Source organism: Cydia splendana, chromosome 13 (assembly GCF_910591565.1).
Source record: "Cydia splendana chromosome 13, ilCydSple1.2, whole genome shotgun sequence".
NCBI lineage: Eukaryota > Metazoa > Arthropoda > Insecta > Lepidoptera > Tortricidae > Cydia > Cydia splendana.
The window spans coordinates 18,671,738-18,937,480 of record NC_085972.1 but is presented as its reverse complement, the minus strand read 5'-3'; the positions used below and the strand labels follow the sequence as shown (position 1 = coordinate 18,937,480).

Genomic DNA, 265,743 nt, shown 5'->3' with positions numbered 1-265,743 from the left:
TACCGCTTACCATCGGGCGGGCCGTATTCCTGTTTGCCACCATGATTGTTTTATTTAAAAAAACTTTATTATATCGAAAAAAAACTGATATTTCTTTTGCTAAGTTTATGACAATTGTCACAAGAAACACTACAATTGTCACGAAATTCCGACATATAACTCATTACCTGTCAAGAATTACCTACAATTCTTCTAAATCTTGACAATTGTCAGAAACTTCGCAAAAGAAATATCTGTTTTTTTCCGATATAATAAAGTTTTTTTAAATAATACAATGATGGTGGCAAACAGGAATACGGCCCGCCCGATGGTAAGTAGTTACCGTAGCCCATGGATGCCTGTGACGTCAGCAACAGTGATTTTACAATTGTCGCACCTGTCACCGTGGTGAAATTGGGGCCTGGTGGACCCCTTATATGTTGCAGTCAAAAGTGTGAACTGGTCAAAAGAAATTTTAACCGACAAAAACAGGCAAAACTGCTTTTGACTGAGCATGTTGGTCAAAAGTAGTTTTACCTGAAAATCATACCTATTTCTGGCAGCAGTTTCGTTTTTAGGGCGTAGCAAAAAAAAAAAAACCCTAACCAGTTCACACTTTTGACTGCGACATATAACAGGGTGGAAAGGCACGACGATCCTTTCCGGAAATGGGAGATAGTTTAGCCTAAGCTCTATATTTTCTCCATAGAAACTATGTTAATATGGGCAACCGTTTCTAAATTATGACCTTTTAAACATCCACGCAAAAAACTACTTTGTTCTAACCAATGACCTTTTATTTATGTAGACGTGTGACGTTCATAGTTGACAAAATTAAAATTTGATCCAACGATTTTGACAACTTGACAGGTTCGCGTCACCCATATTTAATGGCTCACGATCGTGCGCCTGGTACCATATCTACCTCATTTTACTTACATCTATGGTTCTAACCCTAACAGGTGACAGGGTCAATGAACTTACTTGTAAACAATCAGTATTCGACAGGAAATTATGCTAATTTGTTGCCATCTAACCATTTTTAGGTCTGCTTACAGCACGGTAAGAATCATTGCAGGATTTTCGCTTTCTTAGTGGTTCCACTTGTTCAATACTTGAATGAAATAGTTATGTTATTCCTTAATATTAATAATACTAACCACAACATTGTTTACAACGACAGTTCAAATGGTGACATTGACAACCACTCAAAAGTACGCAATCGTCTTATAAATATCTCCTGTTTCCTTGACTGATAAAAAGGTTTTAGTTTCTTAACACGTTTCACAAAATTATTTTCGAATAATTGGAAACTATCTAAAATAATTAAAAATAACAAGTAGGTTGTGTTAGTTGCACCAAATGAACTTGCAAAAATTAAATACTAAGAATAAATCAAGAATAAATACTTCTTAAATACCTAACTAACAAACCTTCTTGCGTGGTAGGAAATAGACAGACCGTCTGATGTTTGAAATTAAATGTGCCACAAATTGCAAATTACGCGATAAAACCTATATACCTAAATTTGCTTATGTTATACGGGGAGTGTAATTATAATGCCGCCGAGACGTTACGACGCTACAGACAAAGATATCCTCCACCACACCCAACTAGGCGTATGTCAATTTTACGGGCCATTGATCGCGTGGCAAATAATGAGCCCATAGTACCACGAACGGGCCAAAACGACCAACGGGGAGGAGGTGTAGTTCACATTGCACCAAGACTTGAAGAGCGAGTGCTGCGGTATTTCGAGCAAAATCCAAGGGCTAGTTCGAGGCAGGCAGCCCGACATTTCCGCCTAACTCATACCGCAGTACTCAAAATCTTGAAACGTGCACGTCTTCACCCTTACAGCATTCAGCGAGTTCAAGCTCTGCTGCCCAGGGACTGCCCTGTACGAGCAGCATACTGCCGTTGGCTTTTAAATAAACTGGAGGAAGATCGCCTGTTCATCCGCCGCATTATTTGGAGCGATGAAAGTTTGTTTTCCCGTAACGGCATGTGGAATAGGCGAAATGAACATATGTATGCAGTAGAAAATCCGTTCGAATACCGACATTCGGGTCACCAATATCGGTGGTCCGTTAACGTCTGGGCTGCAATACACGGGGATACACTGATTGGACCTGTTTTTTTGCCTCCAACTTTGAACAGAGCTGGATACTTGGAACTGTTGAATACGGAGTTGCAGAATTACCTTGACGATTTACCAGTGGCCGAGCGTAGAGAAGTATGGTTCCAGCAAGATGGTGCACCGGCCCATTCTGTTAACGAAGTGCGGCTAGCCCTGAACGACGAATTCGGAGATAGATGGATCGGCCGGTTCGGACCGCATCGTTGGCCACCACGATCTCCGGATCTGACGCCTCTAAACTTTTTTCTTTGGGGGACTATCAAGGATATAGTGTACAAAACGGAGTGTGACAACGCCGAAGAAATGAGGCAAAGGTTAACCATTGCTTTCGCCAGCCTGCGCCGTAGAAACGTTCGAGAGCGAATATTAGCAAAGGTACACCGACATACTCGCGCACGGGCTGCAGCCTGCATTATTATGCACGGAGGCCACTTTGAACATAGAATGTGAATTTATTCAGTTGTAAATAAAGTAGTTATGATAATAACAACAACAACAACCTCTTTCATAATAAATATCTCTGGTTTCCTTGACTGATAAAAAGGTTTTAGTTTCTTAACACGTTTCACAAAATTATTTTCGAATAATTGGAAACTATTTAAAATAATAAAAAATTACATGTAGGTTGTGTTAGTTGCACCAAATGAACTTGCAAAAATGAAATACTAAGAATAAATCAAGAATAAATACTTCTTCAATACCTACCAAACTAACAAACCTTCTTGCGTGGTAGGAAATAGACAAGACGTCTGATGTTTGAAATTAAATTTTCATTGAACTATACTTATTGAATGTCATATTCTTCAAATAAAAATGTTAGATGCTCGTGGCTATTTAAATTTGTGGGGCTGTGTAAAAGATATGGTGTACCAAACCAAACGGAATGTGAAACTGCGGACGAAATGAGACAAAGGCTAATTGGTGCTTTCTGCGGAGGATAAATGACGAAGAGCATACACTATATCGCATGTGCATCGGCATACTCGGGTACGGGCTGCGGCGGCGTTGTAATACACGGAGGTACTTTTGAACACCGTATGTGAAAAGAAGATAGTATTAAATATTGGAAAAAAGTAATTATCTAAGAAAGTAATAAAATTGTTTGTAATATTTTTGCATGCATTTGATTTATTTGACATTTATGCGTCATTCATACATCATTGCGATACTGTCAACGATCGGAAAAAAGTGTAAAGTCCCGAGCTTTCCCGACGGAGATCCTTAATCTAGCCGTCATGTGCACATGCTATAGGGTTATCACCACAGTTAAAAAGTAGTATTTTTGCAATTTTTATTTTTTACTCAATTAACGATTCTTACCATTACCAATAGTCTCTATATCACTTAAACAACCTAATACTTCCGGGAAGGATCGTCGTGCCTTTCCACCCTGTATATATTTCGGGGATCCCAGAAACGGCTCTAATGATTTATATGAAATGTGCTGTATGGGGGTTTTTGGGGGCGATAAATCGATCTAGCTAGGTCTTATCTCTGGGAAAACGCGCATTTTTGAGTTCTTATATGTCTTCTGAGCAAAGCTCGGTCTCCCAGATATTTTAAAATAAAACCAGAAACAGTTTTATACATAATTTATTATGAAATGTGTCCAGCTAAAATATTTGCAATATTACTGCATAGGCTTTTGATTTCCTGGTTGTCCAAGTATTCACAACCTAGAATAGCATTTCCAACTGCAATTGTTTCTCTCATAGTCTTAGCTTTGATCCAAATCCTGCCGTTCATGCCTGCAGCTAACTCAAATGGCCACTCATTCTTCAGAGACTCCAACAGAGGACAACTAGGATTCAATATCTTCCTAACAAGGTTTAGTGAACATTTAAAAACAAATCCGTCTGTCAATACTCCAAGGCGACCTTTCTTTCCATGAGAATCCACGCACACTAGCTCAGGTTCCATATCTTTGCTGGCAACTAAGGTTTTCGCATACACAACGTCACCAACTTGAACTTCGGGTCTGTTTTTCTTCGTTGCACTTTCAAATGATAGATAGGAAAGCGCGGCTGGGCAACTTCCACCGATGTCCACTCTAAATATGTCTCCCGCTTTTTGAATAACAAAGCCAACTACGTTTTCTCCTCTTGACGGAACGTACCGCTTTTGTTGGTTGTCCACCCAATATGTATTAGGACTGCGTTTTCTCAGAATTCCAGCTTTTGTCATGTAAACTTTGTCCAGTTCGCGTCCCAATCCGGGACCGAGTATAACCTTACTTTTTTCACCCACATTTGTGATTTCTTCGCAATAATCGCCAGGCAGAACAACATCCCCCACTGAAACTTTCATTGTACATAAATTAACCCGAAAAAGTAACGAAATCAATAAAAAACACGCGAGAAACTTTGTTTTGTACCGTTTCACATTGACACTAGCTAGGCAAATATGTGACAGGACCGGACTGACATTTCTGAAGTATTCGAGTTCATAAAATAATCGCTGCAAAATCTGTATACAATGTGTTAAGCGGAGTAATGCCTTGCACTCAAGGCACAGAATAAATAATAGTACTGCCGTACAGAAAGGAAACTTCCTACAAAACCGAAGTTTGACAGCGGTTCAGGGTCGAATCATGCTATTCCTTTCTAATATATGGCACTATCCCTTTCGGCTACTTAGGGTTGTCAAAATTCAAGAGATTATCTTATCTGTGGTCGTGCACGCAAAAGGAAGTCAAGTGGTGCCAACCCTAATAATTGCTCGGAGCAATGCTGAGCCGAGCGGAGCCGAGTTTGGCCGAAGTCAGGAGTTTCGCACCCCTGCTCAAGGCCTATTGACTTCCTTGAAACGATGTGACCCTTCAAAATTTGTACATGTGTTGTCCGTTCCCAGACGAGATTGCCAGTAATTAACATCAAAATATTTTACTACAGCAACATTGCTAGAACTGGCTTTGTCTATAGATACGATTTCTAGGAACAAATCAAATTATTTTGATTTGTATTTTATGAAGTAGTCATAAATAAGTAGTAGTAAATTATTATTTATTTTTTGATATATGTATATTATTATCTATTATATTTCAGTTTGTCTTTGTCTATGTTCATAAAATCTACGAAGGGTAGACGTGCCTCTACCCTCCTTGATAAAATAAAAAAAAATCTTTGTCAATTGGCCTCTTTGATAGGCCTTGATTTGGGTCTGGCCGGTAAGAACATAGACACGATAAAAGTCTGTAATGTCAATGCTGTCATTTAAGTCATTTAATGCAAAAATAGAAATTTTCATATAAAACGATTTATTCACTTGAAATATATTTATTTACCTATTAATTTTAAAAATAAAAACTATTCATATGTACGAGCAACATATCTAAATGCGTCTTCGCACAGACTTAGTTAAATTTAAACCGTTGTCTCTCTTCCTTCCTTGCTGTATGTATCCGGCAATGGCGACTTTATCAACAATTCTTATCCGGATTATGGAAAGCCCTAATGTGTGTGTGGAAACCGTTGTAGTAAATCAGAAACAGCGATAATTTCAAGGTAAGATATATATTAATCTTTAAATAAAAATGAGCGTGCTAATTACCAAATTCAAATATAATAATTTAATCTTTCTATCCCCGTAAGTCCCGCGGACGCTGTATCGCGTCCGAAATTATAATCAAAATTCAACATAGATGTAAAACCCCACATTGTTTAAGCTGGTAACCCTAGGAATTAGACACGTTAGTAATTAGGAAGATAGATTATATTGTTTAATTTTTTGACTATTTTGTTTTAGAAAGTGAATCAGCAGATGGCTTGAGCGTGAGATAATAATATAATCCTGGGCCGTCATATGATTTCTTGGAAAAAGCTCAGAAGGGCACGTATCTGCCGCATATCCAAACTAGTTTCCCGGTGACCAAGAACGCTGCGCGGAGCTGTGAAGCAGAAAATGTCCGATAACCGGATAGATGTAATAACAACTTGTAACCATTTGCCATATCAGTGTATGTATTCATATGTATTATGAAAATATTTATATCTTAATAATACGTAACTTTTTGTTACCTTTTATATTTCACTAATTTCTGAATATAGTACCTAATCATTATCTTTTAACGTATTTTTTTACTTATTTGTGAAATGCTAATTTAAGAGCCCAACAACGTGCACACTAGCGCCACTGCTAAATAATCGTGATTATTTAAATTTAACGACATGTATTTAAAAAAGGGGCCGCTACGGACTGTATTGTGTATTTAGGTACCTTTTGAATACATCAAACTAGATTTTATGTTGCTGGATTCGTCGATCTATGAGCTCAAAACAAAAACGGCCGTTTTAACTTTGGACGGGTAGATTGACGAATCCAATAACATAAAAACTAGTTTAATGTATTCAGCAGTGGCGCTAGTGTGCACGTTGATGGGCTCTTAAAAACCTGACCCCAACAAAAAAGAAAAAAATACAAAAAGAAATTCCCTCTCTGGGATTCGAACCCAGGACCATTAGCTTCCTGAACTGGATTACTGCCAATACCCGCTAGGCTAAACGGGTTGTCAATTCTAATTACAATGGTATCCTACCAGAGCGCTAGTAGTATAAACGAACTTTTGAAAGGGACATTTTTTTGTATGGAGTTATCGTTCTTCTCCTAGTGAGTATTATATTCTTTGCTTGCACTCCTGTAAGAGCAGGATACATTTCTCTATTAGAAGGAGACAGTAATATAGATTTTAAATTTGTATTACCATCTTATTTTAGCAGATGAATGTCTCCCGCTCTTGTAAACTGTTCGTTTTTAAATAATTGCAAGGTGTTTTTAGATAACTCTAGCTCTATGTGTAAACGTTCCGACTGTCACAATGACGTGAACTTTGACGTCTTTGACAGTTTGACACACGTGCATTTGGGCATGGTGTTTATTTACCAGATATCTTGATTTTTAAATGGAATATCGCAATAAAAACTCTTAAAATGCCGGCTACAGTACAAAATGACACTCTTATATACAAAGGAAGTAATTTCTTCCGGCAGCGGTTGCTGTTATCCACTCTAAGTGGTCGTTCCGTGAGGATAGAAGAGATCCGGAGTACACACGACGATCCTGGTTTGCGGGAGTACGAAGTGAGCTTGATAAGACTGCTGGACAAAGTGACGAACGGTACCAGAGTGGAGTTGAGCGAAACGGGCACCTCTGTGTTTTACCAGCCGGGAATTTTGATCGGAGGACAGGTCACACATAATTGTAGCACACAAAGAGGCATAGGTACGTTTTTTCGCATGTTGAGGTATAATCGACAATATTTTGCAAAATCTTTCACATTCTTACGTTTAAATCTCGTATTTCAAGATGGGAACGGAATAAAGAATAAATGGAATTAATTAATCACATGTACAGATGTAGTGCATAATTGTTTTCCATCGTATTTTCTCGGAAACGTTCGTATTTGTCATGCTACTTCAGTCAACCTCAGTACTTTTTTTACCGATACTGACTGAAATAGCAAGACACATTTGTATGTTTTCGTGAAAATACGAAGGAAAATAATTATGCAATACATCTGTAAAAGTATTGGAACTATTGGAATAAAAATTAAAAATTGTTTCATAATTTAATGTCTATACATGATTTTTTTCTGTGTAAGATGTGTGGCTTCACTATTATCATCACACGGATCACACCCTTTTTATTGATATTGAAAATGTGAAATTCAAATCTGAAAACATCATAAGTACATAATAAATACATTTTCATTTGTTTTTAGTTATAGGTATCCTGGTATATTTTTTTAATTTATTAATATACTTGCAGGTTACTATTTAGAAGTACTGCTAGCACTAGGCCCATTCTGCAAGGAACCACTGAATGCTGTACTGCAAGGAGTGACCCACCATGAGCTGGATGTATCGGTAGACAAGGTGAAGGCAGCAGCGTTGCCAATATTGCTCAAGTTTATATTGGTGGACGATGGACTGGAACTGAAGGTGGTTAGGAGAGGTTAGTTGATACTTTTATAAGGCCTCATGTGCACTTTAACTCTTTATACAGGGAAGTTTATACATAAGGCATAAATTGGAACATTAGGACTATGAAGACAATTTTTTTAATATTGTGCATTAAAGTACACTCCTTTTATAAAAATAAAATAAATAGGTATCAATAATTTTGAATCACATTTTTGAACAAAATAAAATCATTCCAATTTCTTATACAGATTATGTACGTAGATTAAAATAATGCCATGTATGGGTGACAGATATCTTCTTAAAGAGCTAAATAAAGTTTCTGTTTATGGAACTAGAGGTTTTGAATTTGCACCCTAGAGTCTGGCTACTGAAATATTACACAAATGTTTGGTGGGAAATTCAAAAAATCTTGGGCTGGTCACACTTTGTGTAGTAGGAATTATAGTTTTGATACTAGAAAATATTTTTGATTTTCTGTGCACACGTAAGGTACCTAAGGATATAAGTTAAATATATGTTGACGTGCATTCAAAGTCAGCTCACATAATTTCTACCACTATGTAACGTACAGTCAACGATAAATACATATGCTAACACTTTCTCACCATATACCATTGTAACAAGGCGAAAAATGAAATGTAGTGTGAATAAGACCTAGCTCGATAATACCGTAATATTAATCCATCACCAAAAAAAATACATAAGTACTATGCCAAATGCTAAATGCTAAGTATCAATATATTTATAGAGCACCAACCTCCTAATTTGTTTACATTTGTTTAGGAGTTGTAAACATTGCAGTTTTTCGTTATACAACGCTACACGTCGACAATTTTTGGCTAGCCAGAGTGTAACTTATGGTAATAGTAGGAGATCCCGCATATATGGTCGACCTTCACCAATAAGTCTAACGGATGAAACTTATATTTTATGAAAGAAAATATATTTAATTACACAAACGGGTCTACCGCGATATAATTTCATTGTTTTTACCTTTAATTCCGACGTTTCAGCTGAGTTGCACCAGCTGTGGTCACGGAAAGACCACACGACGGACGGTCTTTCCGTGACCACAGCTGGTGCAACTCAGCTGAAACGTCGGAATTAAAGGTAAAAACAATGAAATTATATCGCGGTAGACCCGTTTGTGTAATTAAATATGTGTACAAAACGCGAGAGTTTAAAGTGTTAGAAAGAAAATATGTTCCAGAACATAAATAAATAGGGTTGCCTAAAGAAATATGGTTGAGCCAATTTATAAAAAATATTTGAAAAAAACTTTTTTCCGTCAAATTTCAGTGATTTGTCTGACGAACGAAATAAGTTTATCAGTTTATTTATTGCATCCATGGTTACATTTGGTGTTACATAGTAAAAGTAAGTTTCACATGGGCCCTGGTAGGGCACAGCAATAGTCTTAAATCTAAAATAATTATGCTAGGTACTAGACAGTGTTAATGAAATAGGTATATAATTTAGGTCTTATAACAATGGTTAGGAGATTGTAATTTAAATTTTAATAGCACAAATTTATTAATGTCTAGTAGATATTATTGATAATTGAAGTTAACATTGAAATTTTAGGGTAGGTAGGTATATAATATTAATATATTTAATAGTTATGTCAAGATTTAGAAATTGTATGTCACACAATGTTTAATAATCATAATATGTAAAAGATAAATGAAATAAAAATAATAAAATGAGTAATAATTAAAGCTAATAACATTCATGATCATTTTTGTCTTCCAAGAAATCATCCAATTTATAGTAGCACTTGTTAACTAATAAGTTCTTCAACAGTTTATTGAATTGTTTATCTGATGTCTGAAGTTTAATGTCGTCGCTGAGTTTATTGTATATTTTAATGGCCATCATTTTTGGGCTTGTTTTGTGTAGCTGTAGTTCTGAACGTTCGGGTGGCGCCAGGTTATGCTTGTACCTACTTTCATATCGTCGAGGACGGTCGGCAAATTTTGGAAAAAAATGAGGATATTTTCTGACGAACTTACAAATTTCAAATATGTAGATTGATGTTAATGTCAGGATTTTATATTTAATAAAATAGGGTCTACAACTGTCAGGTACTGTGATATTAGCTAGTGTGCGTATGCATTTTTTTTGCAATATGAATATTTCCTCTATATCTGTACTATTTCCCCAAAGGATTATCCCGTAATTAAGCCACGAAAAGGCGTATGCGTAATAAGCCGCTAGAGCGCATTCGAAGTTCGTTGATCGTTTTAACTCTCTTAGAGCATATAAAAATGTCGAAAGTTTACTGGCTAATTTCTGGATATGTGATTTCCAATTGATGTGCATATCAATATTCAAACCAAGGAGGGTGAATGTATCTACACATTCTATTGTTTGTCCGTTAAAGGAGTAATTAATATCTAACGCGTTTTTTTGATATGGTCTAAATTGAATTATTTTGGTTTTTGTGAAGTTGATCTGTAAATTATGGTCTGTCAACCAGTCAGTTAGTTTTGTGAGTATATTATTTATGTCGTTTTGCAGGTTTTGGTCGTTTTGACATAACATTAGAATCGAAATATCGTCTGCGAACAGTATACATAGGTCATCCAAATTCCCAGGGAGATTATTTATATATATTAAAAATAGTAAGCATCCGATACACGATTCTTGGGGAATGGAATGCTGGACTGATTGAGAATCCGATTTAACATAATCAATCATTCCAGTTTGGTAGTCTAGGTATTGTATCTCGACGTATTGTTTACGGTTCTCTAAGTACGAGGTGAACCATTTATGAGCTGTACCTCTTATACCTTATTCGTATAGCTTGTCTAGGAGAATTTTGTATTGTACTCTGTCGTAGGCTTTCGACATATCTAGTAAAATACCGACCGCATATTGTTTGTTATTTAAAATATTTAGCGCTTGGATATATTTATATGTGGCCAGTACCGTTGAACTGTTCCTTCGGAAACCATTCTGACTGTCATTAAAAATTGAATATTTTTCGCAAAATGAGTTCAGACGTTTGCACATTGCAAGTTCGAAGATCTTTGATGAAGTCAGTAGTAGGGCAGTAGGTCTGTAATTGTTGGGATCTGACTTAGTACCTTTTTTTATGGATCGGCTTTATAATAGAAGTCTTTAGTTTGTCGGGGAATACTCCATCAAAAAAGGATTGGTTAACGAGCAGATAATAAGGTAAGGTCAGTTCATCAGCACAGCTCTTAATTAATTTTGGAAAGTTTCAATGCAGAGTATACAACTTGTACAACATAAATCAACTAGGTTGCCTATCTTTTTCTTTTATGGTCAAGGCGACCATATTTCTTTAGGCAACCCTATTTATTTATGTTCTGGAACATATAGTACTTAGATGAGGAACAGTGTTTATGGTTATTGTTGTTATGCCTTGCCTTTGGAATCAAAATGAACTGTGTTTTCTTAATTTTTAAAATGTCTCATTGATCATGTTTGTAAAGTGATTTGAATATTCAGGAGCGCCACCTCTCGGCGGCGGCGAGGTGGTATTCCGCTGTCCCGTGCGGCGCGGCGTGCGTCCGCTACAGTGGACCAGCTGGGGGCTCGTCAAGAGGATCCGCGGTGTCGTTTACGCGCTGCGCGTGTCGCCCACCATGGCCAACAGGGTGGTTGAGGCAGCTAAAGGGGTCAGTATACTTTTAATGGCTATGTAACTAACTATAAAAGTGGAAGCACAGAATAAATAATAGTACTAGGTACAGAAGGTTCACTCTGTAACAAAACCCGTCTATTACGACAGATATGACCGCTAGGTGGCGCAAGCGCGAACAGGCGTCCGTTCCGTAGCGGTGCGCGGCAACTACTATGGCTAGACACCAAAATTGGTGTGGGCCGCATGTACTTGTATAGTTGAATTATCGAGAAGATGGAATTGCATTTGTAGTGGTTGTATGCTGATAGTACAAGAAAATAGAAAATTCAAATATAGAATGCCTGTAAACAAACAATACTACTACATATGCAATTCCACGCTCTCGATGATTCAACTATAGCGAAGCGATGAAATCACGGAGTGAGCCACGCCTGGTGGAAGCCAAAATATTAAGTTGTCTTTGGCATGGGCCCCAATTAGATAAATGCCTGAATTTTATTTAATGCTCAAAAAATATGATCCATTCTTATTGTCTGATTGTACATACATTCAGAGGGACATTTTGATGGTGGATTATTCTGCACTCTAACTTTAGATTAACATGTTTAGTGCCAGCTCTTGTGAATTAATTTATGCTCTGTTTCGTACATAAGAGTAACATTTCTGTTGTTAAAAGTAAATTAACTGATTGCTTGCGAAATAGCTATTTTGATGAACAATAAACTATATTAAGTAATTGTGTGATAATTTTTCAGGTAATGCTCAAATTCCTGCCCGACGTGTACATCAACACAGACCAGTGTCGCGGCCCCAACGCGGGCAAGAGCCCCGGCTTCGGCATCAGCTTGGTGGCCGAGACTAATGAAAAAACTTTCTACTGTGCTGAATCGGTGAGTGTTTTGAAGTCAATAAATTTAAGACGAACTGCATGGTGCTACATTACGACACCAGGGGCTATATATAATAAGCACATTACGTCACTACGTCTAAAATTTAAAGGGCCATATGTACCGTAAAACGTTGTACGATACACGTGCGAATAGGTAATTTGCAACTCGTGTCGATTTAAATAACTATTATGTATATAATACTTAGTATTAAAAGTATCCGTTTTTAACCGACTAGTCACTCTAGTCAGCCTAATCCAGCATTTCCCAGACTATGGGTCGCGACCCATTAGTGGAGTGGGCCCTGATAGGTGGGTCGGAGCCCAGTCAACTTTCGGAACCACTGGCCTGGCGCGGTACACGGGCGATGGGCGGGACACAACACACAATTTATGTGGGTAGGTATATTGTTCATTCTGTGCCTAGATAGAAGCGTCGTAAAAGCTAGTATAAACTCACATGTATAAATTTATTATTTTCTGGATATCTTTTATGGCAATCTATAATAATATAATGGGCATATTTTATTTCAGAAATCATTGGAAGTTGGCAGCGGCGAGACGTCGCTACCCGAGGACTTAGGTCGCGAGTGTGCCCAGAAACTATTGGACGAGATCTATCGCGGCGGCTGTGTGGACTCGGCCTTACAGTGGCTCGTGGCGCTGTGGATGGCGCTGGGACAGAAGGATGTCAGTGTGTGTGTGGTACGTATTACAGATGAGCCATATGAGGACTCTTAGCGTCTGCCACAACGCCACCTTGTGACCTAAATAGAAAACTTATATTTGATATCGACATTTCACCTCCGTGGTACAGTGCACGTACACACTCTTGTGCGTTGTTAGATCTGCTATCTTGTGGCCTAATAAAAACGTCAATAAAAACCGGCCAAGTGCGAGTCGGACTGGGGCATTACATACGCAAAAAAACGGCAAAAAAATCACGTTTGTTGTATGGGAGCCCCACTTAAGTACTTATTTTATTTTGGTTTTAGTATTTGTTGTTATAGCGGCAACAGAAATACATCTGCGAAAATTTCAACTGTCTAGCTAACACGGTTCTCGAGTTACAGCCTGGTGACAGACAGACGGACAGACAGACGGACAGACGGACGGACAGCAGAATCTTAGTAATAGGGTCCCTATTACTAAGACTTATTAACCTATACTCATCTAGATATCATTAAAAATGTTGATGCAAGGGTAAACAGATCTACCGATAAGCAGTTTTGTGAAAATGCGAGAATCATGTACGCAATAAAATTATTTATTCTGTGGACTGATGATGAATTTCATACAATTTTTGATGGATTCAAAAATTAAAATTACTACCTCATCAAGAACCACAATTGGGCGACGAAATGTGACTCAAGAGGGTGCTCAACTGTATAACCAGCTACCTGTAGAAATAAGAAACTTAAAACATCTAAACGTATTTAAGAAAAAGTGTAAACAATTTGTCCAAAATAATATTTCCTTAATATAGTCCATTTAGCCCCATATATTTTTAGTCTAGCGTTACTTTTGAGTTCAAAGTTTTTGTCCTACGCGCGATATGCCGCATCCATCCGATCACACATCAATGCCCTCGTAGACGTGTTATCTACGACCGGCCAGAACAACTCAATGCACACTGTCCTGCTTAGCAACTAAAAATTACCCACAAATTTAGACGATATTATATTATTGTTAATGTTTAGATTAAGTTACTAATAACCTTATCGTTAAATACTGCACGCTAAAACTAACTAAATATGTATATTTCTCATGTAAGCGAATTTAATGTAATTCTTTTGAGAATAAAGATTTCTTCAAACTGAAAATTCTTTCCCAGGTGGGTCCCCTCTCCGACTACACCATCACCTTCCTCCAACACCTGAAAGAGTTCTTCGGCGTAATGTTCAAGCTGGAAGTGTTACGAGCCGATGATGATGATGACAGTGACGATGAGACGTCGACGGCGCAGCGCGTTAAGATGACGTGTGTCGGTATCGGATATGTTAATATTAGTAAGAGGACGTTGTAGTGTTAATAAATAGTTATTATTACATTATTTAATGTTTTTTTTTTATATTAAAAAATACCCTTACTACAATGGAAATCCTCGGGTTGCATGTGATTAACGACCATAAGGGGGTTTTCAGAAAAAAAATGTATCATTTATAGTTCGTTTTATTTAGCATTAAAAATAAGGTAAACAATCTTGATGTGTCTTTTAATTGAAAAACATATTTTAAAAATAAGTTACGGCAAATATGTAACAATTATGAATCTAATACGATCATTTATATTCTTCTGCTTTCATAAGTAATATCATATCATATCATATCATATCATTTATTCAGTAATAGTCATACATTGTCATTTATATATACAATTCACTTAATGAACTAAGGATAATATAGAATTAACTAAAAAAATTACATGTCAATTTGCATAATAAAAGATGGAATGTTCATATTTTTATATAAGTAAAAAATTAATAAATGTCAGGTCTTATTGCTCTCGTTAATAAACTCATTTAGGGAGTAATAGGCCTTCCGAACCAATAAACATTTCAAGCGCGAGTTAAAACCCGAAATGGTGTTCATGTTTTTAATGTCACATGGGATGTTATTGTAAATCTTAATGCCAACTACGTGTATACTATTGCCAGTCTTCCTAAGGCGATGAGTGGACTGGTCCAAGTCATGCTGGCGAATGTCCCGGAATCTTTTGCTGTTCCACTGTTTCTTAGGGAACGAAGACAAGTTCGCTCGGACGTACTTTGCCACCTCGAGAATAAACAGGGAGGGGAGTGTTAAAATGCGGAAATTAATGAAAAGTTGGCGGGCAGGTGTATCTGGGGCAACTCTCGCCATTGTCCTAATAATCTTTTTCTGAATGACAAATGGCCGGTCTCTGTCTGCAGCGAGGCCCCACAGCTCTAGTCCGTATGACAGGACTGAATGGACATACGCGTAGTAGGCCTTGACAATGTTTGGGCGTGACAGGTTGGGCACAAGGCGAGAAATGACGAAATGTGCAGAACTTAATTTGGCGCACACCTTATCGATTTGACATTGCCATTGAAGGCCTCGGTCAAAGATGAAACCAACAAAACATGCGCTATTAGTTGTCGGCAGGGGCACATTTTGTACATTTACCTGCATAGGCTGTTTACCTATATTATCGGTAGAAGTAGCTACAGGTTGTTTAAGATCGAACTCTAACAGCTTTGTCTTATCCAGATTTAGGATCATTCCGTTTGCCCGAAACCACCCTAAAAGTCTACAGGTGACAGATTGGACGTTCTCGCACAGTTGTGCCCTATTTTCCGCGTTTACTATAGCGCAAATATCGTCGGCATACATGACAAAATCAACCGTAGGTGAGTCATAGGGGAGATCGTTCATAAGTAGAACAAACAGGTTATTGCCTACGTTAGACCCCTGGGGAACTGATCTATCACCGATCGGCTCAGCTACTGACCTCTCACTATTCACCTCCACAGCCTGATATCGATTCGCTAAGAAGGAAGTAATAATCGCGAGTGGTATACCACGGACACCATAATGCTCGAGTTTGTTTGCGATAAGTCCGTGGTCTACCAGGTCAAAAGCGCGCGATAAGTCAAAAAATACGGCAGCCACCCGCCTCCTGCCTTCTAAGTGACATAAAACGGTACGTAACAAATGGCGTGCCGCACCCGTCGTCGACCCACCGGCCTGGTAGGCGTATTGCTGTCTGCAGAGGCTGTCCCTTTTTCTCAAAAAACCCATAAGGCGATCACAAACCCCCAACTCGAACACCTTTGAGACTACAGGGACCAGCGAAATAGGCCTATAATTTTTTAGTTCCGTTTTACTACCTTTCCCTTTGTATACCGGTGTGACCTTTATTTTTTTAAGGGATTCAGGGTAGGTGCCGTTGTGTGCGGAGTTATTAAATTGGTGGCAGAGTGCTTGCAAGGCAAAAGCCGGTAGAACGCGTAAGGTATGAGCTGGCAGGCCATAGATGTCTTTCGTATCCTTAGGTTTAATCCGCATTATCAATTTCACCAGTTCCTCTACGGTGAAGGGTACGAAAAACATACTTTCCGTCACCAGGGGCACAGTACAACGTAAAAAATGCATCGCCTTAGCAATATCAGGCCGCAACGGAGTATCACGGACCACGGACAAGTAGTATGCATTAAGCGAGTCCGCCAGCTGCACGTCGCTGCCGGCCGCGCCGCACACAGAGTTTCGTAATACAGCGAACGAGTCACCACTTTGAATGCTTTTATTCGTTTGAGTTTGAATCATATACCATAACGATCTAGAGGTGTTTGTGCCCTGAGATATGGATTCATTCAAAAATACCCGCTTTGTTTTTCTAAGAAGGCTGTTATGCCTACATTTGTAGGCTAAAATGAAATTTGTAAGTTGTATATTTTTGGGGTAAAATTTTTGTAGCATAATTAATAATTGTAAATATTCATTGCTTTTTTCAGTTAAGCTGTTAGACCAATATTTATTCTTATTTAATAACATGACTTTTTTAATGGGGCAGTGAGCATTTAGTTTATCTACTAAAACACTTAAAAGGCTATTGAAATTTAAATTATCGCTATTTAAAAAGGTTGACCAATTATATTGTCGAATTGAGTCAAGGAAGTTGTTCATTCTTGATTGTGAAGTTAACCTTTTTTTAGCATGTCGGGTAACTTGTTTAAAATCTCGGATAGACACCTCCACAGCCACGGCACGGTGGTCACTTATGGCGAGATCTAAAGGGAATGTTTTGACCGACTCTTTCGCCAAATCAGTATAAGCATGATCTAGGCATGTCCTGGACGCTCCCTGGATTCGAGTAGGAAAACTGACAATTGAGTGAATATTAAAGAGATTCAGAAGGCCCATTAACTGACATTTATGATTAGATCTTTGCAAAAGATCGATATTTATGTCGCCCATTATTAGAATGTACGCATCCTCATTAATTATTTTTAATAATAACAATTCTAATTGAGTTAAAAATATAGTAAGGTCTCCCTCAGTATTCGAGCGATAAATACATAATACAACTAAATTGGTCTCAATTAGTTGAACCGCGGCTATTTCAATATGCATTTCGATCGAGAAACTACAAAGGTCACTCCTTTCAAGTAATGTCACACTATTATGCGCATAAATACACACTAACATAATAGTTACTGATTATTAAAAAGCGTTTTTACCCGACTACGGCAACGCAAAAGGAGGGATATGATTTTGACCGGTATGTATGTGGGTATGTATGTATGTTCATTTGTTCCCTCATAACTTCTAAAGTACACATTATAATTTGACAAACGACATGTCATTCGAATCGTCTTAACCGTCCGCTGGTTATAGGCTATATGACGTCACAAAAAATGAACACAGCGCCCTCTAGAGGTCATAAAGTCACGAACCAAAAAAATAAAAATAAGTAATGATTACGTGTTGTATATCATTTGAAAGAGCTCAATTAGCACATTTCAAATATATACATATATTTGAAATGTGCTAATTAGCTTTTGCAACCCGGCTTTACTTGCATGCACCCGATAAAACATTAATTTATCGGGTAGGTAATTCGAACTACGAAACTACAAGCGCTCTGGATTCTATCCGCGTATTACCCGACTACGGCGATACAAGAACGTATTTGCAAAAGAAATTTGTTTGGCCGCTATATACATGGTGTTTTTTAGGGTTCCGTACCCAAAGGGTAAAACGGGACCCTATTACTAAGACTTCGCTGTCCGTCCGTCCGTCCGTCCGTCCGTCCGTCCGTCCGTCCGTCCGTCCGTCTGTCAGTGAAACTTTCACAGATGATGTATTTCTGTTGCCGCTATAACAACAAATACTAAAAACAGAATAAAATAAAGATTTAAATGGGGCTCCCATACAACAAACGTGATTTTTGACCAAAGTTAAGCAACGTCGGGAGTGGTCAGTACTTGGATGGGTGACCGTTTTTTTTTTTGCTTTTTTTTCGTTTTTTTTTTTTTGCATTATGGTACGGAACCCTTCGTGCGCGATTCCGACTCGCACTTGCCCGGTTTTTAATGACCTGCAATATTTTATAACGTGAATAGTTATAGAAGTCCAGATCAGCCAAAATCTATGAAACAGCCGCACAAGAGACGTACGAGGCACGCCGTACGCGTTCCAAAGCCGGGCGCCGAAGGCGCCCTCATACTGAAAGAGTCGGGCCTAGCCCGACGAACGAAGCTCGCTGTAGGCGTTCCAAAGCCGGGCGCCTTCGGCGCCCTCATACTAAAAGAGTCGGACGTAGCCCGACGTACGAGGTACGCTGTACGTGTTCCAAAGCCGGGCGCCTTCGGCGCCCTCATACTAAAAGAGTCGGGCGTAGCCCGACGTACGATGCTCGCTGTACGCGTTCCAAAGCCGGGCGCCTTCGGCGTCCTCATACTAAAAGAGTCGGGCGTAGCCCGAAGGACGAGGTACGCTGTACGCGTTCCAAAACAGGGCGCCGAAGGCACCCTCATACTAAAAGAGTCGGGCGTAGCCCGACGTATGAGGTAGGCTGTACGCGTTCCAAAGCCGGGCGCCGAAGGCGCCCCCATACCAAAAGAGTCGGGCGTAGCCCGACGTACGAGGCACGCTGTACGTGTTCCAAAGCCGGGCGCCTTCGGCGCCCTCATACTAAAAGAGTCAGGCGTAGCCCGACGTACGAGGTACGCTGTACGTGTTTCAAAGCCGGGCGCCTTCGGCGCCCTCATACTAAAAGAGTAGGGCGTAGCCCGACGTACGATGCTCGCTGTACGCGTTCCAAGACCGGGCGCCTTCGGCGTCCTCATACTAAAAGAGACGGGCGTAGCCCGAAGGACGAGGTACGCTGTACGCGTTCCAAAACAGGGCGCCGAAGGCGCCCTCATACTAAAAGAGTCGGGCGTAGCCCGACGTACGAGGTACGCTGTACGTGTTCCAAAGTCGGGCGCCGAAGGCGCTCTCATACCAAAAGAGTCGGGCGTAGCCCGACGTACGAGGCACGCTGTACGTGTTCCAAAGCCGGGCGCCCTCATACTAAAAGAGTCAGGCGTAGCCCGACGTACGAAGCTCGCTGTACGAGTTCCAAAGCCGGGCGCCTTCGGCGCCCTCATACTAAAAGAGTCGGGCGTAGCCCGACGTACAAGACACGCTGTACGCGTTCCAAAGCCGGGCGCCTTCGGCGCCCTCATACCAAAAGACGATGACGAGATTCAGAGGATAGCCGTGGTCGTATGCCACTTTACCTTACAGTTTATAATCGTGGCATACGACCACGGCGATCCTTTGAATATCTCTGTAAATATATAAAAATTGTAGTAAATTTTATTACGTTGTATTTTTTTATTAAAAAAATTATAACATTTATAATATTTCCTGTTTGATAATTTCAGATAAGAATTCTATCTTGTTTCATACTTTTTAGAGCGCGATTTGCAGTAGTCGGGTTTTAGTTTTTGAACTTATTTTTTATTCAATTTAAAGTCATGTCAAGATCGCTTACCTTCTTTCAAGTTCTTTCTAATGCTAAAAAAACGAACTATAGATTTAGGTATTTTTTTTCGAAAAACCATCAACTTTTGGGTTATCCATATATACTCAGAATCAGGAGTGCTATTTAATGAGATAAAGAAAAAAAGTGTCCCCAGTTTTTATTACAAATTTTGGGTGTCAGTTTAGTAACGGTCCATACAAAATGTATGTGAAAATGCGATACAAAACAGTCTTTTTTTGGGACACATTTATTTTCTTTTTAAATCGATAGTCTTCGTGATTATGGTGTCACTCATACAATGAAAGGTTTCGTTCATTCCATTCGTGCCAGCTTTCCTGAATCAACCTGTACATAGCGCCAATAACAATAAGTTTATATTTGTCAGTTTGTACCAATAGGGAATATTAGGCAAAGCTCTGCGTAGGTGGCACCTTTGTGGCACATACAGTAAACAAACCACATTGACACATCACACGTCACGTCAATCACATGGCTTACCGCGAAACAAGAAAATCGAAATTTCGTTATTTAATCTCTCTATCACTCTTGCATATTCGAGCGATAAAGAGGCAGATAACTAAATTTCGATTTTCGCGTTTACCGGTAGGCCCTTGTTAACAAACTGCCTTGATGCATCAATGTCATATTTTATTGTCTGTGAAAACTTGGCAAAAAACAGTTTAAGGCACAGTATGTATAAGTTAGTCTATGAATTTACTGAGTCGGTACTGCTGCACTCTGGCGGCAGAACATTGCAGTAGTATCCCCTATCGATAGTCTTCGTGATTCTGGTGTAACTCATACAATGAAAGGTTTCGTTCATTCCATTCGTGCCAGCTTTCCTGAATCAACCTGTACATAGCGCCAATAACAGTAAGTTTATATTTGTCAGTTTGTACCAATTACGTAAGTTTGTAGAGTTAAATCAAGAAAAGTCTGCAACGATTTTGATAGCACACGCAGTGTAAGTGTTATTTTAAACGTCACACTTCTATGAAATTATGTCGTATAAATAACACTTAGGGCCAGTTGCACCAACCGTAATTAACAGACTGATCAACGTCAAGCAGCAGAGAACTATGAAACTTTCCATACAATAAAATTTAGCGAACGCTAAAACGGTGACAGACGGTTTGGTGCCACCGACCCACGCGTCTTTTTCTTCTACCAAAAACGCGAAACGAAACGCGTATGCTATCAAAAACGCTGCAGACTTTTCTTGGTCTAACTCTACGTCTAGAGTAATGGCGTTCAAAAAATTAAGGTATAGGTACGTGATTGTAATTGGGAAGAAATGAAACATTACATGAAATTTAATTTTTTATTATCTTAAACAGTAACTTTACAAAAATATCTTACGGCTACGATTGTAAAAATAATTAAGGCACATTTTGAAAACTTCATTTATATACCGTCTGTAGTATTGCGGGTACAATTTTAGTGATATGTAAATAATTTTAACAGCTAAGTATATTCTAATAAAAATATGTACCACTTTTTAACAACAACTGTCTATATGTTTAAAAAAAACGTTACTAAGCCTCCAACAATATGCGAGTAAAATTTTGGCAGTGATAATTTTCGCATGTGAATTAAAAATTACATTTTTGACTTAGAATACTTCTAGATAAGTTAAATATCATTTCAGTCGACGCATATACAAACTTATCACATACAATTTCCTTAGGTCCTTTTATAAGTGCTAACTTCGTATAACCCAACCCAAATGTTGCACGCGTGAAAATTTAATTGTAATAAAAAACGCTTTTGATTTAATTTAGACCCTATATGTGACAGTTTTACAATATCATTGCTGTGCCCTGTTTATTAAAAGCTTGTAACTTGTAATACAAGTGGAAGTCCCTGGCCATGTTGCATAACAAACTACAACTAATATTACAAGCGGAACTCCTTTTTTAATTAGTGAAATTAGAAAAGGAGTTCCGTTTGTAATATTAGTTGTAGTTTGTTATGCAACATGGCCCCTATCTAACAAAAGCTGTCAAAAAGGGACTTCGACTTGTATTACAAGTTACAAGCTTGTGATTAACAGGCCACTGGTATTAATTTTTCAAACATATGCTAACCATATATTAGCGCTACAATCATGCTACAATCATCATTTAGTTAAACATATTTCGATGATAAGATAATCTATTGACGCTTATTTGGATGTCTATTTCTCCTACATTTCTGTTAAATTCAGCTGTAAGCATAATCTAGCAGTGACGTTTCAAAGAGGTATTTTTCTTTTTGTAAAACTATTTACATTCCTATGCTCACGACTGTAGTCCCAGGGGGAGTAGTCAGAGGCATGTTAGTCGATAGTTGCTGTTTTTAGTTTTTTTTTACTTTTTATTGAACATCGACTTGCCTACGATTCATCGAGCATGTTGACCTAAATTCAGCTTTAATACCTTCGTATTAATTCTCAATTAGAAATCGGGTAAGCCTCGTTAAAATGTCACCGCAGTAACTTTGACAAACAAAATATGTTGAACTCCCAGCTTAGAATAGAACGAAAAGTCAAATTTTGTCTAAATAGCATAGTTTGCTGTAGCGTTCTTTTAGTAGATCTTTGTTTTGTGTGACGTTCAGAAAACTAGCGATTGACTAGGAGGGAATAAAGTTTAGGTATCACTCATTATTGTATAAATCATCCACGGGCCATTTAGAGTCCTAAGTTATATTTATGACAATTTTACGACATTAACTGGCAAAATAGTTTTAAAGAGTAAGTCAGTCGCTAATCCTCCGAACGTATCAACCCCTTGTCTTAAATATCCTTCTCATCGCACCCCAGCCCCGCGGACCAGTTACAGATGCCCCCCACGGGGTCGAAGCTCAGGCCTTTAGGACAGATGTACTCCCAGCCTAGTAGCGAGCCGTTATCGATGCGCGCGCACGAGATGAACTTCTTGCACGACGATGGGTGGGGGAAGTTGCCGATGTCCAGGCATTCTATAGTTCCTGGGGAAAAAGTGAGATTTTTGTGAGCCTTTAGGCTTAGACAGAGGGTCTGAGATCTAGTGACTGCTTAGGTTTAGTTAAATTCAACCGATCGATAAAATACCATTATGTAAAGAAAGTCGCATGCAAGTTCACGAACTTGAGACTGAAGCAGTTGAGAAATTATCTAGATCAAATTGAGACTAGAATGGTTAAGAAATTATCAAAAAGTACATACCTAAAGTCTCTTAATTGGGAGCGTAAAACTTTTAGATTAAAAATGAATTGGCGCAGTCGGTGGGATGGAGCGTAAATTGGTACACAATGAGTGGATCTCTTTGTTTTAAATATTATGGTTTAAAAATGCGTTCTTTATTGCGGTATTATATTATAATCATATTTTACACGAAATTAAAAAGAAAAAATAGACTAGGTACTGTTTTTAAGGGTATTTGAAGTACTTGCAGCGTAGAGAACTGTATATAGAGTCTAAAACACATCTAGATGTTTTATGATAGCTTTTATTACCCAATGATTTTATAGTAGGTACTGTTCTTACCTTTCCCATGCAGCACGACCTTCGTCTCTTCATACTTCTCCGCTATCCTTTCTGATCCATCATCATAATAATCATAATTATCAATGGGCCTGTATGTCCTATTCGGCAGGTCCTTCTGAATCTTCTCGAAGGGTTTCTCGAACTTCTTGGAGGGGACGCGGCGGGGTTTGGGCGTGGTGGCGGGGGCCAGGGTAGGTGGTAGAGTGGTGGAGATCTTGCGGAGGATCGTCTTGCGGGTTGCTGGTTGCCTGGTCGTTTGCGGCGTGGTGACGGGTGAAAGGTATTGGTATTCGTCTGCGAAATAAAGAATGTATTGTCAGTTTCACCCTTTTCTGTCGCGATCAGGTATATTATATTCTATTTATTTAATATTTATAAATTATAATACAGTGCAAACAAAAAATATTATATTGTATGTTAGTATACGAGTAGACGTGTAATCTAGAGCTAAAGTTTCGACAAAACTTAGGACAGACTACTTCAACCAATTTTCCGATTGCATATGTAAAATAGAACGTACCTAATTTATACATTAAAGGAGGATAATTAGTTATGAATATTTAATGATGCGGTTCTTTAAATTCATAAAATACCAAATTACTCGTACTTACCATCATAAGTCTTGGTAACCGGCGACTCCAGCAAGTACTCTCTGGTGAAGTACGATGGCTCCTGCCCAGTATACCCTGAGGTCGAGTACCCAAACTCCTCCAACGGCACTCCCACATACTTGTCATTCCCACCCAAGTACCTCGCCGTAGATGGACCGAGGTTCTTACCTCCAGTCACACCTTGGTTTAGTACTGAAGGCGTGGACACAGCTCTTGACACAGTAGACAAGAAAACTGGGCTGGTATTAGGAGGGTTGTAAGTAGTTTTAGCGTAGCCGGTTGTGGCTTCGTACGCTCCAGTTGTTGAAATGTAATCCTTGTTACGTAGAGAAGTGGATTCATAATTGGGTGTGCTGAATTCCTCGGAGTATATGGTCTTGGGCTCGGTGAAGTCGGTGTATTGCGGGGTGTAGGAGTAGTCAGTGGTCTGGGTTCGCGTGGATTTCTTGGTGGGTTGTTGTGAATCGTCGTCGTAGCTGGGGAGTTTGGGGATGGGAGCGGCTAGGAGTTGGTGGGCTGCTATGGCTAATGCTGTTTCTGCGCTGTTATCTGCAATACAATTACTTTGTTATTTTTTTAGTGGGCAAAGAAGCTATCACGGAGATAATTTATTATGCGGTAGAGTGATATAATATAGTGGGTATATTAACCGAAAAATCTGAAATAACCGACTTAGAAAATATAAAATAAAGCTTCACCCCTTTTATATGCACTAGCAACTACTATGATTGAAGTCGGTGCCAAACCAAATAGTTACGAGTATTGTGACCTTCCTTTATTGAAGTCGTTTTAAAGTGGAAAATATGTAGTAGTGGATAGTTTTATAGTGGACTACTTACTTATTTCTTAGCTAATAAAAGTAAAAATTTGCTAGTAAGGACCCTATCTTTCCCGGTAACTATAAAAGCTACATGGATGCCAATTTCCCTGCTTATAGCCGGATGACCCTACTCGAAGATAAGAATTTGTAATAGTAGTTTACCTTCAACCGTAGTGGAGCCCAAAGTCGTCGTATCACTCGTGTCCTCTTGGCTCTTGGATTTCTTCAGCTCATCTAGCTGATTCTGCTTGATGCTGGCACTGTACTTCTTGCTGTGTCTCTTTGGTTCTTGTTCGTTGGTCGCGGATGGGTTCTGGTCTCTCGTTTCGTCTTTGAGATTGACGAGTGGTCGTCTTTGGATTTTCACAGTTGTTTTAGGAACGTGTCTTGGAGCGAGCGCTGGATCTTCGATCGAATCTGCGAAATGAAAAGCTATTGAGAACAGGTCTGATGGGATGTAGCTGTGGAGCACTTATAAGAAGTCACCCATTTTAGAAACTATATATGGTGAAAAATCAGACAATGTATCAAGGAATTGTACGATAAACCCCAACCGATTTTTTTTCATGTCAGAAAGACAAAGAAAGACTTGTGAAATGATACAGAATTTGTGGTTAAAATAATTTGGGATGCATCTTTACTAGACTTTTTAAGGGAAGGAATGGAAAGATTCGCAAGATTCTGGTAGGCTTCCGTAGCTCAATTGGCAGAGCTAACGCACGGATTGCGGAGGTTGCGGGTTCAAGTCCTGCCGGAAGCGTAATTTTTCCATTTTTTCCTTTAATATAAAATTTAGACTCTTTAGCTTAAGGCTCCTCAGCAGACCCTCTCTTAATTTATGTCCTACTGGTTTTGTATCGAGCAGTCCAATAAAAAAACTGTCAGTGTCACATCTGATTCATCTGAATGTCCCTAAAAGACGTACCAGTATCTCCGATGTCCTGTAGCGACTCCTCACTAGCCAGGCCCGCTGTTGAGGCTTGCGTGGTCGACGTAGTTGAGAGCGACGACTTGGTGGTCACGATGGACGGGCGTCGGCGGCTGGCTATACGGAATGGTCGGCGTGACGTTGGGGCCGTGGTAGTTGGCGACGATGACGCAGATGATGATGGCGATGCTTGAGATGACGGGGATGGCGTCGTTGAAGTAGCTAATGGTAGAGAAAGAGTAATTTTAGATTTAAGCAAATCTGGCTTAGCAATAATGTTCTGACATTGGGACATGTAAAAAACCGCGAATTATTCATAAAGTCACCCCGACAACCATAGGCAAATACACATTGTGCAGCAGTTTAGCCATTCGGGAAAAGAATTAGTAAATCTACCAACGTCAAGTAGATCTTAGGGTAATGAGTACCTAATAATTATATACATAGATCTGGATTTATCCGGCCGACTATATACCGTTAAAATCTATGCTAACATTTAATTATTTATCATACAATAATACCTATGAAAACCTACCTAAGGGGCAAAACTACCTGACGTTTAACGATTGTTTACATTACAAGTAAGTTGCTGCCACTAATGCTGGGGTGCGAGCCCCGCTGCGTAGGATATGTAATAATTACAACAAACGCCTAGTCTCGGTTGACATATTCAATAATACTAGAGTTAAATTTAACCGCAAAGTCAGCTCGTTACTATAACTTTAATTCTAAGCTTCTATTATATTGTGTAGCCTTGTTTCCTTTGTTTCTTTGATTGTTTTTTTTGTATCTCATATAGTACCTAATAGCTGTAATTTATATTTATGATAAAACTATGCGTGTGTATGCGTTCACATATTTATACTTGGAACGTGTTAAGTGTCGTTATGTAAATTTTTAGTGTAAGTATAGTATAAGTCTGTTTAGTCCCGATCACACTGCTATCCTAAAACTATTGTCGTACATCCTAGTGGGAATTGTCTTAGGATGTAGGCTAGATCTAAATTTAGTAATTTTGCCTGTAAATATTATTGGCCTGTATCTGTTTTTTTCCCCAATAAAGAAAATAAAAATAAAAAATAAAAATAAAGTTCATTGACCCTGTCACCTGTTAGGGTTAGAACAAAGTAGTTTTTTGCATGAAACGGTTGCGTTACGTCAGTTACGACAGCCAGACGCTTCGCGATTTCTGCGAACAACTTATGCGCGCTGGGACCCCATGGACCTAGAGTTTCGACTCCAAATATTATTTATCTATCTTCTTTAGGCACAAAAATATGCGCTTTTTAACTCGCCCCATTAAACTTTAAGCTTGTTTTTGTAACACAATCATAAATGTAATGAATCATTTAAGCTTGTAAGCACGTCCACATGACTAATAACATAAGTAGGAGTATTATGCGTCACAATCCACATTTTTATTGCGTTATACACCTTGACATTGAAAGCTTTGAATACTTGTTTGTTATTCGGCATTAACCTACATGTTAATTGTCAGATGAACAAATATCACGCCGAATCATAAGACTGAATCGAATTAATCTTTTGTATGTATGAGGTAGATCTTCATGGCTATTTGCTTTCGAGTCTTTATACCTTGGAAGATCTTACTACGAAAAGCGCGTGGGTCAATAGGTATCCCAAACGGTACCTATTGTATAGGTATTACTTGTAGGTCCAAACTAAATTTCTCTTTTAACAAACAGACAAAAACGTGAGACCTTCTACGTGACAAGTTATTGTGCAAGGATTAATGCTAGTTATTTTTTATATTGTTTTATCAAGATGTAGTATAAAAAAATATATTTAGGTACGTAATAATTTTAGATCCTTTCGTTAGGACTTGCAAACCTGACTTTACGATTGATGCTGATCTTACTATGGTTTTCGGGGGCCCTTGCGGATACACTTCGACCCATAGGGATCTTTTGTGCAATTACCCCCTAGAAAGATCCGTCAACTACTCAAGAGCTGTTTCTACCATCTAAATGTCCCGGATGATGGAGGCGATGGAGCTCATTGGTAGCGTTTTGTCTTCCTTTGGTTACGATTGATGCTAAGTGGGTAAAACTTCACATTATTGTGGATTTGGACACATTCGGATTGTGCAGAAAACCTTAATGGAGTCAGTACCAGTAAAAAGGCTCGGACTGAAACGAGGAAGATATTGCATACACACTACGGGTCATTAGAGTGCAGCTTACTTAGCATTGCCAACGTTTATACAGCAAACATTGAGCAACTCGGCGACGTGGCAAATCTTTCGTTTGATTAATGATATAACGGAGACAATGTAAAAATGAACGGGTTGACATGCTGTCTTAGAACAGGCTAGAGGGTATTGAAACCGCTTTTAAGTTTCATAATTTAATTGCATGTTGCAAACGGACAATAGTTTGCTACCTCTTTTTAACCAATAGGGTAAGATAAACGGCCCCAAGTTCGTGTTAGTACGTTATTTCGTTAGTTTTGTTTCTGGCGCAAATAATAAGGAATTCAATTATTTTTTATTCTAATTATACATATGAAAAAAATCTGTATTATTTAATCTCTTCAATAAAGTAATAACCAATATTTTAGTAATTAAACTGAGAGTAATACGACGGTCGAAACTGTCAGAGGGCCGCGAACAGCTGTGTTGTATGCGTGCACTTTTTTTAGGCGTAAGGTGCGCGCTCTCACTTGTTAAGCTTATAGGAAGGAAAAGCTAAACCCATTCGAATAAAAGTTTTTGGGAGTGTTTCTGTGGGTTCCTTAGTAATTGATTTGATAAGAAAAAAGATTGAATATATGCATAGAAATAACTTAAAATTACAATAAATCGACTCACGAAATAGCGGTCATTTTATTTTTCGTGTGTCTCCTATTTCGTGCCACTAACGAATCAAGGATTTTCTAGATACATTTTCAGTGCTTGTTTTTAAATATAACAACGAAGATAATTAAAAAAATAAATTAGTAAACAATTAATGTATTTCATGAAGTTTCGTATGAGCGAAATTCGGTATATGTTTTTTTCACTAGAATTCTCATAAAACGAGTTTGAATGTGACCCGAGTTAAAAATTTTAAGGTATATTCCACGTATATTCTCATATTAACTACTAGCACAATTTTATTTATTATTCAATTTATTTGATTTATTTTTGTGTATATAAACATATTTAACGTATAAGATAGTAAATTATTTATTGTAAATAATTTTAATTTTTTAATTTATTTTAATTTTAATTTATATTTTATTTATTTAAATAGTTTGGCTTTTAATCACGTATTAAAGTACCCATATGGTTTACAAAGTCTTAATTCAACCATTAAAGACGACGAGTACAAAAAACTTTAAGCTAGCTCTCAAATTATTATTTTTAATTTGACCATACAATTATTCGTAAGTAGGTAAGACCGTTAAATATAAATGATTATCAGCAAATTATCACCAACTAAGAAAACTTTATGCCGAAACAGGGGACACGAATTCACGAACTTAGGAGCTGACCTAAATTTGTATCACGAAATGGGAGCCAAATAAGAGGTTCACGACAAAATTCATATAAAATAAAGTTTCAACTAAAACCCTACAGTTTATACATTAAATTATCAACAAAGAACTAATATAACTTATTCAAAAGCTTTCAAGGTAATGATATGCTTAGTAATATTTAAAAAAATATACAAACTCTCAATTCACTCTCAAGAGCCTTAACCTGCCGAAACAGGGGCCCTTTACCTTATTTAAAATAAATTATTTTACACCATGCATGAAATAAAGCACCAGATTATTAAGTATTAGAAAAACACAGGTAGGAGTTATTTTTAAACATAAATTCTATTTAATAAATCGGATAGAAATATAAAAAGTAGGTGAGTTGACCGTGACGTCATGATGTAATGTTTCATATAAATTCCATATTAGCAAATCGTTTTGACAGTTCTAAAAAAGTAACTGATTTGACTAGTAGATGACTAGTATGAAAATACCCTATTGACGAAGAAAGACTTCTATTTCTTGTTATAGGCATGTATTTCTATAGATGGCATGTATATTTCTATAGATGACATGTTCGAAATCCAGAAGGTTTGAATCTTATAAGACGTCGTTTGATTTGTCTTATTTCTTTTAAAAGTTAGTCTTACTTTTCTTAACCATTTTCTTGTACGCTCTGGAACAAACTCTGGAAGCTTTAGAGTTAATTAACAAATTGTATATTATTTCTTGTTCTTTATTCTGTATGTAATTGTAACTAGTACAGATATTTACGTGGCATTTCCATCCACAGTATCTATAGACAATCAGAGCCATATTAGCGCATAACCATACATTCCATACGGCCTAGCTTTCCAGCTTGAAAGGGTGCTTTTTAAGACACCAAAAATAATCGTAATGAAAGTGCTGTTTGTCTTGGTATTAGCAAAGGAATCATAATCGAGTTTGCTAATTAACACCGATACTATCGATACAATGCAATGCACACATCCATACACCATTGTCCATTCTCGAGCACCCGTGAAACGAGCGGACGTTCCACAAGGCATCGTTAACTGGCCGGTAATTATGGACAAACAAAGGGTCATGAGGTTATCACACTGTTGCGGATCCGCACGACGCTCCGGTGTGTGAGCGAGACAGTCCTATGCATGTATATATTGATGTCTCGCTCGCACACCAGAGGGCCTAGCCAACATGCCAGTCGTTTGCACCGTTGCGAACGAAACGGTAGTCTCTCTATCACTCTTCCATGTAAGATTATATAAGTGTAGTGTGACAGAGAGACTTTCGTTCGCTACGGTGCAAACGTTTGGCTAGGCACCCAGAGCGGCTTGGATCCGGACCAAATGTGAAGAATTCCTTATAGGATCATATTTGGAGCGATACCATTGTTAGTTTTAACAAACATAATGTACTTGTGGCAGGTTTTAATGGTTGAAACGTCTAGAACAATAAGTAAGACGGATTGAGACTTTGTAAGGATCTTTCGCGATAAGGTAGGTAATGTAATTGTAGGTTTGTTTTATTTGAGATGGTCCATTGCTTTATTCGGCAATCGTTGTGCACTATGCTGGACATACAAAAAAGTTAAGTTACCAAACAGAAAAGAAGACTTTGCTCTCCGTTTTCACGATAAATTGCAGAAATTGGGTTGATTTTTCAAATGCTCCATGCATTTGGTAGATGGTAGTTTTGTTGCTTATTAGGTTGTGATTTGTGATTGAGTTCATAAAAGAGCGTTGTCTGTGACCGAATAACCTAGCCCATTGTAAGTTTATTCACGTATTTCTGGTTTATGTAACATCGGATATGATTGTTTACTGAATGTTCACTGATCCACTTTGTAACCAATTATTAATTAAAACTAGTTTATCCTCAAAAGAACCTGTTAAATAAAGATATGTGGTTTCTCAATCAGTATTTATTTCCAAATCGATGAACATAAATAAATATTATGGGAAAATTGTACAGAAATCGACCTAGTAGTAGTAAGTAACACGGTAAGGAGCTTCCAAAAGTTTGTTTCCATTTTTTTGATGTGTAAAATTCTGATAATAATTAAAAAATCTAAAATAATCCAACGAAGGGGCATAGCTCTGGTTACTAAACATAAATTTTTAAAATAAATAATGTCAATATCCATAGAGGAAAATGGGGCTAGCATTTGTATGGAGATGCGATCGTCCAATTCGTCCACTATCTGCTTAAACATTAATCAGTGTTTATTTCCAAACGATAAAAACCTTACATAAGTGTTGCCCCACAAGTATACCGAGCACAACGTGTGTAGAACGAGATCAATAGTGTTCTCAGCGATTTATCGGATCATTTCTCCATCGTTTCACAATAATCGATTTGTTTTGACGTGGGAGCGTGCTGATCGTAATTAACATTTGTAATTCAATGGGAGGTTTAATAACTAACATTGGCATATCTAATGATCGACATACGTCTTGAAAGCGAGATCAAGCTTAGACAGACTGAAACGTTTGATTTTGACGGTTACTTAGTGAAACATTATTTAATTTAACAATAGGTTTAGATAGGTCTATCTAAAATTAGGAGCCGTTTTCAATTAGGTACTTTAAATGTGTATCATAGGTATAATTCCCTGCTATCATAATAGTTATTACCTATTCGCACGTGTATCGTACAACGTTTTACAGTACATATGTAATGGCCGTAAAAATTTTGACATACGCACGAAAAGTGCTATTTTACGCACTAGTGCGGGAAAATAGGACCATATGTACTGTAAATGATTTTGTAACACTTCTTTTTGACTAACCTTAGCTGATGGTCTACCTCTTCTCTTGCCATATGGTCTAGCTCACGATCGTCGCTCTCACTAACTAGTACAAATCCCAGTCGCCGTGGCCGAAACCGACCAGGACGGGATGATGATGATGGTATGTGTTGTTTGTCTTATATTTAATCAAATGTTTTTTTTTTCTGTACTATTCAGAATTCTATTTGTCAATCTAAATCCATCTAATTATAGAAATGTGTATGCTATTATATATTATTACCTGTGCTAAGTTGAGTAGTTACGATTAGTTGAAGCGGATGGCTTTACCGCCAATCCAACCGGCAGCTGCTAAACTGTCATTCAAATTTCCTTTACATATAAAATTATGCAATGATCTACATGGTCCTTCGAGCCGGATTTCCGCTCTAACTGACAGGTTCTTGTTTGCCGTAGATTCATGTTTAGATAAAGTGTCTTTTTAACGGCGCTGAGACGAAGTGACAATGGAAGTGTCGCTGTCGAGCGAAAGCGATAACAATCTTGTGTTCCATTGCTAACACGATCTTATTCACACTGTTTATTGTTGTAGTGTTCAGTGTTGTATAATTTAGTTATAGAGAGGTGTGTAAATTAGCTTGACAGATTGACAAGAATAGGACTTGAGAAAAATAACTTTCCGTTAATTAGCATATCTCAATGATATGGAAGAAAAGCATGCGGCTTTTGGGCTGCGGGTTGTCGATCTTTAGATTAGAATACCTAGAAATGGCTTGCACCCGATTTATTAAAAGATGAAAATTCTTGATAGTGACTGGCCTATTAATGAGACTTATCTGCATTTGCATCAAAGCTGTGTGTATTAGTGGTAAATATCATGTTGCATTATTTCTACATTTTATTTATTACTGATGTAATTAATTGATCGAAATAAACACCTCATCAAGCACAATAACGCAAGACTTGCACTTGTTCTAAATACCAGCTACATTTTACACGCGATTAGGGATGCTTTAGATAAAACAACAAAGCGTCGATTAGAACAGTTTCCCAGATCCAGATCAAAAACGGCGTTACGACAACGCGTGAGACGCAGTAATAGGGCTTATTTCAATAAGAAAATGGGCGAATTTCCCACGCGTAGGGCGGGTGGCGAAATTTCGCGTATTGCCCAATGGTGGGTTATGATGACCATGGCGCGTTGGCGACACCGTCGTGGGAATATATTATGTTTAATGAGTGCCTGGTTTTATTGTGTTGGAAACCTTTCGAAACTGTCTTTAGGAACAGAGGAAGTGGAGAGATGATTTGATAAAAATTACTTGCAATGAATAAACCTTAGGTGGCGATGTCATGCTCTCACAAAGGGAAACCTCTTCATCTCTTTTCATAATGGTTATATTACGTCTGGTTCTCAAATAATGACTTAAACTGCTTTAAAAGTTTAACTTCACTTCAACATTTATCATGCATTCTATATGAAAAATTGCAATTTTTGTGAAAAAAGTCTTTTATTTGCACAGTGCTCCATTTTGAAAACCAGCCTTACGTACAACAAAAGTTGATTCGATACATATCTGATTCAGTGATTTAGTGAACCAATAGCTCCGATCTCTAATTATAGTGGTTACATAATTATGGCTCCTATTAGCCGAGCGCTCAGTTAAGAAAAAACTAGGTTTTACAAATCGACAGACCATTGCATCTCGTTTCGCGACTATGAAAGTGCAGATCTCCGATACACTTGACCGCGCGCTTTCACCGCGCATCAGAGGAAGATGACTGGTTATATTAGGTTAGGACTAAAGTTGCTAACAAACCGGTTAAACCAGAGTTAGCAGCGAATTATACCTATGATATAAGTAGTTTATTGTTACAGGTAGAAATTGAGTGCCTAGCCAAGATGACAATAGGCTACATTCCTACTAGTCAAATCAGCTTCTTTTTTAGAACTGTCAAAACGATTTGCTAATATGGAATTTATATGAAAACGAATGTAGTGACGTCACGGTAAACTCACCTACTTTTTATATTTCAATCCGATTTATTAAATACAAATTGTGTTTAAAAATAGCTGCTATCTATGTTTTTCTAATAATTATTTGGTGCTTTATTTCATGCACGGTTTGAAATAATTTATTTTAAGTACAGGAAACATCCCTATTGTTGACAGAAAACGTTTATCGAAACTTAAATAATAGAGCATGAAAAAAAAGCGGTGGAGGTCGTGAGTTCAAATCCTGGCTCGTACCAATGAGTTTTTCGGAACTTATGTACGGAATATCATTTGATATTTACCACTAGCTTTTCGGTGAAGGAAAACATCGTGAGGAAACCTGCATACATCCGCGAAGAAATTCAAAGGTGTATGTGAAGTCCTCAACCCGCATTGGGCCAGCGCGGGGACTATAGCCTTAAACCCTCTCGTGCTTGAGAGGAGGCCTGTGCCCAGCAGTCGGACGTATATAGGCAAAATTATTATAATTATAAATAAATACCTACAGAAGAAAAACACATACCTATGTCTCACATTTTACTTTCATCCGACATCCGATATCGGAATGGGCAATGTGAAAACGCTCTAATAGTCACGAGACTTATCGTAGCATCTCTGTCATCCCGATACATTTTTACTTTTCGTTTGGCGTTTGTCTTTTGACAATTATAATTTATCTCACATTATTTTTCCTTTACTTTAATTTAAAAAAATCCTGCTTCTATTTCGGTGAAACGAGTGAAGTAACGTTTGCATTGGTTTTTAATCAGTTAGGGTATTTTAAGAAATAAACGCATACCTATTTCCAATAAGTGCTTCGTGAGCAAAGTTTTGTAGGTATTAGGTACGCAGAACTACAAGTATTTCAAACCTTTACAGACTCAGAGAATGTATAGCTGCTCATACTCTCGCATATTTTAACTATCATCATAGTAAGTACCTACACTTTCCCGCAATTTACTCATCAATTCACACAAAACAGCAACAATCTATGGCCTTTTAATTGAATTACCGTTAACGCAGACTCGCCACAATAGACCGTTGTTTGTTGTTATGTTCTCACGTGACGCAACGCGGTGGCAGTGAGTGTTGACCCAGAACTTTCTCCAGAGACGCCGAACGTAATTCACCGGCTCCTCTATTATAAGACTATATTCGGAAATGGATATTTAATATCAGTACCGGAGTGCCATTTTTTTACTTCTTGCTGTGGAAAATAAACTATCATCTCTTGTTTACAACATAACTATGTACTTGGTTTCTGATTGGAATCGTAGATTCCGGTGCATAGTAGGTACTAATTGGCACCGCAATATTTTGCTCATAGCTACATTCACTATATTTATTTTTAACTTTGTATCTTAGTGTTTGGATGTGGAGACCTAAGGCTCTCGTGAAAAATACGTGAGTAGCTAATACTATGAGTTAGGAAAACCGTAAAATTAATTTTTAATATAATTTTCGCATTATAATGAAACATTGAGAATAAGGCCCGTAGTAGTTACGTCGAATATGAGCGAATCGAACACGCAAAACGAGAATAAAGCAGGGTGATTAGTTTGTGTAGAGCCGAAGCGTGTTGTTATAAACTTTTAAATTAGACTATTATATTTCATGATGCATGAAATTTCTTTTTGCTGTAGCACGTCGAGTAATTTGAATGAAATGTATGTACACTGGCGTTCAAAAGTGCATCGAGATGTTTCAACCGTAATATTAAGGTATTACGGTGGACATGTATCCATGTACTTTTGAACGCCACTGTACCTACCTATTTATAATAGTTGTACTCTTGTACTCGTATTTACTGTAGGTACCTTAACAAACAGTGGTAAAGAATAGTGTAGGTACATACCTAGGTACTAAGATTTTTTAAGGGTTTAGAAATCATTATTTCCCAGGAAATGATAGGTATACCTAAGCCAGTACTCGCTGTGTCCCTGAGTGGTATAATCATTTATGAGCAAGTGTGATAGGAAGTGATAGCAGGATTAGAATATTGTATAACATTAAATACATATTTAAGAAGTGATCATTAGTGATCGAAAACGGAGAGTGGTTTATAAATATTCATAGGTACACAACTTATACGTGTATACGCGTATATGCATGATCCGATCTGATTAGTTTGATTTGTAGGAAGTAATATACAACATATAAACGTCAATATTTTGATTATATGATAATAAGTAGTTTGAATGATGTTGCATTTGATTTGTACCTACTTTTTATTGGACCATTCAGTAAATGATAGATGAATGGAATGTAACATTATCGACCCTAGGGCATGAATGAAAATTTGCAACTAAATATTCGAAACGTGTTCTTAATGAGTACTAGTTTCCTATTAATTAATATAATAGCCTAATAAATCTGTGCATTCTAGAATTAATTCGATCTGGTGCAATCAAATTAGTCATTGTGTTACTACTGGTAATTTGTATTTATCAATGAGTCTAATATCACCTACAGTTACACGCAACAGGATAAGTTTATAACGTTTAGGTTAGGCGTGTCAGTTTCACTTATAGTTCAAATTTAAGACGAATTTATCATAGCCCTGCCTGTACCATACCAAATATTTCAAAAGGAAAATTGAACGTTTTTCCTAAGTTGAATTGAAGCTCTTTTTCGAATAGAGAAAACAAAATATTATATATTATGCAATTTATTTGAAATATGAAAAAATCAAATTCGATTTGTAACTATTGTTTTGAAACTAGTAGGTACATTGTAATGCATATAAAGTCTTACGAGGATAGTTTATTTTAAGATGATTTACATTAGCTTCGGAGTATCTACATATATGTAACTGATGTAACGCACTTTTGCATAACATAATAGTATATATATAAATAAATCGTAATTTCAAAATAAATCGCGAATCTTGCGTGTAACTATTGTGTTTGCATTGGCAACCCGTGCAAATTGACCCGACCGTGAAAAGTGCGTTAATGTTTTATTGCCACACGGTTCGCGTGATACGATTTAACAGCTTTTTGTAAAGATAATAAAATAATAACAATTAAACTTAGTACTGGTAATAACAAGAGCGGTTTATATCTCTTTGTATGCAAATTTATTTTTTGTTCGTGATGTTTGTACCTTCATAATTGGGTTAAAGAAATTTTAATATTGATAGTAACTGAACAGTATTTTGCAGCTAAAACAGGACTAAACTTAAAACAAATAATATGGGTTCATATGCAATCTATTTTAAATTAACTTACTTCGAATTTGCCGAGTTAGGTTTGGTTTAGCTTAAGTTAGGTCAGGACTGACTAAAATATGCCTACCTAATAGTTAATAGAGCCTGAAGACCTACACCTACCACATATCTACCTTTTACAAACACAAATACCACCGGTCTGCCCATATCAAGGCTCCAAGTATCCTAGTAGTCTAAAAGAAAAGGCAAGAGTAAATACTATTGACAACATTATACCAATTTATACCCTTTCATAAATCACAAATAAACTGAACATTCGTAGCCGCAAAAAGGAATAACTGGTTAATATCACATACCGAGCCTCGCGTGAGAACATTGCAAATATTAGAAACCCGAAGCCGTTCCATTAGTTTCTACCAACAGTTTGATGTCTGGCTAAACGAAATGGCTCTCACTGAAATGGCGAATTTGATATACGATAAAGTTGATGATTTAATAGTTACAAAAGTATTTCTTAGGTAAATAAATACTCTTGGAGTACACAGACAACACAAAAAAAACAGCAGTCATACTTGTACGATTATAGGTAATTTTATGTCTGTGATCAAAAATACTACATTGCATATTATTTCATTATTTAACTTCAACTTTATATTTAATAGAATTCATAATTACACACTGAAGCAGAAGCGCCCAGGCAAAACTATAAAAATACCTACCTAATACCTACACAAGTATGTATGAAAGTTTTTAGTACTTATCTACTTTTTCTTGTTTTGAATGAACCAATTAAGATTGAACGAACAAAATATTTGCATTACCGGAAAAGCACCTCAAACACACAATGCTCTAGGAAGGTACCTTGAATGGAACGAGGTTTATTACATATTGTAAAAATAACAATACTACGTGGTAATACCCTGAAGAATCCACGAAAGTGGATGACTTAAAGCCACGCTAATTAAACATTGAATTAATCAAAATACCGACATGCGAATTGACATTGTGTGCAAAATTGAATGAAATATTTTCCGACAAAAATGAGCAAGTATATATAAGTATGTATTTTATTTTAGGAGTTAGATAATGGAGGTAACATTAATGAAAACAAAAGCTTTACCTAATTAATCACATAATTGTATATTACGAGTATGATTATGAAAGATGCTATCTTAATGCTGCTAAAAATCTATAACTAACGACACTTCAAGGCTGGCTAATCTAGAAACATTAAAATATTTATGGAAGAATATTTATTGAAGGCAAGTACCTACCTCAAAGATTGCCGGCACTTATACTCGTACGGTCCGGACGACATGTCGTCGACCTCCCGCCGTATAAGGAGAGATGCCAAATGTCTAGGTTGTTGAAACCATGGCGGTCAACCACTTGTTGTGACAATTTCATATTTCATTTATTTTTATTGGTTGCGAATCAATATTAACTTTACCTATAAATAGGTAAAATATGTTTGGTCAATCAATGACATTTAACTAAGGGCGGATTATGTCGATTGTAAAAAGTTTTAGCAAATTACATATTTATTAAAAAAAATATTGATCAAATAAGTACTCGTAACATAGCATTACAGTAAAACCGAGGCACTGTGAAACTACAAAATAACAGAAAATACCAGGAGACAACAATACTTACACTGAAATCAACTAAACATTGGATTTGGGCGTCGACGTAACAGCGTATATCGACAGATAGTGGAACCGGCCTAAAACTGAAGCGTTCTAGTAATCTGTCACATAACCATTACGCAGAGAAACCGTGCTGGCTTTCATCTCGGTCGTGCTGTGCTTTACGTCACCATACCGCCCGAGGACTAAACACCGGACAAAACATGAATGGCGGAGGAAAGTTGAAAACGAAGATGAGCTCATAGTGTAGGTACCTGTTATGGGTATAACAGGTAAGGCAGGTGCCTTACCGCCTTACCAGTGCCTTTCTAAGCATGTTGTTATCCTATTATAAATATGTGTAGGTAGAAATTGTATAACTTGTACCTATTCCAATACTTATTTGGTTTAGTTGAGTTTATTCAAGGATGTGTTCTTAAGTTTCTAGACGATCAATGGAAAGCTTTTTTTGCATTGAATAATTTGCATACTGTCCCCATCCAAATATACCTACATAATTGTATTGTATTTGCATATTAATGGCGATAACTAAAGAAAATGGCGATATTTTGCGCTAGACCAGTTTTCTAAATTTGTATTCGTATTTAAATAAGTAGTTATTGATTTACCACTCCAATACATTTTCATATGGAAAGATTAGCAAGAAAATGAGCTCTTGATTACTTGTCATGATTACACCGTAACCCACTCAATCTAAGCAGTAACCACAGTCAATCAGTTGACCGCAGCCCTCATAACGTCACGATTTCCACGGGAAATCTTATCGGCGATCGGTTAACTATGGTGCTAGGTTCAACGCTCCTGCTCTTGACTTTCAATTACTGACTAATAGTGTCCTACGGCGTGACTAAGCCGTGATTGGAAAACTGCTGGCTATTTAATTACACACGAATAAGTATGATATCTAATACAGTCTTATTGCACATGTCAAAATAAGATAAGTAATGATTTGATTGATTTATCTATCTGAGAATAGATACCGAGTTGCCCGTATGCTTTATTTATTCTAATACTATTGCAGTTACCTACTATCACATCACATTAACTTAATTGAGCCTGCTTTTTGAATAAGTTTTCCGTTTCAGTAAACCTCTGTAAGCAAAATAAAGATTCTTGACAAAGGTTATGGGTATTCAGGCAACAAAATTCGTACATTCCAGATGTCACGATTTAGAGGCCTTTCCTGCTCGAGCTCTATTTGATGGTTAAGACAAGTAAAATAGACAGAACGAGTAAAACAACGGTAGGTACCTAGGCACTTAGGCAGTACCTATTCGTAGTTCTAGTTATTAAAAGTGAAAATGCTAACTAGTCGACTGGAGACGATCCAAAACGGAACCCTTCAAATGCGAAAAGCGCAGAGAAAACACAACCGCGAACACACAGCCTCTCGCAAAGCTATCAAACCGGACTCACCGTTCGCCCCTCCAAGCCGCCGGCGCACGAAGCCGCGCGGGCGCTCACTGCGCACCGCGCCAGCGCTCAAAGATGGCCGTCGCGTTCCATTTTCAATTTCGTTTTTCTTCGCGATTTCTTTGCGGGCGAGTTCCTTTCGGTTCTTGAATTTGGAGTTGCCCCGTCGAGTGTACTTGTTTGTGGTGGTCTCGTTGTCGATGGATTCGGTGACGGAGTCGGTGTCCGTGGTGTCTGGAGGAGCTGTGGCTTTTGTGCGCCGGAGGAACGGCTGCCGGGATTTCGCGGTCTGTGGAGGAAAAATAATGGTGAGTTTCGTTAATTTTTGCATCAGAAATTGGTAGACTTCAAAAAGTTTGTCGACGAATTGAAAAAAATAAGATAGATAGAGACTCTACATTAACACGCTTTAATAAAAGATACAACTTAAGAAGAAAACAATTGATTAAAGATAGAGACAGGCAACAGGCGGTTAAGGCAGGGAGTAAAATCAATTGTGGGACCGGAAAATTTTCATAGAAAATTTTAAGGCATGAGTTAACAAGTCAAACTTTTTGGATTCAAAACAAAAAATCTTCAGGGTTACAATCAACTAAAATATAATGACAGTGTGGGCTGTTATTATTTAACAAGGAAGTTAAAAATGTAAATAAGTGGAATCGATCGCGTGCTGAGAGTAACCCTGGTGCTTTTTGTGTTGTTTTTTGTTAAATATTTAATTTTAGATTAGTTTGCATGTACAGTTTCGTTGTAATTTACACCTTTTTTAGGAATTTTTTATTAACTTAATTTTATTATACTTAGACAATATCTGAAAGGATCAAGGTTTGTAGGATTTACAATTAAGTCGTCCCAATTTTCAATAGAATTACTTCTTAGTATTATACTAACGAACTTAAACTCCCGGACTTTTAATAGTTTTCACTGTAGTATTAATTATACATTTTTGATTTCTTATCTCTCTACTTAACTTATCTAAATTTACTGTAGTTACATTAAGAGCAAATACATTAATACATACATATAATAAATAAATGCGGTCACCCAATGGCCGTTAGGAATGTTATGTATAAAGTTAATTGCTATATAATTCATCTATTACCGTTACAAATGGGTGTGTTATCTTAACAACGTTCCTTAACTCAATATCCTATTATTATATGTATAAGTTTGATAACATAGAATCAAACACATACTTAGCGTAAATGTCCCAGTGCAGGACATAGTTCTTATAGTTGATTACAATCCTAATTCCAAGCAGTAAAGATGGCAAACGGACTATCAAGTGTAATGGAATGGAACTAGGCTGACGAACACAGCATTTAAATGCCTTAGGTGTGTACACATTCGTTAATATCTGCGGGTAAACGTTCAGCATATCGGCAAATGTATTTTAAATAATATTTTTTCTAATTATATTTCGTTTTTTATAGCATTTGAAAAAGATTACGCGATCTTGGCGTGTCTTATAATTGAAAAACGCTTTTTAAAAATCAGTAACTATTAGTTATGAAAGTAAAATAATGTAAATAATCGTATATGATTCATAATTGTTACATATTTGCCGTGACTTATTTTTCAAAAGTGTTTAAATAAAAAGACACGTCAAGATTGTTTACCTTTTTTCCAATGTTAAATAAAATATAACTCTACTGTAGTGTGTGTGTACTACCGAAATTTAAATTTATAGGTAGTTCAAATATTATAGGTAGAACATTGCTTCAAGTCATAGTTGACGAGGTAGATTTAATGATAGTGACAGTAGCCGTCGGGTAGAAACTGCGATTTGCGGTGAAGCCTGTGGTTAAAATTACGGTATAATGTTACTGTTTACAGTATATAAGTATAGTTATTTGATGAATTATCAATTTAAATGAACTCTCGACCTATTTAACTACTAAACACATTTAAATACTTCGTGCAATAATACAAATAGGTATTGCTTGTTCTTGTGCTTTTAGTTAGAGAAGTAAAAAGTTGATTAATTTTAGACCAATATAATATGTCTGTGCTTATGTTTATGCATTCTTATGAATATGCAAGAATTCATAACTATCAGTTGTGAGGGAATATGTATAGTCGTGAAAGTATAAACACGATTGTCATTAGGTAGGTACCTATTTTACCTCCCTATGCAACTTTGAAACAAGTCTAGTCTAATCTATTCTATATGTAATTTTATATAGTTCAAAGTTTATTAAACCAATACATGTATAATAATATATGTAACGTATATATTAACTACCCGCAAAGTTACTGTACTTATCTGTATGGCTGAATTAATTATTCTATATATCTAGGTAGGTAGAGGTGCCTAATTCAAGTTACGATAATCTTTTGAGCTACGTTAATCACCATTACCTACGCTGTTTTTTCGACTATCCTATAGTTATTTAAGTAGATTTTACTAAACGAAGGACAAGCAATATTATTTGCTCGGCCTTGCCTTTACAAATCAGTAGTTGTTATTAGATAAGGAAGTGATCTGTTGTGTTGCGTCATCAACTTATATTAACATAAAGCTATAATTTATAATGTATAAACATTAGCCATTCATGTCTAGGTTTTATATAAAATGTATTTCTGTTGCCGCTATAAAAAAATACTTAATACAAAATAAAATAAATATTTAAGTGGGGCTCCCTTACAACAAACGTGATTTTACGGATTTGCGTAATAGTACGAAACCCTTCATGCGTGAGTCCGACTCGCACTTGGCCGGTTTTTTTAATGTTAGTATGACTCACAACAGTTTTAATTCAACTGTTACGAGTATGCTTTAAATTCGATTACTGCCTAGTAAACCGATTAAAATACTTGTTCCGGTTGTCATACCTTAATTAACTTTGAAGTTTGCCCTTGAATCATCGACCAAGTATGTTGTATAAGTATAATTGATTATTATTTAAAAGTTACCGACATTGCGTAACGGCTGTGGTTTATGTAATCTGTTTCGGATGTGGGTAAATTGGAGAAAGTTCCATCCGTTAATTAATTATACATATCGATATCGTCATATCACACTTCCTATTTTTATGTAAACTACGTATGTTAAAGGTACCATAATGTAGACTTTATACGTTGTGTCTTAGCTTGTTACATGTACGAAGGCAATCTGTCTTTAATTTTTTATCTTTTATCTTTAACAAAGTGTCTTTTAGCGCTCCGTACAATGTTCACGGAAATCACGGAACACTTTAAACTTTATGAGATAAGTAGAAATTATAAAAACGGAACAAAATGAACAAAATAGTTGTTTTGGCTTTGTAGCATTATTACATCATCTCAAGATCACTATGGTATTAACCTGTTAGCAAATATGTTTATTACGTTCTCCAAACTTACAAATGAACGATGTAATTTAAGATAAGTGTGTTGTGAATGAGATTGCATCTCGTGGTTACGGCCGGTTGGCGCGTAAGTACGCGTGACGGATAGGTGTCTATGGGGAGGAGGAGGGGGCTCAGTTTTGTGTATAATATATATGATAGGCGGTTAAGCTTTTAAAGGTTTATTACCTTAAGCTTCTAAAGGTTTATTACCTTAAGCTTTTAAAGGTACCTTAGGTACTAGTTATGTACTAGTAGTAATGATTATCTTTACTTTTTAAATATTTTAAAGAGAGGAACTACTCGTATAATTGGGTCAAATAGTTATGACCATATACCTATGCCAAAGACTTCCAGATTTAATTAAAGAGATTGTGGTGTAAGTTTCTATGCAAGCGTAGGTACCAGTCAAATGGCGTACATTTCTCTACCTACTCAAAAACGTCAGTAAAACCTAATTTATTGTAACTAGCAAATCGTTTTACTCTACTCTACTCTACTCTACTTATTATGTATGTTTTTACATCAGTGGATAACGTAGTCTTAACTTTTTAAACGACAGGAAACTTTTTTATATAAACTTGTAGGATATGTGTTCACGCATACCTAAAAACGTGCGCAAGAAATGCCATGTCCTTACACAGCTTGTAACTTAAACACTTGTGAGAATAATGTCGACATGGCTGTAATTACTGACGCGAATTGTAAGAAAAAATAATCTTAAGATTTGTTTTCCTTTATCAAATAAATTATACTAAGAGTTTTCTACTGATACTTATGACCTGCTTCGGCTACGCACGGGTAAACCATTACAAATTATATTTAGACCTAAACCTTCTACAAGAATCACTCTATTGATACTTGAATACCGTATGAAAATCCGTCCAGTAGTTTTTTAGTTTAACGCGAACACAAAGACATACAAACAGACAGACGCGGTCGGGACTTTGTTTTATAACGTGTCGTGATATTAGATAAAGATCTTTCTCTAGAATTGATAAAGTAAGTATTTACCTACAGGCTTGAAAGAACCTAGATTTATGTAGCTGCGCTGTGGGATACGAATAAGACCTTAAAATACTCATACAAGGTTGCATCACCATCAGCTCTATCACTCGCATACTTAATGCGGGATGCGAGGCTAGAGCATACATTATATTCCTAAAAAGGAGTTCATTACTGAACAGAACACCTACATCCTATGCTACGCCAATCGTGGCTTCCATTCAGTAGTCTCTGTGAATGGTTGCGAGATTGAAGCAATTATTGTGGTTAATTACTTATTACTTATTAATAGATTTTACCCAGGTAATTTTGCTGGACTATAACGTAAAATTAATATACTTAATTCAAATATGATTTCGTTTTTTCATAAACGTTTTCGGTTTCGCAGGGTTGACAGACGGTATCTTTATTTCGTAAAACCAGATTGCAGACACCTCTGAAACAATTATTTGTTATTTATTTATTCTCCTTTGCTTGAAAAAAATCGTCGGAATTATATTTTTGAAATTTATCGAGATAACTAGTAGTTGTAAAGTTATAGACGTTATAGTTTTTAGGTCTTAAAAAGTTACGATTTAATAGAGCATTTGTAAAAAAAAATCTTCGAAATTAAATGTTGTATGAATAGTTGTTTAGTAGGTAAATGAAGAGGCACCATACAAAAATAAAATAGTTAAGAAGCTATGTTTACTTACAAGATGTTATTTGATAGGTATTCGATGTTGAGGGCCTCAAGCTCGTGATGAGAATATAAATATCCAATTAATATAGAATCGTGCAAAGGTCGTGGTACTATCGGAATAATAATAGTAAACGGCGATCGTAAGGTTGTATCGAATACCTAAATAACTATTCGAACCGGACTTGAGCATCAGTTTATGTCATTTCAATTGTTTTTGAGGATAAATTCCTTTCTTTCACGGAATACACAATAATATATTATATGTGTTATATGCGCAGTTATTTATCTGGGTTATACCTAAGCTTCCAAGAAAATGGAAATATGTAGAGTTTAACAGAAATAAAGGTTGTGTCCGATCGAAATGACTAAGCTATAGTTAATACCTGTTATAACAGGTATTACGTGTTGTTATTGATAGTGTACCTGTTATAGTTTACATGAAATTCGAGGAATAGACAGAGTGATATGTGCAAAATTTTACATCTTATATTAATCAAGATGATTATCTGCCAATGCCAGTACTCGTAGAGCACTAATAATGCTACGTACCTACTATTTTCTTTCCAAACTATTGTTTTATGCTATCTGCCTATAAAGATAAAAGATAGTTTATTTTCCAAGGCATATTACAATGCGCTTATGAACGTCAAATAAAGCAACGCCTCTAACGCGGCTCTAACCCGTATAGGGTTAGAGCCGGCGCCTCTGACCCGATAATAACTTCGTGGAATTTTATGACTATACAAAATCATTATTTCTTTCTTTGTTTAATGCAGATGTGTACTCCCTTGTTCTTATTCAGCCATCTGAAATGGGCAGCCAAAATAATTAATTCCAAGTCGTGAGGCTCAACATATATCACATATGTCCATCTGCCTATAATTATTTACGTTAGCTGACAGGTTTTAACCGAACTACCTTGACCGTGGGCGAAGTATGCGAGCCTACGTCCTTGTGTTGAAATAACTCGAAGAACACCGGAGTTATTCGCTCGTTTGCGTTGTTGAGCGATTATTGAGGAGTGGCTCAGGTAATGTTTAACTTGCTTAAGCATTCTTGACTTGCTTAAGTTAAGAGGCTTGCGCTTAAAGATCCCTTAAGGCCTACTTGCGAAATACATTTTTTGAATTATGAAATTTGTAAAGATGCTTGATATTTTTGTTGGATATTTTGTTTTCCGTCGCTGATGCTGGGTAGTGGGTATTCTATTTTTATGATTCCGGGGTTTATTATTAATACTGTATTATTAAAACAAAATGCATTATAGCATTTATAGCATAATTCTAGGAATCTTTTATTTAGAATCAATTTACGTCAGCAAAAAGAATCATAAGCTTTTTAGTTTTTTTTTAATCGCCATTTTATGCGAGTTGTAAAATCAGATTAAACAAAATTAGCAAGCAGTTCGTCTCGTATCTTGACATACAATCCTCAATCGTGCTTAGAATCTTGTACCTAAATAAGAAGGTTGCCACGAGGTAAGCGAGCTACTTGTAATTTGTATGATTACAAGCATGCTGATGTGTCGATGTCACGGTCCGTATAATTGCCGCAGCTTTAGCCCTAATCCTAATTCACGAAGGCTTTTTCTTACATATTTATAAGGCAGATAGTTATTTTACCAAGTAGATACTTGGTTTGGTGATTTCTAAAATAAATATTGTATGGATAGTATTGTAAATTTACGCGGTACCTTAACTACTTAAGGTACCGCGTAAATTTTCATCTATTTAACCTGTCCTGTTAGCAAATGCAAGTTCCCTACTTTAATGGTCTATAGTTGGTTTTTTTTAGCATTAGAAAGAAGGTAAGCGATCTTGACATGTCTTTTAATTGAATAACGCTTTTTAAAAATCAGTAACTATTACTTATGAAAGCAGAAGAATATAAATGATCGTATTAGATTCATAATTGTTACATATTTGCTGTGACTTATTTTTAAAACGTGTCTTTCAGTTAAAAGACACATCAAGATTGTTTACCTTTTTTCTAATACTAAAAAGACGAACTATAAGGATGATGTTTTTGTGTTCGTCTCGAATAGAGGGAAATTTGGATCATAGACTTTCTTATTACTATTTCTCAGTAGGTAAATGCGGTTCTTCTCTCAATGCAAGAGTAGGTAGATATATGGATATGTGCGGTTAATGCCTACTTTTTAATACTAAACCATAATAGGTTTCAATGTCACGTGTCAATTCTTCTTTTGGTCATTATTGCATTATGTATTCAAATAAAAGTATAGTGTAGGTACTAGGTACTTGTCGCGTGTTCTCAACGTGTTGTCACGCTCGGTGTCGACATGGTGGGATCCAGCCTTGGCTCCGATTGTAGGAAATTAGCATGTATCTGTATATTAATAGGATTGATTATTCTATAATCGACTGCCAAGGTGTATAGAGAATCTTGGATGTTGACAGTCTATGAGGTAAAGTCGGTAAACAGAGCAGGGTCTAGGAATAATCAGATTGAAATGAGAATGGCTGAGATAAACTATGTGAATTGGAATAATGTTGGATATTCAATGTAAACTTGATGATGTTGTTAGGTAAATGGTAGTGTAAAACTAACTTTTTATAACATTTTGAAAGCTTTCGCTGTAGTTAAGATATTTCCAATTGAATACGTGTTAGTGTGGTAATTTCTGTTGTGAATCTAATGGTTAATATAAAAAATAACATACCTACATATTAAACGTTACAGACAGTCCTAAAATGATCAGATTGCAGTAGGTAACTAATACATAATATACTAATAAGTAATAAGTATCACTCTCCATATTCGCTAAACATGTAAATTTAATAAATAAAGTTATAGATAGGTTTTAGGTTTAACAGTTTTATAACATGTCTTATTACTGAAATAACGCAGGTTACATGATTACTCCGTGTTTTATGATCGTTGACAGCAGTAAAGAGCTAACAATGATAGACCGGAGACATACCGACAGACCGTCAATATCTATCAATTATATGAGTGCTGCCAAGTCTATTGTCTATCAATCAGTTTACTAACCACGTCTAGCTTGCTTATTGTTTGTGTGGATTGGAATTTATTCATGATATTTGAATTCATTTATTCTCTAAAACGTTATTACTCAACAAAAAATTTAACATAAAAACGTTAGACATCGAAAGCACCATCTACTCTTTATCATGGTATGGTATCTGAAGTTTCGTACAATGCAATTATGAATTGTATATCTATGGATGATCAGCGATACAATACAGTATCAGAATATCTATATTCTGATACTGTATTGTGTTCAGAGCAAGCTTTTAGTAATTTTACACTGCGTAATACAAGGTAAATTAACAAAAACACGCTAATATTGTTCAGTCGCAATTTAGTAAACGAAATCACTAGGTTAATCGCTGCCGCCAAAGTGTAGTTACAAGCATAACAGCGTGCAAGTCGGTACGCAGGCGCGGTCTGTCATTACGTGAACTACTTGTTTGGTTTGATCTTGAATGGAATTTGCATGTTACGCAAGAGTTGACTCATTTCCTAATAAGCTTTCTACATAATGACATTAATTTTTATCTTCCTCATTTGGCTTCACACCGCTGTTACGAAATAAACAAAAAAACAATCGTGTTTTGTTTGCATGCTGGCCGGTTTTAAATCGATGTTTGGTCTAATAGTCTAATGGAAATCGCGTGGATAATTAGCTTCCATATTTTAAATAGCCTTTGAAATTATAATTATGAAGCTATTTATATGTATAGGTAATTCGTTTTTTACCAAACCTTAATAAATAATACAGTTTCCGCCGTCACCTCACGAATACATGTTACAATTTTAATAATTTTGACTTTGAAGAAGACGAAATAAAATGAATGAAAATGTATCCTTGGTAGTTCCTGTAACTACATAACTTACATTTTTAACACATTTTCTTTAAATGGTTTTCTAAAATTTCGAATTTACTTAGCATTGTCGAATGCGTAGCAAAAATGACTAATATTCTCGAATCACCTATAAATGAAACCCCAAAAAATGGCCCTCTGTACCAATGGGGCTACCATATAGGACGAAAGCAAGAACAACAACAACCTAAATGTAAAAACTAAATATGCTTGGCGTAGTATTTATCCGTCACGTATCACTTGCCTAATCGTATTGTCGCGGTTGCGCAAGGAAAAGTCAAATGTAGGTGCCGCAGTACCTACCAATGATCGCAGCATCCGTGCGGAGAAAACCGCTTTCACCCGCTATCCTTGTCTAACTTTAGCCAATACAACAGCTCTTTTTATTTTAAAACTGTAGTTTAAGCAAATATTGTACAATGTAATTTTATTCTGACAGGAATTTATGTTTTTGAGAATTCTTTGCCAATATTTGTGATTTCTTTTCTTTGTAATTCGTCGCTTATCGGTAAAATTTCATCGCGTCGGATGTAATCGGTAAAATATTTTCTACACATAACTATATCGAGAAACGAGTCTTATTTTCCCGCTACGAGCAGAGTAACTAATTACAATTCTCAATGAATATCAAGTTATACCTAGTTATTCTCTATGTAGCTACCTACTTATTTATTCTCATCGTAATGGGATTACAGGTTAACTATAGGTAGGTACATTAAAACGATACGACAGATATACGATTATGAACTTGTTAAGGAGAATTATATTTTCATTTTATATTAAGAAACAGATACAAAATATATAAATCATAGATCTAGCCCTAAATTAGCCTGTGGCATTGTTCCCAGGACGCCGGCCGCGTTCCCCCTCTGCACAGTGAGGCTGAGTTTTTGAGCAAGAAAAGGGGCAGCTCGTAGGTCGCCAGACACCCAGACTAGTTTGGTAGAAATTTCTTTTACTAGTTTTTTGGTGTCTGACGACCAGGGACCGAGAGTTTCAATTGCAAGTGCCGCAAATACATAATTCGGTTTCAAGAATGCGTATTTGCGACACTTGGTAATTTGGGCGTCGTCTGCTGCCGTCCCCGGCCTCCTGGCAGAGCCCAGGACGTGGGATGGGGCCAGCGTATCAACACATGTTACATCCCACGCCAGGGGCCGTCCCAGGAACCAGGGTACGAGCGAGCAGCCGTCGGGCCTTTTGCCATCCGCCGCAGATAAACCGACTGGCTCCAGGGTTGCTGGTATGGAGGCGGTACCGAGTGCTCTGCGGATTATGTCGTTTAGAGCCGTGTGTCTATAAAATCGGCCGGCGCTTGATTGGCAGTGGAGTCCGTGGTGCCCATAAGCGTCAACATGGTTTCCACAGCGGGAGCAAGCGTGTGGCTCGCAGGCTTTCAAACCTAGCCTGAGGCATACGGCTACGCGCAGTGACGCCGGGTCTAAAAGGGAACCAATGTTCCGCGAAGGCAGGGCGCGTAGCCAATGCCCTGACTCGGGTTCCGATACTGCCAGCAGTCTAGCACGGTCGCGGGGATTCGAGTTATTGTCCAAAAGGGATTTGTGGGTTGTTTTTATTTTTATCAGGTCCCAGGCTGCTTGGCTGGCTTTTTCGGTAGGTGGGCTCTCGCCGGGATTTTCAGCACTCCAAGTTGACTCTGCATCTGCCAAGCTCGCCACTACCACACCCGTGGGATTGGTGACATTAAGAATGCCACGGATGAGATGAGCGACGCTGTGGACAGACGAGAGAAAAGCGGGGAGAGCCAGATCGCCGGTAGAGCGGATACCCAGGCCACCATAATTAATAGGCAAAGTAGCCTGGGACCAGCTTTGAGGGCTGAAAGAGACATTTAGAATTTTACAAACCGAATTTTTTAATATATTGTCAATGGATGACGTGAGATTCGAGAATTTCCAAACGGGGCTGCAACGTAAAACGTATAAGAATTTTGGAGAAAATAAACACAGTCGTAAGATGTAAATAGCCATATGGGCGTTAATTTTGTATAATAAATCTGAACAGTTGTGAAAGTTATCTAATTTTGAATTTATTGCTAAAGGGATGGCGTCTTCGAAAATAGGGGCACCGAGTAATACGAGGGAATCTCGTGTAACAAAGGTGAAATTGGGGGCGACAGAGTTGAGACTAAGAATTTGAATTGGAATTTATTTATTGTCTCATAAACCACACCACAGCCACAGGTAAAAATATAAAACATGCTTTTACGAAAACAAAAATCGTGGTAGACTGCATAAAATAACATGTCTAAAATGTATTTTATGGTAATAAAATTTAAATAATAACATGTTTATGCAACTTTTGGAGTGTATGTTGGTCCACATCAGACTCTGTAATCACCAAGAATTAATCAATGCCCATATGATATCGATCAAACGCTACGTGCGTGATAAATATTTTGAACTAGATTTTATTACTTAATCTTACGGAATCCACTGGATCTAGATTGACTAGTCGCTTTCAACAAGTAGGTTAAAACTGATAAATGGATAATTGATCACTATCAGGTAAACTCAAGTTTTTGGCGTTTTTCTCTTCGGATTTATGTAATTATACTTTTTTTCATAGTATTTAAAGCCATTTTGTGCACTAATGATTGTTTTTACGCTATATTTGGCAGTTGAAAAGCATGTTAATGCTCTCGCATATTATTGCGACGTACTTGTTAACTGTCCAGCCCTTATATGCGAAATTTTACACTTGTTTATGTAAGTATCTAAGTAAAAAGCCGATTATATTTCGCATGAATATTTAACACCAATATCGAATACATAAATGGTTATCGCTGAACAACAAATGTAAACAGTATAAGGATCTATCAGATCTTTTTATCCAAAATCTCCAATAAGGATTCAGTACGTTGCGTAACGCGATTGAATGTTTTTTTCTGGCGAAAAGTGGCACATAATTTTCCTAACTGACTAAAACGACCTAACAAACAAAGCATAATCGACAGTATTATCTCACTATAGGCATACCGTGGGTGCGCCCACCGCTGACTCATTCGTGCGTGCAAAAGCTCGTCATGGCGTTACACAGGACCTTTTACGGCGGCCATACGTATGGATATATTGGATATAGAATAATAAATATTTTCAGGATGTTTAGCTAGACTAACGTGTCATAATAACACTATAACGCTGCTGAAAAGGTTTCCACTCAGCTTATGTCAATGCACCCTTTCGATACCTTGACGCTGGTTTTGGCTGGCTGTCGAAGCCAATTTTATCAAACTGAGCTTATAATAGATATAATATTTAAAATCTGAGATCAAATATTCACATTAGACACCATAGTTTAAAATACTGCCTCTGTTTCACTGCTATAATTAGGTAATAAGTAGGTAGACAAATTTATATGAGTCGTGTAACCGGTTTTGATCAAATGATTGTTACCATTCCAAACTTTGTCTTGTTTATTTGACATCGTTATTAGGTGTTCCTTGGCAATAAAATGAATCTTAAAATTGGTTTTATAATTGTTTCAGATGCATATACTAGTAGCAGTACAGACGGAGATCCAGTTTTGTGAAGACAAGGGGGGTTGAAGATGCGATGACAATTTTGGATGAAACTATGACTGTCACTGGATTCAACTCATTCAACATTGCTGATGGAGATACTCAAGGTTAAGTCATTATAAAGGATTGAAGAATTAAAATGAAAATATGAGAATCAATCAGAATAAGGCATGAACCGCCAGAAACAGTTTTTAAAGTTGTAAAATAAAATTAGCGTGCTTGTGTCTTTACTTGAATTACCCCCGAACTACCCTTAATTTTAATAACTAGTCACTAGATTATCTTAGGCAAGTAATCGTGTAGCTTGATTGAAATGCATTCTTAAATAATTTTCTTACTTAACTCTTTTCATTTTAAGTTAAGTAATATCCTGAGGTATCCTATAGTTCATAATATTACTACACAGTATAAACTCGAGAAATAAATGGCCATACGCCGTATTTGTAATAATAATGGCTCCTTGTAGAAATCTTTAAGGTTGTTGACTCATCTCACGGAGCTTATACTTTACTTATAGCACCTGAGAATTTACTGTATACATATATTTAGTTTTCAATGATATACAGTAATGTGAACGAACTTATGAGGCTCGAAAGCCAGCGTACTTATTAGCTACTAAATGCAAGCAAAGTTATTTTCACATGTTTTATAGGTGCCATGTTCTTTATTACTTTTATTAGTTTAAACTTTATTGATCAAAAAACAAAAAAATATAGATGTGATGGCGACGCGACGACAGTTGAGAAGACCAAGTATGTTAGTAGGTAAGTTGACAGAATAGCACTAATACTTATATAGGTAAGTTCATGTTCATCTTCAATATTGCATAGTATACTTATGCTATATAACCTATCAATAATGCCAATATCATCATACAAAAATATAAAAATCAAACACCAATAGTACCAATACCAATGTACCAGAAGGGCTACAAGGTTTTAAAATCTCAGAGGACCTAGCCAAGTTGCCAATCGTTTTCACTGTAGCGAACAAAACGGTAATGTCTCTGTATCACTCTTCTATATTAGTGTGACGAGAGATTGGCGTTTCGTTTGCCACGGCGCAAATGATTGGCATCTTGGCTAAGCAGCATGTCAACACTGGGCTGGCCCTTAAACCTTTAAATAGGAATGTCGCAATGTGGTATTGTTTGCGAGACAAACGTCCCGGCAGGTTATGTCAGAGGTGAATAATAGAGGCTCAGCCCTGCGAGTTGCACGTAACAGCGATGATACCGCCCACGTAGGGTCAGAAAAATTTATAGTTGGAAGTATTGTAAGATAATCAGAAGATCAGTGGCAAGGCACGCTAGGGGATAGACAGTTATTGTAACCTATGGTCTAATCTAATAGCCTGACATGTTGCTTTACAAAACTTGAAGAACCCTAATATTTAGTCATTAAAAAAGCTGGTGTTCATTATACAGCGGAATTGTTCGTGGGAGAATTGCCCATTTGCATTTAAGTTACAGTTTATGGAGTTTTAGGGATGAAGACTCTGCTGACTAGAGAGCAGCCATAGTATTGACATGTATTAATTCATTAGCACTTATTCCTCTAAAGTCAAAAGCTCATAAATGGCAACTGAAAATAACTCTATTAGCATTGAGATAAGGTTTACTCGGGTAATTCCGAAATTCAGATGAAAATCACCTAAAATTCCATCATAATAAAAGTCTCTTTTCGGAATTATCCGACAGTTTTCGACATTCGGAATTACCCGAATACACCTTATATAATTAATAACTCGGATAGTTTACCTACGACAATTGTCTGCTGTCTGTACCATCTCCGCGAAACAGGTTTAACGACTAACCTTTAAGGTTCGTACAGGGTAAGTAATGGAGCCTACCCACAAATATGGTGGTGGATTACAGAGGCTTTTAACTGATTGTTTGAAGACACCTGTTACTCTTTTCGTAGGTAGGTACCAAAGATAGACTCGAAAATGTTAATACTTTAACTCTTTCGAGTACCTACCTAATGGTTGCTCTACCTACATAAATATTGGACAGTAAAGTTAAGGATACTGCATGTAAATAGGAAAACATAATTATCAACACTCCACCTCGTAAAGACTCGTTATTCTTCAAAAACTGATGAGATGAATGTAATTGAGGTCTATAAGTATTTTATTTGAATATAAATTTGTCAAAAATAGGACCCTCTTTGATACAGTCAAAGTAAGGCAATTTTCTTGTCAAACTGCATTAACATCCTAAAACGTTCGAGGTATCAATAATTGTGATTAACCATGTATTTCGTTTGTTTTCACTACAATCAAGCTAGACAGTAGACAAGTTTAATTGCATCTATTGATTATAATAATTAATAAACGGAATCATTCCGGAACATTAAGATGCATTAGTCAAATAATCAGTGCATCAAGTATTGTTACTCAAGCACGTTTTTAGATCGAGCACTATTTTCGGTACATGTCTATTATTTCTGTTAAGTAGGTTTTGTCAAGTACACCGGTTAAAAAAAACACTTAAATGAAATGGAAAATGATGTCCAATTAAATGAAAATGAAATGGAAAATAATGTATCCGTTTCCATTTCTCAACTTACGCGCATTTTCGACACATCATTTTCGTAGGTAGAGCCATCAATTCTTACAATAAATTTATATCGTGACTGCATAGAAATATATATTAAGAGCTTTATGATAAAGGTTATAAGACAGAATATAAAATAAAGGTCCATCCCTTCGTCAATATTAGCATTTTTATGTGTTGTTGCGCAAAAGTGACGAAATTATGTGCCATGAAATGATGTCAAAGGTCTGATTGTAATTTAGTGGTATTTGGTAGAAATAATTATTACAAAATATTGACGCAAGTCCGAAGGTACTCACAAAGAGCTACTGTACAATATAAGGTCAACTAACGTCCATAAGAAAACTGTTGAAATCTTAATCATGAATTCCGAATATTAAAAATGCACAAAATACTCAGGAAGGTAAAAATTAAACTATAAACAGAGATGGTGATCTATTCTCTTATTCTTGGTCCAGAAATACCACTATTGAAACCACCAGCTGAAATGTCGAATCTATAACAGTTTCAGAACAAAAAATTAAATTTAGAATCGGGGTATTGGAATTCTATTGATTAGTTCTTAGGTAAATGGAAAACCAAACGTGAGTGTAATGCATTGATATTGAATTTGCATTAAATTCTGACACAGAATCTCAACTAGCGGAATAAGTAATATGTAGTAAAGGTTGTAAGTAACGAACCTATAAATTGTCATATCCACTAGCACATGATCACATGAGACTCACACAACAGCTTCATCGCCGTATTTGCGCAAGCACCCTAGGATCAAAGCTCAGATAACACTAATGAGCATGCTAGCTACATTTGTCAGGGCATGATACATCCCTCGCCTAAGTTACTTGAGAAAACCAGTATATTTCTGATCTCTAAATTCGTGTACATTTTCCGTATCTTGAGGCCATAAGTAACTAGCTGGTCTGAGCTTGTGCGGTTGGCAATACACTACCATCACACACGACTAAATTAGCTAACGATTCGTAAGCTTTAATGCAACGAAATAAGGTCTATAATCGGTCAAATAGATATGGTGCTGTGGTATTCTTATATTAGATGCAATGAGACGGGATCTGTCGTGCGGGTCGTGATCCGCGGATGCGCGGGATTCGTGATATGTCACCGTCTACATTAAAGAAAATTATAGTCAATGAAGTGAGTATCGACGTACCTAAGGCATTGTCTGTTATAACTTTCTACGCCTGGAGAGATACACCTTTAGCTTTCTATCTGCTCTAAGAAACAATTCTATTCATGGATATGATGTACTAGGTAGGGTTCGGTTCGCAAATCGCAATAAAGTAATAACCCTTATACTAACTATTTGCTATTCCTTTCTAGTACATAGTTCGATTTCGAACCGTAATTCTTACGGTAGAGATGCGTTTTTGCTTTAAGCATATCGCCGCTATGGACGTAAGTTCAGAGTATCAATGGGTTAGGCATATAATATACGGCCCTAAGGAAAGCCAGTACATTTTCATGCAAAGTAAGTAAAAAATCAAGTAAAAAAAAATAATTTGAAATTTTATTCAGCGAAATGAATTCAATCCTTTCTAAGTACGGTCAGTTCCATACCGACATTAATTTAAGTTTGTGAGTACCTTTGGACTTGCGTCAATATTTTGTAATAATTATTTTACTTATTCTAAACAAATCTTGAAATCGAATTCCTTACGGCACGGCATTAAATCCGCCATTCCTACTTTCTTGTATTGTACAATAAAGGTTAAATAAATATATACCGTCATTGTTAGGGTATTTGATGTACTTACTCGTAGACTATTATTTCCGCTCTACCTATCCTCTATAAAGTCTATAAGACCAGCCCTAGTAGCACGGTCGCATTTTTATCATTTGTCACCATGCCTGTCACGTTCTAACAAGTATGTAAGTGCGAAAGTGACGGACATAGTGATAGTCGATAAAAATGGAACCATGCTGAGCCCGCTGGAAAACTGATTTTACCACACTATTCAAGGAAAATTACTACAAACGGTGTGCAGCAAATGCCTATAAAATTGGTATTTAATAGCTCTAATGTTAGAAATTGAATTCACCGCTCCAGTTTATACTCTGGTATTTATAATCGCGAGCATGGCTACATAATGTCTTCATAAATGGCTCGGAATTTTCTCACAATTTGGCCCGGTCTTAAGTCAGTTTGATCTGAATTGTCATCTGAAGTGAAGGGCGAGCGCCAGGGCTCATATATGGCTTAGCTAGTATGTGGGTCATTGCTAACTTATATGAATTTAACTAATGCGAATTTTAATTAAATTACTTATAGACATTTATATATTCTTTCACGTTTATTACACAATACACGAATGTACATGGCGAGTTTAATGCACTATTTACAAGTTAATCATCGAATATTTTTCTATTTAGTCTCATAATTTTAAATTAAAATTAAGAATGCCAGCGCAAATAATAACAATTTATCATAATAAGAAGTTTGACCTTTGCCTATAATTATTATCAATTTTAAGCTGCCGTAGAGAATCATTAAATATTATTACAAAATTGCCGCTTTTAATGATTTAATAACCTATTGGCGTGAATTCTTCATATACCAAATATCTTATGTAATGGGAGGAACTATAATTTTTGCTCATTTGACCTCGCCTCTTCAGATGTTTTTACGTAATTAAATAAATATAGTTATTTGCCATGTTCGCATTACATTATATTATTTATTATTTATTTATTTTAATCTTTATTGCACAATACATGAAGGTAAAAATGGCGGACTTAATGCCTTAAGGCATTCTCTACCAGTCAACCAATGGGTCAAACCAGAAAGATTAAGTAGGTGCAGTGTCTTTAAAGTAAATGAATTTGTAACCAAAACTATACATATATGAATTTTAAGTATGTTGATAAACTTACACATATACTTAATACAAATAAACCTACATAGATACTATACATATTTATATACCTAGTGTGAATCTGAATCACGAAGAAGAAAGTTTGTCTAGGAAATGCTTGCGCAGCATGCGCTTGAATGTGAATTTGGTCTGCGCTTGTCTGATAGAGAGTGGGAGACCGTTCCAAAGTCTGATAGCCTGGACAGTGAAAGAATTGGACATAAAACCCGTTCGATGTCGGGGGACAATGAGCTTAAGGCTACGGGAAGAGCGAAGATCTGTGCCTGGGCGTGGGGTAACAAATTTAAATTTCGAGCGGAGATAATCTGGGGCGGACGGATCAAACAAGATTGAGTAGAGAGTACACAGAATACGAAGGGACCTACGTTCTCGTATAGGGAGCCAATTAGGTTTTCTACAGAAAGCAGAGATATGGTCATACTTACGAAGTCCAAACACGAACCGAATGCAGCTATTAAGTAGCCGGTCAAATTTATTTAAATAATCTTGAGTGAGATTAGTGTAACAAACATCAGCATAATCAAGGACAGGCAGAACAAGAGCTTGGACGAGGAGAGTTTTTGTGCTGACCGGAAGAAAATGTTTATGCCGATAGAGTGCTCTTAGCGTGTTAATTACTCTACGACTAACGTCGGACACCTGTGGTTCCCATGTGAGCCCACTATCAATTGTTAGCCCTAGGTTCTTCACTTGCGATGAAAGCGGAATAACTTCTGTTTCAAAGAGAATCGGTGCCAATTCCACAGTGTTTACCAAAGAGAGTAAGCGGGTGCTGCCAAGTAATATGGCCTGGCATTTAGCTGGGTTGACTGTGATACCAAAGCAATGTGACCAAGTGGAAATATGGTTAAGGTCTAAGTTTATTTCAGCAGTTGCCTGGTCCAGATCCTTAGCACTCGCTTGGGTATAAAGCTGCAAGTCATCAGCATACAGATGGTAAGAGCATTTAATTTTAGAAGTAATAAGGTTAATAAAAATCGAGAAAAGAAGAGGTGAGAGAATTCCGCCCTGTGGAACTCCAGAAGTGAGAGTGCACCAGTCAGAAAACGTACGATCCGAACGAACCGCCTGACGACGGTCCTGAAGATACGAAGAGACCAACCAGCCGCAAATGAAGATATATTCAGATGCCTAAGAGTGGCCAGTAACAGATCATGGTTAACAGCGTTAAAAGCACTGGAGAAATCGATAAGGACCAACACTGTCAACAATGAAGAGTCCATACCGAGCCTCACGTCATCGACCACTTTGAGCAAAGCGGTGGAAGTACTGTGGCCACGACGAAAACCAGACAGAAATGAAGAAAGTAATTGATTGGAATAAATGTAAGTGGACAGTTGTTTATGGACAATAGCTTCTAAAATTTTTGATAGAAAGGGGAGAATAGAAATGGGTCTAAAATCTTTAAGTGCACTAGGGTTGGAAACTTTAGGCAGAGGAATGACATAGGCGTGGCGCCATAGCGAAGGAAAAACCCCAGAAGACATAGAGAAGTTAATAACATGCGTTATAACAGGGAGAATACATTCTAAAATGGAAGTAATCATAGTTCTACTTAACTCGTCATGGCCAACAGCATTCGATTTCACAGAAATTATTGTTTTTCTAATCTCTTCATCAGTGGCTGGGGTAAGAGAGAAAGCATTAGTAGTAAAACAAGGCAGGGCACTGATTTCCGCAATACTAAGAACTTTAGTAACAGAGTCTAAGGAAGAAGGTTTTGCAAAGTGGGAATTTAGATCATTTGCCGAAAAAAGAGAAGAAGTTAACTTATATTAGGAGATTTAACTACGCCAATCGATTTGAGAAATTTCCATGGCTCAGCTGGTGAAGACATGGCGATGTTGTGGTAAATGAATTTACGTTTCGCTGCTCTTACCATCTGGTTGCATTTATTTCTGGCAGCCTTAAAAAGGCACCAATTCTCCTCGCAACGGTCGCGCTTAAATTTGCGAAAAGCCCGATCTCGCCGTGTCATCGCAATACGTACCTCTCGCGTGAACCACGGCGCCGGAGGCCTCTTCAACCGTACTGTGCGTATAGGCGCATGAATGTCGAAAAGCTTAAGAACAGACGAGTTAAGGGCCGCCACCGCTTCATCAACCGACGAAGCTGACAGCGTCGACGACCAATCTACCGCGCGTGCGTCCCTCTGTAAGGCTTGAATGTCAAGTCTGGCAAAACTGCGGAGTTGTATCGTCACACGTATGCATTACAATATGTTTGTCTTAATTTACTTTGAAAAAGGTTTTTTTAATAAGGCTATGTAGGTTGTACTTAATACAGAATGATAATATTAACAAATGTTTGCATTTGTGTATATCCAAGGACCGGAAAACCCCTCTTTACGCTTAATCCTATCAATTCGGTAACCCAATCGATTCGGTTACCGTATCATTCGGTAACCCTATCATACTGTTACCTGATTGTAATGGTAACCTTATTGAAACGGTAACTGTACGAAACGCATATCGGAACTGGTTTACCCAATGTCCCGGTAGATGGCGCTGTTACCTCCGTCAAACTAGCGAACGTTAGTTCAACGTAGTTGTATAAGGTGTTAAACATTTTTTGTAATATTTCTGAGAATTTGTGTGGATAAATATACGTCTGTTTATTATTAAACACGGTATTTATTCTTGCTTCCCCTTCGAGACCCTGGTGCAAAATTGTACATGGTCCCTCGAATCGGATAGCCTTTTGAAGCCAAATTGGAGTGGCGTTTTTGGGAGACGGTGCGGACTACACTTCGCGTCCCGTGCTTAGCAGTGGTTCGCTGCTTCAAAGGCCGGGAAAAGTTGCAGCTAACTGAGGTTGCCAACGCCATCTAGCGTTGGATAGCTGGCGGTTTCCTGTAATCATCACTTGGATCATCGAATGGCGCGAGTGGCGCCATCTAGCGACGAGTAGCTGGAAGCATCCAAAGTAGCAGATACAGGAGACGAGCAAGTGGCGCAATCTGGGATTAGCAGACGGCACCAAGAGTTCAACGAAGTGTGACGTCACGTATCAGTGAGTGAGAAGTGCAAAATCGTGAGTACTTTTAAATTTATATTTCACGCGAGTTTCAACTTTATAAACAACGAACCAATTAGTGAATTTATTGCGGAATTTTGAACTTTATATGCAAGAGCATTTTTAATTAGAAGAATCAGTTGTTTACATCAACTTAGAAAATTTCATCAGCTATTTATATGGACTTTCAACTTAGAATAATTGCCTTAGTGATTTGTATTGAATATTAACATAGACTAATTTGTAGTTAGTATTAACTTAGAATTATAAGCGAAATCCTATTGGAACGGGGAACCTATGCCCGATTTTTCTCAAGTCTTACTAAGTTCCAAACACTTGTACAATTTTACGGATTTGGCTTGTAATTTATTCTAAGTGTTTTCTGTGTTACAATTATTGCTAAGTCTTTGAGATTTTTTGTGGTACATTGCTAGTTTGTTTACATTATGGACGTGTTACTTAACTGTCAAGATGACTTGTGTACTCGTATTTTTAAAGCAAGAGTTAACTTTAAAAAGTCGCCTAAGGAGCGCATAACACAGCATTACTTGGAGAGTAGGTTAGAAACCTTAGAACAGCTTTGGTCCGACTTTAGAAAAGGACACAAAGAATTAATGCGATCGCCCGATGTTGCAGCTTTAAAATCAAAGTCTTATGTTACGGGAGATACATATGACAAAACGGAAGAAGAGTATACTGATTACAAATGCGAATTAAAAGAAGGATTAGCTCAGTGTACTCGTTCTTTGGGTAGTCAGTCAAGGGGTAATGACAGTCAAGATAACACTTCCTATAGGCCAAATGTAGTGAAACTTCCTAAGTTGAGTATTCCTAGCTTTTCGGGGAAATATCATGAGTGGACGACGTTCAGAGATTTATTTGTGTCAATGATACACAATAATGAGTCGCTAGACAGTGTTCAAAAATTACAGTATTTAAAAAGTTATTTAACTGGGGAGGCGGAGCAGTTACTTCGCAATATACCTGTTTCCGACACAAATTATACTAGATGTTGGACACAATTAGAGCAACGATATAATAATAAAAAGTATTTGTCGCATTGTATACTTAAACGATTGTTAAGTCAAAAGAGTGCAACGACGGAGTCCCCAGGGTTCCTTAAGGATCTGATGGACACGTCGAACGATTGTTTAAGCGCACTGTCGAATTTAGGCATCGATGTGTCTACGTGGGACATTATTGTCATTCATTTGCTGTCGTTAAAACTAGACCCCGAATCGCGCAGGCAATGGGAACTTAACGTGGCGACGAACTCGGCTTCAGACGCTTTACCTACGTTTAGCCAATTTAAAGAGTTCTTAACAAGTCGATACAGAGCACTGGAATTTCTTGAACCGAGAAGCGCCAATAAGACCCCAAGTGCTTACGGGAAGTCGTCCAATAGTAATAATAGTAGTCACAACAAATCAAATGTACTCCATGTCGCAAGTGTCGCAACCGCACCTTCACTCGCGTGTGAATTTTGTACCGAACCTCACAAGCTTTGTTTCTGTAAAAAGTTTGCTGGTGAGGATTATGCCAAAAGACATGACTTTGTTACCAAGAATAAAATTTGTTACAATTGTCTAGGCGGTAACCACAATGTAAGATTTTGCCAAAAGGCCACTAGTTGTAGAATTTGTAAGAGAAAACATCACTCCTTGCTTCACCCAAAAGATGTATCCACGTCAACTGCCAATCCGAAGAGCGTAGTTCAGGCAGCTGAAACTGGGTCTGGGGAAGCCACACATATCGTGACAGAGAATACACAAAATGAGTCCACACCGACAGTCAACTGTTTTGCGACAGGGATAGTGAAAGATGAAGTATTGTTAGCCACAGCCCTCGTAAAGGCTGAGTCCAAAACAGGCGACTATCAGGTTATTCGTGCATTCATAGATCCAGGCTCACAGTCTTCCTTTGTCACGGAAGCTGTGGTACAAGCCTTAGGGTTAAAGAAAGTGCCTACCAAGAGTTCAATTACGGGATTAGGTGGCGAGCCGACGTCTGCGGTGCCTAAGTACACAGTAGACTTAACCATCCAATCGCTCGTTGATCCAGCATTTAAGATTGTAGTAAAGCCATATGTTTTAAACAAGGTCACCAATTACCTTCCTGGTAAACAAGCAACAGTCCCAGAATGGTTGAAACAGAAACAGCTTACCTTGGCCGATCCGACTTATAATAGACCCAATAAAATCGACGTACTATTCGGAGGCGAAGTGTACTGCCAGATACTTACAGATGGAGTACTCAAAGGTCCAAAAGGGTTTCCTCTATTACAGTGCACCACTCTCGGGTGGATTATATCTGGCCCAGACGGGTCAACGAGTACAAATGACAGTGTGACAGTCTTACATACGCAGGTGAATGAAGATGATATGCTGAAAAGATTTTGGGAGATGGAAGCAGAACCAAAAGTTCACTCCCGACTGTTTACAACCGAAGAACAAAGGTGCGAAGATTTCTTTGCATCTACGACAGTGAGAGACCAACAGGGCAGATATGTCGTGAAATTGCCGTTTCGCGACGATCCTACCTGCAAGGGCAATTCAAGGAAGATTGCAGTTAAAAGACTACACAGTTTAGAGAGGAAATTTGAAAAAGATAGTACACTTAAAGCTAGATATACTGAAGTCATAAAAGAGTATGAGCAACTAGGTCATATGAAACCTGTGACAGAACAGGAGCATAAAAAGGAAGAAGCAATCTACTTACCTCACCATGCCGTGATTCGCGAGGACAAAAGCACCACGAAGGTCAGAGTCGTGTTTGACGCATCCTGTAAATATGAGGACGGGATATCACTAAACGATCAGCTTATGACCGGACCCACCTTGCAACCAGAACTTCGTCACCTCATTTTGCGTTGGAGACAGTACCCCGTCTGTCTAGTGGCGGATATAGTAAAAATGTACAGGATGGTAAGAGTAGCCAACGAGGACACCGACTTTCAGCGCATAGTGTGGCGCGACAATGCTGAAAATGAAATCAAGGATTACAAGTTGCTGACCGTCACTTTCGGAACTGCTTCAGCGCCCTACTTGGCAGTAAAGGCACTCAATCAGGTAGCATGCGACCACAGAGAACAGTATCCTATAGCTGCACCACGGGTCCATCAAGAGTTCTACATGGACGATTTGATGACCGGATGCCAGACAGAAGACGAAGGTCTACAGCTGTACCACGAAATGAAAGGCTTATTGAACGAGGGAGGATTCGTGCTACAGAAATGGGCCAGCAACAAAAAAGAGTTGTCAAAGCAGATCAATAGAAGAGAAGGAGAGAACCTAGAAAACAAAGAAGAAAAGAGCAATCTGGAAATAAAGACAGATAATATAACTAAAATACTCGGACTTACCTGGAATCGGGATGACGACGAATTTCAGTACTCGGTAAAACTACCGCCGCTATCGCCACCTGCAACAAAAAGAAAAATAATTTCTGATGTTTCACGTTTGTTCGACCCATTAGGATGGTTAGCACCATGTGTCATTGCAGCAAAAATGTTTATCCAGCGCCTATGGTTAGCAGGGATCGGATGGGATGAGGAACCACCATCTGACATATTACAGGATTGGTTAACTTACCGTGAACAACTAGCTCACCTTATAGACTTCCGGATTCCAAGATGGCTTCACACGCACGCGGATGACACACTTCATGAACTGCACGGCTTTTGCGACGCATCCAACGCCGCTTACGCTGCTGTCGTTTATCTTCGAGTAGTTGACTCAACAGGGAACATACATGTAGCGTTAGTGACAGCCAAAACAAGAGTATCACCTGTCAAACAAGTTAGCATACCCAGATTAGAGCTTTGTGGGGCTGTACTTGTGGCTAAGTTGCTGGCAGAAGTGGCAGAAGTCATGAAAATACCCAAACCAAACATAAGAGCGTGGACGGATTCCACAGTGGTTCTGGCGTGGCTCAACAAGCACCCAAGCAGCTGGAAAACCTTTGTAGCTAACAGGGTAGCTGAGATATTAAACACCATGGATTCTGCGCAATGGTCTCACATCCGTACAAAAGAAAACCCGGCGGATTGTGCTTCACGGGGTATGCAACCAGCAGAGTTAAAGGAACACGACCTGTGGAAGTTTGGCCCTAAACTTCTACACGACAAGGTCATTCAGTATGCAAAGCCTAAAAACAATGATACTAATTTAGAACAGGCTGCAAGAGTTCACGTAGGAATAGTAGAAGAAGAATTCTGGAACAAATATTCATCTCTAAACAGACTTATACGTGTTGTTGCTTATTGCCGACGGTTTTTAAGAAAGCGTGACAGTACACAGAACAATCAAGTCAACACACGATATCTGCAAAAGTGGGAAATGGACGAGGCAGCCTTAATATGCGTTAAAAAGTGTCAAAACGCTGAGTTCAAGAACGAAATTGAGGAGATCAACAAAAGCGGGTACATTAGTTCAAAAACCTCGAAGATTCGTTCTTTAACGCCGTTTCTTGAAAACGGTATTTTGCGAGTGGGCGGCCGATTGCAGAACGCTTCAGAATTAGAAATAGCAAAACATCCTATTATTTTGCCCTACGACTCACATCTGACCAAACTGATTGTGGCAGATGCCCATGAACGTACTCTTCATGGCGACCAGCGAGCTATGCTGAACTACTTAAAGTCAGCTTACTGGATAGTACGAGCAAAGGACTTAGTGAAACAACACATTCACAAATGTGTGCGCTGCATTCGCCAAAAAGCCAAGATCCAAACTCAATTGATGGGAGCCTTACCTTCGGCTAGAGTTACTCCAGGTAGAGCGTTTATCCGCAGCGGAGTTGATTATGCAGGACCCATCAATTTAAGAACTTCAAAAGGCCGAGGACATCACTCATACAAGGGATATGTGTGCTTGTTCATTTGTATGGTTACCAAAGCCATACACCTAGAGGTAGTAAGTGAACTTACCTCACGTGGATTTCTTGAGGCTTTCAAGAGATTCACATCCAGACGCGGCCGCTGCTTAGAAATCTACAGCGACAACGGCACAAACTTCGTCGGAGCTGCTAAAGAATTAAAGGACCTCTTCAATGCAGAGAAGTCAGCTATGGTCCAAGAAATAGCGGAAAGTCTGGCTTTAAATGGAACCACGTGGCACTTCATCCCTCCTAAAAGCCCGAACTTCGGTGGATTATGGGAAGCAGGGATTAAGTCCACCAAATACCACATCAAACGGGTTATTGGAGAGTCGACACTTACGTATGAGGAAATGGCGACTCTACTCAGCCAGATCGAGGCGTGTTTGAATTCACGGCCTATCTCCGTTATACCCAATGACCCAACTGAGCCCAATCCTTTAACCCCGGGTCACTTTCTGATAGGAGAGCCTCTAGTTACGGTTCCAGAAGTGAACTATGAATGCTCGAATATAAGCACTCTTAAGCGATGGCAACTGACCCAGCGTATGCTACAAAATTTTTGGCGTCGTTGGTCTAACGAATACTTAACCCATTATTTACAGCGGTACAAGTGGGCGCATCAAGTCCCCGAACCTAACGTCGGGGACGTGGTTTTGGTGAAGGAGGATGATCTCCCTCCTTCTAAGTGGCTTTTCGGCAGAATCATGCAGAAACACCCTGGCTCAGATCAACTGACCAGAGTGGTAACTCTCAAATGCAAAAATACTTTAATAAAGCGACCAACGTCTAAACTTTGTATCCTGCCGGTAGCTAATTAGTTGTTAATATTTTTGTATCTTTAAGATCATTATATCATTAGTGTAAGAAATGATCCCCCACCAGTTTCTTTTTGAATTTTTGAAATTAGATTAGTTTTATAACATAGTCAAGCCTAATATTTCAGACACTTCACGGTGGGCGGTCATGATGAAGGACATGTTGTCCTTGGTGGGCGGCATGTACGAAACGCATATCGGAACTGGTTTACCCAATGTCCCGGTAGATGGCGCTGTTACCTCCGTCAAACTAGCGAACGTTAGTTCAACGTAGTTGTATAAGGTGTTAAACATTTTTTGTAATATTTCTGAGAATTTGTGTGGATAAATATACGTCTGTTTATTATTAAACACGGTATTTATTCTTGCTTCCCCTTCGAGACCCTGGTGCAAAATTGTACAGTAACCCTAACCTTTAACCGAGTTAATCTCAAAACCCCATCGCGATAGGGTTTTTGTTAAGGGTTTTTAACAGGTTTTTATTCAGTTATGGTAACCTTTATTATCGGTTGCTTACTGGTTTGCTACATTAAAGTAGTTTTAGTGATGTGCCGTCAGAACTAAAAAAAATACTAAAAAATTGTTTGTTTTATTTACTTTATTTATATTTTGTTGATTTTATTGACTTTATTTATTAAATTTATTAAATTTATTTAATTTATTTAATTTATTTAATTTATTTAATTTATTTAATTTATTTAATTTATTTAATTTATTTAATTTATTTAATTTATTTAATTTATTTAATTTATTTAATTTATTTAATTTATTTAATTTATTTAATTTATTTAATTTATTTAATTTATTTAATTTATTTAATTTATTTAATTTATTTAATTTATTTAATTTATTTAATTTATTTAATTTATTTAATTTATTTAATTTATTTAATTTATTTAATTTATTTAATTTATTTAATTTATTTAATTTATTTAATTTATTTAATTTATTTAATTTATTTAATTTATTTAATTTATTTAATTTATTTAATTTATTTAATTTATTTAATTTATTTAATTTATTTAATTTATTTAATTTATTTAATTTATTTAATTTATTTAATTTTTAATAATTTATTTAATTTATTTAATTTATTTAATTTATTTAATTTTTAATAATTTATTTAATTTATTTAATTTATTTAATTTATTTAATTTATTTAATTTATTTAATTTATTTAATTTATTTAATTTATTTAATTTATTTAATTTATTTAATTTATTTAATTTATTTAATTTATTTAATTTATTTAATTTATTTAATTTATTTAATTTATTTAATTTATTTAATTTATTTAATTTATTTAATTTATTTAATTTATTTAATTTATTTAATTTATTTAATTTATTTAATTTATTTAATTTATTTAATTTATTTAATTTATTTAATTTATTTAATTTATTTAATTTATTTAATTTATTTAATTTATTTAATTTATTTAATTTATTTAATTTATTTAATTTATTTAATTTATTTAATTTATTTAATTTATTTAATTTATTTAATTTATTTAATTTATTTAATTTATTTAATTTATTTAATTTATTTAATTTATTTAATTTATTTAATTTATTTAATTTATTTAATTTATTTAATTTATTTAATTTATTTAATTTATTTAATTTTCTTAATTTTTTTAATTTTTTTAATTTTTTTAATTTTTTTAATTTTTTTAATTTATTTAATTTATTTAATTTTTTTAATTTATTTAATTTGTTTAATTTATTTAATTTATTAAACTTATTTAATTTATTTATTTTAATTATTTTAGTTATAATATAATAATATTTATAATAAGAACACACCACACAGGTAGGTATAAAGATAAACAAAGGAAAGGCAAAAAAACTTGTTAGTGCTGGAGGCTTCATAGACCGCCCATGCCAACCTCGGTTATTCAATAATAAGTTGAATTTAAGTGTGCGTAAAGATTACAATCGTTTGAACTGGTCAAAAACCTCATAATGAGGTAACTGAATAGACTGGGTTTTTATTTCGGTTACCGGTAACAGAGGTTAACTCGATCTGATACGGTTACCGAATCAAAGTGTTACCTTATTAAGCGGTTACCGTTATGGTAGGGGTTTTTATAAACACCTCTAAAATAACCCTATGAAAAACCCCGGTTAAGGTAACCGGTTCCTGTCCCTGTGTATATCAAAGGTAAAGTAGAACTGCTGATACGTTTTGTTTTAGTTAAATGATTGTAGTTTTAATTTCGATGAGATTTTGTAAAGTAGGTATGTGTATTATAAAACCTAACCGGTGACCACGAAGCATAAACAAGAAATAAAATTAATTTAGTACATAATTATAGTATGAAATGTATTTATATTTGAACTTATTTATTATCATTTGTTTTTTGTGGCCAGCATAATTAAATAGGTACTTAGAAGTGTCTAACAACCACTGATTTAAATAAGAAATGTTAATATGTATATTCTTAATTACTGATTTAAATACCCATCGAACATGTTTTTCCAAATAAAAATATACATTTTACAAATTCTTGTTTTTTTAAAACGTGATTAAGACGAAACAGGAGCTGAGTTTTAAATATTTTAGGTAAATATACCCGTCTCGCTAACGGAAGCGGCACCTAAAAGTAGTGCGATAAGGACAAGGCGAAAAATCCTGCGTAAAAATCTCAAAAATCGAGGTTTCGTACTCCTATGTTTCCTCCTCCAAAACTTAACCAATCGTAACCAAATTTGGAAATCTAAATGACTATGAAATTATCTGTGTCGGACCGTTTTGCTTTTTTGGCTAATTGATATCAGTTTTGAATGCCACGCCTCTCATTGCGGCATAGTCAATTAGGCCATTTTGGCCATTTTTGAAGGGCTCTAGCGCCTTAAAAATCAAAAATATCAAAAAAAGCAAAAAGGTCCGACACAGATATTGACAATATTAATCTGTGTTGAAAAAATCATTGCTCTAGCTTCAAAAACCACGGAGGAAAACGAGGAGTACGTTTGTATGGAGAAATGACCACTCCTGTTGGGTCTTAAGTAAGTACCTACCTCAAAATTCTTGAATTCCAACCTATCCCATATACCTATTGCCACTTATGTACCGAAGTTTATTGTCTAATGTTACCCATGTGATGTAGGCACTGAACGCGTGCAGGCCGCGAAAGCTAGTGACATTAAGTAGATGTTAACTGATTGTGTCATGATTGTCATGAACTTTGTGTAGAGAAAACAAAAGAAAGGCGTAACCTGTTCGTACGTTACTCATATTTCTTAACATGTTGGAATTAATTTAGTGTGTTTTGAATAGCGCATACAAATAACTCCAAAGAGAATTATCATTGATTTTAACTTATAATTAATAAAATATCTGAAAAAGTCCACTACTAAAAAATACTATCTATAAAATTTGATTTTTACATAGGTAACGTTCGGCGACTCTTCAAGGAGTTGACCTATGCCCACTCATGGGAGGATTTTTTTTCAAGTAATTGAAAAAGAAAATTTATTTTATTCGCCGTGCTGTCTCATCCATGGGGATGAGCACGGAACATGAGACATTAGCTGATATGCCTAGAGGTACTCTTGAATGTCTTTACCTACGATGTTCAATATTTGAACGATTTTTCCCAAGCATACATTATTAATCGATTTCAAACCTAGTGACATAACTGGCACTGGCCCATGTCCGCACACCACATATGGCTAGCGTTATGTAACACTGTCGCGCCCTCTGGTGATCGTAATATCCGTATTCGGATGACTGATTGGAAAGCCGATATAGACATTATCTGATAATCATGAAGACAACTTTCATCTTGTGATGAAATTTGCGCGGGATTCTAGATGTTAGGATAAAAAAAAATACGATTTTCTGTGATCACGATGGTAAAGAATGTTCGTGTCTGATTAATACATTGTTGATAGTAGGTAGTTCTTTCGTATAGTAATTAACGTTTGATAAGCATGAAAACCCGGCTACATCTCTATGCTAATTAAATTATCAAAAGTTATGTTTTTATCATAGGTACTCTTCAAAACGTTCACACCGCATAAGTTACTGCATAAAATAACAAAATATTGCAAGAAACTGAAAATGAACAAGCAACAATGACTTCAATTTACCCATTAATGGGAAAAAACCTTTGACATGTTTGAATTGTCTTCACAAAATCTCCAGCCATTGTTCGGAGTCTATAAGAAATAGCACAATACGACATTATATTAAGAAGAACCGTTAGATGCCTCGAACAATTAAGATATTGAAGAATGCAACAAAGAATTAAATTGCTTGCTTATAATAAAATTGTGAATTAGTAGAGTAAATATAAAATTTCACTTACCTTGGAATGATCCGTCACTCTTCGGCACGTACAAACACAAATGTCGATAAATATAAACGAAACCTTAAGACCATAAGCTTTTAAAGCGTCAAGCTTAGCACATGAGGTGTAAATAATTTGGAAAGGTGCAACTGGGTAATACATAACATGATAACATACTATCAAACACGAAAATAATATAAATTTGTGTTTACTTATACTTTATTACAAACCTTTATCGCTTTTTTGAATGTTACAATACAAAAATACACATCGTGAATACAATGCTCGGTCCTAACTCGAGTACGTACCTATGTACATTTAAATTTTAAATAATTGGTAACGTTACGGCAACATTAATATCGTTACAAAACATTAAATAACTACATTACAATATAACCTACGACAATTTGTATTTGAAAGTCTTCGATATACCAAAACAAACTAACAAATTATAATATACATTTTTTGGTATAGAAAAACTTCCATAATCCTAATTTAAAGCTATGAATCTCTAAAAATATGACTACAACGAAACTGTCAAGTTTCTAAAGTTCTATATACAAAACATAAAGCCAATGAGTAGCAGATAGATACAAGGTTAACAAACCTTGAAGAGTCAATTTGAATCATTTACTTTTTATTAACCCTTTCAACTTCGGACTCGGGGAACCATGCTCTGAGAATCGGAGTTGAATGTTATTGATAATATCAGTCATCGGGTTACTATGGCCAGAGAACCGGACTCAACGGGAACATGCACTAGTTTAAAACTACGGTAAGGTTACCCTCATTTAGGTGTCTCCACTGACCTTTGGCGTTGTACTTTTTCGTGGCACGAATGCTGGCCGCACACTAATAGGCCTTATCGGCTTGAAATATAGTTTTCTCTCAGTTGTCGTTCTAGGTGCTTCTGTGGTGAATGATTTGGTTACAGCTTTAGGTGCTAATTTAGTGGTGTTCGTTTTCTTTCTAAAGTCAATGGGGACATTTTGAGCTCTGTTAGCAGTAAATCGGGATTTGGTCGGGTTGAATCCAGACGTTTTATTAGACTTTAGGTTATTAGAGACTACGGTAGCATTTATCTTTTTAGAAACACGCGGGGTTGGACTAGGTCTAGTGAAATTTGAAGGTTTAACGATGGGTCTACGAGGGAATGCAAATTTCCGTTTCGCGTCTAAGGGAGATATTTTGACAGTCGTGATTTCGTCAGCTATAGTCTCTGTTGTTGATGGTATTTCCATTGTGGTAATTGTCTGTGCTTCAGTTGTCAAAGTTGTTGGTGCAGGTGTCGTGAGTAAGTCAATAATAGGGCTAGTATTCACGGTCTCTGTTGTGGACGTAATCGACATTATTGTGGTGGATGATGGACTGTCAGACGTTTGTGATAAAATTGTAATATTAACCGGGTATTGTATTGTCGATTGATCAACTGACGCTCCTTGGAATTCTTGTCCTTTAGCAAAAGTTATTATACTGCGACCAACCTCTGGCTTTAGCACGTCCACTTTGACGATACTCGCATCATCTTTTTGTGAGGGCACCGATGCTGAGTATACAACAAAAGGTTGAGAGCCCTGGTCATTGTTCATCCGTCTAGCCATGACTGGAACTTCTGTCTTAAATAGAGCCTCTAAGGGTAAAGTAGATGGATCAGTTAGCATGCTTCGAGGTGTAACAACTTCAAAACTCTTGGCTGCTTTGTTTAGTTTGTTTTGCTCGTTTTCATAAGCAGCTGGCACAAATTGCCACTGAGAATAAGTGTTGTCGCTGTTTTTGTCGGTTTTATTATCATTATTAATGTAACTCAAAAAATCATCGCTTTCTATGTGCTCTACAGTGTGTTTCGGGACTTCACTGCTTGGCTTATTAGCTTCTTTGGTGACATGTCTGTAAGCTTCGTTGATGCTTTCGGAAGCAACGAGGTTCTCTTTAGGTCCATCAGCAAAATTGCTCAGAGCTCTGGCATTACGGCCTTCATCGATCCGAATCGGATTGTCCGGTGGATTTTCGACGGGATATATGTGTCCATATTTAGTTAGATAAATTGGGATTTCGTCTTCAACAATTTTGATAAGGCTGTACCTACTTACCTCACCAATTTTGTCTACCACTGGCTTCTTCTCGACCATAATTTTGCCTTCTTCAATAAGCCGTGTTTCGTTGTTTTTATTTAAACGATGTTTGTCTAATTTCGATGATACTTCTACAACGCGGCTTACTGAGAACAGTTTGTTAAATTGAGTTTTTATAACTGGTGGAACTGTAGGTACAGGCGTTGTTTCGGCAATAGGTTCTGTAGTCACCTCTGTAGTGCGATCATCAGCATCTGTTTCAGTTTGTGCGTTAAATGTGGTATCATGAGTGCTAGGGTAGTTAGTTGTTTGTTCCGTATTCTCTAAATAATCATCAGTACTACCATTGATTTCCATTTCTGCTGTAGCCGTTTCGGTCTGAAGAGTGTTGGTAGATAGAGTCTCATCACTGTCTGTTAACGTTGTACCAGGACCTTCAGTCATTGATAGATAATCATCGCCAGTGCTCATATCAAAGTCATCACTGAATATATTTGTAGTGGTTTCTTCAGTATTTTCGTTTGTGGTTTCTGATGCTTCATTAGCGACGCTTGTTTCAGTTACTGGAGCTTCGGCTGGTCTATTATATCCAACTGGTACATTCTGTACTCGCTTTGCTTTTGGGTCAACAGGTTTGTTTGGGCTTGTTCTATTGTATATTGAAGTCCTATTTAGAGAACCGCTTAAACGTTTAGGTAGTTCTGTAGTGGATGTGGAAGTCCTAAAGGTATTTGAGTTAACTACTCGTGGCACGAATGGTTTCCTAGAAGTCAAATTAGGTTTTTGTTCTTCAAAAGTTTCATCTTCAGAGACGTCGCCTGAATCTTCTAAGTCATCATCATTAAATTCAGGTTTTCTGGTAAATAATTTGCTCGGTGGAACGAACACCAGTTCGTTCTCAGGTTCTTCTTCCAAGATTTCTTCAGAGTAATCTTCTTCTGGTTCTGGAGTAGTACTGGACGTAGTGAAGGGACGCCTAGTGAAGGTTCTCGAAGAAAACGGCCTTCTAGTGCTAGGTTTGAAGGTATCTTTATCGACAGTGGCCGGGCTAGTATAAACTCCAGGGTTGAATTTACGGCTAAAAATTCTACTGCTTGGTGCAGACGTTGATTCAGTTGTGGAAGTGAACACTCGTTTAAGTGGTCGGTAAGGTGCCCTTGAACGCGATGAAGGCGAAGTTGTTTGTGTTGTGGTCGTACTCGGTGTTGTTTCAGGAGAGGATTCCTCTACCTCAGTTACTGGTGGTATTTCACTAGAGGGCTCAAGTGAGGCTTGATTCTCGTTTTCTGCTTCTGATATAATAATTTCTTTTTGGCTTGTTTCTAATGAAACTTCAGGCTTTGCTTCAATATTAGGTTCATCGGCAGGTTTTTCAGTCGTTTCTTCCTTGATATTGCTTTGGTTTGTTTGTGGGTGCTCAGTGTTATTTTCTTCGGCTATTGTACCATTTTCTATGTTCGTTTCATCATTACTATTGTTTTCATTTTCAACAATTTGTTCATCTAACTCCTTTTCTAGCTCTGGAGTGGTGGAAGAAGGCGCCTCGGTTGTTATAGAAATTATTGAAGTTTTTGTTTTTTCTCCGTAGTTAGTTACAATTTCTGTTGAACTTTCTTTATTAACTGCGTTCAGGGAACCTATAGATTTGGCCAAAATTTCGGGCTCATCCTCAATTGGTCTTATCTTTTTCCTAATTACCTTACGAATTTTATTTCTTGTTGGTTCAGTGGGAGCCACACTAGGTTCTTCGGGAGCAGCTGTAGAAGTTGGTCTTCGTCTAATTACTCTAAATTTCCTTTTGCCCAAATCATTTATTGGAATAGTTTCTGTAGCAATTGGACTCTCAGTCGTAGAACTGCTGGGTGTTCTGAGACGTTTAATGACAATACGCTTAGGAGTTTCATTAATTTCTTCGTCGAGATTATCCTCATGCTCTGTTTCACTCAGAGCACTTTCAGAGAGAGTGATATCTTCATGTTTATCTTGCTCCTCCTCGTCAATGTCACTAGTCAGTATTCGCGGAGTAGTAGATTGACGAGACGGAAACGATACTTTCCTAGCTTGGAATGTCGGTAGAGGAGTGGACGTCGACGGTCTCACTCTGCCAAATGGCAACCTGGGTGAGATTTTTCTAGTTACATCTTCACTAACCTCTTCTTCAACTTGCTCATCTAGGCCAGACCTAGACGCAGTAGTCGATCTAGTAAACGGGCGAGGCGTGAATTTTGTAAACGCTGGGCGTCGTGCCACTAATGAGGCTTCACTTGTGCTGGGTTCTATGCTTTCAGTGGTGGTGCTTCCAGAAAACCTGCCTCTACCCCTCGGTAATATGCTCGGCCTAACATCGAGTGTAGCGGCTGATACTTCACTGTCCTCAGCTTTATCGGCCACGGTGGTAGATGTTCTTCCTCGGAAGCGCCTGGGAGCAAAACTAGGCTTGGGTGCAGACACTGGAGCTTCTATGTCACTGTCAATATCTATCGGAGTTAATGAAATCAACTCCTCCCGATTTAAACGAGGCCTGAATTGCCCTCGCGGTACAGCAGACGCTTCAGCCGGGACTGAGTCGTCGGCTGAAGGTTGAAGCCTACTTCTATACCTACGCCCGGTCTCTCCATTGACCCTAGTACCTCCGATCTCCCGACTGTCGGGCGTTGTCGATCTGATTTTTCTAGACAGCTCAGCGGTTTCGTCCGAGTCCGAAGTGATCTCGTTGGGTCTCGCTAAAGGCCGGCGGCGGCGGACGAAATAATAATTCCTGGAACTCACCTGGGTGGTGGAGGGGGCAGCGGTGGAGGTGGTGGTGGTTGTGGTGGTGGAGCCGCGGCGGCGGAGGATGGTGCGGCGTGTGGGCGCGCTCGGCGCCGTTGTCGTAGTTGTTGTCGTCGGGGGATCCGTGACAACTGTCGTCGGGGTTTCAGGCTCAGGAGTCTCCTCGGGGGTGTTTAGTAAGGAAGATAATTGGACAGAAAGGACAGTAGTGGGTTCGGGACTCTCGGGCTCTTCCAGGGGAGGGGAGGTGGTGGAACGAGCTCTCACTATAGACGTGTACTGAGGTTGTGTTTGAGATGGGGGAGACGAGATTTCTTTTTCTAAAGTTGTCTCTTGTGAATCTTCCTCTCGCAATGTGCTCGGGTACCTGTAAATTAATAAAATCACATGTTACTGCGGATCCAGATTTATATTTTCATTGTTTAATACGTAGCATGTTGAGTATTAATCGTATACTTACAGGACAGTAGTGGCTTCCTCAGTAGTAGGGCGTTGTCTCCTGATAGTGACATACTCGGGAATATTCTCTCGCCTTGCGCTTTGAATATCCAGAGATTCAGGTGTTTCTGAGACCGTCACGAAAGAAGCCGGACGTTCAAAAAGAGCGTTCCTGAAATTAAAAGACATGTTAAAGTTACAAGTTCCATCTATGTTTTAAGGGAGTTCCCTCTGCCAACAAACTGTCCTGCAGTCTGGCAGAAGAAAAACTGTACAAATGTGGTTTATTTCGCCTGAATAAATTATTTGTTTGTTTTTTGTTAAATACTATACGGTTGACCTTTGTATATTAAGAAGGAAGAATTTTCATCGTGACGGAACTAGTGACACCTCTGAATCTAAATTGATGCTCTAACACGGTCAATACATCCGGAACTCTCCCTCTTAACGGGCCGTAATTACAAATGTTTACGTAATTAAGTACGCTTCGAAATCCGTTACTTTGACCTTCGTTTTGGAAAGAGGCATTTAACGGAGCTCGGAGGTAATTCATTTTGTGAATAATTGGGTAAAAGTATACCTAGAAGGGCGTGCCCTCCCGATGTTGACTTCTGCAGCGGGCGCACGGTGCCCCTAGCTACGTACCCTACGATTCGTGCGCGGCTCGGCCGCACCTGGATCCTCGGAATCCTGACACGTTCTGAATAATTAGGTGAGCATACCTTGAAGCGGTATCATCAGCGGTATCCGACGTGGCCACGCCGGGGCGCGCCCTCCTGATGTTGACGTACTGCAGCGGGCGCGCGGGGCCGGCGCCGGGCGCGGGCGCGGCGCGCGGGGGCTCCTGCTCGGACTCGGACTCCTCGACGGGTTCGGGGGTCGTGGCGGCGCGGGCGCGGTTGATTGTTGTGTATCTGGGGAGAAAATGGCGACATCAGTGCTAATCTTCAAAAACGCCAATCGCTGTCGCTTGAAATTTTCATCAATTATGTCAGTAAGGTTGTGTGTTGTTATGTATGTTATCTGTCAGTTCGGAATAGAAAACCTAATAAATTGAGAGCATAGCAAAAATACAAACACCTACACATTTTGTTTCAAATTAAATTACTTATCTAGGCCATGTTGCATAACAAACTACAACTAATATTACAAGCGGAGCTCCTTTTTTAATTAGTGAAATTAGAAAAGGAGTTCCGCTTGTAATATTAGTTGTAGTTTGTTATGCAACATGGCCCTGATGTAAGATAAAGCATAAAGCTAATATATTTTCTTAGGTAACTTTACCAAGTTTTAGTCTGAGGAAGCATTTTAACGGTCAAGAGACTGATAATATTAAAAATCAAGTATATAAACACTATAATTACTTACCTCATTTCTTTATTTAATTTTATTGCTCATAAGAAAACACACTGTACAAAAGCCGCACTTAATACCATAAGTTCTCTACCAGTCAACCTTTAAGCAAAGCACATTAGTTTTGGGCCTCAGGAAAATCATTCTTCTTCCTCGCGTTATCCCGGCATTTTGCCACGGCTCATGGGGAGCCTGAGGTACGCTTGACAACTATAATCCCAAGAATTGACGTAGGCACTAGTTTTTACGAAAGCGACTGCCATCTGACCTTCCAACCCTTCACCGAAAAGCAACTGGTAAATATCAAATGATATTTCGTACATAAGTTCCGAAAAACTCATTGGTACGAGCCGGGGTTTGAACCCGCGAGCTCCGGATTGAAAGTCGCACGCTCTTACCGCTAAGCCACCAGCGCCTCAGGAAAGTCATTAATAGTTAATAATCATTATACATACTGTGGCCTGTCCTTCCGTAGCAATTTGTCCTTGTCAGCAGTCTCCTCTAAACCTGCGTTTTGTGATCCTCTTTGTCTGTTTTGGGCTGATTTTTCGAAAATGCTGTTGCCTCCTTGTCTGATAAGCAAAAAACGTCAATTAATTGCTAGAAAAATATCTAGATAAAATAAAATGGTGTAGGTGCACCAAGTGGTGATCATTTTGTAAACGCTCCATGATGTGGTGATGGTTTATAGTTTAGTGTTATCTTATCAAGAAACACAGGTATCCTTCCACCACCTTAATGTACAGGTTCTTGTTCAAGGACGAAGGCGTGGTGGTCATGGAACAACCACTTGATTCTGACAGGTGCAGTTGTTTCTCTGTTACACTTACTTGGTCCTGGCGATGGTCCTCTCCAGCACCTTCTTGTACAGGTTCTTGTTGAAGGACGAGGGAGTGGTGGTGATGGAGCTGCCACTTGATTCTGACAGGTGCAGTTGTTTCTCTAGTTGTTCGACACCACCTAGAATAAAGCGATCAATAAATTTAATTGAATTTGTAATACGATAGAACCATTTCATACGTAATACTTATTTATAAAGGTAAAATATTGGTGTCAGTTGCAGTCACCGATATCGTGAAAAATAAAAAATAAAAAGTTTTTACATCCCTAGAGTTTGAGCGGCCTAAAATACTTTACATACCTGAATGTAAATTATTTTAGGCACCTTAAACGACAAAATGTACTCATGGTGTAAGACATGGTGTACGACAAAATGTAAGTGATGGTGACATTTCATAAGTACAGCTATTGGGCCATACCTACATACAACTACACACAAAGCTTGTTCCATCTATTACCGAAATTTAAAAATGGAGCCAAATTTTAAACCTAGTTTTTTTTTACTAGTATAAGTTCAAATCAAAGACCCGCACTACGTACGGTCACGCTCGGGATTGTTGAACCATTTAGCTAAATTAGTTGTTCAATGCTTACGCCATGGAATGTCCAATTTAGCTAGGACCCTAAATGGTTCAACAATCACGGAGCTTGATTGTACAAGTGATTGTGGAGTGGCAGTAACATGAATGTGATTGATAGTAGTTAAACTTACCGACTTTCTTGATTAGATCGATAAGTTCCTTGATGACCTTGGGGTCTTCGGCGTCCACGTCGACGGAATCTTCTTCTACCTCATCCTCGTACTCCTCCTGAAACACCAAGACACATATTGAACTATTAAACACCAAGAGTATTTTCTATCCATTCAAAGGGGTAAGATAAATCTAGGGAATTTATGTAGGTACTTATTTATTTAAGGTACCTGCACCAAATAAGGCCCGATTCTTAAGCATGCTAACTTCCAAAAGTTTATACTTTTATAAGTGTAAAAACTTTTTTTGCGTCGATGTCCTCTAGTACCAATATACAAAACTGCAAATTCTTATTATACAAAAAATTGTATTAATGTTGACAATATTAACAACTTAACTTAACGTTTTTGTTAGAATAAAATTTTTATGAAATAATTAACCTATGTACCTATGTACCTACTAACATATATTTTTTGTAAATATGAACGAAATGTGATCTCTAAAATTTGCTTTTACCAATAAAGATCTGTATTCTGTATTCAATAAAAAAATAAAAAGAACAAAGGGCCTTATTCGGTACAGTGCAGGTAACTTATGTATTCATCGTATGGCATTACACTAGAGATTGTGGTTTGCGCTCATTTATCTATTTCAGGAGTCTTGGTTTAGTGTTTAGATTATAGGAAAATAAATAATACCTATATCTACATAGGTTATTCATATTACTCTCTCTCCTCTCCGGTTTTAATTGCGATATAAAACAGCGCCTTCGATTTACCGTCATTCTTCTTGTCTAAGAAAACTTATATCTGAAAAATTATGAGAGTCGTTAAATACCTCGGGCTCAGGCGTGGTAGTTGTGGTTGTAGTCCTAAACAGCACGGAGCTCTTAGTGCTCAACTTGATAGGTTTCCTCGTGGTGGTGGCTTCAGTGGTGGCCGCTTTGGTGGTGGGGGCCTTGGTGGTGGTCGTGGGTTTCTTGCAGAGCACGTTGCGAGCGAAGTCGCACGAGTCCGCGGCCTTGTTGAAGAAGAGACCTGGAGGTGTTATGTTTGTTTTAAGAGTTGTTTTAACAGCCATTTTGTTCAAGTTTAAATAATAGCCAATTAGCCACTATACCGTAAAATGGGGTGAGTAGGTGCAAAACTGACATTCAAACTTCGATAACATTTTATTTTTACAAATGCAAACTGAATGATGTATATAATAAGTGTTCCGGACGTTTGTATTTTAGTTTTTTTTTATTTTATTTTGGGTAGTTCCATTTCATAACTTTGACGATAAACAGGAAATCCCACCTCACCCCGTAGTCTCTCGTATTTGGGGTGAGTTGGGTTTTCATACAAAGGTGATTTTGGAAGATTGTTGGATCGTTTTTTTTTATTATGAGTATTACTACTATACTCGTAGCTCCATTTTAAATTGGAATTCATTATTTTTGTAGCAGTAGCCTTAAAATCCCATCTCACCCCCCTTTCATCCCTTCTATCCCTATTCATAACCCAACTCTCCCCGCGAACCCTACTCACCCCATTTTACGGTACTCAAGTTAGACAAAAAATAGCTAGTGTAGTTTTTATTACGCATGTGCTTCGACGATTCAAAGGCTGAGGAAGGGGGACGGGTGCCCTCGGCCTCTGAATCCTCAGAGCTCGCGCACGGGTTGGGCATTTTTATGAAAATATACAAAGTAATCCTCTTACAAGAGGATATATATTTTTTTAATCAAGTCCTCACACACGCTTAATGCGGATTAAAGACACACTCGCCTTTAAATTTATTTGCAGATGTATGCACATTTCGAAATATTTTTATGCAGTCAAGAGCAACTGGTAAATAAAGAAACATATTTCCATTTTTAATTACATAAACGGGTCTACCGCGATATAATTTCATTGTATAAAGGTAAAAACAATGAAATTATATCGTGGTAGACCCGTTTGTCTAATTAAATATGTGTACAAAACGTGAGAGTTTAAAGTGTTATATTTCCATTTATAAGTACAAACAGCATCACTCCTAACTGTACATCGGTGGACCTTATTACAAAAGGCATAAGGTCCACCGATATACAGTTAACAGTGTGGGCGATGGTACGAGTCGAGGCTTGAACAGGTTTGGAAGTAAAATAGTGTCCGTAAATCTTACCAGAAGGACAGGTAAACTGATGGGCCACGATGCCGAGGTTAGACGGGCCGGAGTCGAGGCACCAGAAGTACTTCTTGCAGTCGCGTGGATGTTGGAAGAAGCCCTCGTCCGTGCACTTGAAGTCTGAAAAATAAATTAAGGAATTTAAGTCGAGAGTTGCTACACAGTTTATATCAAGCGCATGTGGTTTTGTTGAAGCCACTTTGCAAATCGTAACTAAAATTACATAATTAAAACGCAGGCTTCTAAATTGCGATCATTCGAACGATGTGACAATAATAACAAATAACAATTTTTAGATTCCATCAACTCCCAATAGTCCTTACGGGCAAGGGCAGCATTCGCGCGGTGTACCTACCTCTTACATTTCATTAAAGTGTCAAAAGGGTCTCTACATGACACGTTGGCTTCAGCTCCGCGCACACCTACCAAATGTCCGGAACACGATTATTCCGTGATGGGAAAGACATACAAGTAATAATAAATAAATAGGTACGTCAGAGAAAAACAAGATTTGGCGCCCTGAGTCTATACAGGTTTTGCCACTTGATAGCCACCCAAATCTGATAGCGTGGCTTTTCATGTTCGCGCTGGGGGCCGATTTTTGAATTTCGAGCGTTCGATTTGGTCACTCGAAAATCGGTGGAAAACCGCGAAATGCTAATTTTTGAAATACGAGCGATAGAAATTGGGAATCGAGTGGTATTGACCGCTCGTTTTCAATTCTATTAGTAGAATTTAAATGGCGGGTACTGGAGATATTATTGAACGAAATACACGAAATCGAGCGGTCGAAATTCAAAAATCGGCCCCCTGCTCGCTGTACGGGTCAGGGCCCCGTTTGACTTAAGGGTAAATTCGCCCCCGAATAGGTATAAATTCTACTTCAAACATCCTCTAAGGGGTCTCGTTTAGAGATTAGACTGTTGACACTGCCATACATAAACCTTGCGAGTTCCTCGTGTAATGACAATACCTAATATCTGGTAGACCGAGCTTTGTTGGGAAAACATGTAAAAACTCAAAAATGCGCGTTTTCCAGAGATAAGACCTCTACTCTAGACTCTAGATCGATTTTTCGCCCCCTTAAACTCCCACATAGCAAATTTCATCGAAATTGTTAGAGCCATACAAGAATTGCTCGTTTAAAGGTATAAATATCTGGGAGAAAACATAAAAACTCAAAAATGCGCGTTTTCCCCGAGATAAGACCTAGATCGATTTTTCGCCCCCTTAAACACCCATACTTATAGCAAACTTCATCGAAATCATTAGAGCCGTTTCCGAGATCCCCAAAATATATAAATAAATAAATATATGTATATAGATTTCTGAAATGTATGATAAGTTTACCTGATCCTGGGTCGGGGGTGGTTGGTGGCTCGGGGGTGACGATGTTCCATGTGGGCGTGGTGCTCTTGGCCGAGGGTGCGGCGCTCTTCCTGTTGTTGGTCTTAGCCCTCAAAGTTAAAAACAATGAAATTAGGAAAAGGTAAAAAAAACACTGAGAGCTGACATAAGAAAAATATCTGGGATAGGTACATGTAAAAACTAAAAAATGCGCGTTTTCCCAGAGATAAGACGTAGCTAGATCGATATTTCGCCGATATAAAAAAAAAACGGGGCCCTATTACTAAGACTTCGCTGTCCGTCCGTCCGTCCGTCCGTCCGTCTGTCCGTCTGTCCGTCCGTCCGTCCGTCTGTCACCAGGCTGTATCTCACGAACCGTGATAGCTAGACAGTTGAAATTTTCACAGATGATGTATTTCTATTGCTGCTATAACAACAAATACTAAAAACAGAATAAAATAAAGATTTAAGTGGAGCTCCCATACAACAAACGTGATTTTTGACCGAAGTTAAGCAAGGTCGGGCGGGGTCAGTACTTGGATGGGTGACCGTTTTTTTTTTGCTGTTTTTTGCATTATGGTACGGAGCCCTTCGTGCGCGAGTCCAACTCGCACTTGCCCGGCTTTTTTAACTAATTATATGTTTGTGTTGTAATACGCAAAAACAATTTTAAGCAATTTGAATTCTAGGCCACTACTATATAGGTCTATATACGAGTAGAACCATATCGCTTTAACTAAACACGAGATACACGACCAGCCAAATCATTGAACACAACGTTTAACCAGATGGCTGAACATCGTGTAGTCATCGGCGTTTAGTTGGCTGCGACATACATATTAGGTACTTTTCAGTAAGCACCATGCTTTCTCGAGATATTCATTTTACAGGAATCCGACAAGGGGCCTATTGCATAATAAAAAACAAGCTAATACTATTAGTGATTTTATATGTATTATGCAATCCGGCCCAGGTCTATAATATCAGTGCATTGCTGGACAGAACCAAATGGCGGGAAAGAGCTGGGACTTTAGCCAGCAGTGTGACACTCTAAAATAGGCTAACTAAAAAAACCAGTTTAAGTAATTTCAACTTACTTGACAGCCGAGGCGGGTTTGGCGGTGGTGGTGGTAGAGGCTTTAGGTCTTGGTCGCCTTCTGTTACTGGAGCTCGAAAGTTTCGGTTGCTCCGATACTACTGAGTTGTCTGTCGATCTGCCCAGAGATTAAGGGAAATTAATAGATTCCCTAAATTATTAATGTTATTGCTATAAGTGCTGTTTCGTTTTCTGTTTTTGTCACTAACTTAGTTTTTAATCTTTTTTACTAACCATTATGGGCCACTCTCTCTTAAATAAATGAATGAAATTAAATTAAAATAATTATGGCTTTATGGCTTAGAGCATTTTGTAACTGGAGAGGGAGCCATGACGGCTGTCATTTTCTGCACAAAACAGTCTGCCGATTTTTGCGGGGGAGGGGACGTCAAATGTATTGCTATTTCTACATGATTTGTACGTAGCGTACAAATATTACAAAAAGCCATGTCAGTCCATACAAAAGTTTGCACAATTAAGGTAAGGTAAGCTCTTAAAGGCGACTTCAGTTATAAAATGCTCTTAGCTTTATGGTTATCAGAGCTAGGTACGTAAACATGTTTAGTTAGTGAAACTGTGTGTTCTACTTACCCTAGTTTGGATATGTAAGCTTCCTTAGCAGCCTCGATGAGTGGGTAGGGCTTCGCGTGACATGAGCCGCGGAAGTCATCGTTGTCGATCGACCAGAACATAATGCCTGAGGAACAAAATTATTTTAATTATTGAGAAAAAAAAATCATTGAAATATACCTGTCTAAAGACGGGCCTCACGGGCGTTAAGAATGGGGCCAGTAGAACGGTGTCACGCACACGAATTCGATCGTGCAGTCTAACGCCACCACGCGATTGGTTGATGAGTGCGCATCACGCGCGTGATTGGTCGCAAGCGTTAGACTGCACGATTGGCTCTAATTCGTGACTGACACCGCTGAACTAGCACCATTCTTAGTGCACGTCTTTAGATATACCTGTAAAAAAAAAAGTTTCATTTTACGAATGCTGAGTTCAAATGAGCATTGGACTTTGGTTGTAATTTTAAATAAAAGAGAATGAAGAAAATCCACCACGGATGTGGTGACTGAGATTCTTACCTCCCAGTCCATTCTCAGCCACATATTCCGCCTTCTTCTGAACAATTTCTATGTCGTCGTATCCGACCCACTGGTTGCCCTTGTACGCCACGGGTCCCATAGCATCCTTGTTGGGGTACATCACGGTCCACGGCTCATCCTCTTCGGCGGATGATTCGTCATCAGAGTCTTCTTCGTCTGAGCTGATAGAGCGCTTCGTCCTTTTGTCCTTTAGGGCTTCGCAGATCTGGAATGTAGAAGTTGATTTAGTAACACAGATTTGTTGATGCTTGGTATGATCACTTGCAATATCTTGCTCAATGATGACAGCAAAATAAATATGACACACGACAAGTTTAAGGTGAAAGTTCAGGTCTAAATGAAGATAAACATATAGGACAGCATTCAATATTATCCCGGAAACCAGCGGGCTCAGCACGGTTCCATTTTTATCGACTATCACTATGCGCGTCCCTTTCGCACTTACATACTTGTTAGAACGTGACAGGCATGGTGACAAGGGATAAAAACGCGACCGTGCTAAGCCGCCTGGACTACCAGCCTCTCGGAATTCCAATAAAATTATGATAAGCCTCAATTCACATTAGGTAGGCCACTCATCTCTTTAGACCAGGCGGCTTAGCACGGTCGCGTTTTTATCCCTTGTCACCATGCCTGTCACGTGCTAACAAGTACGTAAGTGCGAAAGGGACGCGCATAGTGATAGACGATAAAAATGGAACCGTGCTGCGCCCACAGCAGGCACTTTGTATTATCGCGTATTGCCTTATACGGCAGATGCCCCGGTTCTGGCCACTTTAACGCCCTTTTTGGCCAGTTGAAATTTTAATAAATATATAAAATAGGTACTATGTTAACAGTATTTAAAAATATTTTTTTTTTGCTTTAAAACTTTTATGGTATCGAATTCGAGTTAGACCAATAAAAATCTGCAACGATTTTGATAGCACACGCAGTGCAAGTGTTATTTTAAACGACAAACTTCTATGAAATTATGACGTATAAATAACATTTGCACTGGGTATGCTATAAAAATCGTTTCAGACTTTTCTTGGTTTAACTCTAATATGTTTTGTGATGGTTTATATCAGGGGTCTCCAAACTTTTTTACCTGAGGGCTATATCGCGCCTCAGAATTTTCGCGCGGGCCACCTATATAATAAGTTTAGACAATAAATGGCCGAAACCCGCCCAGTGGCCAGAACCGAGGCATCTGTCCCATTTTCTGTTTTCTTTCTTACCTCATAATAAGCCAGATATCCCTTCTCCCTGGTCGCATCTCCCTGCTCGCCAGGGCCGTCGGCCGGCGCTCCGATCTCCGTCGCGTCAGGGTTGAACAGCGTGTATGAGCGGCCGTACGTCGGTATACCGAGCACCAGCTTTTCGCGGTCGGCGCCATTTTCCAGGTAGAATTTGATCGTGTAGTCCTAAAAAAGGAAAAAGGAAAATTAGTATGCTATAGGATAAATTAGTAGTATTTTGTATAAAATCTTTTGTATAAATAAATCTTTAACATATATTAGAGAAACAATTTAACCTCTAGCCGCCCAGACATCAAAACTTCAATACAAATGCAATTTAAATTTGTCAAAATAAAGATTCAAATTAGAATGGAACGTGAGACCTTTTTATAGGCCTAGGTGGCTAGAGGATAATCCAAAATAAATCCATATGCTAGGCACTATTGCATTACAGAGTGTGCAAGCAATTATGAATTAAAGCCAATCCTGAAGAAGGCAGTCATTATTGTTTACTATGTATTAGGAAAATAAAATAAATTGTATTTTTAGAACATATTTTAATTTGTAGTATTTCAAGTAGAAATAGCCCTGGGTACTGGAGGCCTTGGTCAACTTTTCTTGCATATATGTATGTAGCTAATTTATTTCATTTTATGATTAGTATTTATATACCTAGTTTGAAAGGAGTCTGTATTCTTTCAAAAGAAACACCGAGAATACCGAACTGGCAGTGCAGGTATTAATCTTATTATTGGTCACAACTTCGTTTTCACAAGTAGTAGTAGTCACTTACGATGTTGAGTTCGTTGTCAACGCTGTACTCGTTGGGCTCATCCAGCGGGAACAATGGAGCGTGGTGGTTGACGGCGGGCTCGAAGGCGGAGTGGTAGTCGTAGGTCAGCAGGTTACTAAACATGTCACAAGTAGTAGTCACTTACGATGTTGAGTTCGTTGTCCATGCTGTACTCGTTGGGCTCCCAAAGCGGGAACAAGGGAGCGTAGTGGTTGACGGCGGGCTCGAAGGCGGAGTGGTAGTCGTAGGTCAGCAGGTTGTACCTCCCGCCCCTTCTTACTTACTTACCTACTCGTAATATGAACACCCCCTTTAGATATACCCCTAAATATGGCCATGTGATCGTCTAGCTAGTAGTTAGGACCCCTCTGAAGTGAACCGCGGTAACCTCAAATTCTTTAATGAGTATCAGCTAAACTTTGGACTCTGATTTTATTTATTACTAGTATTATTACCTATATTTTATAAACAGATATTTATGGTAATGAATAATTATTTATGAAAGTAAGAAATAATCCAAAGAAAATTAATCAGAGAAATAGAAAATTATTCAGAATTTATTAGTGCAACGTAAATGATGGTGTAAAATTTACTATAATGTATTTAAGTATTACAGCATATATGATGATATAAATATATAAAAATGTTGTTGGTAAAATCCTGCCACACCTATTAAGCTTCCGGGATAACATAGAAGCAGCACTCCTGAGATAAGCTCTTTTACACCCTAGCATTTCAAGGTTAATTATAATTAACTATCATCTTCTAAACGATGTGTGATTTAATCACACGTGCTGCTCCGTACGCCCGATGCAGGTCTGGAAGCTCTTAGTCCGATTTGCAAGTATTAATCGGAACACCTACCCTACCAGTTTAGCCAGAAGGGCTATGACCAACACTTCGTAACCTAAACGCACCTAGATGATGATGAAAAGAAGTGTCAAAGTATCCATCAATCATCATAATTACTTATCTTTTTTATGTTCAAAAGCTAGGGATGCTAATCCCTTAGTCCCATTTCCCAGAGCTGATAATCTAAACAGAATTCCTAGTTTTCTAGATGTATAAACGAAGTACCGAGTTTATTCACTAATTATTATGTTTAATCGAGGCCGAAATTGAGCATTCACTCAATGTATCCTTTGTACTGCTCTTGCCTGACAAAGGTTCCCTAAAGCAAACCGTTCTTCAATCCCAGAATAGTCTGCGTTCCTAGATCCAGATTGATAATTAAGAGATTATGTTGTAAATACCTGATTGTATTACTCAGTACTTCGTCCCTACACCAGACAACCAGAAATGAAAAATAAAAATTTATAAAGCCGTTAATGATCCCCATATAAATTAGAAATTAGGAAGATTTAGGCAGATGAACCCTTCACCTTTTAAACACTCGTATTTTAAGATTAAGAAACCATATTTTTAAACCATTAAAGAGAAATATATATCAACCATATCAATTGTATAAACCAGAACTAAAAAGGACCCTAATAAACAAATGAGTGTGTGATTCTACCCTAACTCTACCCATTGTCCCTAATCTAGTACATTCAAAGCATAGTTCGTTCTTACCATCGACCTAATGCTTTGTAATATACGCAAGTGTGGTCCCTACGAGAAGCTGTAACGTTCGGCAGGCGAAACCGAGAAGGCAACCTACAGGCCAGTGTATTTGACTCCCTCCTTATCGCCCGCGGGCATGGTGGATAAGAATAAGTCGCCCTATTCCGTGTATATAAGAGTATCAGTACCCTAGCACACACACATACCGATCACATGGAAAACTCTGCCGAGACAAAGACTATAAGTGCAATATCAGTCACAACAGAAGCCTTTCCCCGCAACCAGCACTAGCATGAACCGGAGCACCGAAATATATAAATAAATTTAATAGGAGACCTAGTCTCAATTACTGTCGATTTCAGTGGGCCCAGATTACTCCGGATGACGCGCACGTGACGTCCCCACATCCATCTAAACAGCTGGGCCTTGAGACTAGTGAGATAATTCGTCTCTTATGTTGATATAAAAGAGACGCCAAGTCCTCTCAAACTTGGAGCAATAGACTCCTAACCATCCAATCCTTTGGCACCGTTAGGCGGAGTGAATGTTTAGCTGGACAAACTGTCAGTCCAAACAATGATCTGGCTTTTAAAATATCAAAAATACCCCATAGAAAGCACTAATATAACTAAGTTATTACATAATTAAATTAACTAAACAAAATAAGTGAAATTCCCTTAAACACCGTTATCTATATTTAACGTTACGAGAATTTCTTCCCGTAAAACCAAACACAGACACAATTCCAAACCCCGGCCATGCATTGACATTGCCCCTGCATAACATGACGGCACTTAGAACACACAGCGTAGAGAAAACTTCACAATAACTAAAAACCCACACATGGCAGTAAAGAATCTCCACAACAGTCTAAACTTAGCGTTACGACGATTAAAATCCCCGCAAAACCAAGCACAGACACAAATTCTAAGTTTAAATTCACTAGGATAATTCCAAGTAAAAAACAAACACAGAAAAAGTCGTGGAGAAACTTCACTTCCCCCCGCACTACGTTACACCCGAAAACCAGAGTCACTGCTAGCCCGGTCGAAGAATGAATGATCCGAGTCGACGGTCCGCTCCGCCTTTTATAACTTTTTCTAGAGACGAACCAGCGACCTATGCGACATATTGGCGATTAAACGGTGACATACTTGCGACATACTGGCGTCCCGCGACATACTAGCGTCCCAATAGTGACATACCGGCGACAAGTCGCGACATTCTGGGGCCCATTGGCGACATGCGACGTACTGGCGACATGCGACGTATTGGCGACGTATTAGGGACCTACGACATATTGACGACCCATTGGCGATATGCGACGTACTGGCGACATGCGACGTATTGGCGACGTATTAGGGACCTACGACATATTGGCGACCCATTGGCGACATGCGACGTACTGGCGACATGCGACGTATTGGCGACGTATTAGGGACATGCGACTAGGGTCATAACGGCGACATATTGGCGACATATTGGAGACATATCGGCGACATAACGGCGACATATCGGCGACATAACGGCGACATATCGGCGACATAAACGGCGACACAATAGTGACATAACCGTGACTTATAGAGACAAACGCTATTCCAAAAATACCAGGGCACCAGAACTGAGGAAGAAGTTATTAGCCTCGTGGCATGTAACGACGTTCGATTCAAGAAGAAAAATCATAAGCTCCATTTTGTTTACTAAGCCATATTCCTTAAATATTAACGTTCACAATTGCTTACTGCAAAGTATAAATCATGTCCCTTTCATTCATGCAGTTTAGAGAAAGATGGAGCTAATTTTAATGACGTCTACGCACACATAGGCAGCAGAGAACGTTCGAAAACATCACGTACGAATTTGTTAACATTATTTTACTTTGAGATATTTTAAGTTTATTTCTGAAAATCGTCCCTGTATTGAAGTATTTTATGTTTATTAGTATCAAATATATTATTTAAGACATCTGGGATCTAGAGGGTTAATTATTATAATATTTATTTTTGTCTTACGAATTTTAATTTCATGTTTCGAAATTGTACTAGGGCATCAGCGTAACGGAACGTCGAGCTGTCATTAATGTCACTGTCAACTCAATACTATTTGTTGTTGGTTGTTTTCTGAAGGCTTATTTTGTTTATATCTAAGCTAAAATAAGGATTAATTAAACAAAAATGCATCTGATAAATAATGAAACATGGAATCAAGTGCTTCAAGTTCCAATTGTTAGAATATTCAATGGAATCATGAACGAAATATGCGACCGCAAGGGACATTAGTATTACAAGGTATTTCCTACTATTTTATGTGTTTTGTAATGAAAAATGAGGCCAATACTAGGCAATAGGCATACGACTAGTCACAAGGTTACTAAACATGTCACAAGTAGTAGTCACTTACGATGTTGAGTTCGTTGTCCATGCTGTACTCGTTGGGCTCCCAAAGCGGGAACAAGGGAGCGTAGTGGTTGACGGCGGGCTCGAAGGCGGAGTGGTAGTCGTAGGTCAGCAGGTTACTAAACATGTCACAAGTAGTAGTCACTTACGCTGTTGAGTTCGTTGTCAACGCTGTACTCGTTGGGCTCCTCCAGCGGGAACAAGGGAGCGTGGTGGTTGACGGCGGGCTCGAAGGCGGAGTGGTAGTCGTAGGTCAGCAGGTTACTAAACATGTCACAAGTAGTAGTCACTTACGATGTTGAGTTCGTTGTCCACGCTGTACTCGTTGGGTTCCTCCAGCGGGAACAAGGGAGCGTGGTGGTTGACGGCGGGCTCGAAGGCGGAGTGGTAGTCGTAGGTCAGCAGGTTCATCCAGTCCAGGTATCTGAAAACGATGGATAACATTTCTTAATAATTGACAAGAAAATGATTAAAAAGTGTAAAGCTTTTACGGTAGATGTCGCTAGGCACCTCCCTATACTATACGGATATAAGTGATATTTTAGGCCCACTTGCACCATTATACCAACCCGGGAATAACCGGTTAAACCTGGAGTTACCATGGTTATCAGTACAATTTGACACTAGGTTAATGGTTTAACCGCTTAACCACGTGTTAGTGGGATGGTGCAAGTGGCCCTTGTGGAAACATTCGCTGTCGTCAAGTGGAATATCGATACTCGATAGCCAAATGTTTTACTGCTGAGTAAAAGTGTGTACATAAGCTGAGTTAGCTGTAACTCAGCTTCGCTAAGAAGTTACGATCTGACCAATGTAACATGTTTCTGACAGTGAATGCAGTTGAATAGACGTGGACTATTTCTGTAAACATTCGTCAATCCAGCGACTGCGTTTAATGCATACAATGATCAAATTTTCGTTCAGCGTAAACAGAAGCACTAGGATCGACTCTTTTCATTATTAGTTTAAAAGAATTCGGTAGCTAATAAAATTAATAAAAATGCAAGAAATTTTGATAACACTTATTTATTCGACTGGTATTGCTAACTAAAGATGACTAAAGATACATGAAGAGAATTACATTGACATTTGACAGTGGCGCTAGGTGAGTAAAACTGAAACTTTTTAAGGCAACACAGACTTGACGTCTAGGAATGTAAAATTTTATCTAAACCCCAATACTTTTAAGGCAGTCTAATATATTAAGATTTTGTTTAGTTGATTGTTCTTCTAAAACATAAGTGACTACCTCAATTAGGTACGTCACCTTGAGACAAACAAGATTTGTGCTTTAGTGTCTGAGTTTACAAAGAGTAGGCTGCTAAGTTCAAGACTTGTCGCCATGACTCATTAATTGCAATGTCAGGTCGGCACGTCTTTGTTCAAAGCTTTATAGACGCGATATAGAAAACTAAATTTAAATAACATGAATATGTCCAAGGTAGACGAGAAATCTATTAGACACGCACAAAAACGTAATTATCATACCAACCTGTCATTAGTTTTATAAATGAGCTTTTAAGAATTCATCTTCTAAACCAATTTGTCTAGCTGAGGTCAGTTCGGTGGGGTTAATAAGAACTTTATTACATTGAAGTATTTACAGTGTAGTGATTGGAACTAGATTTATTTAAAATGGTTATTTAAACTAAGTAACTTTTAGGTACTGTACTAAGTCATAGAGTCTGTGCGGAAAGAGAAGAGTCGTGGATTATATGGGACCCAATACTTTTTACGACTCTTCTCTTTCCCCACATACTCTAGTTGAGTTAGTGAGGCTGCGGCTGTATTGGCTGTAACTCCTAAAATATGTTTTGGAATAAATCTGCTTAAACCTACAATGTGATTATATCACGTCAATTAGACATTATCTGCCAGTCTACTACTACTACTACTACTAAATATCTAGGTATATAGCCCTCAGTAGAAATGAGATTTAGACCCCGGACACATTAAATTAATTAGCGGTGTTGTACCGCAAGCCTCTCGTTCGGTACCGTCGCGTCGGTAGATACGTAATACTTGGCTGCGGTAAGTAAATTGGGCTCATTTACTTGTAACTAAGTCACAGGAGTCATAAAGCCTTTATGCACCTAGTTTCCTTTAAAGTATTTATAAAAATACGATGCATACCTATTTTTGGTACCTGAAGCCGGATTTTTAATTTATTCGACCGCTCGATTTCGTCAATTTCGTTAACTAATATCTCCACTAATAGGCATTTAAATTCTACAAATAGAATTGGAAACGAGTGGTCAATGTCACTAGATTCTTAATTGTTATCGCTCGTATTTCAAAAAATATAATTTCGCCGTTTTCCACCGATTTTCGGGTGACGAAATCGAGCCAACGATATTAAAAAATCGCCTCCCTGGTGTTTCGCTGCTGGGGAAGCTTGGAACGATTTGAACTTTGAACTAAATACAGCACATGTAACAAAAAAATGTAGGTATGCAAAGGTATTCGAACGAATACAAAACCAAAACCAATTAAAGGTAAGGTTTTAGGGAATTTAAGGTAAAAACAATGAAATTATATCGCGGTAGACCCGTTTGTGTAATTAAATATGAATACAAAACCAGTTAGGTATCCTAGAGTAGATAGGTAAAAACATCTACTCAAAACAAAATGAAGCATTTTAGCAATTTACTTGAGGAATACCTAAATTTTGCCTTTTATGGAACAGGGAAAATATTAAATTATCTGCCATATGTAAAATCAGTTGCGACACGTGATAATGACGAGTGGGATGGATGTAATGTGGGCTAGAAAAGTGCTTGGCGAATGGAGGGTTAATAAGGTACAGTATATTACATTAGTTAAAAGCACTTCCATCGCATTATAGCTACTTCAGTTTCTGGTTGTATGCAATTAATAATATTTAATTAAATATAATGCATTTTATAGTCGATCAAACAACTTTGTTGGTAGAAAAAGGCGCGATATTAAAATTTTGCTATGGGACGATAACCCTTTGCACCTAACTTTTTTTTAATTTGCCGCCTTTTCTACTGACGGAAATGACTTGACAGACTATATAATATTGCCTTATTCAACCGGAGTTGTATGTACTCTAATTAGACAAACAGAAAAATTTAGTAACCTTATCAAAATATTCTTCCATTATTAACATGTCTTATACGAGTACATTGTCTCATTACATTTGGACGCTATTATGTTGTTACTTATGACATGTTGCAAGAGTCACGGTCAGGAGATGTGGGGCGGGGAAACAGAGCATGCGACGCTTGCTCGAGAAAACAAATAATTTGCATTGTTTAGCGAGATTAGAGATTGACCGAAAATGTAAGCATTATATGCTATTTTAACAGACTTTTAAATTGCGATACATTATACGCATTTACCTAACCCTTGTACTTTTTCTCCCATTTATTGCAATGCCTAAAAGAAGAGTTATAATTTTAGCAATCTAACTATGTTATTTATGACGGATAATTCACCGAATAGTCCATCGGAAGAAATTACTGAATCGATTATGATGCATGAGATGTTGTTTTATCTTGATGGACAAGATATGTAGTATACATATGATCCGGGTGACATAGGTTACAATATTTTAAGTCAACTCCCTGAGAAAATTAGCATGACAAAAATGTTATAAGTTAAGTAAAGTTATATGTAGGTTTCAAATGCTTTATCTATGTACTTTAATTTAGTAGTCGTTCGCAACAGCCGCTTTCAGTTTTACGTTATATAAAAGTAGAGCCCTACCTTGGCCCTACCCAGTTATAAAACAAATATGAATAATTATTGCTATTTACCTACCTCTACTTGTGTTGCCGTTTCTTTCTGTATTGTTTTCTTTTATTGAGGCGTAGGTACAATGAAGAGTATTTGTATTGTATTGTTATTATTCCGCCCGGCAGATTATTATGTTAACATAATTCAGAGCTTGTCACTGTTAAATTCTATGTATACATATTACTTACGTATGTTTTTCATATAAGTAGATATTGTTCTTTGACATCACAATTTCAATATACGAGTACCAATTATAATTGTTTGTAACCCACTGTTGCAAGGAATACAACACTGTTCCATTCAAGCCTTTAAAAAATAAGGACACAATACGATAAAGCAATCGTCACGTAAAATAAGGACACAATAAGGCAGTCCTAATTCCCCATTCTGTACCTAAGTAGATTTAGCAACGATTCAGGGCCACGGAGGAGCCTAGCGCCCGTCCCCATTGTGTTCCATTGTACATTCAAATCAGTTGCGACACGTGATAATGACGAGTGGGATGTAATGTGGGCTAGAAAAGTGCTTGGCAAATGGGGGGTTAATTATAACGATGAATAAATAGTTGCAGCGGTGCTTCAAAGAAATTAGTTAGATCGAAGTGAAATGCAGGTTATATGATTAAAATTTAGTTCTTTGTACGCGTCGATACTAGTTTATATAATATATATACTGCCCTCTTAAGCTAAAAAGCCGTATTTGCATTCAGTTTTCATACAAATTGACTACAAATACGGTTTTTTAGCTTAGGAGGGCAGTATAGTGCTATATGTTTTATAATCAAATGATTTTTCTTATATGTGAAATGAAATATTTTAAGGATAATATTCAACAAACTCGCCGCTTATATTTAACGTAACAAGCTACAGTTTCAAATCTGTTATTTTAATTAACACATTTTACGTCGAAAGCGAAATCCCTGGAAATATAAACTAGGCTGAACTAATGGATTTCAATTAAACAACAGGGATTGGTAAACCATTTACCGATAATGCTATAAAATACTACAAATAAGCTGGTAATTAAATCCCATTTACGGGGTAAGAAAACAATTACGACCGATTAAGCAAGAACTTTTATGATTGACTAACTTTCCCGAAAAGCAATCACACTCCCACACCATAGGAGAAAACGTTTCCTTTACAATTAGCATATATGCTCACATGCAACGCGACCTTTACGTAACCACAATGCTAGTTAATTGACACCAATAGCGCTACCAAAACACCCGTCAACGCTACTACGTGTCAGTGAGCGCTACGCATCATGTATCGTGTAGCCGCAATTATATGTGGTGACACGGTTCATTTATTTAACTTGTAAGTCTACGAAAGCATCTGTTTAAATTTGTACTCAGTGTCAGAGCAGTAGAGATCAAAATTGTAAATTTTGTGATTAGATGCTTTGGCTATACAGCGATATGCAAATATGGTTGGGAAAGAGTCACACGTTGTTCTAGTCCAATGTCAGATTGGGTAAGAGAGTTTGAGTGTGAATGATAAGATGGGAACTTTGTTGATTGCGCCTATACGAATGAAAAAAGATCCATGTAATGATAATTATGTTATTGCTTAATTCAACCATACATTTAATGCTTGAAAGGTATAAAGGTAGGTAAGCTTTAAATATTAACGCCAAAACTTTAAGATGAAAATTATAACCACAACTACTTCCATATTCTTAGAGGCTCACAGCCTCTTCTTAGTTAGTTAACTGTAAAAGTATTAAATTATATTACTTTCTTTTAAAACCGCGTAGTAAATGAAATAATTCCCTTTCTAAATTGAGCTGTAATTAAATGTATGCTGTAACTAGAAGTAGGTACTTACTGGTTCAAAGTCTTGACGTCGAATCCCTTCTGAATATACTCGATGCCAGCAGGCACAGCCATCGTGAGCAGGAGGCGAGATTTTCCTGTCTTCTCGCTCTCTCTTTCGAACTCGTCTCGCAGTTCTTTGACGAGTTTGGCGTAGTTTTCTCTGTCTTTCGGCTTGCCGCCGTCGCGGAACGCGGGGTACTCCCAATCCAGGTCCAGACCGTCGAAGTGGTTCTGCCTGAGGAACTGTGGAGGAGATTTTGAAATTAGTGAACTATTACTCCCGATACAAGTTGTATGATGGACAGCGACAAACGATTATTATTGGCTTGTCAACTTTAGTAAACGTTTATGAATAAGGGGGTAGGCGTTTATGGGCTAAGGGAGGTATTCCACCTGTCCAATTTATTGGTCCAATGTGTATTTTCGTCTCACAGTTTGAGAGTGAGACGCAATGTACATTGGACAGGTAGAATGCCACCCTAAGAGCCATTTATAAGATTATATGAGCTTGCAATCGAAACACAGAACTTGATAGATTTTATTTATTTATAGTGTTGGCAAGACGTTTATTTTCCCAACAGGCATTCCGTACAGTTACCTTTCGTACAAACAAATGAATAACCTAAATCTATCCTAATTTGTAGGCATCGGGATGGTACTTGATAGAGTGAAGGTTAAAATAATCCTCCAGTGCGAAATTGAACATGATAGACAGCCCAACTCGAACAATGTTTATAAGATGTCTAACGGATACGATACTCATGTGTTCTTGTCAAAATTGATATTTCTCAACCAAAAACGTAACTTTTGACGCTGACAGATCGGTATCGTATCGGTGTGAAATATAAAACATTGTTCGAATCGGACCGACAAGCAAATAGCTCGAATTGAACTTTCCCGCTAGACACTCATATAAACTAAGTAAAGTCATATTGCGTACCGATATAATATTAGGTATGCAATCCCATAGGCAGTTAACTCAATACATGAATCTAGTATATAACTGGATCTGTCATGAGGGGGATGGAATGACCGAACGGGATACTCTTATGTTACTTATGTATCTTTCAGTAGGAGTAGCAGCGAAAGCGCTATTATTGTTTGTCCTTGTCACAGTCTCACATTTTTTTTTATTCCCCACCGTAAATTTAGTAATTATGTATTATGGTGGGCAACAAAAATAAATTCGACCAATCATAGTGTCGCATTACGTATGTTTTGTCCCTCACGGAGGCACGCGTATACCACTTCTATAGGATCCTACCTTCTATGACTTAATACTATCCCAACTTATACAGATTGATATCTAACTAGTATTACTATTAATAATGTTAATGGGCATCGAGGTACACTTAGCCAGGCTAATGCTGGTCATTTTAGGTCCACGTCGGCTAGTTATAGTGGCTCGTAGAAAGGGGCAGTCCTAACGGTGAAAGCGGTACAGTCAGCTATGGTATTTGAGCTACTGTAATATGTGTGTATCAGGAATATCGGATAATCTAATATAAAGCAAAATACAAATAAAGTACCACTGTGACGATGAATGGGATCGGGACATTAAGTCGTGGACCGATTCATATATTAGGACTTGATATTAGTTACATAATGTACAATAATATATTTTAAATATAGGTACCAAATGAACACGCGTATTCCGCCTTAGGCTTCTATGTATGAAAGGTAATAAGAGAATAAACATACATTATGTTGTCGTATCATAATAAAGCAAGCAATTATATGTACGAGTGTGACGTGTAGTGACCTATTTTTCTTTTATTTTTAAGAGATATTTAGATATAATTTTAAGTGTCATCAGGCGTCGCCTATATCATAAATTAATAAAAAAATCAAAGTGATAATCTGTATAAAGATAAATAATATATAATTTACGATATACTCACTAAAATTAAAGGAGACTATGAGCGCACGTGTTACGTGCATATCGAGGAAAATATGTAGAATCTGGTTTTGAGGAAACCCGAATTATACAAAAACAGGTAAGAAACGAGTCTCAAGATGACGGACACATAAATACGAATTCACACTCAAAAGTGAAATTAAAAGTGGAACTTGTTCTGTTGACTGTACTTGTAGAGCAGAGATCTAGATTAAGCTCATATTTTATATCATAAGAAGCCTATCTATTTGTTATTAGAGATTTAAAATAACATTATTAAGTACGATGTTTATTTATTTCATAAATTAGAAGGTAAAAACTTAAATGCTATGAACTAAATCAGCATAGGTACAACCTAACATAACCCGTACGATTTTTTCGTTTACCGTGATAAAGATCAAGAAATAAAATTGATATAACCTCGTTTCGAACTCTTTACAGCTTTCGTGGTTAAAGGGAGACTAAACGTCGGGATGTAGGTACTTTAAAATCATTATACGCGATACAATCCATAATTGTTTTATTTCATAACACATAAGCTTAATAATGAAACGCAAACGTTGTTTTTCAATAAACTCTAATTCTCAGATAAACAATGTTATATATTTTATGTTAAATCAGGAAACATTCAACATTAAATATGAAGCTTTTCATTAAATGCCCCATTTTGTTTAGGTAATACTTGGTAATAGGTAAGGGGAATGCTATGTACCTAACCCAACGTGTCCACGCGCAGCTTTCGTAACACCGTCATCGGTAATAGAATGCTACTTTGTCTATGTCCAGCCGGACTGGCATCTCGTCGGTGACGAAATAGGACTTCACTGGTTCCCGTCCATTACATAACATCGACACATTCAAATGTTAAATACTGTAAAGACCTTACTAGATAGGTAACTGTGATTTTGTTACACTGTGTTATGGTGTCGGTAACAAATAAGTCATTAAAATTCAACAAAATATATGTTACAAGAGCATATCCGACTTGTCAAAACATCAGGTCGTGATATGGCCAAACGTAAGTACGTTTGTATAAATTTACGATTTATGATATATCTTATTGAAGATCTTGAATCATTTTCAATGTACTTACCTAGTTTATTACTCATTTTAATCGTTTATAGCAAAAACCATACTTGAGATTGGAGCTAAATTTATTTGCGGGAAATGTCTCCAAAGAAGTGTGATTATTTTCCTTCCTTACGGTTATGATTATAATAGAGTATTTGACTGTATTTAAAATAAATTATTTTGCACAATGCATGAAATATAGCACCAGAAGATTAATAGAGAATCGTAGACAGGAGTTATTTTTGGACACAATTTCTATTTTAAAACCCGTATAAAACTATAAAGAGTAGGTAATTTGATTGTGACGTCACATATTGCTAGTATTTCATATAAATTCCATACTAGCAAAATCGTTTTGACAGTTCGAAAAAAAAGAAACTGATTTGACTAGTAGTCTAATACCCTAAGATACTGAAATACCGTACCATAGTACTCAGTGGCGGATTTGCAGTCTTTGCCGCCCTAGGCCCCAGGCCCTATAGCCGCCCCTTTCGCAGCACCCATCATATTGACTACATTTTAAGTTATTTCTTGTTATCATCGCCAAATTTTTTGTCACAATTTGCCGCCCTAGGCCCGGGCCTACTGGGCCTTAGGGCAAATACGCTACTGATAGTACTACCATCCTACCGATTACACTTTAACTGATACATCCAGTGCATTGACCAACACGTCTCCATATAGGAAATACGCGAATCGAAATGCAATTTCCTCGACGGAAGATAGAAATCGGCGGACTTCCGAACAATATACCGACTCAATCCAGCTTTAATAAGGCTTATTAGTGATAGGAATGTCCGGAACGAATAGTATCTCCGTATATCTACGAAATTGGTGACAACTTTAATGTGATGCCGTAAGAGCTATTTCTGGATGGAGATCTTGTTAAAATTCTGTAGACAATACATCCTATTCAAAGTTTGTGACGAACGATAATGTACGGTAAATTGCAACGACAATGTTTTGATGGAGAGAAAAATTGTGTGTTCGCGCGAACTGTACAGTTCTCTCTCCTGTGCGCAATAGTTCACAGCTTGTGGACATGTAGGTAATGATTTTATCATTCTTATCCAAATAAATGCAGTACCTTTTCATGTAGATATGGGTTAAATAAGAAAATTAACCTTTATAGCCCTTAACTTTTGTGTATGTCTATATGAAAGACTCGATTACAGTTTTGTGCTTGAAATCTCTCTGCACTAAATCATTCGGTAGATTATTGGTTCGTAACTTCTCAATGTGGATAGACTTGAAAAGCGAAAGCGTCATTTTACCCTGTACGCCGACCCTCATTATTTTTAACACGTCGCCTAATCATAATTACGTAATCTTGATGTCTATCATATTTTTCATCTTAGTAATTACTTTAACCAGGGTTTCTAATGGGTGACAGATTTATAACTTGATTGAACCGGATGCTACAAATATGAAATTGAATACTTTTTTAGGCTCATACAATTTTATGTCTTGATTTAGGAATTGTATGTTCAGATACTAAATAAAGAAGCATCTTTGTTATTAAGTCTTAAGATCCTTATAGAAGTGTAGTAGTAGATAATGTAGGTATTATGCCTGCCTACATGAGCAATTAGGAGAGTTCTTACAAGTATATTGACAGACACGAAATGAAGAGCAAGATTTTTCACGTTCCTTTTCGTGAGTTTTGAACTCTGCTTTTCAAGAGGTGAAAAATTAGGAGAACGCTTAAAGGATGACTCACGCTAGACACGACCGGGGTCGGGCCGGACCTTCCGGTGCTTCGTTTTGCATGGAAAGCACCACGTGGTCCCCGATCAGCCGTCATAGAAAATGATTTGTCGGACGCCTCGGCCCGGGCACGACCCGGTCTAGCGCGAGTCAACCTTAATTCCATACATTATTTAAGTTTCGATGGGCGTTTTCTATCAACATTTGTCACCTTGGCTAGGCTCCTCAGTCTTATGTAGTAGAATAATTTTACCTTGATAGCGTTCCGTACGAACTCCTTCCTGGCGGCCTTGGAGGCGACCATGGGCGAGAAGCGCGTGGAGCCCTCGTTCCACCCACCGATGGCCAGCATGGTCTTCAGCTTCTTGTTGTAGGTCTTCAGACCCGTGAACTTGGCGTAGCCGCCTGGAGGACAGACGGAGGTTAATAAGGATGTTTGGAAGGTGAAACGATAGTGAGGCAGGTCAAAATAATATGCATAATGGAATAATTTGCTTAAATATTTATCTTAATAATGTTAATTAGCATATAATAACAATTATAGCTTTTATTGTTTTATTTATTCCAATTATAATAGTTCAAATTCAATTTTAATTTTAATTTTTAATTTTTGTTTATATTTATTTTATTAGTATTAATTAATAGGAATTTTTAAATGATTATTTTTGACATTTGTACAGTATTTTTAGGAATGACATATTTATTATACAACTGTTGACAACCAATTATGAGCCTTGTAGCTTGAAATAAATGAATTTTATTTATTTTATTGAGCAGATTTTGGTTAAAATAAGAATTTTTTTTATATAAATTGCAAATCACGTATAGGTACGTGTGAGTTTTTTATAATGACTTGATAAATAACTAATTATCTACTATTCGTTTATTCTAAACAGGTTTCTCAATAAGTTTTATAAGATAAATTAATTGATTAGATCAATAAAGCCCCAAAATTGTAAAATAACCTGACATCGACACTTCATATAATTTGTTAAATAACATGCAAAACAAACACAAACCTTTCTCAATATCTTGGTACTTGTCGAAGGGTTTGAGTGTGTTGTCCTTGGTGAACCCTCCGAAGGCGTAGATGAGATGCGTGCAGAGGTAGGGGTTGATGTTCTGGGGGTTGAAGCGCGCCGTGCCGGGCCGATAGACCGACCAATTTGTGTAGTAGCAGACCACGCGAGGCTCGTGTGTCGCCGCTGTGGATGCCAATCAGACTTTAGATATGATGGAATAACATTGTAAACTTTTTTACTTATTTTTATATTCTGATTAGGGTAAAATCTTTTTGAAAATATCAGCAAAAGTAAATTGTAAAGTAAAATTGTTGGTGAAACACCATCTCAGAACTATAATAATCAAATTTGAAGTAGGTATTTAAGTATGTCATTTTATAGCTATTTAAGTATTCAAGTATCAAGAATAACTGCACACATAAAAATGTCGCTTTCAGTAGGGGTCAAATAAAATGCGGCTAAATTTTAAAGTCGAATCACATATCACGGACTTGTTTTTAGTCTAGATTCGTCTAGTTAGAACATGAATAGTCTACATAGATAGCTATAAAAACATAGTTTCTCTGATGAATCACATATTATATGTGCCTACGTGTGTAACATATTTATATATAAAAATTCGCGTAAATTTTGTTACTACAAGGAATTCGCAAGAATTATAATTAAGCAATATTTATTTATAACATTAGCTAGTGAATATTTCACGATTAAAATTTACATAAACATACAAGTTATAAATCACAGTATTATGTTGGCTATCTGTTTTGTGATATCCATAGAAATATAAAAATGTCTTACGTTTACAGTGACATCGCTAAACTTTTTTATGAATCAATTTAAGTAACTAGTATATTTCTTAGTGTTGATCATAGGTTAGGGTACTACTTAATAGAAGGTAGAAATTCACAAGATCTGTGGGCGCAGCACGGTTCCATTTTTATCGTCTATCACTATGCGCGTCCCTTTCGCACTTACATACTTGTTAGAACGTGACAGGCATGGTGACAAGGGATAAAAACGCGACCGTGCTAAGCCGCCTGTTCATTGATTTGCGGTTTTTTTTAATATATTAGTTGCATTGCTATTTAGTCTTTTATTTGAGATGTACTTAAGTGTACTTAAGAATTAATAAAATAATAATTACCTGGTGTTGCGAATGTGAGAACGGCTATCGCTAAGGATAGCCATGTTGTCACTTCCTGTGGACAAAAAAAATTATATAAGTTACTATGTATGTAGATCAGTACAACTACATAAAGTGTCTTAAACAGAACTTAATAGTAGGTAATAATAATAATAATAATAAGCCCGCAGGGCAGCTTGTGGCGAGCTGTTGGGGAGTAACGACCCCACGGACCCGAGTGCTCCCGAGAGTCGGTCAGGGTCTCCGTCTCCGGCGTGTCTTCGTCGGTCGGAGTGGACCCCAAGGGGACCCGCAGGACTCTCAGCTCTGGCTTGCCTTCATTGGCCGTCCAGAGAGGAGTCGCTAGAGCTATATGCTCCAGGGGTGGAAGTGTTAAAGGGCATAACGCCGCGAGTAACTTCGGAGAAAGCGCAGCACCACCTCTCGACACCCCTGAGCCGCTCATGCCGGTGTTGCACCTGGCCGTCTTCACGATGGCGCATCAGTACGGTTACCATCAGTTTGTCACTGACATAAACGCCGTCGAGAACGTAATTTACTTTCTATACATCTCGCTCGCACTCGCATATTAGTGCAAACGGGATGTATAGAAAGTAAATTACGTTCTCGACGGCGTTTATGTCAGTGACAAACTGATGGTAACCGTACTGGTGCCCATCTAACGAGTGGCGAGTCACCACCTGCCTCGATAACACTGTATAACACAATGTTATGGCAGGTGTCCGGAACTCTTAGCAATAGCCCAGATTTATTTTCCACCCAAATTTAAACCATAGACCAGGACTCTTTCCATTTTTCTATAATAGCTCCCAATGCCTGCTGAAGCCGGTTTACGGGTATCTATTTATGTACCCGTGAATGGGTTCCAGCAGGCGTTCTACATGACATCAAAGCTCTCCAAACGGCCTCTACGTGTTGGATCTATATCCCCACGCTCGCCTCATAAATGACCGGGCTTAAAAACCCGAGAGTTTGTAACGGAGATACAAATAATAATAATAATAAGTATCCAATATCCCCACGCAAGCCTATCAAAAGACCGGGATTTATAGGCCCGTGTTATCTAAGGAGATAACTCCACGGCCGACTTCGGCCACGGCGACTGCTGTCAACTCCGTTGCTGTCGCTGGTGTGCTCGCAAGTGGCTGACGTAGCCGATCTTGTTAGTAAAAGTTCGCGAACATTAATCGTAGGTATAATAAGTTTTAAAGTGTACCTCCGACGTTCCCCTTGGTCTCGAATTTAATCACACTTTATATTATTATTTATTTACAGTTTCAAGGTTTTTACACAGTATAATTTATAAATAATAATGTGTAAAAATCGCGAAAGTGTAAATCAGTGTTTTACATAATATATCCCAAAATATCAAGTAAATTCATAGTTCTCTATAGTGATTGAGGTGGATTATATACCAACATATCTTCATTATTATTTTAAATTTCATGAAATCTTACAAGACTGTACCTACAGCATAAAATGTGTAATTTTCAGGTAAAAGCAACAGTAAACATTGCAATAGAAAGTTCTTAATTTCACGCATATTTATGCTAGTAATTGACAATCGATGAAATGGTGCTGTTGCCTGAAAACTACTGGCATTATTATTTACAAGTCGTGATGTAACAGATATCGACTAATTTCTAAAAAGTTTGCAAGGTTTAAACCAAAAATACATGCAACCGGTCCCATGCAAGACATTAGATAAAGGATGACTCACGTTAGACCGGGCCGTGTCCGGGCCGGAGCTTCAGGCGCATCGTTTTCTATGGAAAGCATCACGTGATCGCCTGTCATGTCATAGAAAAGTAAGCGCCGGAAGCTCCGGCCCGGACACGGCCCGGTCTACCGTGAATCATCCTTAATGCTTTGCTTAAGTTATGAAACTATTTATAATTAAATTATCCATAATATGATAAGGCTGTAAAAAAACAATAACGTTAATTTATCTAGATAAATTACCAGATCTACACTAACAAAAACCTCTTAATAAATAGCCACTCAGACCACTCAATAGTGTACATACTGAATGATCTTTTATTTTTAGCACATCAGGTGACTGGTCAACCGATTATGTAAGGCAACCTTATAGAAGCCGGATCATATGAAAATATTGCATATATTATGTTAAGTTGTGGTCAATATAAAACGTCAAATGATCAGGTTACGTAGAGGTTAATGCAGCCAGAGGTTATAAGGTTAGGCTGTCAATGTCAGGCTTCAAGATAGTAACAACGTAATATTCTAATAGGTAATTCGTCAGTAACTGGCCACCTGTTAGTAACTGGCCACCCTAAACTAAAAATGCATTCTATTCACTTATTTTAGTATAAGGTGGCTAGTTATTGAAGGCTGGCCAGTTATTGAAGCCTTATACTAAAATGAATTCTGTTTAATAGGTGAATAGAATTCATTTTTAGTTTAGGGTGGCCAGTTATTGGCCGGTGGCCAGTTATTGGCGAATTACCCTAACTAGAAATTATTCGTAATATTCTTAAATTTTGGGTACAGATAAGAAAAATAAGTAGGTACCTAATCCCTATGTAATATGTGTGACTGTGATCCTATTTTGAAATTCTTTTTTTAGTGAGTCTCCTGTCAAAGTGAATGACCCTTCTTTCCGCATGCGCTCGCGCATGTCAACTAGCACAAAAACAAATGACCTATCGTCACCCGCGTCACGCAAGTTTCCTCTGCCACAATGCACAATGACATTTCTTGCGTTTGCGCAGAAAAATACGCCGCTTTGCATATAATGCCCGTTCATGTTTACGTGTGCTAAGGAGGTTGACGACTTGTTAGATAAGAAAAAATGGAAATGTAAATTATGTATGACTTCAATAACCTATTGAGAAAGTAAGTAATACTACAAACATAAATATCTTAAGTAGGTATCGAATAATGTCCAGCGTTACATGGATGCATCATCAAGTTAGTAATTGTGTGACAACTGGCTAGGTATATAAATTTTATCTTAGTATTTGTAGCATCGCCCACACTGTTAACTGACAGTTCATAAACCTTATTACAAAAGCCATAAGGTCCACCGATGGACAGTTAAGAGTGTTGCTGTTTGTACTTAAATAAACGTTTGCTAAGTGGTGGTCCGCTGTAGTTAGTTTAGTTTAAAGATTAAATCTAGAATACGAGTAATATTTTTTTACTTACAAAACATAGTACAATTCAGCCATTGCAGATGCTACTCGGTCTACGCCGACTACAAGTATGGTCAACCATAATAACTTTAGAATTACACATACAACGAGTTACCAATTTAAAAATAAGAAGCATAAGAATTACCTAAATATATTGTTTTGGCACCACATTTCAAAATAATTTTATTTGAAACATAAAATACATAATACGCAGTTTTGTCTTATAACATACGAGTAGAGCGATATACAAGGCTACAAGGGAAGGAAGTGCAACATCGCCGAAACTGTATCCCACCACAAATCCTTATTGTTCATAAAACAATACCCCATTTACTATTCCGTACCGTGTCTGCGTCCATTACGGTAACGTACCGGACAGTTAGCGGCACAATAACGTACGGTTATGAAACCGCTTGAATATGCATGACAATTATATGAAATAAGAAATATCGAACGTGCCACTGTATCACAGTATAAGTTATCAATTACGGTGTCAACTTAACTTTACATAATTGTAAATAAATTAAAACATTTCGATTTTATTAAAGTGCTATCAACAATACTGAAATGGCAGTTACCACACGCGCGCATACACACAATTGAGTATAAAATGTTGTCCGTATAAGTAGGTCTACGTAATAAAATATGATTGTGATAAAAATCCGTCCGTCCATCCGGTCCATCTGAACCTCTGTTTCTTTATGTCACAAACATTTTACTCAAAAACTATAAGCTGAACTAGCTAAAATAAATTTCAGATGTCTAACATGAAACCAGACAACAACCATAAAAGAGGGTAGGTCATTATTAGTACTACTAGAGTGGCTCTATGAGCTATAGAGCTCGCGAGAATAATTTAAAACTGAATAAATGTACCATATTTAATTTTTTTTCATCTATTTATCTAATTAATCATCGAATCTGTTCACAAAATTTCACGAGAATCGGTTGAGAATTGCGACCTGTAGAGGAGAACATCCGGACGAAAGCTTTTTTGACCAAGCTGAAACGAAGACCTTCGCTAACGATCGGTTAATGAGTTGAGGTCATGCGATTTTCCTGTAAACACCAATAAATAAATGGACTTCAAACTAATATGAGTACTTTATCCTTATAGGCATGTTAATACCTTCTACTTCTTAAAATTTGTATGGTGTCTTCGAAAAACTTATCCGAATTGTTAACTTTTGTAATGTCGACAAAAAAGATGCCGGTTTTCCCGAACACTTTTTGACCACTTCGCTAATTATCTCTATGGATTAAAAATACTAACAAATTGGTTTACAAAACTAAAGTTAAAATACTGGTTATTAATACGATATACGTGGCTTCCTCCCTACGGAGCGAGGAATGCATTGCGAAAGATGGCAGGCTCTATATTTGAGTGTCCGCTACCTTCTGTGAATATAAGAATGGCAAGCAGAACTTATCATTTTCTAAGAATCTGAAAGCGTGAACGGAAATAATAATGTGCAAAGGTACGGATGCAATTATTCATAATTAAATTAAGACTCATAAATGGTCAACATTCTTGGAATATTTAAAAATTAGTCAACATTACACCAACAAAAAAAAAGACATATACATACATACATATATGATGTATTAGGTGTATTAGTAACATAATCTTAACAAAAGTGAGGGCAAAAACTAACCACACGTCACCATAAAGTGAATGTCAAGGTTACCCGCTTATCTTGGAATTGTCATAAGTTTTGTGGTTTGCCGGTATGAGATAAATAATATATGTATAATTCGTGATGTATAAAAATTCTAAACAGCTAATTCTGTGACAGTAAATCCGCTTTTGCATAGTTAATGTACTTAATCGTTACGTTTAAGAGTAACAGCTCTACGATAATATCCTAATTTATATATTTTTATAAGAACTTAAAATATGGAACACAATGCCGCATTTCAAACCGGCCCTGTTTTTGAAAACTGCTAGCCATAATGTAATACGGCGGATTACACGGTCCGACTGCGACATACATATTAGCTTCAGTTTTATTATGATCTTATGGAACGTATCATGGATGATGAAACGTTGCAGGCACTGAGCGCGCGTGGCGATGAGCGCGTTTATATCTTTTACTGCCGAGTGAGCTAGAAGGCCCTTACAAATATTTCACAGTGAGAGTAAGGAATAATCTATCTAAATCGATAAATGAATTTATCAAACTCTTAATAAATTAAGTAAAAGTGTAGGGATCGACTACTCTAACATTTACCTACCTACTTGAGGTCACCACGGGCTTATGCCTTTAGCTCTAGCTTCTATACTAAAAGCAATGTGTCTCAAACACAACTTAAGGTGTCGATAGTCTTGATAGCCATTGCTGTATTATACAGTCATAAGTATATTCTCAAGTCTACGCGCGTCTGACCCAATCGGCAGGAAGCACAGAAATATAACAATTAAACTAAATCATAACTGTAACATAACCGTTCGTTGTGCAACCTTACAGTAACAGTCCCCTGGCCATCATTGAACCTTATTGCTTTACAATAAGTTATATTAATTGTAAGTTAACATGGACAGTGGGCACTTAATGCTATAATACGTCATTTACGTGCCTGGTGGCGGTTGATCGATCGCATGCCGAAAATGGATGTTGGCTACTAGGTTAAATAGCTGCATAGTTGATTCGAATGGATATTGGAATTATAGCACCGTAGTTTATTTTTGTTTTTATGTTCCACTAGTAGGTTATGAAGAACCTTTATCTTGTAGCACAGCATTATTTTTTCCTTTTTTGGGGCACACCATTTGATTTACTTGTTGTCACATCGTGTGGCTCGTATTTAAGTATTTATAGAAACATGTCATTTGTTATTTTATATTTTATTTTATTTATTCAATTACAATTATAAGCTTACAATAGTACCAAAGCGCCTATAATGCTAACAACAGTATTCATCATCAGTCACCCAATTCACTTCATGGTTTGTTATCGAGATTGTCTCAAATCTTTGTATGCCATCTCTTGCCATTATTTGATAATAGAAAGTGATGCCACTTGATATTTTAGCCCTGTTTTCAGGCTCTTAGGTTGACAGTTCATTTGTCATACTCATAACAAAGTTTCAAACTACAGCCGTGTTGCAATATTTTTTTATATATGATTACAATTTAGTATGAACAATAGAATAAAGTCTGTTTAAGAATCTACGGCCGACAGTTTAACTAAAGCGTTCTCAGCTCTTTTGTGTATTACAAAAGACAGTTTACCAACATCGTTACTAAAACAAAACTCCACACAATGGAGGCAAGAGCTCGGAAAATATTAAAATAACTATTGCGGTTTCCTAACAGAAATAAATAGTTCCATTATAAATGTCTAGTCTATTTCTCTCTAGCTTTTTTTATCTTAAAATACTTGATTGAAAAGTGAACGCAAAGACTGTTATAATAAGATCGATTATAGATTCTACAAAAACTTTTACACAACATCTAGGCGTGATTGTAAAAAGTTTAGACTATGTTGCAAACATAGGTGGCAAATAAAATTTAATTTGGCATAATTATATTTATGGATCTATAGGCTACATATGCTCGATTATAAAAGTGTATTGTATTTCTGTATAGATTTTTAATCTTAAAATAAATACCTACATTATTATTAATTCTGAACGCAAACACTATCACAATAAGATCGATTATAGATTCTACAAAATCTTTTACACAACATCTAAAAGTAATTGTAAAAAGTTTAGTCTATGTTGCAAATAAAATATAATTTGGCATAATTATATGGATCTAATACATACTTACGTAGCAATTATAGAAACATTAACCGGTGTCTTAATGTAATTGGCGCAATGTAAAAGCAGGGCAGATCGGTTAATAAAAACGTACTTCTCCGTAAATAGTGTTACGCAAACTTGCTCAAGTATCGATGAGATCAGGTTAATTCGGTGTAAGATGAGGTATTAGTTCATTGATAAAATGATGGCTCTGTAACTAATAAGTTATCCTCTAATATTATGTAACATAAATGGGTAGCAAACTAAATTAATAAATAATTTAATTCATTAAAATATGTATGTGAGCATTTCTGTTTCAAATACACTGTTTTTGAAACACACAGCGTGGTCTCAGAAAACATGTAATCATGTGTGTTAACATTCAAACGATAAAATAATAATTCAGCATACATACGTCCCACAGTTTGGCATAGACCTAGTCTTATGCACTAGAGGATTTGGACTATAGTGCCCACTGGTCCAATGCGGGTTTAGGACTTCACACACACCTTTGAATTTCTTAGTGGTAAATATCAACTGACATTCCATACATAAGTTCCGAAAAACTCATTCGTTATGATTTAAGCCTGCGACCTCCGGATTGAAAGTCGGAGAGCAGATCCACTCGGCCACCAGTGCTATAAATTAATAAACTTAAGGAGTTTTCTTTTCAATCATCAATACACCTTCTCGCCTGGTCCTTCACTTTCACGCCGCACTTACACTAAACTGTCATTCTACGGAACTTGCTAACTATGTAAACAAACCGCCATATTGAAATTGTCTCTGAATGATGAATTTACTAGTGACTTTTGTTTACATAGTTAGCAAGTTCCATAGAATGACACTTTAGATACTTACAGTTCTTCCTGACGATAAGATTTACATTCTTATAATTTCTGGCCATGAGAAGCTCAACAACACTATCCAAAACAAGTGTAAGTATCGTCGCTACATCTTGAACGAATGTAGAAACATCTTTAACCAAATGTGTTTCCAACTGATTTTTAATGCGTCTCGCCCGCGACTAAGCTTGCGTGACGAATCGTAACCCAAGTACTGCCATGTTAAGACAAAAGGGCATAAGTCTGAGAAACTGGCTTGGAAATACAAGTTTTTGACTTAAGCCTGAAGTCGTATGTAATGTGGTCAAATGACTATGGTTGTGACGGCTTGGCTTACGACATAACGCTGGCCCATGCCTGGATTCTATGTTTCACTTTTATCGAACTGAAATTTGAACATTGTCATAGTGACATTAAGTCGAATTTCAACTGTCTTGAAAATGTAACATAGAACCCTGTAATATTGGGCCAGCGATAAGTTGCCTCACTGATATGATGCCGTTTGATTGACGATGTACGTGAGGTCTCAAATCGCAAGAGAGCTTATGAATTAGATATGAATGATATGATTCATAAAGTGCATTTGTTTCTCGACGCAAAATTTCAAACTAGGGAGCTATAGTTTTCATTTGGATGATTCGATTTTGGTTTATTTTTTTGTTAGTATGAGGATGATAGAAAATGTTTTAGGTAAAATTTTGTATTTTTAGGACTTACTTACCAAGGTAATTATTGTCAGTTATATGTATATGTAACGGGATAAATAAATTTAGCTCTCAAATTAAAATAAATCAATTAAATTTCTAGACATATTTAATATAAGCATAAACTCAAAAGTTCCCAGGCACTTACTTTAATTATAATACTTGTTTAGACAGTAGGCAATCATAATTTATAACATTGCACTCTAATTTCCATAATTAACTTGTCAACTGTTGCGTAATAATAGCGAATTGTGCGTCCAAAAGTGTCCATACAAACTGTACAAAGGGTGCTATTGCACATTATTTTTGACAACTCGTGATACCGGTAATCCAATGTCACGAACAAGACTGCCATCACCTATCACACAATGTAATTTTTAAATTTCAAATGTAAATTATAGATGTAAGTAAGTATATGATTGACTAAATTATTTTAAACAGATTGACATTGTGAAAGTTTGTGAACATCATAATGTAAGTACAGTTTGGGACTGTCTTTGCACAATTTCACAATGTCGAACGCTGACGAAATGTATGATCGTCATGTCAGAAGCTGCTTTTAAATTAAGTCAAGTTTGCCTCCCGAGCTACTTAGTTGGTCAAAAAGTATAATCTGCCACAATTTGCACCGTGATGGTTACGTCGGATGACATAATGCTGATGGTGTTCCCACGTCGACTGTATACTCTTACTTTCCCATAAACTCGCGTTTGGTGGGAAATCTAGTGCATTACGATTATGGATTATGTAAATAACAGTAATATTAGTAATGACAGGTACTTGACTACCCGTTTTATACTTAAGTAGGTAAATTCAGTTTGAGCTAGATGCTAGTAGATATATTGTTAATGGTCAAGAGTTAATGCAGCCAAGAATCGAAGAAATGACCTAATTATTATTTAAGAAATTACCTTATTTTGGTTTTAACGGGCCTAAAAATCCCGGTCTTTTGATAGACTTGCGTGGAGATATAGATCCAATACGTAGAGGCCCTTTGGAGAGCTTTAATGTCATGTAGAACGCCGGCTTATTATTATCAATATTATTCTAGAATTTAAGTTATTTTATTTATTTATAAAGCATTATTATTAGGGTAAGGTTAGGTAAGGCAACATAACTTTTGGTGCCTATTTTTTAAGATGCCTTCATGGATTTGCATGCTGTTTGTACACAGCTGAAAAGATGAAACATAATACTGTATAACAATAAGACCTGTAATTACCCTTTTTTGCAAATAAATAAATTGTTTGTTTGTTTTGTTTGTCGTATGCAACTTTATAACGTAATTAGGGTGAACAATGTATAATGGGTTTTCGAATAATGAGTAAACATCCGTCTGACAGTTGGTACTCTCATCCGGTACGGATATGATGGTCGTTCTTGTTAGGGTTCCGTACCCAAAGGGTAAAACGGGACCCTATTACTAAGACTCCGCTGTCCGTCAGTCCGTCCGTCCGTCCGTCCGTCCGTCTGTCACCAGGCTGTATCTCACGAACCGTGATAGCTAGACAGTTGAAATTTTCACAGATGATGTATTTCTGTTGCCGCTATAACAACAAATATATACTATAACAGCTATAACTAAAAACAGAATAAAATAAAGATTTAAGTGGGGCTCCCATACAACAAACGTGATTTTTCACCGAAGTTAAGCAACGTCGGGCGGGGTCAGTACTTGGATGGGTGACTGTTTTTTTTTTTGCCGTTTTTTGCATTATGGTACGGAACCCTTCGTGCGCGAGTCCGACTCGCACTTGCCCGGTTTTCTACGTGACAGCGTGATAAAACGTTGCCCGACATTTTCTATCCCGCGGTGTTAAAAAGTGACAGTTATTTTATCACGTGGATAAAGATGGATAAAGCCATCCATACTACGCCAGCAGATTTAAAAATATTTTTCATTATTTCCAGTCATTGAGACAGAGAAATATGTACATATTAAGCATGACAATGAATTGCGATGCTGAACAGCGTCGCTAAATGCTCATGGGATAAAAAAATAAGTAACTTTATCAAAAAGTTACATCAGAATTGAATTATCAAATTATTGGCAGAGTAACGTCCAAATTACGTCGGAAATGCTATATTTCCGACATTGTACAAAATGCACAAAACCTACTTGTCTAAACATCTATTTCCTATCATATTTTGTAACCGGATTGACCATTTTGCAACATTGTAGTGGTTATTAACGTGTTAGCAGCTAATAATTACCTACCTTACATGATAGACAGGTACCAATAAGAAAAAGCAAACTTTAAAATACTTTAACCCAAATACAGCTGTATTTGGGTTAAAGTATTTTTGTGAAACTACGTCTTCAAATTCGGTTAAAAATGAAGCCTTCGTCATAAGTAAAATAAAACAAATCTACCATTACCGTTACCAAAAACGGCTCTATAGTTTTGTCGTTACGGTGAAATATACAATAAACATAATATACGTAGTAAAATCATAACAATGTACCTAGCGTAGCCGGTGGGTTTAAATGAGTTGAACCGTACGTAGATTGTTATAAAATGTGTTACCTATACTATGTTTAGATTAGCTTAGTTAGGTGTTTTTGTATAAAACCAGCAAAAGTTTAGCATACATTGCTAATATAAATAATACAATACAATTACAATTACGGTAGTATCATCGCTGTTCATTCTTATTTATTTAAAATAACCCGAGACTACTAAGAAAATCAGAAAATCTCTCAGTACTACTTATGGCTTGACCTCTATTGGACACGCGATCCATGACTCGTTTTACTCCTTAACTTATGGTTTTCTCGCGCGCGTGATGATATGATATATTGTCCGGTTGTACTAGATAAATTGTCAGCTTTCTTTCTTTGTTCATCGTCTCATCAATATACCTAAAATAAATATCTACTCGTTAATAAAGTTCTTGTAGGTACATGAAACGCCAAAGGTTCTTCATAGCAGTTCCATCAAATTGGGTAGGTACAGAAAAATAACATTAGACAACAATTTACCACTAATAGTTGTAAGATTGATCATCCCAGTAAGTATAGTATTTCCCGTTGTCTGATGCTACCCCTCTATCCCCAGTTACCCCATTTGGCTTTTCCCGGTCACACGGCCAAACTTAACCAATCTATTTATGGACAGGATGAAGCATATAGCAAGCATGCGAAGCATCCCATCGTCAACCTGTCCGTTGCGCAAGCGCCGACGCAACTCCTGCGGCATTCTTACCAAGAAAGTACGTTTCACTTTCCTTACTTACGCACGGACGGACCCGGCTAAATGAAAATAAACTAATCATAATAAGTTAGGTTATGATTATTTGCTGATTATGTAAATGGTCCGTGACGAAGGTTTAGTTATTTTGTAAATATTAATTTTTTGATACAATCATACTTATATTGTTACATTTTTAAGCGGTATTTACACCAATTTTTCTATCAATTTTTTGTCGATTATAAATACAAAAGAATTTAACTACCTACTAGTTAGTTGAACGACTTGAACGTAAAGGATGACTCACGTTAGACCGGGCCGTGTCCGGGCGGGAGCTCCCGGCGCATCGTTTTCTATGGAAAGCGTCACGTAACTACAGCGCGCAGCTACAACCTAATATAAACCTTCATCCATTCAGACAAGGTACATGATAGCGCGCTACGCACGATAGGTGTGGCGTTAAAGGGTTAAGTGGAAAGTATTCGAGACGTCTTCATAAACATTATAAATACGGCAGATACCTGCGACCACGACCTTATGGTGAGTAAGTAGCAAACTTGGTAGAGGCATTTTCTAAAGTCTAAAGGTAAAGAAGAGTTGGAAGTATGCATACGTGACAGTCTGCACAGAAAATGCAAACATCTCAGATGAAGCAGAGAGATGGCTAGGGATTATACTACCTTTACGTCGGACAGTTTCGGCCATCCTTCAGCTGAGAGAGATAGAAAATTTCTCTGTATTTTGAATATGTATGTTATAACCCCTTTAGGCACGACTACGGTTTAAAAGTGAAGACAAGTAGTAAACTTGAATGGCATTTATTAATGTAAAGGCCAGTAAATGTAAACTAGTGGCTCTGTGAGCTGTAGACCTCGCGAGCAGAGTTTAAAACTGAATAAATGTATGGTTCCGTTGTTTTGAAGAATTTAGAGAATCTAATTTGACCATAAAAACTTAACTATCAATTGCTTACAAAATTCGGGAATTGGTTTAGATATGCGACCTGTAGAGTAGAACATATGGACATACGAAACAATTTTTGGCTAACAGGCCAATTCAAACTTACACTGATATCAGAAAGACATCTATCTAACTGATGTCATTTAGTTATCGTGCATTTCACTCGTTCTTGTCCGTACATGTATTGGCGCAAGCGAGACGCACGATGACTACTAAATAACATGATAAAAATATCATCCCGATGTCAGTGTACGGTCGATGCCCCTTAAGTATACACGTCGCCATACTAATTGTATAGAAAAGTGGATAGAGTTAGACCAAGAAAAGTCTGCAGAGATTTTGACAGCACACGCAGTTCCAATGTTATTTGTGCCAGTGTCAAAATCTCTGCAGACTTTTCTTGGTCTAACTCTACTTATGTTAGGAAACCAACATTACCTTTGAATTAACCTGTAAACTGCAACTAAGAAGCTTCGTGCGCGAGTGTGGCCCATAATTTCCGAAAATCATTTTTTCTTCGAGGCAATTACTCCGTTCTCATATTTTGCGTTGCCCATAATTTCCCGAAATCATTCATTCTCGGTAGCAATTACTCCGTTCCCATATTTTCCCAATGGTTTTCTTCCGCAATCGCCTATTTTTAACCGACTTCAATTTCATAGAAGGAGGAGGTTCTGTATTCGGTTGTGGCTATTTTTTTTTTTTTTTTCTATGTACGTTCACCGATTACTCCAACATCCGTAGTCCGATTTGAGTAATTCTTTTTTTGTTTGAAAGGAGCTACCTCCGAGTTGGTCCCATTTTAATTTGGTTCTGTTCTGATGATGGGATCGTTGAGGAATTGAGGGAACTCCTCAATTTTTAAAGGCACATGCATAGTGTTTTGGGCGTTTTCTTAAGCAACTCGAGCATTTTCTCCCGAAAACCACCAATTTGATGAAGTAGACTTGATGATGATGATTATTTTGATGATAATGATGATGATTTCTTTAAATGTAAGTATGTTCAGCGATTACTCCGGCACCTGTGATCCGATTTGAGTAATTCTTTTTTTGTTTGGAAGAAATTACCTCCAAGGTGTTTCCGTATTATTTTTGGTTCTGGTCTGATGATGGAATCCATGAGGAATTGAGGGAACTCCTCAATTTTTAAAGGCACGTGTTAAGTGATTTCGGGGTTTTCTAAAGTAACTCGAGCATTTGCTTCCGAAAACCACCAATTTGATGTACTGCAACTGTAGCCTTACCACGAGTTTGACATTGACACATTCGCTAACGTCTTATGCATCTAAATGTAACTTTTAAACACCTTAGTGTGAGCGAGATGCATAGGAAGTAAGTTACAAACATGCTAGCGAATATATCAATGTCAAACTCGTGGTAAGCTGGTAAGGCTACTGATCGGGGATTAGGGTTAGGAGTTAAGGGGTCAGGGATTAAGGGGTCGGGGAATGGCGGTTGAAGGGTTGCTGGTTCAGGATCGAGGGGTTCCTGGATCAGGGGTTGATGTGCTGTGAGGTTGAGTGATCGGGGGGCTGAGGGATTGGGTCAGTGGCGGGGCGGGCGGATGGATTTAGTTGACAGGAATTATAATTTCCTAGACGGACTCGAGAAAATTTCTGGTTCAGGGTCGAGGGGTTCCTGGATCAGGGGTTGATGCGCTGTGAGGTTGAGTGATCGGGGCGTTGAGGGATTGGGTCAGTGGCGGGGCGGAGGATGGATTTAGTGTAGTAGTGACAGGAATTATAATTTCCCAGACGGACTCGAGAAAATTCCTGATTACATATTTATTAAAGAAATAGGTACACGAATTTAGTGTTAAACATGATCTTGTTTTTCATTCATGCGTCGCGCTCTTAACAATGCGTTAAAACTAAAAATGGAAAAATAAAAACTTTTTACAAAAAAAAGCAAACCGACTTCAAAAAGGATGAAATAAAATATTATCCTTTTTGAAGTCTATGCGTTACCAACTGATATGTTTGAAGTCGGTGCCAAGCCAAGTAGTAACAATACCAGTCAAAAATAATCAGATTTATGGCTATAAATCCCATTAGAACTGTACTAATAACTATTACAAATGTGTAAGTAATTCTGTCTGCCTCTTTGTCGCCTTTTCATGGCTAAACAACTGAACCGCTTTAGGTGAAATTTGGCAAGAAGGTAAATTTCTTGAATTGTTTTATATTTTGAAATGTAGTCCTCTGGATAAGGAACGGGAAATTACTCAGGCCCAATCTCACACTTGCGTGCTATAGACTGTTCGAGCATTAGTAAGAAATGCTTTTTAAAAAATACGACGGAAAAAAATGCATTGGATTTCCACTAATGTGCCGACAAACATGGTACAGACTGCGCCAAGAAGGTTTGATCGTGTGTTCTTAGATACAATATGCGATAAGATATGTTTACACTTTTGCACCTTACTCCTTTGTAATAAGGCGAAAAGTGTAAACATATTTTTAACGTCGACTGTACCTACAGAATGTACGTTCATTGTCGTCGTGTAAGGCAATCCAACGTAGGTACATCCTTATCGAATCGCACCAAAATCATGGTATGCTTCAAAATTTGGCACCGACTTCAAACATATCAGTTGGTAACGCATAGACTTCAAAAAGGATAATATTTTATTTCATCCTTTTTGAAGTCGGTTTGCTTTTTTTTGTAAAAAGTTTTTTTAATATTTTTAAATTAATCTTTTCCTTATAGGTTTCGTTCTTTTTTTATATATCTAGGATAATATTTTCTTGTTACTGTATGTTAATAGTGTAGTAATTATATTTGTTACTTGTAGGTATTTCACATACAACAAATATCAAAAACACTAAAATTAAAACATAATCTACAAAACTACAAGTAAAAAACCAAACGCTGTCAGCCAATAACTCTAACCTACCTATCTCTGGGAGCAGATTCGTTTTTAGGGTCATCAAAAAAAAATAACCCTGACCTACCTATCTCTGGGAGCAGTTTCGTTTTTAGGGTCATCAAAAAAAATAACCCTAACCTACCTATTTGAAAAAAACCTGGTTATTTTTACCACTAGCATTAAAAAAAAGAGAAAATATGGAGATAGAGAATATTTAGTTAGTGAAAAAAAAACCTACTGGTTATTTTAACCACTGGGATTAAAAAGAAAAGGGAATAAATTGAGAAAAGGAAAATTTAGTTTATGAAAAAATGTACACGAAAAATTAAATAAAGCGAAGAAATTCCACTGGGAAAAAATGAAAACGGAGTAATTGCCTCGAAGAAAAAATGATTTGCGGAAATTATGGGCCATTTTAGCGAGGCGATCCTAATTAAAAGGCTCAAAGTCTAACTAACATTATAGTTAGTTAGACTTTGAGCCCGGGAAAGCGCAACGTACGAGCAACCTACAGCTAGTTCCCTGAGCCCAAGGTCGACCACTACCCTAGGCAATGTTAACCCCTGCGATTTATGGATGGTGACCGCCCATGCTATAAACGTAAGTGGAAATTGACTCCTGGAACAGCCATGCCCTTGAACTAAAATCGCTAAAAAAATTTTCAAACAAAAACTCAAACGAATACGCTTACCTCGCGCTTCGTGCTCGCTTGATCAATCAGCAATATGATGATAAAGTGCAAAACATAAATAAAAAAATTTGCATTTACTGGGGATCGAACCGGGTACCTATCCCATATCCTTGCTTGTAAGCGTCTTTCCAACTGCGCTATGATAGCATTTAGATGAGCTGACGAAATTTGGTTACTTATTCTCGAGTAAGAATTTAAATATCTAATCTAAAGAGAATAAAGTGTATAGGTGGCAGCACAGGAGCCGTCAGATCTTTGGCGCGAAGCGTAGATATGTAGTTTATGATTCCGATGTAGCCCACGAGATGGCAGAACCTACTATGCACAAGGAAACGTACTTACGAGAACGGTAGATGGTAGCACTTGCTTTGGCAATGTACATGTGCACATATGTTTCCGATTCAGGCCACAAGATGGCAGGCCCTCCAACGCGCACGGTCCCTATAGTGGGCGCGCGTGAACTATAGGGGGTAGCATAGGAGCCGTCAGATTTTTGGCGTGAGGCGTAAATGTGACGTTTATGCTTCCGATGTAGTCCACAAGATGACAGAACCTACTATGCATAAGGAAACGTACCTACAAGAACGGTAGATGGTAGAACTTGTTTTGGCAATGTACATGTTTCCGATTCAGGCCACAAGATGGCAGACCCTCCAACGCGCACGGTCCCTATATGTAGTAGAGGGTTATTGTCATACTAAATTTTGTAGTCACAGTAAATTTACTGCCATCTTTCGATACAGGATTAAAATGAAAATGAAAAAAAAAAATCAATAAATGTATATATGTATGGATAAATGATTTTTTTTATTTTTAGAACGCCATATGATTTTGACCCATGTTCTTTTACTGATATGAGTAAAAATTGTTAAATATAAAATGGTGTCGCCATCTAGACGAGCATAGGCCAAAGGTATGGCGCCGTATATTCAAGAATCAAATTTTCTTTAAAGCGCAAAAAGCCATCATCTCTTGCAAAAAATAAACGAATGCGCTTAGCCCGCGCTTGATAAATAAAAAATACGATTTTTTTAATTTTTTCAAAATAAAAAAATAAAATAAAAAACAACAATTGATACGAAATTTAAGTATAAAAAAATACAAAAAGTTATGTAGCAGCATACAATTACTGGGGATGGAACCAGGGACCTCCCTATGCAAACAAAAAAGCGAACGTTTGCAAAATGCGCCATGATAGTTCTTACTAAAGCTGACGAAATTTAGCTACTCATTCTCAAGTAAAAACTAAATATCTAAATACCGCCGAAACCAGAGATACAAATTTTCTGAATTTTTGGCCATTTAATCTATAAACATATATCAAAAAGAAAAAACTCTTATGATATCGATACGACTATTTGTTTAGGCGACAGATATCACGACTCCGCCATTTTTTAAAATTTCCAAAAACCGGATTGACAAAAAAATTTTATTTAGTCATAGAATCTGGTCACAAAATTTCATGAGAATCGGTTAAGAATTGCGACCTGTAGAGGAGAACATCCGGACATACGAAAGCAAAATGCCCGAGTCAAAACGTAGACCTTCGCTTCGCTTCGGTCAACTAAGCGGGAAGTGTGACATCTTCACAGACAATGCAAACATCGCAGATTAATCTGTTTGTAAGGTGGCTTAAAAGTGAACTATGTATGAAGGAGAAAGAGTAGGAGTAGCAAACTTGATGATGTTGGTGGCATTTTCCGAACTTTGAAGGCCAGGAAATGTAATGTAAACTAAGCGGGGAGTATGTATGACATCTTCAAACTCTTCATAGACAATACAATCATTGCAGATGCCGCGAATAGGCTAGGGGTCGACCTCGGTATTAAGATGCGGCAGAGACCTCGCATTTTTTATTTGATCCGTATTTGGAGTTCCTCTATTTGTACATGACTGCTGTCTGTTCATTTATCAATAATCAATATATTGAGTACATTTGTCATTTGTCTTAATTTGTATATATTGTGCTTTTTATATGGACTAGCGAATATTTTAACTGACTTCAATATTTCAGAAGGAGGAGATTCAATTAAAAACGAGTTGTTTGTTTGAATGTTTTTTTATTTCTCAACCACATTATGGAAAAAGGACAAATAAGTAAATAATGATGATATGCACCATAAATAGTATGTGAAACCAGTAATTAAATAATTATATACGAATTGGATTAAAACAAATTTGGAGCATTCCATGAAATTGTCTACCGTTTGTCCCGTACAAACGTGAATTTTCTGAAGATTAGCTGGTATAAGAGAAAAATATGAACAGAAAAATAATTGCCTGATTTAAATGCCGAAAAAAAAGTCGCAACACAGGAAATAAAATGCGTTTGTACGGGCCAAGCCGTGGAATGCTCCATTCACAGATACATTTTATAATTAAATAAATTAGGTAAGACGAGTTGAAGGAATACTTTGCGCCCTATAAGACGGTCTTACGTGAGATGGCTACTAGCCTAGATCAACTTGTTTGCTTCCTCGCTACTTTTAGCAATAAAGTATTTAAATAAAAACCTTCCTTGTGAGCTTTCTGTATTATGTAACATGTCAACAGGGATCGGTATGTTCAGTTACACCTATGGCAGAAGGATTAGGTAAGACAAACGGTATGTTTGTCACACATATTTTAACGTGTAGGTATATAAATATTATAAATGTTTGTTTCGTGTAAGTACGTAATGATTACCTAGATATTGTTGTCTGTGTTATAACATAATACCCTTTGTGATTAAGTATTTATCCTTTTTCAAATAAAATACTAGATCTATCTTCACTTAATTACATATACAAATCTTCACTTAAACTATTATATTTCATCATAATATTCATAGTCCCGAATAATTATCATTTTTTTCGTAACAAATATGAATAAAAATTTGTTACTCTTTAAACAATGAATGTATGTTAATATACTTCCTGCCTGTTTTAGTTAACTTAGATCGTAAATCTAGATTCTAAGCCGCATTACTGACTGCACCGTATCTCGGAATGATGCTCGTTAAGACATACTTATTGTGCCAATTAGGCTCAAGCCTAATTCGCCACATTCGAAGCGAATGACTCACAGTCGAGATCGATTTCAAAACATACATTATACAGTATGTGAATTAAAGTCAGATTCAGTTCAATTTAGTGCTCGGTATTTTTAATTTTAAATAAAACCTCACTAAATAGAGCAGCTTATGTTTAAAAAGTGTTCACATAGATATTTTAAGAAAAATCTAATTAAAATTACAGTTAATTACACTTAGAAGTATATCAATCTAAATAATCCAAATGAAGAAAGAAGTCTAACATAATTTTATGTTATAGACTCTGCTCAATAGATTTGTGAACAGTACGAGTAGGTTAATATCTTACAAGATTCAATGTTTTCAATTGATTTAAATGCAATTAAATGGTAATTAAATTTAAATTAAAGACTTGGTTGTATGTACTATAATTAAAATTCCTTCACAACAAGCTTGATTGGAATGTAAATGTCTGTTTTAGAAGTCATCATCATCGCTTAGCCTCATGTCGCCCACTGCTGAACAAGTCGGCTAAAGTCGCAAACCTCTTATTTCTTCCATACAACATAATTTTATGTTAGACTTCTTATATAAAACATTTTTCTATGTAAAACAACTTTCAATAAAATTATAAATTCACAAATACCATTCTCATTAAGGCAATCACTCCAAATGTGGTATTGATAACATACTCTAAATACTGAGTCAGAGGTACAACGTACAAGGAAATTTTATACAACCAGCCCACCCGATACCGACAGGTACCTACTGTTAACTGACAATTTTTAAACCTTATTTGAAAGGCAGAAGGACTATCTATGGTCAGTTAAGATTGCTCGTACCTGCCCGATTTGAGGACCACACCTCGCGGATCTGCGTTGCGACATCTCGACCAAGTCCAATTGGTTTTAAATGAGACGGCATTTCGTTTTATTACCAGTTTAATAAGTAGAGTCGAATGTCGATTTCCGCTAAAATGGGTAATTATTTCGTCCGCTTGCCGTCAAATATTACATGTTTAAGAGGGGTTTTAGAGCAAATATTGATAGTTTTAGAAGTTGCGTAACTTCATAGCATGAAAACCGGCAACTTTGTGTATAGAAATGTATTTTTAATTATTGTCGTACCAAGCCATCGTACGGATAAGGGAGGTGCATCGCCTGTGCATGCATGCGTCTCCCATTAATTTCTAGTGGAACCAGTATTTTTAATGTCTGTTCATAATCATAACTTACTGATAAGTGATAAGACTGATAAGTAAAATTATGAAAGACCAATAATTTTACCAAATGTTAGTACCTATTTATTTACTACTTAGCTATACATAACATAACACATGTATAACGATCGTCATCTGTTTATATTTTCAAACGATTTACAACCGAGTCGATTAAAATCTGGATTCTATGGCAACCATCGCACATGTATGATGCAATGCTCAATATTCGGAAGTTATTAGACATAAAACACGTAAAATAGTATTGAAACCCGGCCACCAATACCACCATCACGCCGGAATGTTGCGTGCTCGAGAGTGCCAGTTACTGGAGCGCGCGCAACGTCTAGCAGATAATCTTCATTCTCACATAATACTGCACATAATGGACTACATAATTGGGTCACGTTGGTGTAAAAGAAACGTGCTATCTAGTGTGAAATCCTTGCATATTGAAGGAAGGTAATGAGCACTAATAATACGTACGTACATACATTTACATACCTACTAGAAGATACATACCAGGAAGTAGGAATGATGGCTGTACAGATGTGTGTAGCTGTCAGAACTACGAATATAAACTATGCCTTGGTGCTCAATAGATTTGTGAACAGTACGAGTAGGTTAATATCTTACAAGATTCAATGTTTTCAATTGATTTAAATGCAATTAAATGGTAATTAAATTTAAATTAAAGACTTGGTTGTATGTACTATAATTAAAATTCCTTCACAACAAGCTTGATTGGAATGTAAATGTCTGTTTTAGAAGTCATCATCATCGCTTAGCCTCATGTCGCCCACTGCTGAACAAGTCGGCTAAAGTCGCAAACCTCTTATTTCTTCCATACAACATAATTTTATGTTAGACTTCTTATATAAAACATTTTTCTATGTAAAACAACTTTCAATAAAATTATAAATTCACAAATACCATTCTCATTAAGGCAATCACTCCAAATGTGGTATTGATAACATACTCTAAATACTGAGTCAGAGGTACAACGTACAAGGAAATTTTATACAACCAGCCCACCCGATACCGACAGGTACCTACTGTTAACTGACAATTTTTAAACCTTATTTGAAAGGCAGAAGGACTATCTATGGTCAGTTAAGATTGCTCGTACCTGCCCGATTTGAGGACCACACCTCGCGGATCTGCGTTGCGACATCTCGACCAAGTCCAATTGGTTTTAAATGAGACGGCATTTCGTTTTATTACCAGTTTAATAAGTAGAGTCGAATGTCGATTTCCGCTAAAATGGGTAATTATTTCGTCCGCTTGCCGTCAAATATTACATGTTTAAGAGGGGTTTTAGAGCAAATATTGATAGTTTTAGAAGTTGCGTAACTTCATAGCATGAAAACCGGCAACTTTGTGTATAGAAATGTATTTTTAATTATTGTCGTACCAAGCCATCGTACGGATAAGGGAGGTGCATCGCCTGTGCATGCATGCGTCTCCCATTAATTTCTAGTGGAACCAGTATTTTTAATGTCTGTTCATAATCATAACTTACTGATAAGTGATAAGACTGATAAGTAAAATTATGAAAGACCAATAATTTTACCAAATGTTAGTACCTATTTATTTACTACTTAGCTATACATAACATAACACATGTATAACGATCGTCATCTGTTTATATTTTCAAACGATTTACAACCGAGTCGATTAAAATCTGGATTCTATGGCAACCATCGCACATGTATGATGCAATGCTCAATATTCGGAAGTTATTAGACATAAAACACGTAAAATAGTATTGAAACCCGGCCACCAATACCACCATCACGCCGGAATGTTGCGTGCTCGAGAGTGCCAGTTACTGGAGCGCGCGCAACGTCTAGCAGATAATCTTCATTCTCACATAATACTGCACATAATGGACTACATAATTGGGTCACGTTGGTGTAAAAGAAACGTGCTATCTAGTGTGAAATCCTTGCATATTGAAGGAAGGTAATGAGCACTAATAATACGTACGTACATACATTTACATACCTACTAGAAGATACATACCAGGAAGTAGGAATGATGGCTGTACAGATGTGTGTAGCTGTCAGAACTACGAATATAAACTATGCCTTGGTGCTCAATAGATTTGTGAACAGTACGAGTAGGTTAATATCTTACAAGATTCAATGTTTTCAATTGATTTAAATGCAATTAAATGGTAATTAAATTTAAATTAAAGACTTGTTTGTATGTACTATAATTAAAATTCCTTCACAACAAGCTTGATTGGAATGTAAATGTCTGTTTTAGAAGTCATCATCATCGCTTAGCCTCATGTCGCCCACTGCTGAACAAGTCGGCTAAAGTCGCAAACCTCTTATTTCTTCCAAAGGCGTGAAGAGGTTTTCAACTTTAGCAAACAATATTTAAAGTTGCAAACCTCTTAACTACTTTGGAAGAGATAAGAGGTTTGCGATTTTAGCCGGCCACACAGGCCACTTATCTCGCTCCTGTGCTAGTCTCAGTGCCTCGCAATCTTCCGAATGCTAAAGGACGCCAGAATTAACGATAATATCGAGATATCTCTAATTCTTATACATTGCAACACTTTCATTATGCATTCGTAGCGTTGCTTATGCTGAGTGTAAATTATGATTTACCTTGTGGATTCACGCGAGAATGTCTTTGCTTCAATACGCAAACGTCATATTTTTTAGGAAAATTCGTTGAAAGATCACGCATGATATTTACGCTAATAAATGTAGATCATTGTGTCAGTGGGTGCCATAGTGGGTGCTCAATAATTTCTGTAATTGCACAGATATATGCCTAATAGTATATCACTTAGTTAACATTGATAAGATATTTAATATAAAATTGGTGTAGTTTGCGTCGGTGTGAAAAGTATTTACAAGTAACCAAATATTTCAATCACTAGGTACTAGGTATTTGAATGCATTAAACACATAATATTATGGCACCACACTGAAAACTTCCGGGGCTACATAACAGCAGTATAGAATAACGAGTGTGTAAATTATCAAATAAGACTGCGCAATCAAAGATTCCAAAGGTTACCACGAAAGGTCACATTTCGACAGGATTCGCGATCGATTCGCAGATTCGCGATTGTCGAAACGGATTCGCGCGCAACCGTGAGTAAGTCACGTGCGGGTCAAGTGTAAGAATACTAAGAATAGATGACGAAAGGAATTTTAATCGATTTTCTAGACTTTACAGGTGTAAAAATGTAATGTGCCGTGAAAGCTAAAGTGTGACGTGAACTATTACGACTGTTGTATTTCCTGTTTGCGACAGACTGGTTTTAATGTTTTTGCTTTTAAATTGTATATATTTTAGATAGACTTTTAATTCAAAATAACGTAATCGTAAAAGGGACAGTAACATCAAGCAATAAGAATAAGAAATTTGTGTATCCGTAGCGTAAGTGTTGCTAAAATATTAAGTGCTTCTAGTTAAGATATTAGCCAATTTCAAAATTACCCGGCTTTCGTAGTTATCCCAATGCACCTCATTCATTTATCACAATTATGACTAGGTAAAGTACAATATATTAGGTTCATCTACAGATCTGTTACATATTACGATGGTATTACATAAGGATCTAGTTTCAAAGTCATGCGCGGCCGATATTAGGTCAGAGTGTTCGCATGGCAGATCACTTACCAATCGACGTATCATGAGATAAGAGAGAGATCTTTTAAGATAAGATAAGAGATCTTTATTTGCATACCATAGTACAGATGTTATATACATGGACCCTGGAAAGAGTGTAGCAAAAATTGATGGTTCACAATTTCACAGTTTTGGTTATTATTACTACTGACTTATACTTATAGAGTGAGATCGCTTGGTTACGCAGCGGATTAATGTCGATAATTAGTCGTGATTGTGTTACCAGGTGTTTTATTGACACTAAAATATTACAGCTTAAACTAGTGGCTCTGTGAGCTGTAGACCTCGCGAGCAGAGTTTAAAACTGAATAAATGTATGGTTCCGTTGTTTTGAAGAATTTAGAGAATCTAATTTGACCATAAAAACTTAACTATCAATTGCTTACAAAATTCGGGAATTGGTTTAGATATGCGACCTGTAGAGTAGAACATATGGACATACGAAACAATTTTTGGCTAACAGGCCAATTCAAACTTACACTGATATCAGAAAGACATCTATCTAACTGATGTCATTTAGTTATCGTGCATTTCACTCGTTCTTGTCCGTACATGTATTGGCGCAAGCGAGACGCACGATGACTACTAAATAACATGATAAAAATATCATCCCGATGTCAGTGTACGGTCGATGCCCCTTAAGTATACACGTCGCCATACTAATTGTATAGAAAAGTGGATAGAGTTAGACCAAGAAAAGTCTGCAGAGATTTTGACAGCACACGCAGTTCCAATGTTATTTGTGCCAGTGTCAAAATCTCTGCAGACTTTTCTTGGTCTAACTCTACTTATGTTAGGAAACCAACATTACCTTTGAATTAACCTGTAAACTGCAACTAAGAAGCTTCGTGCGCGAGTGTGGCCCATAATTTCCGAAAATCATTTTTTCTTCGAGGCAATTACTCCGTTCTCATATTTTGCGTTGCCCATAATTTCCCGAAATCATTCATTCTCGGTAGCAATTACTCCGTTCCCATATTTTCCCAATGGTTTTCTTCCGCAATCGCCTATTTTTAACCGACTTCAATTTCATAGAAGGAGGAGGTTCTGTATTCGGTTGTGGCTATTTTTTTTTTTTTTTTCTATGTACGTTCACCGATTACTCCAACATCCGTAGTCCGATTTGAGTAATTCTTTTTTTGTTTGAAAGGAGCTACCTCCGAGTTGGTCCCATTTTAATTTGGTTCTGTTCTGATGATGGGATCGTTGAGGAATTGAGGGAACTCCTCAATTTTTAAAGGCACATGCATAGTGTTTTGGGCGTTTTCTTAAGCAACTCGAGCATTTTCTCCCGAAAACCACCAATTTGATGAAGTAGACTTGATGATGATGATTATTTTGATGATAATGATGATGATTTCTTTAAATGTAAGTATGTTCAGCGATTACTCCGGCACCTGTGATCCGATTTGAGTAATTCTTTTTTTGTTTGGAAGAAATTACCTCCAAGGTGTTTCCGTATTATTTTTGGTTCTGGTCTGATGATGGAATCCATGAGGAATTGAGGGAACTCCTCAATTTTTAAAGGCACGTGTTAAGTGATTTCGGGGTTTTCTAAAGTAACTCGAGCATTTGCTTCCGAAAACCACCAATTTGATGTACTGCAACTGTAGCCTTACCACGAGTTTGACATTGACACATTCGCTAACGTCTTATGCATCTAAATGTAACTTTTAAACACCTTAGTGTGAGCGAGATGCATAGGAAGTAAGTTACAAACATGCTAGCGAATATATCAATGTCAAACTCGTGGTAAGCTGGTAAGGCTACTGATCGGGGATTAGGGTTAGGAGTTAAGGGGTCAGGGATTAAGGGGTCGGGGAATGGCGGTTGAAGGGTTGCTGGTTCAGGATCGAGGGGTTCCTGGATCAGGGGTTGATGTGCTGTGAGGTTGAGTGATCGGGGGGCTGAGGGATTGGGTCAGTGGCGGGGCGGGCGGATGGATTTAGTTGACAGGAATTATAATTTCCTAGACGGACTCGAGAAAATTTCTGGTTCAGGGTCGAGGGGTTCCTGGATCAGGGGTTGATGCGCTGTGAGGTTGAGTGATCGGGGCGTTGAGGGATTGGGTCAGTGGCGGGGCGGAGGATGGATTTAGTGTAGTAGTGACAGGAATTATAATTTCCCAGACGGACTCGAGAAAATTCCTGATTACATATTTATTAAAGAAATAGGTACACGAATTTAGTGTTAAACATGATCTTGTTTTTCATTCATGCGTCGCGCTCTTAACAATGCGTTAAAACTAAAAATGGAAAAATAAAAACTTTTTACAAAAAAAAGCAAACCGACTTCAAAAAGGATGAAATAAAATATTATCCTTTTTGAAGTCTATGCGTTACCAACTGATATGTTTGAAGTCGGTGCCAAGCCAAGTAGTAACAATACCAGTCAAAAATAATCAGATTTATGGCTATAAATCCCATTAGAACTGTACTAATAACTATTACAAATGTGTAAGTAATTCTGTCTGCCTCTTTGTCGCCTTTTCATGGCTAAACAACTGAACCGCTTTAGGTGAAATTTGGCAAGAAGGTAAATTTCTTGAATTGTTTTATATTTTGAAATGTAGTCCTCTGGATAAGGAACGGGAAATTACTCAGTCCCAATCTCACACTTGCGTGCTATAGACTGTTCGAGCATTAGTAAGAAATGCTTTTTAAAAAATACGACGGAAAAAAATGCATTGGATTTCCACTAATGTGCCGACAAACATGGTACAGACTGCGCCAAGAAGGTTTGATCGTGTGTTCTTAGATACAATATGCGATAAGATATGTTTACACTTTTGCACCTTACTCCTTTGTAATAAGGCGAAAAGTGTAAACATATTTTTAACGTCGACTGTACCTACAGAATGTACGTTCATTGTCGTCGTGTAAGGCAATCCAACGTAGGTACATCCTTATCGAATCGCACCAAAATCATGGTATGCTTCAAAATTTGGCACCGACTTCAAACATATCAGTTGGTAACGCATAGACTTCAAAAAGGATAATATTTTATTTCATCCTTTTTGAAGTCGGTTTGCTTTTTTTTGTAAAAAGTTTTTTTAATATTTTTAAATTAATCTTTTCCTTATAGGTTTCGTTCTTTTTTTATATATCTAGGATAATATTTTCTTGTTACTGTATGTTAATAGTGTAGTAATTATATTTGTTACTTGTAGGTATTTCACATACAACAAATATCAAAAACACTAAAATTAAAACATAATCTACAAAACTACAAGTAAAAAACCAAACGCTGTCAGCCAATAACTCTAACCTACCTATCTCTGGGAGCAGATTCGTTTTTAGGGTCATCAAAAAAAAATAACCCTGACCTACCTATCTCTGGGAGCAGTTTCGTTTTTAGGGTCATCAAAAAAAATAACCCTAACCTACCTATTTGAAAAAAACCTGGTTATTTTTACCACTAGCATTAAAAAAAAGAGAAAATATGGAGATAGAGAATATTTAGTTAGTGAAAAAAAAACCTACTGGTTAACCACTGGGATTAAAAAGAAAAGGGAATAAATTGAGAAAAGGAAAATTTAGTTTATGAAAAAATGTACACGAAAAATTAAATAAAGCGAAGAAATTCCACTGGGAAAAAATGAAAACGGAGTAATTGCCTCGAAGAAAAAATGATTTGCGGAAATTATGGGCCATTTTAGCGAGGCGATCCTAATTAAAAGGCTCAAAGTCTAACTAACATTATAGTTAGTTAGACTTTGAGCCCGGGAAAGCGCAACGTACGAGCAACCTACAGCTAGTTCCCTGAGCCCAAGGTCGACCACTACCCTAGGCAATGTTAACCCCTGCGATTTATGGATGGTGACCGCCCATGCTATAAACGTAAGTGAAAATTGACTCCTGGAACAGCCATGCCCTTGAACTAAAATCGCTAAAAAAATTTTCAAACAAAAACTCAAACGAATACGCTTACCTCGCGCTTCGTGCTCGCTTGATCAATCAGCAATATGATGATAAAGTGCAAAACATAAATAAAAAAATTTGCATTTACTGGGGATCGAACCGGGTACCTATCCCATATCCTTGCTTGTAAGCGTCTTTCCAACTGCGCTATGATAGCATTTAGATGAGCTGACGAAATTTGGTTACTTATTCTCGAGTAAGAATTTAAATATCTAATCTAAAGAGAATAAAGTGTATAGGTGGCAGCACAGGAGCCGTCAGATCTTTGGCGCGAAGCGTAGATATGTAGTTTATGATTCCGATGTAGCCCACGAGATGGCAGAACCTACTATGCACAAGGAAACGTACTTACGAGAACGGTAGATGGTAGCACTTGCTTTGGCAATGTACATGTGCACATATGTTTCCGATTCAGGCCACAAGATGGCAGGCCCTCCAACGCGCACGGTCCCTATAGTGGGCGCGCGTGAACTATAGGGGGTAGCATAGGAGCCGTCAGATTTTTGGCGTGAGGCGTAAATGTGACGTTTATGCTTCCGATGTAGTCCACAAGATGACAGAACCTACTATGCATAAGGAAACGTACCTACAAGAACGGTAGATGGTAGAACTTGTTTTGGCAATGTACATGTTTCCGATTCAGGCCACAAGATGGCAGACCCTCCAACGCGCACGGTCCCTATATGTAGTAGAGGGTTATTGTCATACTAAATTTTGTAGTCACAGTAAATTTACTGCCATCTTTCGATACAGGATTAAAATGAAAATGAAAAAAAAAAATCAATAAATGTATATATGTATGGATAAATGATTTTTTTTATTTTTAGAACGCCATATGATTTTGACCCATGTTCTTTTACTGATATGAGTAAAAATTGTTAAATATAAAATGGTGTCGCCATCTAGACGAGCAGGCCAAAGGTATGGCGCCGTATATTCAAGAATCAAATTTTCTTTAAAGCGCAAAAAGCCATCATCTCTTGCAAAAAATAAACGAATGCGCTTAGCCCGCGCTTGATAAATAAAAAATACGATTTTTTTAATTTTTTCAAAATAAAAAAATAAAATAAAAAACAACAATTGATACGAAATTTAAGTATAAAAAAATACAAAAAGTTATGTAGCAGCATACAATTACTGGGGATGGAACCAGGGACCTCCCTATGCAAACAAAAAAGCGAACGTTTGCAAAATGCGCCATGATAGTTCTTACTAAAGCTGACGAAATTTAGCTACTCATTCTCAAGTAAAAACTAAATATCTAAATACCGCCGAAACCAGAGATACAAATTTTCTGAATTTTTGGCCATTTAATCTATAAACATATATCAAAAAGAAAAAACTCTTATGATATCGATACGACTATTTGTTTAGGCGACAGGTATCACGACTCCGCCATTTTTTAAAATTTCCAAAAACCGGATTGACAAAAAAATTTTATTTAGTCATAGAATCTGGTCACAAAATTTCATGAGAATCGGTTAAGAATTGCGACCTGTAGAGGAGAACATCCGGACATACGAAAGCAAAATGCCCGAGTCAAAACGTAGACCTTCGCTTCGCTTCGGTCAATTACATAAAGAACTGACGTCACATAAAAAAGTAGAATATCAGCAATCTTTCTCAGCATTTCCGAGAGCAAATGCTTATGAAAAAAATACTGAATAAAAAATAGCCATTTGTGTGCAAATTGTCAAGCAACTTTGATGTCGGGAGAAATTGCTGTATATTTTACAGTGTATAACTGCTACCGGGTTAGAATGGTAATGCTTTCACCTCACATGCTTGGAGTGTTGGATCAGTCACTTCACGTTACCAGCAATGACAATCGTACGCATTTTCTTCAATAAGTTCGAAACCTGATTTTTACATTTTGACCGTCAGATTATGAAAATTCATTTAAATAATTGTCAGATTAACAATTGTGGACCAAACTAACCAAATCCACAATCTACTTTAACAATTTGGTGGATAAGGTAGACACCAAGGGTAGCAAGATATCACTCATATCTGTGACACGCTCGAGTAATTACAAAAATTCCCTCTTTGGCTCCCCTACCATAATAAGTACCTATCTAGTTGAGGTGTTCTGAGTTCTGAGTCTACTGCTTATTCCAAGAATTCGACCAGCGTTCACGCAAGTAGAGACAATAGGCGGCTACCACACACGTTCCGTAGCGTATTACATGGAATAGATAACGTGGTGAGGTTCATTTCATTCAAAGATATTATCTCCCCATTGAAATGCATGTTCGTGACTGCTTTGTGATTTTGCTTTACATATACCCTCAATGAATTAGTAAATATTTATGATATGAAAGAAAAACACAATTAAAATGAATTGCCAATATTCATGAAGCAAAGTAATCAAATTTTGTATTAAAATGAGCTAAACCCGCGTTTCCACTTAGTGTTCTGAGCAAACATTTTGTTTTGAGCAAAGGTTCTTTCCATTTACTATTGGAGCACGTGATTCCGTTTGCAACGAACGAACGATTGCTCGCTCAGAGAGTCAGAACTGCTCAGTACCCCTAGTGTAAATCTTATTCGATAGCGTGACGGACGCGTCCGTATCGAATAAGATTGAGTAGTGATCCAAAAGACTCGAGCCTTTGGAGCTCTTTTTTAGGGCTCGCCTCATTTCTTGACGCCTAAAAGGCTAAAAGCCTATTTAGCTCTTTAGCCCCCGAGCCTAGTTCTATTTATGAGCCTAGAATCTTGGGGCTAATAACCTTATTAAGCCCCTAAAAAAAAGCCTATTTAGCTCTTTAGCCCCCGACCGGCTGGCCGGGCTTAATAAGGTTATTAGCCCCAAGAGTCTAGGATCTTAAATAGAACTAGGCTAAAGAGCTAAATAGGCTTTTAGCCTTTTAGGCGTCAAGAAATGAGGCGAGCCCTAAAAAAAGAGCTAAAAGGCTCGAGTCCTTTGGATCACTAAGATTGAGACTTAACGCAAACGCGTACGTCCGCGGACGTACGCGTTTGCGTTAAGTCTCATTTTGTAAGGGATTTCGGCGCTGTCCAAGCAGGACGTTTTGGAAACTCAAAATCCGATAAAAAATGAGACTTAACGCAAACGCGTACGTCATTTCACGCTATCGAATGAAATGTACACTAGAGGTACAGGATGTTAATAATATAGTATAACAAGCGGTGTTAACCATTTCCTAAATAAGTTCATACTGTCTCGGATAGCTTTAGCTGTCATCTTCGCTTTGACAGATATGTTATCTTTTCTCTTTGATTCTAGACACCGTTCGGTTGACATCGTTTCTCTAGCTAAGTAATAGATAAGTCTTTTAATCCTAAGCCATCCTTTATTTCAAGTGTATGATATTGCTCTGGTTTAATGAATAAACTCCGTGCAACATCTATATGCGTGTTCTGGATTTATTTTCTGTCTCATCATCCTGAAGTCGTGCTGCAAGTGTGCATTTCTGCCAAGACAGGATACTTAGTGAAACCGCGGCTTAAGACGGACTGTATTACCATTATTATGAGATGAAACTGACTCATAGACAAATCTAGAGCAATACCCCGAAACGTGACACTTCGCAGATGTCAACAGCCTCCACGATTATCATTACAGCGATTTAAGAGCGCATTTCAAAACGAGCATAGACAATAGAGACTATACAACAGGTTGCACAATGGTTCGCACGTCAGATTCACAGGGATCGTTCTGAAATGGTTGACCTTTGTTTATTGTAGATTTTGATGATTTTAAAAAGTAGAACATGGTCTGTAAACCGTATAAAATATTTGACTAACAGTATTTACCTAAAAATATTAGATTTGTAATTGGGCACCATACATTCCACGACTCGTCTCTTTTCGCACAGACTCTAAGTATTTGTATTTTTGCACGTGCTATGGACATTATGAAATCTGATAAAAAAACAATTGATTCGTATGATCTCGCTTGTGCTAACAAAATTTTTAAAGCGACACAGTTTTAGCTACGTTGATTATGAAAAGAAAGCTCTGATTGGATCACGATTGGCTAGATTAAGTATAGGCACTAGACAACAATTACATATTTATAGCCGGTCAAATTACTTTGTCAGAAGAAAAAGGCGAATTCAAATTTTCTATGGGACGATAACGCCGCATTTCTACTGACGGAAATGGCTTGACAAACTTTATTTAAGTATAGTATCCAGATACGGGTTTGTATTTTAAACATAAGTGGTTTTAAGCCTAAGATTCTGACTGAATAATTGTTCAATCTCTTCAATTAAATGTACAACAGTAGTTATTCCAAATATCTTAGAACTGCGTCTGCATAGCAACAGCTACCTACCAATATTGTCAATTAATCAGTAGTTATTCCAAATATCTTAGAAGTGCGTCTGTATAGCAACAGCTACCGATTAGAACGTCGTGCCGTCAATGAGGACGAGTCGGGTAATCGGTGCGTAATTACCATCGTTACGGAATCGAGTCAAATGCGTCGACAGATTCGTTCGACAATAATTAGCCGATTTGCGCGGTTCACTGTTGTGTAATAGAAATAGACTATTTATTTTTAAACGATTATTAATAGGGAATTAGTAAGGTAGCAAAACTTATTTCTAGATATTGTCACACATAAAATGTTTTAAATTACTTTTTATAATATTGTTATACCGGGTGTGGCCTATACCGCATGACACGAGCAAAAAATTAAACTGTAGGCTGTTCTCCTCAAACTTACCAACATTTGTTCAGCGACTTTTAAATATTATGAAGTCTTTTACTTCCAATTTAAATGTTGGTTAGTTTGAGGAGTACAGCCTACAGTTTAAATGTATGCTCGTGTTACACGCCACACCTTGTATAGGAATCGTGTTTTTTATCGATCTGAGGTGATGATTTGGGGATACAAAGCATCCGATATATTTTTTATAGAGTTAATGATGTACCTCGAGATGACACAAAAAAATGTCTGCCTATTCATGTTTAATTCATTGCAATTGCACTACAGACATATTTTATGTAAGGTTAGTTTAAAACAATAGAGCCCCAGGTAACTGTAGAATTGATATTATTGTTAATAAAATGATATTATGCGTTGGTGATTATGCGAGATAATTATAGGAGTGTAGTAGTTACATAATTAAAATTATTAATGAGCATATAGCTTACACTATGACCTATGATAATAAGTCAATGTTGACATTTGTCAGACATTGTACTCATGATAAACAATTGATGATAAAGTTATAAAATGTAAAGATATTATCTTGACACCTCTCAATTGACTTTTTATTATATATCTTTGTTAGTGAAGTTATTATAATATTCGCATTAGAAATTGTCGTCATATCCATTTTTATATACCTACCTAACTTTGAATTACCAATTTAAAGTAGGTAGATAGCATGTCAAATGGGATTGACACTTAATGCACGTCAAAATTGTTAGCTGTCAACACTGCTGATAAAATCAACTAAAAACGATAAAATCAAAGTAATTTCCTGTTAAAACTAAAGCGAATTGGTGTCAAGACAAGTGGGAAATTTGTTTCAAGTAAATTCAAAAACATACAAAGGTAATTTTAGATTTTTGTCTGTTCCCAAAATTAGAAAATACAGATCGCGATAAATGAAATGAGTAACAAAGGCAATTTGATGGACGATGTAGAATTGCGATGCAACCTTACCCAAAAAAAAAGTAATGATCAAACCAAACATACTTTTTAACAAAATTTTTGCTTTGATCATTACTTTAATTTGATTTGTTGATAAACGAAAATATGGAATAGAAACACGAAATTAAGGCATGATCTAAAATTTTAATACATGATCATTTTCAAAATCATCGTTTCTCCAAAAGTTCATATAGAAAACGTTTTACGTCTTCATGTCCGTTTCATATTAAAAAATCTGGTGTGACACAAAGATACGATAATTTTATACCTTTATACGAGCAATTCTTGTAATACATATATTTATTTATATATTTCGGGAATCTCGGAAACAGCTCTAACGATTTCGATGAAATTTGCTATAGGGTGGTTTTCGGGGGCAAAAATCGATCTAGCTAGGTCTTATCTCTGGGAAAACGCGTATTTTTGAGTTTTTATATGTTTTCCGAGCAAAGCTCGGTCTCCCAGATATTATAAATTACATGCGTTGGAAATGCCACTTCAATCAATGGTCGACGCGGGAAGCGAAGGTGCTTTAATTACAAACGCCGCCTCGAAGAGGATAGAAAGTAAGTTTTTTCTGCGATTCATAAATGCAGACCATAGCTACTCTAATTACACCAATACCTCATCGCTACTTTTCTATAATGTCAGGACAGGTGAGTGATATATACCTGAAACAAATAAATAATAGCAATTAATACAAAAGAAAAAAAAAACAGTTTTGCACAGTAGTAGAAATTTTGACCAAACGATATCGATAGTATGTTCACTTTTTGTCCACTAAAGACATCAACGGGCTTACATTCCTGAACTTAAATAAGCAATATGATTTTTTTTTTACATTTATATACCTAAATTAATATTAAAGATCCATAAATTGCTTATAGTACGAACGTTATAGCAAAGAAACTATGGTGTATATTCTTATCTTTTATTTGGTTTTAATAAACTCGACAAGTTGCAAAGTTCAATTATCCTTAATAAATAACTATTGTTTTAACATTCATACTAACTAGTAGTGCTAAACCTAATTATTTAGCTAAAATTTAATAGACATTTAAAATTGAAACTAAAAATAACTAGACACCTATTAATTTTCGAAACCCGAAAATACTTTGCAAGCGTGCGAAACTGACTAGATTTTGAGGTGCAATTTTTTCATTGTCTCGTAACCAGTTATTATACAACCGCGTGTTTTATTACATTTCTGTTTTGTTACATTTTAAATCACTTAAAATAACGAAGTTCCGTTACGTTGTGGTCAAAGTAATCAGCCATCAAAGTGACCAACAAATGGGCGTACACATCGTTAAAATAACCAACTAACCACAAAACGATATAAGATATTTTCATTATCTCGATCGGAGATAGTGAAAGTGTTATTTAATTAATAACAATGTTAAACTGCAATTTGGATCGTTAACCAGTAGTCAGCATACATTCCGCCTAGTTATGAATAACGACCAAATAATTTATTTGATATTTATTGTGACATTAAAAATATTCGTGAAATTATTGGAAATTGTTAAAAATTTGCATTTAAAAAATGTGGCTGTAAACTCGAAATCAGACTAAAAAATATAGGTTTAATAGTGTTAAATTAAATATAAATAATTAGATTAATCATTCTTTTATTTATTTTTACTTATTATGTCATAAGTATATGAGGTATGTATAATAAAGTCGCTTATTCGTAATCTCATAAATTAATAATTACACTTTTTACCCACAGCCGCAGTAACAATCACTCATTATCAACTTTCTTAAGTAAAAAGTCTTTTACATTAAGTAGAACTTACCTGATTGTGATCAAAGCCTTTTGTATAACATACTTGTAAAATGATTTAACAAGCGATGAGTACTGCCTCTATTTAATTCTCTCATAAATTTACATACAGACAATTGTGTTACAGCCGTATTCGAACAATGAGATACGTCAAATACTAGATATTGAAACGATATGGATTGGATATGTCAGTGTCAAACAAGTTTCTTCAAACAAAAACGTCACTTTTGACACTTGTTTGACACTGACATATCCAATCCATATCGTTTCAATATCTAGATATTTGACGTATCTCATTATTCGAATACGGCTGTCTGTACCCACATCATTTATTGGTATGGTGTGGGTTCCGCCAAGGCGATTTGGTAGGTAGGGTTATAATATGCTAAGAGTCATGTGTTATGTATTAATTATTCTCCTCTGGGGGCCGATTTTTGAATTTCGATCGCTCGATTTCGTCACTCGAAAATCTGTGGGAAACGGCGAAATGCTAATTTTTAAAATACGAGCGATAGAAATTGGGAATCTAGTGGTATTGACCATTCGTTTTCAATTCTATTAGTAGAATCTAAACGCCTAGTAGTGGAGATATTATTGAACGATATACACGAAATCGAGCGGTGGAAATACAAAAATCGGCCCCCTGCTCTCTGCCATGGTTCAATAATGCGTTTTTTTAGGAATATTTTTATTACTTTTATAAAATGTAATAAAAATTAAAACTGCAATCAGTGAATTGAAACAAGACGTATATTATCTTTAAAACATTCTCCTTTGGGTTTAATACACACACGTTTTGTTAAATCAAGAATATGCATAGTAATAAAATTGTTTATTATATATTTTGGGCCAGCCTACATGACGTCTAAGATGTACACTGGTTTTTACTTTTTCAGTTTTTACAAAACGGGTAATGATACTTATGTGTTTGAAGTCTAGATTCATGTTTAAGGACCAATTACCATGTAAATATAAGGAGTTCCTCCTTCTTTAGAAACTTATCTCGTAAGATATAATGCCACAAAATGCTTGGCAACATAAACGCTATCTAGCCACTATCTGACATTCTGACCGTACCTTTACTAACTTAAAATACCTAAAGCATGTCTTTTTAGGTTTCTGAAATATTTTATACTTTACTTTTATATAGTACACTTTATTTTAAAAAGGGGTTTATTATATTACGTGGCACACTTAACGATTATTCAACAGATATAGCAAGTAATGGAAAGCGTCGATTGTCTCGTACGCGCATTCATCGTTACGTCACACGGCACACGGCGGATGCCCTAGGATCCGAACCCGGTATCTCCTGATTCGTCGGCTGACTAGGCAGTACCACTACCGGCAAAGGCAAAGGAGACCAACAAATCATATAATTTTTCTAGAACCCTAAAACTTCATATTTCTGGCTTAACGACTATTCAGAAAATTTAGCAAGTAAAGGAAAGCTTTGGGCGTGGCGTCCGCGTATGCGTCGTTACGTCAATGCGGACGTTCGCTTTCTATAACTTGTTCAACATGGAGGCAGGTGAGGTGACACCCTGAAGGCAACTACATATTTTACAGGCCAGTTCATGTTGACAATTGACAGGTGACCTAATAGTAACAATGTATGGCCGTCTTGTTTGATCTGATTCGACCCGGGCATAATGATTGTTTAAAAAATACAACAAAAACGCTAATTATGTCACAGTAAGGGCCTATGCACACGGTGTAAAAAGACGTGTAGGTGACGCTTTGCGTGTATCAATGCATAAAGCGCGTGCCTAAACCGTCGCGATAAAAATACGCGGTGTGCATAGGCCCTAATATTTAAGGTGTTCCATTAGCTTCAAATAGATAGGTACTATAATTCTAAAGTAAAAAAAAAATTATAGAGCATTGAGAACTTTTTCGTTTCCTTAAAAAATATTGTCACTCTTCCGTCCGCTGTATGCAATGCACCTGTTTTATTTATTAACATATGCGCAACACTTATGTGACACCAACATTGATTTTACACGTATCGTATCCTTAATTTTGTTTAGAATTTTTATCACATTCTACGTTCACATCGATTTATCCGCCGTAACGTAAGTCGAATTTGTTAATTTACGATAGAATCTAACTACCTGTCACAATTAAACGTACCTACAGATACATATAAATTTAACTGCTGCATAAATCTCATACAACCACAGCAGCGTGGGAATCGCCTGCGTATCAAAACCACCAACCAAACAGTATAATTACCTACTGCATGTTGTAACTGTATTCGTCAATGCTAGTACTTACAATTAGCAGCTTTGTCTTTAACGCTCTTCATATAAGGATTCGGCGACACCAATAACGCTTGCCACACCGTTCTATCAAATAATGTGATCCTTAATATCTATGCCAGAAGGGTTATTGCAAAGGGACATCGCTATGCACCTCTGATGCAAGAGATTGCACGTAAAATCTAGAGCTACGCATTACTGCGTACGCCATTTATATTACTCGAAGACCATTAGACTTAATAATTTGAAAGGCAATTTAGTGATGCAATGCTTAAATGTATAAAATATTATATCCTTCTTCTAATACAAATTAAGTACCTACTTGGAATATCTGACTATACGACGTACATCGATGCCAATTTATCTATTTCATTGGAGCGAGCCAGCCAGTATTTTTTTCAAATGTTTAATAATAATTCTATGAAATGGGCTATATTTAATTTAGTACAGGGCGTCTAGCCAAGATAACACCAACAACTGCCAAACGAATAGAAAAAAGCGTCAGCGAGATAATGACAGGTCTGTGAGAAAAAATGTGTCAGTATGACAGATGCTACGAAAAGTGTACATTAAATAAATAAACAAATAAATAAATATTATAGGACATTCTTACACAGATTGACCAAGTCCCCAAGTAAGCTCAAGAAGGCTTGTGTTGAGGGTACTCAGACAACGATATATATAATATATAAATACTTAAATACATAGAAAACAACCATGACTCAGGAACAAATATCTGTGTCATCACACAAATAAATGACCTTACTGGGATTCGAACCCAGGACCATCGGCTTCACAGGCAGGGTCACTACCCACTAGGCCAGACCGGTCGTCACACACATTATTTCCATACATTATTTAAGTTTCGATTGGCGTTTTCTATCAGCGATTGTCATCTTGGCTAGTCCCCTTGGTACTCTAATAATCATTTATTAAAAAAGCAATAGTACCATAAGAATCATTATAAATCACCAGAAGGTAACATTACTCTACGTTACGCGGCGCGGTCAAAAATAAGAGACAGTCGGAAGTGGGTTTTTAATTGGCAATATAAATGACTTTCGCTATCAAAGGCGGCACTGCGACTACTGAATGATTGCACGTTGACTGATACTGCTCTAGGGCATTCGATTTTTTGTTATACGCCTATTATTAAGTAGGTATAGAAGATTCATAAAATGATAAATAATAATTTTCACACTCTTTCCATTACGTCCAATAATAAGGTCACATTTTGGTAATAACAAATTTACTCACTATTTAATAAGAGTCATAATTTTGATTCTATTTTAATTAATCAAATTTCAAATTTCGTTTATTGTGGCACTCTTTGGGGGAGGCCTATGTCCAGCAGTAGCGTCCTCTGGCTGATATGATGATGATGATGACGATGAAATTTCAAATTTAAATGACGTAAATTGTCCGGGAGCCGGTTCCTGCCACTTCAAGGGCTAACTACTTATCTTCCTTGGTGTCTAAGTACTCTAAGTGTTCTAAAAGAAATAAATAAGGTTAATAATGGAGTCGCTGTGTATGTTTCAATTACACATTCTTAATTACCTATATATTTATCGATTCATACTTATCAATAGGTTTTGAATTTCAATAATGTATTATCAGTCTTCTATTAATTTATTTATTAATTGCATTGTGTACAACCCTACGACTACAAGAATACTGCAACGAATCATCTTAATAAATCAAACGAAAAGCAACAATGAACTCCGTTAAATAACCATCTTTAAAACTATTTTCATGCAATTACAACTCGTATTACTGCGGTGGAAGGCGTGAAAATGGCATCACATTTCATAATTAAGTCGTGACATAACCATCGTAATAGATGTTACATTGACCTGCAAACCGTATTCTGATTGTAAAGATGTTGATATGTTCGTTGTTCGCAAGTGAAGAGTGCTGACAGCTTGGCATTTGTTGAGAGCGAATAGGATTCTTTGATATGAATGATTATGATTATTACTCCTAACAGTACATGATGAGATTGATATTAAGCTTACATATAATTCCTATTTTACACTAATTATATGCATTTTTAAGGACGCGACTAATATCGTTAGAATAATCATGTGATTACTTCAAATTTATCAGACCATCAGACATTTTATATAGGTAGATAATACTGTTTCCTGAACTCTGAAAATTCATGTCTGATACATAATAATTATGAAATATTTCAGATTTGAGAAAAAGTGGCAAAAAATCAGAACAATATAAATAGAAACGAATATAATATAAATAGAATAAATAGCCCACCTTTCTCCAGAGTTCATATAGGTTAATGAATGTATTAAAAAAAGAACTATATCCGATTCTTGCTAAAAAGTTAACGATAGAAAAACGACAAAAAACAGTTTTTCTTCGAAACAAGTCAGGCTAGGCAAATTTCACGTTTCACCCTATTATCACGCGCACGTTAACGATGTTACGCTTCGTTTCGCAAATGTTACCGGCCCTTAGCCTAGCCGTGTGATGTTACACCTACTGTGTGCTGTTAATTTTAGATTTTGCAATCGTGTAAGTTCTTATACGGGGGTTAATTCTTTTCTAGACAGATAATTGAATCTTTAGTAGGTGCCATAGGAAAGTAAAAGGCTGCCGTAAAACTTGGTCTACTTAGATTCGCGGTGTAACATTGATCATAGATTTTTGAGGAATAGGAAGTTGATTTTTGAATGCGAGCTGAATAATTAATCAATACGGTTGGCAACCTTATCAGAAATTCATGATGAAACCGTTCAGAAACCAATTCCTTTGGCAAGGTGCAAAGTCGGCGAAGGAAGAACTGGAGCTGGTTGTCACAAGCACACGTTATCTTGTGAATGTCCCACATTAATGCTAATAGCGGCAGCCGTTTGAACTATTTGACTCCATAGGATTTAACATAGAAAATCCCACAAGATGAGGGCAGCACTCGTCGTGCACCTAGCGAAAAGTTTAAAAATCGATGAACAATGTTAGAGTCTATGCGGAAAGAGAAGAGTCGTGGAATGAATGGGACCCAATACATACCACGAGTTTTCTCTTTCCGGAAAGACTACCCCACGAATGACAGTAACCTGAGTTTACCAGTTCCTTAAATTTGGGATGATTTAAGTTTATTGTACCTATATTTACTGTTGTGAATTGCAAGAATTTGGATGACACAGCTGGATTACAAAAGAATGCTATTATAAAATTTGTATAAGAAAAAGAAGATCGTTTTTATTTAATTATGCAGTTAAATTGTGAATAAAATTGCAGCATCCCACCTTACTTAAGGCACCCAACGATTAAACAACCATGATACCACCGAAGCGAATCACTATCATCTCCTCTAGTGTTAGTAAATCAGAACAAATTGCGACTTAATCAAATCATTGTGCGCGTCGAAGCGTGGCGTCAAAAAAGGGGCCCCGTACACAACATGCCAATCGCGGTAACGCTACATAGCGAACTGTCACTGTCACACTAATATGGAAGAGTGATAGAGAGACACGAAGCGATTCGATGGCGTAGCGCAAGCAATTGTCACCTTGCCTAGGCCGCCTGTATTCCGCAGCGCAGACGAGCGTTCGACTCAAGCTATCTACGCCCCGGTTTTGTATGTTCCTACTACAATAATTATTTTGTGCAGTAAAATGACAATTAGATTGGCCAATCTGTCACCAAATCCCGCTTTTTAGTCGTGTCCGAGAAATTGGGACAATCGCTTTTGGATTGGCCAAAGGTATGGTGCCATCTTTCCGAGCGATGGCGCTATACCATTTGGCCTACTGTCGAGAAGATGGCAATACTTTTTGACATATAACAAATTTAACACATATCAGTGAAAAAATAAGGATCAGAGTCAAATGGCGTTATAAAAGTGTTAATCATTTGTATCGAAAGATGGCAGTAAATGTACTGACTACATAATTTACTTTGACTATATTCCTCTATTTCAAATTCTCTCTGTAATGTACAGAATATCCGCAATTCTATTTATCTACCGTAAAATCAGATAACTTTAGTCCACAACTTACAACTATGGTCCAAATTCAAGTTCCAGTAAAATATGTATAAATATTTTTCAAATTATGTTGAGTATACAATGTATAATACACGGTGTAACATGAGGAAACCGAATAATTTTAACAGCGTATTCCTTGATCATATTTAGAGACAAAAATGTCCTATAAACTTTTTTAAAAAATTCGCCTAGGTTCAGAGATTATATTAATAAAAAAAAAAAACAAGATTTTATTGTTACATAGTGTAAAAGGCCTTTTTGATGGTGATGTTGCTGCTATGGGACGTAGTCTAAATATCCTTATTGATAGATGTCAAAAAGTGACAATAACACTTTGCAAAAAGTAGGTTTTACGAAAAAAAAATGTAAAAATCAATTTTAAGTGACAAGTTTACCAATAACATTTATTTTTTATGTACAAATACATTCAAAAAACTGAAAAAACAAAACAAAAAAATTTTTCTTTTGCCGAAATTGATTTAGGTTAGGTTGAGGTAGGAGTTTAGACTCATATCACATTTTTTCCTTCTTTTGACCTCAGAAATGCGTGGTTAAAATTATTCGGTTTCCTTATGTTACACCGTGTATAGAACGAGCATTAATGTATCTAGAGGTAAGCTCCAAAATAAATGTAACGAGTACAAATCATAAAGGCTCGTTAATAATCAACGTTTTAACTGGACCATAGTTGGAATTAGGGACTATAGTTTATAGTACCCAACAAATATTAAAGATAAAATTTGTTGGATACCTGATTTTACGGTACCCAACAAATTTCATCGTAATCTGGCGGATAAAAAACGACAACAAAAATTAAAGTCGGCCCTAATTTAAAGTAAACAAATTGTAGTGAAGCAAACAGTTGCGAAAAAATGTTCGTCTTGCGACTCGCTTGCGATTCTTTGTTTACTCTATATTTTTTTGTACAAAACAGACCACTCACTGTTCCCAGTTTCAAATCTATTTACGAAACGAAGTTCATTGATTGACAATTTGTTGCAAAAAGTATTTTAAACGCTGCGCTGGTAAATAGAAGCGTGTTGAGTCAGATCCCCTTCAAATTAGGCTTAAGTCTTGAGTAAGAATAAATTACAAGTTACTAATCTAACTAACTATTTTCTAAGACTGTTTCCTGTCGAAGATTATATAAGCTGATATCCGAGTACTCTAAAATTGGACAGTAGTTATTAAATATATATTTATATTTGATATATTAAGGGTCTTTCTTATTTATTACTACAGGGAAGAGCGAAAGCAAATAAACGGCCCTGTTGAGCTATTTTTGTATTTACTTATAAAGAAAATACTATAATTATATATCATTTCACGTTTCCGTAATTAAACGCAGTGGATCACGGGGACACGGGGGTTACGGGGACATTATAGTAAATTATATTAGTTCCTTCCTAAACACTAACATTAGCTTAATTAACGCCTTCCGTTTCGACTAAAACCGGGTTCTGTTATGTACATTTTATGGCATAAGTACGTGTACACATAATTATATTTATATTTTTAGTTTTCCTACCAATGTGTTACCACAATCATTATTTTCATAAAAAGAAATGTAAAGTTATTCTCGGAGCCCTGCGAAGAAAATTTTGCCGCTTTTAGGGGCACATAAACCTAACAGACCTTTCCAAGTATTTTCCAATGAATAATCATGTGAAATCATACCAATGAAGTAAATAAGTAACATTTTCGGATAATTATAAGTAGGGATATTAAGTACTTAATATCATATGTTATATAATACGCCCCTGCGTATTAAATTATTTTCCCTACATGACAAGACAGGAACTCTATAATCCGCGATGTTGTCTGCTTGTCTGTCCGTTCAGACTTCGCAACTAAACTTTCACTGGTGAGGTCAACGTGTGATCCGCGTAGCTTAGATTAACTATTCAATACGTTAAGCGCCATGTTAAGTGTTATGTCTATAATTTGAACATTGTTATTTAATATCGGTTATTGTGATTTTGTAATATGCGAGTCATGCGAAAACTCAACGTCTGATGGATGATGTTTTCATATCAGTGTTTTATATTGGATTGGTTACACAATTATAAATCTTTGTAAGATGATGTTTTGATTGCCGATAAATTTCTCATTAGAAAAGAAAATGGAAACATAAGAGTCCTAAGTTAGAAGTTCTAAAATAATTATGTGATGGACGTAATTTTGTTGAGCAATTTTCGAAATAAATAAAATACGTGAGTGACCCGTTTTTAATATATGTCATACGTCTGTGTTTAACGAAAGTTTTGTAATTAAAATATTTGTCCTTGAAAAACCTCGCTCACCGCCAAAACACAAAAGTGAAGAGAGAAATAAGTTAAGAAACAAATTAATTTATTAAATTTTATTTCGGGTATAAACTTTTGTCATCAAGATCCCAAATATAACCACAGTTGCGGTGAAAACACTTGACTATTAGTTTATACCTAAGCATTAAATGTTGTTAGATTTCTATATTCCTTCTTAGATCTAGGTATGCATTATTTTCCATGGCAATATGTGTTGCCATGCGGCTTGTCTAAAAGTAACAATGTAAACACATATTAATATTATTAATAGGCAACTAATTTAAGCAATATCTCTTTTCCTTAATAATTTTACAAGGTCTTCACATTTCAGTAGCTTGGTCAACGAGGCACTTACCAAACCTATCATTCCTTAACAAGCTATTAAACGACATGCTAGTACAAAATTGACCTTCGAAATTCCACGGTAAGGTCGGAAGAGCTCAAATCGGTCAACTTTGACATTTAGCCAGCGGTGGACGGGTTGCGAAATATGATAGACAACAAGCTCGAAACAGGTGTACCTACCTATGGCAGGGATACCAATTTTGGACAACGGATCAGTAAATTCTTTATTATTATTCAGTCAAGGTGAAATACAGAAATTAGTTATTGATAAAACGCTACTGTTACTTAACTCTATTAATTATTAGTATGATAAAATTAATAAATTTTTAGTAGGTATATTTGTAACATATTACTTGGTGCCTACTACATTTTCACTACACAGCTCAGCTGTAGGTGAAGGTAAATAATCTAAATGCTTTTTAATTGCTTATATTCAATGTATAAATTATACATTGACGACCGGTCTGGCCTAGTGGGTAGTGACCCTGCCTGCGAAGCCGATGGTCCTGGGTTCGAATCCTGGTAAGGGCATTTATTTGTATGATGATACAGATATTTGTTCCTGAGTCATGGTTGTTTTCTATGTATTTAAGTATTTATATATGTATTACATATATCGTTGTCTGAGTACCCACAACACAAGCCTTCTTGAGCTTACCGTGGGGCTTAGTCAATTTGTGTAAAAATGTGCTATAATATTTATTAATATTTATTTATTATTTATTTATTTATTTATACATACCCATTTCAAGTCAATAAAATATACATTTAAATTTTAAACATTTTTAGATGCTATTACTGCTATTAGGCTGGTCACTTTTAAAAGGTCATAATGCATTATTTACGCATGATTTTAGTATCGAAGTTACAAGTTGCTGTAGCCTTTTAGTTACAGAATGTCAAATCCATTGACTAATGTTCGTCAAAGTTCAATAGATAGACGGAGACTGTTAACATATTCAGACGGAATGATTCAAAATAATGACTGGGCAAAGATAACCGCATCAGACTGAAGGAGTGGCTATTCTTCAAAACGCGGAATTCATGGTACTCATACGCAATCAATGTTATAATATGATACCTACTTATAAGTTATAATTATAACTTACAAAGTGACGTGAATTGGTCAAATACACGCAACTGCTATGTTAAAATTTAAACCACCTTTTAATGTTCAATTTTAACGCCATTTCCATACGCTTATATGACTATGCGCGACCTAAGTATATGACTAATGGCGAGATTTTTATATTAAAGGAAAAAATTGAAAAATTTACGCTTCCGGCAGGACTTGAACCCGCATCCTCCACAATCCGTGGATGCGGGTTCAAGTCCTGCCGGAAGCGTAAATGTTTCCATTTTTTCCTTTAATATAAAAATTTGGAATATCGCTCGCAGACGTATCTGCTTGTTAAAAAATTGATACATACATACATGTCAATATTTTATGTCAGAAAAAAAAATACACCTCGAAGAAATGTCGAAAAAATCGATAACGGATAGGTATGATTCAGAACTTACGCAAGAGTCTATCCGGAAACTTGAGACTTCGTAGCTAAATATTGGTCGAATTAAGGAGAAAGTGCACAATGATTATATTGGATTACATTACATGTGAACAGTGGTGCTTTTAGAATAATGAAAGCTATTTACTAACACGAATAGTTATAGAAATTGCATTTACGTTGAAGTTTGAATCAAGATTTGAGCTTAAAGGTCAATGTGGCAATACAGTGTGCGGGAAATATGACCACATTTTTCTTTTCACCGACAGCGTGTTTGACCGCTGGAAATAAAAGCAAGCTAAGTAATAATGGGATCACATTAATTTGACCGGGATATTTATCGTTAAAGTTATATTAATTAGTACCTACACTTTTTTATTCGAAAAATGCGCTTGTGTACCACAAGTGGAATAACATCTTTTTGTCTCAAATATAACAAGTATAACAAGCCTTCTGTTTACAACTGACTTTGAATACAGAGCACCAAATTATGAGAAACGCAACACTATTTGCATAAAAATGCGGTTTCGTTGTTCTAAACCAAATACAGGACATTTGTCACTATAATTCTTACAGGCAGGCTTATAATGTTTGACAGGAGATCAGATTACAAATAGGTAATTTATATCGTCCTTGACATAACATTGACTAGGTAAATATAACCACGCCGATTAAAAATGTAAAAGAATTACAACGTATTTTTTAAAATGTATGTTTAGTATTCTGATACTCAATTTAGGTAATTTAGGTTTTAACCGACAAGTACAATTAAATTCTCTTCAGGACTTTTATAGCCAATTTATGTTACCTATTTGTATGTACATATATGTGCTTCAAGTTTTGTAACTTAAATTTGAACCACTTCCCGGTGTCTGGTTGAGCTGAAATTTGGTATACTTCCGTATATCCGATGACAATGCGATAATATGCTAACATGGAGCTGATCTGATGATGCAGTCGGAATATAGCCACAGGAACTCTTCAATGGAAAAACATAAACACATCGAGTTTAGGCTTATTAGAAAGATCACTAGAAGTAGTTGATCGATATGCAAAGGAGAGAAAGTACAGTCGGCAATAAAAGTGTGTATCAAAAAATATTTTTGACGGTCACTTGTCTAATTAAGATACCTAGTTAAGATTCACATTTATAAACTTTATAACCGTGTTTCGTCTTACAAGGCACACGCTTTCATGAAACGGGCCCCTAGACACACCCAAAACAATATTAAGCTGAACTTAACTTTGGTGAACTTTAAACTGCCTATCCCCACCTTATAGCCTGCAATAAAATTACTATAGCAATCGCTTAGTCAGAACGACTTAACAGCACTAAGATGACAGACCACCATAAGCCCTATTGGTCTATGATAGAAAGTTTCAGTAGTGTGTAAATGTCAGGGGTGAACAAGGCACACGACTTTGACTTTTAGCTTGACTGTGCGTGATCTTTACATTGTTAGATTTGTTAGTCACTGGAGGCTGAATGCCGCGACACTCCACGTGGGATCAACGAAGGCCTATTTCGCTATCTAGAGCGGATTCCATTTGAAAGAGCGTGAGTGGTTGGGTAATACACAGGCGTATTCTAATTTTAATTGGTGTGTCCCCAATTATTGTATGGGAGCAAACTTTTTTCTGCTGCGTTATCGTACAAAATGTAATTTATATACCGGGTGTGGCCTGTAATACGAGCAAAAAATCTAACTGTAGGCTGTACTCCTCATTCTGACCAACATTTGTTCAGCAACTTTTAAAAATAACTTGTGGTTTGATTTTTAATACACTTTAAAGTTTATTCTAAGACGCAATGTATTGCGAATTTTGTTATGTTTAAGGCATGACAAGCAACGTCAATCAGATAAGATGTGGCATGGCGATGGCGTCCATTGAAGATAATATTTATTTTGTATGATAAATAGGAAGTCTAAATACTTCATAATTTTTAAAAGTTGTTGAACAAAAGTGTCACCGTTTGAGGACTACAATCTATGTTTTAATTATTTGCTCGTGTTACAGGCCACACCCGGTATGTGATCAAGTTGTTAATTTTAATGTGTTAATTAAATACTTATGGAAGTTATGGATATACAAAACTGTAAAAAAAAAATCAACATGGTTTTTGATAAATCGGTTTTTCTTTGCTAGGGACTCTAGGGACACAAAATCAGTGTTCTAAAAGTTGATCCACCCATTTATCTATATATAAATTGATATCTTCGCGTAGTAGCCCATAGTAGCTTTGCTTAGCTTAGGGCTAGGCCGATCTGTGTAATATCCACAAAGTATTTTATATATTTAACTTACCATCGTACACACTATTAAGTAACAATTTGTAGACCCTATTTCAACGAAATAAGGTTATAAAAGATGGTCAGTTAAGAGTATTGCTGTAAGTACACACCTAATATGGGCCTAGATAGTTCAGAGAGAGCTGTCCATACAAACGCACAACGGTACCGAATGAAAGTTTGACAAGTGATCAGCCATAATATCGATATTGTAACGAGCCAACAGTATCGTGTTCGCTCGTTAGCGAATGGAAAGTGATCTCGAACACCTGCAGCGGCGAGCCATGTTTCTTACGCTTCTATCATTGTTTGAATACGATAGGTTCTGCTGTTTTGATTTATTTCATTTCATTTATTTTGTTGTAAAGTCATGTACCGTAAAATGGGGTGAGTAGGGTTCGCGGGGAGAGTTGGGTTATGAATGGGGAGAGAAGGGGGGTGAGATGGGATTTTAAGGCTACTGCTACAAAAATAATGTATTCCAGTTTAAAATGGAGCTATAGTAACTAATACTCATAATTAAAAAAAAAACGATCCATCAATCTTCCAAAATCACCTTTGTATGATAACCCATCTCACCCCAATTACGAGGGACTACGGGGAGAGGTGGAATTTCCTGTTTATCGTCAAAGTTATGAAATGGAACTACCCAAAATAAAATAAAAACTAAAATACAAACGCCCGGAACACTTATTATATACACCATTCAGTTTGCATAATTATGTAAAACTAAAATGTTATAGAGGTTTGAATGTCAGTTTTGCGCCTACTCACCCCTTTTAACGGTACATAGTAAATCCAGATGTGATACAATAAAATACAAGTCAGACCATTACACCCTCCCATACAACCATTTCCAGTCGCCGTTACGACGCGGTGTTGACACATCTTGTGTCGACACCGTCTGTTTCGGTCACAATTCCAGTCGCAGAGTCGTCGCCGTGTCGACACAGTTACCAGAAATGGGGAAGGGTCGACACATGACACAAAGTGACATAAAGTGTGGTCGCCGTGTGCACACATTGTTTCGGGTTTGCGACTACTTTATGCCAAAATCATTCGTTCATTCGTTCATTTTGTTCCTGTCAAATGGAAACTGTCAGATGGAAAAATACTTAAATAAAAATAAGTGACATTAATACGCCATCTCTAAAACGGATTACAAGACGTAATTATATATTGTTTGCATTTATATTACAATAGGACTTAAATTATTATGGGGAATTAAACTGCTCGAGTGATTTGATAAACTAAGTGTAATATAATCAACGCGCCACCACATTGTTTTAGTTTAGCCGGAAATGAAATTGTTTACTTCTCAGTGCCTGTGTTCATAACTATATTATTTGAAGCATTTTTAGTACTTCGATGCGTATACTATACTTAAATAACAGAAATAACGCTTTACATACTACGAAACTTGTTAATTATGATGTATAAATATGGTTTAAGGCTGAGAAATATTGCAGTCACAAAGTAGTTGCAATGTTTCGACTTTGTGTCGACACTGTGTTGACACATGACACGCGCTGTCAAAAGTAATAACAAAGTTACTGGTATGTTACTGGATTTGCAAAATGGCTCCTTGTGTTGATTTGTTTTCAGATATTCTCAAAGTGTAAAAATTCCGTGGTCAGAGATGGGCATTAATCGATTAACTGTTTATTCGACTAATTAATGGAATAAAAAAAGTTAATTCTCAAATTTTAATCGCGATTAGTTTAGTCGACCTAACAGATTGAAATTGAATTAATCTGAATATTAATCGAATAAATTATCGATTAAATCTCGATTGAAAGTTGACAGGGGGCCATTTTTGTACGTAAAAATAATAGAAATGTCTTGCATGCAGATGGTAGCAAAACACTTTGTCATAAAAGTCGAGATGGGTGTCGATATATAGGTTTTAGGGAGTGCCGATTTCGAAAATAATGACCATTTTGGAATCCGAAATGGCGGCCATGCACTGTGTCATAAAAGTCGTCATGGATGTCGTTTTATACGTTTTAGGGGGCCCCAATTTTGAAAATGATGACCATTTTGGAATCCAAAATGGCGGCCATGCACTATGGCATAAAAGTCGTCATGGGTGTCGTTTTATAGGTTTTAGGGGGCGCAGATTTCGAAAATGATGACCATTTTGGATTCCAAGATGGCGGCCATGCACTATGTCATAAAAGTCGTCATGGATGTCGTTTTATAGGTTTTAGGGGGCCCCGATTTAGAAAATGATGACCATTTTGAAATCCAAAATGGCGGCCATGCACTATGCCATAAAAGTCGTCATGGTTGTCGTTTTATAGGTTTTAGGGGGCGCAGATTTCGAAAATGATGACCATTTTGGATTCCAAGATGGCGGCCATGCACTATGTCATAAAAGTCGTCATGGATGTCGTTTTATAGGTTTTAGGGGGCGCAGATTTCGAAAATGATGACCATTTTGAAATCCAAAATGGCGGCCATGCACTATGTCATAAAAGTCGTCATGGGTGTCGTTTTATAGGTTTTGGGGGGCGCAGATTTAGAAAATTATAACCATTTTGGATTCCACTATTATGACAAAATACGTAGCCGCCATCTTGGATTATAAAATGATCATCGTTTTCGAATTCTGCACTCCCTAAAACCTATAAATCGACATCCGTGACGACGCAAGTTATCTTTATTTTCAGATCTAACAAATTGCTACAGAATACAAAGGACAAAAAAGAAGCGAGGAGGTAATGAAACAAGCAAATATACAGATGATTCCTCGACGCAATTGGGTGATTCTTAAATTGTGTCCAGATTTTTTTTGTTATAAAAGTGTTTATTTTTCACATATTACTCTCACAAGTTCCGTGACATTTCGACCTTGTAATTTTTTAAGTAAATGTTTTTGTTTATCTATGAGGATCTCACTAGAATAGTATAATCAAGGTATGTTTATATTTGATGAATGAAATAGTAACGCAAAAAAAATATATTTGTGTCTTATATTATATTCCTGCCGAAGACTTTTATTTTACCTTTTCCTTCTACACAAGTTTGGCCAAGTAATAAGAATTTAGGGCTCTCAATTTTATTTTGACTTCTACAACAGTAAAGCTACGAGGCCATGTTTGGTATCGTTTTCGTATAAATTCGCAGTACCAAATTTAGTTAAGGTATCACATTGACACCATTCCGAAGTAAAAACATATAAACTTATTAAAATACTTTCTTTTAAACTCCTCTTCACGCTTAAACTGCTGAACAGTTTTAATTTAAATTTGGTACACATATATTTTGAGTCCCGAGACAGGATATAATAAGTTATCTCAAAAATCATCCTTTAAAGGTGTGAAATGAGGTGTAGGGGGGAATTCAGAATTGACTTCTTGAAGTTAATACTGTTTAAGTTTAGGTTTGAAGTCATGTTTTTTCATCATTTTTAACTAAATCAAAGATGTAGACCATCCCAAATTTCATATAAATCGGTTCAGCGGTTATTGATTTCCCGTACAAATTTCCACGCCACTTTTCACACCTTCAAAAGATGATTTTGGTTATAAGATCTATCCTATGTCCTGTTCCGGGACGCAAACTATTTCTATACCAAATTTCAACGAAATCGGTTCAGCGGTTAAGCGTCAAGAAGAGTTTCAAAAAACCGGCCAAGTGCGAGTCGGACTCGTGTATTAAGGGTTCCGTACATTAAGTCCGACTCGCGCTTGACTGCATATTTCTAATAGGTTTTCCTGTCGTCTATAGGTAAAGAACTATTTTGTGTATTCAGACGGACATACAGACGCACGAGTGATCCTATAAGGGTTCCGTTTTTTTCCTTTTGAGGTACGGAACCCTAAAAAGATTTATTTTTATTTTGTGGAATGGTGTCAATGTGATATCTTAAATGGATTCAGCACCCCAGATTTATACGAAAACGATACCAAACACGGCCTAGCACCTTCACTGATATATATCAAGATAAAATTGAGAGCCCTAAATAAACTTTCAAGAGCGGATATCTCAAAAACTATTCAACATATCGAAAAAATTGACTAAATAAACTTGTAACAAATTAAATTAACTTTCATTTTGTAGAAGTGGCCATGTCGCTGAGATGCATAGTTTCCGAGATATAATCGAAAAACGGGAAAATGGGACCTTCAAAGCCCCCTCTCTCCCCCCCGCTCAAGGGCTACGGCCGGGGACTTTTGATATGTTCACCTCCTAACTTGTCAAACCGAGTTACGGAGTCAAAAATTGTGTTCCGAGCATTTCCCTCTACAACTTTTAGAGCATTCGTTGCCTGACCTACGTAGCTTATTGAATTTCTTTAAAAACTTTTCTGTAAAAGGTTGACGGGTGTTGGGTGTTTATATGGTTTCGGTCGATTATTATCATTTGCATTGCCCATGATGACTTACTAGAATTACGAGCACACGAGACACTAATAGTAGTTTGACAAACCTTGGTTTTCAAGAGGTATTTTATATTGACATTTGCTGTCACAAATTTGCTGTCAGATTTAGTCGCAAACCGCACGCAAAGTGCACACAAATGTGTCGACACCTTGTTACGGAAAAGTGTAGACACGGCGACGACACTTTGTTTCGAAACAATTCTAGACACATTGTGTGGACTCTGTTACGACACATCTGACATTTAGTTACCACTTTGTGATTCTGCGACTGGAATGGTTATATGGGCTGTAAGGCACACAACATTAAGTTAAAAACGAAACTAGGCAATTTATCTATATACCTACTTGTTTACATTTTGCACTTGACAGCATACTTAGTCTATTCCGACCATGCTAAGTATGCACCGACTTGGCAATAATAATTATAGGAAGTAATTACATATCCCATAGGAACACTAAGCTACGTTTACTTGATGTAGCACTTGGCAAGAAAACTTCGGTTGGTCAGACTCTAATTTAAATTTGATATCAAGATTCGTATCATCTATGCGTGATATTGACAGGCTTATACTGGCTCGCATCTGCGAGCCAGTATAAGCCTGTCAATATCATCATCTGCCTGGGGTCACTGCTGATGCAAATAATAAACACACACCTACGCACAGATGCCAAAAATGATAAAGTTATGCAACTAAACATCTAACTGGGAAAAACTTGTCAATGAGCTAAACCAAATTAGCAAGTAATTCAAAACTCCTATAGCCGTATTGCGAAGTTGCATTTCACTAACACAGCTACCGTATGAATTTTATACGTATGAGGAATAAAGACAAAAAACTTTTCTTTAAATAAAAAAAATATGGTCCATACAAATACATTCGAGTTCACACACATCTTTATGAAATGAAATGAAATGAAAATAATGTATTTGAAACAACACAATCTTAAAATTAATAGATGACAAACATGTGACATATTAGTTAAGTAATTGGTTGTCCCAAAGATACCACTCAGCATGTGTCGGAGCACTCAGTGCAACGAGGCTGATTTTCAGTGGACCCTCAAACTTATAAAATAAGAAATAAAACATTACTAACGTAAACATACTAAACACAATAAAAATAAAAACAACAATAAACAAATTTACCAGCCAATGTTCCAAAAATACATTCACACGCCTCCAAGACACTGAAAATATGGTGATGTAAATATATATATTTTAGGAACGTACGGCTCGATTCGGGAAATGAATTAGACACTCACTAGATATGAAATAGTAAAGATATGTGACGTTCCACTGCAAAAGGTTCCTTATGGCGGCTGGCGCCGCGATTCGGTAAATGAGTTAGAGATTCACTAGATATGAAATAGTGAAGATATGTGACGTTCCACTAAAAAAGGTACCTTATGGCGGCCGGCGCTCACGTCGCATAGCGCCGCAATAATATTGGAGCGGCGTTAATAATAGCGTAAGCGCCAACCACCATACAACCTTTACAACCTTTACCCGTGGGACGTCACATATCTTTACTATATCGTATCTAGTTAATATCTAATTCATTTCCCGAATCGCGCCGTAAGTCTTGTAAAAATGTTTGTGAACTCGTGTAAACATGTACACACTACATACCGATTTAGATAAGATAACCACTCTTACTTTTGTATGTGACATTTGACGTCGGTGGAAAGAGTAACCGGATTCTTTACTTTGGTTCCTGTATATCCATATAGGTAGAATGACACCTTGAATCAACTTACCTGTAAACAAACAAATGTAAAATTACTGTCAAAACTCTTTCAATATTTAATAACTTCTTAAGTAGGCCCACTTGCACAATCCTACTAACCCAGAGTTAACCGGTTAAACCGTTAACCCAGTGTCTAATTGTACCCGCAACTATGGCTACTCCAAGTTTAACCGGTTAACCCCGGGTTAGTGAATGGTTCAAGTGGCCCTTACAGGTGTGCAAGATGTGGAAAGTTTCATAAAAGTTGGAAAAATCTGTTTCTCGGAAACTGTAAAGAAATTTTAAGTACCTATAGAAAATTAGAAAACACCCTCTGAAAATAGACAATTTCGATCCTTATGCATTAATATGAGAAGTTTCCAAAATTTTTCAATTTTTAAATATCGCAATATTAGAAACTTTTCGAAGGCACATCAAATGAGTAGGTATTGTAGCCTTCATGTTCTAATGCGATAAATTACTAAAATTGTTATCCTTTAAAGACTTTATAAAGGGTTTTAGTAAGGGTATAGGCCAGAAACTAATTATAAATTGTTGGAAAGTGTCCTTGTAAACTGAAAGAATTTTGTTTTATAGGTAACTGCATAAACGCACGTGGAACAAGTTTAAATCGCAACACAAGCCATATTGCAATTAAACACGCAAGCAACTGCAGATTTCTTCAAAATTAAATTTATAATACAAAGGCCGCCATGTTTCGACAACGGCAGATAAGGTTGAGGACATTGCCTTATGCGAGAAGATTTATTACTAACATCCTCTTAACTTACCATTGATGGATATTATGTCTTTGATATAAGGTTTAAAATGTGTCAGTCGACTGCGTGTCGTTGGTACATGACGATATGATTGATGCCGATTGGACACAGTGCATCTAGACTAAAGACAAGGTAACTTGCTTCATATTCATTACATTATGGCTGCAATATGCCTTTCCATAGCGTTTTCCCTCTTGCGCATAGCTGAATAAATAGGTATAGGGCATCTTTTATACAATCTGCTTTTTACTGATTCCCCATACAAACTTTAACCCCCTTTCCCCCTAACGCCCTTTTCCCCCCCATTTTCACCTCTACGGGGTGATTTTGGGGTTGAAAACTTTTCTATATCCTTCCCCATAATAAAAACTATCTACATACGTTACATTCGATGGAATTAAGATTATGTCTAAAGAGAACACAATATGAATTACAGCGTTCGGTCAATCAAGAAACCGGATATTAGAAAATTAAAAAAAAAGAAAACAATAATTGTCTCATAGATTGACTTTATCTGACGAAGGCGTCTCCGAACAGCTATTAGCGCCAATCGAGATGAAATTTCAATTAATAGAAATCGTTTACAATGAAGATTGTTTTTCCTATTTATTGATGAATTTGATAACAACTTTCATTAAATGTCTGTTAAATTATTGTGTTCTCGTTGGAACTTTCGTACGATGACACTTTTTAACAATTGACTCTATTTAACAATAAACGCATTATTTATAAATTTTTACATTAAACATTTCACTTTATCTCTTAAGTAATCCTAGCTTTTTATAACCTACTAAGTAAATATAATAATGATGTACCTAATGTTCACAAAAGACACCTCTTGATAACATTTTTTACATCCTCAACATCTATCATAAACTTATAAACTGTGAGCAATAAAACATTATATCTCATCATATTCCTGTCTTGTCTACGGGCTAGATGAGGTGGCTACAAAATAGCTTACCCGAGTCCATTACGGAAACAATCTGTATTAGATGTACCATACCTATAATGTCTATCGCTCTCTCATCGCGAAAGTGCAACGTGCCCCGTTTGATAATCCTACACATTCTTTCACTTCTCAGCGATTCACAAAACCGAGTAGAATGAAGTGATAACGATGGTTTTTGTGACTTACGACTTTACACTTTCGAAAGTGATCCCCGAAACGGATGTTTTCGGGTGTAGATGTATGCAGAAAGTTCTTTCGCAATAGGCAACGCGAGGTTAGTTTTTCGAGGGAATTTAAAGTTACGTTAGGTAGAATAAACATGCATTGGTTGGCATTCGAAATGTAGAAGTTGGCACCTAATTAATGTATGATTATCTTCAAAAATGTCTCATTGTCTCATTAAAATAAGATTGAAAGTATTACATGTCGAGGAAATCAGGGAAATTTACCCTAAATTATTAACTACGTTAATTATCGTGATTAAGAATGCGCAACCTCGATTTAAATCATTATCGAATAGGAAAGTGTAAACGTGATGTAAAGATAAGAAAATGAACGCGTTATGTTAGCATTATAGGGATAAGTTCGCCTTTGTACCTACTTCCATTACGGTAATTTATTTTTGTAAACCTGTGTTGTGTACAATAAAGTGATTACTACTACTACTACTATTATCGTCGTGTGAGTGTTGCGAATCGTGCATTATTTAGATGCTTTCGTGACAGTTTCTATATAAACCTACAACGCTTGGTTAGTTCACGCCTTTCTGTACGTCTACCATCAGTTTTGACATTGACATATACTCTCACGTTTACGTAACTTACTTTCTATGCATCTCGCTCGTACTCGCATATTAGTGCAAGCGAGATGTACAGAAAGTAAATTACGTAGACGTGAGCGTTATGTCAATGTAAAAACTGGTGGTAGACGTACTGTAATCCTTAACTTGATCTATAAATTAGTAGCGACATTTCAATAGACCTGTGGTCATTTTACAGTAGAAACGACGTAACATTTCAAAACCAAAAAGTTAAGGGCAACCGTATGATCCTTATGAAGTGGACAGAAAGGTTATTTTGTTTGTTTGAAGTGCATTTGAAGTTTCGTTAACGAAGTACTTGCGACGCAGGAATTTAGTTCCAAAGCTTGGTAAAGCACAACGTATTTATGTGTTCGTAAATGTAAAGCTTAGTAAGCTGTAGTATTTTTTGTATATTATGAGTCCTTTTACACACACAAACACACACACACAACAACACAACTTACACTCTCAAGTAATATAACTGACGATAACAGAAACGATCTCTGTCTAGTTTCCAACGATGCGATGTCAATATCAACTAGAAGTATTTAAGTAAACAGGTTAACATATATTCATAAAATAGCTCGTGTACTAACGTCTTTCTAACAAGTTTGTATTTATAAGGAGATTCACAAGTATAATTAACATTAACACCACAAGCCAACGATTGTATATTACCTAGTCTTTAGCAATCGTCGCATACAAAGTTAATTTCCACTTTCCTTTAGCCGGTCTGGCGAGGTAAGGCTCTAAAGGTCACAAGGCAGCGACTAGGTCAATACTCACTATGGTCAATCGTATATTGAATCCTAAAGAATTGTAGCAAATATCCTGAAGTAATATAAAAAGAAAACTCTTTTCAGTTTCATGTACCTATTGCTGTTGATTGTTTTATTAAAAGAAACTTAATATTGCGATTGCGCTAGCAGACGTTTCTGCTTAGTACAAAAATGAATTTAGATAATAAGTATGACATAATTACATTTCAAAGACCTAATTCACCTCCTTATGGGACTCACCTGAAACTTTAAAATAATGAATCGATAAATAAACTATTGAATATCAATATCCTGTATATTACAATTATTAGGTACGGCGCAATGCTATATTTTTCATAATAAAATTGTATCATATTTTACAATAAGTACCTATGCCCCCATTATAAAAGGTATTTGCAGTTACGCTTTAGTTAACTTAATTGGTGTAGTTACTAACAATTCCCTTAAAGGCTGCCCATGCCTATCTTAAATGGCAGCAATAAACTTACTGCACCAGATGGCTATTCTGATTCTCTGGCGAATTGGTAGTTAAAGCAAACCGATATTAAAAGTGATATCCGATATGATTTGTTATCAATAGACTAGAATCTACCCTTCTAACTTTACAGATTGATGTCAATTTAAGTTCATTTTGACATTACTTACAGTACATTTCACGCACATCATTAAGTTGCATACATTTTCCATTAAATTAAGAATGCAGAATGTTCTTTGAATCTTCCGGAAAAATTCACAGAAATTACATTGTTTAGTTCCTGATAAAATATTTTGAGAAATGTCCAAGAAGTTATGTGGAAAGAGCCGTGATTTTAAAAACTTTCTGTAGGCACAGCATTTACTGCAACAGATATCACAATGAAGTTAAACCGAGATCGATTTTGTATAATCTGAAAGCCACTCCTGAACTCGCGCAACCAAAGAGAATGCATGCGCCCGCGCCTGCCCTGAGCGCTCGTTAGTCTGTGGGAATCTACATCGATCGCTGATCTATATTCTAGCCAGTGTGGTGTCATTCATCTTTTCTGTGCCATTAGTTTACGTGGTGACTAAGATTCGTTTCGCTACATATATTATGTGCATTAGTTTCGTTTTTCTAATTAAATTAGTATTTTGGCAAAAATTACGTAGGTATGTTATTATACCTGTATAGGTAATAGAAGTAGTCAAAGATTAATTTTGTAATATGCTTATAATATAAGCATCGTTATGCCTTGTTGTAGAACATTAAGTATATAACGAAATAATTACAAGAAAAATATGTTTATTTATTAGGAAGTAAGATAACAATTATGTGCACTACGTAGCATGACGGACATGATGATCCAATTCATTCAATCAAGTTGTGAAGTGTCCGGCCAGCAAATCATAAAAGATAAAAAAGGTGGCAAAATTTACAGTTTAATTCTGTGTAAACAGAACGATAGTCCGTTGGATCACTATATACCTACTCCTAAAATTTTTGAATTTCTCTCTTTATTCTAGTGACATCAATGGTTGACCGACTTATTATTTTTATAATAAGTATTTATTAGGTATCAAAAAATGTGACATTACATATTAGAAACGGATCTAATAGACGATAGGGATGTGAAATAAAAGTTATATGGAATGCTCCGCAACTGATAGAAAGCTTGCTTTCCTCTCCAACATGATTTATTTTAAATAGTCATAGGTCAAAAGTTACGCCGGCAAATATCATAATAACTGCATTTCGTTCCCTCGAGGCAGATGATAGATAATTTAATGTGTTTATAATTGATACGTTAACAGAGTACTTAAGTTCATTAAAAATATTAAACTTTTTGACATGATATTTATTCATTGTAAGCACCTAGTTACTCGCGTGTTTTTATTGGATTATTACTTGAAATGTTACCATTCATTACGAAAATCGTCTAAAGAAGGATCACCTACAGCGATGTTAACCGAACGTTTTCATTAAACTTTAAATAATGATTAAGCTATTATAACTTATCGCCTTATTTTTAAAACTTTAAACTACTTAGATGCTTTAGATTAAGCGTTAAAATTCACTTTGCTTTTTTTTAACGACCAGTAAGGAATAGAAAATCTGAATATCGGCCGCTGAATATGCTAAACATGTATTGATTTTGACTTAACATGATTGAGCAGCTACAAAAGAGGCTTAGATTATTTGTATCATTTCGTTGTTGTTCCTTCTTTATACACCAATTGTCTCTTTCTCTGTTCCTTTATCTATTGTGATATGGTCCTAATATATTTTCCTTTCTGACTTCCAAATAAAATTCATATCACTACAACACCTATAAGATACCTACAATACATAATAATATAATCGCAGTACCTGACGACCTAACCCAGCAAGGAAAGTTGTTTCGTAACACCAATAGAAGGTACCGTTCTTACGGTTCGTTACCTCAGAGTGCGTATTTTTTGCCACTAACTACGTGTTACAGGTTGCCACTAAGTCGTGATGAGCACTTGAGCAGAAAGGGATAAGAAACGCCCTAGACCATCGCCCACACTGTTAACTGTACATCGGTGGACCTTATGCCTTTTGAAATAAAGTCCACCGATGTACAGTTAGGAGTGTTGCTCATTGTACAGGTTTTATATTCTTAAATAACATTTCAATTATTAACAGAAGTTGTCATCGGCTTTTTATTGGTCGTTCCGGTTTTTAGGGAGCTGAAGATATTACAGTCAAAAAATGTGATTTCCGACCCTTTTTGTAGCTTGTCACAGTGAGCTCTCTAGCGACTTTCATAGGTATTGATTGTCACTGTGACATTAAGGTACGAAATGGGTCGGAAATTATATTCTTTGACTGTACACTTTTTCTGATGAATGGGAAATAGAAAGTGATTAAAATAATAACTGTTCTTAACGTTGGGTGTTGGGTTTTTTATGGTCTTCAGGATATTCATTGTACTCGTCACTTCCCTAAAAGGTATATTATTGGAAAATTCACGCTGCGACAAAGTCTTGGTGTAAATATATGCAGTTACAGAATTACCAAGTGTATTTTCGTACATTTTCCATTTCACTAAAATCATAGTCAATATTTGTTGACAGATTTCTGACTTTGCACAAGCGTCAGGATTTGTGTTTATAAAGAAAAGGCAACGGCCCGTCACACCAAGCAGTTGTATTGTAATTAGTCAAAGTCACAGTAGCCTAATAGTACCTAACTAGTAAGATACTTATATTGACAGGGCACATTTTATTTTATTACCTATCACATTTTACTGCATACAGGTATACCTCAGTAGGACCGATCAAAACAAAAACTAAACCATTAAGACCAGGTTCTAGTGTGACTAATTGTTGCCTTGCCCCTATCAACTCGCTGTACCTAGTCTAGGTAATTTGTCACTGATTCGCTAATTGAACGCGGTTTTAAGAAGCTTTTTGCTAGCTTGTACTTAATAACAATTTTGTACTTTATTATTTTGGTTGACAACCGGCGATGTATATTAGGTACATTGACATTGCTTATTTCCAGATAACCGATACTGGTAGGTGGGAAACTTCTGTAGAACTAAATTATCTGTGCCATCGGCTTTGTCACGCAGTAGGGTACGACACGCACGGTACGCGAAAAGCGTCACAAGCTACTAACGTACGTACTTTCGAAAGGGACCATTGCTTGACAACTAAATTTCTATATTGGACCTTACGTATAAACAAATTAGATCTCAATTTCAGCTTAAGCGTATAACCATTTTTGTAAAGACAACTGTTGAGATTTACTGAGTCAATGAACTCAGTAGGTACCTTTAGAGGTAATTGCACCAAGGCGCATTTTTCAAATACTATAAATACATTTGTGAATCATGTTTTGTCCCTAACCTGCTTTTTTAGCCATCTTGGACGAAGAGTAGCAAAATCGTTCATGCCTATCGTACTTGAAAAAGGGCCTGTGCCTAACAGTGGGAAGTTAGATGTATACCTGATATGATGATGATTACGTTTATTAGTGTTATAGGGCGCTTTCTAATATTTATTTCTAATACGAAGTCTGAAGTAACGCACAATTAATAATTATAATCATAATCTTTGCGTAATGATAAGTCCCCGAGTACGACAAACGAAAAAGGTTAAAGAAATCTTTTCATTCCTCATGCGATTTGTTGTAGCCACACAATATCCGATTAAATATTTGTTGCTATCGTCAACTTTTGTAGAACATTTTTTAAGATCAAATGAACTTGAAATGTTCGTCAAAACATCAATCTAGGCATCATTTAATATACCTAGTCAATTTCTACTGCTACGCAAACTCGTATACAGAAACATTGCATTTCGTGTGATACGAGCTTTCCCTAAAGAAAGTGACAATCCAAAGTGACAGCGTTTAATGGTCTGGTTCTATAACACTGAGAGCTAGTAATTGTCACCATTAGGCTTAAAATGGTCATTACACACATAGGCATAGTGAAGGAAATTTGTCTAATAGAAAGATAAAAGCGGTAATCAGCATAGTAATGTTCGGGTTTAAATTAATAGAAATTGTTAAAACAAAGACTCATTTTAACGAGGTTTCGGCGAAAGTACGAAATGTTCTACATCAACCAACTCGAAACAAGTCTTACAGGCCTATTCGGATTTCGAGATAATCACAAGATCTTGAGACGATTTAGAGATCAACTAGATCTACATTGGATATCGACTAGATGTGACTTGGATATCTAAGTCATAACTTGTCGAAATCGTTCAAGAGGACCTCCAGAATCGCGGAAACGTCAAATTTGACATATCTATCTTACAAATATCTTTAAATTATCCGTATCGTAACTTGTTGAAGTCTAGTAGAAATCTAATTCATTTTCCGAATCGAGCCGTTAGGCCCGATTTACACATTGATTAGGTAATAGTGTTAAGTTCGAGCTCATACGTTTGTTACTTGTGTTTAGTAGCAAATGTATGAACTCACCCCTTTTCTACCCTACCTATGTATTATCTAATCCTTTGCCTATGTATTACTTATGATTGTTATAATAAATACTTGGTATTGAACTACAAAAAAAAAACAACGGGTTGCACTCCGGGAGTGCCGACAGAAGTGAAAACTCAATGACTAGTCCAAAATGACTGCCGCACTATGTATAATTGACCCATCCTCCTTTGTATTGAAAAACTTTAGTTCCGAAATTGCTGGCCAGTGAGCTTAAAATTGTAGCGTTAATTGTTTAAAATTCGAATAGAAATTGTAAAGTTACCTTGCAGACCTCGCATCTAAATATATTTGGTCATGATATTTTGAGTTTTATTCACCAGTACTAGAGTTCACTTTTATTAGCGATTTCATCAAGATGTAGCTTTATTGAATTATATTGGAGTGATATAAAGTTATGTAACTGTGAGATCCTCGTATTTCAGCCCGTACAAGATTAGAACATTGAGCTTTATTGCTTAATATAAAAGTCCAGTTTTAAATAATTGACCTGATTATGATACGTTATGACTAAAGTTCTTTTGTGAATAACATTGTCCGTGACACATGACGTCACCGTTATGTTACGCGTCTGAATCGAGTTTATCATTTTTTCCCCACCTCAAAAAGTGCTCAGCGCCGCTAAAGAAGTTTTCACTTCAAAAATGTATGGACTCACACTTAACACTAATAATCAATGTGTAATTCGGGCTTCAGGAAAGCTTTGAACCTGTAAGATCTACCTATATTTTTAATAATTTTCAAATGTTCCAAGAGAAAAACATAGAATTTGATAAAAAACAAATTTTTCACATCATCTTTTACTAATTAGTCCTAAGATAGGTATACAGAAGGATCAAAATAATCTTGAAATCCCAAAAACAACACTGAGAAAGTTAGGCAAGTGAATTAAAATTTGAGTAATCAGTATAAGATACCCTGTGATATACCGGGGGAGAATAGGTATCGAACGGGCTTATTATGGCGAACAGACGAAAAACTCCCCGATAGCCGAGCGCAAGCATTGAAGCGGTAAGATACGCATTCCAATATTACAAGGTAAGTACCTACAGGAAACATAAACCTTAATTAGTCACCGAGGCCGTGGGAGTGTGGGACAGAATATGCCAATAATCAATGATCTGGTACTTACACTTGCGGTTGCAACTGAGACCGGAGCATCGGTCACAGAATATATCATACATTAACGTATTCACAACAGTAACTTCTATGTAGTTTGCCCCCGCGACCTTGCGATACATACATTTACTCATGATCATGACTCCTTTCCACTTTCGGGTAAACTTTTCATGTTCGAAATTTATATTTATGGAGTTCCATAAACTAAACACATTCATGAAAATTTATTTATTATTTTTCAAGACATCGTTTAACAACCTTGGACTTTTCAAACACGAAAAGCACACCCCTAAGTGACCCTTATGCCTCACTTCGCTCGGTCGGATGGAAAATGACTTTTTAAGTGATTTATCAATCGTCATACCTACCTGTTATTAATTTGGTAATACCGGTTTCCTCATATCTACTTCGTTATAAATATGTTTGAAGAATAGTCCTTACCTGCAACAATAAAATAAAATAAATTAATATAACAATATCAAGGACAGTAAAGTTGTTTTAACTTTGACAATAGTATCAATATGTAATTGATTGATTGAGAGACCTAAAGGGTGACATGCCTATTTGCCCAATTGGACTAGAAAAGTTCAAAATCACATCAATCATCCGTTCTAAGAGTCTGTGCGCAAATAGAAGAGCCGTAGAATATAAGGGAGCCAATATAGTATTCCATGACTCTTCGCTTTCCGCACAGACTCTAGTACAAAATCAGATAGAGTGGGTAATCGAACTGTATTTATAACTGGGAAATAAAGCCAAAGTTGAGTTACTGCGTCAAACTATGTGTAAGTACACTCTGGCCTGGCGTTCTCTACCAGCCTTGGAGTGATGCAAATGAGCACGTACCAATACCACCATTCAAATTCGAGAAGTCATATCTACTCATAAAAATTACAGTAACATAAGCCTTTTTAGAGTTGGGCCGGTAGCACGTACCAAGACCATTGTACCAACTCAAAAAGCCAATAAACCAATTCACTATCACGGAAATTATTAACAAGTAAACAGATGATTGAAATTATTTAAATGCCTCAACAGGTTACTTTCAGCTTCGCACGAGAATGCCTGAGATATTTTAGGTATCAAATTTATTGTGGCCTAGAGGGGTTCACTATATTTAATTACATGGGGCGATGGTGTATTATATTTTGAACCACTGGGGAAGTAGATATTTATTTAAAGGTTTTTCAATCAATCATAATAACGACAAACGCCAAACAAATGTATGGGGATGGATGACGGATGCTAAGAAAAGTCACGTGACCATTTCCACACATAGAGTTAGACCAAGAAAAGTCTGCAGCGATTTTGATAGCATCGGTACGCAGTGCGAGTGTTATTTTAAACGTCAAACTTCTATGAAATTATGACGAAATTATGAAATGACACTTGTGTATCAAAGATTGTAATCTTGGCTAGGCGCCCAGAAGAGAAAAAAGAGTTTACATGTTCGTGAAAATATTATCACAGTGTCTCTAACTAAATATGATAGCAGATAAGTATCTAGTTAAATAATAAAGGCTTATTATTAACAGGGCAGCTCAAATATTAAACAGGAACTTTCATTGGGCATATATAATAATATAATTTGTCTGTGCATTAATATTTTAGCGCCAATAAATTTATAATAGCCTCAAATATAAGCATCATATTAATAAAAAAACGGCAGCAAAATCAAGCCACCCAAATAATTTATAGGGAACTTGAAATGATAAGTTGGCGTCTAAAATAATAAGTTGGCGACTAATATTGTAAAGCGATCATAAAATTTGGTTATCATCTAGTTTTTCACATCTACTTAGAGCATAATTATTGTGTCAGGTAGTATTTTAATACGGAAGCAGTTAAATTTAATGAATATTGGTCACTATTTACACAAAACACCTCAAATTAATTTACCAATGCGCAGTGGTCAGTATACTTATAGTCGAAATTCCTAATCATAAAACACCTAATGGCCATTATACCATTAGATCTTTCAATTTTTAATTACCAATTTCCATAGTTGCCAATGTTTTCTGCCAAAGTTAAAAGATAGGTGCGACGACGAGCGAAGCGAGGAGGAGCGTGTTAGGTTGACCGTGTAGTGACCAAACAAAACATTTTAAAAGAACTTCAGTTTTGAATTAATAGATAGCCGTTTCCTTTTTAAAATGTGCTTCATAAATGGTCTCCAATATAATAATTCAGTTGCCAAATAAATACTTGGAACTCTGCCTAAAAATAATCTAAAGCTGTCACGGCATTAAAATACAACTAATATTGATATATTTTAAGGCTCCGTTTTTGTTGCCAAACTATTAATTTTAGTACCCATATCTATTTTTTTAAACTACCCAAATTCGATTAATTAGTTGATCGGTTAGATACGTGCCAATAATAAATAAGTAGCCATGCGAAATAGTAAGGTACAATGTCTACAATAGAACAATGTTCGATTATAGTGCGGCAGCTACTCGCAGCAGCACTGTCCGTCACGTTTTGCAACTTCAATGCAACGGACAGCTGGCAATCTTCTCACATTAAGTTCGCTTTAAGAGCCCAGACATATTTACGAGGTTTTGTAGGCAGTTGTTTCTGAGCTAATACAACTTGAGCTCTATTTTCGTAATACACGTAAAAATCGGAATATTCGAGGGCGAGATTCAAAATTAAGACTTTGCACTACTTTGCAGGGATACTGGCTCTGGCTGTCGTTACGTATAGCTTCGTGATTTTACTTGATTGCGATATCTATATTTCCTTCATTACAATTATTCGTCAGAACCCCTAGTGTAAATTTCATTACATTGGATAGGGTGACGGACGTACGCGTTTGCGTTAAGTCTCATTTTGTATGGGATTTTGAACAGCGCGCCAAGCGGGACGTTTGGGAAACTCAAAATCCCATACAAAATCACACTTAACGCAAACGCGTCACGGCACGCTATGGAATGAAATTTACACTAAGGGTACACTTCAGGGTACTTTACTTAATTTAACTTAACTTTACTTAAGGGTAGCTCAGACTTCTACTGGTTTCACTGTGACGAAGTGGTTTGTGAGCATTCGTCATAAGGGCGAGTAATTCCGTAGTACTGCGGTTGGAAACTGGCTTGTGGTTACCCTACTGTTTATCGTGCTCTACTTGCTAAACTCAATGCAGGGAAATCATCGATGATTTTTGACCTATATACCTGTGTTGTATTGTTTTTTTTTATTCACTGATTGGAACAGTTCTAGAGTTCTTAGTTTCAATAATTTTTTGTTTGATTTTACTGTTTTCACAATAAATACTAGTTTGAGTACACTTTTAACTTCAAAAAGTCATCACAATAAGTGTCACTGGTTATATTTTACGTTTGTTAATAAAGGATTAAACTCTTCTTCTTCGTCGTAACCTCATGACTGAGGGTCGTGACCGCCATAAGTTGCGTTTTCTTGGATTGCTCTCCAACCTGGCCGATCTTCTGCCTTCCGCATAGAGCCCTGGAACTTGACGCGTGTGACTGCCTCAATGGCATCAAACCAGCGATTAAACAGCAGGCAGGATTAAACTACTGATATATAAAACACTAATTATCTTTCACAACAAATCTCATTTTCTTTTAATTTTTACATGGTTTGGACATTTGAGTCTTTAATAAACTATTGCCTTTAAAAAAATATATATTTATATATTGTCTCTTTATCTTACATTTGTTTAAAATGAAACCTAAAGTTCCGGTAGCCATAGTTCACAGAACAAACAATCCCAGCAAAAGAAACGCGTACATTGCGTATTGCGCCACTCATTACTTAAGACGGTTAAGACAAGTCAACATTACATTCGCAACGTGTTTGAGCGCCCCACATATACACAGCAATACTCTTACTTGATCGTCGATGAACCTTAATATCTTCTCAATAAGGCTTACAATGTATCAGTTAACGATGTTAGTAACAGCTACACTCTTAACTGAATAATTGTGGACTTTATGTATTTGAAAATAAGGTTTACATGTGACAGTCTGCTAGCCCGCGGTTGCCGATTGGCATAGCTTTGATTTAGGTTTGGTTAATGCGGTTTGGGTTGTTTGGCTTTAAATGGAAATAAGAACGAACTACGAAACGATTCTCATTAGGTATGAATATTAAGAGTGATATAAACTCTAGAGTCTGAGCAATTTGACCACGCCACGTTTTCATGCCAAGTGCCAAATATGGCACTCTTATGGGATAACCCCCTTATTCATAAACGTCTACTAAAGTTGACAAGCCGATAATAATCGTTTGTCCCTTTCCATCATACCAATACGTACGTTTATGGATAAGGGGGTAAGTATGTAAGTACGGTCGGTGCCCCAACTTAAGTACCCAAGATGCCATACTAATTGTATAGAAAAGTGGATACTTATGTTAGGGAACCGACTGTACCTATGCAGTGTCATTGGTCGAAGTCTAGTATGTTATGATAAACTTAAAAACCTGTACGTACCTACTTACGTAGCAACGCCAAATGTGATCTATAAGGATCATAAAGTGAATGTAGAAGCATGTTGTTACTGGGTGTGGCTATAGGTCTAAATTTTTGGAACTATAACCAAACCATTAATGATAAATTAATTTTGTACTCAATTTCAATTAGTCAAAAAAGTGCAGGCCGTTTTTCGAGACATGCTTCGCTTAATGACATAGTCCGTCGGTCTCTTGCCACCATCAATGTGCCTGCTCTTCTTGAGCCGACTGGCATTATCAGAGATGATGGCAAGAGGCCCGATGGGGTGTCTTTAGTTCCTTGGAGCTTGGGACGGATGTTGGTGTGGGATGCTACCTGCGTAGACACACTGGCACCGTCCCACCTCCAACGGACTACTGTAAAAGCGGGCGGAGCGGCGGAAAGCGCCGAAATTCTAAAACGTAACAAATATAAGAGCCTCGGTAGAGAGTACCATTTTGTACCATTTGGAGTTGAAACTCTAGGTCCATGGGGTCCCAGCGCGCATAAGTTGTTCGCAGAAATCGCGAAGCGTCTGGTTGACGTAACTGGTGACCGAAGAGCTGGCGGCTACCTCGCACAACGTATCAGCATTGCGATACAGCGAGGAAATGCCGCCAGCATCCTTGGTACAATGCCTCAAGGGCCTATTTTAGATTTAAGCTACTTATTAATTTCGTTTAGTAGTACCTCTGTATATATATTGTATGTAAATAAATGATTTTGATTTCAATTTTATAACTATATAATACATAAGTGGATTCAATTCAATAACAATTAGTAACACATTTGTATTGTTCAAAGCGAACAAGTTTCTCGCAATTACTAGTAATATTCGTTATATCTCAACCTTCGCATGATGCAACAAAAATAATTTACAAATAAGCGAACAATCGCTAACCTACAATTTATTTCCTAAAAAAACACACATGTATGTACTTCACGATGTTTTTTCAGGAAGTCACTTCCTTCCATGAAAACAATAGACGAATTACCGCCTAGTTTTGATGCTGGCTAGAGCAGGATATCCGGAGAAGGAGATGAGAACAGCAACAATAGGTAATTAGTTGGACTTGGTATCTTAAACAGCTTAGCGCCTTGGGCAAGACTTAACTTGACGTAACTTAGAGGAGAATGCTATACAGTTAAGCCGTTTTGAATGTGGGAATGTAGATGCGACGATTTTTGATAAGATATAGAATTGTATGCAGTTATTAAAGTTTAACTACGAATAAGGTCTCGCGCACAATATATATTTATGTTTTACGGCGTTTCAATGCAGATTTGAGTTTGGACAAGCTGAAATAAAATAAAGGCTAACAAATCCAAAAATTAAATGTGTTCCAATTCCAACGTAATAAATAGAGCACACAAAAATGTTTATTAAAAACCCATTATTGGCGATAAATGTCAAGTTTAATTACACCTTAAATATTCTAGTTTTATACCACCATGTAACTCATTAGAGTTAATTTGCATAAACTCATTCATCATTCAAGTTTGCCATTATTAAGCTATATATTAGGTCCTTACCTATGAAATTGGCGTTTTTGTTCATAGATATAAGTCTGATCCTAGTTTTTTTTTTTTTACAAAAGTACATACACAATTACAATAAAACTACAGTGCACTCAATAAACAACGATTTTACATACAATTAATTGTTATTTTTTATTGTTAAGTGTTCAGAATTAAGCCTTGAAAATAGGTCTTTTCATGTGCTGTCGGTTCGAGTATTAAAATTACTTATATTTTTCTAATGGTACCAATTTTCAAGAAATGGAGATATTGAAAACATACCTTAAAGGTGTCAAAAATTACTGGAAAAATTTTGTTTGGTTTGAATTAGCCATCAAAAAAATATCCGCAAAATTAATTGTATGGAAATTCGTGTTTCGTTGAAATTCTCCGAACAAAACGCCAATTTCATAGGTAATGACCTAATATTTGTTGCTGAATGTACAATACTCACAAGCAAAAAAGCACTGCTGCTCTATTATCTTCTGACCAGACATCGTAAATTTTATAGCATTTTCGGTGCAGCGGAGTAGTGTTAACGGAATTGGTATAAACAATTTCAACCCTAATGATTAATTAGCGTTAATTACGTTAATATTAACCTTAATGTACCATTTCAGTTGGAATTATCTATACCAATTCCGTTAACACCACTCCGCTGCACCAAAAATGATATAAAATTTACGATGTCTGCTTTTATGACATAATAATTGTCCAGTTAAGGTTGTATTTTACAAGTTTCTATATATGCTCTATTGTGTGAATGACTCTCAGATATATCACTAGTAAACTACAATTAGAATAGCGACCATGGGCCAGCCTTCCAATCCAACAATAGATTTCCTACCCACTGGGAACGAATGGAGGACCTTGTGGCGTAATCATCGGATTTTTCTGTTCTCTGTTTATTTATACGATTGATATAATGGGTCCCTGAATTATGTTAGGTTTAGATATGTGGTATTAAGTATTATGACAATGGGCTTCGGATTAATGCCATCAGATTTCATTGTACCAAGGTGCTGGTATTCGGAAGTAGCTATAGCGAAAACCATGAGATTCTATTTATCAGTGGATCTCAAAGCCATATACGCCGATACCACAGAACAATACTCGTAATGAAATAGTTTTTTTGAAAAATTTGTTAGTGCGTTCATCATTTGGTGTTTTCTAGATCACTTTAGATATCCAATGCATTTCTATGTAGGTATAGGTACTTACTAATGTGAGCTTTTTCGTTCCTAGTCATAAATGCCTTTAGTCACAAATTTCCACTCACTTAGTTTTTGAATACCTATACTTAAATATGTACGTTTTACATCAATATTAATTTATCACTCTTCATAAATAATCGCCTGGTGTTTAGTAGTCTGCTAATTAACCAGATTGATTGAGTTTTTTATAGGTTAGTTTAATTTTTATACTATTTATGTATGTACTTACATATTTACTTAATTTTAAATTGTATTTTAATTTAGATTACAAAATAAATCATATTTTTATCGGTAATGTCCGCGCTTAATTTTATAAGTTCTAATAAAATGAAACGATTATACCTAAGTAAACGCAATTACATAGGTATTTAAATGGGTTTTGAAATACTTTTTAATCAAATAATAACTTGCTTAACTTAACCTCGAGTATTCCAAGTTATTTAGTATGCATATTATGAAATATTAGCAAGTAAAAACCATGTCCACAGCCTGTTTGAATAACTAAACGAGTTTGTTAGAAAGCCAAGTATTTGGCAGCGCACAATGTTTTTATATAATGCCTTAAGCTTTACTTCCCGGCCTGAGGCGTCTCTTGAGTCAGAATTTTCTTTACTTAGTGCCTATTGTGTGGTAATATCAGTAGGTGTTTATGTCGCCTATAGTGAAAATTGTGATACCTCGTAAAAAAAATCTTAATTGACAAAATTCGTTTGTAAATATTTTCCTACATGGGCTACATGTGAGTGATGTGGGAAGATTCATTTCAGATTACTATTGCAGTAGTAGTAAGTGCGTTGCCAGCATTTAAGATGGGAGTAGGTAGGTACGCTCTTTTCTTGAAGGTCGTAATCGGTCGAAATAGTGCAGGCGATAGTTCATTCATCACAGTTTAGCTGTGCGAGTAGGGTTACCAGATGACAGGAATTTTCCTGACATGTCAGGAGTTTTGGCCTTTTGTCAGGAATGGGGACGGAACACGAAAATGTCAGGATTTTTTTGGAATTGATAGATTTTTTTATAAAGTACCTTTTTATTTACTTAAATTAATCCAAAAACATTGTAAAAACAAGATCCACTCAACTTTTATCAATAACTTCGTAATTGTTAATTAACAAATCTTTACTCAAGCATACATACCATACATAGATGTTTTAGAAATCGAAATCATGTCTAACATTTGAAGAAGTTGACGCGACTATCGGCTCAATCGGGAATCGGGAATTTTGTCAGGAAATTCTAAATTTGTATCTGGTAACCCTATGTGCGAGGCAGGAAGCACCGAAGCACTCGCCCCAATATATGTGACGATTGTCGGTGGTCGATAAGGTTGATTTCAAATTGAAGCTATATGGAAATAGCGCCTTATACCGCACCGACAATAAGTACCCTTTTGGTTGATAATGGCACATATGTTTTATGTAATTAAGGGCGAGAAGCCCTGCGAGTAACGTGCAATCATAAACTGAGGCGCAACCGCGAAATCGAAGTTTGTAAATTGCGGGCATCTTTCTCTATCAATCTAATTACGCCTTCCTTGGAGTAAAACAGAAAGATCCCCGCAATTTGCGAATTTCGGTTTTCGCGGTAGGCCCTCTGATTTATAAAGTTCAAGCGGCACTCACTCCCGCTGACTATGCGCGCGCGCCGTACAAGGAGAGAGCGGGTGACGCCGCATTCTTAATACACATCTAGATTTACCGACTATTGAGCCAATATTTGGTCTGCAAAGGAAGGCTAAGCAAATATTAAGGAGACTTTAGAGATCTTTATTAATAGAAGCAGATTAAGTTTTAATTCAAAGATTGTAATTTAAGTCTAGACGTTTAGAGTAGTACCTATAGACGTGAAATTCCAATTTCTGAATAGTGTTCAACTAAATAATTCAGCCCTATACGTCTAAATGCTGGATACAGGCTTCCTCTCATGCGCGAGAGGACCTGGACCGCAGTCCCCACGCTATCGCTAGCCCACTGCGGGTTGGGGACTTTAGACACACCTTTGAATTTCTTTGCGGATGAATGCAGGTTTCCTCGCGATCATTTCCTTCACCGAAAAGCTAGTGGTACCTTTATTTAAAATACGTTCCGTAGGTATCTAAGTATCGAATAACTTATTTAAATGTTTTTTTAATTTTAATCCTCGACCTCCTGGACTGACCGGACTGTAAGTCGGACGTCAGATTCGGCCAACACCACTCCAGTGTCCAACTCTGGGTTGCAAAATAAAATGAAACGAAAATGTATAGGAATTGGCTACGGCGGGGCTTAAAATATACGTATGATACACAGCAAAATGTAGGTACGCCTAAAATATCCCACAAGACACGTCATTCAGTTCGTCGCAGTCTCAAGTTCCGGCCTTAACTTTGAACATGACTTCCCTAATATTAACACTAGGGCTAAAAATCAAAGATATGCTGACAGATATCGCTATTTGCCTTAAAGTATCGCATGGCACTCAGTGGACATGTTCAAACATCTGAATTGGCGATTGCTAGTGATATAAGAAACGCGTCGCACGCCGGTGCGTAAGCAGGTGCATTTGTATCCGCGTAGTGAGATTATTGGTACAGGTGACTGTCCGCTTCTCGCTAGCGTTAAGATAGCGATAATTTTAAACTAGTGACACTCGGTATTAGTCGCTATTCGAGCAACACATAATCTAACGCCAAAAAAAATATCGGTATTATATTATCACTGTTCTTTCTTTTTACGGACGCCCGGATTCGCTTCAGCAGTGTTGTAAAGTTTGAACTAAGCGACAAATACTCTAGTTAGAGTCGCTGTGTGATGATAATAATATGTATTATGTAGGTAGGTAAGATAATGGAGTTGCTTGCAGGTTTACAATTAAACGTACCTATATACCTACCTAAGGGTAACTCACAGAGTGGTATGGGTGTTGTGTACCTCTACATAAGTTGCTGTTTTTATTGTATTGTATTCTGTATTTCATAATCGAACAAGGCATTTTTTAAATTTGACAGCTGATATTTTATCCTAGGGTAATTTATAGGTAAAGCCTTGCGTGTGCGTCACTGCTTCGACCGTTTACTCAGCGGCCTCAGCGCACCTTTTTAATTTTGAACGGATCTACAGGGTGAAATTTAATTCACTGGCCAAATTGAAACACCCGAAAGAACTCGAAAAAATATTAAACACGTGTTTTTTCTTTTAATACCGCTCAGTACATTTTTTTCGAAATAACTCATCATCAAGTTGTCCTAAAAACCTCGTACGTTATGGTGAACCGACAACTACCCACTACACCCGCTTCTCTCTTATCAGTTAAGGTCATTGACACCCCGCCCCTCCCGCTGTTTGCAATCGCGTCACCAATTATGAACCCTATTGCAGCGAGATAAGACGCCTACCTACATAAGTTGCTAATTTTTCCTTCATACTTTAACGGGCTTAGAACCGTCAAAATGCAAAGGCAACCCATTTTTAATCTAAAATGTTATTTCTGACTAATGATTATTAACAAAACGTCCGTGGCTTAAAAACAATGAGTAAAAACTAGGTCAGGAATCTTTGCATTCAGGCGTATTTAAAAAATTGAATCAACTTATGTACATTTGATTAAAAATCGATGCAATCAACGAAAGTCCCACGAGATGGTACTTACTCTTGGATTCAATCCTTGTCTGCGAAGGCGTGGAACTGATTCCATTTCGTATAATCATTGTGCACCACGTAAACACTCACCACTTAATAAATAACACCGTACCATTTCGTAATATTCCCGGTTCGGAAACATTTTTTTAAACCTTAGTACGCGCGCGATTATTATTTTAAGGTTGGCGAGTGACGAGTGACTAATCATTTATGCTTACCGTTATGTTTACCGCTAGCGCGGAATGGTTTAGACTACCCTCGAAATTGATAAACCTGCCTACCATCGCCAACACTAACTGGGTGGACCCTATTGCAACGATTATAAGGTTTAGTGAAGGTCAGATAAGGGTTTTGCTGATGTTGTTGTTAAAACTTACTATTAGGTTTGTTTACATTTGTGGTAATAGGGTGACCACGACTCGTGGAAAATATTTAAAAATTGAAAAATGAAAATTAAAAAAAATGTACTCTTTTTTTTTTGCTAAATAGATTCCTTAAGTGTAACCTAGTGCCGGGAATGAATATGGCCAGTGATTTAAATTTCACCCTGTATATCGATGACATCAGCAGGTCAAGCCGGAATGTTCGTGGAACCGTAATGAGACCACTTCGTGATCTATGTGCTCTTTAAACTATGTTCAAGGAGCCGTTACTTGATCTATTTTATGTTAGCTTAATATCTATTTAATCAAATCGTGAAACTGTAGTAATTGAACACTTTAATGATTTTGGAATATCTTATATCAATAAAACAAGATAATAAATAGCTTGTGTCACGAGATGCATACCTAAATAAAAATAATTATGTCAACTATTAAAATATAAGAATACCTAATGCCATTTGGCATTTAGCAAACTATTTATACCTGATACTACGTTGCGTTGTTCTATTGTTTTTTTTTAGTTTTTTAGTATTTTGCGTTGTTCAGTTTTTCAGTAAAGTTTAATTGATACAAAATGAGCATTCATTTGACCGAATCGGGTCACAACTGTATAAAATAACTCTATTCCAGTTTGGACAAATTATGTCCTAGAATTTGCTCCATTAACCTTCATAAACTTCAAAGTATTGCTTGTTTTATGCTGGGTTTTTATTTGGACAACTTTACTGACATTGAGGATAAATAATGATGGCTATCTCCTTATCTTAGCAACTTTGAAGCCATAATGTAGTCAGTGTTGAATTCAACTGGTGACATTCCACGTCGTGAGCAACCCGTTGACATTGCCGCGCCCTCGAGATCGATCTTACAAGAATTACAAGATCGAATAATTATTGGCTAAAGAACCCCTTTGTAATTATTACATACTGTATAAATAACTTTTATTTGGAACTAACTGTGCTGTTAAAAGCGCGATGAAACTGGCGAAGAAGTGTTTTTATTTATGGAAAATCATTTATTTACATACAATGATTACATACAAGTGATTTTAGAACAAGAGAACAATTCCTGAAATGTTCACGATTATTCTAGAGTAATCGAATTTTAACTGTCGTGAGCCATATGATTTTTTGGTTTTACCATTGAACAACCTATAAAATAGTTCCAAATACACATCTGGCGTTTATCAACGGTGCAAGAATTTAACATGAGAAAAAGAACGCTTTTCAGTCGAGAAGACATAACTCATCAGCATCACACTGAGTAAAAAATCGAATAAAACAATTTTTTTTTTTTTTTTTTTTAAATTGCATTTACGTTTAATGCTTTAAACAGTTCCATATGAGCCTATCGAACCAAGCAGTAAAGTTTACTGTTCGTACGTTACGTACGTACGTAGGTACATTAGTTGATATTGTATAAGTATATAGCAGTTAATCTTAATGAAATCACTTTATTGTATGGTCGATAGATCATATTTTTTTCAGTGCATAGTCAACCAAAAGCACAGGGGCTAATTATACAGTCATCCTCATCACCATTATACAGCCTTTAGGCACGAAGATTGACGAGATGATTATAGGCACCAAAAGGTCCTCTCAGCCTTGGCATTATCCAACCGGATTATTTCCGGACTGCGAGGTCCATTACTCATTATTGTTACGGCTGTCCATAATCACCATAGTTCAAAATAATAGATCGATCAGTTTCATTTTGAATACATTAAATTTGTAAAGCGAATTTTGTCGGAGCTATCAGTTGAAACATAAGCTGTATTACTTAAGATAGTGTTAATATCTGTATTAGCTTATTAAAATAACGTTGCTTATTATTATTATGGCACTAGGTACCTATTTAACTAAATGTAAAGTTAGTTTCGTATTCTAAGACACCTTTACTGATCTGATTATAAATTTTTTGCTGTTTTATCAACCACTGATGTAGGTATGCAATTTTATTGCGACGTATACAATTGGACATGGTCGACATAGAGGAGACAGTAATAGTTATAAGAAGGAAGAGGATCTTCGGTATAATTTTCAGTACAGGATTCCTGCTCAGTCTTCGCATTCGAACACTGATTAATACATTTCATCTACAGTAAATTTCTGGGAAAAGTAATTCTTATGAAGTTAGGTACTTTTACTTAAATATAAATGCTGACATTGTTAAAAATAAGATTTTATCGCAAAAAATAAATAACTACACAATTCAACAGTCAACCTGTTTCTGTTATTGGTTCAGCAAAAAGTCAATACGGCATATTGCTAAAAGCAGAATCGAGCGCAGTTATGAAACGCTATTACGACTATGCGCTTGCGATGTTTTTTGTGTGTATTACTCAGTCTACACAGATACCGCATTATGAAGCGTTCACGAAGTGCGCTAGGTCACCACACATAGGTGCTATTTCACTTTTAAAATGCGACATTTCAAGCAGCACAACTGAGTTTTTTTTTCTACACAAAATACTTTCCACAATATTTAGCAAAATTAATTATTTTTTATTATGCTGTCAATTGATTGTTGGTTTGTTAGAGTCTGTTCGAAAAGAGAAGAGTCGTGAAATGTATTGGGTCCCATACATTCCACGACGCTTCTCTTTCCGAACAGACTCTATCGCTATTTTCAAAAATATTCGTGTTACATCTCCTTCACTTTATATGACAAACGTAAGTGATGCAAACCACGTATTAAATTGATCGATTCAAGCAAAAATAAACAAACATTACGAAGAATAAGTAAATTTGTAACGTAGAAGAACCAGTTACACTACACCTAAACCGCTAACTTCTTCATTAACTTGATAATAGCTCTATTTACTGCTCAAAATGTATATATGAAAATATATACCGCTTAGTATTACCTATTACTTGATAATACAACCTGTTGTATTGTACTTGTATCATTAGTCCGTTATAGTTTTATACAATAGCCAATTCAACGCTGAATAGTGCTTGATTGAGCCACGCGTCGAAGTCTTTTGTATGAAACATTACACGACCATTATATCGTGAGCTTTAAACGCTTACTAGCTTATATCAATCCAGGGGTCTTGTTATATGGATGACTAAGCACGTGGCAAAAACAGAGAATATAATGAAAATGAAACTCTCACTTTTTTCACTTAACGAAACAAGTCTAATCTCATTAGCTCTTAAATGAAATATGCCTTTGTTCTGAGCTTAGAAACTTAAGCGGGCAAAAGTCGTAGATTTAAAAAAAGAACAATTGTAATGTTATGTTATGATTAACGAGTTATTAGCAATCTTTGAATACAATCGTTTCACATGAAAACACTAGCAAAATTGTGCGAGCACTTGGTTCTAAGTAAGCAATAAAAGTTATTGAAATATGTATGTAAATTTATTTCGTTAAGCTTAAGCTTACAAATCTTTTAAGATGGAAGGACTTAATCGTTTGTGGAATATCGTTCCTCAGTTTCTATTGTATTAATTCACTAGACTTTTAAATTATTGACTTAATTCTAAATTTAATTCAATAGAAGTAAAGTTGTAGGTAAGTATGCCATTCAATTCATATAAAGATTATTTCAGGAGTTAGGAAGAGAGCTTCTTACTTGTTTTCCCTGTTAACTTAAAATCCTACATTTATGTTAGCCGCCTTTCAATTTCTGGAACATAATTTTACCACTTTTTTTACGTGTCAGACCCATTTCCATACCGCAGTAAAGCTTGACCAAAACAATGGTCAGTCAGTAGGCTCAGGAGCAAAACAAATGCACATCGGAATGCGAAGAGGCGGGCTACAGCCAAGGACGAGCCTCTTACCGCGCCACCAGCAGCAAGTACGATTCACATACTCGTACCTATATTTGTATATATGAGTATAGACAAACTAGCAGTGATCATTTTTACATACGTGAGCCATTTTTTCAGCCGAGCCATTGTGAGCCATTGTTGAAATTTCGTAATAATACCATAAACATAATACTTACTATTAAAATTATAGAAATGTGGCTCTTCTTAAGGAGCAGAAAAAAAAACTTGTTGACCTACCCGTGTATTAGTTTATACGGAATCGCTTTCATGGCTACATTTTGGTACATGTGGAAATTTATAATGACATTTTCAGTTAACTGATAGAAATAAAGGACCTCTTACAAATGCCACTGAGTTTTGTAAAACAATAGTAGAAATACATATATAATTAAATGAATTAACTTAAAAAACTTAACTTGATTGTAGGTACAGTTAGCAGCAGAGGTGTTCAAAATGATCTTGACGTGACTTTATTGCTAAGGGAATAAGAGCGTGACAAGGTCATTTTGAACACCTCGCCCGCTTAGCAACTTCTGATGCTGCCTGTACATAATTTTGTATAATTGCGCAACATTTACACTAACTGGTTTTCTTACTTAACGAAGTTAACTATTACTTAATTATGCTAAACAAGTCTTTTGCGGCTTTCAATTAGGTTTCTATTCTAAACGTTTCTAAATTGATAAAGTACTTTATTTTTATTGCCTGCCCTAAATGTGTGTTTGTGTATAACATACCTACGACCCTTAGAAAAAAAAAATGAAACTTAATTATAAATAAATACAGTTTGGTATTGGTACCTAGCCAGGTATTATGTGCAACTTACATTGTAGAATATTATTGGATTGGTGACATGTATCTTTTCGGACTTTAGGACCCTGATATCGATTAGATGTTGGTTTGACCGTATTGCACGCATTCGAGGGCCACTCCGGCCGACTATTGCGATGAATGTCATATCAATATCAAATAAATAAAAATAATGACGCTCGTGCCCTGTTGTCTACGGCTCTTAAATTTAATAGTAGATATTTTTGATCGACCATGAGATCGAAAAATCACCTGTCGCGTCTGCCTGTTTGTATGTTCGCAATAAACTCAAAAACTACTTAATGGATTTTCATGCGATTTTCACGTATCAATAGAGTGATTCTTGAGGAAGGTTTAGGTGTATAATGGGGTTGGCCGGTGGAAGTTTTTAGCAGATGGCGCCATCATAGCTTGCCCTGTCAATCCCTATAAATGTGTCAAATTTTTGTTTTTTTAATACACTGGATGCCAGCCCTTTAAGCCAAATCTCATAGAAAAAGGGGCAAGCTATGATGGCGCCATCTATGCAAACCTTTGACAGTTGCCAACCCCATTTGTTAAGGTTTTGTGTAACCCGTTAGTTTTGCGTATAGATCCGCCAATGCTCCTCATATTACACATAACCATAGTAAAAATATGCAAATAATATTTTATTCATTAAACGAGTGGAGAAATCTTTGCAAATCGAATTTGGTGAAAATGCGGGTTCGTGGTCACAACCAGTTTGTTACTCAATACTCAACTGCTTTCTTCGTAAATTCGTTACGAACCTATTAATTATTAATGTGGCCAATAGGGACTATTAAGTCATTAATTTATACTACTTACAGCGAAGATATTCTGATTTTTATATTAAACTTTTTTAATCGTTTTTAGAGGATGTGCTATGGCACAGTTATCGAGTGTTGCTGTTGGTACATATTTATTATATAACACAATTGAAGTAATATTAGACTTAGATATATCCGGTCAAACAACTTTGTCAGTAGAAAAAGGCGCGAAATTTATTTTTTCTATGGGAAGATACCCCTTCGCGCCTAAATTTTTTAAATGTGCCGCTCTTTTCTACTGACGGAAATTGCTTGACAGACTATAAGTTTTATATCTATGTAGGGGTTGTAATCAGTGACATAATTACCGTTATTTTTAAAAATATCCAATAACAACACATGTACATAATTAATTTGTTATTGTAGGTAACTGACATCATGAACGTATTTCTTTCGTGCAAAAATGTAGTTGGAACACATTCGGAATGTTTACCGGGTGCGCTGTGTAAATGCACTTAAAGTTTTTTTATGCGTTTTTCAGTAAATACTCGACGTCAATATGAAGTAAAAGGAATCCGTAGAGGTCATTAGTAGTAATTGTAAAACTTGTTTACAAAGTTTTATAAATATAATATGATATAATTACTATAATTAGGACAAACGCTTACCATTTTGAAAATCGTGCCGGTTTTACTCCTGTCAAAATTTCCCATAACGTGAAACTCACAAATCCTGTATAAAGTTTCTCGTTTCTATTTCTGGCACAAATGTTTCTATCACATCATTCACAACACTAAATACGAATCGACACAAACAACACTGGCCGATAAACGCGCATCCAAATAAAAAGTAAAAATTAAAAAGTCAAGTCGCGTTCGTTCGATATTCAAATTTGGCGGGAGCGTCGACTCGCGCGGACGGCGCGCCACAGACTGGCAAGATGGTGGTTTTTTTGACGGTTCACACGAGCCGATTCACTTTCTACGACCTTACGTTGTATGCGACTTGTAATTAAGCATAAAGTTTTACGTAACGAGGCGATGTAATCCTCGTCAGGTTCGATTTCCGCCAAATTATTATTTGCTGCAATTTTTGGGAGCGTCTTCGCTTCCCGGTGACGTATTATGTAATGATGACAATAGGCGACCTGCTTTTAATTTCACACCTTTTTGTTTTTCTATTGTTTTTACCGTTGATTCCTAGGTAAAGATAATGTGAATGTGTTAATTTATCTTCGCGATCACACTTTTGCAGAAGACTTAAAGTAAATATCATATCACAGTAGGAATGTCGCTCCAAAAGTCCAAAATATTCGAACAGGAAGGTCGCATGAAGACAAATATGCAACAATGACGTTTAGCAGACGTGAGGTTGTGACAAGGCTGTTGTTGGCGACATTCTCCTGCGATGCAAGTCAAGTCATGCAAGGCTTTAAAGTTCGATAGGCTATAGGTATGAGTATGACATATTATAAGTTTATAGTGTGTAGCTCATAACGAGCTGAATTTGTTTCTAGGAATTCTAAGGCATCAGACAGGAGAGTCAGGGCAGTCACTCTCGTAAAAAGTTAGTGCCTACGCCAATTTCTTAGATTAGTTACTAAGCGGATCCCGGGCTCCCAGGAGAGAAAACCGGAACAAACGTAAGGAATATGAAGATCATAGCAAATGTCGATACCATTTTCAAAATATCTATTTCAATATAGAAAACTATTGCTTGAGTTTCGTTCGATACCTCCCTTAAGGGAGGTATGAGAGGCCGTTTCCGCCTTTGCGACGGCTGCTGCGGGTCGCTCCCAAGTCCCCACCGTCACCCACGACCCCTAGCCTGGTGATACCGTTTAAGCGCGGGGCCAGAAAGAAAACTATAAAATACGACAGAACTTTTAAGGTACTTACGTTTATGTTAGCCTACTGACTAACATACGAGAGCACGTGGCCCTTCTCTCGACCAATCCATGTCGGTTAGCCTTCGATGTGTTCTAGATTGACGCGTGACCGCGGCAAAAACTGCGGGAATTTCGTTCACAACGCCACTTCGCCACAAGTCGACCAATGAAGTCTGACCTCTAGGGCCTAGGCTAGGCTGGCTAGCCAAGATAACGATAGACATACAGATGGCGTTTCGTTGTCGTAGCGCAAACAGTTGTCATCTTGGCTTATAGTCGGTATCTTTAGGTATTTTAAATAAAAGTAAACAAAATCTACCCTTAAATGGCTCCTTAAGCCAGTTGAGGGTAGATGAAAACATTACATGATCAAATAATATAGGTTAAAGTCAGGTTGTTCAGTGACAGATCCAGGCGGTTTTGTATTTGGTTGGTCAACCAATAAATGTTATAACTACCCGAAAATGTACAAATTATTTGTTTACTTTTATTTAAATACCTAAAGATACAGAGATAGGCTCCATGATGAAAAGTTGAAAACATGAAAGGTCGTGAGTTCAAACCTCCTTGGCGCTCAATAGTTGCTACTATTGAACGCCGAGGAGGTGATTCTGGTTAAGAAAAAAATACAAAAAAGGGTTAGTGGTTATATCCGATTTTAAAGGGTTAAAATATCTAAGCACCTAATCTCGGGGTGAAGTTATGCTAGTCTAACCAACAGTCGAAGAAAATGCTTCGCGAACAGCATAGGAATGCCGCTCGCGGCCGCGCCTAGCTCTTTCTAGACAATAGCATATGTGGTTTTTATTGAAGTGAGATTGGGTTGACAACCTGACCACGACTTATATTACTATTACTCGTAGTAAGGATTTTCCATCCAAAAGTTATATAGAGTTAGGCCAAGCTAAGTTGGCAGCAATTTTGATAGCCCAGACTGTGCAAGTGTTATTATTAAACGTCAAACTTCAATGAAATTATAACGTTTAAATAACCCTTTCGCAGTCTGTGCTATCAAAATCGCTGCCAACATTACTCTTGGTCTGACTCTAGTAGGGATTTTCATCCAAAAGGTTTTTAGTTACGCTACACAATGCTCATGATTCTCATTGAGTCATGCTCATGCACAAAGTGTACGTTCATGCTGTGTCGTTGACTCGGCGGGAATTTCGCATTAGCCTCGTCCATACCCTCCTCACGGATCTGATATCTTCTGTAAAGCTCTCGCTACACTGGAGAATCGGTACTTTAATGATGGCACCTAAATACTGTAATTATAGGTACAGAATAAGTAACATTCCTTCATTTATGTCATCTCTACTTCCGTTGGTCACCTTTAATGCCAACTGCCTGAAGGCGTAGTCTAAGGGCGGGATTCCACCAGTGTGCGGTACTGCAGCACAAGCATATTCTGTACATAAATGCTTGTGCCGCACTCTGGTGAAATACCACCTTAATGAGCCTCCCAGCTGGGCATAAATCTATTGGCATTCTTTCTATGACCTTTTTTTAATACCACGTATGCAAACAAGCCTACGGCCTGATGGCAATCACTGTAGCCTATGGACGTTTGCACCTCCTAAACCTGCTTCTGACTCGCCGCCTGCTACCTAAGTACTGTCTGACCTGACAATAAGCCCATATGTATATGCCCAAAACTTGTTTTAGCTCTGTACTCCTTGAGGTTATAGGATCATTCTTCAACTAGTTATTCTGTGGTAGGAGCGAGTATTATTTAGTGCAGCCATTCTCTAAGTGTGTTCCGCGGAACCCTAGGGTTCCGCGACACCCCTGCAGGGGTTCCGCAAGAATTTAGAACACTATGCTTTAGTCGCCTCGAAAAATTTTACTATGCAAAAAACACACTTCTAAAAACTCTATTGTTTTATTGTAGGGTTCCATCAAGCATTTCGCTTTCCAAAAGGGTTCCGTCAAAAAAAAAGATTGAGAACCGCTGGTTTAGTGGGTCGAAAACGACCCAATAGGCATAAGTATGTGGGTAAGTTTCTGGAATTGCAAATTTTGTTCCTCATACAAAAACACATATTTAATTACAAAACCAAACAAAACAAAACAAAAACTATACAAAACGCAAAAGTTCTGAAATTTAGGGTAGGTAAATATTATTCTTATTTTGTTATTAATTCACTTGGTGTGCAAAGCCTAAGGTTACGCCTACAATGGTGACTCAGTCGGTAGTCTCCTTGCTAACAATAACGCTCCTGAGTGGCATACCGAGTGAATGAAAGTATTTTCTCTACATCAGTCGATTAGATACGTATACAATAAACAAAAGGCGTTAACGAACGGTCTACTTATCACATAATGTACCTACTTATAGTACACAAATTCATAAACTAAGGGGATGTGAAATGACTGCTATTAGTATAAAAACGAAGTGGTACAGTACACAAACATGTAGTTGTGAGATCTTTTTAATTACCTACGCATTTTTTTATTTTCTCAGTTTTTCAACTATTACACAATACACACTCGCTAGTGATAAGGCAAATGAGGCAAATATCAAAATTATAGTTATTTAAACTCCGACAAACCCACTTTCTCAGTAGAATAAGGGTGGCATATTTGATAATCGTGGATTAGCTACCTACTCTATGTTTGAAAAATCGTCTATTACCTACTGTTTATTTATTTTATTCACACAATTCAAGTAAACCAAATACCTAACATTCGTTTTGAAAATTTACGTGGATAATATAAATATTAAACAGTTAATAGATAGGTATGAATTACGCGTGAAATAAATATGAGAAATTAACTCTTTTATGGAATAATAAAATTAATAAAACTCCACTATTGAAATTCATTCAATTTTGTTATATTTAATAATTTTTGTGTCTATTCAAACTTTTTGTTTAAAAATCGACTAAGTTAATGGCGACTGCCAACATATAAGAATGGAGAATACGTTAATAGCCATTAAAATTATTAAAAAAAAAGAAGAAATGGTTTGTTTGTATTCTATTCCCCAGTAGATGGCAGCACATAAATGAATTGTTAGCTGTATCTAACTATTCACTACGAGATGGCGCTGTAAACACCTCGCGCTTACAGCGTGTTAAACTAAGACTCAAATAGTGTGACACCGGTCCGAATTACACCCCGGTATCTTTATTTTGACCTGGCTCTTTACTGAAACAAAAAAAAAGTACAATACGGACATTTGCCTTGTCACGTCTGTCAAAACCTGTCAAATAGTCAAATCAATCAAAAATGTCAGTGTTTGGAAAGCGGTCGATCGCTGAAGTAATGAGCGGAATCATGTAAAAAAAATCGTCTATGATAATTTTACATTGTATATTAGTTACCTCTTAAGTGAATTTTAATAAATCCAATGTAAAAAGGACAATATATAAACGGAGTTGGAATTTACAAGCAAGATGGCCAAGTGAGTAGATTAATTTTATAAAACAGTAGGATCTAATAAGATTATCGTACCATGCTATGCTATATCGTGTATACCTTCGCGGACAATTGATTCCGCACACAGCACAATTCATGCGTACATAATACAATAGTTATTTGTGATACTTATTATTACTTTTATAAGCATGAAAATAATATCGTTGATTCGCGTGTGTTCTGACACGAATTTGTATTGGAATGTAAACAATGCATGAAGTGGTTTTCCACATGTAATATTCCGCAATAAAGCGTATTTATTAGCTCCTAATGTTTAAATAATGTGATATATTTTTCAACATTCTTCTCTTTGTAGTAATAACAAAGAATTGAAATCCAAATTTATATGTAATATTAGGGAATCAGTATGTTGACATTAAAGTAGATATTTATATTAAGATTTATCAAAAGTGTAACCAGTTAAGTACTATTTATATTGTTTTTAATGTAACTAACATTTTTATTTTATTTTTTTCTTTAGCCTATTAGTGTGTCCCACTGCTGAGCAAAGGCCTCCCCTCTTTCCCGCCACTTGTCTCTGTCTAATGCACACTCCCACCACTCCACACAGAATGTATCTAGGTTGTCCCGCCATCTCCGTTTGGGTCTTCCTCTAACTAACATATATATTATTATTTTTAAATATAATAAGATAATAACCATGATGTCCTCTAGTCAAGAAAGATTTGAATAATTCCATAATTAGAAGGATATTAACACTTCCAGTGCCAACAGCCCCAATTCTATCGGGACTATGGGGTTCTTGGCACTGAAAGTGCTAAGTAATTCTCTTGTACATAATTAACTTCCAAGAAACTCATGGGTTTATACCTACCACCTTCAGGGCATATTCAGCAATTATGATTCATTCACTAAAATTTATTTTGACATGTTTGTCTAACAGGGAAATGATGATAGTGTTTGTGTACGACACACAATGCTGCGTTGCGGAGGAGGATGACCCCATCAACGCTGTTCTGTACTTCCACCCTGGTTGGGTGTCTGATACACAACGGCATGCCTTAGCCGGACAGGTACGGACTGCAATTTATTAACACTCAGCTGACTAATAATGCTGAGTTGGTTTTAACATGATCTCTCATACTTTTGTGGCTTGATGTTGCTTATGTCCATGGGCGACAGTGACCACTTACTAATCAGGCGGCTTGACTGATTTTGTGGGGTGTCCAAATGTATTTGTGTATTCTAATTACAGTAACCAGATTCCTCCCGCGTAGAAGCGAAGCAAGATTTAAAAAATAGGGAACATGTTTAAAATATCAAGGCCCTTCCTTCAATTGTTTAGGCTCTACGTTGTCTGACAATATCATGAGAGCCTGGGATCCGCTTGGCGATAAATTCCAAGATTGACGTAGGCCAATTTTTTTACGAAAGCGCTTGTCATCTGAACTTTCAACCCAGAGGGGAAACTAGGCCTATTGGGATTACCCCGGTTTCTTCACGATGTTTTCCTTCACCAAAAAGCGACAAGTTCCGAAAAACTCGTTGGACGAGCCGGGGTTCAAAGTCGCACGCTCTTACTACTAGGCTACCAGCGCTTCTATAAAGCAATTATTCATTTATATTCAGTTATAAACATAGATTCTAAAATGTTGTTTTTTAGAAAGTCTCACTTCCACTGGGGAAGAACTTGTCAAAAATGCGACAGAACAGGTTCATGAATAAATCATTATCTAAACCCGTTCTGACCAATTTAACTATGTCTGTGATTACACAATTTTGTTATAACTACAAAACACACTAATCTTTCTGAGTAGCCTTGGATCTGTTACGTAAACCTAGATGTTATAATTCCATTATTTTTTTAATACATTCAGAGTTTTTCGAAGATCTACTTAAAAAAAATGAATATTTTATTTTACCACTTTGTCGCCATGATTGATTTATGGATCCACGCCAAATGAGACAAGACGGACATGGCTAAACTATAAGGGCTCCTAGTTGACTACGGAACCCTAAAAGTTACATTCCAAATTTTCTAGATACGAAATCTAATTTAAACAGTCATCATTTATTTAGGTATTTAATGCGATTCAATACCATTTTCGGCTGCTATCTACGTGTCTACAATTCCTAACTTATTCATTGTCAGTTCGATACGTCCGACCGAAATCGAAACCGAAACCGAACCGCCTCCTTGCTCTAGTTTCAGCTGAAACCGAACCTTCGGCCGTATCTTTAGGTATTTAAAAAAGAGTAAACAAATTCTTGAAAACATCACAAGATCAAATAATGTAGGTTAAAGTCAGGTCGTTCAGTGACAGATCCAGGTGGTTTTGTATTTGGTTGGTTAATCAATAAATGTTGTACCTACCCGAAAATGTACAGATTATTTCTTTATTTTCATTAAAAAGATAAAAATTAAGTAAGTACCTAAAGATACAGAGTATAGCCTTCGGTCGGACATTAAATATATCAACATTACACTGTTAACTGACAACCTTATTCCCAAGACATAAGGTCGACAACTAATCAGTACATCACACGCCTAACAGTCATATTTTGTAGGTGGTAGGCGCCGCGCACTGCGTCAAGTCGTTGTTCTCGCAGCCCACCGCCATCACTCTTCAAAGCGGCAAGTTCATCATTAGGGAGTACGGCAGATACATTCTGGTGAGTCATGGCATGAATATGTATACATATATCTAAGGACGGACCTTACGGGCAATAAGAATGGGGCCAGTACAGCGGTGTGCCGCACACTTCAAGCAGTCGGCTGCAGCAGCCTTATGGAGGATGAACTGAGCATAACAAATGTAGGTATTACTTAATGTTTGAGCTTAACAAATCTTACACGTCACATATGAAACGATAATAGGTGTAATTTTTTAATATGAAACTAAACCCAATTTGACAAAAATGGAAATTGGACTTAAAATTACATTAGATTCTAAGTTTAAGTAAAATTTAATATTGTTAAACTTTAATTCAACCATTACGTGTTCATTAAGTATAAGTATTTAACTAATCGAAACAGGAGCTAATCTACATTTAATCACAAATGAAAGTAGTTTATTGACGTCATTCACTCATCCACTTTTCCATCGTCCCGTATCGACTATTATTAAACCATTCGAAACCTTACTGCAACGAGATAAGCTCTACCAAAGGTCAATAGCATAGGTACACATAGGCGTGTCAGCCGTAAAGATTTATGGTTATAGCCGTTATAGGTATAGATAACCCCTACCTTATTGCTGGGGGCAGGACGAACATGACATGTTTACATAAGTGATTTAGTTGCACGTTTGGCCACCCACTTGACATTGGATTCCTGGTTTTAGTACCTACTCGTACTTTGTTTCATAAAATCGATTCATAACAAAATTGAATAAGTTCACAGATGACAGACGATGATGACAGATAAAAATGATCATGGAATTCAAAAATTTATAAATAAATTAAATCTGTAACCAGTGTACCAAGAATTATGTATGTATGTAATTGGGACAAGCAGTTGATACAAATACATATGTATTCTCGGAAAATATGACTCATATGATAGAATAATATTTACCTACTTACGGAATTTACCGTTGTTTCTGATTTATCTGTTTATTTTGACACGAATTTTTATATATTTACGTAAAACAATACATGCAGTTTGTTTACAATTTAGTGTCATTAGTTGTTATTTTTAGGGTTCCGTCCGTACCTCAAAAGGAAAAAACGGAACCCTTATATTATCACTCGTGCGTCTGTCTGTCCCACCATTCCCCCTCCCTTCCGAACCCATGGAACGCAAGTCCGACTCGCACTTGTTTTATAAAAATCTTACTAGAAAAAACATTATGTCAATAGTACCTTATTTTGAATATAATGGCAGGTTATTATCAAACTGTTCGAATATTATTCGGCCTAGTCATTAGAAGGCGATTGCGGTTTTATCCAGGACGGCTGTACTACATACTGTATAGGTACTTGAACGTAGGTGAAATCGATATCGTTATGAAGAAATATCTTATAATCCATAGTCTCTGCAGCTTACTGTACGTACACAAGCAGTACGTAAACTAACCAAAACGCACCCCTTAAAACTGGTTGATTGTACTGTAACCTGTGATGTGAACCATATAAAGGGTTAAATCTCTATTGCACGCGCATATTGCTGTCAAGTTAGCACAGTGACATTAACAACCGTCATCGTGGGCGGGACAGCAATCGCGAGCAATAGAGATAGCAAAGCGTCTCACCTTTCTTCTTCTTCTTCGTTACACTCTTGACAGAGTGGTCGTGGCCATTATGTAAACTTTTGAGCGACTCGTTTAACGACACGTCGCCATTCCTCCCGTAGAGCTGCTTTCCGTGAGCATTCGCTTACTGTGGCCGACACACTGGCTTTGATTTGGTCGGTCCATCTCATTGGCGATCTTCCTCTAGCCCTGATACCTCCCACTCTTCCTTGCCCACTAGACGTTCTATGGATGTTCCGTCTCTCCTTTAATGGTCGGTATATTCTAAAAGAAACTTTTTCCATAGGCCATAGGCAGCGACCGCAACATTCCCGACTGGGTGCTCAAAAACCGCGCGTCCCTCCTCACGTCCATGATCAAAGTGTACCACGGGGACCTGCAAGCCTTAGCTGTTCAGATGGAGGACCAGAAGCGGCTGTCGGAGAAACTGTATCAGATCTTCGAGACGTACTTACCTGTGCTACAATATGGATGTCACATTTTTCAACGAGTGCCAATGCTTAGTCTACCAAAGGTGAGATACAGCTTACTGTTTCCATAATTAACCCTTTATAAGGCATAAGGGTGTCAGAAATTGTTCTAATTTGAACCTTCGAGACGTGCTGGTGCTGCAGTATGGATGCTATATTTTCAACGGGTTCCGATGCTTAATTTGCCGAAGGTTTGTAGTAGGAATGCATCGCGTTCTTCTCGCTGTCATAAAATCGAAGCTTTTTATTTTATCTAGACTATGATCAGGTACTTTCCGGAAGTGAATACCTACCTAGAAACCGTCTTATTTTGACGTATCTACCCCATACCTTAAACTTAAATAAATAAATCGAACCGTGAAAATACGAACCGGTTAAAATTACGTACCGTAACCGGTACTAAAACTCTGAAATCTTCAGCATAAATTAAGTGAATGGTTTCATTTATCAGTAATACATCTTTTGAAATCATGACTATCATGAGTCATCACTAGCTACGTCGCTATTAACAGAAGCTAATAATATTACAAAATAAATACAGAATTACCGTAGACAGAGATAAGATAATGTTTGGAGTATTTGTTTGCTTTGCCGGCCGGCGGCCAACAACATAATGTGTTTGCGTAGAGGGTGGAAATATTACGTTACCTACTTGATTTTGTCCCTACTTATGCTTAGGGGCCTTGCTTCTGAATCTTTTGACACACGAAGAATAGGTACTAGAATACAAGTCACAAATCGTTAAATTATGTGGAAAACTGTGGTCGATCTTATCGCTTTAATCTGCAGGCAAACTGTAGGTACTTAAATACAGTTTTGCAGGGACCTATATAATTAAAAGCTCTGTAAGTACTGTATATTAATAATAATAATAGTTATTTGTTTTACAAGGGGGCAAAGTTGTTGTTTAACTGCTCGTGCTAATATTGATACCCGAGCAAGCGAAAGATTCCAAAATTGAACACGAGCGTAGCGAGTGGTTCGAAAAATGGAATCTTGAGCGTTGCGAGGGCTTCAAAGCACGAGGGTTAAACAAAATTTGCCCCCGAGTGAAACACAAAAATTTTCACCACACCAACCCAAAGCAAATATTAAAATGTAAAATACCAAACAAAATCAAATCCAAATGAATGTTATTAAATATTTATCATCCAAAATCATCATTCAAAAGTCAATTCTACCAGCAAACATACGAAAACAACTCAAAATTGGCATTTGATTACGTTGCCTCACATGTGAATAAAATGCAACTTTGCTATCAGTTTTTGAAGTGCAAAGTAAGCCTTTCCGAGCTGGTGTGGTGAAATTAAATAAAATCGCATATGAGCGATTATTTCCAGGCAAACTTGGGGTAGCGGAACTAATGCCACTAAAGTTCAGAATAACACAATAACGTTAAAATAAAAACCTCTCCGTTTACGTCCAGCGGCGGTAGCACGATCGCATTTTTATCGCCTGTCACTATGCCTGTCACGTTCTAACAAGTAGGTATATAAGTGCGAAAGTGATAGGCATTAGTGACAAACGATAAAAATGCAACCATTGCTACCACCGCAGGCCTCAAACAGTCCTTCATAAAATCTTCATATAAAACTGTTTTCGTAATGAAGGAATCGGTAGGTGCGTTTACGTCAAGTACATTGGAAAGGTTTGAAAATTTAACTGATATGCTTCCTGTCGTATTATACACACACATAGATGTGTGTAGGTACAGTCAGCAGCAGAAGTTGCTAAGCGGGCCAGGTGTTCAAAAAGATCTTGACGCGACTTTATTGTTAAGAGAAAAAGAGCGTGTCAAGGTAATTTAGAACACCTCGCCCGCTTAGCAACTTCTGCTGCCGACTGTACAATGCTGCTGCTGCTGTATGTTACACGCTAAAACGATTATAGTCGTATCCGCCCCGTGATCATAGGATCACGGGGCGGATACGACTATATTCTCCCTCCCCTCCTATCATTAACCTTTTGACCGCCAAGGACGGCAACTGACACGCGCGGCTACGGCCCAATATCAACCTTCGTGCATTCTGACAAGGTCAGTGGGGAGACACTCCTGACTTCGGGCAAACTCGGCTCCGTTCGGCTCAGCATTGCTCCGAGCAATTATTAGGCTTGACACAACTTGACGTCCCTTTGCGTTCACGACCACAGATAAGATAATGACTTGAATTTTGACAACCCTAAATAGCCGAAAGGGATAGTGCCATAACTTAGAAAGGGATATCATGACTCGACCCTGAATCGCTGTCAAACTTCGGTTTTGTAGGAAGTGTCCTTTCTGTACGGTAGTAGGGTCAACTGTAAACTTATTCTAAAATATGTCCCATAGTTCTTAATTCACTGACAAAAGAGCTATGGGATCTATTTTTGAGATGATTTGTGCACCCATATTTTTACACTTGACCTATTACTTATACTGTGACAAGGTTCACGATGACGCGCCGCAATAGGCGTGGTCAAAAGGGTTAATAGTTTTTAATCGACGCACATGTTTTTACAGAGTGCCACAGCAGTATATCTGGAATCCATGCAGATCCTGGAGCAGTGTCGTCGCAACCGCGGCGTGCTGGGTGGCGTCGTGCTATACAATAACAAGTAAGACCCTGCCTTTTAGGGGCCCACTGATTAACAGTCCGTCGGACGGTATCGGCCTGTCAGTTAGAACAAAATTTTGACAGTTCCAAACAACTGACAGGCCGATACCATCATTACCATCCGGCGGACTGTTAATCAGTGGGCCCCTTTAGGGGCCCACAGATTACCAGTTCGCCGGGCGATATCTGCCTGTCAGTTGTTCGGAGCTGTCAAATTTTGCGTTTAACTGACAGGCTGATATCGTCCGGCGAACTGGTAATCTGTGGGCTCCTTTAGGACAGCGATTTCCAAACCACGGCCCGACAAGTGCCAATTTCGATACAATCCAGTCCACAAAAAAGTATAGAAGCCTGGCTTTTGCTCTCGGATCAATAAAGTGGAAACCAGACACATATCCTAGTCCTAGGTCTTAAGACTTTAGTCTCCAGTTAATGCCGTACACGACGTATGGGTATATTTCTCACATGATTAAAACAAGACAAACATCCGTGCATTTTAAACAAATGGCATAATATGTGTCATTCCTAAGCATAAAGTCCCACATTGCCGCTTGCCATAAGGACGCTTTGTCAGGTTATTCGTATAAAGATATACAATCTCATCCTTATGGTAATTAAGCGACAAATTAGGACATTTGCCTAACTTCGACACACACACAATACAAATCCTCTTTATGGCACAACCTCAAAAACATTTACAGAGAGACACACATAATACATGAAGACAGAATATTGTCTTTAATAAACGTAATTATGATAGACTCGATGGATTCAAATTCATATCTCATATAAAATAGGGAACAAGAAATACCAACACAGTATGTAAAGTTATAAACTAATGCTTAAAACTGGTACGTAAGCACATTATGAAGACTTTTAACTATTAAGATTGTAAGAAAATCTTCATTTATTCCACAGAATCGTCGCAACACTGCTACCACCAAGCCTCACGTCCTACCTAACCGTTGTGGACCCGTACCGGATAAAATCTCCTGCCGAGACCCTTGAAACAGAAACGCCATTACCGCTAGGCGCTCAGCTATTGGTCGTTTACGTCGCTAAGAAGATGTATAACAGCCTTAAGAAGCAAGCGGAGAAGATGCAGGAGTTCAGTCACAATGGGGAGGAGATGATTGCTAGGTTCAAGAAGGTAACATTATGTTATATGTTCTAGTAGTTACTTGAAACAGAAACAGCATTGCCGCTAGGCGCTCAGCTATTGGTCGTTTACGTCGCTAAGAAGATGTATAACAGCCTTAAGAAGCAAGCGGAGAAGATGCAGGAGTTCAGCCACAATGGGGAGGTAACATTATTAAAAGTTGAAAAATTCAGTCTCTGGTGGGACATGAACCCACAACCACTGGATCGCTAGCCTAGTGGCTGCCATCTGAGCTACCAAGACCTTACCCAATACAGCGATTATTTCCACCATATATGAGCCTTAGGAAGGCCCTAGTGACATCTACCGAAAGAGTGTTTTTTTTTTTATTGGAAAAAGTTAAACATTTGACCACAATCTCACCTGATGGTAACCCAAGTAGCATTGCAAGCTGTATATAAGCTGTATTAAAGTGTATTTGTATACTATAAGCTGTACAGTTAGGCTGTACAAACGCTGTATAAGCGCTTATACAGCCCTTATAAGTAAAAAAAGGGCCCAAATTATACAGCCTTTGGCGTTATTAGAGCTGTAGAGTAGCTGTATAAGCAATACATAAGCTGCATAATAGCTGCATTACAGCTATATTTCGGTGTAACAGGAAACCTTAACACTACAGATAATCTCTTATAAGTACGATATAAGAATATAAGTTTTAAATGAGTTATAAGAAAGAATTACAAGAGAATAATAATCATTTAAGAAACTAAAATGTCTTAATCTTGTTCATTCGTAATATAGTAATGGCGACAATAAAGTGTTATAGTGGATGGTAAAAGTAAAAGTAAATATTATACAGGACTTGAATGGAATATTACATTATTGGTAAGTGCGGATTATTATTTATTGTGAACCTGTGTATCTTTTCTGGCAAAATATTTACGCGCCTGCAAAATAACAAAGAGAAACCATAAGGAAAATATCAAAAATCGGTAAAGTTACTGTTTGTTTTTAAGGTTAGAGTATCAAAAATATTTATAAATATTAATTCTAAGGCTAAACAATTTATTTTAGCTGGTAATCATAACACGGCGTTAGTCTGCTAAATATTTGCAAGTATTTCTTTAATTATATTTACAAATACGTTTTTTTTTTATTGTAAAATGGCGACAATTTTTAAACAGCCTACAGGATAGTTGGAGAGCATTATAATCTTAGTAGCTGTGCTGTGTAATAAATGGAGTGTCTTTTACAGCTTTTATAATTAAAACAGCTTTTTAATAGAATATTTGTATTCGTTTGGCTGTATTTCGGTTCTCCGTACATAAGTTATAATTCTCTTTAGAGATCCGTATAAAAAATAAAAAAACCTGTACTGTAGTTGTCATATATTCCTTTAGTTTTATAATACACTTATTTTCAGAAATCATTACACTACTATACTTATACGAGTGTACAATTACGCCAAAAGATTGTTATAAGCGACTCTGTCAGTAATACAGAAAAAAGCTGTACTATAGCTGCCATTTATTCATTTGGTTTTATAATACCTTACGGACAGAAGTTATACAACTACTATTCTTATAGGAGAGTAAGATTACGCCATAAGAAATAGCTTTAAAACGGGGTTGACAGATACATTTGTACAGCTACAAGTGCCAAGTGATACTACAATACAGCCTGTATACAGCTTTTACGATAAAATTAGCTTGTAGTGTTTCACAACACTTAATGTTTTAAAACGGAGTTGACAGATACTTTTGTACAGCTAAAAGTGCCAAGTGTTACTACAACACAGCCTGTATACAGCTTTTACGATAGAATTAGCTTGTAGTCTCTCACAACACTTTTAGTTTTATAGTAGATTTTTTATATTCTGATAAAGCACCCCATGCTTCCGCAGAATCCTTTATAATGATTTTATACAGCTTGAGCTGTATAATGTCTGTAAAGTACCTTTTATACAGCTTAAATCTTTTCTGACACTCTTATACGTCCCTTAAATCACTCTAAGTTCTTAATTGGCTGCTATATTGATGTTGCCGACACTTCCATGCTACTTGGGAAGTGCCGATGCAGTCTAGGATGGAACATGCTTACCTAAAAGATGTCTATTCACTCTCGATTTAAAGAGATCCAAGTTATAGTTGAATGGGAATAGATTTGCAGGAAGTGAATTCCACTCCTTAGCCGTTCGCATGATAAAGCTGGATGCATAGCGCTTAGTTCTATAGTTCGTTTTTTTTAGCATTAGAAATAAGGTAAACAATCTTGATGTGTCTTTTAATTGAAAAACACATTTTAAAAATAAGTTACGGCAAATATGTAACAATTATGAATCTAATACGATCATTTATATTCTTCTGGTTTCATAAATAATAGTAACTGATTTTTAAAAAGCGTTTTTCTATTAAAAGACTTGTCAAGATCGCTTACCTTCTTTCAAGTTCTTTCTAATGCTAAAAAAAACGAACTATAATCAATAGCAGAGTAACGACGTAAGGGTGAAACGCAAGTCCGCGTCTAGTCCCACGGTGGCAGAACGGAGATGGGGGGATTAGATTATGTAATCCCATCGCACACTCCCCGAAATGTATCCTGTGCGAAGTGTTATACTTCTTAAACGACTACCAGAGTTCCATGACAGGTATCGTTCGCAGACGTTTCTGCTTTAATTTAGGTAACATTATGTTATGTTCTAGTAGATAGTTGGTACAGAAACACCACTGCTGCTCGGTGTTCAGTTGCCAGGGGTATATGTCACTAAGTAGATGTACCATAGCCTTAAGAATCAAGCAGAAAAGATGCAGAGAGAGATGATTGCTGGGTTTAAGAAGGTAAGTCCTCAGTAGAATGTAATGGGTATTAGTTAATGCAGGTAATTGTAAATCTACTGTTCAGAACCATAAGGTTGATATAATAATAAGAGTGCGTTCTGAACCATTCTCGTAGCAGTTTGCGGTTTTGAACACTACAATAGAATCTCTAATCGAATTCACTGTGGAGGCAAAATGCTTTATTTATATCAACAGCAGTCTAAACTAAATATGTCTGTGTTCTTTTGCAGAACCAAGAAGCCGAACGGGACAAGCGCGACTTCCCGACAGGGATGAAGCGAGACAAATCCCTCCTGTTCACCGCCGTGCCAGAAGAGGACCACACGATGATCTCCCCTCCCACCCGCGACCCGCACGACCCCCTGCCCCCCGCCATGCCCGACGTCGTCCCCTTCACCAACAAACCCAGACCAAGACCAAATAAATTATCTCTAAGCTTCAAAACACAAATATCGGTCGACGAGGAATCAAAGGAAAATGAAAAAGTATTCACAGGACAAACTAGTGTCTGCTCCACACCCATGCTAGAATATAAAAGACTCCACGGAAATATGCTCTCCATCTGCCAAAACCCCGACCCGCAGAAAGAAAAACTAGAATCAGAACCCGATGTCTTAAAGAACATAGAAAATTGTGCCAAAGTCATTGAGAACGAAAAGAGAGACAACAAAATAGTCTTAGACATCAACTGCATCGCTGATCATTATATAAACAAACCTGAACCTATTCGGAAAATGGCGAGCGTTATAGACATACAGGAAACCTTTAAAAACGTCACTAACAGAGCCACAGCTAAATTCAAATTAAAAAGATCACATGTCCCTTTAAGTGATGATATGTCGCCTGAACAAATGCAGAAAAGCGTCAGTACAATGACAATTAACGATCCCTCCTTTCCCGTATTCAGAAATGACGGGATCGAAATATCAGAATCCCTATTCAACCAATACTTAGAACAGCACTACGCTAGCATGAAACAAGATTTATCCAAAGAGGACAACATGTTCACTTTTAACATGAAACTATGCGAGCAGGAGAAATTCGAGGGCTTCGATTCGGAGTTGACGAAATCGCCTCAACGGACACCAAAGAAAATCCCCAAAGATTCTAAAACCGTCGATCAGTCCAGGCGAAAATCGCTGTCATTACCTTTAAAATCTTTATCAGAGAGCTCAGAATCGCAGATCGGCTCGGATTCGTCGGCTAGCTTTAAGAAGAAACTAAGTGGCGTGCAATTGACGCCATTGATGGAGAAGTTAAGTCACCTGGCGTTCTCGGACAAGTCGAGCGGGTATAGCAGTCGAGTAATGACGCCGCTCGAGCTTAGAGAATTTACTCCGGCGGCTGAACGACAAATAACCTTCAATGACAGGTAAATTACTGTAAATAATTTGAGCAATTTATGTATTTCTAGATATATCGCTTTGGCAGACCTTTTCATGATTCAACACCAAGAGAATCCAATATAAATATCAATTTGTTTTGTTTCTCTTTCTGATTTTCAAGCAAGGACATTTCATTCAAGCTGCCTTACGTTTATTTGAACCTTGCCTTGAATGACAATGAAAATGCCTTGAATGACAAACAAGTTACAATTGACGGATGATTGTCTTAACAGCAGCTGTATATAACGTTGAACTTCTTTGAAAAAAGCCTTAGAACTTACAAAAGAATCACCTGTAGATCAAATGCAAAGTTGGTGTCTTTCAAGGATATTTTGTGCCTCATCGGACTGGCCTAGCTAGACGCGTCCAGCATGTGATCTGTACCTAATATTGTTTCAGACCAAAAACCCAGCGCCAAGACTCGGAATCGGACTACGACTCCGACTCAGACTTGGAGCAGCTACCTTCCTACACGCAGCACGCCGTGAAATGCGGGTTATTCGTGAGCGGCCTCCACAACATGGCGTTACTAGCCCTCGTGGACGTCAACGCGGCTGGCGACAGCGACGTCATCAACTCCTTGGTAAGACATTACTGAGACTTGGCTAGCTTACTGCACACAACACGCCGTCTTCGTGAGCTGCCTCCACAACATGGCGTTACTAGCGCTCGTGGATGTCAGCGCGGCTAGCGACAGCGACGTCATTAACTCCTTGGTAAGACGTTACTGAGACTTGGCTACCTTTCTACACGCAACACGCCGTGAAATGCGGGTTATTCGTGAGCGGCCTCCACAACATGGCGTTACTAGCCCTCGTGGACGTCAACGCGGCTGGCGACAGCGACGTCATCAACTCCTTGGTAAGACATTACTGAGACTTGGCTAGCTTACTGCACACAACACGCCGTCTTCGTGAGCTGCCTCCACAACATGGCGTTACTAGCGCTCGTGGATGTCAGCGCGGCTAGCGACAGCGACGTCATTAACTCCTTGGTAAGACGTTACTGAGACTTGGCTACCTTTCTACACGCAACACGCCGTGAAATGCGGGTTATTCGTGAGCGGCCTCCACAACATGGCGTTACTAGCGCTCGTAGACGTCAGCGCGGCTGGCGACAGCGACGTCATCAACTCCTTGGCAAGACATCCCATACAACCATTTCCAGTCGCCGTTACGACGCGGTGTTGACACATCTTGTGTCGACACCGTCTGTTTCGGTCACAATTCCAGTCGCAGAGTCGTCGCCGTGTCGACACAGTTACCAGAAATGGGGAAGGGTCGACACATGACACAAAGTGACATAAAGTGTGGTCGCCGTGTGCACGCATTGTTTCGGGTTTGCGACTACTTTATGCCAAAATCATTCGTTCATTCGTTCATTTTGTTCCTGTCAAATGGAAACTGTCAGATGGAAAAATACTTAAATAAAAATAAGTGACATTAATACGCCATCTCTAAAACGGATTCCAAGACGTAATTATATATTGTTTGCATTTATATTACAATATGACTTAAATTATTATGGGGAATTAAACTGCTCGAGTGATTTGATAAACTAAGTGTAATATAATCAACGCGCCACCACATTGTTTTAGTTTAGCCGGAAATGAAATTGTTTACTTCTCAGTGCCTGTGTTCATAACTATATTATTTGAAGCATTTTTAGTACTTCGATGCGTATACTATACTTAAATAACAGAAATAACGCTTTACATACTACGAAACTTGTTAATTATGATGTATAAATATGGTTTAAGGCTGAGAAATATTGCAGTCACAAAGTAGTTGCAATGTTTCGACTTTGTGTCGACTCTGTGTTGACACATGACACGCGCTGTCAAAAGTAATAACAAAGTTACTGGTATGTTACTGGATTTGCAAAATGGCTCCTTGTGTTGATTTGTTTTCAGATATTCTCAAAGTGTAAAAATGCCGTGGTCAGAGATGGGCATTAATCGATTAACTGTTTATTCGACTAATTAATGGAATAAAAAAAGTTAATTCTCAAATTTTAATCGCGATTAGTTTAGTCGACCTAACATAGATTGAAATTGAATTAATCTGAATATTAATCGAATAAATTATCGATTAAATCTCGATTGAAAGTTGACAGGGGGCCATTTTTGTACGTAAAAATAATAGAAATGTCTTGCATGCAGATGGTAGCAAAACACTTTGTCATAAAAGTCGAGATGGGTGTCGATATATAGGTTTTAGGGAGTGCCGATTTCGAAAATAATGACCATTTTGGAATCCGAAATGGCGGCCATGCACTGTGTCATAAAAGTCGTCATGGATGTCGTTTTATACGTTTTAGGGGGCCCCAATTTTGAAAATGATGACCATTTTGGAATCCAAAATGGCGGCCATGCACTATGCTATAAAAGTCGTCATGGGTGTCGTTTTATAGGTTTTAGGGGGCGCAGATTTCGAAAATGATAACCATTTTGGATTCCAAGATGGCGGCCATGCACTATGTCATAAAAGTCGTCATGGATGTCGTTTTATAGGTTTTAGGGGGCCCCGATTTAGAAAATGATGACCATTTTGAAATCCAAAATGGCGGCCATGCACTATGTCATAAAAGTCGTCATGGGTGTCGTTTTATAGGTTTTGGGGGGCGCAGATTTAGAAAATGATAACCATTTTGGATTCCAAAATGGCGGCCATGCACTATGTCATAAAAGTCGTCATGGGTGTCGTTTTATAGGTTTTAGGGGGCGCAGATTTCGAAAATGATGACCATTTTGGATTCCAAGATGGCGGCCATGCACTATGTCATAAAAGTCGTCATGTATGTCGTTTTATAGGTTTTAGGGGGCCCCGCTTTCGAAAATAATGACCATTTTGGAATCCAAAATGGCGGCCATGCACTATGTCATAAAAGTCATCATGGGTGTCGTTTTATAGGTTTTGGGAGGCGCAGATTTCGAAAATGATAACATTTTCAATTTAAAAATGGCGGCAATGCACTATGTCATAAAAGTCGTCATGGATATCGTTTCATAGGTTTTAGGGGGCGCAGATTTCGAAAATGATGACTATTTTCGATTCCAAGATGGCGGCCATGCACTATGTCATAAAAGTCGTCATGGATGTCGTTTTATAGGTTTTAGGGGGCGCAGATTTCGAAAATGATGACTATTTTGGATTCCACTTTTATGACAAAATACGTAGCCGCCATCTTGGATTATAAAATGATCATCGTTTTCGAATTCTGCACTCCCTAAAACCTATAAATCGACATCCGTGACGACGCAAGTTATCTTTATTTTCAGATCTAACAAATTGCTACAGAATACAAAGGACAAAAAAGAAGCGAGGAGGTAATGAAACAAGCAAAAATACAGATGATTCCTCGACGCAATTGGGTGATTCTTAAATTGTGTCTAGATTTTTTTTGTCATAAAAGTTTATATTTTTCACATATTACTCTCACAAGTTCCGTGACATTTCGACCTTGTAATTTTTTAAGTAAATGTTTTTGTTTATCTATGAGGATCTCACTAGAATAGTATAATCAAGGTATGTTTATATTTAATGAATGAAATAGTAACGCAAAAAAAAAAAATATTTGTGTTTTATATTCCTGCCGAAGACTTTTATTTTACCTTTTCCTTCTACACAAGTTTGGCCAAGTAATAAGAATTTAGGGCTCTCAATTTTATTTTGACTTCTACAACAGTAAAGCTACGAGGCCATGTTTGGTATCGTTTTCGTATAAATTCGCAGTACCAAATTTAGTTAAGGTATCACATTGACACCATTCCGAAGTAAAAACATATAAACTTATTAAAATACTTTCTTTTAAACTCCTCTTCACGCTTAAACTGCTGAACAGTTTTAATTTAAATTTGGTACACATATATTTTGAGTCCCGAGATAGGATATAATAAGTTATCTCAAAAATCATCCTTTAAAGGTGTGAAATGAGGTGTAGGGGGGAATTCAGAATTGACTTCTTGAAGTTAATACTGTTTAAGTTTAGGTTTGAAGTCATGTTTTTTCATCATTTTTAACTAAATCAAAGATGTAGACCATCCCAAATTTCATATAAATCGGTTCAGCGGTTATTGATTTCCCATACAAATTTCCACGCCACTTTTCACACCTTCAAAAGATGATTTTGGTTATAAGATCTATCCTATGTCCTGTTCCGGGACGCAAACTATTTCTATACCAAATTTCAACGAAATCGGTTCAGCGGTTAAGCGTCAAGAAGAGTTTCAAAAAAACCGGCCAAGTGCGAGTCGGACTCGCGTATTAAGGGTTCCGTACATTAAGTCCGACTCGCGCTTGACTGCACATTTCTAATAGGTTTTCCTGTCATCTATAGGTAAAGAACTATTTTGTGTATTCAGACGGACATACATACAGACGCACGAGTGATCCTATAAGGGTTCCGTTTTTTCCTTTTGAGGTACGGAACCCTAAAAAGATTTATTTTTATTTTGTGGAATGGTGTCAATGTGATATCTTAAATGGATTCAGCACCCCAGATTTATACGAAAACGATACCAAACACGGCCTAGCACCTTCACTGATATAGATATATCAAGATAAAATTGAGAGCCCTAAATAAACTTTCAAGAGCGGATATCTCAAAAACTATTCAACATATCGAAAAAATTGACCGAATAAACTTGTAACAAATTAAATTAACTTTCATTTTGTATAAGTGGCCATGTCGCTGAGATGCATAGTTTCCGAGATATAATCGAAAAACGGGAAAATGGGACCTTCAAAGCCCCCTCTCTCCCCCCCGCTCAAGGGCTACGGCCGGGGACTTTTGATATGTTCACCTCCTAACTTGTCAAACCGAGTTACGGAGTCAAAAATTGTGTTCCGAGCATTTCCCTCTACAACTTTTGGAGCATTCGTTGCCTGACCTAAGTAGCTTATTGAATTTCTTTAAAAACTTTTCTGTAAAAGGTTGACGTGTGTTGGGTGTTTATATGGTTTCGGTCGATTATTATCATTTGCATTGCCCATGATGACTTACTAGAATTACGAGCACACGAGACACTAATGGTAGTTTGACAAACCTTGGTTTTCAAGTGGTATTTTATATTGACATTTGCTGTCACAAATTTGCTGTCAGATTTAGTCGCAAACCGCACGCAAAGTGCACACAAATGTGTCGACACCTTGTTACGGAAAAGTGTAGACACGGCGACGACACTTTGTTTCGAAACAATTCTAGACACATTGTGTGGACTCTGTTACGACACATCTGACATTTAGTTACCACTTTGTGATTCTGCGACTGGAATGGTTATATGGGATTACTGAGACTTGGCTAGCTTACTGCACACAACACGCCGTCTTCGTGAGCGGCCTCCACAACATGGCGTTACTAGCGCTCGTGGATGTCAGCGTGGCTAGCGACAGCGACGTCATTAACTCCTTGGTAAGACGTTACTGAGACTTGGCTACCTTTCTACACGCAACACGCCGTGAAATGCGGGTTATTCGTGAGCGGCCTCCATAACATGGCGCTGCTGGCACTCGTGGACGTCAGCGCGGCTGGCGACAGTGACATCATGAACTCCTTGGTGAGACATTACTGAGACGTGGCTAGCTTACTACACACAGCACGCCGTCTTCGTGAGCGGCCTCCACAACATGGCGTTACTGGCGCTCCTTGGTAAGACATTACTGAGACCTGGCTACCTTCCTAGTCTTCCTACACGATCTTGGCGTGTCTTTTTATTGAAAAACGCTTACATATTTGCTGTGACTTATTATTCAAGTGTTTTTCAATAAAGAGACACGTCAAGATCGCGTAGTCTTTTTTTTTTCTAATGCTAAAAAAAAAGAGGTAGAAACCGTCGCTATACCTATTCAAAATTCTACTTTTTGAACGACTCGCTATAACCACTCGGGGCTGCACTTTCAATATTAGTGCAAGGGGTAAACAACAACTGCTTTTTAACCCAACTACTTTTTTTGCAGTGGGAAACCTCCCTAAACGCCCTGGGGCCCATCGAGCAAAAATGCATGGAGCCCCTCGGAGCAGGCGCGGACGACGCGAGCGACTATAGCTATCTTACTCTAGATCCCGATTGGGGCACTGTCCGTAAAGGCGGACCTTGGGCCGCGCTTGATATAGCTACCATGGGGCTGATACACCATGAGTTTGCTAGCGATCCTGATATGTCGGAGATGATTCTAAGGTAAAACTACATCTAACAAAGACTCTTGCATTCTCGATGGTTATGTAGCATAATTTCTAAAATCAAATATCCCAAGTACGAAATCCTAAAGATGATGATTTTTAGTGTTCCGTACAAAACTTTGTTCACGGAACACTTATTAAATGTACAATACTGCTAGTGCACGAAAATACTAACGACCTTTTTTCCTACGTTCAGTTGACCTAAGTTTAATATCTATAAATTGCGAAATTTCTAACGATATTTTATTTCCTAAACATCAGGACAGGATGTTTATCCTTTTGTCTCCATTTTCGGACCGGAAGACAAATTGGGGCAATGGAACGAAATCATTTAATACTTTTCCAGGCCGCACCAATCTACAAGGTTTTCCCGAAAAATCCAAATATATTCCACAATTAATCCAGCTTTGATGATTCATTTGAAAACAAGTCAAATTTCCCGAAAGTGCAACCTAATTTGAATCATAAATCGGAATGCCAAAGTTAAAATTCTAGTGGCGCGTATGCGGTCGATAAATCGTACTATGCCTGGAAAAGGGTTAACCGTCTGGGAAATAAAAATTGGACAAACTGACAAGTACAGATTTCAGAAAGAGTAGGTATATCGTAATGATGTTTTCTCCAATATGCTCGGAAATGTTCACCTTATTGTAGCAAAAATAGTACGCGAAGTTCTTCGTTATTGTCAAACTCTAATAAAAAAAAATCAAACTATCGCTGTCCTGCTCTAGCGGACGGGAAGTACAAAAACACTACAGTAATAACTTATTACTGTAGTGTTTTATACTTTTTAAAAATAAAAACGCAAACAGCCAATTATTATAACCGCGAGCCGCGTCTACACGTCCCGATCAGCTATCATTTCAAGCTATAGGATAGAGTGAGATAATAAGATAAACGACCTTACTTGTCTCGTTCTTACAAGACCGTTGTGCTCGTGTATGATCGTGCGAATACTTCTTAATAAAATCAAAGATTATTTTTTTAAGGATCTCATCGGTGTTCATAAAGCTTATATAGTTTGTCAAAGGACTTTCTCATTTCAATCATAGACAAAGAGAATCATACTATCTTTGTCTTACACTAGTACTAGCACCCAAAAGAAAAGGATGGGTATAGTTTTCCTGGTTCTTACTGACTGACAAATTAGTTTGACCAACTATATTGCACAATTATATTGAATGAACGAATATTGAATGGTACTGAATGGCAGAATAAGTTTGTGCCTTTAACTTTTAAAAATGTATTAAAGAGGGAAATAGTTTTTGACTTGACATTTTGATGTGAAGGTTCGATTTGAGTGATGCTTCATGCTTAAATAATTATTTTACCTTATTTCCTCGCATGTTTGGAGAAAAGCACTATATATGCCTCGGCAGGAATAGCAATTCGTGGATTGGTCTTCTTTGTCGGACTCCGCTTCGCGTCGTCCGACAAAATCGAGAATCATCCACGAATTGCCCTTTCCCGGCCTCTGCAATAATGTACTATTCCAGGAGCGACGAGAGCTGCGTGGTGGGCGTGTCGATGGGCGGCGCGCAGATCTACTACCAGGAGAGCGGCGCGCGCGGCGCCGGGCCGCCGCCGCCCTCCGACCCCCTCGCCGCCGCCGGCCTGCGCGCGCGCCGCCGTCTGCACCGAGACCACGCCGCCACCATCATATAACACCTGGGCTCTAGAGGCCTATGAATAGTACCAACCGTTCCTCAATTTATTATTTAAACCGACCGATCGGTTAGAAGTTTTTAAAAATTAGAAACTACCGAGTACAGATGTATGCTTGTGTGAAATAATGACATGGAGCCTGAAATATCATGGCGCCTTTGTTCAGTAGGTATAAATAAATAAAGTAGGTACCTATCCCTAAAACTCACCTAATTCCTGGTAATGACTCGTTTATTATTAAATAGGTATATAGAAGGGTGTAAATATTCCAATTTTCCCCACCGGGCACAGATGGAACAAGGTGTTTCATATAAATCATTTCAATTTTTTCCCAGTCAATGTATAGCGGCAGTCACGTGAGAGAGAGACAGATGGGAATACACCCGTGGAACGCGTATTATTTCGTTATATTAATGTAAGCTTGTGACGCAGTCAATCTTTGATACCGTCTAGAATAGTTAAGATGTGTAGTTGGAATCTTATTCCTTATTTTATAATCTTATTATTATTATGTAGAATTCACTATTTATACAAGATATCACAAAATCATAAAGGAACTTGATTTGCGAAATCATGTAGATGCATCTAGCATGCTTACCACATATTGTGCTTAGCACTCGTCCAGTCACGCCAAAATACTTTATTTTTTACCTAAAAAGGGTTGACCTTGCCATAGATTTTTAATTATACAACGTATTTGCTAGTTTATTTATTAGCTATTGTATTCCACATATATTAGATATAAGTATGTTTTTATTATTATTAGCAAAGAGAATTTAGACTAGTGGAATATTGTCAAAGTAAATTATGTATTCAGTACATTTACTGCCATCTTTCTATACAAATGATTAAAACTTTTAGAACGCCATTATTTCTTCACTGATATGTGTTAAATTTGTTAAATATCAAAAGAGTATCGCCATCTACTCGAGGATAGACCAAAGGTATGGTGCCATCTTTTCGAGCGATGGCGCCATACCTTTGGCCTACTCTCGAGTAGATGGCGATACTTTTTGATATTTAACACATATCAGTGAATGAATAAGGATCAAAGTCAAATGGCGTTCTAAATTTGTGTGTCGAAAAATAGCAATAAATGTACTGACTACATAATGTACTTTGACGATATTCCTCTATTTCTAATTCTCTTTGTTATTAGGAACTGAATGAATTAACTTTCGGTGCCGTGCTTCCCAATTCCCGTACTAAATAGACTTTTGGCAGTGAAGTGTTAACTCTTAGAATTGCTTCGGGTTATGGAAAGTCGTCTTCTATTAAAGTAGGTGGTTGTGGGATTAAGATGAGATGAAAAGTTTTCCTTGATCCCATTTATATTTTGATCAAGATTTATTTTTTGACTAAAGTACCTACTTTTTGCAACTGTTTTATCTGAATTTGCAGAATTAATGACCAGTACAAGATTTGTATACAGGTGTCTACATATCATTCCCATCCCACCTACTCGTGGGTTTTCTAAATCTTCTATGTATATACCGACCGTATACATAACAGAGCAAAAAGTGGTAGACGTAAAAAGTATAAATAATCTGTACTTTAAGGAAAGGCAGCTACTTCCAGTGTTTAAAGACTGGACGTTTCACGGACCTTTTCAAATAGTGGTAGTCTATTTATACCATGACTTTGAAACAAAACTTCATCCGACAAATGTAAGAGGTCCCAATGAATCACCATGACGGACTTGACACGTGACGATTCAGTAAGTTTACCTTTTCAGGCTTTCATTTACTTTACTGTAAGAATTATTAAGTAGAAAAAAACTACACTACCTCTGCTTGCTTCATTTTGTATCCAAGAAATGGCAAGTCACGAATTGTATTCCTCTTTAGCTCATCTTATTCTTGCCATTAGATATAAGTTTCTGGCCAAGTAGGATAATGGTATTTATGCGCGCTCAATCTTGCCATCCAATCAGAGTATTGTTAGCAGTTTTTTATGTATACTTTGTATTCCATGTTTTTGTTATTCAGTATTATTTGACATTCCAAGTTGTGTAATGTTATTATTTTGACATATTTCACGTTGCCACGAGATATCCTCATAACAAATTACGTCTAACGATTGTTATTTTACATCATTGAAAACAGACAGCCACTAGCCAATACGGTTTTCACATTGGTGCCGTGACCACGATAACTCCGGGAATCTTATGGCGTCCATCGAAAGGGTAAAATACGACCATATTATTATTCTTACATGATCTAATCATCAATTGTTTTCCGATAGTCATGTAAGGAGTACGACGTTCAAGGCAACCCGGAAACTGTAATTATATGTCCGGTAATAAAGGGTTAAGGTTCAAGTCTCCCGGCAACATGAAATTAACAATTTTACCTAGTTTTAAGAAATGTACAAAATGTTACGCGTCCAAAGCTAGTTTTTTTGCATAACAATTTCTCGTATGTTAGTGCTATTATTTTAACAGCCAGAATGAGTGCTTATTTATACAAAACATACGTTTTTGTGCAATTTACGATAGTCTAATCAACGAATTACATGAAACAAATTACTTACAAACAATTATTATGGGTCCCATATATCTAGTTTTCTAACATTCCATAAATTAGTCCTACCTAAAATACCTTTACTCGATTGGAATGTTATTTTTATTGTTTTTTAAATAATTTTATATTTTTACATGATTTGGAAGGACATTTGAAAAGTTGCCATTGTAAGGAGTGCCAATGTGACACGTATGTAATATTTATTTATAATAGTTATACATAGATATTGTTAAGGATTTTAATAAAAACCCAATAGAGAATGTTGTTTGTTATTGATACAGTAAATATACCCCACTAATCTACTTAAAATACAATATAGAATTATAATATTTATAATACATCATAAAGAGTACACTAAATACAAATGACTAAATGGGCTAGTCTACTTTTCCATCCCATAGACACAGGCTAGGTTAATGTAAGACTGTAAAATTTTATCCAAGACTGGTCTATAAATGGCTGTTCCTTTTTTACACTACCTCGTCTGTGTCTTATTTCTCAAGCTTTTAAATTAAACTATTTGCTTTAAAATCTGTAATTATGTTACATGAAAGATTCAGAGCAAGTGGTATTAACTGTTTGCTCAATTCCTCCCGCCCGCCACATCAGTCGGAAGTTGAAGGGATGGTTGGACAAGAACAGGTGGGACAGACTGAATGAAGAACCATAATGACATTACAAAACTAATGTTTATTAACAAGTCGCTCACAACACAAGTCTACACTAGAGAATGTGAAATATGATGTCATACTCAATACTTCGATATATAATTATATTTAAATACATACTATGTCTCTGAAAAATGCAAAAAGATCACGTTGAAAAGTAGGTTAAAGAAGTGGATGCTTAGACTTGATAGTTAGTTGTCGTTTGATAAGAATATGATCTGCGCTCCCGCCAGTGTCGCTGCCTACTTTACGCCGCCGACTCGATCATATTCTTTTCGCTTCGACATTTGCCAACATTTTCCGAAAGCTTCGCTTCGGCACCGAGCTGTTGTATCGGCACCCACCAACCGGTCGGGATTTTCCATTTCGAAAGGACTTTTCAATCAAACATTTTCAAAACTTCAACACAGTTAGTTTCAAGGAACTTCATCCTTTACTTCTTGTTTCAATACCTTTTCAAACAAACAAAATCAATATTAGACTTAGTGTTAAAACTTTATTAGTTATAATTTTACAACCTAGAGGCAACTATGCCCCGGCGGGGGCGTTACAGACTAACTTACATCTAGACCCTTTCAGCATCGCGTCTAATGTTAAAACAAAAACGAGTTCCTCTCGTTGACTGGACATCAGAGCGCGCGATCGTGGCGAACGATCGATATTAAATCAATTTTATTTACAAAAGTCATATCAAATTAACAATATTCGATAAACTACGCCGGCCTACGCAGAAACCGTTTAAATGCACAAAGGAGGCCAGCGATACATTGGGGAGGGTTGTATCAAAATCTATGCTATGAAGTTGACCTCAGCATCACGGAACTATTAATAACGACCTGCAAAGTCAAAGAGGGGAGTAACCAGGGTGTTCATGGCATGGGTGAGACGCGGCAGTCATCACTGGTGCTTGTCTGCCAATTGTACTGCCAACTATTCATTATTCAACTATCGTTTATACTTATATGGTTTCTACACTTTCAACTGATGGACAAGCACCATTTGTAATGAGAAAATGAATTAAACTTAGGCTTAACAATTATACAAAATAAAAATTTGGTATGTCTGAGCGCATTATAGACATCGTTTTTTTATTACAATGTCTTATTTGATATTACTATAAAGTCACACTACCAATTTTCTTTGGCTCGCATAATAATTTATAATTTTTCACAAAGTTAAAATGGGGTAAAAGGAAAAAGTGGAAAATTAATATGTTCTTTTACTCCATCTCACTTGACCGTAAGGAATAAATATGCCTGTTTTAGGCATATGTTGGAAGTTCAAAAATCTTAGATAGATCATATTTCAACAACTAATTGCTGTGGCTCCATGCAATGACAATTTTCTTACCAAAGATTTGAATGTATGTTTAAGTGCATTGATATTATAACATGCCAAGCAGAACAAGATAGAAAATAAACAGGTAAAACCTTCACATAGGTATGTTGTAAAATTATTCATCTTACACAATTATTAATTACCGAATACCGATTAACAACTCCTATCAATTTTAATAGTACGCGCATATGTCGATTTGGTACTAAGTACTAAGATAAAAGAATTATGGACTTCATGTCTGTTAGGTTTAAAAGTTGTCAGTTAACAATGTTCATGGTGGTACTATGGTAATTTCAGTTGAGTTTAACATGTTTCCTTCCTTAACAATTTGTGGACTTGGTATATACTATAATCAACTTATGCGCGTAATATAACTGTTTAAAGAAACAAGCATGGGTACAGCGGTAAACCAAGTAGGAAATGTTATTTGTTCAGACATTTTATGACATCGATAACGACATGCACAGACTGATTGTATTGGCTAGTTTATGATTGCATTGGTTGTACCTAGCAATACTATAAAAACATATGAGCTAACTAAAATGTAACTGTATATTTACAGAATTAATTTACTAGAAAAAGCGTAGAGTAATGTAAACGCCAGGACTCACATAGTCATTATTGTATTTATAGCTTGTGTCATTGTAGAAATTATATTGGAATTTTTAAAATAGCTTGCTATAATGATAACATTATAATAAAATATTGTCTTTTCAACACGGAGATAATGTAATAGTGGAGTTTTGTAATTGATTACATAGCTAATATATTTAGGCACATTTATTTTTGCTACAAATGGTTTTCAAGGATAACTATGGCACTTTTCAAGAAAGTTAACAATGATATCAGTATAAACTACAGGTTTAAGTGACATTCCTGGCTTTGTTAACTTATAGTGTAATGGCTAAATATTTGCTGGCTTGCTAGCTGCTCAGCTATTTAAAACCAAACATTTAAAAATATATATATTTGTTTAAAACTGCGAGAGTCCTAGCGTTAGGCGAACTAGACTACAGAGCCACAGCATTGACACATGATCTATATAGTGTTGTAGTTTAAACCATGACCGATTCACAAAATTATAAAATCTCTTTTTTACTACAATGGCTAGCTTGCACCAAACCGTCTGTCACCACTAAAACGTTCGCTAAATTTTATTATACGGTAAATTTCTTAGTTGACTTGATAAGTGGCGTTGATCAGTCCATCTTTTGTGATCGTTGCATCTGTCCCTTAGTCTTGACAACTAGTTTTTAACATTCAACCATGACTTAACTCACAACACTATGTAACCAATGGATAGTAACTGGGGGACAGTAAGGGGGGAGGGGGGGTATCTATCGTTCATAATAAGACTTACGCGGCGAGTAGGAGCGCTCGCGCTCGTAGCGGCGCGAGCGGCGGTAGTGCGGCGACGGCGAGCGGTGGCGGTACGAGCGGTGGTAGTAGTCGCGCTCGCGGTAGCCGCCGCCGCGGTAGTAGTAGTCGCTGTAAGGGAAAGAGTGTTAAGAGGAAAGTGACGATCGGTTCTCCATACAAACGTAGTCTCCATTTTCCTGTCTAGATATTGACATTATGAAAAAAAAAGATAGAGAGAGCCCCTTCATTTGACTTGAAATCTAATTCTTATACGAATAAGCCGTCAGAGCGTCCTTATGGCAAGCGAATGTTAAGTGAATGTTATGAAACAACACTTTATACTTAACAACTAAATACTAAATGATGCATAAAGAAAATATCGGCCCCTAAATGTTAGTAGAGCGACTTCTATATAGGCACTGGCCACTCTTTACAAATCAGAAATAAACAAGACAATAGAAGTCTCACTCTTAAGAGTCGCCAATTACTATAGCAGTCACCCTAATCTACATCTAAGATTAAACTAGAATTGAAAATAAATGATATAACTTACTCTCTATCCCCTCGCCCTCGCCTGTCGTAGCCGTTATCACCTCGACCGCTCACACTATAAACAAAGATTAAACTCAATCGAATGCACAGTTGCACACAAGCACTTTAAATAGAATAGAAATAATTTATTCGTAAGCACAAACACAAAAGAGAAAATTAACAAAAAAGAAAAAAAAATCCAAGATAGCTACGGTTCCTTGAGGTCCCCAAATGTCAAATAGCGTGTGGACATGAAAACGAGACCTTTAATTTATATAAATACCAAATTTCACGACTGTTCTAGAGATTCAGAGGTTTGTCCTATTTCGATTGTGCTTATCGTTCAAAATTTTATTTAGATGGTTATATTGGTTATTCTTATGTCAATTTTTCTCAAAATGTGAAGAAAAAGCTGACAGTTAATAAACCCGTCTACAACACAATGTACGAACAGGCCTTTAGTAATCCAGCTAAACTTTTGGCTGTCTCACTCTAAATCTGCTCATTAATCTACCAACACATAGGGGCTTCGCGAAAAATAGGTTTACGGAAACATTTCATGTTGGATACCAATTCAAAGGAGACATGTGGCTATTATAGATGTACGATATGATTATACATTGGACAGCATTGTGTATGAGTTGTTGTGACGATACTACACAATAATTTTGTTTATAATTGCTATCACATTGGTGAATCAGTCGCTTTTTGCTACTATATAGATCATCTGATTGTGCCTCTAATTATTTACCTCTGCTATCTTTCAATTACATATACATAGTTACAAATGTGTAGTTTGTTCTCTGATTCTATCATAGGCGTACCCACGGTGGGGCAGTTGCCCCACCTTGGTCTGTGGTCTGACGAGAAGCTAAAAATTTTTAGGAACAATTAAGGCACGTAACCCTATTTCTGCCCCACCCTTTAAAAAGTTTAAAAAATGCTGGGTACGCCCATGGATTCTATGGTATCCCGGGAGGGCAACAAGAGATGCATATCAAATTTTTGATATCATTATTCCCTGTTACGCTTAATTTCCACTCATGTCCCTATCCAATATAGTTTAACAATTATCTAGTCCTAGATCATTAGTTAACCCGTCAAATCCTAAGAACATTTCAATGTATTTTTTTTTCTAATTAGGGGATTTCAAAGGTCAATATAGAAAAGACTTAGGGTGACTGCTATAGTTATTGCCCACTGCATAGTGTTTGGCCACTCCTAACAAATCAGAAAGAAACAAGCCAATTGAAGCATTATTGTTATGAATGGCCAGTTCGTATGTAGTGGCCAATAATATAGCAGTCACCCTACTACCAACTAAAGTAGTACTCACGTAGGTTTGCCCATGTAGATGCCGGGCGTGGGCGTGTGCGCGCGCTGCGTGATGGAGTAGTCCACTCGGATGCGACGCCCGTCTATCTCCATGCCGGTGCACTCGTTCTTGGCCACCTTCGCGTCGTCCTGGGACTCGTAGTATACGAAGCAGAAGCCTCGGGATCGCCCCGTCTGTATTAAATAACTTTATAAACGGGTGGCTAAGAAGAAAAATTGTTTTTAAAACAAATAAGTCAGTGATGAGTACGATATTAGGATCTTGCGTACAAGAGCAGGGTCGCGGCCAGACCATCGGCATTCCCTCTTCCTTTTTCCGGACCAAAAGCTTTAAGGGCCAAAAAACCTCAATGTAACAGATAAGCGGACTTCTGTAGGGTCTAGATAATTATGTTCAGTTCCTATGCCAGTGTTATCGGTATCTAGAACTGCGATGTATCAAGTAGATTTTTTTCCATATGATAAAAAATCGCTTTACCTAGAAAAAGTCACACAATTATCAGTGACCACCCCACATCTACCTATTGTAGCTTAGTTTTCATTATCACGCAAAAAGTCACATGATAGATCACTGTACTAATGGGTAGGTCGCATGTCAATGTCTAGATGCACTAATAGGTGGGCACTAATGGTCCCCCACTTAATGGCCGCATCACACAGCACAAGAAGTATTTGTCGCGTTTTCTTTGCATTGTTTTCGTTGATTCCTTATTCTAAACATGACCGTTCCCCATTTTACTTCCGAACGTGTAACTTGCAAATTTCTATTTCTGTAGTCATTTATAGATCTATATCATATGCATAAACAATAAATATGTACCTACCTATTTCCAAAGAACAACAACATGAAATAAAAATGAATAAGGAGTATTTGGGCTAATCTGGTTGACAGTAATGGTCTCGAGTCAAAAGCCACAGGTTCTTCATTTTTAGGGATCCATACCCAAAGGGTAAAACGGGACCCTATTACTAAGACTCCGCTGTCCGTCCGTCCGTCTGTCACCAGGCTGTATCTCACGAACCGTGATAGCTAGACAGTTGAAATTTTCGCAGATGATGTATTTCTGTTGCCGCTATAACAACAAATACTAAAAAGTACGGAACCCTCGGTGGGCGAGTCCGACTCGCACTTGTCCGGTTTTTTTTTTATTACAAATTGACGTTATTGTTGAATTGACTTCATTGATTGACTTGTAATGAATGCACTTTTCTACGCCACGCCTATCGTGCGGTGCGCGTCATTGTGAACCTTGACGGAATGCACAAATGTTGATATTGGGTTGCAATCGCGCGCATCAGTCTTTGTACCTACTGCGTTTTTTCTATAAATAAGGTTATTCATAAAAAATGTGTGTATCTCACCTTAGCATCTATGACAACTTGCACTTTCTCCACCGGCCCATATTTAGAGAAGATGTGATTGATCTGTTGCTCCGTAGTGTACAGACTGAGCCCAAAGATCCCCAGGCACCGCGACGGCGTCGGGTTTTCCTGTAGACAAGTTACAGGAGCATTACCAAAAGCTTTGCAGCTTCTAAAAGTCATGATCATGAGGTTCGAAAATGCCTGAGTTACAGCTAATATGAGTGCTGAATAACACCTAATTCCGGTAAGTGCGGCATACGGGTAAGTGTGACTGACCTTCAAATTGACCTGTGTACACATTGATTAGTGTTTATTGCGAGGTCGTACATACCAGAGTTGGGCAAAAATTAACTTGAATAAGAATAAGAATAAAAACAGAAATTTTATTCTTATTCAAATCAATTTGAATTAGAATAATTCTTGCACTAGTTATTTTAGAATAAAATTAAGGTAAATAAATCATGTGACTCTTATTTTAAATGCGGAATAAAAAACAGAATAATTATTCTAGAAGTGAGGCTATTCTAACTAAGGTTTTATTCAATTAAAATGTTATTTAGAATTAAGTTAATTTTTGTAGTACATTTGGTTAAATTTTGTAAGTTGATTTTCACCCTTCTATTTAAAAGTCGGATTGATTTGATATTTGTTACTATAGTTTAGGTATAGTACACATTGAAGAGTTCCGCTATACGCTATCTAGTTCTATCATCCGATCAGGGTGCTTAGCCAACATGCCAAACGTTGACGCTCCGTAGAGTTGCGCATATTCTCTCTCTATCACTCTTACATATTAGTACGATACAGAGACAGATAGCGTTTCGTTGTCGTAGCACTCGTAGCGCAAACGATTGGGTACCTAGCTAAGATGCCAATTTTTGTTTTTAATTTAATAACCAAATCATTAGGTACAATTTAGCTGCTTTTAGCGCTTTCTGTCTCTATCACTCTTACATATTAGTGCAAAAGAGAGACAGAGATAGCGTTTCGTTGTCGTAGCGCAAACGATTGGCATGTTGGCTACGCACCCAAGGTGCTAAGCAAAGATGACAATTTTTGTTTTTAATTTAATAACCAAATCTTTGGATACAATTTAGCTGTTCTGGGGGCCTAGCCATTATGCCAATAGTTTGCACTCCGACAACGAAGCGCTCTTTCTGTCTCTCTATCGCACTTATATATAAGATGCCAATTTTTGTTTTTAATTTAATAACCAAATCATTAGGCACAATTTAGCTGTTTTTAGCGCTTTCTGTCTCTATCACTCTTACATATTAGTGCAATAGAGAGACAGAGATAGCGTTTCGTTGTCGTAGCGCAAACGATTGGCATGTTGGCTACGCACCCAAGGTGCTAAGCGAAGATGACAATTTTTGTTTTTAATTTAATAACCAAATCATTAAGTAAATTTAGCTTTTCTGGGGGCCTAGCCAAGATGCCAATCGTATGTGCTCCGACAACGAAGCACTTTCTGTCTCTATCACTCTTACATATTAGTGCGATAGAGGGACAGAGATACCGTTTCGTTCTCGTAGCGCAAACGATTGGCATATTGGCTACGCACCCAAGGTGCCTAGCCAAGATGTCAATTTTTGTTTTTAATTTAATAACCAAATATTTGGGTACAATTTAGCTGTTCAAGGGTTGGTTATTAAATTAGAAACAAAAATTGTCATCTTGGCTAGGCATCTTGGGTGCATAGCCAACATGCCAATCTTTTGCGCTACGACAACGAAACGCTATCTCTGTCTCTCTATCGCACTAATATGTAAGAGTGATAGAGACAGAAAGCGCTTCGTTGTTGGAGCGCAAGCGATTGGCATGTTGGCTAGGCCCCCAGAACAGCTATACCCAATGTATGGTTATTAAAATAAAAACAAAAAATTGGCATCTTGGCTAGGCACATTGGGAGCGTAGCCAACATGCCAAACGTTTGCGCTACGACAACAAATGCTATCTTTGTCGCTCTATCGCACTAATATGTAAGAGTGATAGAGACAGAAAGCGCTTAGTTGTTGGAGCGCAAGCGATTGGCATGTTGGTTAGGTCTCCAGAACAGCTAAATTTACCTAATGATTTGGTTATTAAATTAAAAACAAAAATTGTCATCTTGGCTAGGTTCCTTGGGTTCGTAGCCAATATGCCAATCGTTTGCGCTACGACAACAAAACTCTATCTCTGTCTCTCTATCGCACTAATATGTAAGAGTGATAGAAACAGAAAGCGCTTTGTTGTTGGAGCGCAAGCGATTGGCATGTTGACTAGGCCCCCAGAACGGTTAAATTTACCTGATGATTTGATTATTAAATAAAAAACAAAAATTGGCATCTTGGCTAGGCACCTTGAGTGCGTAGCCAACATGCCAATGGGTTGCGCTACTTCAACGAAACGCTACCTCCGTCTCTCTATCGCACTAATATGTAAGAGTGATAGAGACAAAGCGCTTCGTTATCGGAGCGCAAACGATTGGCATCTTGGCTAGGCCCCTAGACCAGTTAAATTGAACCTAATGATTTGATTACTAAATTAAAAATAATACGGTTACTGAAACTATGCGTTATGCGACAGTCAATTTGTAAGATTTTATTCCATAAAATAGGTATAAATTAGACAAGAGACTAAGTACTATTACATCTACCTAACTATACGTAATTAGTACCTATACGGTACCCGAACTACATTTTTATTCGTGGAATATTATTTCAATTAAAAATCATGATTATATTTATTTGATTAAGAATAAGTTATTCTCATTCAATTTTTTCTCATACGAATTATTCCTGACCAAAATTATTTGAATATTTTTGACGGGAATAAAATCGAGATGATTTTATTCCTACGAATTCTTATTCAAATAATGATTTTATTCTTGAATGCCCAACACTGGTACATACTGCTACTTGTTACTTGCTTTTTGTAGAAAATGTAAGAACTCGCAATAAACATTAATGAATCTGTAAACACGCCCGTTACCCGTATTGACCTTACTAATAAAGCTATATATTTATGTCTCCAGAATTCTATAAAATTCAATAAAAGCTGCAAAGGAACACGACATCAATCTTATCTTAAGGCTCCTGCCTTCTGCAGCTGCTGAAAACAAAAGGTATTATTAAATGCATTGCTCGGTTCAAAAATGTGTTTGTCAAAATACTAGTGGAGACTAAGCCAACATACAAGCTTCGTGAAATAATAATGCGCGCAAAGTGGATCTACTACAGTTACAAAATACGGGAAGCAGTATATAAACTACAAACAAACAGCTTCACACAAAGCGCTGTTTTGCTCACACAAGGAAACATACGGTGGCAAACATTTCTGATAATAACCAGACCAGTGGCGTAACTACAGATGTGCAAGTAGCGGAAATTTGCAAAAAACTTGGAAAAGTTGTCGGAAATCGCAGGAAAATTTTATAGGATATTAAGGAAATATTTACTTTGGAAACGGAAAATTTCGATCAGCATGTATTATTAAATGTGGAAATTTTCCGTCGGCAAATCCCTAGGCGTAAAATATAGTGGCATAGCGGGCAAAATGCTTTAGCCCGAGACGGGTCCCTATTTAACCTAGAGGCCGAGAGCACAGCACTTCTATTGCCCCCTTGTGATTAATTTGCCATCATTTGCTATATTGAGGAGTATACATATAGAGAAACTTTAGCAACTATGCTGCAACGAAAACGCCACAATATTCGCGATAATTTATCGAAAAGAAACGCCGAGGAACTATGTTGTTAAATTTAGTTAACATACTGTTTGTAGTTTATATTGTGCTACATACGATGAAAAACTAGGTTAAAGAAACTAGGCTGATACGATGGGTCGCATGTGGTGTTCAAATAAAATAAACATTAGATACCTACTCTAATACTTATACTCCGTTTTTTAAGATTAGAATTTTTCTAACCTCAAAAGTAGTGGTAATTACCTTTTTCTTCAGAAATGTTAAAGTTCCTATGATATCTAATACTGCGATACAATAATATGTAAACGGCACTATAATTCAGTGCATAGTTACTACGATTTAATTTTGGAGAAAAAGTTATCACTACTTTTGAAGTTATAAAATTGCTACTCTGAAAAAAAATGGACTATATTATATAAAAAAATCTGTCAAATAAATATTATCATAATTTTACGTTTTTCTCACGTATTATTCACTGCGCGTGGCATTTTCAGAGGTATGCATTTTGAAGTATTGAGTGTGCTTAATTTACGTGACAAAAACCGTGAAATTACTAAATTCAAATGGTTCACAAAAGTTTAACTTCTATAACTGTCAAATGAATATTTTGCTGGATATATCTAATTTAAACCTTTTAGCTTGCACCCTTTCTTTCACATGCAAGAAGAAAAAGAGAGTGTTATCTTTATCTGACAGATAATTTTCAGACCTTAAATATATAAACATAATAAATAAATCTTAAGCTATAATTATATCTAATTAAATAAGTCGTGCATGAGCTCGGTGTAAGAAACAGAGTGCCACTTCAAACCAAAAACAAATTGTTGCCAATACATTACATTCCGTTGTTTGTGTGTGAAACATGTCCTGTACAAACATCCTACAGAGTGACTTACAGAGTCAATTGTTTTGATTGCTTCTGACCTGCTATTGTATGTAAATGGGAAATGGACTGAGAAATTGATATATGCTCTGTCACAATTTTTTTTATGATTGTTGAAAAATATACATGTTTTACATTCTACGACTTCTGTCTATTTAATTGTGAATCTACTCAATTTCGTAATGCTAGAATTTTTTGGCTCAAGGGCTAACAATAAAATTGTTGAAAATTTCTCACGGTCGTATTCTATTCTTACATAAGAAAGTAATGAGCAATAACTTCATGTGTATTTGACAAAAAATCTATTCAATACTTGTTTAATGTATGCTTTATTCAATTATTTCTAATTTATAACCTTCATCAACTACAAAATAATTTATGCGTCTAGAATAAACTAAATTAGGCTAGGTACATTATGTATTTACCAATTATCTAAGGATGAAATCTAAGGACTGATGTAGAACCTAGAAATAACAGTATTATAGTATAGATCATCATAACTAATTTGTTATACTATTGCGGCAAACAAGCCTACAACCTGCCTAAGGGGAAGTAGTTTCTTAGCTAACGTTTCTGGACCTCGAAATCAGAGCAAGGAGATTTTGAAAAACTACGAAAATGTATCTGTTTTCATTAGAAAATGTATGGTCACTGTCGCTCTGTTTGTTACACGCCGCCTAGCACCACAAGATTGTTCACGTACATATGAAGCAACCCTCACCCTGTCCCCCTGGTGGCGGCGGCGCGAGGACATGGGGCTGTGGCTGTGGGAGCGGCGGTAGGAGCCGCGCGGGGAGTAGGAGCGCGAGCGCGAGCGCGAGTAGCGCGCGCGGTAGCCGCGCCGCGCCGACCCCGAGCGCGAGCGCGACCTGGGCCAAGAGCTAGCGTCAGTGCAACATGGGTGGTCAGTGTCATGCTGGGATTGGGAAGGAATAGGAGTATATATGGCGCATGAAAATGTCAAGGAAAAATATATTAGGAAAACAATTTTAACAATACACTGTACTGGGTTTTTGTATGATTTCCTCCAATTGCCAGAACAAATATTGACTTGGAGAATTTAAAAAGATATTTGAAGTTTAGGTAAATATATACAGTAGTTACTTTTTTTTTATTGCCCGTTATAATGTCCTACTGCTGGGCAAAGGCCTCTCCCCTTGATTTCCATGACTCCCGTTGTTAGCAAATAAAATAATTCTGATTCTGATTCTGTTGAGCTTTTTCCAGCCATATTATAAATTTAAAATTCATCTTCTACTTGTATACATGCCCTGGTTGGTAGGAATCATATGTTATAAACATAAAATGTACGGAATATGTGATGACATACATCAACAAGATGTATTTTGAATTTGTTTTCTTAGCTAAAAGTTTCACCAAGCGGTGCTATATCTGTGTCAATCTGAATAAATATTCGTATAGTTAAACAAATTTACAAAACAGCTCTTCACATATGTTAGCTAATAGATTGGTTAATGTTAAAAGCCAAATGGAATGTAAAAGTCATTAAAATTATGTAAAACAAACACGAGGAGGATAATTACAACATGCTGATTAGCCTACATACATTTGGACAAGGAAAAAATTGTAACTCTTATCACATTAATGAATCATGCTGCTATTATTATTTAACATAATGAGCTTGATAGCCATTATAGCTATGTAATGGGTCAGATTAAGAGCACCAAACACTACTGCCATTCTGTCTTCAACCTTGCTATGTCTACACATAGCAAGAGATTGGTAAACAAAAATTAGTAACAAATAATTTTTGATTAACTTTAACCCTAAAACACTCTGGGTGTTCTTTAATTTGAATACATTTTCAATTGATATAATTGCATAAAGGCCTGTCTCCATATTGCGCGGCAAACTATCGATGCGCAAATATCGCGCGGCTGCCTCGCGAGCCAATGTTCGATAGTTTTCCGCGCAATATGGAGACAGGCCTTAACAGTCGCAGAGGTAACTTTTCTGCCGACAATATATTTGGAGAGATGGAAGTTCAAATTAACTAACTTAGTTTAAATCAGGCAAGATTAAATCCAATTTTGGATCCATGGGTTAGTTTTTTTATCCATGGCTTGATATGCTTACACCCAGGTTTTTATGCAAACATTTATAAAACTCAGACCAGTTCCATTTATATTGGACATAAATAATAATAATAATAATTCAGCCTATATACGTCCCACTGCTGGGCACATTGGACATAAAATGTTTATAATCCTGTGCACCATAACTCTTATCAGCCCATAATATTAATTGGTTGGTTGTGCTTGTAATGTAGCTATTGATAAAACAGGTTGCCATAGCATTATTACTGTTATTGACCAAACAAACCACGATTGTACTAAGTATATCTCATTATTTTCACTACATACTGAATTCGAATTTGCGAATGTAAACAAATCTGATAGCTACATTTAAAATGGGAATTAAAACACGGAAAAAACAACTGATCGGTCAGTGATTCCAGTATAGCAGTTGATGTTATCAAGTTGTTCTTAGGCGACAACGCGCGTTTACAAGGACGATTTTAAAATACACGCAAAATTGCGCAATGAAGTATACGCAAAAATCACACATAACCTTGACAGCGAGGTTACATGTCGTTTAGTAATATATTAATGCAAAATAAGTAATTCAATGACTGTTAATTACAAATCGATAGAATTGCACTACATCTACTGTTTGCGCTCGAAGGTCAGTCGTGTTACAAAGCAAATAAGTACTCACGGGCTTCTATACTTCCTGCTTGAAGCTTTTGGCGGGGGCGGCGTCCGAGACCGGCTTCGGCTGTGGCCCCGCGACATCGTCGGAGGTTTAGGTGCTGCCTCGTGGGAACCGTTCCGAGTCCTAGAGCGACTCCTCTGAAACCACGGAAACGGCACGCTCGTCAGTAAATATAGCAAACAAACGAAATACGACCAAATAAAACATGCGGTCTTGTACCCAACGATTGTCTAACAATACGCTAATATAGTACCTCTCGATCCGACATGATGATCTCTATGGCGTGTACAATGAAAGCAAAACAATTGACGCGTATTTAATCTATTATTAACCGCAGAAAACCAAATAATATCACACGCGCACGCCTCACTGTGAACACCAACTGAAAAACAAAATGGCGGCACAACGATTGGCGATGGATTGGCGCTTGCTTTCGTACGTTTTGTTTCTACGCTTTGTAAAAGGCGGCAAATCAAATCAACTAAAAATAATTTAATTTTAGTAGATAGAGCTCAATGATTGTTAAGACAATTTTTATGCAATACAAGATTATATTTTATTTGAAAGCTACACGTAAAACTTACTAAATTCTAGTAATTATGAGAAAATGTAAACTGCTTAGATATTTTTATCAGTTAACGAAACGAAGCTGTCATCGACAAGGGCCCAACGTATTCTGTTCTCTTCATAGACCTATATAATAGGGACAAGACATATTGTTCTATACGTACAATTGCTTATAGAAATAGCACCCATTTTGACGGCACACACATAAATATATATCTATCTCGTTTTTACTCAGCACTGTAACCCTTAGCAAAAAAAGATGACAGTATTTCAGTACGTACATAAAGTGTTCCATGAAAATACGTAAATACCTAATGCGGCCGAAAATCCGCCATGTTTAGTCACCCAAATGTCATTGTCTGTCAGTTCAGCCGGTACTTGTCCTGTCAAAAAGTCGTGGTGAAAATTAAAATTATTAATTATCTTTCAATATTTTGCTTGTGATTGAAAATAATTGAAGCCAAATGTGAATAATTACGTCGCGAATATGCCAGTGTGTAGTGTATTAGGGTGCGGCATAAGAAAACCACCAAATCAGCCATCTTTAACCATACACAGGTACGCTATAATTTACATGAAAAATATTGGTTATTGTTAATGTTCCTGGGAAATTTAAGGATGTTTCACATTATAAATAGCAAGGTTCTTCTGTGCAGTTATAGATCATGAAGTGATTGGATTTATTTAACTATATTTTTACGCTTAAATAATGTAAACATTTCAGCTAGGGTTGTACTTTATTTATCGACTTTGATATCGATATATTATGATTGCCTATTTATATTTTCTTATTTTATTATGCTACCCCGCTTCAAACCAACTAAATTATCTTAATTTAATAATTAAATCATTTTTTATAGGTTACCAAGAAATGAACATAAAAAGAAAGACTGGCTGGAGATGGAGACCCTGACCGACTCTCGGGAGCACTCGAGTAACTCGGGTCCGTGGGGTCGTTACTCCACAAGCTGCCCTGCGGGCTTTTTTATATCATTATTATAGTTTTATAGTTATTCGACATTAAGAGACCATATACATATAGTTGTAATTTATAAAATGGTTAATGTATTGTTATTATTTTTGCTTGTATGTAAATTCAATGTTGACGTATAAAAATGCCCTTGTGGCCTATTTGCTGAATAAATGTTGAAGAAGTTGAAGAGCGGAAGTCATTCCTTATTTTTGTAATAAAAAAAATGTTCTGAAGGTGTTTTGTTTTTTTTCACCCGTCGCTTAATAAGCTTGAATTTTGTATCGCTCTCACTTATAGATATGGCGCACCAAGGTCGAGGTGCAGTGCGGTAGTGTGTTACAGACTTTAGGGTTAACAACACAACGAAATTGATTGTAATAGAGAGGTAAAGTCCAAGAAAAACACGTACACTTATTCTGACATCCAAAACAGATGGCGCTGTACTGCGCCATGTGTTTTGCGGTCACTAAGTTGTCAAACGTCAACTTTTTTTCGTCAAGTTACCGCAAAAATCGCAATATGTATTGAGTAGTACAGCGTCATCTGGTTTACCTGTCAAATTTGAAGCACGAAATTGTCCTAGACTCCACACATCTTACTCAATCAAAGTATCTTTTCACATAACAATATACTAATAAAGAATTTTTATTTATTTACTTACTTGCTATTAAAACATAAACTCCACAAATAATACATACTTAGTATTTTAAATAAAATGAGCCGAACACGTTAAAAAGTTATCGATGTATCGATAAAACCTAGTAGCAGTAAAAATCTTCTGGGCAGCACTAAAACCGCCATGTTTTGTTCCCGGATGACGTCACACTGGCACGCATTTTTCGTTGACGTTTCACTTCCATAGGTTTCATATTTCAGTGGTTCTCTCTCACGGCGCAGCAACTAGTATCATTTCTCTCTCCTCGCTCTTTTAAAAATGCCGTTTGTCAAAAAAGGACAACCATACTGTTGACAAGATGGACTTCAAATCAAGTGTTGCCTTTTGTGATGCGCCCAGACTGTGTATGTGTGCGTAAAAGCGTATATGTGTGCTCATTTAGGGATGTGAAAAGTCGATTTTAATCATGTTATATATCGATAAACGCTACACAGCGGAACGAAATAGCGATTAATTGAAGCTTCAATATCTTCGTTAAACATAAACATAATTGATATGCTAATGGATAATGAATATATTATAATATAATAATATAATTCAATTATTGCGGAATACCTATTTTAGGAGGTATTTATGTATTTTAATTAAATATCTGAACTTTCCCTTGGTTCCCTGCTGGGGCGTGACTATAAAATTGTGATCTGATAACCACAATAAAGAATAAAAGCGTTTTTGTTCATTTTAGGTACCGTTAAACCTTTGAAGTAAAATTAAAATTGCAAGAAATGTCGATAGTTTATCGATATGACTTTATCGACATGGCTACAGCAAGGTGGGCCCATGGAGTTATAAGAAGGAGTGAACTGTCACTTTTTTTGCCATACTAAATTGAACCTTATCACAGAGCCAGAAAGACGTTCGTACCAGTACAGAGAAAACGGTCCACTTGAGATAGCAAAGGTGGGCCGCGGTGTCTCACTCGCACATGTTGCCAATGTTAAAAATATACCATTGTGGTAGTATTTATATCAATATACTACTAAAATTAAATACCTTCTTATATTATTTAAGTGCTATATTCAGGGTACGGTTCTGATATCTTTTAGGAAATTTGTAAATAATTATGATGTCAATATTATTAACTGATTTAACCAAGCATGTGCACAACAATAAAAAACACTAATTTTGATATGGCAGACATTGTAGTAGTAAGTTTGAATATTAATTGGTATCCCTAACCTGATGACATATTTACAAAACACATGAATGCAAAATTTCTTAAAAATGGTGAAGAAATGTTGCGTTAAAGGTTGTGGGAGTGAAATAATTTCTAATTGTGTACTATCGTTTCACAAGGAAGCCACAATTATTACATTTTACGATAAAAATACAAGTTAGACATTGTCAAACTCATTAGGGTGACCATGATGTCGGCACGATGTGAACCAGTTTTACCACTTCCTTTATGGTTTTACACAATTCTTATTACGTACTTAAACGTAAGTTTTCATAAATAGGTATGTATTTATTTCGGCATGTTTAAATTGGTGAAATGAGAGCTAATACAGAATAAATAATTGCAAAAATTGAAATCCAAAGTCCTTAAACATTACAGACACATTTATAAATTGTTATAATAATAAAAAAACACATAGATAATAAAAGAAAAATAGAAGTTTATCGTAATTTACTGACTTTTGGGACGATACCAGAAACGTTACTGGGAATTTAGCCCTCATAAGCACGAGCGCTTTTTCAACGCGCGTTACAAAAGGGGTTGAATCCGTTCACACGCTAAATTCGATTTAACGACCAACGCTTAAAGTCGAAAAAAAAACAAGGCTTGATAAAAAGCGCCACCACCATCGTGTGAACAAATCTAATGTTTCCATTTGTTTCATTCTAACGCGCTTTTTTAACGCGCGTTGAAAAAGCGCTCGTGCGAATGAGGGCTTACCCTCTTTGGAAAATTTAAGTAGCTAACACACTATCGCACCGCACCAATGACCTTGGTGCGGTGCGATAGTGTGTTAGCTACTTTACTGGGAACGGCACATCACTAGTTTCTTTACATTTCACGACTCTTCTCTCTTCGCACAGATGGCCTACCACCGTGAACACCGAAGTTCGCAAATTACGGGCATCTTTCTCTTTTACTCCTATAAAGGAGTAATTACAGTGACAGAGAAAGATGCTCGCAATTTGCGAACTTCGGTGTTTATGGTTTTCGGTGACGCCGAAATAATTTTTAGCTTGTAAGATTTTTACTATTGTACGTATGTTAGTTTGTAAGGTATGTATCTATGGGCCTTAGTCGCCTGATAATAAATGATATTTATTTTTTTAATTTAATTTATGCTCCAGTGATAAGCGTCCTAGTTAAAAACTATAACAAACGGGCGTTGCGGATCCACGCGACCCTGAGGCAGTGGCGGATTTGCTCTAAGGCCGAGTAGGCCCGGGCCTAGGGTGGCAGTCTATATGATGGGTGCTGAGAAAGGGGCGTCTAGTGCTTGCTACAGGGCCTGGGGCCTAGGACGGCAAATACTGTAAATCCCCCACTGCCCTGAGGGCCTACCCCAAACCACTTTCGACATTTTGTCTCTCTGTCGCACTTGTAAATTCGTACGTAAGTGTGACAGAGATGCAACACGTCGAACTTGGTTCGCGGTAGACCCTCTGGTTCTGTCACCATATCTGTCTCTCTATCTCTCTCACTCATACCCGTGTTCTTGACAGACGTTACGGCAGACCACATTCCTGACGATCCACCATGTTCGTGGTCCAGTGCGCCTATTAGCAACAGCTTTTAGAACAACTAAATTAAGTGCCTAAGGTTGTGTGAAGCGTTTTACAGAAGAGAAAAAAACTATATCCATCCCTTTTCAGGCCATAATACTAGTACAGCGAAAATACAGTATGATTCTCTATAACTATGCACGAATAAGAAAAGATCCTGGCCAAACTATATATTCAATGTTATCCTAATATCCCACATACATATGACTTATGGTCACCCTAATTAGAAAGAGATGCAACGGCCCACCTTGACTTCTCATGTGGACACACTTTTTGGCTAATGTACTCTGTCCGGTTTACTCTCTAGGTCCGTGGGTGGGCCTCATTGTTAATCGTACACTAAACAAAAGTGGCAACAGTGACAGCTCGCTGAGACACCGTCTCTATATATTATAAGTCTATGGTCATCGATAAGATTTATTCGTTCTACGCATCTGTTCGTAAAAAGGAAAAAACTATTCATTTATATACTTTATGAAATCATAAGAATATTTAAATACAAATCACTTTCACGGTATATCTTTACTTCAAATTATTATTTAGTTACTGCGTATAGTAACGTTTTTAAGGGCCCGACAGTAATTGAAAACATTATCATTTTTAATCTTACTCCCGTCATGCGTAGTACGAAAAGCCTACTGTGAATGTCATAGACTTATAATATATAGAGACGGTGTCTCAGCGAGCTGTCACTGTTGCCACTTTTGTTTAGTGTACGATTAACAATGAGGCCCACCTTGCTGTAGCCATGTCGATAAAGTCATATCGATAAACTATCGACATTTCTTGCAATTTTAATTTTACTTCAAAGGTTTAACGGTACCTAAAATGAACAAAAACGCTTTTATTCTTTATTGTGGTTATCAGATCACAATTTTATAGTCACGCCCCAGCAGGGAACCAAGGGAAAGTTCAGATATTTAATTAAAATACATAAATACCTCCTAAAATAGGTGTTCCGCAATAATTGAATTATATTATTATATTATAATATATTCATTATCCATTAGCATTTCAATTATGTTTATGTTTAACGAAGATATTGAAGCTTCAATTAATCGCTATTTCGTTCCGCTGTGTAGCGTTTATCGATATATAACATGATTAAAATCGACTTTTCACATCCCTAAAAGAGCACACATATACGCTTTTACGCACACATACACAGTCTGGGCGCATCACAAAAGGCAACACTTGATTTGAAGTCCATCTTGTCAACAGTATGGTTGTCCTTTTTTGACAAACGGCATTTTTAAAAGAGCGAGGAGAGAGAAATGATACTAGTTGCTGCGCCGTGAAAGAGAACAGAACAGAATACGTTGGGCCCTTGGTGAATGTGTCAGTTTTTCGTCACCCACCTTCCCATACTCGCAGATATCTCTTTCATATTCGTTGTAGTGTGGTGTATCATCAGTGAACAGTTTCTAGTTTAAATTTATATGAAAACATGACTGACAACGAGGTACAGAATGGTTCAACGGGGGACCAACCCCAAGAGAAGACTGCCAAGCAGCTGGAGAAGGAAGCCAAAAAAGCTGCAAAGTTAGATAAACTAAAAGCCAAGTTGGACAAAAAAAGCACCGCGCCAGCTGTGCAAAAAGATAAGCCTGAGGTTATTTTTTTTACGATACAATATATCTTATTTAATATAAACAATTTTGAAGCGTCTTTTAGTAATAACTCTTGTTTGGTATACTTGTGAACATAAAGTGAAAGTACAGTGATGTGGTACCCTAACCACAAGTACAGTCGCCATCAGATATATCGGAGCGGCCAAGGTGTTCACAATATCTGAACACGCGCTCTAACGCCCTGACAATAGAGGCGTGTTCCGATATTTGTGAGCACCTTGGCCGCTCCGATATATCTGATGGCGACTGTACATGGATAGCCTTGCATGAGTAATTTAGTAAATTGTCTATTGTGTTGTGTCAGCAAATATAAACTTAATGCCAATTTTTTTTTAGAAAAAGGCAAAGGAGACTAAAGAGGCTGCAGTGTATACTGCTAACACAGCGCCTGGTGAGAAGAAAGATCTTACTGGGCCTATGCCGGATGCCTACAGTCCCAGATATGTAGAAGCTGCCTGGTATTCCTGGTGGGAGAAGCAGGGCTTCTTCAAGCCTGAATATGGGGTAAGTTATAAAAATTATAACTTCACCAAGCATAATTAAATTATTGTTTTTTTTTTTCAAATTATGAATGATTAATTATTAAGCATGTAATTGGATTTGTCCCATAGTTGGATATTATTCAATGAAGACAAAAAAGTTCATTAAAACAATTATGATATTTAGGATGTCAACAAATGCTAATAAATTTTATTATAAAGATAAGGTAAACATACTTGTGCTCGACATGCTAATACCCAATAGATGACACCTTGCTGTCACCTCTATTGACAATGACTTAAGTTTCAAGATGACATGTACTGGGATGGTGTTGAGCACCAGTATGTTTACCTTACATTTGTATAATTCTAACACAAAATAAATAATTTTATGCCATCAGGCCTACTTTGTTTTTGAGTTATTCAAATTACAATTAATTAACTGTTTTCTGGCATACTGCTAAGAGGCATATCAACATAAAAGTCTTCATAAATAAATATGTTGTATTTTCAGAGAAAGTCAATATTGGAGCCGAACCCAAAAGGCAAATTTGTGATAGTATTTCCTCCTCCTAATGTCACGGGCTCCCTGCATCTTGGCCACGCACTCACAAATGCTGTACAGGATTCTATTACTAGATGGCACAGGTTTGTTGATGATCTTTAAAACATTTTAGATCAGTTTAAGTATAGTTTAATTTTGAATCTAATACAAGTATGAGTATTATGTTTATTAAGCATCACTGTTTGGGGGTTAATGAATATTATTGAGTAGAGATGCGCAAAACGCTTCACTGAGTTGAAATGATTGATTCATATCTTTCAGTCGTGGAGATGTATATCACTAATTTTGCTCTCAGAATCATGAGTGGGAAAGAATGAGCAAGTAACGCTGAGATAGATGAGTTACTGAGTGAGTTAATTCAAAAGATATAGTTCATTTAAATCACTCACTCCTACTTGAAAAGTATAAAGAGTTTAACAAACCACCATATATAGGCTTCATAGATTACAGCAAGGCTTTCGACACTATCAGTCATAACGCTATATGGGAAGCTCTACAACTAGCTCAGCTTAATACAAAATATATCAACATATTTAAGAACATATATAAAAACAACACCAGCAGAGTAAAGTTAGACAGAAGAGGACAAGCAATAAAAATAGAACGGGGTGTGCGGCAAGGTGACCCACTCTCTCCTAAGCTCTTTATCGCAGTGCTAGAAGGCGTCTTCCGGAAGCTCGGCTGGGAAAAGAATGGAATAAGGATAAATGATCAATACCTAAGTCATCTAAGATTCGCTGAAGACATAGTGCTATTTTCAGAAACTGCCACAAGCCTAGAAACCATGATGAGAACACTAACTGAACAAAGCAGCAAAGTAGGACTGGAAATGAACACTAATAAAACAAAAGTGATGACCAACAGTTATGAAAAGCCTATAATCATTGGTAACGAGACAATAGAGTATGTTAATAACTATATATATTTAGGCAAACAGGTATCATTTTCGAAAACCAGCAACGAAGAAGAGGTTAACAGAAGATCAACTATAACCTGGAAGAAGTACTGGTCTCTGAAAGAAGTTATGAAGGGAGACTACAGCATGACATTAAAAAAAGTGGTGAGTGACACCTGTCTCCTGCCATGTCTAGTCTATGGCTCACAAACATGGGTATACACCAACAAAGTGAAGGAGAAAATAAGAACTACGCAGAGAGGTATGGAGAGAAGTATGACGGGGCTGCGGAAAATATACAAAATAAGACACACAAGAATCAGAGAAAAAACCAAGGTAACCGACGCTCTTATCCATGCTCTCAAGCTTAAGTGGAACTGGGCTGGCCATGTAGCCCGCATGACAGACAAAAGATGGACCATACAAACCACAAAATGGAAGGGACCACACGGAAAACGCCCCCCTGGCAGGCCGAAGAAACGCTGGTCCGAAGACATTACCCAAATAGCCGGAAAACATTGGATGGAGACAGGAGAAGACAGAGAAAGATGGAAAAAACTGGAGGAGGCCTTCACCCTGAAACGGATCCATATAAATAAATAAAACAACTATGTAGTGTTTGTGTTACTTAGCTACAGTAGGGATGACGTAGTCTCGGGTTCACGGGTGGTGGGACGACAGTCACGCGAGAGCCGTTAGTGGGAGCGGGCATGTCGATCTCAGCTACTGGTGACGTAACGAGCCATATCTATACTTGTTCCCCTTGTGTTTGTGAGTACTTACTACATGTGGCGACGAGAAAAAAGGTCAGTGGAAATATATTCTGAGTACATACATTTTCACAAAGGAAAGGAGGGTTAGAGGTTATGTTTTGAAAAAACTTGTATGTCTATCTATACTGCGATTTCTATTTGACTACACGCTCAGGGAATATAATTGAGTAGATAACATGAATTCAAGCCATCTAATGGATAATAAGTTGCTAAAAAAAGTAGTAAACATAACAAAAATTGTTGGTAGCATGAAGTAAACAAAGCAACTTATATAAATTGTATCTATTAGATGTATATTGGACGGATCGAGTAAACATTGTCGTGTCAGAGTGAAATAGAATTTTGAATAACTAGTGGCTACGTCATCACTAGTTTTATTACACTGATAAGTGATAATAGACGGGTGCATTCATTATTTAACATCTTTTCTATAGCAAAGTTAATTCTATATAAGTAATACTAATACACGTTTGTGCCTACTTACCGATGTGTAACTATGTTGATGAGTAAATATACCTAATCATGTTAGTTTTTTTAGCAATGAGATACTACATAACCTTTTCAGTGGCATTCGTCATTTTGAGTTGATGGAATTTCGATTTTATTTTAATTAATCAAGTATCAAATTTAAATGACGTAAATTGTTCGGGAAACGGTTTCTGCCACTTCAAGGGCTAATCTATGTTGTTGTGTCTTGTGGGATGATAGATAAAATATTTGGTTGAAAAAAAAACCGCTATTTACAGTACTTGTTCAAACAGTAGATTATTTTGGCAGTATATACGACGTGCAAACATAAACCGTGCGTAAGTGTGTATGTATAGGCAGTACGGGCCTTCATGAAATTGTAAACCGTGCGTAAGTGTGTATGTATAGGCAGTACGGGCCTTCATGAAATTGTAAACCGTGCGTAAGTGTGTATGTATAGGCAGTACGGGCCTCCATGAAATTGTAAATCGTGCGTTAGTGTTTGTGTATGGGCAGTACGGGCCTTCATGAAATTGTAAACCGTGCGTAAGTGCGTATGTATAGGCAGTACGGGCCTTCATGAAATTGTAAACCGTGCATAAGTGTGTATGTATAGGCAGTACGGGCCTTCATGAAATTGTAAACCGTGCGTAAGTGTTTATGTATAGGCAGTACGGGCCTTCATGAAATTGTAAACCGTGCGTAAGCGTGTTATGGGCAGTGCGGGCCTTCATGAAATTGTAAACCGTACGAAAAATACACTAAATAAATAATTACATCAATGTGAAATAGTACGAATTAAGGCAGTATGGGCCTTCATTAAATAAAAATGTAAATCATACCTACGTTTGTTGACTGTGTGGTCCATAGGTAACTTTTGGTTTCAGGTCGCCCCAAATATACTACAAACATGGCAAATTTACTTCCACCTCCCGAGAAACTTGATCTCGAAGGTGACAACGCCACAATCGCTTTGCGTTGGGAAAGGTGGAAAAGGTCGTTACAAATCTATCTGGATGCGACTGAAATTAAAAGTGTAGAGAAGAAGCGAGCTACTTTGTTACTTTTGGGTGGATCTGAGTTACAAGAAATTGTTTATAATGTGCCAGGAGCATATGTTGAAGCTTCTGAAAATGTAGATGTTTTCAAAACTGCTATTGAGAAACTGGATGGATACTTCCTCCCTAAGAAAAATAAAATTTATGAAAGGCACCTGTTTCGCCAAATCAAACAAGAGGACGGCGAAAGGTTTGAGAAATTTGTAGTTAGGTTGAGAAATCAAGCTAGCAAATGCGATTTTACGTCTTCAGATGAAAACTTGATTGATCAAATTGTTGATAAATGTTCGTCTTCAGAGCTAAGAAAAAAAATATTGACCTTAGGAGATAGTGCCACTTTAGACAAAATAATTACAGAAGCTAATACACTGGAAGCGGTAGGGTATCAGCTGGAAGGATATGGACAAAATAAAAATGCGTCTACTAACAATTCCGACGTTAATGCGATTATGAATCGTTCAAGCAAACCTAATTTGAATAAACCAAGAACTCAAAAATGTGGAAGATGTGGCTATAATACGCATACTTTACCAAATCAGGAATGTCCGGCAAAAAGGAAAAAATGTCACTCTTGTGAAAAAGTAGGGCATTTTAGCGCGTTGTGTAGAAGTAAGCCTCAAAAACGAAAGATTGAAACCAGCCAAGAGGAAGATAGGAAAATAAAAAAAAGCAGAGATGAAAAGAAAGTAAATTTTATTGAAGACGGAGCTAAACCCGAAAATGTCCATTATATTTTCAACGTGAACGATGATGCAACCATAGAATGCGTAGTTGGGGGAATCAAAGTATGTCTTTTAATAGATTCTGGGTGCAAGTTTAACCTTATCACGAATAAGACTTGGGACATGTTAAAACTAAATCAAGTAAAGCTGACCAATCATAAAGAAGGAGCAGACATAACTTTGTACCCATATGGTGGTAAAATACCACTGGATATAAAAGGGACTTTCCAAACAATTATTGAAACGAATGGGAAAGCTGAACAAGCAGTTGTTTACGTGGTCAACGGGGGTTCTAGAGATCTATTAGGAAAAACCACCGCCATTCGTTTAGGAGTTTTGAGACTAGGCATGGAGGTGAACGAGGTTGAGCGAACGTACAAGCCATTTCCGAAATTCAAAGACGTCCTTATTGAAATCCCTATTGATGAGACGTGCAAACCTGTATCACAGCCTTATAGACGTATACCAATTCCTATTGAGGAAAAGGTAGAACGCAAAATACAGGAATTACTCGATAGTGACATTATTGAAGAAGTCCATGGCCCCTCTGCATGGATTTCACCAGTAGTACCAATTTTAAAAGACAATGATGACCTACGTCTTTGCATTGATATGCGGCGCGCCAATCAGGCAATTTTAAGGGAAAATCATCCGCTGCCTTGTATGGACAGCCTATTACCAAAAATAAAAAAAGGACAATACTTTTCGAAACTAGACATTAAAAATGCTTTCCATCAAGTGGAAATTCATCCCGATTCTAGACATCTGACGACGTTCATCACATCAAAGGGGCTATATCGTTATAAGAGATTAATGTTTGGTATCACGTGCGCACCGGAGTTATTTCAGAAAATACTGGAGAGAATGTTAACGGGACTAGAAGGAGTAATAAATTTCATCGACGATATTTTGATCTTCGGAGAGGACGAAAAACAGCATGATGAACGACTTGAAAAGGTGATTAAGACCTTAAAGGAAAATAATGTACTACTGAATGAAGCCAAGTGCGTATATAAGGTACAGACAATCAATTTCCTCGGACACGAATTAACGCCTGATGGTGTTAAACCATTAAAAAAATATATGACCAGTATTGAAGATTTTCGAACTCCGAAAACAATTGAAGAACTCCAGAGCTTTTTAGGCTTGGTCAATTACATTAACAAATGGCTGCCTAATCTTGCAACCATGACAGAACCATTAAAAGCTTTGTTGAGACTTAAGATAGCGAAAAAGGCTAGTATTGAGGACTTATGGACTGGAGAACAAGATCAAGCATTCCGTCAGTTAAAACAAGCGTTATCTACAGTCAAGACATTGGGTTATTATGATGCCAAAGATGAAACTCAAGTTATCGCAGATGCAAGTCCAGTTGGCTTAGGAGCTATCTTGATCCAGAAAGATAGCAGAGGCCCGAGGATAATTGCCTATGGTAATCGAACGCTATCAACTTTGGAACGAAAATACAGCCAAACGGAAAAAGAGGCGCTTGCTTTAGTCTGGGCTGTCGAGCACTTCAGTATCTTCTTGTTTGGCAAGAAATTCGATCTGATCACGGATCATAAACCACTGGAATTCTTGTTTGGTCCTAAGTCAAAGCCGTGTGCCCGGGTTGAGCGTTGGGTGCTACGATTACAGACCTATCGATTTGACGTGCGTTACAAACCAGGCAAACTTAACATTGCCGACCCCCTGTCTCGACTTTGTACTTACTCTAATATACCATCAGGTACTATTGAAGATTATGTTCATCAGATAGTGGAGCAAGCTCGTCCTCACGCTGTTTCTATGCATGCTATTACCAAAAGCTCAGAAAACGACCCTGAAATAAGGAATGTCAAAAAAGGAATTTATAATAATGATTGGCACGAATCTGTAAAAGAATATAAAGTTTTTGAATCGGAGCTTTGCTTTTATGATAATGTTCTCTTGCGTGGCAGTCGGATTGTAATACCGAAAGATTTAAGAAACAGTGTTCTGGAAGCGGCTCATGAAGGTCACCCAGGGATAGCGGCGATGAAAGGTCGCTTGAGGTCAAAGGTGTGGTGGCCGCGCATAGATAAAGATGCAGAGTCCAAGGTAAAACAATGTAAAGGGTGTACCTTGGTGGGACTGCCTACTCCTCCAGTGCCCATGAAGCGCCGTGAACTTCCAGTTGCTCCCTGGGTTGACATCGCAATGGATCTGCTCGGACCTTTACCAAATAATGATTATTTGCTCGTAGTTATCGATTACTACAGCAGATACAAAGAGATTAAATTTACCAAGGTCATTACGAGCTCACAGATTATAAAATTATTAAAAGAAATCTTCAGCCGTCTCGGTTACCCCACTTCTATTACAGCAGACAACGGCCGTCAATTTGTAAGTGAGGAGTTCAAGGAATATTGCAAACAGTGCAATATAAAGTTGTTTAACATCATTCCCTATTGGCCACAGCAGAACGGAGAAGTAGAGCGTCAAAACCGGGATATAGTCAAAAGGCTAAAGATAAGTCAAATTCAAAAGAAAGATCTTAAAGAAGCTGTAATGGAGTACTTAATGATGTACAATTCGACACCGCATTCAGTAACGGGAAAAACACCTGCTGAACTATTTTTCAATAGACAAAATAAGGATAAAGTGCCATCCTTATTATACAATGAACATGGATTAGACGATTCCGAGGTGAGAGACAGAGACACAATACATAAGGCAAAAGGGAAAGAGTATGGGGACAGGAAGAGAAGAGCAGAGGAGACGCCATTTACAGAAGGTGACAAAGTGTATGTTAAAGAAATGGAAAAGCAAAATAAATTGTCGGCAAACTTTAAAGCAACCCCACATGTTGTGGAACGAGCGGAAGGTGGAGATGTGATAATAAGGAACGAGGAAACTGGCCAGACACTGAGACGAAATGTGATTCACTTAAAAAGAGTGGAAGGTGAATGGAAAGTTAGAAACGAGGATGAAGGAAATACAAAACACAATCAAAATGAGGGGGAAGTAAATGAAGAGATAAATTAAAGACGATGTATACGAAAGGAAACTAATAAAGTTCTTGTGATTATTGATTCAAATGTAAACCGATTTCTTTTAATAAAATTGTAATAAGGAAGGGATGTAGTGTTTGTGTTACTTAGCTACAGTAGGGATGACGTAGTCTCGGGTTCACGGGTGGTGGGACGACAGTCACGCGAGAGCCGTTAGTGGGAGCGGGCATGTCGATCTCAGCTACTGGTGACGTAACGAGCCATATCTATACTTGTTCCCCTTGTGTTTGTGAGTACTTACTACAAACTAGTTCGAAAATACATAGTTAAACCAAGTTAAACTAAAAATGGATATGGAAGAAAACGATACCATTTCGGTATCGTCTTGGGTCGTCCCATTCGTTTTTCGTCAAGTTCTTAAATTAGTCCTATTCTGCTTTCGTCACTCATTCTACATTCGTCACATCGTCGGTGGCTTTCAATGTAGAATGAGTGACGAAAGCAGAATAGGACTAATTTAAGAACTTGACGAAAAACTAATGGGATGACCCAAGACGATACCGTATTTTTGGCAGCATCGGTTTCATGAAATAATTGCTCTAAACTCCATCTAGAAGATTCCTAGTCTATGATTATAACCATTATTTACAGAATGAATGGCCGCACAACCCTCTGGAACCCGGGCTGCGACCACGCTGGCATCGCCACACAAGTGGTAGTGGAGAAGAAGTTGTGGCGGGAAGAGAAGAAGACTCGCCACGACTTGGGAAGGGAGGAGTTCATCAAGCGGGTTTGGGAGTGGAAAAATGAGTAAGTTATTAAAATAGGGAATTATACTGTATTAAAAATTAAATATTTTACACCATGCATGAAATAAAGCACCAGATAATTATTAGAAAAACGCAGATAGGACTTATTTTTAAACACAAGTTCTATTTAATAAATCGGATAGAAATATAAAAAGTAAGTGAGTTGACTGTGACGTCACGATGTAATGTTTCATATAAATTCCATATTAGCAAATCGTTTTGACAGTTCTAAAATAGTAACTGATTTGATTAGTAGGAAAATACCCTATTGTCGCCGATTATCTACCGTTTGCTCACTAGTGTATTAACACAGTGTGTAAAAATTATCACTATTCACTAATTTCGTACCTTTCCATTTCCATTTCCAGTGAATGCGCCTGTTTGAAAAAGGCTCATTAAATGTTCGCTTGAAGTACAATGTGCACCATGCATTTATGTGTCGCATTCGCCAGATGTGTGTGTGATGTGTGTGCCAAAAGTGACAGTGGGCCGGTCATATTAGTCGTAGAACCGATAGCCGTTGGGGTAGACGAGTTCTTGAGTGGAGACCGCGCATCGGCAAACGTAGCGTAGGACGGCCTCAGACATGAAGCAATGACCTTCGTAAGGCGGCTGGCAAGAGCTGGATTAGAGTTGCCGCATATCGTGCTCAATTGCGTGCAATAGGAGAGGCCTATGTCCAGCAGTGGACGAGAGTAGGCTGATGATGATTCACCAGATAACCGCGAACCATTCCATTTGTTTGTTCCTCTATTTGACGTTGTCACATAACGAAATTTCGATTGTCAATGTGCTCCTGGACAACTTGTTATATAAAAAAATACGTTAATATCCTCATCTCTTTTCAGAAAAGGCGGTCGCATCTACGAGCAGCTCCGCTCGCTAGGCTCCTCATTCGACTGGTCCCGCGCCCGCTTCACCATGGACCCCTCCATGTGTCGCGCCGTCAACGAAGCCTTCATACGGCTGCATGATGCTGGCGACATCTATCGGGCGAACAGACTTGTGAACTGGTCTTGTACGCTCAAGAGTGCTATCTCGGATATTGAGGTGGATAAAGTGGAGTTGCCTGGACGGACTATGTTGGCTATACCGGGATATGATCAGAAGGTATGTTCCATTTTTACCTGAAAGTCTTTGTCCTATAACCGTATTGTTGATGAGGCCTTTATGAAACAAACCTCTGTTGATAGCAAAGTTGACCTTCATAATTATGTACAAAAAAAGTTGTAATTTAAGACACTAAGCCCCCACGTAAACTGGTGATGGTGCTCAGTGGAACACCACCCTAAATAGCAACTTAAAAAAAAAAAAAACAAAACCATCTGATTATGGCTAGAACAGCCGATTGCAGATTTACGTTGAGAAAAAAAAAATTAAGACGCTGCATTCCCGTATAGATAAATTCGGCGTGCTTGTAAGGCTCTGATGATGAAATCGTTATGGCCACTACTCGTGTAGAAACCATTCTTTCATAATCGACAGATTTATTGTAAAGTTAACCTTATTATGTACAAAATAAAGTTCATTTTAGACATTATGCCCTTACTATTTCCCCATAGGTGGAGTTCGGTGTGCTGGTGCACTTCGCATACAAGGCAGACGGGTCAGATGATGAGATCGTTGTAGCTACTACTCGTGTGGAAACCATGCTCGGTGACGTCGCTGTGGCTGTGCACCCTAACGATGAGAGGTATTGATTGTCTAAAATTCTAATTTGCAAGAAATATCCGTTTTCAAATAATTTGAAAGTGAGATTTTATTTTTTTTATTTGTAAATAACTCTTGCGGGCTTACAGGTGACCCCAAAACGCTCACAAGATCATACAACATAAAATTGCAATACAAATAATGTCACCTTACCTATTAAATAAATTAAATAACACAATTATATAAAATTGAAACTGGCTTCATACCTTTGAGGGGCAATTTTGGTTGTTGAAAGCGTGCGTAAATTGTAAGGGACATGGCAACACAGGAGGTCCCCGAATATCAAGTTATTTTTCGTATGTATGCCATAAGAACCCCTAGGGTTCTCCAACGCGCTTGATCTCTATTGGCGCCATCATAGTTTGCCCCTTTTTCTGTGAGATGTGGCTTAAAGGGCTGGCATCTAGGCCATTAAAAAAACTAAAATTTGATACAATTCTAGGGATTGACAGGGCTGCAAGCTATGATGGCGCCATCTGCTAAATACTTCGACCGGCCAACCCCATTTCTTGCCGTTATATAGAGGTTAACGATGATACGTTCACATAAAAATGTTGAAATGCTACGGGCAGCATTCATGAATTGTAGGGTGGAGCACCTGTTTTTTGACGTGTAATATTACTGTCAAGTTTGAGCTTTTCATGTAAGCTAGACCGGCTAGAATGACTTGCGTTCTCGCGTGCGATTCCATACGTCTAGCGCGACTTCACTACACCTTATAAAAAAGAAAGTCCCCCGCCGCGTCTGTCTGTTTGTGTGTTTTTTCGCGATAAACTCAAAAACTACTGAACGGATTTTCATGCGGTTTTCACTTATCAATAGAGTGATTCTTGAGGAAGGTTTAGATGTATAATTTGCTAACCCGTGCGAAGCCGGGGCGGGTCGCTAGTCTAGTGTAAAGTCGCGCACGAGAACACAAATCATGCTAGCCAGTCTGACGGTGACAATCCCCCCAACGCACACGGTTCTCGGCCCCTATGAGTATGAGTTTTCTTGTATTTAAAACTAAGTCGAAGTTTTTACTCGCAGGTACAAGCACTTGTTAGGCAAGCACCTCATCCATCCCATCTGCAAACGGAAGATGCCGGTCATAGCAGACGAGTATGTCGACATGAACTTCGGAACCGGTAAGTCCTTGATAAAAAAATTACTTGTAGTATTGCACTTATCATTATCCATATTTGCTTTTTGTATATATTTCTTGATTGTTAAACTTGGGCAGCCTAAATGTGCATGTGTACTTTCCAAGAGGTGACGTCTTAATTCCATAGATGGTAGGATCCTATAGATGCGCTATAGGATCGGTCGAGTTTATTTGTTGCCCACCATAATCCATACTAAATGAACGGTGGGGAATAAAAAAAATGTGAGACTGTGACAAGGACAAACAATAATAGCGCTTTCGCTGCTACTCCAACTGAAAGATACATAAGACTATCCCGTTCGGTCATCTCCCCCCACCCCTCACGCCTGATCCAGTTATACTAGATTCATGCCTAATCCTAATAATCATATCACCTTGAAATGAGAGCTAACCTTTTGAACGCCACAGATGGCAATTGACGTCAACGCAAAATCGTGACAACGACGCCAAAGACGGCATTTGACGTCGATAGTTTTTTGATGAATATCTACTGAAAAATACCCCACTTTTAGGTTGGCATTATTTATTCACAAAACTAAATTTTACCCCCGTGGCACGGCAAATGGATGCGCCGTTTGGCGTTCAAAAGGCTAATAAGCTAGAAACTCGTTTTGGCGTCCTGAAAATTGTCTCAAAATCTCGTATCTGGGTATTCTGGGTTGTGCTTATGCTATTCAAGGTCAAAAGTCACAAAAACATGTTTATGCAATTAATTAGCTATAGCTCCAATAACACGTTACCTGTTATTGACACCTATACTCATATACTCGTGAGTGTAGGGTATCATTTGCCATAAATCAGGTGTTTTTCCAAAACACACTACTTTATACTCATATTTTATTGTTAATATAAATACTACAATATTATTACACTGACCATATTTAAAATACAAAACTAACTCTAAAAGGTGCCGTAAAGATAACTCCAGCCCACGACCCCAACGACTACGAGATCGGCAAGCGGCACAACCTGCCATTCATTACCATCTTCGACGACGAGGGACGCACGCTTGACAACTGCGGTGCATTCTCGGTAAGTACCTAATATGTATAGGGATAGGGTTGAAAATCAAACGGCCAGCACTTGTAGCTGGGAGGGTACGATGCTGCTGTAAAGTACCTTATGGTTATGGGGTTAAGCACACTTGACCCTGGATCAGTCTTCGTAGTATTACAATACCACCTTCTGTATATAGAGTTAAGGTTGAAAATCAAACGTCTATCAACGCATATGGTTTAATGACGCACGGTGGGTGCTATTAGTTTTTATAAATGTTTTGCCAATGTATTTTCAACTTTATCCAGTTATAACTAAATCTAAATTCCCCAGGGCATGAAACGTTTCGACGTCCGCCGCAGCATCATCAAGACTTTAGACAGCTTGAAGCTGTATAAGGAGACCAAGGACCACGCTATGGTGGTACCACTCTGCAGCCGCTCTAAAGATGTGGTGGAACCTATGCTTAAGCCACAATGGTAAGTGATCATTATTATTTGGAAAAGATATGGGAACACTAACTGAGGCATATTAATTCATCTAGATGGGACTTAATCGCGAACGTTTCTTTATTTCTCATGTAGTTTCTAACGTGGCCGAAGACCGGCAGTTCTAGACCCAACATCTTCTATCTACTATGAGAAAATTGACCCTCTTGTTTCTGAAAATTAAAATAGAAGACCCTAACTTATGGTTTTGATTTAACTTGGTGGTATCGCGGTGTGGTGGTGACTTACACCATATCGGCCAAAAGGCTTGTACCAAAATTATGGATATATGTATCACTATCTGTACTTTACTTTTTGTTACAGAAGAAAATAAAATTAGAACCTATGCCTGAACCTACTTTTTTCCTAGGTACATCCGTTGCGACAAAATGGCCGCCGAAGCCATCAAAGCCGTCAAAACCGGCGAGCTCAAGATCATTCCAGACGCGCACGAGAAAACCTGGTACCACTGGATGGAGGGCATCCGTGACTGGTGCATTTCCAGACAGCTGTGGTGGGGACATCGCATACCGGCCTATCGCGTGACGTTGCCGCATTCAGAGGTACGTAATCCAAACGCTATGTGTGGCTTTCCATCAGAGAAGGGTTCTTATGCTTCATGTGCAATAAGGGCATTTTCACTTAAAAGTGTACCATTGGCTTTTTTTCGAAAATCCATTAACTTTTGGGTTATTTCTACTCAAAATCACGAGGACTATCGATTTAAAAGGAAAAAAAATGTGTCCCAAAAAAAAGGCAGTTTTGTAACACATTTTCACATTATTTTGTATGGACCGTTCCAAAACTGACACCCAAAATTTGTATGAAAAACTGAGAACACTTTATTTCTTTGTCTCATTCAATAGTACTCGTGATTCTGAGTCTAATAACACAAAGATTGATGGTTTTTTGAAAAAAGTAAACGGTACCATTTTTTCTGGAAATCCCCATAAGAATCATTCTATCAGAATTTCTGTTGAAATTTCAGATAAAAAGGTCCTTATTGCACTTGAATCATAAGGACCCTTCTGTAATGGAAAGTCACATATTATTCACTGAAATATAAGGAATATTATTAACTGTTGTCATGACAAGCCCTATTGGGCGATATCTTGTAAACTGCTTCAGGGAATTACATTTTTGCACATATACTGGAGGATTCTCGGCTCAAACCACTGACGTAACCTTAGCTGGCGTTCGTACGTTGTGATACAACTCTAGCTAGAGCATTATACTAGATCGCCTGAAATGACTTACGAAATTTGTACTTACAGCGCCCGTTGGCCAGGAAATCATCTGTAAATTCACTTAGCGCCAATTGCACCATCCCACTACTCCGGGGTTAAGTGGTTTAACCGTTAACCCAGTGTCAAATTGTACTGGTAACCATGGTAACTCCGGGTTTGACCGGTTAACCCCGGGTTAGTGAATGGTGCAAGCGGCTAATTTCGGTGCCAAGCTGTAACATGAACCCTGCCGTTCTCTGGCAGCAAATGTATATAAAAAAAAATTCTACTCCTGTACTTTTATTTGTCATTTAAAGGGTTGTGCACACACCTTTAAACCCCTATCTTATAGTTGTCAAGACAAGTCTTTAGTCTATTCCCCAAAAAAGTATTTGTGCATACACGCAGTATCTTTTTGGCACTTTTACGATACTTCGTGTAATCACCACTTAAAAAATATTGTATGAAATACATTGTTGCCAACCTTATTTTAATTGTCATCTCTGACAGATGAGTGAACCATATTTTTATTCCATTCATTCTTTGCTACTTCTTGAATGAAAAATATTCGTTAAATTTACAATTTTATTTCAAAGTAAGTGATTTGTCGTAGAAAAAGTATTGTATGCAACGTTGTTTAACTGAGTCAAAAAATACTCGTGGCGTCTTTATTAACAATTTTCGGCTTCGCCTCAAATTGTTACTCACGCCACTCGCCTTTTTTGATCTCTCTTAAACAACGGTTGCATAATAGTACATTATTGTTGAGGCTCGGAAATAGCTACTTGCAGGCTGAGGATTCGTTTTAAACGGACGACCTTGGGAGTCCGTTTAATTGAATCCGAAGCCAGCAAGTAGCCTTCCAGCCGAGTCATATATAGTGCTTTTCTCAAAAATGGTGGAAGAAATATAAATATCATAGAAATATTTTACAAAAGCAACGTTGTTACGTATATATTTTCACAGAAGAAAGCCCTTGCCGCCTTTTTATTTTTTTGATAAAAAAATTGAAGTGTATTTTTCTGCCGAAAATACGCCAACCTATTTGAGACAACTAAATAGTCGCGGCACTAATCATCTGTTTGGCTGTTCAAAGGGCCTGTGCCTTCAATTGATATGGCCATTTCAACTTTTAAAAAGTTTGGAACTCGACAAATAATGGAATTTGTATGCGACATTGCAGTCCCAAAATCGAGACTGCAATGTTTTTAACTTTTTAATTTTTGACTGACCATAAACTAAGCGCTTCGCGACCTATTTTTTAGACGGCAAAGTCGACTTTGCCGTCCATTTTTGAGAAAAATACTATAATAGGTGTGTTGTTTATCGCTGCAAGGACACGTCGAAAGCTGCGCCGCGGCGGCGCCGCACGCGCTCCGGACGCAAGAAGAGCGCGCGCATCCGCTCGCGCAAGCACACCGTATGTCTAGTGTCATTACGTCACCAGTGCATGGCTAGTCTGGCTAACTTACTCTCATACTTACTTAATGGTGCAGCGACCCAAAATGAGTCTTGGCCTCCGACACGTGTAACGCCAGTTGTCTCGATCCTGTGCCATCTCCCGCCAGTTATTACTCTCATAGTAACTTAAAAAGCCTTTTTTAAATTTTGTCACTTTCTGGGAAACACAAATGTTAAGTCATATATTACATCGGCATTTTAGATTAGATAGATGTCGAATGGATCATACATCGTTTAACAAAACGTTAAAAAACCTTCGGTTTATTACATTAATGTTTTATATACATACCGGGTGTGGCCTGTAACACGAGCAAATAATTAAAACATAGATTGTACTCCTCAAACGGTGACACTTTTGTTCAACAACTTTCAAAAATTATGAAGTATTTAGACTCCCTATTTTTCATACAAAATAAATATTATTTTCCATGGACGCCATCGCCACGCCATATCATTGTGATTGACGTTGCTTGTCACGCCTTAAACATAACAAAATTCGCAATACATTGCGTCTTTGAATAAACTTTAAAGAGTATTAAAAATCAAACCACAAGTTATTTTTAAAAGTCGCTGAACAAATGTTGATCAGTATGAGAAACACAGCCTACAGTAAAATTTTTTGCTTATATTACAGGCCACACCCATAACATACATTTTGTGTACAGCTGCCATTTTCGTTGACGCTACATATATGTAACATTCAATTGCAAAAATATAAAATTCTCTCATAACTTATCACATCAAAAAACAGAAAACATCCGACATTGTATACCATACTTAAATGTGTGATGAATACCACTACAATTCCTTCATCGATACCACACCATGGAAATATTTAATTATGCAGCTAACTACTTATGTTGTAAAATTACTTAAATATAAAAATATTATGTGCTTGTTGTGTTATTGATTTTTTTTTGCAGCATGGTTTTCATATTGTTTTATTAAAGATATTATCTTTCTCATTATGTTGTAATAATGCTAACCAATGTTGATGATATCATTGTAACATGTAATTCTATACATTTTTGAAACGTTTAACTTGGTATCCACTGTTTCTCAAATCTGGAAATCAATAACAGTGTTCAGAAACATAATTTTAACCGTAACACTGCCAACTCTATCTAACCCACCATTTCCCACCAGACACAAGCCAGCGACGAACTCTGGGTGTCAGCACACACAGAAGAAGACGCGCTAAAAAAAGCATCCACAAAGTACAACGTACCAGCCTCCGACGTCAAACTGGTGCGAGACGAAGATGTGTTGGACACGTGGTTCTCGTCTGGGCTGTTCCCGTTCGCTATATTCGGGTGGCCCGACCAGACTGAGGACTTACAGGTACAATCCTTATATTCTCGTTGCATCCCTTTCGTTATAGAGTAGGTAGATGGAGATAAAAATATAGAGAGTAGACGTAGAGAACGCTAAAGAAAGTCGCAAATACAATGTACCGGCGTCCGACGTCAAATTGGTGCGAGACGAAGATGTGTTGGACACGTGGTTCTCGTCCGGTCTGTTCCCGTTCGCGATATTCGGGTGGCCCGACCAGACTGAGGACTTGCAGGTACGATCCTTATATTCTCGTTGCATCCCTTACATTATAGAGTAGGTAGATGGAGATAAAAAGATGGGGAGTAGACGTAGGGAACGCTAAAGAAAGTCGCAAATACAATGTAGCGGCGTGTGACGTCAAATTAGTGCGAGACGAAGATGTGTTAGATACGTGGTTCTCATCGGGACTGTTCCCGTTCGCGATATTCGGGTGGCCCGACCAGACTGAGGACTTACAGGTACGATCCTTATATTCTCGTTGCATCCCTTTCGTTATAGAGTAGGTAGATGGAGATAAAATGATAGGAAGTAGACGTAGGCAACGCTCAATAAAGCCACCACGAAATACAACGTACCGGCGTCCGACGTCAAACTGGTGCGAGACGAAGATGTGTTGGACACATGGTTCTCATCGGGGCTGTTCCCGTTCGCTATATTCGGGTGGCCCGACCAGACTGAGGACTTACAGGTACATCAGTCATCGATTTCATCCTTACGAAGGAAATGATCCGTCAAGTACCATCGCCCACACTATTAACTGACAGTTTGTAAACCTTATTCCAAAAGGCATAAGGTCCACCGATGGACAGTTAAGAGTGTTGCTGTTTGTACAACATCATAATAGCTTCCGAACCTGAGAGTGATTAGGATTACCATAGGAGTAAAACAACTTTTGTAAGGGGTGCCTTACAAAAGTTGTTTTACTATAAAGTTTTACTAGAAAGCTTATCTGTATTGTATCGATTTTCTTGGAGTATTTTAAATTTGTCGTGAACATCAATTTCCCAAAAACCCATCGAGCTAGATGGGTCCCTTAACTATCTCATTTCTTTACTATCCGTTTGATGCTGCGTTTTTTTGTGATCATCTCCATTTGCATATTTTCATAATGTTTGAAAATTTTCTCAGGCGTTCTACCCCGGGACGCTTCTGGAGACCGGCCACGACATCCTGTTCTTCTGGGTGGCGCGAATGGTGTTCTTCGGACAACGGCTCCTAGGCAAACTGCCCTTCAAGTAAGGCCTTTACCTTCACGATATTATTGTTTGTGGGGGTCTGAATGTCCCATCGCGATGGTACAGTCATGTGTAAAAATATGGGTGCACAAATCATCTCATAAATATGTCCCATAGCTCTTATGCCAGCGAATTAAGAACTATGGGACATATTTTGACATTGGAAATGTCTTTTCGTTCGCTCCAGTATACGGTCCGATTTCACGAAAAAGTGCGATCCCCTTATATCTCGGAAAGTTGTGAAGATATGATATTAAAAAATAGGCTCAAAAGACGCATAATCACGAGAGCTGTAAGGTGCAAAAATAATTATTCGAGAAAGTCAAAAACAAAAAAAGTTATGGTCGAAATAGTGAAAATAAAATTCAATTTTTTCCGAATTTATGATTTTGGTGCTCGATAATTTGGAAACGAAGAATGATATCAAAAATTTGAGAAAAACGGCTCTGGACAATTTAGTCAGCTACAATTTGAGCCTAAAACAAAGACGATCGGGTTAAGGGTTTGCCTTGTAGCCTAACCTTAAAATAGTCAAAAAGTCAGAACGACATTTTTCACAGGACATTTATGACTTCATGTTTCGCAGAGTTCGTTATCGGTGTTTGTTGTGAATTATCGGGATTATGACGGCAGAATTATGACTATGAATTATGACGGACAGGGAGAGGGAGAGGGAGAGGGAGAGGGAGAGGGAGAGGGAGAGGGAGAGGGAGAGGGAGAGGGAGAGGGAGAGGGAGAGGGAGAGGGAGAGGGAGAGCGAGAGGGAGAGGGAGAGGGAGAGGGAGAAACACAAAATAACAACTTATACAGAGAAACATAAAAAAGAAAAAGTGCCACGAAATGGTCGCACCTCAGCATGTTGCTGGCGGCTGCTAGCAGATAGCTGATGCTGAACCCTGGCAGTACCTAGTGGAGCTCGGGTTTAATACAACATAAACACACGCTGTTTTGGTCATCGGACTCGTCTCGATGAGCAATTAGGAGAGTAGTACCCAAGATAGAGCTCATGCTGAACCCTGGCTGTACCTAAAGGAACTCAGGTTTGTTGCAACATAGGCACACGCTGTTTTGGTCATCCGACTCGTCTTGATGAGCACTTAGGAGAGTAGTACCCAAGATAGAGCTCATGCTGAACCCTGGCTGTACCTAGCGGAACTCAGGTTTGGTGCAACATAGGCACTAGCTGTTTTGGACACCCGATTCGTCATGATGAGCATTACCCAAGATAGCTGATGCTGAACCCTGGTAGTACCTATTGGAACTCAGGTTTGGTGCAACATAGACAAACGCTGTTATGGCCATCTCTCGTCGCGTCAAACTGCTGTCAAGAAAATTTCATATCTTGCAGCAAATGGGCCGCTGGCGCCGCTGCCGATCACCACTTCTCGAGTTGACTACGGATTTGCCGTGTAATAATTTTCTTGTACTTTGAACATTAATATATCCTGCTTATTAATCGAAAAATGAAATATGTACCTATACTTATGCGCCACGGCGACAATTATTCAAACTTGGATACGCGTGTGGAAATTTTGCAATTTGTTTGTTCACATGCGTTATGTCCAGGATACTTGTGTTAGTCTAAGAATAAAATAATTATCATTCAACGTTGTAGTTTTATTTTGTAACTTTTTCCTTATCCAGACTTTCTCGTTTTCTCAGCGACAATATTTATTCGAATTCCGTAGATTCATTTCCAATGTGCTCGATAGTCGTGTGAGGCACGAAATCTGTGAATTTTTTTGAGTAAGTTGTATGCACCCATATTTTTACACTTGACTGTGCAATCAGACGGTACATTTGGACGATGCATTGTCCGCACAGTTATTTCAAGTTGACATATGGTCTTCACGTGGACAGTTGAGTGTTACGTTTATAATTCATTCTATATTGAGGTGTGACAGACGAATAAACGGTTATGAGCGGTGTATTTCACTCTTTATCCAAGCTTTTTTTTTTAAAGCATACTCAAAATAACAATCATTTTTTGCCATTGACTTATATTTAAGTATAGAGACGGGCCTTATGCTCTGGTTTCCTATGATAGCGATGCCGTCATATAGCGGCCGTCTCCATACAAATACTACGACATCCATATGTTTGCCCTATTATTTAGTATGGAGACGGCCGCTATATGACGGCCCCGCTATCCTAGGAAAACCGAGCTTTACGGGCACTAAGAATGGTAGGTACTCAAGGATTCGAGGATTCGCTTGTGACCAATCGCGCGCGTGGTGCGAACTCATCAACCAATCGCGTTGTGGCGTTAGACTGCACGATTAGCTCGAATTCGTGTGCGTGATACTGCTGTACTGATCCCATTCTTAGTGCCCGTCTTTGTAAATATAAGTCAATGTTTCTTGCCTACTGCTTGGTTAAAAACACAAAGCACGTAGAGTAGATGTGATACGATCTAACATTATTTTGTTCAACAGAGAGATCTACCTGCACCCCATGGTCCGCGACGCCCACGGCCGCAAGATGTCCAAATCCCTCGGGAACGTCATCGACCCCGTGGACGTAGTGCGCGGAGTGACCCTCGAACAGCTCCATAACCAACTGCTGGACTCTAATCTGGACCCCAAAGAGATAGAGAGAGCTAAAGCGGGACAGAAGCAGGACTATCCTAATGGGATTCCGGAGTGCGGGACCGATGCGTTGAGGTAAGGTTTATTCTGGAACGTCTGGATTTCCAGGTGTAGACCAAATTTGCTTAAAACAGTGTATTATTGGCAATGTGATCTACCTGGTGGTTCGTGGAGCCACAGTACACTAAGAACAGTAGTGAATCTAAGGCTGCTCGGCAAGTTATTTGCCTACACTTGCGTTGGCGCTTAGGGTTGTCACTTTTATTTTTAGTTAAATATTATTTGCGTATTATGAGTAGCACTACGTTTCTATTTATTATAATGTTGCCTAAGTCAGGTACGAGATCGATAAGCTTCATTATATCACTATTGTATACAATACTTTTCTACGAGTCAACAAATATAATACTTTAAACTAGTAGAATCATACAAACAACCCAAACCAAAAGTATACCTACAGCTAAAAGCGCGAGCAGCCGCGATACTTTCATACTGGTACGCGTCCCGGCGCGTTGGTCAACGACACCTTCTCGTAACTCATGAGGCCCTGGTACTTGCTCCGCGCTAAATTCAATTTTTAGACAGTTGTTTTCTCGATATTGGCCACCGTAGCCTATGGGGACTAACAAGCAACTCTAAGTGGTTTTCGTAGTCTATGGATGTTGCTATATTAAGGGTGTCACATGCGCGTTTCTGACTTATGAACCAATTGTTTCTACTATACAACCATAGTCTAATAAAACATGGTCTTCCATTCCCAGAGTGACACGGGCCTACGTCACAACAACATGGCCGCTATATATAGCGCTATCGCATATTATCATATAGCGCTGTCGCGTGATGACGTAGGCCCGTGTCAGTTAGGTGACCTAGAAAAGACGGGAATGGAGTACCAGGCGGAGTATATTATTATACCATGTATACAACCTAAAATAAATAATTAATTTGAGCTATGGTTTTGTTTCGTCCTCTTGCTCGCGGCGAGCTGTAATTGGCCAATTTAATTATAGTTGAGTAAACTGTATCGAAATGAATATTATAGTTGAGTTGGGAGCCCATACATTAAAAATACCCAATTGCAGTATGGTATAAGAAATCTTAATTAAAGAATTACAGTTGACGAGTAGAAAAAATACTATTGTCTCTGTTCGAAGTCATGGTCAAAAAAATTAAGGCCTACCGTCAGAGCAGACAAATGCGAGCGGGCGGGCAGCGTACTCGAATGCACGCGATCACAGTCGCGGTACGGCCCACACTGCCGCCACCGTATTCCCCCGTATATTATACTAATGTGTGCGTGGCAGTGCGTGCGTACACGGCGCCCGGCGCGCACGCACACATTCAAGCCGGCAGCGGCACATTTCTATGAAGATTCACTACTGTTCTTGTACTGTGGTGGAGCTTAGGATAGCTGCATAACCAACTGCTGGACTCTAATCTGGACCCGAAAGAGATAGAGAGAGCTGAAGCGGGACAGAAGCAGGACTATCCTAATGGGATACCGGAGTGCGGGACCGATCCGTTGAGATATGGTTTATTCTGGAACGTCTGGATTTCCAGGTGTGGACCAAATTTGCTTAAGACAGTGTATTATTGGCAATGTGATCTACCTGGTGGTCCGTGCAGTTCAGAACAGCTGCATAAGCAACTGCTGGATTCTGCTGGAATCTGGACCCGAAAAAGATAGAGAGAGCTAAAGCGGGACAGAAACAGGACTATCCTAATGGGATACCGGAGACCGGAACTGATGTTTTAAAGCAGGTTTCTTGTTACAATAAAACCATGTTGCTGCAACTTGAACTCCCCTTTGTGCGCGCTCACTATGCCTCTTCCTCTATGTATTATGTAGAGTCGGACCAACCTACCTTTGCATGGCATTTACAATGACAAAGTATGGCGATGTCATCATTAATGTCAAATTTCTACGACAACATGACATATCCTCACTTTCTGTTCAAATCGGTGCAAGGGAGCTCAGTTGGACTCTAAGCACCACTTGCACCATTCCAAGCCCAGGGTTAAGCGGTTAAACCGTTAACCCAGTGTCAAATTGTACTAGTAACCATGGTAAACCCAGGTTTGACCGGTTAACCTGGGTTAATGGAATGGTGCAAATACCACCCTAACACATATTCTATAAAACCATACTAGTGCAAAATCTGTAACGTTGCATTTTCCATAGGTTCGCCTTATGCGCGATGACACAAGGCCGCGACCTGAACCTGGACGTGCAGCGCGTCCAGGGCTACCGCTTCTTCTGCAACAAGCTGTGGAACACCGCCAAGTTCGCGCTCATGTACTTCCCCAAGGACGCCGTGTTCGAGGTACTACCATCGGCACACTGTTAACTGTCTATCGGTGGACTCTATGCCTTTTGTAATAAGGTCCACCGATGTACAGTTAAGAGTGTCGCTATTTGTATAACGTGTTGGCAGGGTCGCCCTGTGACACTAACCTAACCCGAACCCGTACCTAACTAAGCGCGTGCAGGGCTACCTCCAAGTTCGCGCTCATACGAGTATACTTATTTTTTTCCTTGACTGCTGCTAAAATCTACTAAATTGTAATTTTATATTAAACTAGAGGAATTTTAATTTGGGACATGATCATATGATAGAGTAGCAACTATCTGTTACATTTTTGTGATGTAGGTACACACAGCTGAAAAAGTGCATAACTACGTTCTTTATGTGGATATATAGTTTGAAAGAACATTCGTTGTGTGGCTGGGCTAAGGAAAGGGGCTATTCTGAACAACATCCTATTCTAATTCGTACTGAAACATGTACTTTTCCCCAGGTGTTCCCACCCACACTACCCAGCACCCTAGCCCCAATGGACCGCTGGATGCTGTCCCGCGTGGCGCTGGCGGCCAGCAAGGTGAACGCCGGCTTCCAGAACTACGACTTCCCGTCCGCCACCACGCACTGCTACAATCTGTGGCTGTATGACCTCTGCGACGTTTACTTGGTAAGGAAGTTGTGTGTAGTGTCTGTGTCTGTATGATCTCTGCGATGTTTATTTGGTAAGGAATTCTAATAAAAAATTGTCAGTAATTGTGTTAGAAAATGGAGTTGAAATAGTTTTTAACAAAACAAGACAAAAGCAACTTTGTTCCATTTAATAATGATTCAAAAAATTTACTATTTTGCACTAGTATAACAGATACTAAAATAACATTTCGATTGACCCAATGTGTCTAACCGTCCTGTTATCTTATAGTACAGCTAGAAATATCAGGTGAACTTTTAGGGATAAAAATATTATGTGTCTTATGTTGGCTATAGGCATTGAACTAGAGAGGATGGCCGCACACACACGACATAATACACTGAGCCGACATTAAAATGTTGTGGTCTTGTAAAATTGTTCACTGCATACTATTTTTACACGTATGTGAGATTGTATTCATTCATGTCATTTGCTGCTCTAAACTTAGGGAGATCTATTTATAAAATTTCCTTCCATTCTTTTTACCCGTTAGAGTGATTGATCAAAATCACTATATTATACAAACCTTCACAATCAGATGTAATATTAGTAGGATTTACACGAATATCACTAATATGTCCCATTTATTTTGCAGGAATATCTCAAACCCGTATTCGCGTCCGGCACCGACAGCGCGAAGGAAGCCGCCTGGCGCACCCTCTACACGACCTTGGACTACGGACTCAAACTACTCAGTCCGTTCATGCCTTACCTCACCGAGGATCTGTACCAGAGGCTGCCTAGTAAAGATAAAAGCTGCGAATCCATCTGTGTGGCTAGTTATCCTATTGTAAGTTGATTTTAAACCTTATGAGTTGAAGTTTTAAGTTTATTTTAGATTGCTTAAATTTGCAATAGCTGTGGAAAGAGCGATTGGGCTACGGACGCAAATTAGTCAGTCCCTTCATGCCTTTCCTCACTGAAGAGTCTTGTCCCATTTACCACCAGTACCAAAACGGTTCTGATCCACTATTTAATTATTTAAAGTTTTTTGCATAAAAGAAAACTTATCGTACAAAAGGCGGACTTAATGCCAAAGGGCATTCTCTACCAGTCATCCTTAAGGCAAAGCAGAGAGATCGCCTAATCCAATTGTAAAAAAAATAATATTTGCAGGAATCCGACGCCCCCTGGCGCTCAGAAGACCTAGAATCCGACGTCGACACAGTCCTCAAAATGATCCACCTCATCCGCTCAACCCGCGCCGAGTACAACCTCACCAACAAGCAGAAGACCACCGCACACCTCGTGTTGAGTCCCGAACTAAAAGTGGCTGAACTCAAGGCACTGTTCAAGAATTTGCAGAGTCTGGCGAATAGTGAATTGTCGGAGGAAAAACCGCCGGTGGGATGTTCGATATTGACAGTGTCGGATAAGATCGAAGTGCATCTTGTGCTTAAGGTTGGTATTTGTATTTAATAACTCATACTAAATAACAAGTAAATAGACAAGACTATATCACACCTATTACTCAGTCCCGAACTTAAAGTGGCAGAACTCAAGGAACTGTTTAAGAATTTGCAAAGTCTGGCGAATAGCGAATTGTCGGAGGAAAAACCGCCAGTTGGATGCTCGATATTGACAGTGTCGGATAAGATTGAAGTGCATCTTGTGCTTAAGGTTGGTATTCTGTAAGATAAGATAGGATAGGAGTTTATTAGGTCATACACAAAAGACCACTGAAAACCTCGTACTCAGTTTTGAGCCTAATGCCCCATTTAACTAATAAAACATAACAATTCAAGAACTAGCATGCTATTTTTGTTACATTGCGGTATGTGGTCGATCGACTGATTCATTGTATCCTGTAGCAATGTACCGAATATTGTATGCAAGATCTTGAACCGTCTAAAGGCCAGAGCACACCGGCTGCGTGTGCGTGACGTGCACGTGCGCTAAAATGATTGAGCCGCGCACGGACACCCCATACAACCATTTCCAGTCGCCGTTACGACGCGGTGTTGACACATCTTGTGTCGACACCGTCTGTTTCGGTCACAATTCCAGTCGCAGAGTCGTCGCCGTGTCGACACAGTTACCAGAAATGGGGAAGGGTCGACACATGACACAAAGTGACATAAAGTGTGGTCGCCGTGTGCACACATTGTTTCGGGTTTGCGACTACTTTATGCCAAAATCATTCGTTCATTCGTTCATTTTGTTCCTGTCAAATGGAAACTGTCAGATGGAAAAATACTTAAATAAAAATAAGTGACATTAATACGCCATCTCTAAAACGGATTACAAGACGTAATTATATATTGTTTGCATTTATATTACAATAGGACTTAAATTATTATGGGGAATTAAACTGCTCGAGTGATTTGATAAACTAAGTGTAATATAATCAACGCGCCACCACATTGTTTTAGTTTAGCCGGAAATGAAATTGTTTACTTCTCAGTGCCTGTGTTCATAACTATATTATTTGAAGCATTTTTAGTACTTCGATGGGTATACTATACTTAAATAACAGAAATAACGCTTTACATACTACGAAACTTGTTAATTATGATGTATAAATATGGTTTAAGGCTGAGAAATATTGCAGTCACAAAGTAGTTGCAATGTTTCGACTTTGTGTCGACTCTGTGTTGACACAGGACACGCGCTGTCAAAAGTAATAACAAAGTTACTGGATTTGCAAAATGGCTCCTTGTGTTCATTCGTTTTCAGATATTCTCAAAGTGTAAAAATGCCGTGGTCAGAGATGGGCATTAATCGATTAACTGTTTATTCGACTAATTCATGGAATAAAAAAAGTTAATTCTCAAATTTTAATCGCGATTAGTTTAGTCGACGTAACATAGATTGAAATTGAATTAATCTGAATATTAATCGAATAAATTATCGATAATCTCGATTGAAAGTTGACAGGGGGCCATTTTTGTACGTAAAAATAATAGAAATGTCTTGCATGCAGATGGTAGCAAAACACTTTGTCATAAAAGTCGAGATGGGTGTCGATATATAGGTTTTAGGGAGTGCCGATTTCGAAAATAATGACCATTTTGGAATCCGAAATGGCGGCCATGCACTGTGTCATAAAAGTCGTCATGGATGTCGTTTTATACGTTTTAGGGGGCCCCAATTTTGAAAATGATGACCATTTTGGAATCCAAAATGGCGGCCATGCACTATGCCATAAAAGTCGTCATGGGTGTCGTTTTATAGGTTTTAGGGGGCGCAGATTTCGAAAATGATGACCATTTTGGATTCCAAGATGGCGGCCATGCACTATGTCATAAAAGTCGTCATGGATGTCGTTTTATAGGTTTTAGGGGGCCCCGATTTAGAAAATGATGAACATTTTGAAATCCAAAATGGCGGCCATGCACTATGTCATAAAAGTCGTCATGGGTGTCGTTTTATAGGTTTTGGGGGGCGCAGATTTAGAAAATGATGACTATTTTGGATTCCAAGATGGCGGCCATGCACTATGTCATAAAAGTCGTCATGGATGTCGTTTTATAGGTTTTAGGGGGCGCAGATTTCGAAAATGATAACATTTTCAATTTCAAAATGTCGACAATGCACTATGTCATAAAAGTCGTCATGGATATCGTTTTATAGGTTTTAGGGGGCGCAGATTTCGAAAATGATGACTATTTTGGATTCCACTTTTATGACAAAATACGTAGCCGCCATCTTGGATTATAAAATGATCATCGTTTTCGAATTCTGCACTCCCTAAAACCTATAAATCGACATCCGTGACGACGCAGGTTATCTTTATTTTCAGATCTAACAAATTGCTACAGAATACAAAGGACAAAAAAGAAGCGAGGAGGTAATGAAACAAGCAAAAATACAGATGATTCCTCGACGCAATTGGGTGATTCTTAAATTGTGTCCAGATTTTTTTTGTCATAAAAGTTTTTATTTTTCACATATTACTCTCACAAGTTCCGTGACATTTCGACCTTGTAATTTTTTAAGTAAATGTTTTTGTTTATCTATGAGGATCTCACTAGAATAGTATAATCAAGGTATGTTTATATTTGATGAATGAACTAGTAACGCAAAAAAAAATATATTTGTGTCTTATATTCCTGCCGAAGACTTTTATTTTACCTTTTCCTTCTACACAAGTTTGGCCAAGTAATAAGAATTTAGGGCTCTCAATTTTATTTTGACTTCTACAACAGTAAAGCTACGAGGCCATGTTTGGTATCGTTTTCGTATAAATTCGCAGTACCAAATTTAGTTAAGGTATCACATTGACACCATTCCGAAGTAAAAACATATAAACTTATTAAAATACTTTCTTTTAAACTCCTCTTCACGCTTAAACTGCTGAACAGTTTTAATTTAAATTTGGTACACATATATTTTGAGTCCCGAGACAGGATATAATAAGTTATCTCAAAAATCATCCTTTAAAGGTGTGAAATGAGGTATAGAGGGGAATTCAGAATTGACTTCTTGAAGTTAATACTGTTTAAGTTTAGGTTTGAAGTCATGTTTTTTCATCATTTTTAACTAAATCAAAGATGTAGACCATCCCAAATTTCATATAAATCGGTTCAGCAGTTATTGATTTCCCGTACAAATTTCCACGCCACTTTTCACACCTTCAAAAGATGATTTTGGTTATAAGATCTATCCTATGTCCTGTTCCGGGACGCAAACTATTTCTATACCAAATTTCAACGAAATCGGTTCAGCGGTTAAGCGTCAAGAAGAGTTTCAAAAAAACCGGCCAAGTGCGAGTCGGACTCGCGTATTAAGGGTTCCGTACATTAAGTCCGACTCGCGCTTGACTGCACATTTCTAATAGGTTTTCCTGTCATCTATAGGTAAAGAACTATTTTGTGTATTCAGACAGACATACATACAGACGCATGAGTGATCCTATAAGGGTTCCGTTTTTTCCTTTTGAGGTACGGAACCCTAAAAAGATTTATTTTTATTTTGTGGAATGGTGTCAATGTGATATCTTAAATGGATTCAGCACCCCAGATTTATACGAAAACGATACCAAACACGGCCTAGCGCCTTCACTGATATAGATATATCAAGATAAAATTGAGAGCCCTAAATAAACTTTCAAGAGCGGATATCTCAAAAACTATTCAACATATCGAAAAAATTGACTGAATAAACTTGTAACAAATTAAATTAACTTTCATTTTGTATAAGTGGCCATGTCGCTGAGATGCATAGTTTCCGAGATATAATCGAAAAACGGGAAAATGGGCCCTTCAAAGCCCCCTCTCTCCCCCCCGCTCAAGGGCTACGGCCGGGGACTTTTGATATGTTCACCTCCTAACTTGTCAAACCGAGTTACGGAGTCAAAAATTGTGTTCCGAGCATTTCCCTCTACAACTTTTGGAGCATTCGTTGCCTGACCTAAGTAGCTTATTGAATTTCTTTAAAAACTTTTCTGTAAAAGGTTGACGGGTGTTGGGTGTTTATATGGTTTCGGTCGATTATTATCATTTGCATTGCCCATGATGACTTACTAGAATTACGAGCACACGAGACACTAATAGTAGTTTGACAAACCTTGGTTTTCAAGAGGTATTTTATATTGACATTTGCTGTCACAAATTTGCTGTCAGATTTAGTCGCAAACCGCACGCAAAGTGCACACAAATGTGTCGACACCTTGTTACGGAAAAGTGTAGACACGGCGACGACACTTTGTTTCGAAACAATTCTAGACACATTGTGTGGACTCTGTTACGACACATCTGACATTTAGTTACCACTTTGTGATTCTGCGACTGGAATGGTTATATGGGACGTCACGCAAGCGGTGTGCCGTCTCTCATAAGGAGATAGTACTCAGCTTTGACATATCACAAGGGGCACATTTTTTTAATTTGCCTAATTACTTTCACAGGCTCCAAACAGTCAAAGCTAACAAAACTCGGAACCTTACTTATTATTTTTTTCCAGGGCCTAATCGACCCACAAAAGGAGATAAGCAAACTAGAAAAGAAGAAGGATACCCTGTCTCAAACCATCACCAAGCTATGCCAAGCCATGGCCGCCGAAGACTACGCGACCAAAGTCCCCGCCGACGTCCAGAAAGGCAACAGCGAGAAACTAGCGCAGTCCCAGGGAGAGATCGCGAGGTTACAGGCCGCTATAGAAACGTTGAAACTCATGTAACCGTCAACTAGATAGACAATTTGTTAACCAATTTTAAACCTTATGCTTGAAGCATTAGGGTCACGAATAGTATTCGTCTAATGACTAGTGATACCACAGATAGGGTATAAATATTTTGTATATTGAGTTATCAAATTGGAAATATTAATCGGTTTATTTTCACAAGTTCTGGATTGTAAATTAAACATGCTAGTTTAAGCGGAAGATTGTTACATCTGTATATTTATTTATTTTGTTTTTGCAATAAAATGTCGCTTTTTTACAGTGTCTATTTTTCAAAAATTAGTCAGCCCGAATTTACATTCAAGAAAAAATAGGTAATACATCTCTCTTTATGCTCCAGATATGATGTGAGTATTTTTCACCACACCAGCTCGGAAAGGCTTACTTTGCACTTCAAAAACTGATAGTAAAGTTGCATTTTATTCACATGTGAGGTAAAGTAATCAAATGTAAATTTTGAGTTGTTTTCTTATGTTTGCTGGTAGAATTTACTTTTAAATGATCATTTTTGGATGATAAATATTTAAGAGCGCTCTTACAAGAAAAGTCGAAATAATGCAAAATTGATGATACTAGTCGACGAAATTCAGGACTTTGCGCTCATTATTAGAAACAATGAGTACGTGTTCCAGTAAAAGCGTCTTCTTATCTTTATAAATATCGTTGTAAATATTATAAAAAGGACTTATTAAATTAGTAATGATTTTTTTTCTGATGGTCGTTTCCGAAAAACCCCGTGAAGCACTGAATGGCGAGCTCTTATTTGGAAATGTTGAGAATTTTACTCTGCTAAACCTGGCTATTTTGTATTACTAATACCCTGTACTTTAGGCATATCAAACTATATTTTTCCTACATATCTTTGAGAAAGAGAAAATCAAAGTAAAACGAACTCGATTTTCTCTCCGAAACAAGTGTCAATTCCTACGAAAATCTACTTAATATCGAAGTCATTTTCATACTCAAGCAATCTGCAACGTTTGCTTATACTGTTGGTATACATTAGTGTTTATGAAATTCTACTATAATTTTTTGGCAATTTTTTGAAAACTACTCTATATTACCGATGACGCGCGCTGCGCCAGCTCAGTGCCGCGGCAGAGCTTGTAGAGGCAGGACGTGTGTCGGTCGGCTCCGCACATTTTCAACGGGACGACGAGGTTTTTTATCATTGTGTGCGGCGGGCGCCGTGTAAAACGCTATACTGTGTGCGTGTAAACCGCAACGAGAGACTTTGATCCTAGCACCGTTTTTATAGTATTATAATTTATAATGGTACAGTTTAATAAACTACCGGACAGGATTAAAAATATTTGAAACGACCTGACATTCTATATGTATTTATTTGACTCAAGATAGTTTGACTCAGGGTCTGATGATGGAGCCGGAAGGTGGTCACCGGTATCAATCAACCATGCAACTAAACCACTTCGTGTTTGGGCTCGTTTGATTCGGCTCAACAAGATCTTTGACTTAAGATAGTACTCAGGGTCTGATCATGGAGCCGGAAGGTGGTCACCAGTACCAATCAACAATGCAACTAAACCACTTCGTGTTTAGGCTCGTTTTATTCATCTCAACAAGATCTTTGACACAAGATAGTACTCAGGGTCTGATGATGGAGCCGGAAGGTGGTCACCGGTACCAATCAACCATGCAACTAAACCACTTCGTGTTTGGGCTCGTTTGATTCGGCTCAACAAGATCTTTGACTTAAGATAGTACTCAGGGTCTGATCATGGAGCCGGAAGGTGGTCACCAGTACCAATCAACAATGCAACTAAACCACTTCGTGTTTAGGCTCGTTTTATTCGTCTCAACAAGATCTTTGACTTAAGATAGTACTCAGGGTCTGATGATGGAGCCGGAAGGTGGTCACCGGTACCAATCAACCATGCAACTAAACCACTTCGTGTTTGGGCTCGTTTGATTCGTCTCAACAAGATCTTTGGCACAAGATAATACTCAGGGTCTGATGATGGAGCCGGAAGGTGGTCACCGGTACCAATCAACCATGCAACTAAACCACTTCGTGTTTATGCTCGTTTGATTCGTCTCAACAAGATCTTTGACACAAGATAGTACTCAGGGTCTGATGATGGAGCCGGCAGGTGGTCACCGGTACCAATCAACCATGCCACTAAACCACTTCGTGTTTAGGCTCGTTTTATTCGTTTCTATAAGATCTTTGACACAAGATAATACTCAGGGTCTGATGTTGGAGCCGGAAGGTGGTCACCGGTACCAATCAACCATGCAACTAAACCACTTCGTGTTTAGGCTCGTTTGATTCGTCTCAACAAGATCTTTGACACAAGTTAGTACTCAGGGTCTGATGATGGAGCTGGATTGTGGCCACGGGTACCAGTCTACCATGTAACTGAACCACTTCGTGTTTGGGCTCGTTTGATTCGTCGCAATAAGATGTTTGACACAAGATACTACTCAGGGTCTGATGATGGAGCTGATGATGATAGACAGGTACCCGTCGCCACCTTCGCGCTCCATCATCAGACCCTGAGTACTACCTTGTGTCAAAGATCTTGTTGAGATGAATAAAACGTGCCTAAACACGAAATGGTTTAGTTGCATGGTTGATTGGTACCGGTGACCACCTTCCGGCTCCAACATCAGACCTTGAGTACTATCTTGTGTCAAAGATCTTGTTGAAAGGAATAAAACGAGCCTAAACACGAAGTGGTTTAGTTGCATGGTTGATTGGTACCGGTGACCACCTTCCAGCTCCATCATCAGACTCTGAGTATCACCTAGTGTCAAAGATCTTGTTGATCTTGTTGTTGTTGTTGGTAATGGTACCTTCCAGCTCCATCATCAGACCCTGAGTACTGTCTTGTGTCAAAGATCTTGTTGAGACGAATCAAACGAGCCCAAACACGAAGTTGTTTAGTTACATGATAGACTGGTACCCGTGGCCACCTTCCAGCTCCATCATCAGACCCTGTGTATCTTCAGTGTCAAAGATCTTGTTGAGACGAATCAAACGAGCCTAATCATGTTACTACATGGTTGATTGGTATCCGTGACCACCTTAATCATCATCAGATCCTCAGTACCAGTTCGTTTTTAAACCCTCGTTGATACAAACTTTACAACCTATAGGTACCAAATGCAATGACGAAACATGTAAATAAGCGAGTAGGTACCTATAATTTCTTTCGAGTAATATACCTTCATAAGTACAAGTATGGGGCTATTCATAAATTACGTCGTTTCAAATAGGAGGAGTGGGGGGGGGGTCTGGACATCGAATGATGGTAACATGACGTAGGAGGAAACAGATTCATCCG

The 265,743-nt window shown here is 37.4% G+C and overlaps 7 protein-coding genes and 1 long non-coding RNA gene across 12 annotated transcripts; 4 read left to right on the top strand and 4 right to left on the bottom strand.

Annotated features, from left to right (window-relative positions):
• Positions 1–3,698: 3,698 nt before the first annotated feature.
• Positions 3,699–4,506, bottom strand: LOC134796605 (exosome complex component RRP40). Its single transcript, XM_063768776.1, has one exon. The coding sequence runs from the start codon at positions 4,424–4,426 to the stop codon at positions 3,716–3,718; it is 711 nt and encodes a 236-aa protein (XP_063624846.1). The 5' UTR covers positions 4,427–4,506; the 3' UTR covers positions 3,699–3,715.
• A 2,446-nt stretch (positions 4,507–6,952) lies between these two features.
• LOC134796261 (probable RNA 3'-terminal phosphate cyclase-like protein) lies at positions 6,953–14,589 on the top strand. Its single transcript, XM_063768304.1, has 6 exons — positions 6,953–7,336; positions 7,883–8,068; positions 11,515–11,684; positions 12,406–12,540; positions 13,071–13,241; positions 14,371–14,589. Exons 1-6 carry the CDS (start codon positions 7,045–7,047, stop codon positions 14,560–14,562), a joined length of 1,146 nt encoding a protein of 381 aa, XP_063624374.1. The 5' UTR covers positions 6,953–7,044; the 3' UTR covers positions 14,563–14,589.
• Positions 14,590–22,428: 7,839 nt separating this feature from the next.
• Positions 22,429–184,555, bottom strand: LOC134796302 (mucin-2). Its single transcript, XM_063768387.1, has 25 exons — positions 184,304–184,555; positions 103,500–103,554; positions 102,353–102,538; positions 101,587–101,738; positions 96,669–96,901; positions 91,372–91,501; positions 86,326–86,511; positions 85,085–85,310; positions 84,585–84,690; positions 83,995–84,111; positions 82,901–83,007; positions 81,548–81,670; positions 80,237–80,436; positions 79,420–79,516; positions 78,698–78,827; positions 78,323–78,439; positions 77,237–77,428; positions 76,537–76,686; positions 76,074–76,443; positions 40,357–40,642; positions 25,895–26,119; positions 25,132–25,386; positions 24,150–24,698; positions 23,539–23,832; positions 22,429–23,000 (listed from the first exon to the last, which is right to left on the bottom strand). The coding sequence occupies exons 1-25, from the start codon at positions 184,346–184,348 to the stop codon at positions 22,807–22,809; spliced, it is 4,725 nt and encodes a 1,574-aa protein (XP_063624457.1). The 5' UTR covers positions 184,349–184,555; the 3' UTR covers positions 22,429–22,806.
• LOC134796309 (uncharacterized) lies at positions 40,523–53,116 on the top strand. Its single transcript, XR_010144916.1, has 2 exons — positions 40,523–40,661; positions 52,747–53,116. It is a non-coding gene; the product is annotated as an uncharacterized LOC134796309 (long non-coding RNA).
• Positions 71,434–76,067, bottom strand: LOC134796279 (mucin-2-like; the record flags this gene model as incomplete). The annotated part of the gene is made up of 1 exon (XM_063768331.1): positions 71,434–76,067. A coding segment is annotated over one exon (4,044 nt), but the record flags the coding sequence as incomplete, so codon positions are not given.
• A 4,205-nt stretch (positions 184,556–188,760) lies between the features above and the next one.
• On the top strand, positions 188,761–212,169 carry LOC134796303 (uncharacterized). Its single transcript, XM_063768388.1, has 10 exons — positions 188,761–188,929; positions 189,848–189,977; positions 191,473–191,577; positions 193,444–193,671; positions 196,128–196,222; positions 197,140–197,371; positions 200,388–201,529; positions 201,942–202,125; positions 207,500–207,720; positions 209,219–212,169. Exons 1-10 carry the CDS (start codon positions 188,922–188,924, stop codon positions 209,385–209,387), a joined length of 2,514 nt encoding a protein of 837 aa, XP_063624458.1. The 5' UTR covers positions 188,761–188,921; the 3' UTR covers positions 209,388–212,169.
• A 410-nt stretch (positions 212,170–212,579) lies between these two features.
• LOC134796298 (transformer-2 protein homolog alpha) lies at positions 212,580–226,226 on the bottom strand. 4 transcript variants are annotated; one of them, XM_063768381.1, is made up of 8 exons: positions 226,065–226,226; positions 225,815–225,948; positions 223,779–223,956; positions 218,503–218,631; positions 217,142–217,314; positions 215,828–215,881; positions 215,276–215,403; positions 212,580–213,413 (listed from the first exon to the last, which is right to left on the bottom strand). In XM_063768381.1, exons 1-8 carry the CDS (start codon positions 226,077–226,079, stop codon positions 213,403–213,405), a joined length of 822 nt encoding a protein of 273 aa, XP_063624451.1. In that variant the 5' UTR covers positions 226,080–226,226; the 3' UTR covers positions 212,580–213,402. The 4 variants fall into 4 exon arrangements, with proteins under 4 accessions (XP_063624451.1, XP_063624449.1, XP_063624452.1 ...); XM_063768379.1 differs by having other exon boundaries at positions 212,580–213,029; XM_063768382.1 differs by having other exon boundaries at positions 212,580–213,029; positions 223,797–223,956.
• A 5,888-nt stretch (positions 226,227–232,114) lies between these two features.
• On the top strand, positions 232,115–262,696 carry LOC134796280 (valine--tRNA ligase). 2 transcript variants are annotated; one of them, XM_063768332.1, is made up of 19 exons: positions 232,115–232,378; positions 232,734–232,901; positions 233,391–233,524; positions 240,981–241,139; positions 241,987–242,248; positions 242,701–242,831; positions 243,878–243,975; positions 244,900–245,024; positions 245,322–245,467; positions 245,847–246,039; positions 248,039–248,122; positions 249,310–249,504; positions 250,627–250,733; positions 253,169–253,396; positions 255,504–255,645; positions 256,121–256,291; positions 256,908–257,102; positions 257,429–257,713; positions 262,217–262,696. In XM_063768332.1, exons 1-19 carry the CDS (start codon positions 232,214–232,216, stop codon positions 262,430–262,432), a joined length of 3,204 nt encoding a protein of 1,067 aa, XP_063624402.1. In that variant the 5' UTR covers positions 232,115–232,213; the 3' UTR covers positions 262,433–262,696. The 2 variants fall into 2 exon arrangements, with proteins under 2 accessions (XP_063624402.1, XP_063624403.1); XM_063768333.1 differs by lacking the exon at positions 248,039–248,122.
• Positions 262,697–265,743: the final 3,047 nt, after the last annotated feature.

Excerpts from the sequence above, each read along its gene's own strand:
- LOC134796605 (XM_063768776.1), bottom strand. The coding sequence starts at position 4,426 with ATGAAAGTTTCAGTGGGGGATGTTGTTCTGCCTGGCGATTATTGCGAA.
- LOC134796261 (XM_063768304.1), top strand. The coding sequence starts at position 7,045 with ATGCCGGCTACAGTACAAAATGACACTCTTATATACAAAGGAAGTAAT. Across the intron at positions 7,337-7,882 it reads TAGCACACAAAGAGGCATAG|GTTACTATTTAGAAGTACTG; the intron begins GTACGTTTTTTC and ends ATATACTTGCAG. Across the intron at positions 8,069-11,514 it reads ACTGAAGGTGGTTAGGAGAG|GAGCGCCACCTCTCGGCGGC; the intron begins GTTAGTTGATAC and ends TTGAATATTCAG.
- LOC134796302 (XM_063768387.1), bottom strand. The coding sequence starts at position 184,348 with ATGGGAAATTTTGACAGGAGTAAAACCGGCACGATTTTCAAAATG. Across the intron at positions 80,437-81,547 it reads TCAGTTTACCTGTCCTTCTG|GTCTCTTCTTCAACAAGGCC; the intron begins GTAAGATTTACG and ends TAACACCTCCAG. Across the intron at positions 40,643-76,073 it reads CTGCCCCCTCCACCACCCAG|ACCGCGAAATCCCGGCAGCC; the intron begins GTGAGTTCCAGG and ends TTTCCTCCACAG.
- LOC134796303 (XM_063768388.1), top strand. Across the intron at positions 191,578-193,443 it reads AGTACGGCAGATACATTCTG|GCCATAGGCAGCGACCGCAA; the intron begins GTGAGTCATGGC and ends CTTTTTCCATAG. Across the intron at positions 197,372-200,387 it reads TGATTGCTAGGTTCAAGAAG|AACCAAGAAGCCGAACGGGA; the intron begins GTAACATTATGT and ends GTTCTTTTGCAG.
- LOC134796298 (XM_063768379.1), bottom strand. Across the intron at positions 218,632-223,778 it reads GGGTGAGGGTTGCTTCATAT|GAAAACCCGACGCCGTCGCG; the intron begins GTACGTGAACAA and ends ACTTGTCTACAG. Across the intron at positions 217,315-218,502 it reads AAGTTGTCATAGATGCTAAG|ACGGGGCGATCCCGAGGCTT; the intron begins GTGAGATACACA and ends TATTTAATACAG.
- LOC134796280 (XM_063768332.1), top strand. The coding sequence starts at position 232,214 with ATGACTGACAACGAGGTACAGAATGGTTCAACGGGGGACCAACCCCAA. Across the intron at positions 249,505-250,626 it reads ACCAGACTGAGGACTTACAG|GCGTTCTACCCCGGGACGCT; the intron begins GTACAATCCTTA and ends AAATTTTCTCAG. Across the intron at positions 256,292-256,907 it reads ACCTCTGCGACGTTTACTTG|GAATATCTCAAACCCGTATT; the intron begins GTAAGGAAGTTG and ends TTTATTTTGCAG.